General features: G+C 37.4%; 1 protein-coding gene across 1 annotated transcript; it reads left to right on the plus strand.

Moving 5' to 3' along the window:
- The first annotated feature begins 104,820 nt into the window (after positions 1-104,820).
- Positions 104,821-226,746, plus strand: RNF217 (ring finger protein 217). Its single transcript, XM_015535943.2, has 6 exons — positions 104,821-105,690; positions 182,848-183,081; positions 196,414-196,578; positions 218,466-218,667; positions 223,438-223,509; positions 225,359-226,746. The coding sequence occupies exons 1-6, from the start codon at positions 104,821-104,823 to the stop codon at positions 225,430-225,432; spliced, it is 1,617 nt and encodes a 538-aa protein (XP_015391429.2). The 3' UTR covers positions 225,433-226,746.
- Positions 226,747-244,404: the final 17,658 nt, after the last annotated feature.

The following is a 244,404-nucleotide window of genomic DNA, read 5'->3' on the forward strand; positions in this document are numbered from 1 at the left end:
ATTTCAGCTGAGGTTCACTGTGTAGCTGAAAGGGAGAGAAGGTAGAGGGATCAGGCTTGGGCTGTCTCAGGCTTAGGCTGCTGTTGGGGCTCTTTCATTGCACAACCCCCAGAAGCCAAAATGCAGAAATCGATTGAAAATAAAAAAGGGTTTGAGGCAACATTCCAAGAAGCTGAGGATCAACTTGTAGAATTTGACTTCCTGGCCACACGGTGAGTCTTGGAAATGATGAAGCCTGTTTTTACTTTTGTTCCCTGTGTGAAAGGTGTGTTGATATGGTTCATTGTGGATGACTGGCAGGATGTTGCTTCATACTGTGAGGTCAAATACACACATCTCAGTTGCAAAAAAAGGGATAAAAGTTAATAAAGCAACTATATATATATATATATATACCCTAAAGAAAAGATTCCCACCTCTGGAGTTCTCAAATAAGGTGTGCATTTGGTAAGTAATAAATATTATTTGTTGATGGCACTAAGATCTTCATTTGTAACTGTTGAAATCCTAATCTCTAATACAGTGAAAGAAATAGCCAACATTCCATTATACTATAACAAATGGGTCATAAACTCAGAAATACAAGCTCATTTTATGTAGGTTACATTACAGAACAAACTTTTGAGATCCAAACCCATTTATTATAGAGACAGGAAACTAAGGCCCACAGAGATCAAGAAATTACTCAAGACTACCATTTATTGTGAAAATGCAAATCACTCACCATTCTACAACAAATTCCTGTATGCGTACTCTGACCAGAATAGAATAAATCAAATCCCAGGCAATGGGATTTGTCAACTGACCCTGGACTGTTAAATCAGAATGAACCCTGATAAGGAAGACTCTAAGATAGTATAAGATCATGAAATGTGTCTGAATTATTGCGTATTAGGTTCAATATAGTCTCAATGTTAAATATGTTTTATTATCTTACAGTTTTTTATACACCAAAACTCATACCCACATGTAAATGTCGTCGACAAATTATGTTTGTTTTCAAGGTTTAGAAGCTTTTCTGTTATTTCTCGTATAATGCATTTGTGAATAGTTAATATTAGAGAGATTGAGATTACTTGAACTGTTTCATCATGAAAATACTTACCGCGATTGACAAGACTATCTTCCTTCAGACATTTGATCCATCTCTGGTAAAATTTCAGCACTAAACACTTGTACTCAGAAAGCTTTGATACCAAGATCCTTACATTGTAAAACACTGAAGCCCCAGTTATTCTCACCACATGTGAATCTTTGCTTAGGATCTGTGTTCAATCCTTTTCATTTTATTACATCTTCCTTCCACTCACTCCCGAGAAAGGAAAGAACAAAATCTGTGATTGATGTATTATGTCCAATTTAAAACATGCTAGTATCCGGAAACAATCACTTTTGATAACTATAAGAGCAAAATCTCTAAGACATGTATGTGCTCTATGCCTTTTAATTCAACAAAAACTTGAACTGGATAATGCATTCCAGAGTCTCATTTACCACCGAAATCTGCAACGGTATCATGAGTTATGACTGTCAGTGACAACAAAGAAAATGATGGTGAGTTTCTCCTAAGAAGGGATAAAGGCACTTCTTTTTATATTCTTTAGAATTATAATGAAGATCATTTTTTAAAAATCCTCAAACATGGAGTTTAGATGCAAATGAGCTCAAAATTTGTATAGGTATTGAAAGTTTATTTCTATATGATAAATTCAGAGAGGAAAAATCCTATTATAAGCCACATGTTGATGCTCTGATACAGTCCAAACCTTTATTAAAATTAATGTAAGCCTTCTCTATAATGAGAGCACAGAATTGTGGCCCCTTAGTAACAAAACAGTTATATTTTTTAACCTCTCATTCTACTCTCATATGAATATAAGCTGTAACAGCAATGGAATAAAACAACTCCCAAAAAAAGATTGCAAATTGATGCTGTCACCCCAAGGATGATGGATTGATTCAATTAATCAGCAAGTCTTTTCTAAGAGTCCTTCGGGGAGTTATTTACCAGAGGCATACCCTGTTTATTCCCCTTTTGTGTGCCTGTCATTTTTCTTCATTATTCTTCTAGTTTTACTCATTATATCCTTTGGGGATATGTTGATCTCCACATGCAGAGAGGTTTTGCAAACTGCTGTCTAGACATAAATCTTCCAAGCTTCAAACTGGAGGCCACCAGGACACCTGAGCCTCTTGTCATTGTTATCTCAGGCTGACCGACACTCTCAGGATGAAGTCAAGCAAATGAACACGGAGTTACAAATGATAAGTCACGGGGAACTTACCAAATTTAGTAAAGACTATGAAAAATCCTCCACTGGTAAAGATGTAAAAACTTTGTGTTCCAGACACCTATGGAACTAGTCTTTGCATCTGCAAAAGCAGATCGGTAGGACAGGGCCAGAGGGTTGAGAGGCAGGGGCCCGTGCTAACAATTAATGGAAAAACAAAACATATTCGGTGTTTGCATTGAGTGCCAAAAAGCAAATGCTCTCAGACACGAAACATTTCTATTTCCAATAGGTCAAGTAATCTGTCTATATCTTGCTATCAGGGGTGGCTACATAGTTTTTAGGACCCGTGAAAAATGCAAATGTGGAGCTCTTGTTCAAATAGAAAAAGAGTGCTACTAAAGGTACTAAAATATTAAGACTTTTCCTTCTAAAGTATTTTATTACTTATAAAACATAATAAGGGCAAATAGTAACATATAAATAACAACACAAAATATAAATAATAAAAAATACTTAGATGTCATAATTTTAAATAATGCAATGAATACAATACTTTATTAATGGGATATCTTGACTGATAATAAGATGTTTGACTCACCTTTCTATAACTTAATATTAAGTCATCAAAATGTATACTTTGAACCAATTCCTTTTTAATCAATATAAATGAAAGTGATGTCAGTCACCCTCGGCAAATGCATCATAACCTTTTATAATTTTTATGAAACTATAGTTTTTAATTTAGAGAAGAATCTCCCTGCTTCTGTCACTGTTACTAGAGCCATGAAGAATATTTTATAAACAGTGACAACATTGCAGTAAATTTCTGATAAACTACTTATAAATATTAGTCTTTTGAGTTAATGGTTCACAGAACAATTTTTCTAAAAAAGATTAAACTTCATAAAAAATCACTTTCATGTAAACCTGAATCAAATTTTAAAGAAAATTATAAAGGCGCCTGGGTGGCCCAGTTGCTTAAGCATCCGACTTCGGCTCAAGTCGCCATCTCATGGCTCATGGGTTCAAGACCCACGTCGGGCTCTGTGCTGACAGCTCAGAGCCTGGATCCTGCTTCAGATTCTGCATCTCCCTCTTTCTTTGCCTCTCCCCCACTAGCCTGCACGCCCTAGCACGCTCTCTCTCTCTCTCTCTTTCTCTCTTTCTCAAAAATAAATAAATGTTAAACAAAAGTTTTAAAGAAATATTATATAATAGGATCTTAGTGTTTCCTCTGACATTTCCTGTAACTTGTTCAAGAAGCTAAAAATGGCTTCCTGGTTTCCATGTACTTAAAAACACCCACTTAAGTAATCTACTGCTATATGTTCAGTTACAAGAAAAATAATTTTAAAATTGTCTTTCTCAATAATTTGTTCTTCTGAAGCATCCTATGAAAATAGTTATCTTCTGTCTATTACTGATACTAGTCTCTACTTTTTATGTGTGAGCCCACGGATCTGTTTTTTTACAACGTTGCTGCAGTTCTCAAAACGAGAGATTCCAAACTCTTTGAATAATCCCAATGGCGCTCTGATAATGCTTTATTAAACGCTGATGTGTATACGTTTATCTTATAATAATTTTCTGACGAAGCTTACTGCCCGAGCACCAGCGGTTCGTGTCCCAGCACTAAAGTCATAGCATTTGTGCAAAAGCTACAGGGACAAGGGCTTTTGGGGAATTAATAGGCAAGTTGGCCTCCCCCCAGTTCCTAGGGCTGCCAAGGGCCCCTGCTTCCCCCCAGGAGTAGAGCTGCCCCTTCTGCTGCTGTTGGGGCCACTGTCACCCCCGCCAATCTTATCCTCAGTTGGTCCCCAGCCCAGCAGCTCCTCCGACTGCCCTGAGGCAGCCCAGGCCAATTGCTCTGCAGGCTGCATGCTGTGCCCTGGGGCCTAAGCCTGTGCCCTCCGGTATTGCTGCTAGATCACAAACATTCATGCAGGCTGTCACCCCAGGATATCTTGTCTACTCACCACATGCTCAAGAATAATATATTAAGAATTTCATGAAGAGGATAGTAGAACATTAAACCAAGCACCAGACTCCTCTGAGCATGGGGACCATGTGCAATGAAACGTGTCATATGCCCATCCATAACGCTAGCTAGACCTGCTTGCTACAGAAGCCGAGACTAAAAAATTCTACATCTACTCCACTTCAGACTTACCCCCATTTTGTTACTGGAATAAATGGAACTGGGATAGTGCGTGTATTATTAAAAAATAGTCCTGGGATGTTTTTACTAAGAAGGAAAGGATGATTATTTCAAAAAAGAATGAAACACAAAAAGGATAGATTGGATAACTTGGACACCAAGGCTGGGATTATTTTCAGACTTTCCAGTGAATTGGATCAAATATCTCGTTATATGCATAATTAGTCAGGTTTTTATTACACTTCTATTAAAGAAAGAGTTTTGTCATGATGATTGAAATCCATTATGGTGCAAGGGCACTAACATTTCATGGCTACAATTCAATCTAGTTCTGCAGGTTTAAGAATCAATTTCAAGAATAACAACAAAGGTTTTTTCTAAATCCTTCCCACTAAAATTTTAAAATAAGAACTGTTGAGGTAAGGCATAGTATGTATCCAATATATTTAAAGTAAGATGGATATATTGTGGAAATTCATTTAGAAACTGAAAATATACCTAATTATACTGCATCATGAATCAAGACACCATGTGTTAAAAGAGTAAATTGAAATAACTATATTTTATGTAATTGAGAGATTTTTTTCCCTTCATATTTCTGTATGTGGACATATATTGGAAGCACTAGAGTAGCAAAGTCCCCTCCTTACTCCATTTTCCATTTTTAACAATATGCAGTATAAGATGACATTAAAGCTATAAGTGCCACACAGTACTCTCCTGGTCACAGCATCTAAGTGGCAGATCCAAATCTCACAACACAATCTGTCTGCAGAGCCCACAGTTTTAACCTCTAGGAAACAAAATAAATCTCCAGAGAGCAGTATGCAGATGTGAGTAGCTATGTTTCCCTTTGATGTCAAAGAAGATCTGTCTCTGATTATAGTGACTTTTTATTCATGCATTCACAGAATATGTCATTCATAATATTCAGAATATGTCATTCTTATTCGAACAACTTCCTTCCATCCACCACACCTCCCCAAACACTTTCCATTGAGACATGAAATGAGATTTCTTAACAATTACGGCTGTCAGGCAGAGGGTGGACTTCAGGGGAAGACTCTGGAATTATTCCTCCCTTAGGGTCACCATGTCTTAAATGTGGTCCTATCACGACCATAGGGTCTCTCTCACCAACATCGGTTCCCTGTCTGTATAGAGAGAAATGAAAGCACAGTAAATCTTGGTAAACATGGTCAACCCTGAAGGAGAAGAAGACACTTGTAATATATTGTGTTTATAAATTCCCCTCTCCATAAGTCCCACTTTGGTTGTGCTTGACATTTAAAATTGAAACTAACAGAGAAGCGCTGAGCTAAAGTGAAAAGGGATATGGATGGGCAGTAAACCAGGACTTGTTATGTAATTGTTGCCAGTGTCATTCATTCTTACAGACAGAATTTAATATCACCACAAAAAGTCGCATCTTCCTAAAGATTTAATATGAAAGATTCCTTTTATATTAAAAGGCAAAACAAAAACTGAAGCAATTTCCTACATTTTTCCACCATTCAGGCCAAGTGTAGTGGTATTTCCTCATCAAATATCTATTGGCAATTTCTACTTCTTAAATGACGTACATTTACAATTAAAAGCCAGGTATGGGAACAAAAAGAAAAATGCATTTCCTAAAAACAAACAAAAAAAAATCTTGCCCACTGATTTATCTTTTCTTATATTTTTCTCATAAAAGTCAACAACATTTTATATATATTATTGATTGTTAGAGGTTCGTCGCAAATTTTCTTCATTCTTGCTTTGGTTGACAATTTGTATTGAAGGAGATGGAAGCACATACAATTGATATGACTCTCAAATAATTCCAGGTATAAATCATTGTATTAGTTTCCTGTTGCTCTGGTATCAAGTTACCACAACTTGGTGATTTAAAACAACACAAACTTTTTAAGATATTAAGATATGATTCTCGAGATTGAAAGTCCCAAATAGGTTTCATTGGACTAAAATCAAGGTATCGGTGGTATTTCATTACTTCTAGAAGCTTGAGAGAAGAATCCATTTCTTTCCTTTTTCCAAATTTGAAAGACTGTTTGCATTCTTTGGTTAGAGGCCTTTTCGTCCATCTTCAAAGTCAAAAGTGTGGCATCTTCAGATCTCTCCTTGACTCTATGACCTCTGATTTCATCATCACATCTCTCTCTGACACTGACCTTCTTGCCTCCCTCTTATAAGGATCCTTTTGATTATGTTGGATAATCCAGGATAATCTTCCCATCTTAAAATTCATATATTAATCACATCTGCCAAAGGGACTACAAAACCCTCTTTGTTACATAAGGTAAACTATTCATAAGTTTCAGGAATTAAGGCCTGGACATTTTTGGAGGGACATTATTCTACCTACCATAATCACCTAAGTGTCTACCCAGGCACTACTCACACCCCCTGAGGTAAGATGTTCTTTCTGAGAGTCAGCATTTCTAATTGCTGATATATAATATGTAGGATATTAAAAATCTTCAAAGAATTCACAGAACTACTTTTTTAAAAAAATGTTTTTTTGATGTTTATTTATTTTTGAGAGAGAGACAGAGCACGAGCGGGGAAGGGGCAGAGAGAGAGGAAGACACAGAATCCGAAGCAGGCTCCAGGCTCTGAGCTATCAGCACAGAGCCTGATACGGGGCGCAAACTCACAAAATGCAAAGCTCATGACCTGAGCTGAAGTCGGATGCTTAACCAACTGAGCCACCCAGGTGCCCCATAGAACTACTTAACTAAGCTCAAATCCTCTGTTTTCTAGCAATAGAAGTTAGAGTCTTGAGGGCACCTAGGTAGCTCAGTCAGTGAAGCTGCCGACTTGATTTTGTCTCAGGTCATGATCTCCCAGTTCCTGAGTTTGAGAGCCACATCCAGGTCTGTGCTGACAGTGCAGAGCCTGCTTAGGTTTCTCTCTCTCTCTCTCTCTGCTCCTTCCTTGCTAGTTCTGTCTCTCTCTCTCTCTCTCTCTCTCTGCTCCTTCCTTGCTAGTTCTCTCTCTCTCTCTCTCAAAATAAATAAACTTTAAAAATGGGGCACCTGGGTGGCTTTGTCGGTTAAGCGTCTGACTTCAGCTCAGGTCATGATCTCACGGTCTGTGAGTTCGAGCCCCGCGTCAGGCTCTGTGCTGACAGCTCAGAGCCTGGAGCCTGTTTCAGATACTGTGTCTCCCTCTCTGCTCCTCCCCTGTTCATGCTCTGTCTCTCTCTGTCTCAAAAATAAATAAACGTTAAAAAAAATTAAAAACAAAAAAGTTAGAATCCTGGAATTGTAAGGTTGGACAGAATCTTTCAGATGAATGATTCACCTCCTTTTTAACACAAGAGATTGTTGCGTCTTAGGCTGCTGACACCCAAATGGAAGAGTTCAGTGAGATTTCCAGAGCATGTGAGACTGCTTTTTCCACTACATCATACTGTTGCTAATAATTTGTAAAATCCAACTCATTTTTAATAAATCACCTCTAATGACTGTGATTGAAAAAAGAAAAGTCTCCAGAAAAGATTAGCTGGAATCTATCCACTTGTGAAATTTTTATAGGAGTCTCTATAATACTATATAATTCATTGATTTGGATTCACATCAAGTTAGAAAAATATTCCTAATGACATTGCACTTTTTTCACAGAAGCATAATATAAGTTGATTTTTAAGTATTTATTAAATAAAAATAATAAATGCACATATTAAAAAAATAAAGACTACAGAAATTTATAAAATGGCCAATAAAAGTCATCCTCCTCATGCATTCATCTTATTTCCTCTCTGTAAAGTAGTCTTTTCAAGTATGTCCTTCCAAAAAAGACATTGGCTTATAGAATGGCATATGTACATAATGTTCTGCATGTGAACTTTAAAAATGTACAGAAGTGAAGCTTTGTACATACTGAATTTTACTTTTGTTCACTTACTAATTTATCTATGCCAATCTACCTCATTATTTTTAATAGATGTAGAGTGTATTCTAGTATGTGAATCAACGTTATTTACCTAACTATTCCCCTATGCGTCAACAGAAGAAGGATTCAAAAGTTTTGTTTTGTTTTGTTTCAGTTTGTTTGACAATGCATTATTTTTATTTATTTCAGAAAAGGTCACATGTGCGCTTCGTTCAGAATTAAAAAGGTCTAACAAGGCTATGAACTCCTGTTATTTAAACCTGACTTCTCCTTTTGAAGACAGCCAAATACATTCTGTGAGGGCATCTTGCTTTTTTTCCCTTCAAAACTGCAGGCGTACCTGCTTTATTGTACTTCCTTTATTGCAGTTTGTGGTTTTTTGTGCCATACTGTGTTTTTTACAAACTGAAAGTTTGTGACAACACCGCATGGAGCAAGTCTATAGGCGCCATTTTTTCAACAGCATTTGTTCACTTCATGTCTCCAACACATTTTGGTAATTCTCGCAATGTTTCAAACTTTTTCACTATTATTTTATTTCTTATGGTCATCTGTGATCAGTGTTCTTTGTTGTTACTACTGCAATTGTTTTGTGGAGCCACGAACTGTGCCCATATAAGATGGTAAACTTAATAAATGTTGTGTGTGTGATGACTGCTCCACCAACCAGCTGTTCCCTGTCTCTCTGTCACCTCCTCTTCAGGTCTCCCTGTTCCCCCGAAACACAACAGTATTAAAATTAGGCCAATGATAACCCTGCAATAGCCTGTAAGTGTTCAAGTGAAAGGAACAGTCGCTATTCTCTCAATTTAAATCAAAAGCTTGAAATGATGAAGGAAGGAATGTGGAAAGAAGTGAAGAAGGGAGGTGGAAAGAGGAGACAGGCTGACAGCTAGGCCTCTTGCACAGAAACAGTGAGCCAACTTGTGAATGCAAAGGGGAAGTTCTTGAAGGAAATTAAAAATGCACCTTTAATGACTACACCAGTGATAAGAAATCAAAACAGCCATATTGCTGATATGGAAAAGTTTTCATGGTCTGTTTAGAAGATCAAACCAGCAAAAACATTCTCTTCAATCAAAGTCTAACCAAGAGAAAGTCTCTATGCAGTTTTCTGAAGACTGAGAGAGGTGGGGGAGCTGCAGAAGAAAAGTTTGAAGCTAGCGGAGGTTGGTTCCTGAGATTTAAGGAATGAAGCCATCCCCATAACACAAAAGTGCAAAGTGAAGCAGCAAGTGCTGATGTAGGAGTAGCAGCAAGTTATCCAGAAGATCTAGCTGAGATAATTGATGAAGGTGGCTACACTAAACCACAGGTTTCCAATGTGGATTAAACAGCTTTAAATTGAAAGAAGATGTTATTTAGGACTTTCATAGCTAGAAAGGACAAGTCAGTGCCTGGCTTCAAAGCTTCCAAAGACAGACTGATTCTCTCATTAGAGGCTACTGCAGCTGATGACTCTAAGTTGAAGTCAATGCTCATTTACCATCCTGAAATCCTAGGGCCCTTAAGAATAAATCTATTCTGCCGGTGTTCCATAAATGGAACAACAAAGCCTGGATGATCGCACCATCTGTTTACCACGTGGTTTCCTGAATATTTTCAGCCTTTTGCTGAGAGCTACTGCTCAGGAAGAAAAAAAGATTACTTTCAAAATACTGCTCACAATGCACTTGCTTACCCGTGAGCTCTGATGGAGATGTACAACAAAATTCACACAGTTTTCATGCCTGTTAACACAACATCCATTCTAAAGCCTACAGATCAAGGAGTAGGTTCAGCTTTCAAGTCTTATTATTTTAAGAAATAAATTTCATAAGGGTCTAGTTGCAATAGACAGTGATTCCTCTGATGAATCTGGGCAAAGTACATTGAAAACCATCTGAAAAGATTTCATTAAGAACATTCATAATTCATGGGAAGAGGTCAAAACATCAACATTCACAGGAGTTTAGAAGAAGTTGGTTCTAGCCCTCGTGGATGACTGTGAGGGGGTCAGGACTTCAGTGGAGGGTCACTGTTGATATGGTGGAAACAGCAGGAGAACTAGAATTAGAAGTGATGCCTGAAGATGTGACTGAATTGCTGCAACCTCATAAGAAAATTTGAACACATGAGGAGTTGCTTCTTACATATGAGCAAAGAAAATGGTTTCTTGAGATGGAATCTACTCCTGATGAAGATGCTATCAAGACTGTTGGAATGACAACAAAGGATTTAGAGTACTGCATCAAGTTGGTTGATAAAGCAGTGGTAAGGTTTGAGAGGATTGGCTCCAATTTTGAAAGTGGTTCTACCGTGGGTAAAATGCTATCAAACAGCATTGTGTGCTACAGAGAAATCATTCATGAAAGGAAGAGTCAATCAATGCAGCAAACTTCATTTGTCTTATTTTAAGAAATTGCCACAGCGATCCCAGCCTTTAGCAACAACCATCCTGATCAATCAGCAGCCATCAACATCAAAACACGATTCTCCACCAACAAAAAAGATTATGACTCACTGAACTCTCAAATATTGACTAGCATTTCTTAGCAATGTTTTTAATTAAGACATGTATATTGTTTTTTTAGATATACACTTAATATACTACAGTATAGTTTAAACTATATATGCATTGGGGAACCAAAAAATTAATATGATTCCCTTTATTGCACTATTTTCTTTATTGCAGTGGTATGAAACTAAACCTGTAATATCTTCAAGGTATAAGTATACCTTGAAGATTTTTCCATGGTGGCACTCATAGTCTTCAGTGAAATATATTCTATGTCTTTCATTATCATGAGCTCTGGAAAGAACATAGGTCTTTAAAAGGACTTTGTGGTGAAAAAATTTTATTTCTAAACTATGAGAAATGTACATTTGTTTATGATAATTCAGATCTTATTAAGTAGGGCAGCCAAGACTTATTAATAAAAACTTTTGTCTGAAACCATAAAAAACTTACACAACTCAACACCAAAATAATAATAATGATAATAATAAAATGGGCAGAAGACATGAATAGACATTTCTCCAAAGAAGGCCTACAGATGGCCAGTAGACACATGAAAAGATGCTCAACATCAGTCATCAGAGAAAGGCACATCAAAACCAAATGAGATATCACCTTACACCTGTCACATTGGCTCAAATCAAAAACTCAAGGATCAGCAAGTGTTGGTGAGGCTGTGGAGAATAAGAAACCCTCATGCATTGTTGGTAAGAATGCAAACTGGTGCAGCCACTGTGGAAGACAGTATAGATGTTCCTCAAAAAATTAAACACAGAACTACCCTACAGTAGTAGTAATAGTAATTGCACTACTGGGTATTTACCCAAAGAATACAAAAACACTAATTCAAAGGGATACATGCACCCCGATGTTTATTGCAACATTATTTACAATAGCCAAATTATAGAAGTATCCCAAGTGTCCATAGATAGATGAATGGATAAAGAAAAAAGTAGTACACACACACACACACACACACACACACACACACACTGGAATATTATTCAGCCATAAAAAAGAATGGAATCTTGCCATTTGCAACAACGTGGATGGATATAGACAGTATAATGCTAAGTGAAATAAGCAAGTCAGAGAAAGACAATACTATAGGATTTCACCCAAAGGTGGAATTTAAGAAAGAAAACAGCGAACAAAGGAAAAAGAGAGACAAACCAAACAAACAAACGAAACAGACCTTTAACTATAAAGAACATACATGTGGTTACCAGAGGAGAGTTGGGGGGGGGGGGGGGGGATGAGTAAAATATGTGAAGGGGATTAACAGTACACTTATCATGATGAGCATTCAGTAATATATGGAACTGTTGGATCACTATACTGTACACCTGAAACTAATATAACACTGTATGTTAACTATACTGGAATTATTTTTTTAAATTTATTCAAAGGCCAATCACCTATGTCACTTATCTAAGGACCCAACAACACACACTGTAGAGACGCTTTTCCTTATGTCTATTCTAAGTACACTCTTCAGCAATATAAGCAAATTGACAGTTGCTTTGTCCTGAGTGAAGACAGAATAGCTGCTTATCACTCCAAAAATGGTGATAAATATTTTCTTTAAAAAATCTCTGCCATATGAGTTTTCACTTGTTTCTTAAATTTAAAGATAACCCTAAATCTGCATTAAAATTAAAGATAACCCTTAAAATTTCAAGATAACCCTAATCCCTGATAAACAGATTTACATCCAGAAAAAAAGCAAAGGAAATCATGAGTACTTTCCAAGATGAGGCACACCGAAGAAGAATAGAGTATTACTGACAGATGCATATATAAGTTGTGGTTCACAAGGGAGGCAACACCTGCTTATCTTCATCAATAAGAGGAAATTGATAATCAAAGCTCTCTGAAGAGTATATATGTATGCAGATTGCAATAAAGATTATAGTTAAAGACTATGTTTAGTTGGTTCCAACAAAAAAAAAAAAAGATTTATAACATGTATTTATTTAACTTTGGAAAAATGCTTATAAGTGCAAATCTTACAAAGATAACCTTTGAAATATATCACTATTCTTTTGTAAATTTCTCATTGCATAAATAACTTCTCACTTTACAGAAATTGGTTTTTTTGTTAGATATTCTTATGTTATCCACAAGATATGTCACTTATAAACTGTTCATTAACCCATCCATGAGCAGTGAACAGATCTCAAATTTTTCCAACCGGGATTATCAATGAACTTCAACCTATCTGATCTTTCTCAGCTGTACAAATCAACCTATATGTATTGAGGATCTATTATGTACTGTAAACTCTAATGAAATGCAAAGGAGTTTTAAGACAGATATCCCCCTCAGTGAACATAAAGAATTAATAATACATGGTTAAATATGTGGTGAGTGCTATAGATATAAATGCTGATGGCTTATGACTAAAAACCAATCGTCTATATTTCGATGCTTTCTTTCTTATGCATGGTATTGAGATTTCACTAAGCAACTGGGAGTGAATGGTCTCAGTGAGGAAAAAAAATACCTCTGATGATACTTCTATGGTGAAACAACTTACAAATTGTTTATAATCTGGTATTGTCAAGTAGTAGAAGAACAATGCAGTCAAATGCAGAAAATGCAAAACTCATTTTGCTCTCATTTCTTCTATCCTATCTTGTCTCTCTCCTCTAAGCCTACTACAGAGAGAGAGAGGCACAGACGAAAATACCTTGCAATTATGCAAAGATCTTCTTTCTTTTTTATTGTATTGTCTTTCAAAATAACTGAAGAATGGGAAACCCCTGTCCTGGTTCTAGTTGTATCATGCTGGAAGGCTTGACCCACACATGTGTTAACTACTTAGTCCTAAAGGATGTAGATGATGGAGGCTCGAGTTTTAGGAAAAATACATTCATTTTCATGTTAGACACACCTGAAAAATTAAACTCCGAGAAACTAAATTGCATGTGTTTCTTCAGGTAGTAAAAGCAGTAAGTTCCATCCGACCTACTGCAGTTAGACCCAGGTGGAGACAGTAGATCTACAATTATGACTGGATCTTGAAGAAAGTGTGATTCACAGAGAAGTGCCATTTTATTCTCATTTAAATTATTTCAGACATGTCGCCTCTAACAGTTGTTCCTGGGATTCTTCCCATGCACCTCCCGCCCAAGTCCACCTCAGAAAGCAGATGCTGAGTGTGTGCCGTCCTGCCTACAGCTCACCCCAGTCTCAAATCCCATTTCCCCTCCACCCTTCTAACCCAGTCCAGTAGGCCCTTTGGAATCTGCAGGTCTATCTCCCACATCCTCACACATGTCTCTCAACATGCTCCTCACTCTACTCTACTCACGGTTTTCACATGTTGGTGTCCTACGCACCACGTGGGGGTGCTGGAGAAGCTGCAGCAGCCACTTTTCCCACCATCCTTTGCCGGTAGCCTTCTCAAGGGCCAGCAGCCGCCCGCTGGAGGGCCCGGGACCGCAGGCTCAGCCACCTACCATGTGCTCTGAGTCTAGCAAGTGGTTTGCAGGTGGCCGTGCCAAGGCGCAGGGGGAAAGCCCTGGAGGAGGAGGACCTGGCGCAGAGGAGCCACAGCTGCAGATGCTGCAAACATCTGTATGTGGTCACCGTGTGCACAGGCTTGGCTTCCTCACCATGACCGACAGCTCGAGATTCTCACAAGGCCCTCAAGTGGAGATCCGCACAAGGCCCTCAACTTGATGTCTTTGGGTTCCACAGTCAGCTGCTCAGGAAGGGTTTCCAGGGCCTGAAGGAGGGAGAAGCAGTGGAGTTGACCTTTTAAAAGTCCCAGAGAAGCTGGAATCTCTCCATGTCACAGGCCCTGGTGGGGTATCCTGTACTGGGAGTGAGAGACAACCAAAAGGAGGAACATAGAAGGATTATCAAAGGAAGATGCTACCAGTACTATGAAGGTCTACACTATCAGGCCAAGGAATGTAGGCGACCCTTCTGGGCCCAGAAGTGCCCCTTCTGCCAAAGCATCAGTCACGTGGTGGCCTGGTATACACAGAAGGGCCCATAGGCCTCCTGCTCACAGGGAAAGCCAGCTTACTTTGGGGAGGAAGAAGAGATCCACAGCCCAGCCTTGTTCCTAGGAGCCACAGTGGGTGGGGAGTGTCCTTTGGCCATCAGGAAATTTCTAGAAGAGGGCCTCAATCAGCAGAGTGAAGAAGATGGGGATAAGGTAGGGAGCTGGCACTGCCCAGCTTTTCAGGCCAAGTCCACATTATCACCCCTTCTTCTCTTTTGGAGGTGGGGATGGGGGGAGTGAGGCAAAGGAACCCCAACCATGCATGGGAGGGCTCTGGGGGAAATTCCTCTAGAGCCTGTATGCTTATTTAACAGTCTCTGCCCCTAGAATCTGCAGCTTTTGAAAGTGGCCTCGATAAAGAAGTTGTTTTCCTTGTAAAGAAAAATATGTAATAACATTGCTCATGTCAGATTGAAAAAATTAAATATGAGACCAGATTGATGGGTCTACCCACCAGCCGCTACATTCCATGGGAGGGAACCTCTCAGGGGTAAGGTAGGGTTTATCCATGTCTTATCTCCCCATAACCCACTCTGGGAAAGGATACCAGGAACTGTCCCAAGAAATGGGTTGTGATGATAGGCAAAAAGGGTGGTTGAGGGACCAGCTGCAGACCCGCTGCCCCTAAGCTGCCTCTTACCTGTATTGCCTATTCTGGGGCAACACGATTTCATTTATTTTCTCTCTTGGATAATGGCACCTTGGGCTCTCTTTTCTCAGGATGCCAACTATATTAGCTGTATGCAAATGGCATATCTTGTGCATTTTAAATTTTTTCTTAATATAAATATTCTGAGTATGCATTTTTGTGCATTTTAGTCTAAAGCCCTCATTCCTACACTGTGTTCCCAGGTACATGAGCAAGCCCAAGGGTAAGTGCGCAAACTTTTTGTTGTTTTATCACCATGGAGAATAACTGTTTGGAGTGCATAGCCTACTGAACTACTTCACTTTTGCCAATTAAAGCTGGCTTTTCTGCCATAGTGTTTTCTTGAAACCCCTCCACCTTGAATGTTCCCTAGGAGACTAGATTTTAACTGATTTGTCCTATGATTTTTTTTCCTTCTGCTCCAAGACTGGAAATTGGTCTGAACAGGAAAAGGTGAATCAGAGAGGTTAGAAGAGGCTGGGCCAGGTGAAAGACATCTAGAAGAAGCCAAGATTAAGGGAGGGTTGTCTAACATGTGATAAATGTTTGTGGTTTTTTTGTTTGTTTTTTCCAGACCTCTATCCCAGGGCACAGCCCTGGATTTACATACCAGATACACCATTCACTGGATTGGACCATGCCTCTCTTGCACAACAGGGTATAGGTATTTGTTATCATATAAAATGTAAGTTAGTAAAGATAAATTTTAAGAGCAATACCTCTACTCCCATCTGGTGCTGCCCAGGGATGTATATATGAAGTAAGGACTAAAATCCTTAACCTTTAAAACTTTTGGGCTCTTCTTCCATGGCTTCCAGAGAACTCATAAACAATGTCTTCTTTTGGTGCCTGGAGCCAGCGCCTTCCCTGCAGCAGTGATTGATAGTGTTTATGGTAGCTAAAAGAGAAAAAAGGGTTTCATTTGCATGCTGTAAGATCACTCCAAGCCTGCCTCACTGTGTTGAAATGGGGCAAATGCAAGAGAATGCATTAGATGATGTGTGACAGATCCTGGGTTCTTGTCTTCCCCAACTGTTGACCCCCGGTAGTTACTGTATTTGTCTGGGCTTTGTAGGACTTCACAAATTACTGATTTGTAATTGTTAATGGCCTGCTTTGTGTAAATATAATGTGTTGGTCTTTCCCCATGTTCCTTTGGAGTTTTACTGCTGAAAAACTTCTTTTTGTATTGAGAGAAAAATAGTCCAAGAATCTTTGACAAAAGTTTCTGCACCAGGCAAAAGGATCTAAAACTTAAACAGGGGGACCCTCTTCTCAAAGTGGGGGTCTTGAACCATCCTTTCTTTTGTGTTCCCCTTCCCCTATTTCCCTTTCTTAACCAGACCTTTGGGCCTAAAAACTTGACTCCTACCATACTTCTTTCTCTCCCTTCCCACAAAAGCCCGCATACTCGTCACCATACCCATTCTACTTGTGGGATGTCTTCACAACTCTTAAATGATTTATATAAAAATCCTGAAAAAAAACTAGGAACAATCCATCCATTATGGTCAAGACCATTACTTGATGTGATTCATGCCAAACATTTATCCTGCTGTATTTAGATGGATTGATCTTCCTTTAATCTCTAATCCTTGAGTAGAGAGAAGCAATGAGAGGGCTTTCTGAGTAGAAAGTAGAATCAGGAGACCAAGGAAGAGAAGATAATTGCCTATCCAAGTTACTCAGGAACTTTTATGCAGGTGCAAGAAACATGTCAAAATGGCCATTAGATTGTTTAATGGGAGACAGACAAATATAGTTCCATATTTACTGCTGGAAACCAAAGTTTTATGGGAAAACTTGAATTTATGGGGAGGGAGGGAACGAAGGTGGAAAGAATGTCACTGTCTGTTCTTTCCCTGATCCCTTTCTCTCATTTCTGAACTTCAGGAGACTGAGCACCCTTGGGCTTTGATAATCTCATCACCAGGGAGTGTTTATTTGATGGCTGGTTTTGCTGTTTCAAGTACTGCCTTTCCTGTTTGCTGTCATTTTGCAACACATGATAACCCTTTTCCTTTCTCTTCTATTTTCCTGTCAAAATACAATAAATAAAAGAAGACTTACTGGTGCAAAAAAAAAAAAAAAAATGACCCAGATTGCTTGTTGAAATAGTGTCTTAGAATCACAGATTCTGATTCAGTAGGTGAGGATACAACCCATGTGTTTCCACAGGTTTTTACAAAGCCACTTATCCAAGGACCACATTTTTAAGAACCACGTCTTTTTGAACATCTCTGAAGTCTCTCCTTTCACATGTGAAGGTTCTTTCTTTCCCATACCTTACATTTCACAGGGCATACTGGTGGGGTGTGCCTTTCTTTCTCACTAATAACACTTCCATTCCTTCCTTCATCATTCTTATTTCAAACCCCCCACCCTGATCATCTGAAGTGCACATAAGATAGACTTTACCATACATTACTCTTCCTTATTACCTCATTATCTCTTAGTCTCTCTCCATCTTTTAGTGTTGACCTCAGTATCTCTCTCTAGCCCAACTCCACCCTTATTCTTAAAGACATCAACATCCATATAGATGATGTATCCATCACCCTGGTTTCTCACTTCACTAACTTTGGAGACCCTCGGTTTCTCTGTTCTGCACTAGGAAGGTCATGCTCCCACTAGCTTTCTTGGAATCCAATCTTGATCCCTGATTCCCAGTCTGATGATGTATACTAGTTGTGTTATTCTCCTGCCAAGGTTAGCTCTCAGAGTGTAGAGTTGGTCCATTGCACTATAGCCCCACTTTCATTTCGTGTATTCCATCTGGGTCTCTTCTGATTCAGCTTCTCTGAGTTGATCTTCTTTTTGCTTCTACTCATCAACTTGCTGCAATGTACCCTAACCCCTCCACCTTTTGCTTGAGGACTAGCTCTGACAGAGTTTAGAAGTCCTCAAATATACACTGTCCTTGGGGATGTCTTCAAATATACACTGTGCAAATGAGATGACACACTAACAAGCCGTGTGTTCATAAATAAGTCTTTGAATCACTTACGTATTCTATGTATCTGTTTCCATATTTATAAAATGAAAGAGTATATAATGTGAATTCCATTATTTTTCATGTTGCTACAAATTCCAACATAAATTATTTGGTATTTATACCAAAGTTTAAGAGAAAGAATCAAAAGACGTCCCCACAACTTGTAGTCCAAAGGAAAAAACAAATCAAAAATATATTTATAAATAGAAAATTAAAATATGTGATTTTTATGTGAGGTGATTACAAGGGGATAAATGCAACCAGGGAAAAGGAACAATCAACAGTAGGTGAATGTTGTCAGGAATGCCTTCTTAGAGAAGGTAAATATGAATGAAGTATTGTCCGTGGATTGGCAAAAGCACAATGACAGGTCTCCAAGTTAACCCATTCACTTCCCTAAACTTCATGACAAAGTGAAGCTTACCAAGAAAACTTAATTAGGCCAATAGTCCCCTAGAGGCTAAAGTCAACTCCAACAATTATTTAAAAAAATACGTGCAGAAATCATAAAAACATAAAATTGGAATCACTAGAAAGCAATGTATTCCTCGTATTCCTATTCTATATCCTTCTTCTTCAGGCTTATCATTATGGAAGATACCAGAGAAACAAAAATATCATCTCTAGGGGTAAAAATATAAAATTTCCCAGCATCAAAGAGTATATATCTCAAAGGAGACAAAAATTCTTAAATTATAAGAAACAATTTTAAGTTGTTCAGAAATTTATATAACTAAATGCTAAATTGAAGTTTTATAAAATTTTCAAGAGTTGTAGAAGGAAAGAGCAACCAATTTAACAGCCTTTTTAAAAGAATTCATTTCTTAAAATATTAAGAAAGATTAGATTGCAGGTTTTTTATGAGTTTTCTTAGGACAGAGACCTCTCACTGCCACACTGCACGCCTTCTTCTCTACAAGTCTCAAGGGGTTCCTAGTAGTAAGCAAGCAACCATCACTCTTTTTATACATCCAATACCCAAAGAGATGACTCCACCCTGAGTAGAGCTGTCACCTCTATTTCGACTCCAGCTATTCTCAGGCTACCTCCTCTACTGAGTCATAACCAGGGCCTGCTCCATCTCAAAACATTAAATTTCAGTTGTCCGTTCTGACCACACTCTCATGTCATTACTGTCCTCTCATACCTAAGACTGTTATACAGCCTTTGACCTCAGAGGGATCTCTAGCCCACTAACACTTCTATTTTCTCCCTATTAATTACTTTTTGAGCTCTCTTCATTCCCTTGTCATGGGCTCCCAGATCATCAGCTGTACCTAGAATTATTTAGCAGGCCTAAATTCCACTCTTATAGAGCAAAACCTTTTCTCTACTACTTCTTGTGAAATAGTGCTGAAGATATTAAAAAAGAAAAAAAATCCAGTATCGAACCTTTAAAAACTCACATTATTTAATCTCAGATGGCTTTGTATCACTGCCCATCAATTGTTTGTCACTCCTGCATTTATATGGCCATGGTAAAATGGGTGGCTAACGTAGAGTGGGATGGAGAGGGAATTGGAGGTGAAGCCAAGTACTAGGTTATTTGATGGGATGCTCACGTGGAAGTTTCAGTTACTGAGGATGCCCTGAGGACTTTGTGTTAAAGAAGATCATGATCCAGAGCCTGTAGTAGTTGAGCAGAGGTCATCAGTGATGAGTTGATGTGAGCCTATCAGGTTAGCACAAACCTGGAGCTGGAGTTGGAGAAATCAAGGTCTGCGAAGCAACACTTCCTGGGAAATAGGGAGACATGTAGCCACATCCCAGTCCTGAGGCAAATGTGATGTAGAGGAATTATTATCCCCTTAAAAGTCAGGAAACCAATAAGAAACACTGGCACCTAGCTCATAGTCTTCCTCCTGACATTTCCTTCTCCTTGACATCATCTTTAATGACTTAAACAACAGTGTTAAAAATTACTCCAATCCACTGTCCTCTTGGTTCCATAGGGATGGATAACTTTTCCCATCTTCCCTTCTAGATTCTTTGTCTGGCTAAATAATTAAGTTGGCATGGTGATAACTGGATAGGCTCAGCCAGTGGAGCATGTGACTCTTGATCTCAGGAACAGGTTTGAACCCCACCTTGGGTGCAGAGATTACTTAAAAATCATTTTAAAAATAATTAAACTGACATAAGACAGATTAACAGGAAGATAATACAATTAATTTCATTCATACTGGAACCCCATAAAAAATAAGGGACTCAGGGGCACCTGGTGGCTCAGTTGGTTGAACATTTAACTCTTGATTTAGGCTCAAGTCACAATCCATACTCAGCATGGATCCTGCTTAAGATTCTCTCTCTCTCTCTCTCTCTCTCTCTCTCTCCCTCCCTCCCTCTCAAAAATAAAAATATAATAATAATAAGGGACTCAAAGAAGTAGCCGAAGCAGCAGCTTTTATATCTTTAAGAAAAGAATAATAAATTTGTGAAGAATTGACAAGACAAAGGATTTGTGCATGGAATAGTAAATTAGTCAGGAAGTAACAAGGTTTGTTTATAGACCTTTCTCAACCCTAAATTTACTATCTCCGGTGATAAACAAATCTTATACCTTCCTGGTACAGGGAAGGTACCTTTCACATGAGAGATTTATTTTCTGCTTTCAGAGGGACATAGGAGGGTCAGAGTGTCATTCTTGCATTGGCTATTTCTTAAGTAACTTTGATTCAAAGTAATCAATATGCCCAAATAGCATATTTTGGGATGGCATATTCTGCTGTCTTCCAGTTCCTTGACTGCCTCATCTTTAGAGATCTTTCCCATAATTCTCTTTCGTTATCTGGCCCATGGTCAATCCTAGACTACATCTGCAATACGAAGATGCTGTGGTACACTATCTAGAAGCCCTCTTCAGGACTGGAGCACTCATCCCTCCATCCCCTGAATGCATCAGCAGCTCACAGCTTTCTACCGAGACCTGTCTTGGGACATCTGTTTGACTTTACCTAACCCACATCACACCACCTTCCCATCTCCAAAGCCCACTGTAGATGGCTGCTCAATGTGGAGATTCTTTCACTGTATATATTCAGTGTGGATTCTTTCATTTGGTGTCAGCTTTCTTTTGTGAAACAGAAATGGAGTCCAGAGGCCAGCAGGGGGAGCGGTCACACTGAACCTCTAGTTGCAGCCCTTGGCTGACCTTAGAGGAAGAGAGGTATTATATCTTTCATTCCCATTAGGAAGAAATCTTCTCACCAAAGAAAGGAAGATCTTCTCCTTGCCCAGCCAATTACAGATGGCCGCAACTAAGCCAATGAAAAGCCACTGCTACACTTGGAACTTCCAGTTCATACCAATGGACTTTTTGCTTATAACTGCCCCTCTCAACAACCCCTTCCCCTTTCTTCTATAAAAAAGCATTTCTCCCCTTTGTTCTCCAGTCTTGCCTATATGGTTTTTGCTGTTGTTTGCTTGTCCTGAATTGCAATTCTTCTGCTATTCCTGAATAAGACCATTTTGTTAGTAAAATAACTGGTTGTTTTACTTTCAAAGTTAACAATTTGCAAATACACATAAGTTTATAAAACAGTAGTTTACTAACACTATAGGAAATGGCATATTTTACAGTAATTGTACTAATGGTTTGGCTAGTCATACATCACCTATTGTAGAGGAGATAATGCAACTTTATTCCTTTGCAACAGGCCTAACTAAAAACCAGTAAATTATTTCGGGTATTACATCTTGATTTCATTAAAATAAGTTAAACCTGATTCCAAACCAAGTTTGAACAAAGAGAAACAAAAATGCTAAAGTACACCACCTCCTTCTTTTCTTTCTGTTGAATAATTTCTGCTATCCAATAAATTTTATATCTACCAACAGAACTCTAACCTATCAAACACTCTGAAAAAGTGATAGCACTAAAACTGAAATTTTAGTAGTTCTCTGATTCTCTACTCATTTTTTAAAAGAAAAGTTTGTGGACCCTCTTTTCCAGTCACTGGCTACATATCTACCAATAAAATTTAGATCATGGTCCAGCAAAACTTTTTATTGAAAGACCAGATAGTAAAGATTTTAGGTTTTGCTCACTATGCAGCCTCTCTTTCAACTACTCAACTCTGCTATTGTGGCTTGAAAGCAATCATAGACATGACAAAAAATGAATGGATGTAGCTATGTCTCAATGAAACTTATTTACAAAAACAGGCAGTTGGCTAGATACGACATTGTGATTTATAAGAATTATTTATATTTGGTCATTCACACATATACTTCTTACACATGTCTGGTCTTCATTCACAGTTCCTGGCTTATAGTTTCCAACACCCTTGGAATTTCCTGAGTGATAAGACCAATGGAAACATTTTGTGTTGTAATACTTGGTCTCTTGTCCTTAGTTCCTGAAAATGCTTCAAAGCCATAAAAGTAAAATAAGTGTCTTATTATTCATAACAAGCTTTTTCTACACAACTGGGTTTATGTTAACGAAATGACTTCTGGAAAGCACCTGTGGATGGGGGTGGTGGTTGCCAGGGTAACCAAACATGAATAGAGTTGGAATTTTCAGTCCCAAGCTCTAATTTCTGAGGAGGAAAGAGGGGCTGGAGGTCAAACCAGTCACCAATGGCCAATGATTTAATCTATCAATACCTATGTAATGAAGACTCCATGAAAATCCAAAAGGAGGGGATTCAGAACACTTAGAGGTTGGGGAATCAGAACTATTCCAGGTGACAGTGTCCTGGGCCTCCAGCTCTATAAGAAGAGAAATTCTTTTGTTCAAGATCTCACCCTATGTATCTCTTCATCTGGCTGTTGATTCCTAGCTTTAATATCTTTTGTAATAAATTTGTAATCTAGTGAGCAAATGGGTTTCCTCAGTTCTGTGAGCCATCCTCACAAATTAATTAAACCCAAGGAGGAGGTCATGGAAACCTCTGACTTATGACCAGTTGGTCAGAAGTACAGGCAAAGACATGGGCTAGTGATTGGCACCTAAAGTGGAGGGCAGTCTTGTGGGACTGAGCCTTTTACCTGTGGAATCTGATTATATCTTCTAGTAGCTAGTGTCAGAATTGATTTGAATTCTCGACTCCCTATTGGCATCCAAGAATTGCTCACTGGTATGGGGAAGCCTCCAAACATACACGCTGGAATTATGTCCAAGAATCTAATTTACTGAATCTAGCCCAAGGGCTGCAGTTGGATAGCTCCTGATATAGATTTAAAATGTGCTGGAAGAGAAAACTACAGTCTTGTAATATTGTCTGTATTACAATAGAACCATGATTTCCTGTAAACATAGAAGAAAACACCCTTCTTTATTTTCTCCAATAGTCTCTAGTTGTTGCATATTTTATTTTAAATATAAGCATACACCTAAGGCCAAAATATTAAGAGTTAAAATAAATAAGCAAAGAAAAACATATTCTGTGACCCTCATATCAAATAATGTTCATGTATTAATTTATTTTATACATATTTGTAGGTTGAGTATGATATGTATTACTGTGCTAGGTACCATAAGGGATGCAAATATGGGTGAGATTTAGACTCTTTCATCAGGAATTTAAGAGCCCAATAGGGAAAATAACACATATTCATAAATGTATATGGTACACAGTATACAAGGAAGTATATCACAAAAGAAATAAAGATACATTTTTTTTAGATGAGGGACAAATTACTCTTGACTGGCTTGAGGAAATGTAGAGTCTTGGGAGGGAGATCAGAGCCTTTTTCATGAAGGAAATGACATACAAACCAGGTCTTATAGACGTAGGCAAGTAGAAATCTGAAAGGTAACACCAAGAGAAAGGGCATTAAAAAAACAAACAGAACAACATAAACAAAGGTAGTGAAAGAAAAACAAGCAAACGGGGGGGGGGGAGGGGGGAAGGAAAGACAGACTGTATATAATAAAAATGAAAAATTACTTTTTATAGGAATGCAAGGTAAAGGGCTTACCGTAGATGAGGCCAGATAGTTAAGAACAAGCCATTAGTGGGACTTAAAAGGAGTTGAAGCAGAGTAGATCCAGGCTTTCATAGTCTGGAGCTGACGGTTTTTTGAGCCATATTTAGGAACAAGAATACAAAATTACATATAAAAATGAGCACATATTTGGAATGAGAAAAGAAGTCACAATGAATTAGGAGCTTTTAAAAGCAGGCAAATACTACAAATATCCCAAATCCAGAAACTACGGAACACTTGAACTCCTTTACTCTCTAACACACCTCCTTCCCCTACCCCCATCCACTGGCTACTTGTTAACCATGGCTCCATATGCCAAGGAAGGTAACTCAGATTTTCTTCTAGCACAGCTGATCAAAATTTGCTTATTATTAATAGTATATAAAATTTCTTTTGGCTTCACAAAATATTACTGATAATGAAAAAATATTTAAGGCCATTGCCAAATTTAGGAAAACCTTTAAACTCTGAGATTTCAAGTTATTTCAAAGTATTCTGTGCAGTGACAAGTTGTAAATATTCCTTGGATTGATGCCAAGTCAATCATCAGTCACTGATGTCCTTATTTAGTGGCATTTCATTAGGTTTATGTTATCTTTGTTGGAGGCAGTACTACATGTCAATAATTTAAATCTTTTATCAATGTGTTCATATGATTCATGCCTCATCATTAATCGGTTTATCAAACTGTTCAAGAGCCTATTCATTATTTCCATTTGCAACGTATTTCTTCCTCTTAGTGAACATACCAGGAGAAACCTCATTTGATGAAAAAGCTTGCAGTAAGACAAAATCTATGGGCCACTGAAATAGCATTTTGAATAATTTTAATTACAAATTATGTATTTCTATAGTTTGGTAATTTTATTACCTATTTCAAAAATCAAGTGCACTGGTAGCACTTGCTTGTTTTAAATGTTTAAAAAATATAAACACTGCACCAACTTATGGAGTCATAAAAGAACTAATATTTCCTCCTAGTAAAAACAGAATTTACCATGCTATATTTTTAGTGCCATCTAGCGTTAAAAGGTTTCATAGATGAAATAAATAAGCAAACAATTTAGTTTTAATTTTTTGTCAACACATACTCTTTGGTTCTACATCCCAGTGATTCCATCCAAGATTTTACGTTAAATATTGACAATAAAATAATTGATAACAATGCCATAGGAGTTTCTAGAAATTAAATTAATTACTATTAAGAAGAGGACTTAAGTCATTCCTTCACTATTCTATAGAAGGTGTCACTCAGGACATCAGCTACCATAACAGACAGACTAGTTCTCATTGAAATGCCACATCAGGTATACTTTTGTCATGGACTCAGGTCTAGAAAGATATCTTTGACTCAAATATGAATTTAAACTGCATATGATATCTTCTTAGGGGTGCCTGGGTGGCTCAGTTGGTTAAATGACCAAGTCTTAATATCGGCTCAGGTGTTGATCTCAGGGTTGAGTTCAAGCCCCACACTGGGCTCCACCTTAGGCATGGAGCTTATTAAAAAAAATTTAAATGAAAATTTAAACTGCATATGATATCTTTTTTTTTTTTTTTTTGAGAAAGAGAGAGTAAGGGTGGGGCAGAGAGGAAGAGAGACAGAGAGGGAGAGAGAATCTTAAGCAGGCTCTACATCCAGCATGGAGCCTGATGCAGGGCTTGATCTCACCAAGTAGCTTAACTGACTGAGCCACTCAGGCACCCCTGATATCTTTTTAAATAAGGATATTCTATGATTATAGCTCTACCAAAAGCAAAAAGTTTTATTTAGTAAATCAGTATGTTTATTATCATCATCTAAAAATAGATGTTTAAGCTATTTAATTTTATCAAAATAACATAGTTTTCTTGGTTTTACTGTTTTTACCCTACAACAAACAATATTTGGCTAACAAAAGTTTACTTAGACTATTTTTTTGTTATGTATGAAACATATAACTAAAGATTTAAAAATTTCTGCATTGACCCTATGAAACATTTGAACTTACATGCTTAATAACCTCATACTGCTCTTTCATTCAGAAAATTTTAGACAGAGAAAGAAAGTCAAAAGCAATTACAAATTTAAAAAAAAATACAAATACCACAAGATGCAGAAAATAGCATCATGATTTTACCCTAGCCAATTTTTTAAAATTCAGAGTAGCAAACTTCACTCCCTTCGGCTCACAAAGGCATTTGTAAGGATGTAGCAATGCCACACGGTGATGGCTCCCCATAGACACTGGTGCTGTTATGTGAAGGTGGGTGTTCAGGTTTCGCTCCTTGTGTGTCAGTCACGGGGTCATCCCCCTCTCAGTCTGCCTGTTTCTGCAGGGTCAGTTACCCCAGTGTTCAGTCTAACCCAGGCCTGCTCAAGCCAGGAGCCACTACCGTGTATTATAGGTAGTGTATTATATAGTGTATTATAGGATCTTTATGGTCTCCCAGGAAGTTATTTTGGATAGGATTTTGGAAATAAGTTATTTTGAGAAGTTATCAGTCAGCAGTGAGGCATACTGGGGGGGGAGGGGCGGGAGGACTGGAGGTGCAAGGCAAATGAGTAATGCCTGGCAGGAATTCCTTTGATTGAGATGGAATCTTGGGTAGCAACAGTAGCAATAGGAGTGTACAGGTGCACATGAAAATCTGCATATTATGTGACAAGCAACACACTTAAGTCTATCTGACTAAGTAGGCCAATCGAGTACATTTTCCTATAAATTCATCTCTGATCCATAAGCATTTATTTTTTCTCTCATGTGGGATGCTCTCCACTACTGTGCTGTACCTTCTAGGTACTCAATAAATATACTCTGAAGGGTTTGTCCCTTTAAAAAGAGCTAGTGAAAATGAGAAAAATTTTGGATGTAGAGAGGAAGCAATTTTTACCTCATTAGTTTCTGCCTAATCCAGGTGCTATTAAATTCCACCTGCTGATTAGAGCTGCAATATTAAAAAAAAAACCCTTTCCAAAATATTTCCTGAATTATTCATCTTTAACCCTAAAATGTATTGTAGTGGCTGGTTGAATCTTGACTGTCAATTCCTATAATTAATTAGGACACTAGCCCTCAAGCCTAACATAGAGACAAAAAACAAGAAAAATACCATAAATTTAACTTGATATTGTGTTTTGCTCTTAATTCATAATTTTTCCTTTAAGCATCCATTAAAAATTGCTTCAAATGTGACAATGCTATTACATAACCAAATTTTTACCATTGGGACATTTAAATATATTGCAACTGAGCATAAGGCAAAAGAAAACAAGTTATTTTTAAATATCATCTAAAAAAATCCCAATAACAACTACCTTTATTATCTTTTTAATTTGTAAAGTATTTATTTATTTTTGAGTGAGAGAGAGACAGAGTGTGAGTGGGGGAGGAGCAGAGAGAGAGAGGGAGACTGAGAATCCAAAGCAGACTCCAGGCTCTGAGCTGTCAGCACAGAGCCTGACGCGGAGCTTGAACACACGGACTATGAGATCGTGACCTGAGCTGAAGTTGGGCACTTAACTGACCGAGCCACCCAGGTGCCCCACAACCACCTTCATTAATTCTTTCCAATAGTTCACAATTTTCTTTGTACAGAACTTTTTCCTAATAAATGCTTATTCTATTCTTAGGTATTTATGATGAATAGATGTGCCAATTATCACTACCATGACAATCATATTAAATATATAAATATATCAAACTAACATGTTGTACAGCTAAAACTTACACTATGTTAAATGTTAAATATATTTCAATTTAAAAAAATGCCTAATATCATTTTCTGAGATCTTGTATCCAAAGAAAATCAATGTCTGTGTAGCACTCCTCATACACATGAAAGAAGGCATCCTGAAGTTTTCCTCTACAAAATAAATAATTGTTTCTTTTTTCTAGGTCTTTGCTACAAACCTTCTGAGGCAAAGTTGTTTATTTACTTAAATATTCACTTGTTCATTCATTCATTCACTTAATAATGAAATCCTCCATTGATTCAAAAAAAAAAAAAAAGCTTGAGGCATGTTACAGACTTAAAGGACAATTTTGAGAATTAAAGTACAAAAGAAGTCAAAGGCAAGTAAAATATTTAATACCAAATTAATGAGTGTCATTATACGAGGAACAAATATCTTCAGATGTGAGGCAGTGAATCTTTTCCTGTGCAATTCATGATGAACCAGTTTTAGTTTTTAATGTTCTAAGACTCCTAAAATGGTGAAATCACTATCTGATGTACTTGAATTTGAATATTACCTTACCACACATGATTCTCAACCTTCTCTCACCTGTAATATAACTTCAGCCAACTCTAGGGAAGCAAGCTGCCCTGAGTTATGGCTGCAGCACGACACATCCAGTATTTCCTGGAGAGCAGAGGGGTGGGGTAAACAGAGCCTTTTTGCTTAAGCGGCCAAGGAACATCATGGGAAAAAAATCACTCTGAAGAAATAGAGGCTGAGAGTCTAGGCATATATGTTGAGACCAAGCACCATGGGTCATGTCAGAGGGATAGGAAGCACGTTGTCCCCACTTCAGGAAGGCAACATATGATGTGACAGAAGGTGGCGTTTTGGGGACCAAGCAAGCAGTGGGTGATCAGCACGATGGCCAGGGAAGCAAATCAAACCAGCTCACTTGGGGAGTTGAACGAGTGTGCAGAGAGGAAACAACAGCGCCACACTGTGACCTAGCGGAGAAGTCTTATTTGTAGACTTCAGCTCCAAACTCTATCCCAGATCTGACCATTCCCAACATCTCTGCCTCCATCACCATGATCCAAGCCACTATTTGCTTTTTCTGGATCACCACAGTAACCTCCACACTAGCTTCCCTGCTCTACTCTCCTTACTCCCTTCTAGATTGTTCTCTCACAGCAGCCAGATGGATCCATTTAAAATATTTGGATCATGTCGCTCTTCTACCTAAAACTTTTTGATATCTTCCTATGACAGAATAAAACCAACCTTCGTCACAGACCTAAAAGGCCCTCTATGAGCTAGTCCTCACATACATCTGGAACCTCATTTCCTACCACCTTATCTCCAGTCATACTGGCTCCCAAATCTTTCTCCAATATATCAGGAACACACCTAACTCAGGCTTTCACAGTGGCTTTTCCCTTTGCCTCAAACATTCTTCCCCCAGATGTCTGCATGCTGGTACTTTCACTTTAATCAAGTCTTCAGACATTCAGTGTACTAAATGTCCTGGGCTCAGGAGCCAATGGGACAAAGCTACTGTCTGTGGGATTAAGACTGAGTGCCTCTAAGTCAGAGTCCTGCCCAGTCGGAACAGTACAGCCACTTGGTGGGCACTCAGTTGACTTTGGATAGCCAGTCCCCCATGATTCCCACTGGTAGGCTGCCATTAAAGGTCATAAGGTCATCTCATTAAAGATGGCTTCCCTTTAAAGTCTAAAATGACTGCTACCTGTCACTCTCCACTACCGTATCTGCCTTACTTTTGCTCTTCATAACACTTTCCATTATAATTCATATTTATTTGTCTGTGGATTGACTGTCTCCACCACTGGAATGTAAGTTCCATGTGGACAGAAATGTTGATTTCTTTCCAACAGTATCCTTTGTGCCTACAACAATAACTGGTACTTACCGTATTCAGTATATACCGATTGGTTAAAGACCTGATTAAAGAGGAATTTGTGATGACAGAGACTAATTTGTAGAAGACTAGAGTTTCCAGTTCCTACGTAGAGGCTGAACCATAGGAAGATCTATTTGAGATATTCTGGAGAAATATGTTGAGCTCCTGGCTCTGCAAACTGGCATTTGCATTTGAATGTTTGAAAGGCCCCTCAAGCCCAAAACATATACACTTGATCTTCCCCCAAAATTAGTGTTCCTTGTTAAATAGTACCACTCTTTTCTCCAGATGTGCAAGCCAGAAACCTGAGTCATTCCAGAATGCTCTTCCTACCCTTGCCCCATAAAACAACTAAATCAGTTTCTGACAAATTTATTATCTGACCATAGTCAAGTTACTCTGTTTATCTCCATACCTCTATTTCTCAGGTCTGTATTGCCTGAGGCCTATCACACTTCCCTATTAACCTGTCATCTGTCCTTACCTCCCTCCAATCCACATTCCACTGTAACAAAAGTAGTGCCTCAAAAATGCAAATCAGAGCAACCACATTATCCCCTCTAAACCACAACATCCCCCCCCCACACACACACACACTCACTTCCATTTAAAATGCTCCCAGTCTCGGGGCACCTGGGTGGCTGAGTTGGTTAAGCATCTGACTCTTGATTTTGGCTCAGGTCATGATTTCACGGTTCCTGAGTTCCAGCCCCACATTGGGCTCTGTGCTGACAGCATAGAGCCTGTTTGGGATTCTCTCTCTCTCCCTCTCTCTCTGCCCCTCCCCTGCTCACTTGCTCTCTCAAAATAAATAAACTTTAAAAATATTTAAAAAAATAATAAAATGCTCCCAATCTTCCCAATTGTTTTATAACGAAGGCAAAATTCTTACTATGGGCTACCAGGCCCTACTTGGGCTGGCCCAGCCTGCCTAACAATCCCTAACTTTTTATTTTTCACTATTTATTTATTTTGAGAGAGAGAGAGCAAGCATGCATGAGCGAGGGAAGGACAGAGAGGGAGGAGAGAGAGAATCCCAAGCAGACTCCCCACTGTCGGTGCAGAACCAGACACAGGACTCAAACTCATGGAACCATGAGATCATGATCTGAGCTGAAACCAAGAGTCAGAGGCTTAGCCAACTCAGACACCCAGGTGCCTCAGTATTTTGTCTCCCATACAGGTTCTCTGCTTTGAAGCTGAGCAGCCCCTCACTCACCTCCCACAGAGCCTGAAATCCTCTCCTCTTTTATTAGAATGCTCTTCCTCCTTATCTCATCTCACCCCCTCCTTCTTGACTCAGTTAACTTTTATTATTCCTTGGATCTGTGATAGGTTGTCTGCTACAAAAATGGTCATAACAATACTTCCTGTCCCATGAGAATTTCTTCAGAACTTATCTTTCTCCCATAAAGAGGTAGAATCTACTTCCCTTCCCCTTGAACCTGGACTGGCCTTTGTGACTGCTTTGAGAACAGATTTTAATAGAAACACCACCATGATACAGCTTCTTTGTGGCTCTTTCTCTCAGGATGCTTATACCTAGATCCCAGCCGTTATGCCATGAGGGAGTTCAGGCTTTGTGGAGAGTCTGTGTGTGGCTCTTCTGGTCAAGAGTCTCAAGTGAAGTCCCAGACTACAGCCAGCTGGGTGACTCTAAAAATTCCAGTTCTTGGCTGTAGAATCCACATACACTTTCTGCACCTTGAAAGCTCAAAGGTATATATTACAGTCCTAGGATGTAACAGCTGCCTGCAGAGTTAAATTTAAGTTCATAAAGAGCTGCCCACCTTGGCAATGGGTGAAATCAGAGGCAAACCAAGGAGATGTGGCCAGTGGCAATAAAGACCTCTGCTATAATACACTCTTTGAAGCACTCAGATCTGTTCATGCCCATATTGCATCTACTCTATCACAGATTTCTTGAAAGGTTGTTAATCATAAATGAGCTGTAATTAGGTTCATCATCTCCTCACCCAGTCTGTTCTAGATTTCCCTCACTTCTGCGTCATCTTCAACTGGTCCAGGATGCTTACCTGGAGGGATGATTCAGACCTTCACCACTGAGGAGCTTCCACCATTCATTCTTTGTCTTTGCCAGGCCTTGATAGTTGCAATTGTCCCTCAGCATTATTATCACACCAGGTAGTACCAAGAAGCACTCCAGCGAATCCTTTAAGTTCTAGATATATAATCTTCCCTGCTCCATATGTAACAGCAATTATATCTCCTCATGAAATAAAACAGGTCAATTACCCTTGCCAGTATAGTACTCTTTTCTGTGCCAGCTGGTCCTTTGGCATGAGATCCCCTAAGCAAACAGGTGGCAGTATGTCATTCCAGGTTCAACGGGACGCTACTGTATCCTTTGTAGGAAACACTCCTCCCCACTGTCCATTCCCCAGGGACCAGGACCTCCAACTTACCAGAGCCTACAGGTGTGAGATGCCTCAAGTCCGCAAGCGAGTCACAAGCAGCAATGAGGACATCACTTGGCAAGCCAGGAATCCAGATAAAACATGTCTTGGCTTATCTAGACTTGCAAGAGTCCTGGAATTCTTACTTTTAATTAAAAAGGGCCATATAGTCACAAAAAGACAAATGCTACATAATTCTGCTTATGTGATGTACCTCAAATTCATAGAAACAGAAAGTAGAATGGTAGTTGCCAGGAACCAGGGAAAAGGGCAAAGGGAAGTTGTTATTTCATGGGTACAGAGTTTTAGTTTTGGAAGATGAAAAGAGTTCTGAAGATGGATAATGGTTTTGTTTGCATAACAGTATGAATGTACTTAATACCACTGACCTGTACAATTAAAAATGGTTAAGAGGTAAATTTTAGATTATGTGTATTTTACCACAATTTTTAAAAAAAACTGGGGTAGGGGAAAGAACTGTCCTCTCTGAGTGCCCTTGTGGGGGCCATCAAGAGCTTGGAAGAAAACAGCAGCCATGTTGGCATTAGGGAGCATAAATGGTGAATCTCATCTGAACCAATATTTAAGTAGTGACCTTTGGCAAATGATGTAATTATTGAGCCTTGGCTTTTTTCAATTTGCAACATGGAAATAAAGACATCTACCTCATAGTGCTCTCATAGGAAATAAGGTTATGTAAGTGAGAATTTTTTAAATAAAGTCTAAAGCTGTCTACCTTCAGGAAGTATTTTTAGTGTCATAAATAATGATGACAAGAAATCCAGCTACAGGAAATGATTGACTTTCTTCTAAGCTGTACATTCTCACATGATACATTGGTATCTTTGAACCGCCTTTCATATGTCAAGTGTGAACTTTCATTATCTCAAAATGATCATTTCCAGCATGAGAGTCTACTTTCCTCTATGACCAGCTTAGTCTTCATGGTATGAAATTATACCCACTCTTTGGCAAATATCCTCTACTCCCAAAATCCCTCCTCGTTCTTGTCTGGGGAAAAAAACTCTTCTGCCTAAACCTGAGCTGCTAAATATGATGAAGAGCTACACAACCAAGACAGATTAGTTTCTAAAGAGGCCTTAACATAGTAACCTCTACTAAGGTCTTACAAGATGTGAGCCTGACTGTCCTGCTTAAACACATCACATCATCTTATCATCAGCTGTCTTTAGTAAAGGATACTTTGAGCTTTGGAGGACATCACCTATTATATGGTATTATAGTTGAGCTAAGCACTTTGCCTGTTGGACATCAACTCATTAAAATGAGGACACCCTGATGGTAAAAACAGACATTGGGTACTAATGACTCTGACTTTGAATTAGACTATTGTAGATTTCCATCCTTCTCACCAATTTGTGATTGCTACCTTCTCAATCACCTCCACAGTGTTTTACAAAAACAAAAAATCGTTACATTAAAAATAAGCCTATTTTGGTGCACCTGGGTGACTCAGTCCATGAAGCATCCTACTTCGGCTCAGGTCATGATCTCGAGGTTCATGGGTTTCAGCCCTGCACTGGGCTCTGTGCTGACAGCTCAGAGCCTGGAGCCTGCTTTGGACTCTCTGCCCCTCCCCTGCTCATGCTCGCTCTCTCTCTCTCTCTCTCTCTCTCTCTCAAAAATAAATAAACATTAAAAAATATTTTAATAAAAAAATAAGCCTATTTCTAGGACACTTTCACCTTTTTCTTTCTTAACCTAAGAACAGAGTACAGGGGTTTGGGGTGAATAAACAAATTATACGTTTTTCCCCCAAGTCCCAAATAATTTTGGTCATACTCCTAGCCAACGCAGCCTATCACTTGGAACCTCTGCAGGAAGGACAGATGAGGATGAACAAGAAAAAGGAAGTAAGAGAGAAATGAGCATCTAAGAAGGGCAAGGGCAAAAATGACTCTAACAATGGAGAAGTGCTTCTCTTTCTCATACTCCCTCTGATCACAAGTGTGTAACAACAACAGAAATAATGATAATAAATTATGGATACTAATAAGGGAGGAAGAAAGCAATGATGCATCAGTGAGCAGGGCACAGGGAAAGAAAAAGAAATGGAAAGACAGCTATTGGTCATTCCTTTGTGCCTATATTAGTTTTCTGTTGCTGCCATAACCAAATGCCTCAAATTTAGCTGTTTGAAACAATGCAAGTTTATTATTGCACAGTTCTGGAGGTCAGATAATTTCTCTGGATCCAATGATGAAATCAATGTGCTAACAGGGCTGCTGCGTTCCTTGCTGGAGGCTCTGGACACGAGTCTCCTTCAAAGTTAACTCAGTTGTTAGCAGAATTCATATCCATGTTGTTGTAGGACTGGAGTACCTGTTTCCATATTGGCTGTTGTCCAGGGTTGCTCTCTGCTTCTAGAGGCTCCCCACATTCCTTGGCTCACAGCAATGCTGGACTGAGTCGTTCTCATGCTTAACATGTCTCTGACTTCTTATGCCACATCTTTCTGACTGATGCTTCTGCCTTCCTCCTAGGCTTTTAAGGACTCATGTGACTACAGGGGACCCATCCAGATAATCCAGGACAATCTATTTTAGGATCAGCTGATTAGTATCTTAATTACACCTGTAGAGCCTCTTCATAGCAGTGTCTACATTAGTGTTTGGTTGAATAACCAAGGGATGGAAATCTTAGAGGGAAAGCTTTAGCTGCCTATACATTGTTAAAAGCCATGCTGAATGCTTTCCATACTTTATGGCATTTAACTACTTAACATGCTGTTACCATTGGGGAGCCCAGGTGGCTCAGTCAGTTAAGTGGCTGACTTTGGCTCAGGTCATATGATCTCACGGTTTGTGGGCTTGGGCTCTGTACTGACAGCTTAGAGCCTGGAGCCTGCTTTGGATTCTGTGTCTCCCTCTCTCTCTGACCCTCCCCACTAGCACTCTGTCTCTCTTTCTCTTTCAAAAATAAACATTAAAAGTAATGAAATAAAATAAAATAAAATAAAATAAAATAAAATAAAATAAAATAAAATGCAATAACCAGGAGATAATTATTATCACTAACAAAAACAGCAACAACAGAAATCTCTATATTCTTCGTTTCCAGACTAGCTAACTGTAGCTACCAGGCCACTTTAATATATCTATCACTGGATTTTATTTTTAAGAGTTATATGTAAAAATTAAACTCCTTAAAGGTCACATCTGCTGTATAAGCAAAGAACAAGAGTAACTGAGGTTATTTAGGACCCTTTTAAAAAGTTCTCAACTTGCCTTTTCTCTGTTCTCATTTCCCTAGTATGGTCAAAAATCCCAGTGCTGTGTCAGTGATCATGGCATTCCCATGGCAGCACACCAGGGTACCTCCAGCATAGGGCCATCTTCACTTAATAGCATAAACAATTCACCCGATTATGGGCTCTTAAGGGGCTAAGCATGAGGACATGTGAGTAGAAAAAGAAAGGAGGGCGGTTCTTTAAATGTACATTGGAATATATTTGGGCAATCCCTAATAAGCCAAGATAAGGATAGCGATGCTGATAAAATGGAAAGGAATTCTTCCAGCTGGATTTTGCAAAAATTGGACAGCTTCTCAGCTAGCTGACTTTGTAGTGTGCCTTTGCAAGATTCAGGATGGTTTTCCTCTATACAAAGTGCAGAGTATGAAATATTTCTCTCTCCTGATTCCTCATTATTCACCAAAAAAAAAAAAAAAAAAAAAAAAAAAAACCACAGCAACTTTTCTCACCACACAAAACACAAAAGTGTTTCTCACACAAAAGTGAGAAAATTTATGATATATTTGTATTATGTGTATGTTATTTTAAGCCCAGACAGAGAGAAGCAAAGGAGTATATAATTTGACACTTTATGTCAGAACCAGGGCCCAGAAAGAGAACAGCTTTTTAAAATCATGATTCACAGTGTTTCTCTAAGTCCACCTAAATGCATGGTGCTCCCTGAGAAGCAGCCTATCCGTTGCCAGAGTAGGTTCCCTTCACCTCCAAACTGAGATTTTTTCCAAGTGGACCCCTCACTGAAATATGTCCAGGCTGTCAACCCATGCTGAGATTTCTGTCTACCATATACGTCACTTTTTATAATTCAAATACTCCTGGGGAAAGAAATGTGTCAAGTCACATTAAAGTTAATGAGTTTTATCAGATATAGTATCTTATTATCCAGATCTCTAATGTCCTCACTTTCACTATCTTTTTAAAAAGGGGGTGAAAGGGCTTCCCTGGAGGTACACACTCCTTATATGCTCTGGAGGCTGCCCTTTTGCACGTTCTTCCCCTAACGGTGCCCTTTGCTGTGTATCTCACATTTTGGCTTCAACCTACTCCCCACCTTCTATCTCTAACCCTACATCCATACTGCATGGTTTACCTATGGCCAAATGTCCTGAGGACGAACTTCAAGGATCTGTACATTTGATGACCCCAGTACTTAAAGTCTTCATACAAAGGACTCTCTCCTCTCTGACAATGACACACTTCTACCAGGAGCTAATTAGAAAAATTATTATTCAACAAGGTTAACACTTTGATCTGACAGAGCACCACAGAAAGGACAGACTATTAAATAAAGATAATACTGCCTTTCAACATCATAAGAGACCGTCAATATGACCCAGCAAAGCACTGTATGATGATCACTCTGCAATGCAACCAAATGCAGCAGTTTAAAAAGCTGCTAGCATTCATGAGTGATCATATCCGCCAGATCTGTTTCATTTTGAAAATGGAATTCTATTTTATGTGGAAAGTTTAATCACAGTTATGACTTAGCCTATAAAGACTACAAGGTAAGCAATGAATTATATGCCTCAATAGACAAGGGAGGATCAAAAAGGCCCTGAAGAAATTCAGAAGATGTGACAGACACAACCTTGGCACAGTGAAAAGAGGACAGGCTTAGGGTCAGGAAGAATTTACCCTCAACTCTTGGCAACTTACAAACTGGTCACCTTGGGCTAGTTGCTTGAATTCTCTGGGCCTTGGTTTCCACAAGTACAAAAGATATATAAATAGACATATTGTGCAAATTAGGATATTTTGAACAGTGAAAGGGGCTATTAATAATTACCCCAGGACAACAAGAGTAAGCCGGGACTGTTCTCCAAGCCAGGAAGTATGGTTATCTTATCAGGATAATCAAAATTCAGTGCATTACACCATTCCGTTGTTTTAACAATAAAAACAAAATAAATATTTAGCGTGTAGTGAGCACTGGGCAAAAATCTGTGTTTTTCTATCTTTGTCCCCCTTCTTTGGGGAATAAAAAAATACAATTTTTTGTGTTAAGAAAAGGATAAGAACACAATTTGTTAGCACTTATTAGTATGTAATAAAGAGATGTAATAGCATCTAACAATATTTATAGCTTAATCTATTTTCCTATTAAAATATTATAAGTTAAAATACATTTAAATTATTTTGATGTATACTCTAAAATCCACAAATCCAATCATGCTTGTTAAATGAGTAATTGAATGAATAAGTCACAAATTCTTCTCTGGCACACATCACTCTTTTTCTGCTTCTCTCTCTACTTCCCACCATGTATTAATGGAGAGAGGATAAGATTTGCAGTCAAGAAGCCCTCAATGCCTGGCTCTATCAGTTATGTGATCTTAGGAAAGTCACTTAAACTCTTGCCCTCAATTTCCTTTGTCAAACCAGCAACCATTGAACTGGTTAAGATGATGGCTGGGGAATACCTAGTACTCCACATGACATGCAATAACTGATGAATTACATCAGTATCCTGTCTCTCCACCCTTATCGTGTTCCTATTTAATCCTTAAGGTTCAAAGTATCTTGGCCCTTAGATGTAAGCTTCTTAGAGGTTTCTAGTGTATATAAATGATTCCTGGTCATCATACACTGTATTTCAGGTAAACTCATTAATCACTGATTATCAACACTAGTTATTTACAGTCACATTTCAGAAATTTCATTACAAAAAATATGGATATACAAATTTGACACAAATCTTGAAATCCACGGATAAAATTCAGAACTTCTCATGCCTACCAGTAACCAGAAGAGGGCGCTCAAAGATTGAAATACAAAATACAGCCTTCCTAAAGTTCGTATTATCAACTATTCAATATGAGCAAACTGAGCCAAAAATACCTAAATGATATTAAAAATCCAGAAAGACAGAAAAAAATACACTTGATTATTTATTCAAATGTTTTTTTAAATTAAAAACAAATTTAAGTACAATCTATCCCCCAATATGGGACTGACTCAAACTCACAACCTCAAGATCAAGAGTCCCATGCTATACAGACTCAGCCAGTCAGGCACCCCTTTATTCACGTGTTTAAACATGGAATAATTTATTTTTCCCATGCAATATAAATGCAATATAATGCAATATAAACTCTAAATTTATTAATATGAAATACTTTTATTAATGCATGTTTATAAAACAGCACGTTCACTCATGTATCTGAATATATACAAATACTAAAAGCTTTCCCAGTGTACTGTGATATATCATTTTTTAAACTATTCAGATATTAATTCAGATTTCTGAAGACCTATACATTAACTTGGTCTTTACCTTATTGACTCTTTCAAACCTAGGGCACAGTACATTACCTCTCATCCTCATTTATTAAATTTTCTTTAATTCCTCTCAATATTTCTTTTGTGTTTTTTTTAAAGTTTTTATTCAAATCCCAGTTAGTTAAAATACAGTGTAATATTAGTTTCAGGGATATAATATAGTGGTTCAACACTTCCATATTTTGATGTTTAAAAATATTTGAGAGTTGTAGGGGTGCCTGAGTGGGTCAGACAGCTAAGCATCCAACTCTTGATTTCAGCTCAGGTCATGATCTCATGGTTTGTGATATGGAGCCCTGAGCCGGGCTTTGCACTGTCAGCAGGGAGCCTGCTTGGGATTCTCTGTCCCCCTCCATCTCTGCCCCTCCCCTGTTCACATTCTCTCTCTCTCTCTCTCTCTTTCTCAAAAAATAAACATATGTTTTTAAAAAATGTTTGAGATTTGTGGAAGGTGGGTCATTATCCTCTCTGTTATAGCCTGCTAGTTTCATTTCTCCTGGTTGTGAAAGTTTAGGGGCACATTCTTAAGGCTTTAAAAATGCCCAAGTTCTATAATACTTAGTAAAAAAATTAGTCTTTTATTCATTTATAGTCAAGCCTGACTGGTTCTTACTTTCTTGGTAGCTAACTCTATCTATCATCTATCTATCTATCTATCTATCTATCTATAATTTCATCAGTCAGAATTTATAGCCTAATATGCATTGGCAGTTTATCACAGATCAACCAGAAATTATGAAAATCATATTTCATGACTTATTTCCACCACGGTTACACATACAACAGCAGGCATAGAAGATCAGGCCATGAACTACTTCAATCAGTTAAAATAGATGAAGCATCAAAAGGAGGAAAAGTTCATCTCCATTCAATCAATATTATGGCTTAATCACATGCTACAAGGAAGTAAAAATAGGGGCTTAGGGAACTTGAATACAGTTCTGCCACTAACCATACATGTGGCTTTTGAAACAGGATTTCTCTTATCTCAACTCAAAATGAAAAGAATAGTTACTATTCTACAAGACTGTTGTTCATACTAAAAGAGATAATATAGGTGAAAGCTCCTCACAGAGCATCAGTACCACAGAAGCTCAGTATAAATAGCTCTTTTTTTTCTTGTTTTATAAGACCTTTGTCATTAAAGTCTGCATTTTCATACCAACCACACACAGAAAACTCTATTAATCAGACTTGCATACAAAGCTTTAGCTGATTACATAATGACAGCACCAAGGCAATATAAAATTCTGATAAAACCTAACTTTTTTGTTTTTTGAGCAGTTTATCAGGTATTGTACGTCACAAGCTTGGGTTAATTCAATCATCAAAATCTTTTGAGATAGATCCTTGCTGTCATCCTTTTCCCTAAAAAGGCACAGAAGAGGCTATTTAGTTGACTCAAAACTGCACAACTAAGGATCAACAGAGCAGATGCGTTTATTTGACCACAAAAGCCAGAATTCTTAATCATTGTCCTTTACTGCTCAAGAATATTCAAAACAGAAAGTTTGCTTAAAAGTTATTTGCAGTAGAGTTCAACTCAGTATATTTTAACAAATTGGTAAACAAATTAATTGTGCGTGTGTGCACATGCCAATTCTGCTAATTTGGATGGGTTGTACTAGTTTGAGTTTTCCAAAGAATCAGTCAATATTTTTCGAAACCGTTGAGTTTGTGAGGATATTATTTGTGATATTCTCTTATTATCCTTTTAATGGCTTTAGTTAGGACTGATGTCACCTATTTCATCCTTGATATTGCTAATTTCTGTTTTTTACTTTTTATTTTAATCTTTCTTGCTCGGGGGTCTATCAATTTAATTGTTTCTGTTTTGAAAACATAGACTTTTGTTTCACTAATTTTCTCTACTGTTTTCCTATTTTCAATTTTATTGATTTCTGCTCTTTATTATTTTCTTTCCTCTGATGCTTTAGATTTATTTTGCTCTTCCTTTTCTAGTATCTTGAGATAGAAACATAAATTACTGATTTGAAAACTGTCCTCATTTCTTATGTAAGCATTTAATGCTATGCATCCTTTTCTCTCATAACTGTTTTAACTACATCCCACGTATTTTGATATGCTGTATTTTCATTTCCATTCTGTTCTTTTTGGCTTTTGTTTCCCTTTAGATTTGCTTTTTGGCCCGGCCCATGGATTTTTTAGCGTGTGTTTTTTAATTTACATGTGTTTGAAGATATCCCTATTTTCTTTGTTATTGGTTTCTAGTATGATTTCATTATGGTCAGAGAATATACTCTATATGATTTCAATTCTTTCTGGGAGGGCTCAGGATATCTTGGTTACTCTTCTATGGAGACCTAGAAACATGTGTGTTCTGCTGCTGTTGGGTGAAGTGCTCTGTCTCTGCCAAGTAGACCTGTTGGTTGATTGTATTGTTCAGATCTTCTACATCCTAAGTAACTATAACTTTTGATGTGTATACTTACCTTTTCAGCTGTATCAGTTTTTTCTTCAGTTTTTTTTTTCCTTCCTTCACATATGTTTGGTGTGTATACCATTAGGCCTGTTATGTTCTCCTGGTAGATTAGTCTGAAATTTACCATTATGGTGCCACCTGGTTGACTCAGTCAATGAAGCATGTGACTCTTGATCTTGGGGTCATGAGTTTGGGTGTAGAGCTTACTTTAAAAATAAATAAATATATTCTTAAAAATAGTTATCATTATGTATTGTCCCTCCTTTTCTCTAGCAATTTTCAATCCTCTGAAGTCTAACTACTTCATTAGGTATTAATAGAACTACCCCTTCTTTTTAAATTAAAATTGGCATGATATATCCTTTCCCACCTTTTTACTTTCAACCCACCCATGCCATTGAATCTGAAGTGTGTTTTTTATATAGCACATAGTTGGGTTGTTCAGGAGCAGTTTTTATGTTCATTTCATTGGCTTAAAATCTCCATACATTGTAATATTCATTAGAACCCCAGAGCTGCTTTACCTATATTTTTGAAGGTGACACTTTTTTATTTATGGAACTATATGGAAAAAAATGCTCCTGTCACATGCCTCAGGCCAATAGATAAAAGATTTTCTGGCCCCAATTTCATAGCTTGTGAAGCGCTTCGATGCTTCTAGCTTTACACAGATAATTTCAGGTCTCCATATGCACACGTCTTTTCTTGCTTAAGTAAGCTCTATGCCCAACGTGGGGATTGAACTCATGACCCTGAGATCAAGAGTCACATACTCTACCAATTGAGCCAGCCAGTTACCCCAAGATGCACATGTCTCAAAGCCTGGCTTCTCCAAGTCTTGCTGGTCCCAGTCCCCAACAACAGGACCTGGGTCTGGTTTGAGTATTACTATGTGTTTTTTTGTACTTGCTCCTACTCATTGATGATTTCAAGATCACCTGTGTTTTAAGAAACACTGTTGTTTTATTCAGATTCCTCTATGTTTTGGACCAGAAAATTTTCCCACAATATTATTGTAGTCCACTAAAATGACTATAAGGCTGAGCCTTGCCACTCATCTGATCCATGAGAAAACCTCCCACCTTGTCTTTGCCTCCATGTTATCCTCATTCTACTCTATATTATCATTTAAACTAACTTATTTTTTATTATTATTAATTTACTGTTATTATCTAACCAACACTTACTTATAACACTAATTATGCACCCCATACTATTCTAACTATAGGTTAACTCCTTTAAGCCTCCCAATAACTTTAGGAGGCATGTGTTTTTATTCTCCCATTTTACAGCTGAGAAAACCAAGAGGGTGCAGGAAGTTGCAGTAAATTACCCTAAAGTCATAAACTAGTAAATAGCACAGGCAAGATTTTAATCCAAGCAGTTCTAGCTCCAGACTCTATACTTTTAACCACTATGCTATCATTCATACTTATCCCCCAAGTAATTTCCTAAAACACAGATTAAATTATGGAAAATTAAATTGAATCCCCTGGCTGACCATACAAGTTCCTCACAATCTGTCTCCAGCAGAGACCATTGCTTTGACTGCTGTGTTTCCCCACCTCCATTTTGTCTGAACCCTCATCAAAGGTTCTGGTCATTCTAGACTTCTATTTCATGAATATCCCATGTATCAAGTCTTTGCAAATCTATTTCTGCCACCTACAATAACCCTTTTTTATTTTCTTTGCCTGGAACACTTCTACTCATTCTTCTGGTCTCCAGTCCAAGTTCCCATTTCCCAGAAGTTTTCCTGGAATACTCTGGATAAAGTTAATCACTATGTTCCTCATCACTTTATTCACTTATTATTATTGCACATTTGCATTACCATCCATTTATGCAAGTGCTGAGACTCTTGGTGCTTGAGAGGAAACCAATGTGATTTTCTTTTCGTGTCTTCATCCCCCATCCCTCATATTGATCCCAGGCAATACTAATAATTGGCAGCTGTGAGCAGAGTACTTACAATGTGCAGGAAGTTCAGTTTTTATACAGGCTTTCTTGAGTACAACTAAATCTTTAAAAGGTAAATGTATTCCCATTTTATACATGAGAAAACTGAGGATCAGAAAAAGACACATGACACAAGCTGGAGAGACAAATGTCCACATAAAAGAAGTTCAGTCATAAGGAACTTTTGCAATGCTCTAAGTATCCCTATTAGCAGAAAGTAATTGAAGAACCATTTAGACTAAATGAGAATATTATTATAACTATATTTGAAAATATGCTTTTGAAATTTAAAAATTCACTTCAACAATAATGCTAACAGAGCGCCCAGTGCGTGTAGGGAATTAGAGATGGGAAACAATGATGCAAACCACAAAGTTCACGCCCTCTGAGTCTTAGGAACAATACAAGAGAGCACTTTCCAGGGAATCGGTGGAATGGCTCTGATACTAGAGGGCTTGAGGACCTGAAGCCAGACATCACAATAAGTAGCTGTTATGGAAAAGGCTGGAAGGCAGACACCTTACCTTCACCCCTCTAATGCATACAACATACATTTATGTTATTAAAGGTGAGGAAGAAGGAAATGGCTGAGAGAGGTGAAGCCAGTCTTCCTCTTCCTTTTTCTTCCCAGAATAACACTGAAAGCTCCTCTGAAAGTCTGCCATTTATTAATTTGCTTATTCACTCATTCCTACTTTCCTTCAATAAATATTCTGTAGTCCCTACTTCATGCCAGGCACTGTTCTATGTGCCTGAGACACCGGGAGAACGAGTCAAACAGCATCCTGCTTATGCAACATGCTCGCGTCCTCTTCACCTAATGTAAAATCTCCAGTGGTGAAAGTTCATCACATTATGACTTTCGTTTCTCCTGCTTTTGCTTTGGATTAATGAAAATCCTTATTAGCTGATCAAAGAATTCAACTGAGCTTCAAAAGTATCAAATGCCACTTAGGTTGAGGGCCAAGATACTCTGTCAATATAGAACAAGGAAGTATGGCCTTTAAAACCTTGAACTTTGTGATATAATCTTAAGTCGTCGTGCTTACACTTTCTAAAGTGACAAAAACAGCCAACTTGGGGAAACAGCTATCGAAAGAGAGAATCTGATCAGGGGAATGCAAAGACTGCCTTATTTACAAAGAAAAGGAATATGAGAGTGAGTCCCATTTGAATACCCACTAGCCGACATAGACAAATATAGATAACATAAAAGGCATGATTTTGTGTCTGAATTACAGTAACAGTGCTTCCTTCCATATAAAATTAACTTTCTCCAGGGCAGTTCATTTAACTTGCTAATTCTTCATTCCCAGGTGGTAAAGAATGGCCCCATCCACCACAAAGATAGAATATATTACAGGTAGAACACAACTGGCTCAGAGTTGTTGGAGAACAGATGTGCTGCCAGATTACCATTTATAGAACTGACTCACCATGTATTCTTAGACATTCTGGGTAGTTTCTTTTTTTAAAACATGGGGTCCGTAAAACTTGTCAGTAAGAACGTGTGAACCCTCACGTAAAATTTAGTACATGGCACCTAGTGCTCGGAGTTCTATTATTCCCCCAGTTGGAACTGGCTGTGTGACAGATTTCAAACACCAGAATTCTGCAAAGCAACTGCAACAAGTCTATACATTCCTAGCAAACCTGAAAGCACATTCAGAATATTGGTGCATCTGGTTTTCCCTAAGGCAGCTGTTGCTGCTCAACTTGCTGTGGGATCTGAAGTGACAGCCCCCTCCTGGCTGCCAGCATCACTGTCATTCAGGAGAGAGATCACAGAGCCCATATCCTTTCTGCTTTGGACACACAGCTCACAGACGTCAGCGGGAGATCTGATGGCATGTCAGGCAAGTGATTAGAAGCCTCCCAAGCAGGAATGTCTTCTGCACATGGAGATCCAACCATCCCTATTGGGACTGGACAGATGCAGACAAATACATCTGAATCTCCACCTCCTTAGGTTTTCAACAGCAAAGATAAGCAAACCCTGAAATATGAGCCTCCGTGCTGACATCCATGGTTTAAAAAAAAAAAAAAGTGAGACCTTATTTTAATTGGCTCTCAGGGTGGATCAGGGGAAGTTTAAGAAAACATAAGCAGGCGACATGTTTTCCCTCCTTTTTCTGCAGCTTTTTTTCCACACAGGATTTCCTGGTCACATCATGAGGAACTATGTAAATATTCCCCCTTTGACTTAGTGGCAAAAATCATTTCCTCTCATATTCTTTCAAGGGAGGGGATAAAGGACCCCCCCCAAACAGTCAAAACCAAAAAGATATGAATTGTCATAAAATTTGATCAGAAAAAAAATTTAAAGCTAGACAAACCTGATTCTGTAATTCATTCTTGGTTGCCTTTGTTTTATTGTGTACTGTATTGTCCTTTTGGTCAAACACACCATTCACATTGTGACATAAACTGGTATTGTTTCTTGCAATCACTGTCCAAAACATATTTTACTTCTTGAAAGGTTTAAGTCTTATATCAAACCCAGGGTGATTTACTAGTAAGAACACTTCCTCTTTCCATTCTCCTCCGCACCTCGTTTTATTTATCGTCAAAGTAGAAAATCTTCTGCTGACACAGATGTGAGTGTTGAATGTAAGAAAGGAAAGCATTCTGAGATGTTTTTCCACACTCAAGTAGAAAAAAAATAAATTCATGGAACTAAATGGATCATTTGCCTTCTTATCTAGATGATTCTTTCTGACTCTGTCTCTCTCTAACTTATAGCATTTAATACTTCCACATCAGTACAATTCAAATCCTTTGAGCAGTAGCCTGAATGTCTCAGCTATTTCTGCCTACTTGAAGTGACCTTGGCATTTCCCTAGCTCAAAATTTCTTTACAATTATTCGTTGTTCACTGCTTTAGGCAAATGCACTCTCTCAGTCTCTCTCTCTCTCTCTCTCTCTCTCTCTCTCTCTCATAATATATCTAGGAGGTACTACTGTTTAATGAAACATTCTTTGGGGAATGATGCTATAAATTAAGAGCTTTATAAAAATTTAGTTCCCTTTACCACATATTACACTATTTGTAACATTTTGCGTTGAGCAAACATGTGAATAAACACTAAATATCCAGCCTCTTAGCTTCTCACTTTTGCTAGCCAGGCCAAGACTGATCACAGTTCAGAGGATGTGTCTTGAAAATCTCACAGCATCACCTTGCTTACATCTTTTTTTTTTTTCTTTTAAATCAGGAGAAGACAGAAGAGTAAAGGCCTCTACCATTTATATCCAGATGAATGCTAGGAGACAGCTTTCTGGGATGTTCAAGAGCCATGGTCTTAATGTTTGCATTCCCCCAGAGTTTACATGTTGAAATCCTAATTCTCAAAGATGACAGTATTAGAAGGTGGGGACTTAGTAGGTACGTAATTCATGACAGCGGAACCCTCATGAATAGGATTAGTGCCCTTATAAAAGAGGCTTCAGAGAGATCACCTAACCCCTTCTGCCATATGAGGACAAGCCATGAACAAGAAGGTGCCGGCTGTGAACCAAGAATAGAATCTTCCCCTGAACATAACTATGTTGGCACCTAGATCTTAGACTTCTTAGCCTCCTAAATTGTGAGAAATAAATTTCTGCTGTTTATAAACCGCCCAGTCTGTGGCATTTTTTTATAGCAGCCAAACATACTAGGACAGCAAGTCAAAGACAGCAAGAGAGAGAAGAAGGAACAAATAGACAGAGATAGTGATCTGTCGTGAAGAAAATTTAAAACTACTTTATACCACCTACATCACTTGGAGATGTATAATTCATCATCAATTATTAAAAACAATAGTAAAGAACCCACCCTCATCCTTTTTAACCTGTTTCCCAATGTTCATAGTGAAACTTTAAAAGACAATATAATATTTATTAAGACTCTACAGAGCCTGTATTCTTTAAAATGCCCTTTAGAAATCACAGATTTAGAACTTACCTGAAATACACTAAAACAAAAATTCTTATCAGGTTAAAAACATTTGACATTAATTTTCAGGATCAAAACTTATGTGGATTTTCCTTAATTAGCCCACTGCGTTGGGCTGCTATGCTACTGTTGCTATGGCATTTGCCACCACTTTAAGCTATATTTTCAAGTTCAACCCAAGAGACATTATTGTCCTTCTGTACATGTTCTTCCACCCAAATGACTGAATGATGCCACCACCACAAGTGGATCCTTCAAGTCTTCCAAAACACAAGGTGCTTTTTCAACTTCTCAGAGAATGAGACACCAGTTAATATCCCACTCAAATTCAACTATGTATTAAACCAACTATACATTTAAACATGGAAATATTAGAGCCAATTTTTCCAAGATCTCAACACTGCTAGCGCACTTACTATTCCTTAACCTAATATCCTCCCACCTCAGCCCCTTCCTATCCACGCAGCTCTTACAGTGGTATCTCCCATTGGTGCACACCTGCTTTATAAAATAAATGATGCTTGGTATTGAAATATTTGGGGGCTGTCACTTAACCACAAATAGTATTTTATGAAGGATCCTTTGCCTCAGTGAGCCAAAACCTGGAGATGGAGAAAAGGCAGGAACAAATAATGACTGAACAGAGTACTTGACATTGTAGTAGTGTCTACAGGAAGCTTTGCTGAGCACAGGGGAGAGTGACTCAGTCTCAGGGAGTTCTGGAACAGGGGATGGAGGGCGAGGTGGATCTTGAAGACACGTATGAAACATGATTGTGTATTTAGGGTTTTCTGTGTGGTTGAGATGGAGAATATAGGTTAAGGTTGACAGGAGATGAACCTGGAAGTAGATGAGTAGGTCAAGGATAAAAGATGAGAATATCTTTCCACCTCAGTGAGAGATCCAGATTCTTCCCTGAAGAAGATAAGAGCCTCAGGAAAGTTTTAACCAGAGAAGTGACATGATGAGGTGCTGTCCATCTTCTTTAAACTGTTTGCTAGAGATAATTAAAAGTTTTCCCATAGTCTTTTAAAAAGCTTAAATCAGGCTTACTGCCTCTCACTCTCTTTTACATTATTTTACATGCACAGCAGAAATAGAAATAAAAAGAGCAAGTCTCTACTCCTGTCTCCAATGGGAGTGAACTGCTTATAATTAAAGCTTTCAAATAAAAATCCCTGCCCTATTTTGTTCTTAAAGAGATATACTTTTTTCCAAAGTTTTTGGTTGAAAATACCAGTAAGGTATAGCTTCATCTACATGTAACCTTCCTTTATTATTCCAGAGTCTGTTCCTAGCAATAGGAGCTCAAACTCTGTATCTCCTCCCATGATAAAATGGCCTCATTAAGATCGGAAAGACATAGGGTGCCTGGCTGGCTCAGTTGGTAGAACATATGACTCTTGATCTTGGGGTTGTGAGTTCAAGCCCCATGTTGGTTGTGGACATTATTCAAAAATAAAAAAGATTTTTCAAAGAAAAAAGAAAAACAAAATCTGCACTAAGCATATGGCATTTCCAACAGGTTTGAGCCAAAATATAAGCCAATTTTGGACACTGGAACATAGTCATGAAAACACCTTTGAAAACCCTTTTATTTCTATTCTTCCCTGGTCAAGGGTGAACTTTTAAAGCATTACAGGATCCTAGAGCAATTAGAGTCCATTCAGCAAAATTTGATAGCCAGTTAAAAAAAAAAAAAAAAACAAAACCAAAAACAGAAAGGTGGAACCTGGTTATTATTGCAAGTTACAAACCCTTACAGAATGTGGAAAGAAAAACGAAAATGGCCACACAAGATGAAACTGATAGTCCCAGACAAATAATCATCTTCTTGTCTCAGTTACTTCATTATCCATGCGTGAAATGAGAGTAAGAGTAGTGCCTTCTCTACAGGATGCATGTTGGTACTTAAATGCGATGCTATGCTCAAGAAGAGCACTCTGGTGGGGCGCCTGGGTGGCTCAGTCAGTTAAGCGTCTGACTTTGGCTCAGGTCATGATATTGTGGTTTGTGAGTTCAAGCCCTGCGTTGGGCTCTGTGCTGACAGCTCAGAGCCTAGACACTGTTTCAGATTCTGTGTCTCCCTCTCTCTCTGCCCCTCCCCTGCTTGTGCTTTGTCTATCTCTCAAAAAAATAAATAAACATTAAAAAAAAAGAAGAAGAAGAAAGAAGAGCCTTCTGGAAACAATACAGTATTTTACAAGTTTTAGTTTTTCCTCCTGAATAATTGTACACCTATGACTCAGCTCTTTGAAACCCTGGCCTATAGAACCACCTCCCCTCCACTGTCACCCCATGAATCAGTGTGCATGCCCTCCTTGCAATAAAAAGTCCTGATTCCAGAATTTTCTATGTGGTCCACCATGCCCTAGTATCAAGGCATTGTCTTACCCTCTTATATTCAAATAATATGAGAAATTTTTGTTTTTAGTGATGTAATAATAGGCATAGGCCTATTCATTTTTCTAATCTCAAAGTTTTTTCTACCTGTGGTTCTCTGTCATTTCCCCCCCTACGATCTCCCTATTGGCTTTTAGAATTGTTCCTTTTTCTGCACTCTTCACCCTTACTGACCCTTTTGTATGCATTCCTTTTTGGCGTTGTGTTTCCTTCCTCTCAATGAGCAAAGTGCCCTCCAAACCAGGAATGCTGGATATTTTCTTTCTTCCTTGAGAAAGCCCATCTGTTTCAGGACTGAGCCAGTCTTTTTCTTTTTTCTTTTTCTTTTTTTTTTTTCCTTTTTTGGTGTGTGTGTGAATAATTTGCCCACTGACCTCGACCCCATCGAGTTCCACATCTCTTCCTGTTTTCTGATGGCGACACCCTCTGACCACACTCTCAATGGAAGTCTCCATTTCCTCCCAGAGTTTGTCCAGTCTCACAAACAGGACACTTCCCAGTTGCCCTGACTCCAAAGAACCATCTCTCCATGTTCTTCTGTCGCCTGGCAGCTTTTGTTTCCCCTACCACACTTAATCAGTCTCCAGATTCTGCTGCTATTTCCTCTCTATTATCTCAGAGATCGGCTTCTTCCTCTCCGTGGAGCAGGCAGATACCTGAATTATCTTCTTGTCTTTGACTAAATTCGTGCTCGTTTTCTTCACATGCCACAAGTTCTCATTTTCAAAGTCTTGAATTTATCGTTATCAGTTAGTATCGCCATTTCCATCCACTTACTTGTTCACACTTTCTGCCAGCTTCTTTTACACTCCGTACTCCGTTCTACATCATTTCTGCTTGCTTTAGAAACCTTACTCCAAAGCATTCTGTGAACATGGTCTGTCTTCTTCATAATCCTTTCACTGACATTCCAGTCGGGAGAAATGCCTCCCAAAACTTCATAACTGACTTGATTTGTAGTCTGAAGGTAGCATCAATGACTATCCTTCCTGGTTAAGATTGGCATAGATGAGCTCTGTCCAATAAAACGTTCTATGATGATAGAAGTATTCGATACCTGCATTCTTATATATGGTAGTCACCTGTGACTATTAAACACGTGTGGCGATCGGACACGTGAGATGTGGCTAGTGCATGTGAGGAGCTGAATTTTTAAATTTTACTTAATTTTAACTTAAATAGCCACATGTGGCTAGTGGATATTGTATTAGACAACACAGACTAAATCTAGACCCTATGCTATCAAATGATACTGAAATTTCAACCCATTAAACATAATGAGCTTTGTAAGGACATAGGGAAATATATGAAAACTGAAAAATATTATGACAAAATAAAAACAAATTTCAAAATCAAAGCTAATAAATGATTATGTATTTAAGAAGTTGACATTGTTTCCAAATAATTTGTATTTTTTTCCTCTTTGTAATGAGAATTCCAAGTATACTAATTGCCAAGGAATCAAATCATAGCCAATTATAAATGAAATGAGATTCTCATGGCCAAATTCTACCAAAAACAACACTAGAAAACCTCTTAAAATTTTACAGCAAAAATTAATATTCAATATGTACATTTTTCATGTGTGTGATAGGATACAGTGTAGAAACTCTGCAAGGGTATCTTGTCTATTCAGGTATAACCTCCCAATCTATCTAACTAAAAGTTACATTTAAAAGTCACATTTAACGTTTAACATGTAAATGGGGCCTCTTGCCCCATGCTCACTTTTCTTCCCATTCCACTTTATTCTGTACCAAAAAAAAAAACAAAAACACATTTTTTTCATGTTCTTACTTATGGACGGCTCAGTCCAGCCTCCTTGCTTTCAGAAGTTATCCTAGGAATCCACACTTGTGGCTCATTCTTCCCTTTAGAATACAAAAACCATTAGGAGGACCTGGAAGGAGGGAATTCTGGGATTGCTAACTTGAGGTGACCATGACTCTTGACCCCACGGATTCCTCACTTTGCGAGTAGAGGTAAAACTGGAGGGCCATAGTGGAGTCTTTTAAAGTATAGGGCCCGGGTAGTACTGCTTTTACCTTTCTATATGCCCATCATAAACTGTAATACTACGCAGAATATTATTTTGTTTGTTTTTTTATCTACTTTTTAAGGAAATATTGCTACCACTGGACTAATAGCAGACTCTGCCTGTTATGACACCTAGAAATAATAGGAATCCTGATGATAGAATAACATCTGGCCTATAGCAGATCCTAAGTAAATATTTGTTCAAACACAAGTGATGATTTTTCACAGCATTTCCTTACAGAAGGATGGCATTTATATTGGCAAGAATATGGTTTTTGAAATTGGATAAACTTAAATTGAATTATCTCTTATCCAGTTATTAGCCACGACCTTAGTTGCTAAGGATAAAACTAAAATCCATATATTTTTTTTCATTTCCTTCACATTAATTTCTTTTTTTGTTTTCCTGCTTTAATGCGTTCTCTACGTCAAACTGAGGTTGGCTACCTGCCCAGTCCAGTTTAGCCTCATAGTTCCCAAAGTGTGGTCTATGGAAACTAGAAGGGAGATGGGGGCGGTCTCAAGATATTTTCAGGGGGTCCATTGGTCAAAACTATTTTCATAATAATAATAAGATGTTATTTGCCGTTCCCACTGTGTTGACATTTGCGACTTAATATTATATGGTATTCCACAATCATGGTGCAAAAGGAATAGTGGGTAAAACTGTGTGCCTTTAGCAAAAATCAAAGCAGTAGCACCAAACTGTACTAGTAGACACTTTATTCCTCATTGCAATGCATCCACAGTTTTAAAAAAAAAGTGCTAATTAGGGCACCTGGGTGGCTCAGTCGGTTAAGCAACTGACTTCGGCCTAGGTCATGATCACACTGTTCGTGAGTTCAAGCCCTGCATTGGGTCCTTTGTTGTCAGCAAGAACCCGCTTCGTATCCTCTGTCCCCCTGCTCCCTGCCCCTCCTCTGCTTGTGCGCATGCACACACGTGCTCTTTCTGTCTCAAAAATAAAAACATTTTTAAAAAATTAAACTTAAAAAAATTCCAATTTCACTTAAGAATGTCCTTGGTGAAAGAAACAGTGAAACTATTACTTTTGTTAAATCTCAAGTATATATCTTTTCAATACTCTGTGACACAATATGGAAATTGTGAAGTAAAATTTGTCTCAAGGAAAGTTCTTTTTTCTTTAAGATTTTATTTTATTTTTTAAGTAATCTCTACACCCAACGTGGGACTTGAACCCACAACCCCATAATCAAGAGTCTCATGCTCCACCAACTGAGCCAGTCAGGTGTCCCTCAAAGAAAATTCTTGTGCAATTGAACTACCAGAGGAACTACATACTTCTTAAATGACATACAATTTTAATTTAAAAGGAAAACTGAGAAACCATTGTTATTAAATCTAGGGTATGTGGCCACCACTTACTTGGATATGAACAGAAAGGGCAGAAAGAGTGTGTATCATTGTTGCCATTATAAAATTCAAAGTCTCCAGCAAAAATTGGAAGTTTTGAAAATTTATATCCACAACGATGAACTTGACACTTCCTGATATTTAATGACTTTTCTGATGAGATGAATGGTAATATTAACAAATGCAATTTTTGATACTATATAATGCAGTTTATAAACATTTAGAAAATCTTCATAATTCAGTGAACCAGTATTTTCCAAGTGACCAGTGTATGATATGCCAAAGTCATGAATGGGTAAAAGATCCATTCAAAGTGCAAGACAGGCCAATGGATTTTAATAAAAATGCATAAAAGTTCATTGACACAGTTTCAGATTTCATGATGCAAGTAACCTTTAAGAAACTACATTCATTGAACTTGGTGTAGTAACAAAGAGAATCCACCATTACCTTCAAAAGGCTATTAAAATGCTATTCCCTTTTCTAACAATGTATCTGTGTAAAGCCAGACTTTCTTCATCTACTTGAGTTTAAATAGTGTATCTCAACCAAGTAAATACAGAAAAGATACAAGAATCTAGTTGTCTTATACATTAAAGGGATCTGCAAAAATGTAAAACAATGTTCTTTTTCACTAATTTTTGAGTGGGCTATCTTAAGAATATGTTTCATTAAAATTAAGTTACATTAACATATAATAGGCTTATTATTGTCATTTTAAAATAAATATATTTTTAGTTATCCATTTTAACTTACAATATGGTAAACATCAATTTGTATAAAACAGACAAATAAAAGCTTTTTAGGGTACTTAATAATTATTAAGAGTATAAAGAGCTCCGGAGGCCAAAATGTTTGAGAACCATTGATTTAGTGGATTTTGACCAGCATTTTTTTTTTTATTTTTTTTTTCACATTTATTTACTTTTGAGACAGAGAGAGACAGAGCATGAACGGGGGAGGGTCAGAGAGAGGGAGACACAGAATCCGAAGCAGGCTCCAGGCTCTGAGCTGTCAGCACAGAGCCCGACACGGGGCTCGAACTCACGGACCGCGAGATCGTGACCTGAGCGAAGTCGGCCTCTTAACCGACTGAGCCATCCAGGCGCCTCGACCAGCATTTTTAAAATAAAATAAAATATAAAATAACATTGTCTTCTTCTACTACTAAAATAAAATTTCACATCAATTTTTTATGTCTTACCTTTTATGGGTAAATATAGTTTATTGAAACTTTTGTTATAGTTGCAGATACTATATGTGCAAAACTAGATGAAATTTTTTTTTTATCATGCAGTCGAAAAGTCTGGAAAAAACAACAAAACATACTAGGCCATCCACTCCTTAAAAGCAGGGACTGTGTTTTTTTACCTTTCTAGGCCAAGATACTCAGCACAATGTCTGACACATATATTGAGTCAATAAATATAGAATGAATCCTCTCTTTCTGTCAATTTCCACATCTTCTGTATCAGCAAATCTCATTGGTTCTGTCTTCAAAACCTATCCATTATCTGATCACTTACCACTTAATCCATGCCACTCTCGTTTTTACTTTGAGGTATTATAATGTTTGTACCGTAATATTCATCCTTGATTCAACATTTTTGCCTATAGTCCTTTTTTTTTAATGTTTATTTATTTTTGAGAGAGAGAGAGAAAAAGAGAGTGTACGTGGGGGAAAGGCAGAGAGAGAGGGAGACAGAATCTGAAGCAGGCTCCAGGCTCTGAGCTGTCAGCCCAGAGGCGGATGCAGGGCTTGAACACACAGACCGGGAGATCATGACCTGAGCCGAGGTCGGACACGAGCCACCCAGGCACCCCAACCTGTAGTCCATTCTTAACACAGATGCTAAAATGATACTGTTACCTACCTCTGATGTCAACTCCTGTTATTCTCCCCCTTGCTTGTTCCCTTTAGCTACCTTATTCTCTTCCTTGTTCCCTGAACATGCAGGGCTATCACTAGAACTCAGACCTCAGTGTCATAAATTCACCATTTGTACTAAGGACAATGAATTAACACCTTCTTCCATTGTTGCCTTTTGCCACTTTCTTTCCTACAAAACATTTTCCATATCCTGGGATGAGTTCTTCCACTATTTGGTGAATTGCCAATTGCACTCATCTTTTTAGTACTGAGTAAATGGTAATGTCCATTTGTCACTGAATCACCTTAACCAAATGCTAATGAAAGCTTGGCAGAAAGCACTTCAGAAACGAGCAGCCCTTGCATCTGCATATTGCCTGTAAATCAGAGGTCAACATACACTAAAAGGGAAGCTTAACTGAGGTAATGTAAAATTTAACAATAACTCAAGTAACAATATCTGGAATAAAAATTAAAATTCTTCACATGGACCAGCTCTAGACTAGTCAACAGGAAAGCTGGAAAACAGAAATGTGAACCGATATTATAAGGAAATAATTTCAGTAAATTGATCAATGTCTGAATTAAGAGAGGGCTATGAGCTTATTGATAAAGTGATCCTGGAGAAGGACATGTGACTAGGGTCACAGAAATGCTGCCTCTCTACCCTTTCCTTCACATGAACAGAATTCTTAAACTTCCTCTTATTTTCAAAGGAACTTAGAATTTACAGGGCACCTGGATGGCTATGTCGGTTAAGTATCTGACTCTTGATTTCAGCTCAGGTCATGATCTCACCATTTGTGGAGTTGGTGGGGTTTGTGGGTTCGAACCCTGCATCAGGCTCTATGCTGACTGCAGAGTCAGCTTAGGATTCTTTCTCTCTGCCCTTCCCCTGCTCTCTCACTCTCGCTCAAAATAAATAAACCTTAAAAAAGATCTAAAAAAAATAAAAGGAACTTAGAATTTAGATGTTAAATTGACCAGCTAGGTTTTAGAAGTTTTTTTTTTTTTAATTTAATTTTTAATTTAATCATGCTTCTATATTTTCTGAACTTTTACACATAATTCTGTTAAATGGAGATGGTATTATTATTCCTAGAAGTGATGTATGACCATAGATTTAATTTCTGTGGTAATTGTAATTCCTTTCTTGGAAAAGGAGCAAGAGAATCGTAGGCCACATTAGACTTAGCAGTTATGTCCCAGACAGCAGCAAACAAAAAAAAAATTTTTTTCTGTACATGACAAACTACTGGTCCTGCTCCAGCAACAAAATGATTACAAATCATGTCAGATTTCTGCAATATTTCTTTCACAAAGTAATTGTACTTTGTGAATATTCTCATAGGCTTTGAGTGACAGAAAATAATGTTAAAAGAAACTTTAATTTATGATAAAGGAAATGACCAAAAACAAAATGAGGTAAAAAAGAAAAAAAATTGACAATCGAACAATTATAAATTAATGTAAAAAAAAAAAAAGATGGCTAAATATAAAAAGAAAGCAAGTTGATAATAGAAAGAAAACCTTTGGGCATCTTTGTCAGATCAGTCCCCATGGGAGTCTGATGCTCACTGATGTCACCTTAAGCCTGGGACCTAGTCCTGCATACTTAGTAAATTCATTGTTTCAACTCACTCTGGGATGGCCCCAGGCTGCTCCTTTCCCAGCTTCAATCCCTGACGTGACCCAGAATGTTCTTAATCAATGATACATGATTGTGGCTAAAATTAATCTGTTCCCATAGAACAGAGATAATGAGCCTGGGGTTAAAGAATGCCAGGCATTGTGGCATTATTGCCTTAACTAATTTTTTTTTTAATAAAAGAACTCAATCAAAATGTTGTAACATTAAAAAATGCATAAAAGATGAATGAGAAATATATAATGAAATATATAATGAAAATATATAATGAAAAAATAATCAAGGCTATAGTAATATTAATGAGTAAGGCAGTTCATTACTGTTCTATTCATTCGTTTACTTATTTGACCCTTCAACAATCATCTGTTGTGTGTCTACAACTTCTATTAGAGAAGCATGGAGGAGACAATGTTGTTTTCCTTAAAGATCCTACAGTCTGGTTGGACCCACAAACCTCAAGTTATTATAGCTAATAAGTTTTTAGTATGCATAAATAATTATGAATAAGTTTACTATTTAATACTTTTCAACTCTTCCAAATTCCATAAAGAATATCTAAGAATAATATCTCTTAGCACAGTTTCCTAGGCGTTTAAGGCAGCAATTTGGTCAACAAAATCCATAAATACAAAAGACAAAAAAAACAAAGATTATAGCACAACAATTTTACAATTCTGGAGTTGTGATAACATAGCTGTTCTATGAATTTGGGTTGCTCCATTTTTAGAATAAAAGAATCAGAAATAACAATAATAGATCATTCTAGAGGGTCATCTAAAAGTAGAAACTGACTCTGAAGAAGGCAAATTTAATTCCATTTGTAAAACATTTAGCATAACCAAGGATGTGAGCACGATGAGAGCCTTTTGACATTTCTTTTACTCCTCTTCAACATTTTATTTTGTTTTTCTGTAGTGAATACAATAAAACCCTAAAAATGAAAAGCCCCTGTCCGCTTGTTTAGTGACCACCAAAACAGGCAGATCTGAGAGATGATGTCTTCTTGCCTGGCTGGCTCAAGGGAGAAAGGAGCCACAGGGCAGTTAAGACTGACCAGCTGACCTGACCATGATGAAGGAAGGAAGCCGCAATGCCCTAAGGTCAGCCAGAGGAAAAGAAAGGTATGGAGTCAGTTTAGAGGAGGCCCAGAGACCTTTACTCAACCTGCGAGTTCCCATGTTCCTGCTTACTTCCCTTTAAATGCATCTCTGCCTGGTTTCTCAGGGGAAATGATTTTTCCTCTTCAAGAACATGTTTCCATTAACTACTTCCCTTATGTTCTGACAAATTTATGAAAAGCCAGCAAACAAGCAAACCAACAAACCCAGCCCATTCTTTCCTTATGGAACAGATAACTTCGGATTATATACAGCAAAGATTAACATTGATAAGAGTGTGTGTTCCACGCCAGACACAGTACATGTACTATCTCATTTAATTTCATAGGAGGTCTAGATTGGGTGCCCTGCAATTAAATCCAATTTGCATCAGAGAGAAGTGAGCGGTCGAGTGCCCTTGGTCACGCAACTACTGAGTGCTGTAAGCAGGGATCAAAAGCTCCAAATCTTCAAAGCCTCGAGGCTTCTTTGAGCCCCTTCCTAATCCTGTTTTCGTAATGCCTGTTTTGTTTACTGAATTTATCAGAACTTTGTTTTCCTAGCTAATATGATTTGCACCACAAGAAGTACACAGTCTGTAAACCTTCTGGCTTCTGTTAAAGCAGTAATGCCAGTGGACCCACAGCATCAGAGAGCAGCTGCGTTATCTCCTCAAGTCACGAAATCCCCCTGGGGCTCAGCATCTTTGTCTGTAAAACTGGGGAGTTAGATTTGATTATCTTTGCGCTCAAGGATTCTGTTGTTGATTTTCCATTCTGGAAAAAATTATAGATGGCACAGATGCTTCCAGAGTATAATTGATTAAATCTCACTAGATCATTTTTGTCTACGAACAAGGTCCAGAAGGATGCCAGTAAACATGGAAATGAGGAGGAAAAAAAAATGTCTCATTATTTCTCATCAGACCTACTTTTAGACATCTAGGAAAATAAAGAAAATAAGACTGAAGAGCAAAAATCAAATTTTTGTGCCAAAATAAATATAACAAAATTTGCATTTTGACCACTGTTAAGTGCACAGTTCTGTGGCATTAAGTACATTCACACAGTTGTGCAGCCATCACCGCCATGTTCCATCTTCCTTTCCACCTGCTGTTCTTTATCATTAAACATGAACTCCTCATCCCTCCATCCCCCAGCCCCTGGCAACCATCATTCTTTCTGCCTCTATGAATCTGGCTATTTTAGGAACCTCATATAAGTGTTAGTCTTTTTGTGATGGACTTTATTGTTTATAATGTTTTCAAGGTTCATCCATATCATAAGTGTCACAATTTCTTTCCACGTGAAGACTGAATAATATCCCATTAATAATATCCCACTGTATGTATATACCCCATTTTATCTTCATCCCTCCATCTGTATATGAACACTTGCATTGCTTCCACATTTTGGCTACTGCGAATAATGCTGCTATGAATATGAGTGTAAAGTAATAATCTGAGTTCCTGCTTTGACATTTTGGAGGTGTATAACCAGAAGTGGAAATGCCTGGATCATATCTAATTTTGTTTAATTTGTTGAGGAATTACCATACCGTTTTCCATAGCAGCTGCACCATTTCATATTCCCACCAACAGTGCACGAGGGTTCTAATTTCTCCATATCCTCCCCAACACTTGTTATTTTCTGTTATTTTCATGATAGCTATCGTTATGGCAATGAAGTGGTACCCCACTGTGGTTGAGATTTGCATATTCCTAATGATTAGTGATGTTGAGCATCTTTTTACGGGCTTGCTGGCTCTTTGCATATCTTCTTTGGAGAAAAACCTACTCAAGACCTTTGTGACTGTTTCGGTTTTGTTTTTTTTTTTATTATCGAGTTGTAGGAGTTCTTTATATATTCTGATATCGATCCCTTATCAGTTGTAGGATTTGCAATTTTTCTACTGTTCTGAGGGTTGTTTTCATTCTGTTCTTAGTGTTCTTTGAAAATTAAAAAGTTTTTAATTTTGATGAGGTCCAATATTATTTTTTTTGCATCTATAAATGCAGTTTTCCTTACATCATTTGTTAAAAAGACTGTCTTTTTCTCATTGAGTCATCTTGGCACCCCTTGTCTAAAATCTTTGACCACGTACATGAGGGTTTATTTCTGGGCTTTCCACTCTATTCCATTGGTCTATATGTCTGTCTTTATGCCAGTCCCACACTGCTTTGATTACTATTGCTTTATAGAATTAATTTTGAAATCAGGGATCTGAGACTTCTAACTTTGTTCTTCTTTTTAAAAATTATTTTGGTGGTTCAGGAAAAACTAACTTTTAATACAGAAGTAAATGGACTTCAAAGTGAGATTAAGATAAGCATTATATCGGGGTGCTGGGTGGCTCAATCCAGTTAGCATCTGATTCTCAATTCCGCCTCAGGTCATTATCTCACAGTTCATGAGATTCTTTCTGCCTCTATGAATCTGGCTACTTTAGGAACCTCATATAAGTGTTAGTCTTTTTGTGATGGACTTTATTATTTATAAGGTTTTCACAATTTCTTGTGTCAGACCCTGTGCTGCCAGTGTGGAGCCTGCTTGGGATTCTCTCTCTCCCTATCTGTCTGTACCTCCTGTGCTCATGCTCTCTCTCTCTCAAAATAAATAAATACACTTTAAAAAAAGATCAACATTTTATCATAGACATACAATAAAATATCCCATCCATGAATGAATAGGAGCTTGTTCTCCAGGAACCAGTTCTCTGGGAGAGGAGATATGTTCTAAATGAGACACAAAGTAAAAGCACAGTGAAGCAAACTAAAAGCTAAGCATATTTCAGGAAAAAGAGAGACTATTTCTGATGAAGGTTAACAAGGAAGATTTCCTTGAGGAAATACAATTTGAACTAGGATGAAAAAATAGGAGAACAAGATGTGGAAGGTATATTTATTGACTAATTGGTCCTTCTGCCTTCTATTCCTACCTTGGTTCTACATGCACTCACTGTAGGATACTTGCGTCCTACTTTTACATTATTTTAAAAGCTGTGGCTAAAAAGGAAAACCTAAATAACCGTTTAGATGACATTCTATACTTTGTCTCATTACGTACTTTCCCAACTTTGAGGAAAACTGCATAAATTTTTCAACATGATTTCTGAGTTAATAACTTTTTAAAAATTCTTACGAAGAAAGTCTGTTTTAACCTTTCATCAAGGAAGGCATAGGGAGAGCAAATAAGCACATGAAAAGGGGCTACACATCGCATGTCATCAGGTAAATGCAAATTTAAACACTGAGATATTACGACATACCTATTAGAATGGCCACAATCCCCAACACTGATAGCAGCAAATGAAGTCTCCTTCATTTCCAAAAGGAATGTAAAATAGTACTGCTACTTTGGAAGATAGTGTGGCAGTTTGTTACAAAACTAAACATACTTTCACCATAGGATTCCACAACCCTCTCCTTGGTATTTACCCAAAGAAGCTGAAAACTTATGTCCACACAAATACCTGCACGTGCAGATTTAGAGACTATTTATTTATTTATTTATTTATTTTTAAGTAAGCTTTGTGCCCAACATGACGCTTGAACTCATGACCCCGTGCTCTACCAAGTCAGCCAGCCATCCCTAGAAACTTTATTAACAATTAGTAAAGTGAGTGGCGCCTGGGTGGCTCACTTGGTTAAGTACTCAACTTCAGCTCAGGCCATGACCTCACAGATCATGAGTTCGAGCCCCTCATCGGGTGAGCTTGAGTCCTGCTTTGAGTGAGCTCTAGCCCCACTCTGGGCTCTGTACTCTCTTTCCCTCTCTCTTTCCCTCTTTCTCTGCACCCCATGGGATTCTTTTTCTCTCCCTCTCTGACCCTCGCTCACTTGTGCTCTCTCTCTCTCAAAAAAAAAAAAAGAAAATTAAAAAAAAAAAATAGTTACCAAAGTGAGCATACTGGAAGCCATCAAGATGTCCTTCAGTAGATGAATGGATAAATAAACTATGGGTACATGGAGACAATGGAGTATAATTCAGCACGAAAAAGAAATAAGCTTTCAAGCCATGAAAAGACATGGAAAAAACTGAAATGCATATTAATGCATTAATAATAATGCAATAATTAAATGAAGACAATCTGAAAAAACTACATACTGTATAATTCCAATCTATATGACACTCTGGAAAAGGCAATATGGAGATCGTGAAAAGTTCACTGGTTTCCAGGGGGTGCGATGGAAGAGGAATGAAGAGGCAGAGAACACAGGATTTTTAGGGCAGTGAAGATACTCCGCATAGTACCACAATGAGGGATACATGTCATCTATACTTTTTTTTTTTTTAAAAAAAAAGCTCTGCACCAAGTATGAGGCTTGAACTCATGACCTGAAGATCAGAAATCACATGTTTTACTGACTGAGCCAGTCAGGCACCCCCATGTAGTTTATACTTCTGTCCCAATCCACAGAATGTAGGACACCAAGAATGAAACCTAATGTAAACTCTGGACTCTGGGTGATAATGATGCATCAATGTAGGTTCATCAATAGTAACAAATGTACCACCCTGGTGGGAGATGCTGGTAATGAGGGAGATTTATGCATACGGCAGGGGTGGGTAGGATAGGCATGTGGGAAATCTCTGTACTATCCACTCAATCTTTCTGTGAACCTAAAACTGCTTTAAAAAATAAAGTCTGGGGGCGCCTGGGTGGCTCAGTCGGTTAGGCGGCCGACTTCGGCTCAGGTCACGATCTCGCGGTCCATGAGTTCGAGCCCCGCGTCGGGCTCTGGGCTGATGGCTCGGAGCCTGGAGCCTGCTTCCAATTCTGTGTCTCCCTCTCTCTCTGCCCCTCCCCCGTTCATGCTCTGTCTCTCTCTGTCTCAAAAATAAATAAAACGTTAAAAAAAAATAAAAAAAAAATAATAAAGTCTGTTCTGGGGTACCTGGGTGGCTTAATTGGTTGAGAGTCCAGCTCTTGATTTGGGCTCAGGTCATGATCCCAGGTTCATGGGATTGAGCCCTGAGTCAGGCTCTGTGCTGAGAATGGAGCCTACTTAAGATTCTCTCTCTCTCTCTCTCTCTCTCTCTCTTCCTTCTCTGCCCCTCTGTACCTCTCCCCTGCTTGCGTGCTCTCTCTCTAAAATAAAATAATAAAAAAAGGAGAAAAAAATATAAAGCCTTTTTTTTTAAAAAAAGGTCCTTTTTGAGTTTCTCCTATGGTGAAAAAGTTCTGGAAATAGGTGGTGGTGACAGTTACATGACATTATGAATGTTACTTAATGCCACTGAACTGTACACTTAAAAATGGTTAAAATGTTAAAATTTATGTTTTATATATTTTGCTACTATTTTTAAAAAGTCTGTTTATTATTTGGCATAATAATATTTTGCTAAGTAGCAACTTCTACAGATGTACAGAAATTTAAAAATTACATGTAATTGAGGGCTTGTGAGAAATATGGAGGCCGTGATAGGGCATGCTCCAGGGTAGATAAACTAATGATGTGGCACTATGAAGAAATAACAGAGCTTCCAGAAATTTCTGGAAAGTCAACTAGAAGATTTTAATTTAAATGATATGTTTAAAAGCAATTAAAGAGGGAGATGATTATCTAATTCCTCAGGATAAATCCCAGGGAATAGATGAGACTGGAAAGTCAACTTACTGAAGCGATTTTTGACATGAAAATAAAGAGATAGTGCTTTGTGACCAGTAAAGATTTTTTTTTTCCTCCAGGAATCCAGAGAAAGTAAGGAGAGAACTCAATCCAGGCCCAAGCCCCATAAGGACCCCAGAGACCTTTGGCTTTTTCTCAACCATCAGTGAATCCTCTCTCCCTCTTATGGCTTCTCTCAAAAATGAGTCATGTATCTGAACATCAGGTCTCCTTCCTTAGTAGTCCCCAAACACTCTTAATCTTAAATTTCACAAGGAGCTAGAAAGAATTGTGTTGTGTTTTAAAATAATGACAGCGGGCCTCAGAGAAATGAAGCTGTGAGACTCTCATTCTACCCTATGGTGGGCCTTTAGAATTGGCACCTTCAGGGGCCAGGCAGTAGAGGAGGGAAACATTACAAAGAGCCACAAAAGAAGATGTGGAACATGATAGTTATATTCACTATCCTGATTGAAGGCATGGTTTCTATGACTCATACATATGTCAGTAGTCACCGAATTATTCAACCTAAATATGAGTAGTTTATTGTATGCTGATTATCTTCAATAAACCTCTAAAAATAAATTTAAATCAATTACAATGAAATACAATAAATTAAAATTTTTTACAGAATTTGCTCCTTCAGATTCCTTCCCACTGAAGTAAGGATTAGCTCTGGCCTTCGCTAAATTAGGAGCAAGCCAATATGTTTAGCAAGTATTTGTTAAGACCCACTTTATGTCGTGAAGAGAACAAAATGAGTAGGACAAGAGGCCTTGGCTTTGAGAACCTTTCACAAAAAAGGAACTTGATATACTCAATCTTTGCAAGGAAGCTCAGTATGTATTAGACGTAGGGTGTGTTCATTCACTCTGCAATCACTATTCAAGTACCTTCCATGAGTCATGACCATTTCTAGGATTTGGGACAATTTGGATGAGTGACATGTGCTTGTGTGGTCATGGAACCCTGAAGAGAAGAAGAGAGGAGAGGAGAGGAGAAGAGAGGAGAGGAGAGGAGAGGAGAGGAGAGGAGAGGAGAGGAGAGGAGAAGAGAGAGAAGAGAAGAGAAGAGAAGAGAAGAGAAGAGAAGAGAAGAGAGAGAAGAGAAAATGACTAAGATCCATGGATAACATTCAGCATTTATTGAGCCCTTTCCATATTTCAGTCTTTGCCATGCACTTGGCTTTCATTAAGTCATCAAATCCTCTTCAAATTCCTTTGAAGTAAGAATTAACAGCCCATTTTAAAGTCGAGAACACCACTCACCCACATAATTACATAATTTTCAGTAGAAGTATTTCTGTTAGATAAATGAAATCCCTTTTTTGTTGTTGTTTTTAATAAAAAATAGCATCCACATGATAGAAAAAGCATATGTATAGAAAAAGTTCCCTTTGGGGGCACCTGGGTGGCTCAGACGGTTGAGTGTCCAACTTTGGCTCAGGTCACGATCTCACAGCTCGTGAGTTCGAGCCCTGCATTGGGCTCTCTGTGTCTCCCTCTCTCTCTGCCCCTAACCTACTCACATTCTGTTCTGTCTCTCTCAAAAATAAATAAACATTAAAAAAATTTTTTAATGAAAAAAAGAAAAAGGTCCCTTTGGGCTTGTTGTAAACATGGTTTCCTCCAAGAAGTAAGAGTGAAAGAGAAAAAAAGAAATAATTTTTTTTTTCTGTATTTGTTAGATATGGTTTGAATGTTTTTATTACAATTGGCTTATATTGTTTTGTAGCAACATTGTTTTTGCTTAAAAAAAAAAAAAAAAAAAGGAGTTCTCTAAGGTCACACAGCAAGACTAATTCAAACCCTGAGTTCTCTTACTACAAATGTGATACCCTTAGGCATCATACCATTTTGTATCCCAACTCCAGTATAAAATATGTAGAAGAGAAGTCTGTACCCTTCTACCCCCTTTGACTACTTCATCAGAAAAAGTTCGTGAGTCCTGTTTGACCATAACGAAAGAAAAGTGAAATGTCCCTGCTATATTAAAATATGTTCAAATTCTCCCAGTGAGCCCTTTGATTCTGGTGCTAGCTGTCCCTCGAAGCCCTGAGCTTCATGGGAAGATCTTGCCTCATGACAGTGCAGTAATTATGCTCTGTGGGCGCCCGGGTGGCTCAGTGGTTTAAACATCCGACTTCAGTTCAGGTCATCAAGGTTTGTGGGTTAGAGCCCCTCATCGGGCTCTGTGCTGACAGCTCAGAACCTGGAGCCTGCTTCGAATTCTGTGTTTCCCTCTCTCACGCGGCTCCTCCCCCTCTCGTGCTCTGTCTCTGTCTCTCAAAAATAAATAAATGTTAAACAAATTTTTTTTAACCTTAAAAAAAAAAGAAATTGTGTTCTGAGAGTGCACAGGCAGAAGGCCTGCATAATTCTTTTCTTGTTTTTTGGCTTTGTTTTTTATTATCTTGACAGTGGAAGCAATTCATGTATATAATTCTCTGGGAATCATTTATTACCTCTTCAGTAATAAAAGAGGCCTACAAATGAAAAAAGCAAATATGGCAAGTCTTTATATTTGCAGAACTATTTTCTCTGTACAGAAACAGAAGGTTACTTCTTTTGTTTCCTCCATCTCGGCTGGGTTTGAGTTACCTTCCTTTGTAAATCGAGATACTGGAAAAAAAAATAAAATGACTGGCATACAATTGAAGAGAAAGATAAATATGTGAATATTAAATTGGGGAAGCCCATTCACTGGTCCCAACCATAAAGCCATTCTTTTTCTCTATTTTATTATCAGAAGAGGGATTTTCATTGGACACACACATGAAAAAAGGATTTTTAACAGGAAAAAAAAAAAACTATAGCTTTCAGAAAATTGGGATGTGACCCCCAAATAGCAGTAATAATAGCTCTTATAATGGTAAACTTTTTAGTTAATTAATAAGCTTAGAATTAGAATATTGTAGTCTCACTTCCCTTGAATGTCCTTGCTCTGCTTAAGTAAAAGCCAGTATCATCAGATCAATTTACCTTTTCCCGTGAGCTTGCCTTTTCTAATTAAGAGAGATAGTAATGGCACTTAGATTTCATCTAATCTGGCTTTAGGTAATTATGGTTCATTGTAGCAATTACAAGTTACATTTATAATGAACAATAAAGGGAAAAACCTTTCAAATTCAGTTTATTAAGCTTTGAAAACCTGCTACAAAATGAACAGTCAAGATGTATTTACTGGGCGATCAAATACTTTTGTGAGAATGTCAAAGTCTAAGAAATTCATGCCAGAGGTTCACTTTCCCCTGTAATTCTGAACCCATTTCTTCCACAATCCTCCCCTAATTTACCCCCAAATAGCACTGCCATTCTAATGCTTCCTTAGTTTTGTACAGAGATAGTCCACGGTATTAATTTGCATTGCCCATAAAATATGATCCTAAAAAATATTTACTGGGATTTTTTTCTGTGTATATAGTCCTTCATTTATAAGGAAGTTCTATAAAGGCCAAAACTACCACCTCTATTTCTTTTATTTCTTTTTGCAGCTCCTATCCACAGGTCTCTCTTAAATTCCTTCACTAGGAGCGTCCCTCAATTATCTTGAAATCCAACTGGAACCTTCATTTCTTTCAAAAGTTCTTCTGACTACTCTAAGACTAGATCCTTCCCTTTACCAATCTCCTATAATACTTCCCTAACATATTTGGTCCGACTAGTATATTGTCTCATATTATTAAGTATTGTTAGTTCCTTAAAAAAATTGGACTATCTTCCTGTCATGTATTATTAAATCTTGCCCAGGCATTTAGAGTATTTATTTTGCTTTAAAAAAAATCACACAACAATAACTATTATAACTGTATTTGTCTAAACATTGCCAGTTTTTAGACAATTACTTTATGTACTTTCTCAAATTTTCTATCTATACATGAAAGATTGATTGCATATGAGTGATTTTTTACCAAGTTACCTCTAAGTCCTGATACTTCAACTAAATTTTTGAGTCATGATTATAAACTCTAAGTGAAACACACATTAATAGAAATTCATTTGAATGTTTCTCCTATTATTTTTCAGATGTGCCTTAAAATTGATATGGTAAACTTTTAAATTTCTTCTACTAAATTTATCCTCAATATGTATTTTTAATTAATTTATTTATTTTGAGAGAGAGACAGAGACAGAGACAGAGACAGAGCACAAGCAGGAGAGGGGCAGAGAGAGAAGGAGAGAGAGAATCCCAAGCAGGTCCCTCACTGTCAGCACAGAGCCTGATGCAGGGCTCAAACTCACGAACTGTGAGATCATGACCCGAGCCAAAACCAAGAGTTGGATGCTTAAAAGACTGAGCCACCCAGGTACCCCTATTCTTCAATATACTTAAGTCATCATGCTATCATGACAAGTACAATTTAGTAAATTCTGCCACTGCTATACATTCTCTTGCCAACATATTCTGTTTTTCTGTTTTAAATATTATGTACCTCTTAAGAAACAATGTATTAGCTCCCATCTGTTTAGGAAAGAAATATCTGACTATGATCTTAGAATTTGAAAATAAGATAATTATCATCCTTTTATATTCTTATATGCCAAGAAATTACCAAAATATTCTCTTGGTATTAAGGTTCTCACCACTTTTCAAAAACATTACATTAATACTGCAAATGTAGTCTTATTATGGCAGCTGGTTTTAGAACTGAATTGTACATTCCCAAATAATAAAACAAAACAGTTTACTGCTAATCATGCTGCTTTTTACATCCTTGTAATGCGTCTCCCTTCTGGGAGATATCACTTAAAAACAAAATTAATCTCTTTGATACATATACATATGTTCTCGGATAATACCCAATATTAATCAGAGTGAGGCCAAAGTCTATTCTGTAGGAGGTAGTGTAATGATGAGGTCCTAATGTCTCTTTCAGAAATATCATGCTGAATTCAGGGAGGTCTTCCTGTTGGTCATACACATGGCCCTGCTAAGAGAATCTGCCTGGCTAGCAGCCCCCACTGTAAAGCAGCCTAAGGGCAGCCATGTTCTTGTTAAGTTTGGCCACACGCCAGGTACAACTCCAAATGTACTCATCCTCATATATTCATTTATATGTTTAGGATCCTCTAGACACAATTCCAGAGATTTAACAAATCTTCATATATTTAATCTTCAAGTCATCTGGGTTCTAAAGCAAGTTAATGGTATGAAGGATTTTACAAATGGATTAGGGAGAACAGTTTTCTTAATAGGTCTAGGTAGAGTCTCCCACTCTCTTTCTGTCTGAGAGGAAAAATTTGTGGCAATAAACAGTAGCAAAAGCCAATGATAACTTCTTCTTTTTACTTAGTTCTTCTTCACTTTATGAAATCAGTGCTTCAAACACCAAGTATTTGGGCTTAAAAATAGCTTTATGGTTCTGGTTCAAGATGGCAACATAGGAAGATCCTGAACTCACCTCCTCCATGGACACACTGAATCTACAGGTATATACAGAAGAATTTCCACTGAAGACAAACCCTAAAAACTGGCAAAGAGACCCTTTCGCATTGAGCAGGTGAGAGAGAAACCACATCAAAGCAGTTGTTGCCACAGGACACCTCTACTTTGCCTGGCTCTGATGGGCCAGCAGGGCTCATGTTCATAGGTCCCACATAACTATAACCAACAGAGAGAGAATATTCTTAAACGGCTGCCACTCCCAGGGCACAGAAAGAAGCAACAGACCCAGAAGCTCAGACTTTCTGCGACAAAGGCCTATTTGTATATCATAGCTGCAAGCTGAGGGCCATACTGTAAACCTTTCCAGAGACCTGAGAGTGGGGGCAGTATCTTGGTGCTCTCCCTCTGCCATACTCTAGAGCATAAGAGGGGCATACTCTAGAGCATCTCTCAGAGGGGAACTCTCATGCATGTCTTGTGCTCCAGTTTTTACCTCTGGTACCCGGTGTTTGTAGCTGCCACCTTGATCACCTGGCTCTGGTGGGTCCCATTGCACTATAACAATTGGAGAGACAGTTCTTGGCAGATTACTGCCCCCTAGGGCACTGCACAGGTAGCAAACTGAAACACACCCCAACCTTTCTGTGAAAGGGGTTCACTTACTTGTCCTGGAGCTTTAGCCTTAGAGGCAGGCTTCAGGTCTGGCATTCATCTAAAGGCTACTGAGCTGCTCTCAGGGAACATAGGTCCCTAATAGGGATAGCATAGGCATGTTGTCTTTGTGTTTTCCTTCTTAGCATCTTCCAGAAGGGAACTTATACACTCATTTGGAGTCCTGATTTTTGTGGCTGACATTTAAGGGGCACCTCCAAATTGCCTGGCTCTGGTGGCCAGCAGGGTTTATGTTTGTGGTCCCACAGGAGTGTATATATTTGGATTCTTTAAAAGCTTCTGCCTAAGGGTCTGGCTTCCGATCAGTCTGAAGCAAAGTGATGACTGTGATCCTTCCCTTTGAGACACTGACTGGTCTTGGCACATCCTCGATAGCTGGGAGATAGTAAAAATAAAATAGGCTGCTTGGATAATCATAAAAGTTTGAAAGACAATGAAGAGCTAGGGCAGAGGTGGACAATAAGGTTTATTCCCTACACAAGGCCCACCCTTTACTACTAGGAGAGGTGGCTATTTTATCTAATGCAGAGAAACCAACACAGAGAATAAAGCAACGTATAACCACAGAGGAATATGTTCCAAATGAAAGAGTAAGATAAAAAATCTTCAGGAAATGGAGATAAGTAATTTACCTGATAAAGAGTTCAAAGTAATGGTCATAAAGATGCTCATTGACCTTGGGAGAAGAATGGATGAACACAGTTAGAATTTCAACAAAGAGACAGGAAATATAAGAAAGTTCCAAGCAGAAATCACAGAGCTAAAAAATATAATAACTGAACTGGAGAATACAATAGAAGGGTTCAATAGCAGACTACATGGAGCAGAAGAGAGGATCAATGAATTTGAAGACAGGCTACAGGAACTCACCCAACCAGAGCAGCAAAAAGAGAAGAGAAGGAAAAAAGGTAAAGATAACTTAAGGGACTTATGGAACGACATCAAACAGACCAATACTAACATTATAGGGATTCTAGGAGGAGAGAGAGAGAAAAGGGCAGAAAACTTATTTGAGGAAATGATCACTCATAACTTTCCTAACCTTGGGAAGGAAATAGACATACCGATCCAGAAAGCCCAGAAAGTTCCAAATAAAATAAACTCAAAGAAATCCACACCAAGATACATTACAATTAAAATGTCAAAAGTTAAGGAGGAAGAGAAAATCTTCAAATCAGCAAGAGAAAAATACCTAATTACATACAAGGGAACCTCCATAAGATGATAAGCAGGTTTTACAATCAAAACATGGTAGGCCAAGGTGCCTGGGTGGCTTGGTCGGGTAAGCATCTGACTTTGGCTCATGTCATGACCTCACAGTTAGTGAGTTCGAGCCTTACATCAGGCTCTCTGCTATCAGCACAGAGCCTGCTTCAGATTCTCTGTCTCCCTCTCTCTCTCTGCCCCTCCCCGCCTCAAAAATAAATAAAATATTAAAAAAAATACATTGCAGGCCCAAAAGGAGTGGCACAATATATTCAAAGTTCTGAAAGAAAAGAACTTCCTACCAAGAATACCTTACCCTGTAAAGTTGTCATTCAGAATTGAAACAGAAATAAGTTTTGCAGACAAACCAAAGCTAAAGGAGTTCATCACCACCAAACCAGACTTACAAGAAATGTAAAAGGGACTTTTTCTTTAAACAGAAGAAAGGGCACTGATGAGTAATAAGAGAACATATAAAAGCCTAAATCTCATTAATAAAGGTAAATATATTGTAAAGGCATTGGATTAATCACTTACAAAGCTAGTATGAAGGTTAAAAGACAAAAGTAAGTAAAAATAAGTAACTACAATAATTAGCTAAGGGATATACAAAATAAAAAGATGTGAAATGTGATATCAAAAGCATAAAATGGGAGGAGGTTAACAATGTAGAGCTTTAGAGTGTGTTCAAACAAGTTGTTACCAACTTAAAATAGACTTACAAACAGAAGTTGTTATGTGTAAGCTCATGGTAACCACAAAACAAAAACCTATAGTAGATACACAAAAGATATCGAGAAAGGAATCTAAGCATAACACTAAATAGTCATCAAACCACAAAGGAAGAGAGAAAAGAAAAAAGGAACAGAGCAACTACAAAACAGCCAGAAAACAATTAACAAAATTACAATAAGCACATGCCTATCAATAATTACTTGAAATGTAAATGGACTAAATTATCCAAACAAAAGACTAGAGTGGATGAATGGATAAAAAACAAGACCCATCTATATGCTGCACACAAGAGATTCACTTCATATGTAAGGACACATACAGGCTAAAAGCAAAGGGATGGAAAATGATAATCAATGCAAATGGAAATGAAAACAAAGGTGTGATAGCAATACTTACAAAATAGGCTACAAAATAGGCTTTAAAATAAAGACTGTAATAAGAAACAAAAAAGGGTATCACATAATTATAAAGGGGTCAATCTAACAAGAAGTTTATATATTTTTATGTACCCGATATAGGATCATCTGAATATATAAAGCAAATATTAACAGATCTAAAGAAAGAAATACACAACAACACAATAACTGTAGGGGACTTTAATACCTCACTTGCATCAGTGGAAGATCATCCAGACAGAAAATCTCTAGCAAAACATCAGCCTTAAACATGTTAGATCAGATGAAAAATAGCTTAACTTGTAAAATTAAAAGGGTAGAAACAAAATTAAATGTGAAAGGATTACTTAACACAGAACTTCTGAAGATCACCATGAACATGTCTTATCCCCATTAAACTCCAGCAATGCAGTCATTGTGGTAATGGTTTGAAACTACAGTTGTGATAGGACTCTAAGAGGACTCACCTGATAAGCAAATTACATTAAAGGACATAAATAAGTGACTTTAACAAATGGTGCATTCCTTAAACCTTTTAACTGTAAAATTTAAGTCTTGAAGTAATACAATTATAACCAAAAATACATGGCAATTTTACTCACCCTTCTGCCTTCGAAGAAATAAAACAGTTGGATCATACTTACCTCGCACAACACTGGCTTCTGCTTATCATCTTTCAACCTAAAATCCTTCAGCTTTAGGATTACAAGCAATTGCTCCAAAAGAACTGAAGATATTTTCCATTCACCATCATTTTACATATAACAGAGATAGTAGTGTTGAGAATCATCTCCTACAGGTCTGACTGTTCCTAAGTGGAGGGTCAGTAAATTGAAGAGTGTGGCTCAATCTTGTCATCCCCATTGCTCCCTATGAATTAGGGTCCCCAAGGTAGACATCCATCATCCTATCTTCTCACTTGCACCTTTCTGGACATCGGGACACACTCCACGCTGGAAGATACTCCAGTTTCTGTGAAATCCCATCTCATCTAACTTAGGACACATCCATGTAATACACTTACATAGGCACTTAAATCCATTGGCTTTTTAATTCCATTTAAAAGCAACACGATTGAGACCCCTGAACAAAGTGTGCCTGAAGTAAGTACTGTAGAAGTACAATAAATGGGTTGCACGCTTAATTGCCTGCATTCTACAATGTAGAACAGTGGAAGAGAGCATTCCTGGCAGTGCTGAGGTATAGCAAAGCTCACAATAGGGTTTCTTTTGAAAATGTGTGGGTTGCTTTTTGCTCTGCGCTCTGAGTACCCTGCAGAAGGTCAGGATTTAATTTGCCAGCCTTCCATTTCAGGGTAATTTGAAGCATGCTTCTTATAGTTCACCCCTCCCCCAATGTGATGAAATTTAGCCCATAGAGCATATTTCCATGAGAAAGAGACATCTGTAGTTCAGCCATTACACAGGCGTCACCTCAGCATTCCTTTCTACCTACCAAAAACGTTTTGAAAAAGAGATTCATTTAATCTCCTTTTTAATGTGACCCAATATGTTTTCACAAATGGGAGATTTTTCTCAAACGTGGCATTCATAACAGTCTGCGTGGGTTTATGTGGCATGAGTAAATCAAACAGGGAACCTCACCATTTTGACAGTCTGATTTAACTGGACCATTTTAAAGCACTATAAGCAGCAAGAGCAAATACAGACAAGCCAACCAAGGAATTTTTAAGCCAGTCCAATTGAACCACATGTTTATTCACACAGACAACCTCAATCACCTGAAAAACTCTGAATTTAATTATATTCCATGTTTTCAGGGATTTCACTAGAGATTTTAAAGACAGGAATTATCCTGTGCCCTACAAAAAGAAATATTTGTGGTTAGTAGAGATGTGCCTGCGTGGTCTAGCTCCACTGCTCCCACTCTTAATCATTACATCATCTATTCAAAAATCCCTGAAAGCATGTTTGGACCAGTAGTAAATATAATTGTTTGGTTAATTCCATAGGAAGGTTGCTCCACTGATGTTAATTTGAGCCAGTCTACACTATTGGTTTTCTATTTAGGCATCAAAAGGCAAATGAGCTAGCTGTGTTTCATGTAGAATAATTAGTTTATAATCTGTGCATTTAAACAGGAGGCTGAATTGGAGGGACTAGTTTTAACCGGACTTATTCAACAAAAACCTATTCAACTTTATGTTCCAGTTCTATAATTTGGTGACTTTGGTAGTTGATACTACAATTTTTGTGTTTTCAGAGCTTAGTCTTGTGAAGAGGATGTACTCCAGGATACTTGAGGACCCCAAAGGAATAACCATGAACACATGCTCACTCCAGAAAACAGCAATTTCCCAGCTGCTTCGGAGATACGAGAAATTCTCTCACATCTTGCATCCAGCTCTTAAGCTCCATGGTTCAGGTAAAGGGAGAAATTGGTTACTGAGCAATCAAAGGGCATCTTCACCATCAGTAGAACTGGACAGACATTCTACTGGATAAGGGGAATCTATAACCAAGACGAGTTCTGATGATGAAACACAGATCTATTGTTCTCCCAACTCCACAAAAACACTCACTAAAAGAAAGAAACTTTGTTCAGAAAAATTAAGTATGGGTTAAAAGAGGAAAGAATTTATTTGATTAAAAAGAGCAAAAGAAAAATCTACTCCAGGAATATTTATATATGACAAGGGTCTTTCTCTGATCTTTTAGGTATTAGCTTCAATGAGGGAGAAAGCTAGGATAGGAGATCTTAAAACATTGTCCACTTCAAAGTATCCATAATTCTATATTCAAATATGATGGTAAAATTGACTTGATAATAGCATCAATATTTTTTTTTGTTTTAAGCAAGCATTTTTTAAGCACCTACTATGTGTTTAGCTCTGTTTATCTTAGATAATGTAATATATAAATTTTTAGTGGTCTGTGTAAAAATTCTCTTTGTGATTATATTCTCTGAGAATCACTTTGTATATATAAGAATGATAATGTCACTTACTTCCCCTGAGACTCCATTTCTCTTACTGTTTTCAGCTCAGTCCAAAGCAAAGAGGTCTAAATTGGATCCTGTCCCAAAGTTAATCCCTGTGTAACTCGAGGCAAAAATTTTAATCTCTACAAAGTTCAGTTTCACCACCTGAAAATGATGATGATAATAGTATTTTTGTAGCAAGATTGTTATGAAAACAAAATGTGAAAATGAGTGTAGAGCACTTATAATGCAGGGATTATGGTAAATGCAAAAGAAATCTTACTATTCTTATAAAAACAAAAGCATGAATATTCTCATAAAAGATTCATTTCTCCCCTTATGGAGGTTATAATCTCATGGGAGAAATAGGCAATAGTTGTATGGGAAGGATGTTCTACATAGGGAAGTCCACTCTGCCAGGGACCTACCTTTGAGAGATCTAACTGAAGGGCAGGAGTCAGCCGTACTGATATCTGGGGGCAAAGCATGAAAGACAGCCCAGAAGTGTATGGGCCTTAAAGAGGAAATACCTTTAGGGAAAAAGAGTCAAGGTGTCCACAGCAGAGTAGGAGGAGAGAAGGGTCATCTTAGAGAAGGTCAGCTGGCATTATAGCCATGGAAAGGACTCTTTGTTTCACTTAGCTTTGAAAAACCAATGAACAACTTTGAGCAAAAACAAGACTTGATTTGATTTGTTTTTAAAAATCACTCCAGTGACCTCCTTCCTACTCAATTATAAAGATAGCTGTATGTTTGTTGTTTTCTTTCTTTCCTGTGCCTTTACCCAAGCACCTATTTTCTTTCCAGAAACCCTCCTGTTTCTGTCTCAAAACACTTTTGACACAAAATAAATTTGTATTTTTGGCAGGGAAATAGTCTTGTCTTCTGTATGTCTTGGAGTGAAATGGCAGTTTTTGCTATTGAATGTGCTAATTAACTTTTTTTAAATGAAACTGATCATTTTAGTTATGGCAACAAAGTTTTTTTTGTGTTTTCTTCATATTATTATCAATACTTATAAGTTCCCTCAAGTACTCATATGAATGTATAGGTTAAGAGGTTATCAGAAGCTAATTACTTAACAATCATATATGTAAAAAATATGTTCTCTAATCAGAATGCTGCAAACTTATAACTCTTTTCAATATCATTGGTTAAAAATGGTTTAATATATAATTTTGTATTATTTGGTCTTCTTATCAGTAGATCAGGAGCCAAGAAGTCAGTTCAACCATGCCAGCTGTATGACAACAACTGAATCTCTTACCCTGGGTAAGAGATTTACAACCTGGGTTTCCTTACTTACAATATGAGGATACTGGATACAAAATGAAAAAAAAATTTTTTTTGGGGGGGGCGGTTTCTAGAATTGTTTTTAATGGTACATCTTTAGTTGTCTTTCCAATTGACAATTTTTTTCTATTAATATTATATCTAGATAAATTGTTTTCATAGCATATCACTTAGTTTTTTCATTTAGACTTTCCAATGTGTCCGTCAGTTAACTTACTGTTTTTTAAACTTTGTATATAGGGTATTCTTTCATAGGTAACACCTGACTAGCTCCATGTAGAGTGCAAATAAATTTTTAAAATTAATATTATTTGTTTATTAATCTGTATTACATTCCACTACAATTAACTTTTCTTGGTTTTCTACATGACAGTATATTGGTTTTAAATTCTCAATGGAAAATTACTTCTTGAACAAGTCCCTGGGAAATGATGTAATGGTATTATATCATCATTGAATAAACAAATTTTGCCTGAACTTAAAAATTTCTTTACAGGCTGTATTATACACCCCAACCAAAGTGTTTCTTATTTCAAACTCCAAAAGGGGTTGTATTTTTTAAAGGTAAGACTTATTTTTACTCATCATACTATACACACATATTGAACATCTAAATAATGTGTCTTGCAAACTTGTGCCTGGAAAATTCTTACTGCCGAATTGCTTCTCCTGGAAATCTGGCCTTAATTTGCATTGAATTTCAATGACTTCCTTAAGCAAACACCTGGAGTTCCTCCAGTCTAATGGAAATGAGGGTCCATAGACACAATTGTGCAAAAACAGTGAGTTCTTTGGCAGTTTTAGAAAGGTTGAATGTTGGCCATCATCCAGACCACAAGCTGTTCACACTGTTATTTCCAGACAGGCAATGCAAGCAAAGTACAATATTACCCTTGCTTGAGCAAAAGGATTAGAGCCCAGATACAGCTGCAAACTGGTATTGGTACAGTGAAGCAGTTTCATTGTCATGATGAGTCATGCTCATGACTGGGGAGACTTCTAAATAACTGGTTTTGGACTTCCACCAAGTCTCCCAGCCCCAAAATGGCACTCCCTCCAGAATCACTTGGATGGTCTAGATTTTAGACTATGTCAAGAATGGTAGAGAAGAGCATATCCCAAACACTGCTGTTTCTCTGTCGTGACTCCAGGAGCCTAGATCCAAGGATTTCTTAATTTCCCTTCTACCTCTATTATAAACCAGCTACAAAAGTTGGAGATAGTCCAAAGAAAAGTAGTCAGTGGTAGTGGGTTTAGGAAAAGGAGAATTAAAAAGGCCTACTGCTCAATAGCAACAAAAAAGAGGAAATGAAGCAAAGTTCACTACATGTCTGGAAAATATTAAATGATGCAGAAGAATAGGAAATTTAGATAGAGTATAAAAGCATACATCAGAAGAAAAGGAAATGGACATATAAGCAGACTAGATTCTAGAACAGCACTTGTCAGCCATACATGGTGTGTTCCACAGTGTTATTGGAAACTTCAGTGTTTTGTATAGTGCTGTGAAATTTTTTATAGTGTGGAAAAATAATTTCTGTCAGAAATGAAGCTACGCAATATTACAGTATAAACAGTTAGATGACTAGGTTGACAAAATGAGATAGAGCTGGCACTAAGGAGAAGAGTCATATTATAGCATCCAACATGCATTAAAAGAAAAATCATGAGTTAAGATACAACACCAAGTGGTCTGGCTGTCAAGGAAATTTCCCCACTCCAACCATGAGGTTGTTTAAATGCTACTGAAATATGGGTACCCAGTGGTGGACCAAGTTGTGGAGCCTCCTGGATAAGTTACCTTACTCACATGACATCTGAAGTTTGGCTAAGAAGGGAGCATTTAAATTTCATGTAATTCCCCTAAGTCTGTTCAATCAGCTTCTAATGTTGAGTCTTGAACTAATCTTGCCAACAGAGGGTAAAGTTTTCAAACATTTACAGTTTAGGCATTCAAAATATGTAAGTGCTGAGCCCTCTGTGAAGTGAATTAAACAAACATAGGCTCACTGCCCTGGAGTCTAGTCTTATACAGAATACACAATCATCACTAGAAAAAAAAAAAAAAAAAGATGCAGGTATCAGTGGAAAAATAGGCAAAGGATATAGACAGGTAATTCACAATAAAAGGATAATTGGTCATAAAACAAAAAAAGAAAAATCCTGTATTTACAAGGACAACCATGAATTTTGCTTTGTGAGTATATGTCAGAGCTTAGAGCAGTAGCAAATTTTTCTCAAAGGCATATTTCCAAAAGCCATCAAATAAATAGTGTGGTTTCCATAGATGCTTTTCTAAACTCCGTGTGATCTTGTTATATGCAGAACGTTTCTATTGTAAATTTGGTAATTTGTTTTGAGTCTTTTAATTGTTCCAAATTTCCAACATTTTTGTATTCAAAAGGGTGTCTCAAATACAAAAAGTTTGTGAAGCAATGACTTACAAGAGTGATTTTAATTTGGGGTGGGAGAATTACCCCAGTACCAGTTTCTGATATGTCCCCCAGTGGACCAGGCCACCAAGACCTTCCCCGGAATTGTTTGCATGTGCTAAAGAAAAAAAAAAATGAGAAAAATTTAATCTAAAAGTTACTTCTAATATTGTGATTAATCTGAAAGTCATTATGTGGCCACAAAATAAACCTTTTTAAGACATCATTGAATTATTTTAAATGAAATGTAAAGGATATAGACTATATATCCTGGGTATTAAGCCATTCATAAGAAATAGGAGTGAGCTTATAAAGTACAATTTTTTCCTTATTATTCAATGATAATTTAACTTTTGGATTTATATCACATGAAGAACTAACTTTTGAAATTTCATTGCTAATCCATTATTTGAAGATTCATACTCTAATTAACGGAGAAGCTTTGCTCAATAAGGTGAATTTCTTTAGGAAACAAATCTATTACATGAAGTCAGGTGAGGAAAGAATTTTTTTCTGCCTATTTATATAAAGTTATTTATTTATTTCTAAGTTTTTATTTATTTTGAGAGAGAGAGAGAGCGCACATACAAGAGCACCTGTCAGTGAGGGAGGGGCACTGAGGGAAGGAGAGAGAGAGAATCCCAAGCAGGCTCCCCACTGTCAGTGCAGTGAGCGCAGATCTCACAAACTGTGATATCATGACCTGAGCTAAAACTGAGCCAGACACTTAGCCAACTAAGCCACCCAGACACCCCAAGAAGTTTTTCTTTTTTTTTTTTCTTTTAATATTTACTTATATTTGTGAGAGTGTGAGTAGAGGAGGGACAGAGTGAGAAGGAGACACAGAATCTGAAGCAGGCTCCAGGCTCTGACTTGTCAGCCATCACAGAGCCCAACGTGGGGCTCTAACTCATGAATCATGAGATTATGACCTAAGCCAAAGTCAGACACTCAACTGACTAAGCCACCCAGCTGCCCCCAGGTAAGGTTTTTTTTTTTTTTAATCTAATTCTTAAAACTTTGCCTGAAGGAGAAGAAAAGTGTAATTAAATGACAAATTTGACCCATTCCATGTATCAATACCCATTGGTCACATTTAATTGCTTAATTTGATCATCTTCTAGAATATTTTAAAATTATTAATAATGTAAAACTTGTATCCTGAATGATTCAATGGGATTTTGTCATATTTCTTCTCTAAATGAATTTTTTATAAATGCTCGGTGCTTAATAAGGCTTCAAGTAAGGAAAAAAAGAAATAAAAGAGAAATGATAACCCTTTTTTGTTGAGAATTATATATGATCTAATTTCGATAACACAGCAACTTAGTCTTAATTTATTTCAACATTCACTTTTACATTAGAATAAACAGCTGGTTAATTTAATAATTTGTTGGAATTCATGTGTTTCTTGGGTATAGCTTCAGTCTGCCTATTATTTGTTATGTTATACTATGGAAATATTCAGTTGTTAATTTCAACATAGCATAAAAATTATTGCCCAGTGTTTTTTTCTTTATGAAACAAAAAACGATTCGCAGTATGAGGCTTCTTCTACTGTAAATTGGGTTCTCAGTAGCTCTCAGAAAATTAGGTTATCATTTCATATTTCTCTAAAAGCTTTCGCAAAGAACATAAAATTGGGCAAAGTCTATTCATTTTGATTCTACAATTCTGGTTCTAAAACTACACTTTCATTTTATTGGATGCTATTTTAGTGGTGATATAAAGTCAAGATAACCCATCTATAATAGTCTCTTCCATTTCTTTGCCCTCAGTGCCAACAACCATTCCGCTATATCCTTTACTTTTTTCATGTCCCTGCTGAAATTCTGGCAAAATCCTTCTAAATTCTTGAAAGATAAAGTCCTGCATGCTGGAAAGCATTCACAGAGTAAGTATAACACATCAAACATGATTATTTGGGAAGGGGTCATGGGGTACACAGAAGCAGTAGAGGCCAGCCTAACTGGATTTGTGATGGAAGCACTATGCTAGAATCCTGCAGAGTAAGTTAGTAATGGGAGACCCTGAAAACTATATAGCTTGTTAGAAAGTGCATGTGAGTCACGTAGAGACATATCCTATGACTCCTGATCTATAGGCTGACATCTGATTTCTTTCACCAGTAAAATCATAAGTGCCTATAAGAAATCATGTGGGCGCTTGACTGGCTCAGTGCATAGAAGCGTGCAACTCTTGTCCTCGGGATCGGAGTTCAAGCCCCACCCTGGGCATAGACCTACTTAAACACGCACACACACATGTGCACATAATTCAAATAAAATGTGTTGGGCTATCATTGTTAAGCTACAAAGCAAATTCATGTATCTATCATATACAACAGGATAATAACTTTAATATACATAAATCAATAAATAGAAAACTGGCCAAAACCATGATAAAAGAACTGCAAATAGTGAATAAAGATATGCTAAAAATGGTCAATATTACTAGTAATCAAGGAACTACCAGCTATTTGGGAAAGGGAAGAGGGGGCTTAGTGAATTGAAAAGGCAGGTCATTCTCATGGTTTGTAGGCCTACACAGAAAGAATACATGTCTGTCTATACTATGTCATATCATTCATGAAAAGCCTTTTTTCCTTGTATCCTTACAAGAACAAAAATTATTGCCCCAACTCTCACTTTTGTTTTGACCCTGTAGTTTTGTTCTTTAACAAAAAATATAACAGGAATAAACTGATTGGAAACATTTGGTCTGGCATTTATCTTCTTCTTTTTGTTTTTGAGGATTTTTCTTAGTGTATTATATGTTTTATTTATCTGGAAGTAAAGAGAAGAAATATGTAATTTCTAGGTGAAAATAACTGAGAAATTAAGAAATGATTAAGGTGCCAAGAAATGTGGAAACTTTAAAAAAAAAAAAAGATCGGTGGATTTTGTATCTACATGCAAAAGCTAACAGGTTGATTTTTCCATTTATTTATTTTATTACTTATTCTGTCATATTCACACTTTCTTCTCAGGAATCACAGAATGTTAGATCTCACTGAGACGGCAGAGGTTACCATGTCCAACCCGTCTTCACTCAACATGGGAAGAGAAGACATGATAGCTAAATGCCTTGTCTAAATCACATAACCAATACATGCCAGATTTGGCACTAGAACACCATGGTCTTTCCACAACACTTGGTCTTTCCCAACTTGATTGGATTGACGAATTAATTGCTTTGAAAAGAGGTGCCATTCCAGGTGTTTTTTTCACATTCACTTCAAGGATCTGGTGTTCCTGGAAAATGTTGCCCTCCTCCCACTCACTTTCCCAAGGGCAGCTCACAGACACATTCGGTAGCTCTTCAGCAGACACCTTCTTCTCAAGGTAAGAGTGGAGCTATGTTATCTACTGCATCTCATCTCCTTTTCTATGGTTATTAAGTGTCGGTGCCATCCATTCTGTATCTCAGGGAACCATCAAACCTACTGGCCATTTTAAAATTACTTCAGAATAGTGTAGAATCAGGACTATAACAAAAGGAAAGACTTAAAAAGTATGAAGTTATCAAGAACGGAAATGAATAGATTGCAGATTAATGGAGAACATCCAGATATAATTACATTTGAAACCAGTAAATTTAAAGCAATACAAATACATTTGTGTGGATGTTCCTCCTGGAAAATCGGGTCAGACAACTCAGTCCATTTAATCACAATAATTTATTCATTATTCTGTTTGCTAAAGAAGTAAAGAAGGATTTTTTGATGCTAAATAATATGGCTAAATACCTTCTTCCAGAACACTCTGTAATCATGTTTTGATCCCACAGCTTTAGTAACACTATTTCTTCTAGCCAAATCCACTCTTTAAAATGCTATTTTCAATTATATCCTACTTTCCCACTGCCACCCTCTCTGCTCCTACCAAGTGGTTATGCTTTTATTTTTCTTCTTACCTCTTCTACTTTACATTCACTGAGTTCCTGGCTAGGACTCTCTGCTTTTTTTTTTCCTCTAAACTTAACTATCCATGAGAATTTTGCCCCATTGCTCCATCCCTTTGTTGAAAATTCCAAGCTGAATGCCTTGTTTCTTATTGCAGTGTAGTGCCATATTTCCAGCTCTCTAGAGGGTTCCCCCCTTGCATGGACCACCATCAAACAATCAACACACATTCACTACTGAGAAGACAAAAGTGTAGAGTTACAAAGAAGAATAAGAAAAGAACCGTAGCCTCAAAGTCTTCACAATTACCAAGAGATCGCAAAGAATGGACTACCAGAGGGGCTAAGAATTCATTGAAGAGATTAGTGGGTGTTCAAACTTGAAAGGTAAGGAGGTTACGGGCTGCGAGTGCTCCTAGGACTCCAAAAATCAGTCTAAATATCAACTAGTGATGGGAGGAAGCAGATTTTTATCTTTAGTCATTCTTTAAATACACTTTTTTGTGGTCTACTATGTGCCAGGTATTCTTCGCAGCACCGGAACTGGTTTTATAGCATTGAAAAAATACACAAAGCCCTAATTCTTATGAAGATTGTATTCAATTGGAAAAGACAATGAATAAATGAGTAAAATAAATGAAAAGATAAATTCTCTGGCAGTAAGTGTTATTAAGAAAATGACTCTGGATGATGTGATAGAAAATGACTGAAGAGATTACATGTGGGCTGACATTTGAATGGGGAGGAGACAGGCATGCATAGATGGGGTAACGGAGATTATAATCCAAGCAGAGGAACAGCAAGTGCAAAAGCCCTGAGATAGGAATAAGCTTGGCATATTTACTGGGACAATAGAAGGCTTATGGGTGTGGAGTATAGTGTGGGAAGGAGAGAACATTATGAAATGAAGTTGAGAAAGTGGACAAGAGCCAGACATGTAGGTCTTAGTCTGTCAAAACAAGAGATACATAACAAACACATTTACTGAACATGCCATTAGAAATTGAATAACTAGCAAAAGCACAATATCTATCAATATTTAATCCATATTATTTAAGACTCGGGGACAATGAATCTAGGGAACATGACTATAGCCACTAAAGAAACATGTTCTTAAATCAGGAGACTATAGATGCTGGAGAGGATGTGGAGAAATGGGACCCCTCTTGCACTGTTGGTGGGAATGCAAATTGGTGCAGCCACTCTGGAAAACAGTGTGGAGGTTCCTCAGAAAATTAAAAATAGACCTACCCTATGACCCAGCAATAGCACTGCTAGGAATTTACCCAAGGGATACAGGAGTACTGATGCACAGGGGCACTTGTACCCCAATGTTTATAGCAGCACTCTCAACAATAGCCAAATTATGGAAAGAGCCTAAATGTCCATCAACTGATGAAAGGATAAAAAAAATTGTGGTTTATATACACAATGGAGTACTACGTGGCAATGAGAAAGAATGAAATATGGCCCTTTGTAGCAACATGGATGGAACTGGAGAGTGTGATGCCAAGTGAAATAAGCCATACAGAGAAAGACAGATACCATATGGTTTCACTCTTATGTGGATCCTGAGAAACTTAACAGAAACCCATGGGGGAGGGGAAGGAAAAAAAAAGAGGTTAGAGTAGAAGAGAACCAAAGCATAAGAGACTCTTAAAAACTGAGAACAAACTGAGGGTTGATGGGGGGTGGGAGGGAGGGGAGGGCGGGTGATGGGTATTGAGGAGGGCACCTGTTGGGATGAGCACTGGGTGTTGTATGGAAACCAATTTGACAATAAACTTCATATATTGAAAAAAAAAAAAAAAGAAACGTGTTCTTTGCAAACTAAGCATGTTTTCACAAAGGCTAGGTTAAATATCTGTTGATTGAAGCTTCAGCTTTCCAGGTACCTTGATACAAGGAAGGAAGATGCCCTAGTGAGGGACCTTAGCAAAGTGGTACATCAGACAGAGAGAGACTCCTGGAATCTGGTCTTTGGAACAAATCATAAATTAATATTTGTTCCTTTTTTTGGTGAACTCTACTCTGAATTTTCTTAGCTTTATTTCATCATGTAAGAGGCTATTACATCTATGTGAATTAACAAACTGTATTCATTTATTCATCAACAAACATTTATTGAGTTTCTTGCTCTTCAGTTGATCCTATGCTGTGAACTGGGGATATAAAATGTGTACGTGAAGGCCCCACCTTCAAGGAGTTTATGGTACGATGGGGAAGAGAGGTGAACAAACAAAAAATTACAAGACAGTGAAATAACTGCTGTGTTAGATGTAAGCAATGGCCAGTGAATGTGAATATCTATACAACCCAAGAATATTTTCAAATCAAACCAGAGAGAACAGGAAAAATAAGGGGACTCTTGCTTAGTTAAAGACCCAATTATCCCAGCGTACTAAACTTTTCTTTCCCTGAAACTAAGAATACAGAGATATTGATAAATAATAAAATATAGCACAAATACAATTAAAATTTTTGTTAAGAAATACATATTTGGAGGAAACAATGTATCTAAAAACAATAGCATCATAGTGAATATTAGTGTTACTTAAAATATTTCACTGGAAATGCTCTGTGAGAAAGGCTATATTACATCCTGTGAGTGCTCAGGTTCAGGAATCATCTATTTAGTAATTTACTCATTGTCTTCAAAACTAACTGCGAGATAGTTGAGCAATAGCTAAAAAAATTCCATTCCCAACTGGTAAAAAGAGCCACACAGATGCAATTATTACAACATTTGTATTTTTAAAAACAGAATATATTCTATGCTTTCATGTCTAAATTCCTGAAGACAATCAGATGGCGCAAGAAGACATTTACTACTGGACAAGCCTTTCAGGGACCCTGAGCTTTCACTTCATTCAAGTATCTGCTGGTCACATTTCTCCCAGAGACCATCTTCTCAAGTCTCCACTCTGGATTAACTCTGAACTTCTATATAAAGCTATTAGGCCTAGTGTCTTAGTCCATTCAAGCTGCCATAACAGAATACCATAAACTGAGTGGTTTATAAACAACAGAAACTTATTTCTCCCATTTCTGGAGGCTGAGAAGTCTAAGATCCAGACACCAGCAGATTCTGTGTCTGGTGAGAGCCTGCTTCCTGGTTCATAGACGGCTGCCTTCTCACCATAACCTCACATGGCAGAAGAAGCAGGGCAGTTCTCTGGGGTTTCTTTTGTAAGAGTAACTTATCCCATTCATGAGTGCTCCCAAAGCCTCGACTTCAAATACCATCACATCAGAGGAATAGATTTCAACATATGAATTTTGAACAGACACAGATATTCAATCCACAGCACCTTGTTTGAGCTTTCCTCTCCATTTAATAAAGACTTTATTTTGTTTTACCTTTAAATTATTAAGGGGTTGTTGATAATGTTAGAATAATATGACTACAATTAACTTTAAGACTTCATAGATTAACATGGAATTGAATTTTCCCCCAAATGCTTATGTAGATGCATGGGGTATAAAGAGACTTTCCAAAATGCCTTTAAGTACCAGCGCCACTGGTGTAGGGGTATCATGCAAGATTCCCAAAGTGCCTTTAAGTAAACTCAACAAGACTTTTAAATAGGATGAACTTTTGGTCCTTCCCACAATATAATTCCTGGTTTCAATTTTTTTCTAATATTTTATTATAAACATTTTCTGGCATACAGAAAATTTATAATATTATGGTGAATACCCATGTACCCAGCACCTCGATTCTATTATTACCATTGGACAATGCTTGTTTTATCACATATCTATTTATCTCCCCACTTTGCCATTCCATCCACCCATTACTGACATCTGTACATTACTCTCAACTATTTGAGCTTTCATATCTAAATATCTGCTCACATTTTCATTTGATTTCTGAAGTTTGACAAATGTGTATATTGATGTAATCTAAACTTTTACCAAGACATTACCACCCCCTTCGAAAATTTCCTCATGCTCCTTTTCAAGCAATTCCTACTTCCATTCTCAAAGACAAATATTATTCTGTTTTTTTTCCTACTATGATTAGATCTGTCTGTTTTAGAACCTCATAAATGAAATAATATAGCAGGTATGCTAAGGTGTCCCTTGCTTAGCATATCTTAAAAATTTGTAATGTGTGTATCAATAGATCATGCTTATTTTTTTATTATTCATATTACATAAATATACCACACATTAAATACATGCATTTAAATAAATTCCCTTTGCTTCCAGCTTTGGCTATTATAAATAAAACTCTTATGATTACTCTTCTTTTTTGTAGACACATTGTTTTTCTTCTGGATAAATACTTAGGATTGGAATTACTGTGTCATCAGATAGGTATATGTTTAATTTTATATTAAGTTGTTATAACTTTTTATAAAGTTGTTATATCCTTTACGTTACCAACAAGTATGTGTGAGAATTTTACTTGCTCAACTTCCTTATCAACATAGTTCTAGTCATTTTGATGGCTGTGTAGAGATAGCCCTTTAAGGTTTTCACCAAATTAATTAATTAATTATTTTCCCTGACAACTAATGATATACACACTCTTTCTTGTACTTACTGGTAATTCATATATGTTCTTTTGTGAAATTTTCTCTTCAGATTCTTTGCTCATTTTTAATAGAATTGTTTGACTTTTTTATTATCAAGTCACAAGTTCTTCATACAAGCTGGACTCCAGCCCTTTATTATCACATACGTTTTTAAAATATTTTCTCCCAGACTTCAGTTTGGTACTGTCTTTGATGAGCAGATTTTAAATTTGATAAATTGAAACTTTACTATTTTTTATAGTTATTATTCTCCATAATCTAAGAAATCTTTGCCTATGGTCCAGTCACAAAAATATTCTCCTATGATTTCCTGAAAAGCCCAATGATTAAGGCTTTTACAGTTAGGCTTGAGAGCAATCTCCATTCAATTATTATGTATGGTATGAGAGTAGGAGTCAATGCTTATTTTTTTCCAAATGAATATTATAGTTATTCCAGCACCTTTTATTGAAAATACTTTTTTTTCTTTGTGATATTGCTTTGGGACTTTTATATAAAAAATCAAATGACTCAGGGCACTGGGTGTCTCAGTTGGTTAGGCATCCAGACTCTTGATCTTGCCTCGGGTCATTATCTCACAGTTGGTGAGATCAAGCCCTGCCTCAAGCTTTACATTGATGGCATGGAGACTGCTTGGGATTCCTTCTCTTTCTCCATTAACTCTGCCTCTCTCTCTCTCAAAATAAATAAATAAAACATTGAAAAAACAAAATAAAATAAAAAACCAAATGACTATAAATCATGGGTTTACTTCTGAGGTATTCATTCTGTTCCATTACTCTATTGGCTGATTCTTATGAGAATACCAGACAGTCTTGATTTATTAAGAGTCATGAAGTTATGCGAGTCATGAATTCAGGTAGTATGTGTGCTTCAGCTTTGGTTTTCTTTTCCAAGATTGCTTTGGATATTCAGGTCTTTTGCATGTCCATATAAATTTTTTAATCGATTTGTTAATTTTTACCAAAAAACAAAAAAGCCATTGGGTTATGATTGAAATTATATTAAATTTATAGATCTGTTCAGGAGAATTAATTTCTCAATAATGCAGTCTTCTAATCCATGAATATGGTATATCTCTCCATTTACTCAGCTTTTCTTTAATTTGCCTCAGCAGTATTTTGTAATTTCCAATGTAGAGTTCTTTGACATCTTTTATTAAATTTACTGCCAAGTAGTTTATGTTTTTGACACTATTCAAAATGATTTTTAAATTTCATTTTTAATGAAATTTAATGAAATTTAAATGTTAATATATAAAAACACAACGGATTTTTACATGGTAATTTTGTGTACTACGATATTCCTATATAAGCTCATTACTTCTAAAAGCTTCTTTGTAGATTTTGTGGGATTTTTTTTTTTTAATGTCTATTTTTGAGAGAGGGGAGGGGCAGAGAGAGAGGGGGACAGAGGAACCCAAGTGGCCTCTGCACTGACAACAGAAAGCTTGATGTAGGGCTCAAACTCACAAACCACAAGATCATGACCTTGAGCCAAACTTGGAGGCTTAATGAACTGAGCCACCCAGGTACCCCTGTAGGATTTTCTTTGTAAACTATTGTGTTATTTGTGAATAAAGACACACTAGCTTCTTCTTTTCTCCTAATATTCCTTCCTTTCCTTATTGACCTAGCTAAGACTTCCTATAACAATGAATAGAAATTGTGAAGGTGGACAGTCTTGCTTTAAAGAATAGAAAACTTTGGGGCGCCTGGGTGGCTCAGTCGGTTAAGCGTCCGACTTCGGCTCAGGTCATGATCTCTCAGTCCGTGAGTTCGAGCCCCGCATCAGGCTCTGGGCAGATGGCTCAGAGCCTGGAGCCTGTTTCCGATTCTGTGTCTCCCTCTCTCTCTGCCCCTCCCCCGTTCATGCTCTGTCTCTCTCTGTCTCAAAAATAAATAAACGTTAAAAAAAAAATTAAAAAAAAAAATAGAAAACTTTAAAACTAAAAATGAAAAAGAGAATAAATTCAGAATAAAAGACATTTCCAGAAAGGAATATTATAATTTTTGCTGTAAACACTCATATGAATTTAAAGAAATTAAAAAGAAAAAAATACTTCATATATTTTTTAAGGATTTTATTTTTAATTTTTTAAGTTTACTTATTTATTTTGTGAGGGGGTGAGGGGCAAGAGAGAGGGATGGAGAGAGAATCCTAAGCAGACTCTGTGCTGTCAGTGCAGAGCCCAACTGATGGCTCCAACTTACAAACCGTGAGATCATGACATGAACTGAAATCAAGAGTTGAACATTTAACTGACTGAGCCACCCAGCCACCCGAAGATATTATTTTTAAGTAATCTCCACACCCAACGTGGAGGCTCGAATTCACAATTCCGAGATCAAGAGTTTTATGCTCTACTGACTGAGGCAGCCAGGCTCCCCCCAAAATATTTTATACTTAAATGATACAATACATTTCTGAAGCTCTTAATGTCTTCATTAGTACAGGGATTGGTTTCTAGTATCATTTCTCTTCAGCCTGAAGAACTTCTTTATGAGTACTTACAGTATAGTGGGTTTTCTGGTAGTGATTTCTCTTTTTTCTTTTATCTGAAATGTTCTTATTTAACCTTTATTCTTGAAGGATATTTTCACTGGCTAAACAATTCTGGATTGGTAGTTTTGTGTTGTTGTTTTAACACTTTAAAGATGTTGTTCCAATATCTTTGGCCTCCACAATTTCAGATAAGTCAGTGATCATTTGAAACAGTGTTCCCCTGTGTGTAACATGTCATTTTTCTCTGACTGCTTTAAAATTTTCTCTTGAGGCACCTGGGTGGCTCAGACGGTTGAGCGTTGGACTTTAGCTCAGGTCATGATCTCACAGTTTGTGGGTTAAAGCCCCGCATTGGGCTTTGTGCTAGCAGCTCAGCCTGGAGCCTTCTTCGGATTCTGTGTCTCCCTCTCTCTCTGCCCCTCCCCTGCTTGGGCTTTGTCTCTCTCTCTCTCTTTCAAAAATAAATAAACATTAAAAAAATTTTTTTAAATAAATAAATAAATAAATAAATAAATAAAATTTTCTCTTATATTTGGTGTTCAGCAATTTTACTCAGATGAGCATAGTTTCTTATTTATCTTGCTGAAGGTTTGCTGAAATATTTAATTACTAAATTGGGAGAATTTTTGAACATTATTTCCTTAAATATTTTTGATCTCCAAAACTCTCTCCTCTTCTTCTGAGACTTCAGTTACTTGCAAATCAGGTATTTTGCTATTGTCCCCAAAGTACCCAGGCCCTTGCTATTCAAACTTTTCCCTCTCTTTTACAGATTAAATAACTTTTATTTATCTATCTTCAAGTTTCAATGACCTTTCTTCCTGTCATCTCCATTCTGTTGTTACGTTAATACAGTGAATTTTAAAAACTTCAGATATTGTATTTTTTCAGCTAGGATTTAATTTCGTTCTATTTTGTAGTTTCTGTACTCTTACTTAGTTTTCTAAATTCATTACGAGAAGATTTTCCTCTATCTCATTGAGCATAAATATAGTAATATCTATTTGATAGTCTTTGTCTACTAATTCTAACATCTGGGTTTATCTTGTGTTTTGTCTCTGTTGATTATTTCATCTTCTGAAAATGGGTCATATTTTCCTTGTTGTTCATGTCGAGTAATTTTGTACTGCATCCTGAATATTGGAAATGATGTAGAAATTCTCAATTCTTAATATTTCTCCAAATTGTTTATATTTAGAGATATTTGGATTTGGATATTTATTAATTGCTTGTTAATTGTGTAATTAACTTGATTGGATTCAAACTATAAATGCAGCCCTTTGTAGTGGCTTCCATCTCAGTTTAATTATTTTCTCCTTAGATAGGGTTGCTTAGTGTCTGCCCCATGCATCTGTGTTTCAGGGTTATCCAGAGATTTTGGCAGAATGAATACATAGAATTTGTGACTTACTCTTCTTGCTCTCTGTTTATGGGATTTCCCCTTCGCTTTCTGGCAGCTGATGTTGCACTAAATAGTCCTCTGGTTATTCAAACCTCTGAGTGTTCTAACAGGTTTTCTGCCACCTTGCACAGCATAGACAATGATCTGTCCTCAGGTTTAAGGTATAGAAACAGGAGCCTCATCATGAGTCAGTTTGTTCTTTCAATGTCAATTCTCTCCCAGAATATGCCTGCTTTAGCACATGGTCCAGAGATTTCACTTAGTTTTCTTTCTCTCTCTTTCTCTTTCTCTCATTCTCTCTCTTTTGTCTTTTTGTTGTTTGTTTTGTTTTTGCTTTTGATTTAGATTTTATAGTTTGTTATTTAAGAGAGGATCAGTCCACTAGGAACTTACATGGCTATAGAAGCAAACCTTGGTTGTAAGTTTTTGAAATTTTAAAGACACATAGAACTCTTAAGTCTCTAAGAGAAAAAGTTCAATTACAGTGTCTACTATGTCAAGGAAAGTAGATAAGTATTTCAAACCATTGTATTTTCTATTGAACATAATCCCAGTTTACTTTCATTGCCTTCACGAGAGTCAACATCCCAATACAACCCCCTTGCAACATTTTGTTGCATTAACATTTTGGTATGTTTTGGGCCTGGAAAGATGTTATCTCCAGTAGATCCAGTGGCAGTATTTCAAACTTCTAGCCCTCAGAGATGGAGTAAATTCAAGTGATCCAGGTAAACCCTCTAATTATACAAATGAGAAATTAAAGACCAAGTAACTATGTGATTTAAACATTAGCACAGTTGGGAATTAGACAAAGTTTCCTGATGTTGCATGTCCTATAAGAGCTATTTGGACCATATCCTAGGTAGGGATTTTACTTCTGTAGAGTATCATTACATATTACTAACTCTATCTACTCTTTCTGTTGGATATCTCTAGGACCACATTATTCCATGAGCTGCTAAGAATTGCAGAGGGTTCCTGAGTATTTGATATGCATAGGACAAGACTGGTATAAACTGAAAATTAAGTGAGATGGTATTTATAAAAGTACATCCTAGAGTTCTTGGTACAAAGTAAGTGTCCAATAAATGCTCATTCTTCATCTTCTTCCTACTTGTCATCTTTCTTATTAGTAAGTACGCATACTTTCAGATAGATTTGAATTCAGGGAAAGCAAAGGGAAGTATCACTCCTATTCTTTTTTGGAAACTTTGATTTCCAAAATTAAAACAAGTCTTCCAGAGTCCCCTCCTTTCTTCTCCCCTTTTTTTATCTACTATTTCACTGCCTTCTCATTACTACAGGTTCAAAGAAACAGATAAGTAAGCAGGGTGAGGTCAGCAGAATCTCAGGCTATGATTAGTGAGAAGCAAGTAACTGTTCTCACTCCTTTCTAAGCAAAAGAAATTAAGAGACACAGAGAGAGAGAGGGAGAAAGAGAGAGGGTGAACGAGCAAGTGCATTAGTTAAAGATATATTTAAAGTCAAAGGGCTTCTAGCTCTTTACCTGTATATAGCTTTGCCTATGTTTAATCATCTTTTAATAAAGATTATAATACTAATCTAGGGATAGGAAAACTTTATAAAGTGGCAGATAGTAAACATTTTAGATTTTGTGGTCTGCATTTTGTTTCATATTTTTCCCTTGTTAAAAAATAGCATCTTAAAAATGTAAAAATTAGGGGTGCCTGGGTGGCTCAGTCATTTAAGCGTCTGATTAAAAAAAATTTAATGTTTATTTACATTTGAGAGAGAGACAGACAGACAGAGTGTGAGCGGGGGAGGGGCAGAGAGATAGAGAGGCACAAAATACGAAGCAGGCTCTAGGTTCTGAGCTGTCAGCACAGATCCCGATGCGGGGCTCGAACTCATGAGCTGTGAGATCATGACCTGAGCTGAAGTTGGACACTCGACTGACTGAGCCACCAAGACACTCCTGAGTGTCTGAATTTTGGTTTCTGCTCGGGTCATGACCTCACAGCTCCTGAGATGGAGCCCCTGTGTCGAGGCTCTGAGCTACCAGTGCACAGCCTGCTTGAGATTCTCTCTCTTCCTCTCTCTGCATCTCTCACTCATGCTTTCTCTCTGACTTCTGTGTATTACATTCTATCAGTTAATTTCAAAGAATCAGATGACATAATACCCATGAAAACACACTGTAATTCACATTATAGACATATGTGGTATTATTATTAATGACATTAATTGCCCCTTGTCATTTGGAGGCAGCACAAAAGCCTGAGGGAATTAGACATAGGTAAAGTAAGATTTTTTTCTCTTAAATTTTAGAAAGAGAGAGAGTGCGAGTGGGGTACAGGGGCTGAGGGAGAGAGAGAAACTCTTAAGCAGGTTCCAGGCTCAGTGGAAAGCCTGATGTAGGGCTTGATCCCATGACTCTGGGATCACAACCTGAGTCAAAATCAACAGTCGGAAGCTCCACCAACTGAGCTCCCCAGGTGCCCCAAGGGAAGCTTTGATAGAGGGAATAATGGAGACAAATTCTGAAGATTAATATACGGATGACACTATTTTCCAAGTACCAGTGTAAGATCCCAGCAATGATACCATGAGCAAGGGAAGACAGAGGAAACACCAACACGCACGTTGTTTGCTTCACAATATTTTTCCAAAGCTAACCTTAGCAAAACTAATCTGGCTGCCTTGGAATTAGAGGAAAACGGCATAAAACCAAGAGCCATAATCCTCCCTAGCAAGGAACATGCTAGGAACATGCTGGGAACATTTGACTTTTTTTATAATTTATATTTAAATTATATTTATAATTTAATTTTAACGTAATTTTTAAATAAACAATTGAATTTCTAAGTTCCCATTTTTAAGGTTTATTTTATAGTCTTTCAGGTGAGTATTATAAATAAAACTAACGAATTGTCATACACTCTGAACCTTCACTGCTGCATTTCAATGAGCATAAATGGTAAGAATTATATCTAGACTTTAAATACTTTACTGATCATAATATTTCCTGAGGAAAACAAAAAAGGTAGTTTTCCCAAGAGTCAAGTCTTGTTTGATTCAAGTTCATTGACAGTTACTTATCACTGGTAACATTAAAATATTACCCTAATTTTATTACTTCATTTTCCCTATGAATTTAAAAGGATTATTCTATTCTTAAAATAATAACATAAATCCTCTCAAGCATAGGGTCTGAGAGGTTTTGTAAATCCATGATTCACTCTGACAACTAGATGTCAGCAGATTATGTCCCCTTATGCCTGCAGAATTTCTTCCAGATGTCATTTTGAGAAGAGCTGGCACTAAGCTAGACGGTTTCTTAGGCATTGGAAAGCCCGTGCCATCGACCATTGTTGAGTTATAATTTCACATTATTTCTTAGTCATGCCTAAAATTGGAAACAAATAATTAAATAACAAATATCATGCATCACAGAACAAGCTGGATAATCATATTAAACACATTGACTAATTCTCTAACTTAAGTATTAGATGTTAAAAAGGAAGCACTGAGTCAACTGATGAGGCACAGGCATCATAAGTTACATGAAGTTAAAGAAAAGTGGGGAAAAAGTGCTAGAATTCCCAGCCACAACCACAGACAGAATAGTATCAATAGAATCTGTTGCTAGACTAACAGAATACAAGTCAGAAGCACAATCTTAAAAAACATATGAGTCACAACCTATTCACATTTCTCATAGGACTTACTGATTATTATTTTTTTAATGTATATTTATTTTGAGAGAGAGAGTGAGTGGGGGCTGGGCAGAGAGAGAGAGGGTGAGAGAATCCCAAGCAGGCTCCTTGCTGTCAGAGCAGAGTCTGATGTGGGGCTCAGTCTCACAACCGTGAGATCATGATTTGAGCTGAAATCAAGAGTGGGACACTTAACCAACTGGCTGGGAGCCACCCAGGCACCCCAGGAAGTATTGGTTTCTATGACTAACACTTGGACTTTTTTTTTTTTAATTTTTTAACCTTTATTTATTTTTGAGACAGAGAGAGACAGAGCATGAACGGGGGAGGGTCAGAGAAAGGGAGACACAGAATATGAAACAGGCTCCAGGCTCTGAGCTGTCAGCACAGAGCCCGACGCGGGGCTCGAACTCACGGACCACGAGATCATGACCTGAGCCAAAGTCGGACGCTCAACCGACTGAGCCACCCAGGCGCCCCAACACTTGGACTTTTACATGACATTGAAAATGAAAGATTAACCTTTTCTTTGAAGTGTAAAATACAAAGATAACTAAATTAGGCTGGCAAATCTTCCTGTTGTAGAAAGGCATACCTGTATGAAATCACGAACAACAACCCAAAAAAACCAAACACCTCCTGGAGCCATATTTAATTCCTTTTGCCCCTTTCACCACATTACATCTATTACCATATTCCACAGATTCTATCTCTAATGGTGACTACCATTTCATACATGTTGAGCACCTACTATGTGCCAGGCACTGGGGACGGAATGGCAAACAGGAAAAAAAAAAAACCTCTGTTCTCATGGTGCTTAAAATATAAGACAGGGGGAGACAATTAAGAAATAAAGAAATATATAGTCCTCACATGATGAGGACTATAGAGGAAAACAAAAGTAAAGAGCTACAAACGACTGGGGATGAAGTGCATGAGGATGGTGATATTTTTTTAAGGTTGGTTAAGGAAGCCCTCAGTAACAGAGGAACATGCTGAGCAGAGACCAGAAGACAGTTAGAAGGGCCCAAGCATATGACAAGGAGCAAGAACATCCCCAGCCATGGGGTAGAGTATGAGTGGGACATTTGAAGAAGAGCAAAGAGCTAATGAGAGTCTGGAGTCTGGGTAGTGAGTGAGGGAGAGGTGGAGGGCAGAGATAGTATGGGAAAAGGGGGAGCCATAGGAATGGCTGTAAGGAAGACTGCATTTTGCTCTAGGATACAGGAGGCCATTGGTGTTGCTTCCCACTTTAGACCTCGTCATGTTGCAACAAGACAATGCAATAGTAGGGTTCTACTTCGTGTCTTGCCTCCTGTCTCTCTTTCCTCTAATGTGTATTTTACTTTGCCACATTATTTTTCCTAAACCCAGAACTGAGCATTCCTCTCCTATTAAATATATCCCACTGTCTAAAACAAAACACAACACCTAATCAAATCATTGTCAAGACAATCTAATCTACATAATCAGAATCTCTCAACAAAACAGATGGCACAGACTGGGTAACAGGATGAGGCCTTAGTAATGGAGCCAGTGGCAAAGGTGTGGACATGGTTTAGAACTTGCATAAGATAGAACAGTACCCTGGGATTAGCAACTGTGGAGAGCCTTACATCTCAGTATTAGCTGAATTGTGTTCCCCAAAGGGAAATGTGAAGCCTCAGTCCTCAGGACTTCAGAATGTTCTCCTGTTTGGAAATAAGATCATTGCAGATGTAATTAGTTAATATAAGGTCACAGTGGAGGGGGGTGGGCCCATAATCTACTATGATTAATGTCCCTAAAGGAAGAAGAGAAGAGACATAAAGAGCGACACACAGGGAAAAGATGGCCATGTGATGACAAGGATTGAAGTGATGCTTCCACAAGCCAAGGAATGTCAATGATTGCTAGCAAATACACAAAGCTAGAAGAGGCAAGGAAGGATTCTCCCCTACAGATTTTAGAGGGTGCATGGTTCTGTAGACACCTTGATTTCAGACTTCTAGCCTCCAGAACTATGAGACAGTAAAGTTTTTTGTTGTTTTAAGCCATCCAGTTTGCAGTATTTTCTTACAGCAGACCAATGAAACTAATACACCTCCCTTTGGCCTGAAGGGAGAAACTCCCAGAGGCCAGTGATAATACCTATGGCCTTCCACAGAGGGGTATAGATAGCCTACAAGGACCTGGCTGATTGAGAGCCAGAATAAACACTCCAGTCCTCTGATCACCTGCTAGTGCCTTCCCTTGGTTGAACTTGATTGGAAGGCAGAGGGCAATTGATATGTGTCCCTGTGTGTCAGCCTCCAGGAGCAGAGAATAGACAAAAGCAGAAGGGTATTTAAAAGGACAAATAGAACTATCCAGCAAAATCGCTAAACAATTTTGTGACAGTTTATCTTCCCTGCCTCATCTCCTGTCCTTTTTCTACATGCCACATAGGATTAGACACTAGGACCACTAGCTGCCACTCAAGGCACCATCATGTGTTTGCTCATACAGTTCCTTATACCAAAATATTTACTATCCTTACCACCTTCTCCATCTGGAAAAATAGAATTCATTTTCCAGGCCCTCCACGAAACATTCTGTGATCTACCAAGGCAGAAACTCCCCTGTACTGCAACTCCAATACTCCTGAATTTATGGTTCTACAATCACACACCCACCAAAATTTAACTGATATTATAGTTAGACATCTGTCTTCTCTCTTTAACTGAGAGATTCCTCAGGGCATGGATTGAGTTCTAGTCATCATTTGTAACTCTTCACCTATACGTTTCACAATAATGTGCACAAAGTATGGATTAATATCTAGTGGTTAAACTGAAAATGCTAATTTTAGTATTGAAATGAAATTTAAAGTCATCCAGTTCAATCTGCCCATTTCACAGAAGTTAACACACAGGCCTAGAAATAGACAATTAACATCAAAATAGGAATCGGATACAAATAATAAATATGCCCAGTCTAGAGCTTTCTCCAGTATATAATTATGGAATAAAACCATCATTCCCATAAAACTCATAATAACAGCTCCAAAGTCCTATGAAGATAAGAAAAAATAAAATGTAAATGAGTTAGCAATATGTGAATAAAAAGCTTTTTAAGATCCTTGCATGTTGAGAAATTTTTTTAAAGTATTTTAGAAAATATTTTGAGCTTTATTGATTCCACAATGTTTGAGAAACAGCTTGTGGTATTTAACAGTCCCCAAAGGCAGCTGGGTTCTCCCATTCCAACCTGGTAGCAAGTGTGTTAAGAAATAAATAGATAAAATTATTTTCCATATTTTAAAAATAAATATAACTGGATGGCTTAAGCTGTCAGCTTAAAAAGTTTCAGAATCATGTAATCCTTTGCTAGATTTTGCAAAAGCAAAATGTCAAAACCAATTTCAAGCAGCCACAAATCAAAAGAGCCCATTGCTTATCTATGTTATCTGAGGAAATCAACTTTCTTGTGTGACAAGAACAAGGTGATACATTTCTCTTTTTTAATATTAAAATTGTCTTATTCTTGCACTAACTGATACAATACCTTCTACAATGACTTCTCTCTGCTTGGAAAAACAAGGAAAATGAAAACCGATAAAAGTCAACGAACTTCCATTTTTGTAGTGGTGCAGTTCATGAAGTTTCCTAGGCCAGCTACAGTTTCACTGATTCTTCAGAAGGACTTTCAGAGCTCAACAAACATGTCTACTCAACAGTAATGGTTTATTACAGTGAAAGGACACAGATTACAATCAGCAACAGGCAAACCTATACAAGGCAGGGCTCAGGAGAGACCATGCATGAAGCTACCAGCTGCCCTCTCCTAGGGGAATTCCGTGAATGGGGCTTATTTCTCTCAGCAACGATGTGTGACATTATAAATGGAATACTGTCAACCACGAAATCTCACCAAGCCTTGGTGTCCACGGGTTTTATTGGAAGTCAGTGATGTACACATGGCTAACCACCCAAGTGGTTAATCTTAGTTCCCAGTCCTTCCAGAAGCCAGATTGATACCACATGACCCAAGACCTTCACCATAAATAACATTGTTAGCATAGACTACGTTGCATGGCCTAAGGACTCCGGGCAAACAGAGACTCATTTCCTGCAGGCAAGGCCTAGAGTTTACTCCTAGGAACTGGGGTTGAGGACCAAACCTTTCTTTAGGCAAGGTTAATCTTTTACTATAGGAGTGTATCTTGTCAGTTTAAAGTATAAATTTCTAAGAGTTTACGGTGTTTATCCTGTTGTTTCTGCCCTGTGTCTCAGGTTTTCAATCTAAGGTTCCAGACTTCCTCAGTTTATGGCACCCATGTGCCTCAGTTATTTTTCATGGTGCTCTTTAGGCAAAAAGAAATCCCTAAGAGTAATTAGGTCCAGACAACTTAATAATCATAGTTTGCATGGTGTCTGACAGCCATGCCGTGATTCCCAAAGAATTTTATTTTATTTTTTAAAATTTCAAAAAGTAATCCTCTACCTGCAACGTGGGGCTCAAACTCATGATCCTGAGATCAAGAGTCACATGCTCCACTGACTGAGCCAGCCAGGCGCCCCAAGAATTTTAAATATCTCACGGTACCCCTGGCAGTTTGCTGCTGTGCCTCAGGGCAACTTGGCACATAATTTGAGAACCATAGTTCTATATAATGCTTACATAACTATAGATGACCATTCTATCATTGTTTTTGTCCTTTAAAAATGTTTTATTGAGGACTAAATATGTGTCAAATACTAGGAACTGGGGTTCTATATACAGGCAAGATATGCTCTGGACAGTTTAAAATGTTTCATAGATGCTTTAAAGTTCGTAATAAAGGAAAATTTGGGAAAAGTTATTTTCTCCATTGAACAAATAAGTAAACTGAATTTTCCAGAGCTTGACATAGGATCTAATAGACATTCAGGAAATGTTTCTTAAACTGAATTGTAACACAAATAAGAAAACTTGCTTACGTTAACTATCACAAGTGTACATGCAAATACCCTTTATTTTATTTATTTGTTTTTAAAAATTTTTTTAACGTTTATTTATTTTTGAGACAGAGAGAGACAGAGCATGAGTGGGGGAGGGACAGAGAGAGAGAGGAAGACACAGAATCTGAAGCAGGCTCCAGGCTCTGAGCTGTCAGCACAGAGCCCGACGTGGGGCTCGAACTCACAGACCGTGAGATCATGACCTGAGCCAAAGTCGGATGCTTAACCGACAAAGCCACCCAGGCGCCCTGCAAATACCCTTTATTGACACCAAGCCCATTCCTCTGTTCATTAGGATGAAACTGTTTCCCTCTTTTAAAAAAATCTTTTTCCCTTTTGTCCAATATAAAAGCAACATAATATTTTAGAAATCTTAGGAAGAAGACAATTATAACAACATCATCCTTATACAATAACTGCTATTTTTTTGGTCTTTATAATACACATGCCTACAGAGTTGTAGTCATATCACACATTACATTTTTCTTGCCCTTTTTCACTTAGCATAATTTTGTAAGCACTTCCCATTGTTCTAAATAAATCTTCTCTGAATTACCTTTTACCTCTTTCCTAATTTGGAAGAGATTTCCTCTTGCTAAGAAAATCTTTGCTCTTCAGAGCTAAAAGCGTTGTTTTGTACAAGTGCATCTTTGGCTCTGTTACTTGGATGCTTGATTATCTTTTAGTTTGAACAAAATTATTTCCTTCCCTGTGAATTACCTAGCAACGATGATCCTGGGGGCTGTACAAAAAGAGATTTATCTTGCTCTTGCTTACTAAACCAATGAACCATTCCAGTCTCGGGGCCAGGGAGGAGCCAGGCTGTAAATTTCTCTGACTTCTGCTATAAACAAAGCCTGTCAGGGGAAGGCTGTGACTTGACACCCTTTTTAGAAAGAGAAGCTGAGGAACAGAGAGAACATGCCTCTCTATTCGTGTCACTATGTGCTTGGGAAGAGGAGATTAGGGATTTCTAAATGCAGAGCCAGGGCTGACATCTTTCTGGGAAACCAAAGCCACAGTAGTGGAAAGTTTGTGTTGCCCTTAAAAACTCAAGCTCTTGGTGACTCCTTCAGTGATCAGGGAACTGGTTTTCTGTTCAGGAAGGGTCAATTTTACATCGTCAGTGGATCTTTTTTTTGTCTTAAAGAGCTTCCACAGTGTGGGTTGAGATACAGGATTTCCCTGGTAAAATACTCATTTGGGAATGAGTTTGTGCACTCAAATAAATAAATCTGTATTTTGGAAATGAGGGATTGGTATTATGGATTTAGAAGTATTAATTATGACTGAGTTTATCTCTGCACATTTTTAGACCACTATTGTCACTGGAAGACTAAAGAGGAAATTCAAAAATAAGATGAGGAAAGGAAGCTGTCAGACCATAATTTCAGGAATAGGGAATCATAACAATGTACATATCCAAAGGAGACTGTAAATATCCAAAGGAGATTTGATCTTGCCCTTTTTTATTTAAAAGAATACACACATTAAAACACAAGATGCTATTTACAGCATTTGAATTTTTAAAAGTCTTAGAATGATTAGGAGAGTAGACTCATAGTCTCATTATTGATGGGACTATAAATTGGTGTTAAGTTTCTGGGATAATATGTGCCAAAAGCTACAAAAGTACATTTACCCTTTTCTGAAGCAATTTAATTTTAGGACTTATGCTATGGTATATTAGGAATGTAACAAAGGTTATAGCAGAAATATTAACACACATTAAGTGTTATATATCTTGAAATCATAAATAATTTAAAAAATAAAATAGAATTCATTAAATAAATTGTGATGCATGTACATAGTAAAATTCTATATGGTCACGAATCATAATGATGTACACATGTTTTAATTATATGGAAACGAATCAGGATATATTATTAAGTTTAAAAAAAAGCAGAAAAAAAGCAGGAAAAGAGAGTATACTGTCTAATATATTTTTATACACACAGATGCAAACACTAGAATGAAATATCTCAATATGTTAAAGTAGTTATTTGGGGTAGTGAGTATTGGCTGAAGTTCTTCGTCTCATTTCTTCCTTCCCTCCTTCCTTCCTTCCTTCATACTTTCCTCCTTTTCTTCCTTTTCCCACCCCACCTTGTCCTCCTTTTTCTTCTTGGTTTCCTCTATATTCCAAACATTTAGACTTTTATTTTATAAGCGGAAGGAATGTACTGTTTTGTTTTATTTTTAACTTCATCTTACAAAAGCCTACTATTTGGATTTAGGGACTTTAGGGTGGCAAAAGAAAGGGAAACAATTGTGTCCCATTCTTTTCTTCTTGATGCCCTTTTCCTTAATGCATCCAGGTTCTCTTCCTCCACGGGTGAAGAGGACAGAACAGGAAAGTGAGGACCAACATTCAACTGTGTCTTTCAGAAGCAGACCTAGTAGACCATTCCATCCTGTTTATTCCTCTTCAGGAAATGAATTTGTTTGAAAAATTTTGTTTGGATAGTTGAAAGACAGGAGGAAAAACAAGTCAGGTATTCCCTGGATAATTATCTTACGGTATTTAAATGTTATGCATTTCTTTTCCACAACAGGCAAGAAGAAATGATGTTTTACCCTCAATATGTAAACTTAAAATGATGCACAGCTCTTCTGCCATCTCACAACATCTTTATAATAAGTTAATAAATCTAAGCTTTTTTATGTTCGAATTAATATCTGAATAAAAATTTTCAAGTCATGTTGAAAGGCCAGGATAATAAAAGTAGGTAATAAAAAAAAATAATGTTTAATAACGACCTACAGCAGCTGACTGTGTCAGTTCTCACACTTGACATCGTCTTCTAATGCTAGTCTTGGTTTTAGGGAAGGTGCACAGCTCATTGCAGATTAGAAAGTATTGAGCGAGAAAAGTGGTAGTGGCAGTGCTTATGTTGTACTAACATCTGTACACAGCCTGATGCGGGGCAGATGGCCTGAGTTACAAGAATATTAAGCTTGTGGTAGATGAGTGAAATTTATGTTATGGTGACTGTTTTCAACCAATCCTTTTAAAAAAGTGAATCCTGTCAGCACAATCATTATAGGTGCTTCATGCATTTCATTTCAGGGGAAATTGATGGTCTGACCGGAATTTTAACTTTGCATTTTAACTCATTTCCATGCTGCCAGTGTCCCAGATTGAACACCAGGGAGGCTGAGCCCAGGATTCAGGCAAGTCTGAGTCTGTCTGGAGGGAGGAGGTATGACATGCCATGGATCTATTTTATTTTCACAAAGATGGATGAATCCCATAGAAATGAAGTCATGGCCAAGAAGGGCTGCGTGTTTGGGGAAGCCTTCAGGATTTCCAGCAGTGATTTCTAGTTGGTTCAGTGGCAAGGAGAGCCATCTCCAGTGAACTAAAGCCTAAGGGATAAGGAACAAGGTGGTGGGGACTGCAAGAACTAGTTCTTGGAACTCCCATGGCAAATATGTATGGGGGAAGGCGTCCCAAAACTATGGGAAGACCTTAAGGTGTTTGATTCCTATAGACACTCTGGAGTTTCACTTTTGTATTCATTATTGTTACTCTGGTCTTACGTTTAGCCTGCTGTCACCTGGATAATACAGATTACTTTTGTATCTCTTTTGAAAGAATAGAGCAGTAGTTATCAGATGGCATACACAAAAGGCACACACATGTAGCTTCTTATCCCAGCCCTTAGAACATCAAACACGAGAGGTATCATTTGGAGGAGACAGTAGTTAACAGGAAACTATCCAAAATTGAAGGAAAAAAAAATTATTGAATAGCATTTATTCTTCCAAGTAAGAATTCTTCGTTCTTGGGTCAGACTGATAAATGAGGTGGCATTTCAACTGATTGATTGGGTTCATCCCGCTAGGGTGCAACTGAGCATCAGACACAAAGGATAGGAATGTGCTTTGGTGTTGCACTGTTTTCTTGGTATTGCATGATCAGTAGCCTTTCTCGCATTTGTAACTGGTTTGGGAAATATTTCAGAACACACCAATAACAACTTCAAGACAAATGCTACACACTTCACAACTCTTTCCTATTACATAGATGTGTAAACTGAATTCCCTTTCAAGACGAAAAAACAGGGCTGGCTTCCCCAAAATGTTTTCATTGGCTTTAGGGAACTAAAACACACCAGCCTGGGTGACTAATACTTCCTGTAAAATAAAGATAGATCAACACATAATTAAGTACTGGCTCAAATGTAATTGTTGTCTTTGAAACCCTTTTGGAGATAAATACGGTTATGCTAATGTAACGAACTCCTCCCGATTCCCATCAATGAGCCAGTTTATTAATTAGGCCAGGCCATTTTACTACCTTGTGCTACCTAGTCTGGAATATTTAAAGGGTTAAGAAAAAGTTCGTAAGAGAACACTGAAGAGGAGGAAAGAGGGATAATGCTTAAATCAGTTATTTGTCAGCTCTCATAAGGATTCCAGTTGGAGGAGTAGGTTAAAAGCACTTTTGGCTTCCTTGTGGGTTTCAAAGATCTTTCCGACCTCCACAGACAGAAAGCAGAGTTAGTGCATGCAGCATTTTGAACGAATAATCCCTAGCGTTATTTCTCTGAACTCCCTCTTTGGAGGATTTCGAATTGGACGGGCCCAAGAGAAACCAAAACCCTAAGTAGCCAGTGTTCTCTGGTTTCTGCTCTGAGCATACGGTGATTCCGTAGGAAGTTCTATCTCCTGCGTAGCCCGAAGGGCAGCCTGCCTGCTTGTTGAGGCCGAGTGTGAACTCTGGCCGCGAGAGAGCATCTCGGCGCTTAGATCACACCCACTCGGGGTGTGCGTGTGAGTGAGCGCGCGGGTGCCTGCGCGTGTGTGTACGTGTGGGGAGGTGTGCGGCAGAAGGGTGGGGTGCGGGGCAGCGAGGAGGGCTCTAGGTGAAGCCGGAGCAGAGGGAGGTCGCCCGCGCTGGCCTCTCCCCCAGGGGCCGCGGCGGCTCGCTCGCGCTCCCGCTGCACCTCCCGGGGCGCGCCGCGGCGGCGCCACAGGCCCCTGGACGCTCCGACCACCGCCCTCCCGCCGCCCGTCCCGCGCGGCCCGGAGCGGGGACCCGCGATGGCGCGGCACTGACGGCCGCCTCCCCCCCCAACCCCACCCCCGGACCCTCTGCCCCACCCGGGGGCTCGCGGGGGCCCCGGGGCACCGCCCCGACCTGCATGAGGGGCGGGCGCGCCCGCGCCCGGAGCGAGCGGCCCTCAGCGCCCCCGAGGCGGTCCCCGGCCGCGCAGGAGGACGAGGAGGAGGAGCGGCGGAGCGGGCCGGGCTCCCTGCCTGCCGCGGCCCGGGAGCACGGGCTCCCCGGAGGGAGCTCGGGGCGTCCCAGCCCCGGAGGAGGGACCCGGAAGCAGAAGCGGAGCCGCGAGTCGAGCCGAGCCGCTGCCCCCGCTGCCCGCCGGCGCCGGGTGGGGGTCCCGGCGGCTGGATGGGCAGCGGCGGCGCGGGCCGCGGGCGGCGATGGGCGAGGAGCAGAGCACGGTGAGCGGCGGCGGGCCGCAGGAGGCGCGGGCCCCCGCCGGCGGCGCCACGGGCCACCCCGAGCCCCCGAGGCCGCGGGGGGACAGCGCCGGGGCGCCGGGGCCGCGCGCCGCCTCCGCCGAGCCGAGCGGCGGTGGCTGCGGAAGCGACTCGGGCTGCGTGGACACCAGCGCCCCGGAGCCCTCGGGGAGCCGGGGGGGCCCGGACGGGAGGAAGAGCCGAGCGCCGGGGCAGCCCGCGGGACTGGCACTTACCGGGCCCCTCAACCCCCAGACTTTGCAGCAGCAGCTGGAAGAGGAGGAGGAAGCAGGGGGCCGAGACGAGGGAGGGCATGAACAGCAGGACGTGCCCCTGGGCGAAGAGCCGGAGCCCAGGACCCGCGTCGGGGCGGCGGACGAACTGGTCTTGGACGTGCTGGGTCAGCGGCGCCCAATCCCCGCCAAGAGACAAGTCTTCTGCTCCGTGTTCTGCGTGGAGAACGACCTGCCCGAGGCCCCCACCGCGGAGCAGCCCTCGCCACCCGCATCTTCACCTCGGGCTCCGCCGGTGACGAACGTTCCCAGCACCCCCACCTCCTTCCCCAGCCCCCGGCTGTCCCTCCCGACGGACCCCTTGTCCCCCGACGGCGGCAGCATCGAGCTGGAGTTCTACCTGGCGCCCGAGCCATTCTCCGTGCCCAGCCTGTTGGGAGCTCCACCCTACTCTGACCTGGGTGGGGTAGGGGATCCCTATGTGCCCCTCATGGTGCTGATGTGCCGGGTGTGCCTGGAAGACAAGCCCATCAAGCCCTTGCCCTGCTGCAAGAAGGCCGTGTGCGAGGAGTGCCTCAAAGTCTACCTGAGCTCCCAGGTAACTCTACCCCCACTCTGTCCCCTCTTGTGTTCAGGCCCCTGGCGACGCGGTCCTCCACCAGCTCGCCAACTCCGGGTTCACAGGAAGAGGTGATGAGACAATTCTACCAACGACCTCTGTCAGTTTCTCACATCTAAGTTGTTGTCGGTGTAATTATTATTTAAGTGTGTTTGACCTCACGGCTAACTTGACTGGAATTTAACTCTGAAGGAGCTTCAGGCTTTAAGTTGGCAACCGTGGAGGGAACAGGCTACAGTGAATTGTCCTCTGCTTATTTCTTTTACTAAATTGCAAGCCAGAGCTCGCTCAAAAAGGAGGACAATGAAAGTGCCTCATAGGCCTAGTATCCCCGAAACGAACAAATAGTGGGCACAAAACACTGTAAGTATGTATTAAGTTGGTGAAGAGAAGGGTTGGAATTGTTGGAATTAGTATTTCAGGTCCATGATGCCTGAATTTTAAATTGTGCTCCATTTATGTATTCCAGAAAAGTTTTATTTATTTTTTCATTCATTTGTTCATTCATTCATTCATTTATTCATTCCTTGGCCCATGCCTACTTAGCATTTTTCTTATTCCACAGTAAAGTTGAAGTACTTTTCCTCACTGAAGTTTTATGCCAGCACAGTACTTTATTTCTTTAAGAGGGAACAAAACAGACCAAAACAAAGGAAAGCGAGGCTAAGAGGCTTAACAAAACAAGCAGTGGTGAAACTTTCTTCCTCGGCTCCTTATTTGAAAGCTTGTTTTTTTTCTTGGAAAGCTTAAGCGTGCAATAGACCAGCTTCCCTTCACTGATGGTGAATGAGTTCTTCCAGTAGTTTTCAAGCTGTTATGTTTCTGCCAGTGTTTTGCACAATCTGGAATGCCCTTTGATCCCATGTCTGATTGTCCTAGGCCTATTCATCTTTCAAAACCCTTGGCTGTTCAGGTGCCAACTCTTTTTGGGAAGCCTTTCCTCACCTTCCGGGCCGCTGCTTATATACTTTCAAAATACTTCGGTGTGCCTTGCAGGCACTGAAGTTCCTTATGTGTCTGTTTGTTTTGCCAGACTGTATGGGCAATGTCTTGTAGTCCTTGTGTTTGATAGTTTTATGCTGAGTCCCTTTCCAGTAATAGTGTTTAATAACATTGGCTGGCTGAAGTGAACTGAACAGGATTCCACACAGTGTGGTTCCTGTGTGTTTTGTGGCTAATCCATGCTGGTGTCTAGACTGAAAGTGTGTACTGTGCCCAACCGAAAAATGCAAAGGGAAACTTAAACAGAATGGAATGTTACACAAACAGTAAGTTAGCCAAGATGGTTGAGATTATCCAAACGCCTGCAAGAGACTGATGTCTCTTTTATGCTGTATCCACAAACAGATACTTAAAACAGGAGGAATGTCTGCTCTCATGTGGTAGTTTCTATGACATCATCGGCAAACAGATATTGGTGCCATCCATGTGCAGATCCCTGTGGTGGGATTCAGACATTCCCCAAATATGGGCCCTGCTCCAAGGGAGTCACTGTGAGAGCAGATGTGTATGCAAGAGCAATACACGGTAGCATATAATGAGATGTAAACAGAGTAACAATACCAGGTATACTTAAAGGCTGGATACAGATGCTGTGGGTTTAGAAGTTCAAGGAGGGTAGCTGGTGTGGGTTGAGGTATTCTGCATTAGTTTGATTTTCTTAAGGTGGGCCCTTTTCCCAAAGCATGCATATATATATATATATATATTTATATATATATATATATATACACACACACACACACACACACACATATATAAATCTCCATAAGTTTGTTGTGGGCAGTCAATATTTTGATCTGTAATGGAGAAGAGAAGGAATGGGGAGTGGAAGGGTGGCAGGGTGAGTGCAGTGTCATTATAATACACAAACACTAGAAACTTCTCTCAAGTGACATAGTATCTGAAACTTGTTTGCAGTAATTATGGGTGTTATGTATGTCCCTGATTTTCTTCCAAAGTATTGGACAGACCTTTCAGTAAAGAAAGCCTACTTTATTAAAATATTAAACAGGAAAAATGAGTCCCGCAGGCCAGGCAAGCTTCTACCCCAGGGCTTTTGCATTTGTTGTTCCTTTTGCCTGGAATAGCCCCCTAGATACCATTCCCTTTGCTTGCCTACTCCTCTCACTCCTCTCTTTCAGATCTGTATGCAAATGCCATCCAAATGGCCTTCACTGACCACTCTTTTTCAAGTTTAGCCTCACCCCACTCTCTTATACTTATGTAATTTGTTTCCACGAAGACAGGAATTGTGACATGATGTGTTCACTGCTGTGTCTTTAGCACCTAGAATGCTGTTGGACATATGGTAGAGGCTCAGCTAATAGTTACCAAATTTTTGAAGAGCTGAGTGACCAAGAGAGGATGAGATTACCCCCAGCAACCATTGCCAGAAAGTGGTATTCTACTTGCGTGCTAAATTCTACCGTGAGCTTCAAGTTAAAGGCAAAAGACAAAGTCTTAAAGCAGACAAAAATAACAGGTTTACTAAGTTTGCTATGAAAGTTAGAATTAAAGATTTTTTAGATGAACTTTTAGCTTCTATGAAAATGGAATTTTTTCCCAATTGGATAAAAATACATACAGGCTTGTGGTTGTAATATTTCTGGTCTGTGTTAATTCTAAGGTCACTTCTATTCAAAGGGTCTATGTTTCCATGTCACTTAACCTCTCTATGCCTTAATTTCCTCATCAATGAAATAGAATTGCAGACCGTGACCTGTAATGACATGCCAGTTCTGAAGCAAAACCAAATCAAACTGCAGAGTTATTTTGTTGCCTTACTGAGCTAGATCAAAAGGGCACACTGAGTGCTTTCTTTCTCATTTTATAAGCTTTCATGGGTTTGACAGACTAAAATCTGTTAAACCGAATTTGCAGGGCTCTTAAGACTTTTTAAAATAAAATGATGCATTTGAAATAAAAAGTTATTAGTGATATTTTTCACTTGTTTTTGAGTTTGTGTCAAATAGTGCATTATTTGACATCACTTAAGAAAATAAAGGTGATTTTCTATTAAGCATTTTATACACACATTAAAAATACATACTAAATGTGAGTTGGAATATTGCCTGGTTAAATTAATGTTCTTCTAAAAAGGGAGGCTGAGTTCTTTGAAAGAAGGTATGAACTTGGAAGGTGGGAACAAGGATTTTTAGATGGTAAGTCTTATTTCCATTAATGCCCTGGACTGCATGTGTAATGAAGGCGGATGAGTAGTTGTGGTCATTATTTCAGTACAGAGAAAGCAGATTGGGCCATGACTTAAATACCTGCATACTGTGCTTTCTAAATAATAGTTTTATTTCTTGAAACATAATATTCTTCTCCAGTCATCACCATGACTGGGGCTGCGGGGAGCCCCTCTTAGTGGAATGACTTTACAGTTCAGTGTGTACCACCCAATTTTCAATTGCCATGGTGAAGGGTTGAACTGATAAATTATAATCTTTGCCACTGCATAGGTGTTGGCTTAAGGGCTGTAGAACACATGACAGATACAGTGGAAGTTACACTAGTGTATGTTGCCTGGGTCCGTAAGTCGTTGATACATACATTTTAGAAGCATTTCCCAGTGACCTATGTATGCATGTCTGACCATGGCTAAAGCACACAGTCCGGGGATGTCTGCAGGTCACTGAGCCATTGTAAATGTTAACCTCCTCAGCTGGTTTGGCCTCTACCACATCTTCCTAGGAGGCAAGATTGTTGCCTTCTTTTGTTTCAGAGAACGATATTGCACTTATTTCAGAAATCCTCCGTTGATATCTTTCCTTCATGGTTTTGGTTTCAGACAGTAAAATTTATTATAATATGAAGTGTTACTATTTAGCACTTTAGATAAAGAGAACATTGGGTATGCTAAGGACTGTCTAAAGGTAACAGCTGTTGTGGCTTTCATCACTCTGCTTCAAAGAGCTCCCAACTGGCAGGTGCATGTGAGTTGGAATGTACACACCTGTCAGATGAGTATTAATAGAGACAAGCAACATATTTCTTCTACAGATTGTGAACAAAGCAGCTGTTAGATGGTGATGTCTTAAAATGACAGTCTACTATAGTCACCCTAGAATCGGTGACCTAAGGGTGACATCTTATATATCCTATTATTAAACTCTGAGTCACGCAGACTTGTATGGGTACAAGTGTAACCTACTTTTTTCCCTTTAAATCTTAAACCAACCTGTGTATTTTTAGAAGCTAATGTGTTCAATGTGGAGTTTGAACACAGCCATCTTCGCACAGGTGAATTTTTGGATCCTGTCATGCCAGGTGTGATTTTGATAGTCCTGAAAATGTGAAGAATAATGAGACTGGGATACATTTCATTTCTCTGCAGGTTTGAAAAGTGAGAGTGAAGGAATATGTAAACTTATTATTTTGTGCCCAGAATTTGCATGTGTGCGCTCACACGTGTATTTGAAGGGTGCGATAGCATTTGCTTTCACACCTTACTGACTCATGCCCTTATTTCTCTCTTCTGCCTCTTTAATAATATGTCTCTAATAATTTCTTCATATCTCCTTCATAATCTCTTTTTTCTTTTACCTTTCAAAATCTGATTTTAACGGACATTTGATTTCTGTGGACGAAATACCCTGTTGAGGGCTGAGGTCTGAACCAGCAGAACCTTGTCCGTGTGTTGCCTGGGTGTTTCCCTTCCGTCTCTTCCAGCTGTCTAGAGATGAGGCTACGAAGAAAAACCCGGCATTGTGCTCCACTGCCTAAGAGATCTCAAATAACATGACAAGTAGTACTATTTATCCAAGGCGTCAATTGTAACCTTTAGAGTGGTGATTTTCTTTCCTTCTAGAGCAGAGCTCAGCTTTTATACTGGAAGGCTCTTCCTTACTCCCCTTTTTTTTTAATGTTTATTTATTCTTGAGGGAGAGAGAGAGAGAGAGAGTGCAAGCAGGGGAGGGCAGAGAGAGGGGGGAGCCACAGAATCCAAAGCAGGCTCCAGGCTCTGAGCTATCAGCACAGACCCCAATGTGGGACTTGAACCCTGAGATCATGACCTGAGCCGAAGTCGGATGCTTAACTGACTGAGCCACCCAGACGCCCCTGGCTCTTCCTTATTCCTGATGTGAGAGAGAGAGAAAGAAGAGCCTTAGAACTTAAACTCCCAGCCTTTTGTTAAGAGATTGTAATGGGCACTGTAGACAGACACCTGAGTGGTAGTTTCTTATAATTAATGTATTCATTTATTACTGAATCATTTACGCATTTAACAAACATCTATTTGGGTACCTGTAGGCCAAGTACCATGAGATACTCTATAAATGTATTAAATTCCCTCAAGGAGCCATCTCAGAGCCTTGTGTGCAGTATTTTTTCTCAGCTTTATCTGGGGATATAAATAAGCTTTTAAGTTGCCAGTCAACTGTGGATCTCTTTCTCTTCTTACTTTTTGGGAGGATTTTGTTTTATTTTCATTTTTATTTTATTATTATTTTTATTTTAGAGAGAGAGCATGAGTGGGGGTGGGGGCAAAGGGAGAGAGGGAGAATCCCAAGCAGGCTCCATGCTCAGCACAGAGCCTGACACAGGGCTTGATCCCACAGCCCTGCAATCATGACCTGAGCTGAAGTCGAGTCCATACTCCACTGACTGAGCCATCCGGGTGCCCTTGGAAGGATTTTATTAAACCACTTCTGGAGCACCAGCTTACCATTTAGTAAACACGTTACAATTCCACCTGTCGTGTTTAATCCAGAGTAGTAAATCCATCCATTATGTATTTCTTAACACACATATTTCTCAGAGCTCTAATTATTGGAAATAGAATATTATTAAATATCTTACTCCTTTCAAAATATTTATTACCTTTACTTAAAAGAAAACATGCTTTTGCTAAGTTTGTTTTGGATTATTCTTTACGATATGGCAAATATTTAAAGTTATAAAATTTCAAAAATTTGTTTATTTTGTTCATATTCACTTTGTCAGAAGAGTTTCATATGATCAACTAAATGAACCTTCCCAAATCAAATTGTGTCTTAAAATAAGAAATTCAGTGCCTATAGAAAAATAATTTCTGAAGTACGCCATGCTCTTTCAACTTTCTCAGTATTATTTGTCCCATCAATTTTGGGGTAATTACACTTGTATGGTTAAGTTTCCACAAATAATAAGAGCAACCATTTATTGAACATCTATATTTTAAGCACTTCTTACATATTTTATTATTGAATTTTAATTCATTTATATATTAAATACCTATTACATGCCAGTCACTATTGTAGGTGTTGGGGATTCAGAGAACTAAAGTAGATAAAATCCCTCCTTCATGGAGTTTATATCCTAAGCCAGAGGGGATAGACTATAAGATAAATAATTAGTATCATTTAGTATATTAGGGGATAATAAAGGCTATGAAGAAAGAGACAAGAGAAGGGTGATAATAGTGAGGAAGAGGTCGTTCGTATATTTACAATCGAGGGGGGTAGTTGTCAGGGAGGGTTTTTCAAGGTGATCATTGAGTAGAGATCTTCACGACAGCAATAAGGGAATAAACCATGAGGATATTTAAGGAAATAATAAGTATAAAGTTCCAGAGACCAGTACTTGCTTGGGGTGTTCCAGGACGGTGAAGGGATCCATGTGGCTGAAGCATAAGGAGTGAGATGGGGAGCGATAAGAAGAAAACAGCGGGAATGAGAAAGCTGGTCGGAGAGGGCTTTAGGACCATAGAGAATTTGCATTTCCTCTGAGTGAGATAGGAGGCTGTAAGAAGATTTTGAGATAACCAGATATAACTTAACTTTAAAAGAGATTTACTGTGGCTCTTTGTGGAGAATGTTATACTATAGGAATCAAGAATGCAAATTAAAAGATCAGAAGACTATGGCAGTAGTCCAGAGGAGAGATGGTGTAGTGCAGAGTAGGGTCGTAAAGGTGAATGTGAGTTGAGCTGGTTGAATTTTGAATATATCGTGAAAATGGAGCTGACAGAATTTGCTGATGATGGGGTGTGGGATGAGAGAAAAAGAACCAAAGATGACATAGGTTTTGAGCCCAAGCAATGAGAAGAATGGGGTTGCCATTTAATAAGATGAGGAATAGTGCAGGAGGACTAGGTGTAGGGAGAATCAGGAGTTCGTGCTAAGTTTGAAAAGCTGTTTAGACATTCATGAAAGGGTGTTGAGTAGGCAGCTGGTGTCTGGCATTCAGAAGAGAGATATGAACAAAAGATGTACATTTGAACATTCTGGACATGTAGATGGTATTTAAAGCCATGAGACTAGACAGGGCCATCTGGGGAGTGATAGTAGATAGAGAAGGACAGTGTCTAGGTACACCAAAGTTTACTAATATGGGACCTGGGACATGTGAAGGAACCAGGAAGGATCTAAAATGGTGTGGGCCAGTTACGCAAGAAGAAAACCAAGGTGGAATGGTTACCCAGAAGCAAACCAAGATGGTATTTTATTTTATTTTATTTTTTAATGTTTATTTATTTTTGAGAGAGAGAGAGAGACAGAGCGTGATGGGGAGGAGCAGAGAGAGGGAGATACAGAATCCGAAGCAGGCTCCAGGCTCTGAGCTGTCAGCACAGAGCCCCACTCGGGGCTTGAATTCATGAACTGTGAGATCGTGACCTGAGCTGAAGTCAGACGCTTAACCGACTGAGCCACCCAGGCGCCTAGTGTTTTAAAAAGGAAGGAATAATCATCTTTGTCTAATGCTTCTGATAGTTTCAGCAGGATGAGGGTTGAAATTGACCATCAATTTCCTAACAAGGAGGTCTTTTGCAACCATGAATAGTACTGTTTTCATTGGCACTGGTGAGATTGGCTCTCTGATCAGAGTGGGTTTGAGAAAATAGGAACAGCTCCATTTCTGTGCTTCAGGTAGCAGAATGTTGTATGATGAAACTGAAGGTTAGAGAGATAAAATAACTCACTTTAAATCGCATAGCTGAGAAATGGCACAAGTGGGATTTAAATTCATGTCCATTTGGCTCTAAAATCCATAGCCTTTTTACATTGTTTACATTTATTATTTTATTTGTAAACTAAATATATTTGTTTTATTTTTCCTTTAAATTTATATCTGGATTATACAAAATCACAAGCCTTCTAGTTCAAGAAGAAGGAACTCAATTTCATGTTCTGAGGAAGTGGAGGACACTTGCCCAGGTGCAGAGATAGTTTCCTGCCAAACCTAGGCTCATCTCCACGTAAGAAAATCAAGAGAAATTGAGTTCAGAAAAGCTATAATTCAAGTTGCTATCCAGTTTTAATGGCAACATACTTGCCTTTTTCCTTCCTAACTCTCTGGCCATTCATTTTGTTCACCATTTGTGCTTTCTCTTGTGTTACCATCTCTTAATGTTGGTGTCTGCCCGATCCATATCTAACCCCTCTGTTCTCACTGTATGGTATTAGTATTATGTATTAATGGGACCAGCTCATCTACTCCTATGGTTTCAAGTAACACCGATGTGCTCTGGAACTTCCAAATCTCTTTCTCTAGCCGGGATCACTCTTCTCACTTTCAGTACCATATAGCCATCTTTTTCCTGTACCTTTCCACTTGTATGTCCCACCCACCTACAGCCACTTTAAACTTCTCACAACTAAATCTCCCTTTCCTCATCATCCTTTCCACACTGCTGAAGTCTTGCTCCTTCTTTGGGGTTCCCCATTTCCATTAGTTGTACCCAGGTCAGAAACTAGGGAGTCATCATTGAGTGCTTGCTCTCCCTCACCTCTCTCACCTAATTAATCACCAAGTCCTCTCAATTCTACCTCCTAAATATATTGTTATCCTTTTCCCTACTGTTCTCTATTTCTCCTGACATTTCTCTGCTGACGGCTCTACTTTCTGTCCTGGATTCTAACAACAGCTTCCTACTTGGTCCCAGTGCTCCAATCTTGACTGTTTGCAATCTGTTCTCCACACTATAGCCAGAGGGTTTTTTATAAGATGCTCAACTGGCCTTGGTACTCCCCTTCTTAGCCTTTCAGTGTCTGCCTCTTGCTTTTAGAATAGAATCTAAACAAAGTTTACATGGGATCTAACTCCTATTAACCCCTCCCCCTTAAGCCTACACCCATATTAAGCTTCTTTTTGTTCCTTGAACACTCTGTGACTCTCAGTTATGAGCCTTTACTTTTAGTAACCTGAGGTTCTGTCTTAGGGGGATCCACTTTTTTCCTTATTCCCCCAATTCTGTTGGCCTTTCACACTTATTCTTCTAGTCTCAACTTAGACATGTCTTCCATTGGGAATTTTTCTGGGCTCTCTATACCTGGATTACTTACGGTAAGATTGTTACTTCATGGTATTTAAATTGCCCATTTCCTGGGGCACCTGGGTAGTTCAGTCAGTTAAGCGTTCAACTCTTGACTTTGGCTGAGGTCATGATCTCATGGTGAGTTTAAGCCCAGCATTGGGCTCTATGCTAACAGAGCCTGCTTGCGATTCTCCCTCCCTCCCTGTCTCTCTTTTTGTCCCTCTCTCTCTTTTTGTCTCTCTCTCTCTCTCTCTCTCTCTCTCAAAATAAATAAATAAACTTAAAGAAAAACTAGTCCTCTTTCTTTTAGATGGATTTAAAATTTAAAAACCTTTAAAAAATTGCTCATTTCCTGCTCTTTGCTTCCTTTAGACTGTAAAGCTTGATGCATGTAGAGACCATCTTTTTTTGCTGATTAATTTCTTAGCTCTTGGCATGTGGGAAGCATGAAATGAATATTTGTGGAGTGGACTTATTTATTTACTCCATAAATAATACGCTAGAGGCTGGTGTTGTCAATACATGAAGTATTGCAGTAGATAGCAAAAATGATATTTTAAAATGAAAATCTCAACATTTCATTATCTTGCTTAAAAACCTTTAAGACCTTCCCATTACTCTCCATAAAGATCCCAGTTCGTGACACCTCTGCTAAGGCTCTGTTCTGCTCATCAGTGCCTTCTCCCTTCCAGCTCTCCTCTCTCCTTCCCTTGTGAGTGAATTTCTCCTCATCCTCAGAGCTTAGCCTTCATCAAGTCTCCAGACTGAATCAGTGCTTTTCGAGTCCTTTTCCCTCTGCCACCATTCTGTTTTTATCCCCCTTTGGAATTATATGTGGAAGCGATGATGTGAAGTTTGATTAATTTACTGCCCCCACTATTCTTTAAGCTGCTTTTACAACTAGCACTTAGCACGGAGCCCAGAATAGAGTAGGTGCTCAATAAATATTTGTTAAAAGTTTGAGTGAGTGGTTGAAAGTAACTTATAATACGTTTAGGTTGGCAGAAAAATAAGGTAAATATTTGAACCTGAATTTTTGATATCTTATTCCATGGTATATTTAAATTTTGAGTGCAGTGGAATGCTGTGGCCTGACTCTTTATCCTGACATCCCATCTATCACAAAGGTCCTTCTTTAATTATAAAAACCTATTCCGGTTACTATGTCTCCTGCTTAACAAATTCCTCCTGAACCTAGGGGCTTCAGACAACAGTTTTGTTTTATGACATATGGGTCAGAAATTTGGGAAGGGCTCAGCTGGTCAGTTCACATTTGGGGTTTCTCATGTGGTTCACATGAGTTGTACTTTCAGTTCACTCATGTGGCTAGCAGCTGACCCTGGCCATTGTCAGGGAGCCCAGCCGGGACTGGATGCCAGGAGTGCCTCCACGTGGCTTTGTCAGCCTGGTAGTCTCAGGGCGGCAGGCTTCTCACGTGGAGCCTGGCATCCCCTGAAGCCAGCCTCAAGTGAGCCAGGTGGAGGCTACGTGATCTTTTCTGCACTAACTCTGTAAGTCACTCCGTGTCACTTGGCAAGGCAGTCACAAGCCTGCCCAGCTTCAAGAGGAAAGGACATAGACCCCCCATTTTTCTTGTGCAAGTGTCAAAGAATTTGGGGCCACGTTTGTGAACCACCACACTGCTTCAGACCAAAATAAAAGATGTTGTTAATTTAGGTAGTAAATCTTTTAAACCTGAATTTTAATATTTTTAACTTCATGTCTTATCAATTGTTTCATTAAATATTTCCAACCCCTATCATTATACTGATTAATACATTTTGGTATTGTGTTTTCATGTTTTATTCTGTTTTATTCTTGACTAATTTAATAATAAAGCTTTACTTAGTTTTAAGCAAAACTTACATAGAAGCCATTCTCTTTTAAAATTAAAGATTTTAGATAATCCCATTGTAATGGAAATATCTTAGTATCAGGATCAGCTTATAGTTATTCTGATTATTAACCCCAGTTAAAATTATTCTATATAATGTAATTTCCTTTCCATTATAAAAATTTTAGCTTCAGTAATGGTTAAATTATTATTTAAAAAGTTAAGTATCTTTATGTGTAAAAATAGTTAATATAACATTTTTTATAGATCAGTCATGTCCTATACAGAAATAATATTATTTCTAATAATACTTCAGGATTATTAAATCTAGTTAATCTTTGCTAAATTGGCCCACCGTTGGATATTTATTGTTTATGGTATTCTAGTTTGGGTGATTTTATTATTTGATTAATGTCGTCTAAATTTCCAGTAACATATATATTTTTCTCAGAAACCTCTTCCAGATTAAGGATCTGTGTACCCTGAAACAGAAGGGGCCTTATAGTTTTTATGATGTGCTTTTTTTTTTTTTTTCCCCTCTCCTCCCTCTGGCTCAGGTAACTAAATTCTGGGCTTATTCATTCATGTGAATGACTAATCCCTTTTTAAATCTTCCTAAGCTATTTTCCTCAGTCATATTCTCTACTGTAAGATTCAGAGGCTAATTATAGGCTACCTAGCAAATTACTTCCCTTTTTGTGGTGTTGATTCTTGCCTTATTTCCTCACATGATTATTGGCCATGCTCAGTGCTCCTGAAGCTCATTAGCTCTGAGTTGTATATGGCAAGTTAAATCACCACAGCCCCTTCCTCTGGTTACCCAACAATTTAAAACAGCAGGTAAAATAAAACAATTGCTCATAATATTTCACCAGCATTTTTTTTCCCTTTGACAATACCATTTTTTTCTGATGTTCCAAGTTTGGTTCATTAGTTTATGTCTTAAGTAGAGCTTTAGGATCAAATCAGAAGTGATTTCGATAAAGCCTGCTCTTGGTGCACTCCTTTTTTGTAAACATCTTGCCTTAGTGACGAAAGTGAATTTCTTCACATAGTTCTGTAGACAGTAGGTTTTGTTTTGTTTTGTTTTTAATTCTCTTGCCAAAGATGCCCATGGTGGGAAATGACAGGTGAAATCCCAAGAGTTCTCATTTAATCCTACTTTTAACTTCAGTGTTTTCTTTTCTTATGTTATCATTTTTCCTCCTCATGGTTGTGAAAATGCACTTTGAAAAGAATAGGCTTCTAAAAATAAAAAAAAAAAATTCTGTGTCAAATATGTTAGTGCCTTATGTTAAAACTGCACATGCACGTGTGTGTGTGTGTGTGTGTGTGTGTGTGTGAAGGTCTCAAGATTGTTTATTGATGCATCATAAAAGGATTGTTTACTGATTTTGATTTGCAAAAATCTAAGTATAGTCATTGACAAGTAAATTAATGTATTTCAAATGTAGTTTGAATCAACCAAAATAGATATCCCTTGGGTTTACCTTTTTTGTTGTTAATTTTTAATGTCATTTTGTGAGTCATTGAGGCTTCATTCTTAAGATGAAGGGAGAGCTTAGAAGGAATGTTTGGGAAAAAACACTTGAAAAAATAGTAATTTTTCCCAATATATATTTTTTAAGATTTCAGGATTTTTGAAAAATACTGTTCTGGTATGTTTTTTTCTTTCTATCTTTTTTTTTTAATTTTTAAAAATGTTTTTATTTATTTGAGAGAGAGACAGAGACAGAGAGACAGCATGAGTGGGGGAAGGGCAGAGAGAGAGAGAGAGAGAGAGAGAGAGAGAGACAGAGTCTGAAGCAGGCTCCAGGCTCTGAAAGGTCAGCACAGAGCCTGAAGCCGGGCTCAAACCAGTGAGCTGTGAACCGTGAGATCATAACCTGAGCTGAAGTCTGATGCTTAACCTACTGAGCCACCCAGGTGCCCCACTCCGGTATGTTTTTCCTTTGAACAGTATAGCTACAAACTTTAAAAACTTGGAAAAAGGGGTGCCTCGGTGGCTCAGTTGGTTGAGCATTGGACTTTGGCTCAGGTCATGATCTCATGGTTCATGGGTTTGATCCCTACCTCGGACTTTGCGATGAGAGCAGGGAGCCTTCTTGAGATTCTCTGTCTCCCTGCCTCTCTCTCTGCCCCTGCACCCGCTCCCAAAAATGAATAAACATTAAAATTTTTTTAAAATAAGTAATAAAAACTTGGAAACAGTTTTGCTTTTCCATTTTGCTTAAAAATCAGCCAAATGAATTTTTAAGAGTTTTTAACCCATTTGTTAAAAAATTTATCATTTTCTGATTAGTTGCAGGAATAGTTAATTGCCATTAGGGATGATGGAAATCTATTAGGTGAATTTCAGCACCATCCTTTGTATAATTGGTAGATGAGATTCAAAAATAAGTATAATGATTTAGTTAAGTACATGCAACTATGCACTTTTTTCCTCTCTGTGTCTATGTGAGGTGCTTTTTCATTTATGATACTCATTAAAACAATGTATCAGAATAAATTGAACATAGACCTTAGAACACCACCAGTATTACCAAATGCTGAATGAAGATCTTTGAAAATAAGGAACAGTTCTAACATATTGCTTTCGTGATTATTAATATTTTTATTAGTTATAAGAGATGTTTTGTATCATTTAATAAAATAAAATTAAGATGCTAAAAAACTCATTAGAACTTTCAGATTATTTTGTTTAAATATCCTTTTGGCTTGTTATAATCTAGATGAATTGGATAGCACCCTGTTGGTTTGCTGAGGGTGCTAATGAGGCCGAAACCAAGCAGTCAGAACCCTCACAGGCTGGTTAATGACATGCTGATCTGCCATAAACCACCTTTAACTCTGCACAGTCATGTCACAAAGTGTCTGCTTCTGAACATAAGACTGTAGCTGAGACAAGACGGAAGAATTACTGTTAATCTCATCACCACTTCTGGAAAAATAATTGAATCACATGTTCCAATAGATAATCAGTGAGTTACAGAGATGTTTCCATAGAGAAGTCTTTTCCACTGGTCAAGAGTGTATTTCACTGTAGTCGGGCTATAAAGATCTGTTCTCTAGCATTCAGTGGGTTTAAAAGAATCAAAGGGGAGGGGGAGCTAGAGTACTTTTACTCTATTAAAAATATTTACAGAGCACGGAATTATTTGCTTAGCACTATGCTAATCACTATGAGAAGTAACAATGTATCACCGTAGAGTAGTCTGTGATCTATCCTTGTGTCAAGTTTAGAAATTCAGTAGGTGAAAAATAAGCTCTCAGGAAAAGATTAGGGAATGTTTGTGATTAAATTATGTGATGCTGATTGTTGACTTCAGTGGTTCTATGAAGAGAAGCTGTGTTTATGGGAATAGAAAAAGTTTAAACTTGGCTATTGTTTAAAGAATAGTTTTTGATGGGTGCATTGGGAGAGGAGAAGGAGGGTAGAGGTAGAGCATCTCTCCAAGTAAGGTGGAGTCAGCAAGCACACATATACACTCAGAAACACACTTGTAGAAATAGGGTGTGCAGGCCGTCATGACTAGACAGAGAAGCTCAGATGGATTGTATGGCAAATAAGGTGGAGAGGTGAGATCTGAGTCATGAGAATAAAGACCTCAGCACAGACTTGAGCACCGTAGGCAGAGTCCTGGTGTCCTTATGCTAAGGCATACTGTGTTTCAAGAATAGGGAGCCAAGAGAAGCCAGGTTGGAGGTGGCTCACAGAGGTAGATGCAGGCTAGATCATGTAGCTTTGTGTTGCCTTGCTTTGGAATTGATATATCATTCCAACTGTGATGGGAACTCATTGGACCATTTGGTAGAACTGTGGAGTGACAATTAATGCTTTAAAAACATTCTGGCTTCTATGTGGAGAATGAATTGTGTTTGAAGGTGTGGGATGGCCAAGAAGAGCAGTGGGAGGTGGATTGGGAGGCAGTTGCAATAGTGCAGAGCAAAGACACCAGTGGTTTGGACAAATGTGCAAACACTGGAGATGGTTGTCTCCTGTCCTATCACTTTTCGGAGTTTGCCTTTACAGGGTTTGAGAATGCATTGCTTTGGCACAACAAGATGTCATGCCAGTCCTTGTAGCCTTTCTGTTCAGAAGCCCTGAGTTGTACAACTCCATGCAGCAGCTACAGTCTTCATCTTTCAAGCAGTATAGGATTAACCTCTGTTCAACTTGATTCCTTCTCCAATTTACCTGTCTGGGGTGCATTTTTTTCATTTAGTTGGTTGCTTTTATTTATTTATTTATTTATTTTTTTTTTATTTTTGGGACAGAGAGAGACAGAGCATGAACGGGGGAGGGGCAGAGAGAGAGGGAGACACAGAATCGGAAACAGGCTCCAGGCTCCGAGCCATCAGCCCAGAGCCCGACGCAGGGCTCGAACTCACAGACCGCGAGATCGTGACCTGGCTGAAGTCGGACGCTTAACCGACTGCGCCACCCAGGCGCCCCTAGTTGGTTGCTTTTAATTGTTTGTTCCAAAGACACCATGTAAACAGTCACTGATCAAAAAATACAAAAGTGGAGTGCATGGGTGGCTCAGGCAGTTAAGTGTCCAACTCTTGATCTCAGCTCAGGTCTTGATCTCATGAGTTCAGGCTTCATGTTGGGCTCCACAAGGGGCGTGGATATATGTATCTTTTTAATAGGTGTCCAAAGTTGTTATTTTACTGAATGTTAGAATCAACTTATCAAGGAAATTGATTTATCCCCTGCTGATTTTTTGCACTGTTGTTAATCTTTCATTAGTTTATGCTCAACAGTTTGTTTTCATCATTATTGAAGACAATTAGGAACTCATACCCCACCTTCCCACAGATTACAGAGGTCTTACTGGTCAACCTTCAGTGGTAAGAGGAGGTTAAGAGAATTCTTCCATAATTCCACTTAGTTCTTGTCTGTACTTTTCAAAATTGTTTTGAGTGACTGTCATGTGCTTCTTCAGTCAATTCCCATCTTATTATGCATCCTCATTTCTTCTAATTCTTGTTTTTGTAACAGTGTTCTCTTTTGGTGTCAGTTGCACTTCCTCTACCTTTAATGGGAAAGGCCCTGGGGTCAGGGCTTAACCATGCAGTGGTGGTTTTATTTTGATTGTGGCTGTCCTTTCCTTTGTGTTTAGCAAGAGTACACTGAGAAAGCAACTACTTAAACAAAGATTTGCTCTGTTGATTTTATGCTGAGTAACTGACTTTCCCCTCTGGCTCATACTTTTCATTTGTTTATTTCAGAGCATCCTGAAGTGTTTCCTCTAATGACACTCTATTATTGATCATAAAACCAGGAGTATTTCAGTTGAAGTAATAAAATGTCGATGTGATTTTATTTTAAAATCTATGAGAAAACCTCAAGTATTTATCTTTAAAAAAGATTTGATTTGTTTCATATACAGGTTGCCTAAGGTAGTTTAGAAGACTATAAACTCTATACATTTTTTTAAAAAAGAGCAGATGAGTTAGAAGTTGTTTCTTCTTCTTTTCTCCTTTTCTTTATCCTTTTTTTAATGAGAGAAAGAGAAAGTGTAAGCCAGGAGAGGGGCAGAGGGATAGAGAGAAGAGACAGAGAGGGAGAATCTTAAACAGGTTCCATGCTCAGCGCAGAGCCCAAGGCACCAACTGAGCCTCCCAAGAGCCCCTAAACGCTATACATTTGTATCATGATGAGTTTGTCAGTTGTTTTTCTGTATAACTCTTACCACTAGAAAAAGTAATTTACGAAACAGTAGTCTTTACTAAATTTAAAATATTTTCAAATTAGGGTGAATAGTCATAATGAGTGGTGTCTAGGAGTGCTTTAATGTTTATAAAACAATTTGAGAAAAAGTAATTTAAAAACTGGACTTTATATTTCATGTTTAGAATATTCAGTAAGTTTATAATGCCTTATTTCAATTCTTTACAAAGAATTTAACTATTCCCTCCACCCTGTATTAATCTGCCTTTCAAGAGTCCACTCATTTCAAACTAAATAGTGTTTTTCTTCTGTAAGTATGAATGAGATTTAATTTTTGGATTTCAACACTAACTTTTTTCTCAGAAGTACTTATTTTATTGAAGGATAGAAGCTAGTTCATAAGGTAATACACATTTTTTCAATGTTTACTCTATACATACTTTAATATTTTCTGTAGCAAAAATGTGGTTGATACCTATTTTATGGAAAAAATAGTCTAAATTCCCATAGTCTAAATTCCACCCTCAATCACCCCAAAAAAGTACTCCTGCATTGTATTTTGTGTAAATAATGCATTTATGTAATAGTTTATAGCCATTGCCAGGGCACCTGGCTGGCTCAGTTAGAGGAGTGTGTGACTCTTGATCTTGGGCTTGTGAGTCTGAGCCCCATGTTGTGCGCAGAGATCACTTAAAAAAAAATCTTTAATAAAAATAATTTATAACCATTGTCATCTTGTAGACAGTTTACCATTAATAATATATTTACGTATGATGCTATAGTAGATCCTGAAAACAAACAATTGTTTTACTTATGTTACCTACACCCAAAAGCCTTATAAATATTTCCATATGATATGCAAACGCTTGTTTCCCAAGTTACCTTGACTACATCAGTAATCTATTTATACAGAAAAAAATGTCATGAATTGATGACATTATGGTATGTGGAAGTAATTTACTCATATTCTAATGAGAAGAATGGAAATGGGTTTGTATTACTCAGATGTTATTTTTGAATAAGACTGAAGAACTGTGAAGGGAAGCCATTCATCTTTCCTTGGCTAGCAGGTGCTGTCAGTGAGAACAGGGAAGAAATGATGGAACTATTTAGTGGAAGTTCCACTTTTTAGCGTACTTCGTTTTCAAGGGGAAAAAATGCTTTCAATATATTTCCTGTTCACCACTTCCTCGATCCTCCCACATAGGAGTTCTTTACTTGGTAGTCTTACCAGTTCATAGATTGTCTTCAGAATGGATGTAAATGCCCTAAAATCTTATGCAAAATCCTTTCTCTTGCGAGGAGCTTCGTAACATTTATTGAGTTTTCATTCCACTGCCCAAAAAAGGTTAAGAGCCAGTAACTTTGGAAAGTTTTTATGTCTTGGGAGCTAGAAACAGGCCAGTTCTGGTGATTATTTGCTTTTCATGATAAACAAGGTATTGGGCTAGAGCTCTGAATAGTTTATTTAGTATAGAGAAAAAGGCACAAAACTTAGAAGATTGAGGTAGCAGATGAAATATGGCCAGTATGAATGTAAATCTGGAGCCTGAATAGTGGTTTAGTGGACTTACATCCTACCTTCTCAGTGCTGGAAAGGACCTTGGATATCATCAAATTCAAGACAGACATCAGTGTATCAAATGTGATTCTTTCCAATCACATGTTTATGTGAACAGAGATGACTGGTAAAAAATAGCAATACTGGTCATTCTAGTCCGTTGTTCATGATCACCCTCAATTTGTAAGGGGGGAGGTGCATAATAGTGATCTTCCATCCCTAGTAAAATTAATTAATTAATTTCCTACAGTGCTTTGTGGACCTGTTTCAAATGTAGTGCTTACTTATTGGACCAGTAGAAAGAGTCTTGGAGTTATAAGATTTGAGTTTCAGTTTTTGTCATGTAATAACCATATAACCTTTGGAAAAGACATTTAATGGGTTGGTGTATATGAACCCTTGTACACTGCACAATGTGTTAATATTATGAAGCTAGTGTGAGTTTCATAAAGACAGACTTGCAGACTACAAAGCAAGAGAAAGGATATTGTAGTTCCATTTTTCTCATTCATACTAGTTTTTAAATCCTAAAAAAAAAAAAGTTAAATAAAATTTGCCAAATGCATTTTTAGAAGCCACTTTCTGGGGCACCTGGGTGGCTCAGTCAGTTAAACCTCCGACTTCAGATCAGGTCATGATCTTGCGGTTCGTGAGTTCGAGCCCTGTGTCAGGCTCTGTGCTGACAGCTCAGAGCAGGCTCCAGGCTCTGTATCAGATTCTGTATCTCCCTCTCTCTCTGCCCTTCTCCTGCTTGCACTCTGTTTCTCTCTCTCTCTCAAAAATAAATAAACATTTAAAACAATTTTTAAAAGCCACTCTTACATCACAATCAAGGAGAATTTATCTTAGGAATGCTGACATGCTTTATTTAATGTCAACAAATCTATTTCATATTATTTATCATATTAATAGATTGAAGGAGAGAAACCATACAATGATTTTAATAGGTGAAGAAATAGCATTCATTCAAATAAAAAAATAACATGTTTCTTACGCTTTTAAGGGTATATCAAAAACTTATACTAAATATCAAACTCAGTGGTGAAACCTTAGAAGCATTTCCACTAAATTAGAAAAAGGCAATGATTCTCACTACCACTGTTACTGTTTAGCTTTATTGTGGTTACCCTAGCCAATGCAATATGAGAAAGATAGACGTACAGTTTGGAAAAAAAGAGAATAAATAGTTTTTATTTTAGAGGTAAGATTACCTAAGTAGAATATTCAAGAGAATCCAGAGATAAACTATTAAAACCAGAAAGAGAATTTTATAGATTCACTAGCTATAGGAACAGCTCACAGAAATCTTGGTATACTATTCATCAGCCAGAACCAATGAGAAACAGAATTACATTCAAACAGATTCCTAGAAGTAAATCTAAAGACATACATGATCTTTCCACAGAAAATATTAATCATTGAAGGAAATAAAAGAAGATCTAAATTAATGGAGAGATTATGTCCCATTGAGTGGGAAGATGAAATGTCATGAAGATGTCAATTTTCCTGATTAACCTACACATTTAATGTATATCAACAGATTTCTGTGTTGAAAATAAAGGTCTGGGATTAGCAAAGAGATTTTGAATAAGTAGGAAGGGAAAATTTGTCCTCTTGAATAATTAAGACATTTTAAAAATAATTGATACTGTAGTATTTTTATAGATATACACAAAAAAATCAGTGGAATAGAAAAAAGACCTAAGAATGAGACCCAGTTGTTAATGGGGACTTGGGACATAATAGAGATTGCCACATAAATCAATGAGGATAGAGTGGACATTTCAATAAGTGTGCAAGGATGATTGGCTTTCCATGTAAAAATTAAATAAGATTATTTCAATATAGGGAGAAATGAAGCCCAGATATATTAAAGGACTCTGTATAAATCAAAATTTAAATCTATTAGTAGGATAGATTTTCAGATGTCTTTGTAACCTTGGTGTATAAGATTTCTTAGGCAGCGCCAAGAAATACAACTCGAAAGGAAAATGGTAGATTTCGTCTTGGTGAAAAATCTCTGAAGGGAGAAAATAATACTTTCAAATAAGGTATAGGACAATTCATATCTTTGGAAAATAATTTTAGAATATATATGTTATAAAGGATTATTATCCCTCACATATAAAAACTTCTTCAAATCAATGAGGAAAAGATAAACCATTCAATGGAAAAATGGAAAGTTTAATAAATGGCCAATAGCATATACAAAAAAGTTCATACTCATTATTAGGACATATTATGATTCATGCAAGTGAGGGAAACACGAGTTAACAACAAAATTAAATAATATTTCACACTTAAGAGTGGCAAGATTAAAAAGTCTGATGTGGGGCACATCTGGGTGGCTCAGTTGGTTAAGCTTACCACTTTCAGTTTCGGCTCGGGTCATGATCTCACAGTTCATGAGTTCAGGCCCTGCATCAAGCTCTGTGTGCACAGTGTCTAGCTTGCTTGGGATTCTCTCTCTCTCAGTCTCTCTCTCTCTCACTTTCTCTCTTCTCTCTCTCTCTTTCTCTCTCTCTCTGTGCCTCCTCTGTTGCTCTCTGTCTCTTTCAAAATAAATAAATAAACTTAAATTTTTTTTTTAAAACGTCTGATGCAAACCAAGTACTGTTTAGAATATGGAGAAAAGGGGATGTTTTTTCCTTTTCTAGGAACCAGCAGTGCCTGCTGGTTCCTAGAAAAATTTCTGCACATGTGTGAGAGAGATGTAGAAGGCTATGTACTGCAACATTATATGTAATAGGGAAAATTGGAAATGAATTTCCATCATTAGGAAAATGGATGAGTGAACCTTGATATATTTGTAAAGTAAAAGATTCAACTGGACTTCAAATTAATTAACTAAATCTATCTATATCTATATCTGTATATAAACAGAAGTGTGTATATATTATACATACATACATATTTATACATATATATACATATACATATATGTAATTATATACATATATACACGTACACGTGTATATATATGTATGTGTGTGTGTGTGTGTGTGTGTGTATATATATATATATATATATATATATATAGAAAGTATACTGTTAAGTAAAAAATAGCTTTCAGAATTTAAACAGTTTCAAGGCAGTGCAATTTTAAAACATACAGTTTTCAAAGATATGTTGTTAGCATAGCATAAGAAATAAAAGCATAAACCAGATTTATAACAGTGTCTAAGTCTAGGGAAGAAGAGAGAGACAATAAGGAATTATATTTTTATCTGTAATGTTTTTTATATGAAAAATAGGAAGCTGAATGATAAAATGTTAACATTTGCTAATCATGAGTGTTGTGAGCATGTATATGTTACATTAATCTAACTTTTTAGTATGTATTTGATTTTTAGAAAATATTTTTATTTTTTTAACTTCATTTTAAACACACTTATAGTGCCCTTATGGGGCCCACTTATGGTGCCCTTATAGAATCGGGGATAATGAAGGCTACATTCTTCACATCCGTTGTGACAGATAATCTAGATTTATTTTGTAAGTAAACTAGCATTTTTTTTTACTAGATATCACACTTCTACAAAGAGCAGTGTAGCATACTACAATAGAGATGGTTGGCTTAAATTCACCCTCTTAGATCTGTGGCCTTACCACAGTAAACCTCTGTATTAGCCAAAGCTCTAGGGATCTCTCTGGTGGAAGGTATGGATGATAGACCATAATTATTAATCATGTTTTGTTTTTGAGAGAGAGAGACTGCATGCAAGTGAGCTGGGGGAAGAGCAGAGGAGAGGGGAGAGAGAATCCTAAGCTGGCTCTGCATTGATGCAGGGCTTGATTCGATGAACTGATGATCAAGACCTGAGATCCCAAGATCCCAAGATCCCAAGAATTGAGATCATGACTTGAGCTGAAATCAAGAGCCAGACGCTTAACTGACTGAGCCACCCAGGTGCCTCCATCATGTTCTTAATGAAGGCCGTATCTATAGCTCTTCTCTGCCTTTCTTTCATTTTCTTGAAAAATAAACTCTAGATGGGTTACTAAGTTAGAAATGATCATCTCTACTAAAGGAGAAAGTTCAAACTGTATCTTTCGATGTCCCATCCAGGTGCAACTATACCAAGTTGGTATTCTTGACCTTTATTTCTATTTACAAAACCAAAGATCAGTATTTCTATAAATGTTTTCCCTTCTTCTGTGACCTTGTTTTTGATTATTGCCATGTTGGCATTTTTTTTTCACATTGATAAAGATGCCATTTTGTGGTCAGAGGAAGAGGAGGACAACCATCAGGCAAAGCTTCCTTTGATGTTATTTTCAAAAACGGATCTCAAGTATCTTCTGGATTTTTACAAAGATATTATATGCATGGCTTCCGTCATTGATGCCTCTCCCCCTGTTGTCCTCAGCCTTTACTTTAATGTATTTTGGTTATTGCATATCTTTGTCATAATTGGGCCTAATCATTTCATTTAGATTTTTTTTTAAATCTGAATTAAACCGATTTCTCCATTTGTGAAAGAGTTTCTTTGTCTTGCTTACTGAAAACAATTTTCCAACATCAGTTCCTTTTGTCTTCTATATGATGGGTTGGCAAACATTTTCAGTAAAGGGCCAAATAGTAAATATTTTAGGTTTTGCAGGCCAAGAAGCAAAATAAAGCAAATTATGTAAGAACTTAGAAAAAAATAAAAAGCAAATTTGCACATATTTTTATTGAATAAAATGAAACTATAATAATAGATTTTTTTATATTTGCATTATAGATCTATGAAGAATAATAAAATTCTTTTGGGATAAGATTTTGTTTAATTGGGGTTCATAATATTTCCTGTCATCAATATTAATTGCAAATATTCATCTGTTATAGCTGATCTGTATTGAGATTTTACATATTTCGTCTTTAAAATGTCTTTTCACATGGATAAGTATTGCCAAACACTGATATCATCCCTCTAGCATGTATGCATATTCATGATTTGGAAGTCCCTTATAGGATTCTATTAGATTTTTCTCTTGATATTTGTCTTTTAGAATGTCATATTACAAATTAATTACTTCCAGCTTAAGGGTAAGGGGAAGCTCTTCATTTGCATAGTTCCATGCATTTTTAAAAACATCCTCATTGAAATGTATGTCATATGTCATGCAGCACACCTACTTAATGTGTATAATTAAATGCTATTTAGTATCAGGGTTGTGAGACCATTACCACTATCTAATCTTAGGGTATTTTAGTTCTTTCTTAGAAACCCCATACTCATTAGCAGTCACTCTCTGCCCCCTCCTCTCCATGCCCCCTGTCCTAAGAAACTACTAATCTACGTCCTATTTGTATAGATTGCTTATTTACTATAAATAGAATCATACAATATGTGGTCTTTTGTGATTGACTTAAGTGGATTTTGAAATATGGAAATTCCATTGCACTGCATCAAGGTGCAAAAATGGTGTTGGAGTTGTAGTTTGGGTTCAGAAAATATATCTGCCGTAAATTTGTGTGGGAACGGATATCTTCTTGTTTTAATTTTCCACAGTATGAGAAGTTTATAAAGCCATTTGACATTTCTTGTGACTCAAATGTCTGTTGTCAAAATGATTTTGTTGCAGTATAACTTCGGCATATAAGTGCTGTAGTTCCTGTGAGTTTAGGTTGAATTTATTAATAAATATAAAGTTTTCAGCAAAAGCTAATTTCTAAAGATTGTTAAAGATGTTTCTTTTCATTCAGAAAAATTTCAACCTGACCATGAGCTTGAAAAATTGCAGTTAAAACCTTACCATTAGTAACCCATCAAACTTCTTCTGTGTAGTAAGGCAAGTCAGTATATTCAGCTTCCATTACTGACAGTCACAGAGCCAATCATGATTAAGTCCAAGAAAGTGGATGAATTTCACAGGTGACACAACTGGTTCAATAACATGGTGGATTTGAATATTCTGCTGATAAATAATACAGTGAGTAATCACACCCTTTAAACATTTTAAATCTTCACTAACTTTGTAAGTCTGTCAAACTAATAAGCCTTTTTGTATTCTACACTTACTTTATCACCATCCATTTTAACACATCTTAGCCTATCCCACTTCAGGTAGTACTGACTTTGTGTTTCCTGAACATTAAAAAAAAAAAAAAAATCCTTGCCTGTAGTTAAATCATGCAGACTATTCATAAAATCTAATTTTCCTATCACTTCAAACTCAGCATTGAGTCTTCAAGTGACAACAATTAAGCAGTGTAGGTACATCTTTGGACACATAAAAAAACAAAGAAAATGACTTGAAATCATTTGCTTAGGTTTTAAATTGACTACTGATTTTGCTTCTGATTTCTTCAACCTTTGTGAGCAGTGTTCTCACCAAAAGGCTAATGGTCCTAAACAAGGTGGTTTTCTCTAGAAACATAACTTTGGCAGCTGCAATATAACATAATTTAATTAATTGGTAACCAGCTTTCTTTGCTTGTCTAACAAATATGCCATTTGAAAACTTAACTTTGGCTACAGCCATTTTAGTTTTTACATTTTGTGAAGAAATTCTGCTGTGATGGGGCAATTCTGTTTTACATTTTCTAAATTTTCGAATCGTTTTCCTCCAAGTTGGGAATATTTTTATGAGTGCTTAGGCTGGTGATGTTGCCATATATATCATATTCTTTTAGAATAGCTGTGGTGTTAGTGCATAACAAAGTGCTTTGTCACCTAATTCAGTAACAAAGTAATCCACACTCATTGTGCTTTCCAAGTATGACATTTGAAGTCCGTTTTATCTTCCTTTGACATACATTGGTAATAAAAAATAAAATGTCACATTACAGCAAATACCTGTGGCACTTAAAATGCTGTCAAGTGATAACTCTGCCACTGTGATTCATAGTGCACTGAGCAGCAGTTGGAATCAATTAAAACGTTACATATGATCACTTGTCACAACTCAATTCTGCCATGTCAAGCAAAGGCAGCCATAGACAATGAATAAATGATGAGTATGGCTGTGTTCCAATAAATCTTTATTTGTGGACATGGAAATTTGAATTTGATATAAATTTTCCTGGGTTGTGTTATATTATTCTTCTTTTGATACTTTTGATATTCTTTTGATACTTTTTCAATCATTTAGAAATGTAGAAATCACTCTTAGCTCATGAGCTGTATAAAACAGTTACCAGCCCAGATTTGGGGTCAAATAGTTTGCTGAACTCTGTCTTATGTCATTGATTTTTCCCTTTATTGGATCTTTCTAATCAGCCTACAAACTAGCTGTTATTGCTGTTTTCTTTTTATTTATTTATTATTTTCTTAAGGATTTTATTTTTAAGTAATCTCTACACACATTATGGAGCGGGGACTTGCAACCCCAAGATCAAGAGTCGCATGCTCTACCAGCTGAGCCAGCCAGGAGCCCCGTTGCTGTTTTCTGTTTTTAAAAAGGAGGGCAACAAAATAAAGACAAGTGAAAACCCTCGTATGGCCCCATTTTCCCTTGCAGCTAGCATTCTTTTTCTCTTCTCTCAAGTTACAGTCCAATTCTTTGCAAAAGCTTACAATCCTATCCCTTATTTCCCTTCTTTCCATTGTCTCTTGGACACACTCTAATCAAGCTTTCCTTCTACCCCTCCCCTGTAATTGTCTTGTAAAGGTCACCATTGACGTTTTATTGTTTAATCTAATGGTTATTTTATTTGCTCTTACATTACCTGCTCGATTTCTCAACGTATTTGACACAGTCGATCACTCCTTCTCTTTGAAACACTTTCTTCACTTTGCTCCAAGGACACCATAGTCTCATTTGCTTCTGTGACCCTCTGATCCCTTTTGACCTCTCAGACTCTCCCATTACTCCTGCCATGGCTCACTCAAGGTCCAGCTTCCCAGGACTCTTTGCTGTTCCTCATTCACATCAACCTCTTGCTCACATAAGGACTTGGCAGTAACTGTTTACTCTCGGTAGGTGCATTCTTCCCCTGACACTTACAAGGCTAACTCCTATCTGCTTCCTGTCCTTGCTCAGATGTCAGCTTCTCCTGATGGTCTCCTCTCAGTTCCCCATGTATAAATGCTCACACTCATTCTCACTCGAGCATTCAAAATTCTTTCTTAATCTGCTCTATTTTTCCATAGCCTTATTATTTCCTAATAATGTACGTTTTACTTACTTATTGTATTTATTTTATTGTCTTTCTTCCCTTGCAAGATTGTAAGCCATGAGGATAAGGATTTTTTTTCGTTGTGTTCATTTTCTTTGATGAGGCTTGAGTACTTGACACATAGTAGGTACTCAACAGATGTTTGCTTTGCATATAGTCCTGAATAGGATTTTGTAATTTATGTTTCTGGCTCTAGAATTATAAGATTTTAGAAGGGATTGTAAGCTGGAAGGGATTTTATTTATCAGTAGTCTCTCTGATAACGACATGGTGCTACTTAACTATAAATTTAAATTAATTAAACCTAAATTAAAGATTCGATTCCTCCTGTCTCCATAGCAACATTTCAAGTACTCATGTGCCCAGTGGCTACTATGTTTGGCAGTACAGGTGTGGAACTTTTCCATTATCACAAAAAGTTATATTGGACAGTGTTGCTCTGGGAGTTTGGAGCCAGGTGGATTCCTCAAGGTCATAGAGGTCATTAGTCAAGAATTGGGCCTGAATCCAGGGGACCCAAATGATTTATGAAGATTACAACATTGCAGATTCTGTTAACATTGCAGATTCTGATTCAGTAGTTCTAGGATGGGGCCCAAGTTCCGCATGCCTTCTAAAATCCAAGGTGATGCCAATACTGCTTATCTAGGACATCATACTTGGAGTAGTAAGGCTGGAGAGCATGCTGCAAATGTTAAGAAATATTTTTTATATTATTTATTTGGACATTTATTCATTTTTATCACAAAGATATACTTTTGTAATTAGGATGATGTTTCCTAAATAAAACTAGCTGGTATCTTTAATACTGGTCTCAGACACAGTGACATATAGTAAAACATGTTCCCTGTTCTCAGATGAAAGCTTCATAAATAATACATAGTCAAGCAAGAGAAAGCAAGAAACTGAGACGCTGTAGAACATTCATTTTAAGAATGTACCTGACATACGATGCCTTGTGATGCTTTCTATTTCCAATGGTGTGTAGATGTAATGTTATGTAATGACTACACTGCTGATTCCTAGAGCAAAATAATGGATTATGTTAGTTCATTTGGCTTTATATAATGAAAGTTTAGAATAACGTTGGTGGTGGGGAAGGCTTTTCTGGTTGAAACTGGGTTTTTGTTGTGTTGTTCAGAATTTGGATTTGGTTTTGGAAAGTATGAAAATAACTTTTTTCTTAAGTTTATTTACTTATTTTGGGAGGAAGCAAGATAGGGCAAAAGAGGGGCAAAGGAAAGAGAATCCCACATAAGCTTCACACTGTCAGCACAGAGGCCTACAGGGGGCTTAAACTCATGAATTGTGAGATGATAAGCCAAAACCAAGAGCCAGAGACTTAACCAACTGAACCACCCAGGTGCCCCTAAAATTAACTTTTGAATGGTAAAATTACATTGAGGATTTCTTTTTTTTTTAATTTTTTACATGTTTGTTTACTTGAGAGAGAGAGAGAGCGCAAATGAGGGAGGGGCAGAGAGAGAGGGAGACCCAGAATCCAAAGCAGGCCCCAGGCTCTGAACTGACAACACAGAGCCTGATGCAGGGCTCGAACTCTAGTCATGAGATCATGACCTGAGCCAAAGTTGGACCACCCAGGTGCCCCTACATTGGGAATTTCTATTCCAGATATTTGTAAAAAAATAATTGTTCAACAAGATATTATGTTTCGTTGTAATATAATTTGTGATCAAATTCTGACTTTAAAGTACTTGGAAGTTTAACAAATTTACTCTTACTTGCTAATAAAGCTGACCAGGTTCTTTGACCTAAAACAATTTATTTCTTTGACGATGTAATGGTTAGATATCAATAAAAGACATTGTTGTGAAGCCTTCTAAATTCTCCAATTTAACAGAATATTTGTGCATTTTATAAATTGAGGAACCAATATCATTGGCCCTGCCCTACATTATAGTTATTTGCAAATTTATAGAACACCATAGAATAATAAATATGATGTAACAATGAAATTCAAAATGAAAAAGGTACATGAAATTATATGAACTTTGTTTCATTCTGTACTGCTAGGCATTATTCCTAAAGCTGACTTAGCATAAGAAATGTGTGAGGCACCTATTAAAAATAGATTCCTGGGCCCTGCCTCAAGAAATTCTGATTCAGTAACTCGGGGATGGGGTCAGGAATCTGTTCTGTTTTGTTTTTGTTTTTGTTTTCGGAATCTGTCTTGGGTTTTCTGGTTGAATGAATTAATACAGAGTGCTTTGAATGGTTATTTCATTAAGCACTAATAAACATTAGCTCTTTTTCTCTACTTTCTCTACTTCGTACTATTATTAGTAGGAGTAGTATTAAAATTATTACTAGCCCATCTGTTGACCAGCATGTGTTTAGTTCTTGTTTGTTTAATAAAAAGGCTAAGGAAATATGAGAGAATAGATTTCTCTAATTATACAAACATTCACTGAGTGCTTTCTAGATGTTCCATGTACTATTCCAGGTCTTAGAGATGCAAAGGCAAACATGCCATGCTTTTAAGTCAAGGAATTACAAGCTACACAGGTGGACATACAAGTAAAAACATATGTTGTGCTACATTAGGGGTGGGATGGCACACTGGATGGATAGATAGGTGTTTGACACCTGCCTGGACTTTGGGGAGGTCAGCAGGTTTCAGACACAAAGAGCCCTGTAATTTAGGGCAAGGAATTTGGGCCATTTTCCTTCAGGCAGTGAGGAGGCATTGAAAGTCACTGGAACAACAATGCAAAACACAACAATGCAAAGTGTTTTGCATTTTAGAAAACAAATCATTGTCCCTGGACTGTGGAGAAGGGATTGGAGAAAGGGAGGAGGTCATGATGGGAAGAGGAGGAAAAAGCAAGGTAACTGTAAAATGGTAGCATAGAGAAAAAACATAGAGAAAAAACATAAAGGGATGTGTGTCTGTGTGTGTGTGCACGTGTGTGTTATGAATGAGTCTATGCATCTTTATTATGGAAGATTTCAAACATACAGAAAAAATGGACAGATTAGTATAATTCCCATGTGCCTATCACTCAACTACAATAGTTAGTTACTCAGGACCAATTTTGTTCCATCTCTATTCCCACTCACTTCCCCTCCCTTTATTATTTTGAAGCAAATTCTGACACAATTTCATGCAAATATTTCAGTATGTACCTCTATAAAGTAAAAACTCTTTCTCTTTAATATAATCAAAATATATTATTACATTTAACAATTCACAATAATTTTTTTAATATCATATATCTGGTCAGTGTTCCAATTTCCAATTGCCTCATTAATGCCACACATAGACATGTAGGTGAAATAACCAAGATTTCCCAAATTTCTGACTCCAAATCTACAAGTCTTCTCTCTCACTCAGGTGCATTTGTTCCTCCCATTTTGAAGAAAAAAGTTAGTTATGCATGACTTAGGTAAGAAACAAAAGTTTCTACAACCTGCTTTGATTTTTTAATTTATTTTTTTAATTTTTTTAATGTTTATTTATTTTTGAGAGAGAGAGAGAGAGAGAGAGAGAGAGATCATGAGAGAGAGAGAGAGATCATGAGCAGGGGAGGGGCAGAGAGACGGAGACAAAGAATCTGAAACAGGCTCCAGGCTCCACAATGTCTGTGCAGAGCGTGATGCGGTCTCAGACTCACGGACCGTGAGATCATGACCTGAGCTGAAGTCAGACGCTCAACCAACTGAGCCACCCAGGTGCCCTCCAACCTACTTTTTTTTTTTTTTTAATTTTTTTAATGTTTATTTATTTTTAAGACCGAGAGACAGAGCATGAACGGGGGAGGGTCAGAGAGAGAGGGAGACACAGAATCTGAAGCAGGCTCCAGGCTCTGAGCTGTCAGTGCAGAGCCCGACGCGGGGCTTGAACTCACGGACCACGAGATCATGACCTGAGCCGAAGTCGGACGCTTAACCGACTGAGCCACCCAGGCGCCCCCAACCTACTTTTAAATGTATTCTGAAATGAATGCATCCTGATCTTTCAACTGTTTCCCTTCAATGCTGGTAATACTACAATTGGCACTTGTATGGCATTATATTTCCAATTATGCTTTCACCTTGTAAGGACTAAGAATTACACTTGAAAAACTGTACACCTGTTACTTGAAATTTATAGCTCTGAATTTTATAGGTCTGTGGCTGACTGTTGGCAGCTTCAGGGATTTGAAGCTCTTTATCTGAAAGAGATAGTATTGAGACAGTCAAGGATATAATGCACACATTTTTGATGAGCCAGGAATATATAATATCATTCATAAATCTAGGCTGCTAGTATTATGCAATAAAGGGGATGTTAAGTATTCAAATATTACTTAAGTAAAACATAAATTTCCATTAAGAAAAAATCGAAACAAGATTATCGCTATTTCTTGATTGTCTTTGTAATCCCCAGTGGGGAGATGTTTGTGGCTTGTTAACTGTAGTGTTACTTCTTGAGTCACAATTTTTTAAAAGGTAGTACACTTTTATTGCCTTTATCTAATCTCTTAAAATGTTGTAAAGTGTCTTATATATAATGAAGTATATGTAACACATGGTCAGAGTTCAATTAACAATATTAGAATGAATGTTTATATACTCACCACTCTCCCTAAGAAATGGAATAACAACAATACCTCTGTCCTGTTCAGTTCACCGTGGCACCCATAGGGAACACGTTCTGCACTCTTTGCTTCAGAGGTCATCAATGTCCTGGATTATAGTGAGTCATTTATTAATACAGTCTCATCACAAATGTATGCATCCCTAAACAATATTGCTTATTTTCACCTAATTTCATCTTAATATAAATGAAAACATGTATTGTATATTCTTTAATGATATGCATTTTTAATCCAAAGTTACATTTCTTTTTTTTTTAAGTTAATTTTTATTTATTTTGAGCGAGGGATAGAGAGCAAGCAGGAGAGGGGAAGATTAAGAAGAGAGAGAATCCCATCAGGTTCCCCCCTGTCAGTGCAGAGCCTGATGCGGGGCTCAAGCTCATGAACTGTGAGATTCTGATCTGAGCTGAAATCAAGAGTCAGACACTCAATCGATTGAGCCACCCCGGCACCCCCAAAGTTAAATTTCTGAGATTCATTCACACAGAAGTGTATGACACAGCTTGATAATTCTCATTGCTATTTTGTAGTTCATTGTAGGGATATGCCCCAAGTCACTTAGACACTATACTATCGATACACCTCTGAATTATTTCTATTGTTGTTTGCTATTTCTATTACAGACAATGCATGTGTACGGGAATTTCTCCAGGGTTTTTATCTGGGAAAGATATTGGTACTTCACAAGCATTTGCATCTTCAGCATGGCGTGGTACTGCCAACTTGTTTTTCAAAGTGGTTGTGCCAGTTTATACTTGCTGTCACAGCTGATGCAAGTTCCTGTTGCTCCATAAACTCAACAGTACTTTGTAGTATCATGCTTTACGTATTTTGCAAATCTGGTGGGTCTGAAAAAAAATTCATGGTTTAATGTGTGCATTTCACTAATTTACAATTGAGCATATTTTTTTGATGATTCTGGTTCATTCATGTTTTCTTTTTCATGGCGTTAGCACATTTTTCTGTGAGTCCCTTGGGTTATTTGCCTATCCCTTATTGCTTTATAAGAGTTCTATTTTTATACTCAGAATACTAATCCTTTGTTAGTGTTGTGCATTGCAAATATCTTCTCCCAGCTTGTTTTTTTTTATACTTTTTATGATGTATGTTTTACGAAGAGTTTTAATGTCCTTTGATCAATTGCAATCTCCATTTTGCCCCCCAACTTTCTACTGATACTGCTTTCTTGAAGGTAAGATCTGTAATCAGAGGTAGACCTAGGTTTTGCAGAATCCAAAACTTATACAATGTGAGTGTACTCTTTTAAACAAAGAATACTGAATTGTGAATATAAAATTAGATGAAATAGAAAATGACTTGAATGAAAAATCAAATTACAATTAAAATTGACAGATACTACAAAGTTACATAATTTTATTTATTTTTTTTTTAACTTTTTTTTTCAACGTTTTTTTTTTTTTTTTTTTTTTTTTTTATTTTTGGGACAGAGAGAGACAGAGCATGAACGGGGGAGGGGCAGAGAGAGAGGGAGACACAGAATCGAAAACAGGCTCCAGGCTCCGAGCCATCAGCCCAGAGCCTGACGCGGGGCTCGAACTCACGGACCGCGAGATCGTGACCTGGCTGAAGTCGGACGCTTAACCGACTGCGCCACCCAGGCGCCCCCAAAGTTACATAATTTTAAAATGTATTATTCATATTAACTGCCTCAGACATCTTCATATGGCTTTCTCTTTTTACTGCATACATTTTGATTACCTTTTTATGACAAAAATTTGTAATATACTTTTGGAAGACAGAATATAAAGATGATCAGTATTTTTCTCAAGTAGCTGATTATAGTATGTTTTTAGTATTGATAGCTGAGATGCATGAAACATGTACCTCCTCCTACAAACCTGTTGTCTGTAGTGCTATAAATTTGTGTCCTGCAAACACAGACATGCTGATAAATTCTGTTTCACGTCATTTCTACCATAAAAGAGGAACAAGTTGGGTGTGTTTCTAATTGTTAAACCGATTGAAGTTCTGTTGTGACCTAGATGAATAGAGAAAAAAAATCTGTTTGCAATGTTTTGTGTCTGATGATTAGATGGAGTTTTGTACAGATAAACTTATGGCTTTATATTTCAAACTTTTTGTTTCTCCTCCACTATAGAGGTATCATATTTCCCACCCTGTAGGGACATGATCCATGTTGTGATTCAGTCCTTGTACCTTAATGTCATGACTTCAGGTGAGTCAGTCCAGAAGGAAGTGAGATATTCCTGGAAGTCATTTCTACCCCATGGTCCTACCAATTAGTGAGTTATATTCAGAAGTAATCACAGACATCTCGTAGACATATCCTCAAAACTCAGACTTATTATATTCCCAACCCAAGTTCTCCTTAGGCAAACCTGAAAAATGCTCACTTGTAGCTGCAAAAATGACAGCAGACACAGTGATGGAGGGAGAGTCAAAGTGGAAAGTGACAGTGCTCTTAACTAGTTGCAGTTAAAATATCTTCTTTCTGGGGCACCTGGGTGGCACACTGGTTGAGCATCCAATTCCCAGGGTTGTGGAATCCAGCCCCGCATCGGGATCTGTGCTGAGCGTGGAGACTGCTCAATATTCTTTCTCTCCTTCTGTCCCTCCTCTGCTTGTACACTCTCTCTCTCACTTTTTCTCTCTCAAATAAAAAAAAATCTTACTTCTGAAAAAGCAAATATGACCATATGAATACACTCCTAGGACCTTGAAGGGGGCCTGGCCTGGGGCCCTTGACGTTAGTATCTGGGTAATGCCTGGTCCTCCATCTGCTCACCATCTCTACACTCTGAACACTCCTGTCCTGGCTCTTTAGTTCTGTTAACCTTTAGCCTTGTTACTTTCTTGTGCTGATGGCTTCTCCTGGCCACATCTTCTCAAATAATGTAGTTCTCCATGAATGCTTTCAAACTTTTATTTTTTCATGCTTTAAGTATTCCTGTGACCTCACTGATCCCATCCCTTCAGCTGCCCTTCTGCAGGGATGACTACAGAATTTCTGTGTTTGGCCCTGCTCTGTGTTGCAGGCTCCAGAGTCCCTTTTCTAATTGTGAGCTGAGCACATCTCCTAAGAGACATTCCTCCTCATATACCTTAAATGAAATATGTCTAGAAGGAAAGTTCCTGTATTTTTTCCAGAATATTCACCACTTCATCCTCCTGTGTTCCTTCCTGTCATCTCCATCCTTCTAGCTGCTTCACTTCAAATCTGGGTCATCTCTGACTATGACCTCATTTTCCCACACGTCACTCCCCAACCCCTGCCTTTTACCCTCCATCATTATCACATCATATGAATGACTCCCAATGTGTCATTCACATCTGCCTTTTTTTCCTTAGCTCCTTTGTCCTGTTTCAGACTCTGTAACATGTACAAACTGATGTAGGGTAAGGACAAGGAGGAATGAAGACTAATTTGACTGAAGTTTTTTAAATGCTAATGTAAACTCATAAGCTTTCTTTGTCCAACATCCTCAAATTCAGGATTCTCTATGTACCGTTTCCAATACACATTATTTTTATATTAATCACAGCCTTTATGAAACTTACAGTAATTATTTTTTAACGTAAGATTATAAGTGCCTATAAGAGTATAAACTTGTAGTTGGCAAGGAATCCATATTCTCATTTTGGTCAAGAGCGTTGCCTTACATGTGATAAACACTGAATAAATACATGTTGAACGGAGTCCTTCAAAAATGCTTTTTGCTGCCACTTTGTGTTTCCAAGTATAAATATATCTGTTTATACCTTTCCATATAGTCTAGAACTAGTAGTTCATTTGTAGCAATATTTGACATCAAACACAACTTCATGACTCAAGGTGACTTAAATCGTCTCGTGAATGTGCAAGGAAAAACACTACGTATTATGGTGGGAACAAACGGGGCCCGTTGGTTCGTGTTAGCTATGGTTCTACATCTCCTAGTCTAGTCCTCAAACTGGTAGGTCTGGGATATTTCATTTCAAATTTCCTCTTGTAGGAATGCCATTCCATTTTTAGCCCACTCACGACCTCAGTGGCTAACCACAGGTGCATGGGGAAGTTAGCACTGGCGCTGACTGGGATTCCTCGCTTCCTCAGTGGACGTGCCCAGCAGATCTCTCCCCCAGCCCACTGGATGCCTTCTGTCTTGTGAATGCCTATAAGGTCACTCTTCTCTCATCTGTCCCTCTTCTTTTAGAAATATAGCGAATACGAATGGTCTTTCTTTTCTTTTTTTCCAGCTAAAGTTTAAAATTGTAGGCCACACTCACTGATATGTTTAGTGTGGTGTTATAGAAAAGGCACTGTCCTTTGCTAGAGCCTTAAATATAACTACAGGCAGGGCACATAACCTAACTGTGCCACATTTTCCTAATCTTGAAAATGGAGGTGAGTCCTGTAGGGCTGTTCTGAGTATCTGATAAAGTAATAAGGACTGCTTTGGAAAGTATGGAATAGTATTCCTTAAAACTAAGCAATATTCAGACCTCCTTTCAGGGAAAAAAATTTGTCATGGACTCCGTGCTGTGGACTTTACACTATACTACACGCAAACACCTGGTTATACTTTTCCCATCTTTTATACTCACGCTTCTCACACTGCTCTACAGCTATAAAACTGGGAAATTATAACGTAGAACCCAACATAGTTACACAACGAATAACTTGACTACGCACAAATTAGCAAGACCAGTTTAGTGTAATGAACATTTTTCTTTTTTCCTGAGTCTCAGTCAGTGCAGATGAATTGGTTTTGTGAGGGCTCAGTTCTCTCAAGCCTTTCTCCATTTGGACCGCTGTCAAACCCCGGCTTAAATAAGGAGACCTCATCATATACTATTTACTTTCTGTATTTCCGTCTCTGTTCCTTTGCCTTTAGCTCTTGGCAATAAATAGTACAAACCCTGTTATGTTGTGTCATTATTTTGGTCTTAAATCAGTGTTTTAATGTATTTAATAATCTAGAAGCTAAAGACATTTTATTTAAATGGTGAAAGACATGAATAATCGCTTGGAAAGGAGTTCTGTCTTTAAAACTGGTTTTTAGGGGCGCCTGGGTGGCTCAGTTGGTTGGGCGTTTGATTTCAGCTCAGGTCATGATCTCACTCTTCGTGAGTTCAAGCCCCACATCAGGCTCTGTACTGACAGCTCAGAGCCTGGAGCCTGCTTCAGATTCTGTGTCTCCCTCTCTCTGCCCCTTCCCCACTCACACTGTCTCTCTCTGTCTCAAAAATAAATAAACGTTAAAAAAATTAAAAAAAAAAACCTGGTGTTTAAAAAAACTGAGTACAGTGGTGGTCACTGTATATTTGATTCCAATTTGAGACATAATGTGTTAAAATATGATGTGTTATGTATGACACATAATGTATAAATGGTGGGTAATTAAAGATGTCAGACCATGGTTATAATCTGTTCACTGTCATTTTTATATGAATATAAATGCTGTAAAAAGAACTTTTTATCACCTTTTGAAAAATACAACTATTGATTCTTCTTTTTTTTTTTAATGTTTATTTATTTTTGAGAGACAGAGACAGAGCACAAGCAGGGGAAGGGCAGAGAGAGAGGGAGACACAGAATCTGAAGCAGGCTCAAGGCGCGAGTTGTCAGCACAGAGCCCGATGCGGGGCTCGAATCCATGAACCATTCAGTCATGACCCGAGCCAAAGTCGGATGCTTAACTGACTGAGCTACGCAGGCACCCGATTCTTTCAGTTTAAAATATAATTCTTTCCTGATTTCCTGAGGAAATTTTTATCTTTACGTTAATCAAGTCTTCCAGGAAAACATGGTACATTTTTTATTTGTATGCATATTAGAGAAATAGATACTCCAGAATATATTTTATCCAAATATATTAACTGAAATACAGGAGTACTTGCATGTTTTAAAGGGAATGGAAATAATTTTGTGACCCAGTGCATTTTGAGGAAGCTATCCATATTCCTATTTGATCCATGCTGTATAGTCCAAGGGCATGCTTCATTAATGGGAAGAGATAATCCTGATATAATAAGATTTTTATAAAATAGAGTAAGCTTAAATTTTAGGTTTGGAGAGTAACATACTTATTTCAAGCATTTTTATGTCCTCCCTCTTATTTTTTTTTTTTTAACGTTTATTTATTTTTGAGACAGAGAGAGACAGAGCATGAACGGGGGAGGGTCAGAGAGAGGGAGACACAGAATCTGAAACAGGCTCCAGGCTCTGAGCTGTCAGCACAGAGCCCGACACGGGGCTCGAACTCACGGACCGCGAGATCGTGACCTGAGCCGAAGTCGGCCGCTTAACCAACTGAGCCACCCAGGCGCCCCTCCTCCCTCTTACTTTTAATGCTATAAGGTACTTCTAAAATATAGAGGTATAATGGGTTTTTCAATTAGCACATAATTAAAAGTCCCAAATGGCCTTGGAATATAGAGTTTCAGAATTTCAACCATCGACTCGAAGATTACCTTTTATTGATTTGGCATTTTGCAGAATATTAGTTTTTAAATTGTCCTTTGGTTTCCCTATTAATTTTCACCTACTCCTGTTTTGTGAGAGTTTTCTCATGAGGGGCATTCAAGAAAGAGAAAATATTCTGAAGATTAGAGTTCTGTTAGGGAATGCTGAATTCATTATTTGTGTGAAGTTTTTAATAAATTTTCCTGTGTTCTTAATGTTTTTTTTTTCTTGCTGTCAGTCTTTCTGTGTGTTTATTCTCCCCTGTGCTCCACACTTGCCACTATTTATTTTGAGAGGCTATGCCTTTGGGGTCAGTGATAAGTGGAGTTGTGCCTTTAGGTCCATTGGACTTAATTTGAGGACTAGAGAATGAAGCACCTAGGGAGGGCCGAGGCACAGAGAATCCCGTATTACGTCACCACCCATTGTACGTTACGCTGTGATAAAGATGTCATAATACGTCTTGTTAACTACCAATTTTTCAGATGGCAATGGAAACAAATTGAAAGAATTTAGTTTTTTTCCCAATCATAAATACTCTCTTTTAGTGTTAAAATATGAAGTTAAAATTTTAATCACAATCGTTAAAATCAGAAGTTATTGCTTCCTAGTCCAGAATTCACACACTCGCCTCGGTTTTCTTCTTTAATTTTACAGTTTTGAACGAAGTATAGGATTTCTTCCCTGGTGTGACAGGAAGACGTTGTAATGGAATCCTCTACGCACCCCTGCGTGGATTTTGTATGTTTGTGCTGAGAGAGGGAAACACAATGGTTATCTGTTAATGCTGAGTGGTGTGATTCAGAGCAATGATAAGTGGAAAACGCACAGCAGCTGAAGAACAAATGTTACTCCCGTCAGTTATCCCTGACAGATGGGGGAGTTGACTGAGGCAGGCCTCTAGAATGACTGTGTTTCCATCTAGGCTGGGCGTTCTAAAATAATTTTTGCAGGCATATTTTAAGTGTGTTTGTATGCTGAACGTGAATTAAGATTTTTTTTTTAATTTTTTTTTAATGTTTATTTATTTCTGAGACAAAGAGAGACAGAGCATGAGTGGGGGAGGGGCAGAGAGAGAGGGAGACACAGAATCGGAAGCAGGCTCCAGGCTCTGAGCTATCAGCACAACAGAGCCCGACGCGGGGCTCGAACTCACGGACTGTGAGATCATGACCTGAGCCGAAGTCGGACGCTTAACCGACTGAGCCACGCAGGCGCCCCTAAATCTTTATTAATTACAGAAATGCTCACAAACCCCAAACTCCTAACAAATGCATACATTGAATGCTTTTGGTATCGTTAGACAGTAAAGTGTTGGAAAGAATAATAATCCCCAAAGTGGCCTACTTCGGTTACCCAGATCTGGATATCTTTGTCTAGTTGCTGGCTTCTAAATGAAGCATCTTTCTGTCTGGTCTGTTGCTATTGAGGGTGAGGAAGCTTGTTTGGCTGCTGAGGAATTTAGCTGCCACTTTCCAGGCACTGGAACAATGTGCTCATTTGTGGATTAAGTAAACCCTGACCTCAAGTCTTCTAATCCTCCTCACCACAAGCTTCAGGGTCTCTAACTGGCCCAGGGTGCTTTGAATGACTGTCCCACTTTGGCTTCCCTCTCAATACCTGAATGCTCTCTTGGCCACACCTCATCTCCCCTTGGGACTTAGAAGAATTGCTTGCTTCTCTGTGCTTTGTTTTGGTTTCACTTCCTCATTTACTTCCAGTCTGGATGCCCTCCCTGACATTCATCCCAAAAGTTATTATTTCTTTTGACTCTATTATTTACTTCTCCCACTGCCACCCCATTTTGCTCTGTTGTTTTATTGTTAGCTCAGCACTGGCCCTGGGCTTTCCTGTGGGAAGCCTTTCTGCCCCCCTCCCTCCCTCTGCTCTACTTTCTGCCAGTGTCCACATGACTTTTGTGCTGGCTTATGAAACTTTATAGCCCTAGTCAGAGTGGAATCTTCCCTATTGTGTTATTTTTGTAACGATGTACTTATCGTATATTGTGGAATCTATTTGGTTCTATTACATACAGATGAAGAGAGAAACTTTTCAACTTTCTTAATCAGGAGACAACTTGTTATATTACACTGGTTCTGGATCCACAGTGTAAGGGAGAAATAGCAGATAAATAAGACCAAACAGCATGCCATTGAGTCTGGAAACCTTCTTGTAGGATAAGGACAAAATGAAAGAGTTAGTTGTATATTGGAAAGGTTGATTTAGTAATAGTGGCAGCCAAAGATTGAGTGGCCTAACTTGGTAAGTAGTGAGCTTCCTGTCCTCACTGTCTTTGTCTCTCTCTCTCTCCATATATATTTACACACACACACACACACACACACATATACATATACACACTCATACTTAGACATGCAAAGGTAGCTAAAAATCAGATCATGTGGGTATAGTGGATGAGGTTACATGTAATGAGTCTTGACATTCAGTGCTGAAATCATATTATTTAATGATTAGCATTGGTCTGGAATGCCTTGATTAGAATGAAACAGAATTCTCATTTTTCATCTTTTCCTCTCACTTGGATTTACATTTTTTAAATCATACTAAAATACATTGTTACATATGATAGGTTTATTCCAATTAAGGGTGGTAAGAAGCAGAATGGAGAGGCTATGTGTTTCCATAATAAATGATAAGAGAAAGGGTTGGCCTATCATAGTGGAAAACAGCACTGGGCCTGGAATCAAACAGGCATGGATTAAACTCCCAACACTGCTGCTTGTTGGCTTGTGACCTGGGAAAAGTATTTCACTTCCCCAAACCCCAGAGTCCTCATGTTTTCATGGAGATACAGTAACTAGTACATAATAAGCATTCGATAATTGATAGACAGCCATGTTATCATCACTATCATCATCATCATCATCATCAAGGGGTTATTGTAGCAAAGGAAAAGCCAAATATTTATTGAGTGTCTCTAAGTAGTTGGGGTCAGATCTCATACTGTGTTATTTCATTTATGCTGTGCCTAAGTCCTCAAAATCTCCTTGGGAAATTGCTTTTGGAGAAGAAATTGAGGTTCAGAGAAGTTAAGGAAGGCCTGTGATAGGAAATCAAAACTAATCAATCCCAACATCTGTGTTTACTCTCATTATTTAGCAGCCAACTAATGTCAAGTTCTGCAAAACTCTGCTGGAAATGCATGTTTTTAAATTAGATTTTTGCTTCTGATCTTCTTTCTTAAAGTGATGAGTTAAAGGTTTTTTTTTTCTTTTAAATTCAACAAAACTACCTTTCTCAGAGATAGTTTTGGAAAAAATTAAGTAGGAAAGCCTTAGATATATGTATAAATAATACATCCAAAACCAATTATTAAAAGAAACAAGGCATTTCAATGATGATCTTTCCCTTTTGACTCAGGGCCCACATCCAATAATAACCCTGTTACTGAGGCACAGTCCAGGTGTGGATCTAAGAGAATGGCTACCGTCACACTGAGGTTCCAGCCTCCTGCATTGTAGCTTTCCAGCTCTGGTTAAGTGCCTTTCCTCTGCCCTCACCCTCCAAACACACCCACCAGCCTCCAGCCAGGAGAGTTTTCCTGTGGCTGATGAATCATATGGTAAGAGGTATGGGGGTGGAAGTTAAGGGGAGATAAGCTGAGTAGAGAAGGTCCTACCCCTAGGGAGAATAAATGTCTGGCGCATTCAAGATAATGAGAATGATTTTCTTGCCTGACCAGGAAATTGTCCCCAAAGGCAGGTACAGAAATGTTCTGAATCCCGATAGCGTCATTGGAAGAACAAGAATCTCCAGTGAGGTTCTTTGAGGTTCTGAATCATTGTATTTATTTATTTTAAATGTTTATTTATTTCTTTTGTGAGAGAAACAGAGAGAGCATGAGTGGGGGAGGGGCAGAGAGAGAGGATCCCAAGCAGGCCCCGCACTCAGCAGGGAGCTCAATCTAATGACCAAGAGTTGGGTGCTCAACTGACTAAGCCACCCAGACTTCCCCTGAATCTTTTTAAATGATCATCTGTTGTGTTCATTCAAGTTTTGTGGAAAGAGAGAGGCAAAAATATAAATGCTTAGATACGTATACAGAGGACAAGGGCCACAAGTCCTGTAGAGACTTTGGATTTGTTTCTTAGAAACCTAGTCTCATGACTTTATAGTTACACAGATATTCAGGTTATTTTCAGTAGTTGACAAAAGGGGAAACCAAAGAGTGTACTCTAAAAGCCTGTGTCTAGTATTTACAGCTGCAATGGAAAGGACTGATTTTGTAAACTCAGCCTCTAACTTGGTGCCTCAGGTCATTCAGCGAAGTGTCTGAAACTTCTTGACATTGAAACATCAGCATATTGAGACATCAAAAGGATAAAAAGTTCATGCAAAAATGTTGACTCTGCAATTTAAAGACAGATATATCTTGCAGAACATAAGGGTACAAGGTGAAACTCCCTAATGATGATGAGAAAGCAGAAAGACTTTTTTTTTTGTAGGCAACAGAATGAGAAACTCGATCTCTGCAGGATAATCTTTCATGACAAAACCAGATATCTGAATTGGGTTTTCAGTTGTCAGGTGGTCATTACCTAAGCTTCCTATAACAGACCTTCAAAGCTTCCTTTAAAAATATTCTCAAATATTTTTTGTCTTAAATCCAAATCTTTGAAATCGTGAAGAAACACTTGGGCTTTAAGAATATTTAAGGTGTAACATGCTAAAAATTCATATACCATGTTACATTCTAAAATTTTCTTTTAATGTTTTTATTTTTGAGACAGAGAGAGACAGAGCATGAGCAGGGAGGGGCAGAGAGAGAGGGAGACACAGAATCCGAAGCAGGCTCCAGGCTCTGAGCTGTCAGCACAGAGCCCGACGTGGGGCTTGAACCTACAAACTGTGAGATCATGACCTGAGCCGAAGCTGGATGCTTAACCAACTAAGCCACCCAGGTGCCCCTCTTTTTCTCTTTTTTCATGAAGCAGCTTTATTCTTTCCTAGTAGTTTCTGTTCTTCCCTTTGTCAGTTTGAACATTTTAAATGTACTTATTTTAAAGTCCTTTTTCATCTGTTCAGCTTTCTCCAGTGCTTGGGGTACAGAAGTCTCTTGTTTGTGGTGACTAATGCTTCTTGCATGTGTGTTTCCTTGCTCTTAACCTTACACTTTCTTGTGATTATAGGCATCTTTACTGGGATTGTTTGCCACAGACATCCCTTGTGCTCCAGGTTAGAGAACCATACTTACAGAGAAGTTAAGCATTAGTCAGTTTTGGACCAGTCATCATATTCAGTTTCTGCTTGGGGTCCACGAATCAATATGAGTCTGGACATTCCAGCCCTGAGCACAGTCTAGGCCTTGGTTTCCAGTTTCTTGCAATGACTCTTGACCCTCAGTGAAGGCTGATGGCACATTTCTTGCCTTTGGTCAGGTATTGGTGGCTCTGTGGCTCTGTGCACTTAGCTTTGTTCAGGATCTTGCGACTGCATCCTTTCCCTTCCTTTGATTGCCCTCAGCTATAGGCTGTATCTAGGCCCGACCTTGGAGGTCCTTTGTCTTCTGCATCCTGGATTTCCCTTTCTTGGTTTCAACCGTACTTAGGTAGCAAAAATATTTTATTTTATTTTTCATTGTTTTTATGTGTTTGTGTCTGAGATTTTTGTGTAGAGATTTTTCATTCAGTCCGGTTCATCATATTGAATTAAAGTCTCCAAATTACTTTACAGGAAAGGGTTATAATGTACTATGTCACTAGCAATATGTGAGAGTATGGTTGACCCTAAACAATAAGGATTTGCACTGCATAGGTCCACCTACATGCAGGGTTTTGTTTTGTTTTTTTTTTTGGATCAATACAGTACAGTACTGTAAATGTATTTTCTCTTCTTTATGATTTTCCTGATAATATTTTCTTTTCTTTACCTTACTTCACTGTAAGGCTGTAGCATATAATACATATATAACATACAAAATATGTGTTAGTAGACTATGTTATCATTAAGGCTTCCGGTCACCAGTAGGCTAGTAGTAATTACATTTGAGAGGTGTCAAAATTTATATGAAGATTTTCGACTGCTCAAGGGGTCAATACACCAACTCCCACATCGCTCAAGGGTCAGCTGTTGTAGTTTCTTCGTGCTGACATTAGCATTCAGTGTTATCATTTAAAATGCTTTTTTTTCTGATTTAATGGTTGAAAATAATACTTTATTACACGCATTTTTATTCCACATTGCATGCAATTTTATATAACTAGTTCACAAAGAATAAGGAGGTAAGTAGAGTGTGCTTCCCTGAACAGAGGCATCAGAAATGTATTTGTTCTTTGACCTTGCACCATTTTTTCTCTACTCATATTTATGGCTCTGTTGCTGGAACTTGGGAAAGGCATAGGAAAGGAAAATCAAAGCTGTTGTAAAACTAGTTTTCTTCTCTTTTCATCCACACTCATGAGCTACTTCCAGAAAGAGATGAAGGTAGGTTATGTAGATAAAGAGACTACATTTGTTTGTGCTGCAGGAGTCCTCGTAATTTCTTCAAAACACTTCTGTCAAGTCCTCTCACTGATGTGATTCCTGGACAGGACATTTTTCTCACTTTCTTAGAAGCAGAAGTGAATCTCTTTCAGATGATATCATCTCTTTCTAGGAAGAATAAGGAGACTAGAGAGAGAGAGAGAGAGAGAAAAGGAAGGAAGAAGAAGGAAGGAAAGGATGGAAGGAAGGAAAGTAGGAAGGAAGGAATGAAGGGAGAAAGGAAGGAAGGAAGGAGAGGAGGGAGGGAGGTAAGGAGGGGGACAGGGAAGGAGGGAGAGGGGGAATGTATGTGGAGAGCTATATCTATGTGTAATCATGCATCATGATGCCACAGGACTTTAGTTTATGACAGCTGACTATTCTGCTGGATTTATAATTAGACTTTCTTTTATTTCTTCTTTGTTTTTCCTTCCTCCTTTTCTTTTTTCCTTCCTTCCTTCTTTCCTTCCCTCACCCCTCCTTCCCTTTCTATCACTTCTTTTATGTTATTCCTCTGAAAGACATAGACAAATATCAAAGCCTTTGCTCTTCTGACTGGTATCACAGAGAGATTGCTGAGAAAGGGCATTCTCTCCATGCACATTCTTTGGGAGAAATTTCTATAATAACTGTTTATAGCCTTGCAATTTTATTTCCAGTTGCTCTTACCCATGTTATATCATAGAATCTTTTAAAATATTCAGATTCCCAGATTGCTTCAGTTAATTTAGGCTGGTTTCAGTAAATGGTGTTTTTGATTCATGCCTGTCTGCCTCCACCTTCTTTTGCTGATGCAGAGACAACTCAGCATTCTTTTTAACAAAATCAAAGGGTCAGTCAGGTTTCCAGACAGACAGGTTTGGCTTTCACAGAGAAGAAGAAAAGGTAGCAGTTGGCTGGACACTGTCTTCTCTGCATTTCACCCGTTTCACATAATTGAAATGAACGATGTTTTCGTAAATGATTCTCTGAGTATTATTAAGTAGCAGATACAAAGCTGCTAGTGTGACTAGAAATTACTTCCGCTTGAGATGGGAATTTCCAGAACATAATGGCTTATCATGCTTTTGGTTTATTCTTGGTTTATTAGTGATCAAATATGTTCAACTTTAGTTTCAATTAGCTTTCTTGTTATAATGCGTTAATTAAGTATAATATGTGAACTGACTTGATGGAGAAAGTTATAATACAGCATTAAATATCTGCATTACTCTAATTATCTTTTTTAAAGTTAATTTTATTTATTTTTGAGAGAGAGAGGGAGAGCGTGCGCACATGTATGTGAGGGGAAGGGGGAGTAGGGACAGAGAGAGAATCCCAAGCAGGCTCTGCAGAGCCCTATATGGAGCTCGATCCCACAAACCAAACCTTGAGATGCCCCCAGCTGAAATCAAGAGTTTGACACTTAACCCACCGAACCATCCAGGTGCCCCCCACTCTAATTGTCTTTCAAATAAGCAGTTCATGAAGTAGCTCAAGGAAGCATTGCATTTTGCAGATTTGAATGCCTATACCAATTTCAGTTTTTTGATGAAAACTGTTCCATATTGAATCTCTAGGAAGTTTTGTTCAAAATGCTTCATTTGGGGGTTTTTGATTTAGTAAAAATAGTTTTTTGTGTAAATAGTTTGTTGGTCCTTTTAGACTTCAAGGAAAAAAAGCAATTACTTTTGTTTAAATATATTTTTACTTTTAAAATACTACTTAATGCCTTAAGCAAAATTTACAGAAAGAGTGCTTTTTGGTCCTAACTGTTCTGTTACATTAGAGGATAAACCAGGGACTCTGGGGTTCAAAGGCCTTTAGTAGTTTCCCCGATGCTGCCGTGCTTGGGTGGAGTAGACTGGAGATCTGAGAAATGATGTAGTGTCCACCAGCTCCAAAGTTCAGCCCTCCCTGGTCTGCCGTGGTACCTAAAATTCTGCTGTTAGATGCACGATTTCAACTAAGATGTGTCTCCAAAAGACAGGGTGACATTGAATTATGTCGTCTGAAGGTTAACACACTAAGCGGTTGACATGCCAAACACGTTTAGCACGGACCTTTAGATTTAAATCACTTTTGAAAGTGATATTTGTGAAGGTTATATGGTGGTGATAAAGGGACCCAAGAATTCAAGAAGTGAGGTGGGTACATTAATAAGAAAGGAGGCAACCACAAAAGCAAATTTTCTTATATTAAAGTTTTGTTTAGGGCTTACTCCACAAAAATTTTAATCTTCAGGGACAGTAGAAAGCTTAAGACTAAAGCAAATACTGCATGCAAATAAATGGATTCTTCCCTTCAATGATACAGGTTATAATAATAGCCACTGTTTATTATCTGTTGTGCATCAGTCAGGTGCCATTGCCCGTGATTTTCAGTTTCTCAATCTGATTATTTTAACCTTAAGAATGTGTTTCTTTATGTAATGACTCAAAAAATCACCTAGTTAGGCAATATCTTAAAGCATCTAATGACGTTCGTTAGTGTGGATGCATCATTCATTGAATTAGATCCAAAAGTTCTGCGTGAGTAAACAAGGAAGTGTAAGATTTTGAAAAATCACTTTTAATTTAAAAATGATTGCTTAATAGGAACCAGGTATTATTTCTTTTATGGTATTTTTCCATATAGTTCTCTATTTGCCATTGCATTTTGTTTTGTTTCTTTCCTTTACTCTTCCTCCTTTGTATCCACTTTCATCAGCTGTGGTATTTGAAGAAACTCTTCCAGGTAGGATATTAACTGCCAGCCTTAGTTTTTGGTGCTGAGTTCTCAATAAAAGAGATAATCAGAGGTAGTTTGATATCTAGTCCTTTAAAAGAGAAAATAATACTTAAAAGGAAATAACAAGATACTTCCAAGGAACAAAAAGGAAGTGAGGCATTCTAGAGGTTTCCAAATATTTAAAATATATTTAAATATATATCACACTAAAATAGGAAGCATTACAAACACCTATCCCAGTAAGCATAACAAAATGAAGATTATTAAATTTGTAGCTTACCTGACAGAATTTGGGAGCTTTTTTCAAATTAACACTCACTGATGAATGTAACTACAACTACATACAATGAATATGACATTTTTCTTTATTTTTAAAAACTTTTTTTTTTAATGTTTGTTTATTTTTGAGAGAGAGACAGAGCATGAGCAAGGGAGAGGGAGAGAGAGAGGGAGACACAGAATCCGAAGCAGGCTCCAGGATCCGAACTGTTAGCACAGAGACTGATGCGGGGCTCAAAGTCACTAACTGTCAGATCATGACCTGAGCCAAAGTCAGATGCTTAACCAACTGAGCCACCCAGGCACCCCGAATGTGACACTTTAAATGTACTCCTTCATATATGCCGTGTGTTTTTATATATTAATTTTATGAACACTTCATATACCCATTATGTGCAGTGGTTCACAATTGTATATATTGTTCTTGGTGTTCTATTTAAAATATATTTTGATAGGGGTGCCTGGCTAGCTCATTTGGTGGAGCGTGCAACTCTTGATCTTGGAGTTGTGGGTTCAAGCCCCACATTGGGTATAGAGATTACTTAAATAAATGAAGTCTTTAATAAAGTCTAGATAGATAGATAGATAGATGGATAATGACTGTAATTTTATCTGGACTTCATTGATTAAGGTGGATTTATAACCAGAGTATTTTACATATTCTTCAAAAGCATTAATTTTGTGTTTTACAGAAATTTACTCTATTCAAAAATTTCTAAGAATTTGTCCCCATCTTTTCCTTGGTGCCTCCTTAGCATAATATGGCAGCAGACAGCCTGTGGAATTAAAATTGTATTTAATTTTATCATATGATTTTGTCATTAATACAGTCTTCAAATAATTAGAAGTAATGATTTGGTTTAATTTGATTTTTGGCTTTATTGGCAAATCTGTGATCATCTTTAAATTTCTCATTTATATGCATTGTATTTTGATGACCACATTCAATTTCCTTTTTAAATTCCTGCTTCATAACTCCTTAAATTGAAGGTATTCTTCCAGAACTTTGAGTAAAATATCTTTGAACAATGCATTCATTTGCATGGGGGGTTTTCAGATATAGAATATTAAATGTCTGTTTCCTAAAAGTTAGCACTTCTAAAGGACTTTTCTTAAAGGCCTATAGGAAAAAAGATAGAAAATTTGGAATAATTGATACTTAATTTTGAGTTTTTCATTGATTTAGCATGTATTTATTGAGTACCTACTGTATCTAACATAAACTGTTCATGGTTCTGGCGAGGTGCAGTTAACCAAAATGAGTCCCTGCTCAAATTTTGGACCTTACATTCTAGTGGGAAAAAATAAATAAGCAAATGTACGTAACAGGAGAGTGGTGATAATGGTTATTGCCAGAAGAACAAAACCAAGGTAAGAGGAAGGAAAGCAATAGGTAAGGTAGGTGCATGTGTGTGTAGGTGCGTGTGGTGTTTTTGAGAGTGTGGTCATGGAGGCCTTCATGGATGATGGCATGTTTCAGAAGACCTGAGTGAGCAAGGACATGAGTATGTGAACACCCTGAGGAGGAGCTTCCAGGGGGGAGGATCTATAGGCAAAAAGTGCTGAGGCCTGAGTATGCCTGGGCTAAAATAACGCCCAAATGCTTTGGCTATTTGTTAATGCAGATTTATTCGCTGCAAAGTTCTTGTTCACCTAACATATCTAATTCATACCAAATCATAAAGTAAAAGAAAAGTATATGAATTCTGAGAGAAGAGATAAAAACAATATTCCATGTATATTCATTGTATTTAAGTCATTCAATGTGTCATCTCACTGAGTGGTAGCTGGAAAGAGCAACAAGAGTTTTTGTCTGACAGATCAAGGTCCAAGGTCCCTACTTGGCCATTATTTACCCACTAGATAATGTTTATTAGGTAAATGACATAAAAGCACCAATAAGTAAAAGTTGTTATTGTTTATTTTTCTATAAGATAGAAAATTAATTTAAGGGAGTTAGTATAAATCCTAGAAATATCATGCCCTCCAGGCTACATATGTAAGTTATACCAAATCAGCCAATTTCTATTTACAAAAAGAATTATAGGTAAGATTTTTACTTATCATCTTGTCATTCTATAAATGGGAACGGTCTCCATATCAAATTTAGGGCTAGTATGCTCTACAACTGCAGAGGCAGCATCAGCTAGTACCACTCATGTTATATTCCCTGAATTTGGCAGAATGGATGGCCCTGACTAAACTAGGAGATCCTGGAATAGATTGGAATCTCTTCTGTGCTTTTACAAAATACCACTGTAGAGCAGATAGGAGGAGATTTTGAATAATAGTGACAGTAATAACTAACATTTAATTCAGTTTGTACTGCATTCCAGGCTCTACTCTAAATGCCTTGCATGGACTAGCTCACTAAATCCTTGGAAAAATTCTATGAGGTACGTATAAATGATGAAACTAAGGTAGAGATAGAAAAATGAAATTATAATTGGTATGTAGCTATTTTCTTCTATTTAATATATTAATTGAATTATTTGGTACAGCTATTAATTGAGCAGTGTTCTTTCTGATGATGGAAATAGGATATGAACTCCTCTCTGCACTGATTGCATCATCCAACTGTAGATAGAATAATCAGCCTCCATAGATAACTGAATCTTTCAGCAAATTATTGTCAAAAAGGTTTCAAGAATCAAACATACCAAAATCAAACAACCAAAAATTCATATTGGTTAGATGTTTGACATCCTGATGGCGAGTAGTAATGACTTCCATTCCTCTGGTGACTCATCATTTACCTGGAGTACAGTTTTGTGAAGAATCCATTTTTGTTTGTCAATTTTGTTTATCTTTTCTAAGAACCAGCTCTTAGTTTCCTTGATCTTTTCTGAAGATAAGGGATGAAGAGAAATTACTTTTTTTAAATATCTGTTTGTTTGTTTATTTATTTTGAGAGAGAGAGAGAGAGGGTGGGGAGGAGGGACAGAGGGAGAGGGACAGAGAATCTTTAGCAGGCTCCACACCCAGCGCGGAACCTGATGGGGGGCTCAGTCTCATGACTGTGCTGAAATCACGAGTTGAATGCTTAACGACTGAGCCACCCAGGCGCCCCAATATGTGTATATATTGTGAAATGAAGACCATGATAAGTCTAGTCAACATCTGTCACCACACATTGTTACAAATTTTTTCTTGTGCTGAGAACGTTTAAGATTTAGTTTCTTAGCAACTTTCAAATATATAATACAAATATTGTTAACTATAAGTCACCTTACAAATAGCAGACTGAAAAAATTTCCATGCCTTTTCTGAGAAAGGCCTATTTACTTGTCCTGGAACTTCAGCCTGAGAGGCAGCTGTCAGATTTGCTTCACATCTAGAGGATACAGAGATGTTATCAGGAAACATAGGCCATGGGATCACACCTTTGTGTGTAATGACATGTTACTGAACAACTACTGGGCTATAGGAGAAGTCCAAAAATACCTAGAGACAAATGAAAACAGAAATATGACATACCAGAATCAATGGGAGGCAGCAAAAGTGGTTCTAAGAAGGATGTTCATAATAATGCAGGCCTACCTCAGGAAACAAGAGAAATCTCAAATAAATAATTTAACTTTAAACTTAATGGAACTAGAAAAAGAATAAATGAAGCCTAAAGTTATTAGAAGAAAAGAAATAGTAAAGATCAGAGCAGAAATAAATGAATTAGAGACTAAAAAGACAATAGAAAAGGTAAATAAAATGAAGAACTGGTTCTTTGAAAAGATAAACAAAATTGACAAACCTTTAGCGAGACTCACAAAGAAAAAAAGAGAGAGGACTTAAAAAATACAATTGGAAATGAAAGAGTAGTAGTTACAACTGATAAAAGGGTCACAGAGACTACTATGAACAGTTACACATCAATGAGAAGAAATTGGATAAATTTCTAGAAAATACAGTCTTCCAAAACTGAATCATGAGGAAAGAGTAAAACTGGGAACAGTGGTTACTAGTAAGGAGATTATACCAATAATCAAAAGCCTCCCAACACCCAAAGCCCAGGACCAGATGGGTTCACTGATGAATTCTACCAAACATTCAAAGAAGACTTAATACCCATCCTTCTCAAACTCAGCTTATAGAATGGGAGAAAATATTTCCAAATCATGTATCCATCCAATAAGGAGCTATTATTCAAAATATATAAAGAACTCACACAACTCAGTAGCAAAAAAAATTTTTTTTCAATTAAAAAGTGGGCAGAACATGTTGAGCAGAACATGTGCTTCATCTTTGGTATGCTAAAGGAGATGAATGGTCTTCAGAGTGAAGGTGGCAGTTTAAAAAGTACCTTCATTTTTTGGACCTGCCTATTCAGCTATTTTGGAATGCAGTTGTTTCCTTCCTGAGTTTCAGATATGAGACTGCTGTAGTCACATCACAGTATTCAGTGGTGAAATCTCATCTGTCACTCTATTCCTATTCCTTTGAATTTAGAAATAGAATAAAGTTGTATTTCAAATTAAAAAAAGAAAAAAGTGGGCCAAGGATCTGAATAGATATTTGTCCAGAGAAGTCATACAGATGGCCAACAGGTACTTAAAAAGATGTTCAATATCATTAATCATCAAGGAAATGCAAATCAAAGCTATAATGAAATATCACCTCACATCTGTCAGAATGACTATTATCAAAAAGACAAGAAATAACAAGTGCTGTGAGGATGTGGAGAAATGGGAACACTTGTGCACTGTTGATGGGAATGTTAAATTCTGCAACCACTGTGGAAAACAGTATGGAAGTTCCTTGCAGAGTAAAAATAGAACTACCATATGACCCAGTAATTCCATGACTTGGTATTTATCTGAGGAAAACAAAAACACTAATTCAAAAAAGTATATGCACCCCTATGTTCCTTGTAGCATTATTTATCATAGCCAGGATATGGAAGCAACCTAAGTATCCACTGATGGATGAATGGACAAAGAAAATATGATGTGCCTACATATACATGTGTGTGTGCATGCGTGCGCGTGCACACACACACACACACACACACACACACACACACACACCATGGAATATTACTTAGCCATAAAAAAGAATGAAATCTTGCCATTTGGGACAAAAAGGATAGACCTTAAAGGAAATATGCTAAGCAAAATAAGTTAGATAGAAAAAGATGATTTCACTTGTATATGGAATCTAAAAAACAAATGAAACAAAACTCATAGGTATAGAGAACAGAACGATAGTTGCTAGAGGGCAGGGAGGTTGCGAGTGGGCAAAATAGGTGAAGGAGGTTGAGAGGTACACACTTCCACTTACAAAGTAAATAAGTCTTGGAGATGTGTAAGGTACAGCATGATGGCCATAGTCAATAATATTGTAGTGCATATTTGAAAGTTGCCAAGAGAGAAAATCCTAAAAGTTCTCATCACAAGAAAAAAACTTATAACTTTGTATGATGGTAACTAGACTTACTGTGGTGATCATTTCACAGTGTATACAAATATTGAATCATGTTGTATGATTCAATATAATATGACTAATATAATAATGTCATATGTCAGTTATACCTCAACTTTAAAAAAATCAGTAAATAAAAAATTCCTTTTGCTTAAAACACAAAGAATGCTAGCTCATAAATGTAGGTGACGTAATAGAACCAGCAATATCACCATTTTGCAAGCTCCAGTGCAATGTCTGATTGATGGAAGGATCATCAGTGGATGGTACAACCATTGGGTAAAGTGTTGTTGGGGAACTAAATATAGTCATATGGGCAAGTATCAATTACAGGTAACAATAATTACAAAAGGAAAATGTACTTTTACAATCGAGAGATCTGAAAGACATCAGCATAACTGAATGGTGAAATTTGTCATCACCAATAATAGGTAAACTGGAAATATGTCCTTCTTGATTTGGCACCATGGGAAGTAAACAGCATCAAAAATGTTTAACTCAGATTAGATTTGAGGGAAATAATGAACAATTCTAGACTGTGGGGCATTCTACAAAATGACTGGCCTGAATTTCTCAAGATGTTAATGACAAAGTGTTTTTCTAAAAGCTGAAGGATTAAAAGAGATAAAAGAGAAATGATAGCCAAACGAACTGTATGATTTTTGGTTGGATCCTGAATAATTTTTAGAAATCAGCAAGGAAGAATATTTTGGGGACAATTGGGGAAATATGAATATAAGATGTGTGTTAGAAATATTTTATGTATGCTGTTTTCTGATATAATGATTAGATTGTGATTAAGTAAAATAATGTCTCTATTCTCTTAAATGGTTAAGGAAAAAGCAAAAAAAAAGGGGGTGTGTTTGAGAGAGAAAGAGAAAGGAGAGGGTGTAGAAAAACTTGAGATGTTTCAAAATTGAAAGCTGGAAAGAAATAATTTAAGGGACAGATTATGCCATGTGTTCTTTAAGAAAAGATTTATTTTTTAGAGAGAAAGGGTGAGCAGGGAGAGTGAGGCAGAGAGAGAGAGAGAGAAAGAGAGAGAGAGAGAATCTCAAGCAGGCTCCATGCTCAGTACAGAGGGGCTCCATACCACAACCCTGGGATCATGACCCGAGCTGAAATCAAGAGTGGGACACTCAACCAACTGAGCCACCCAGGCGCCCCCTTGCCATACATTCTTAAAAAAAAAAGTGTATTAGTAAATTCTTTGTCAATACAAGAACTCAATGAAAATTTTGATTTTGCAAAAGAAATGGTGTAGAATTGAAGGCAATCAGCATGTTTCCTATAATGTGGCATTGTTCTTAGTTAAATGTTGTGAAAATATGCAATCCAGTAGTACTGAGACATCAAAATGAAAATCTCTCTAGGTTGTTAATTCAGGTGGATACCCACTTCTTTTCCTTTGAGAATTACCTGTTACCATCCGTTTATTGGGAAAAGAAAAAAAATCCTGAGGTGTCTGGGTGGCTCAGTCAGTTGAGTTTCCAACTTCAGCTCAGGTCATGATCTCACAGTTCATGAGTTCAAGCCCTGCATTTGGCCGCTTCAGATCCTCTGTCTCCCTCTCTCTCTTCCCCTCCCCTGCTCATTCTCTCTCTCTCTCTCAAAAATAAACATTTAAAAGAAAAAGAGAAAGCCCTCTGCTAAAATAATGCACATTAAAATAATAATGTATTGCCATTTTGCATATCAGATTAAAGTCAAAACTTGCCTGTTGGCTCCATCGGCTTTAGGGAGAACTGCACTGTGTACCTGGACAAGGACCAGACGTGCTGGGAAGGCACTCCACCTGCCTCAGAAGCCAAGTACTGTCCTCTTCATGTTGCTCTTCACATGCAGTGCTGCTGTTGAGTTTCCTGTGCCAGACTTCCCACTATCTGCAGCACTTTTGTCAGAGCTGTTTATCATAAGGATAAACAGCTACCAGAGCAATTAAGAGGCACCCTCTGGCTTGGGGGCAAAGTCTGCCAAGGTTTTAATTATTCTCTTTCAATTTATTTCAACAAACAAATACTAAGTGCTTACTGTATGCAGGGCAGGATCCTGGTACGCCCTAGGATACCAAGATAAACAAAATGTGGTATGTGCCTATGAAAAGTATATATTCCAGGGAAACAGGGCTTGAGACAGCTACATCAGTATCTATTATTAAAAGGTAGAGAATGAAAACTGATTTAAGAGGCAGACAAACAATATCCTATGAGCTCTGGGTATTCAGAGGCTTGGCTTTTAGTGCTATCATGCAGGTCTTTCTTAAAATGGAGGACAGAAGCCCAGTCAACCAGATGGTTTGAGACATTTACAGAACCATGATTCATAGATGTGAGATCTGGTTGTATTTTTTTTAATTGTCCTCCTTTCTGATGTTAATTATTGCAACTAGGCTGCCAAGCAAACATCTGTTCAAGGTTGGATTCTGGATCCAGGCTTGTTGCTTTGGCTCAGCTTGCTGGAAACTATTCGTACTTCGCATGGAATATTGTATAATCTCTATAAATATTGCATAGTATGTATAGAGCATCAAACTATTGCAGGTCAGTACCTGACTAGAAGATTTACATAAAAGAAGAAAACAACAAATAAATAAACCGACATATATTAAAGCCTACAATTAGTAAAAAGAAATTTTAAACCACACAAATTAAAATAATAACATTGCCAGTTTCGCTTATCACATTAAAGGCAAAAGTTTTGGAGGGTTTTTTTTTGTTGTTGTTGTTTTAGTTCGTATGCTTGTTTTTGTAACAATGGTATTCGTCAGAGCAAGGTGTGGTCTTACTATCTTGGACTGTAAATAAATATGACTTTTGGGAAGCAATTTGGCAGTATGTATCAAGAGGCTTATAATAATCGCATACTTTGATCCAATAATTCCAATTCTGGGACTTTATCCTAAGGAAACAATCTGAAATACAGAAAAAGCTTTATGCATAAACTTATTCATCACCACATTATTTATAATATCATAAAATTAGAACCAGCCTCCACAGGTTAGCTGTGACTCCGCCACTTTCTGCAATATTATGCAACATTCAGAAACAATGATTAGAAGGCAATAGCATAGAAAATGCTCATGTTGTATTATGTGGAAAGGCAAGGTACCAAGTTGAATTTAGAGTGATGTAGAATGAATGTAGTATATTCTAGAAGGAACTACATGAGTATGTTAATATTGGTCATACTTGGATAAGGCAAGGCCTAATTTTTCCCCTTTTCTGTTTTCCAAATTTCCTTCACAGAATCATGTATAGCTGCACAAATACAGTTGCCCTCTGAGACTGCCATCAAACACTTCCCCACACCCCAGACCCCTCGTATGACTGATATCTGTGTTTCTAGTTTTAGCAGGTGAGGCCCAGAGCAGATCCACTTGGTTTAGAGGGGAAAAATGTATTTCTACTCTCTCTCAAAATATGATAAGCTTATTCAACAGTTAGATACAATTTATATAGTTTCACCAGATATACTAGGGATCCAGTGAAATTTTGGTCAGTAAGTAACAGTTTTGACAACTGGTGCATTTTAAAAAAAGTAATAAAAAGGGGCTCCTGGGTGGCGACTTCAGCTCGGGTCATGATCTCGCAGTCCGTGGGTTCAAGCCCATGTCGGGCTCTGTGCTGACAACTCAGAGCCTGGTGCCTGCTTTGGATCTGTGTCTCCCTTTCTCTCTCTGCCCCTCCCCCACTAGTACTCCATCTCTCTTTCTGTCAAAAATAAATAAACATTAAAAAAGTTAAAAAATTTAAAAAATGTAAAAACCAATGCTCTTGAATGGGAGCAGCTGAGGAACACTTTGAAGGACTTGAACTAGGAAGAATGGGCTGACCAACTGACAGGGCCAGAAGCACTTCTTTCCCTACATCCCAGCCTTGTTCTTTCAGTTAGCATGTCGGGTACAACCGCTGAGTTTTGGCCAGCAAAAGATGTGGCTGTTCCCCTCAAAGGAGGTTAGACTTCTGGTCTGTGTGAGGTCTCTGCCCTGGTAGTTATGATTGATCATTCTATCTTCTTAAAACTACTGATAAAGGCCAATTAGGCTGTCACTCCCTCTCCCACTCCCAAACCCTTTAAAATAGTCCAGAACAGGACATTAATTATTCTACCTACAAGACCACTTTATACACTAGACAAAACAAAATCACATTTCCTCCCTTATAATAGATGTTGTTCTTGGACTAAGGGCTCCATGTTCCCCAAATTCATCTGTATCCCTGCTTCCTGCTTGACCCTTAGCCTTCCGTGACTGGAGACTCATCACCTGGTCATTACCTAGAAAACCAACACTAGCTATATTCACCTCTTTTTGAATTTTAGCAAATACTTGGAATTAGAGTTAAGAACCTACTCTGTGCCACGTGGTGGGTGAGGTATTTGAGATATAAATAAGGTGCACTTTCTGCCCTCTATGGGTTTATACTATAATGGGAAAAGCAAGCTGTAGTAGACCATAGTATAATGGTCAATAGTGTCAATGCTGAAGGGATAAATAAACTGACTACTAGCACAGGCTGCTACCAGTGATTAAGAATCACATGACATGGTTTTGAAGGATTGGGAAAGTTTTCCAAAAGGGTTTGACATGAAAGCTAAAACCTGCAGTGTTTCAACAAGAAAAGTATATGTGAAGAATGTCCCAGGTAGAAGGAACAACATGTTCCAGAGGCAAATAGAGTGTGACTAGGGCATCGTCAACAATGGTGGGGAATGACATTCAGGAGTCCAGAAAAGTGGTCAAATCATGAAATGGGGTCTTTATTTCATATACTAGGGAGTTTTCACTTTATCCTGAGCACAAGAGTATTGTTGAAGTATTTTAACTAGTGGATTATTGTGATCATATTTGTGTTTTAAAAAGAGTACTCCCAAGCCTGAATTTAGTAGTAGTGGACATCAAGAGATGTAAATGTTTCTCTGAAGTGTGGAATAAAGTAGAATTTTGTTGATTGATTGGTGGAAGGAGAGATGATGTGGAAGAAAAGTCAGGAGGAAATATTTTGTTTTCTGGTTACTGTGACGTTCACTGTGATAAGGAACATTAAGTAAAGTGGGATGTCAGGGAAAGATGAAGAGATGATTTGTTTTAGGCTGAGTTTGAGGTATTTAACTGGAGACATGGGAATCGAATCTAGCTATCAGAAGTTTAGCAGAGATATCTGGGCTGTAGAGTTGAAACCATGGCAGTGGAGGAATAACACTCAGGTTACTCAATAAGAACAATCTGGGGGCTCCTGGGTGGCTCAGTCGGTTAAGCGTCCGACTTCGGCTCAGGTCACGATCTCGCAGTCTGTGAGTTCGAGCCCCGCGTCGGGCTCTGGGCTGATGGTTCAGAGCCTGGAGCCTGCTTCCGATTCTGTGTCTCCCTCTCTCTCTGCCCTTCCCCCGTTCATGCTCTGTCTCTCTCTGTCTCAAAAATAAATAAAAAACATTAAAAAAAATTCAATAAGAACAATCTGTTATAAACGAAACCTTGGAGACTCAAGACACTTTAAGAGATAGATGTAGGAGGAACCCACAAAGGGGACACATGGAAGTATCAAGAGCCAAGAGAGTGTGATACAATAGGGGTTAGGAAGGAAGCACAGGTCAGTAGTGTCAATAATGCTGAAGAGGTGAGTAAGGTATGGATTCCCAAAGGCATTCAGTAATGAGAAGGTCGTTGGTAATTTTGTAGAGAGTGACTTCAAGTAGAGCTGTGAGACAGATAGCTGTGGGTTTTTAATGTAAACACAGAGTCAAATACATTAAGTATTCTTTCAGTTAGCTTGGCTGAAAATGGAAGGAGAATAAGACATAGAGACTAAGGCGCATGGGGTCCTAATGAATTTTTACATTGTTTTGCTTTTATGATGGGAGAAACTTGAACATGTTTATATGCTTGATTGTCTGAAATTACTTGATAGAGTTGAGACCCCTGACAAAGCAGTTTAATATTCCTCTTGAGAAGTGTGGGAGGTTCTTATTTCTACAAAAGAGGAAGGAAGGATAGAAGAGAATGTATAGGGAACAAAAAGTTGAAGCGGTTCTCACCTGACCACATTAGCTTTTACCCTGTCAAGTGGGAGGTGAGGTTATCAATTGCATGTGTATCGGTCAGCTGAAAGGGAAGGTGGAGGGTGAGGCCTTGAGGAGTGAAAATTAGAAATGATACATAGGTGGGGAAGGGGTGACCCACAGCCCCCAAGCCCAGACAAGCTTGGAGACCATCTGCTTGTTTATAGCACTGCACCTGGAGGGGGGAGGTAAAGGTTGGACTGCTTCTGCTTATTAAATTATCATGTTTAGAAAGGTATTGGGTGCATTTGATGAAACATTTAAAAATTCCCAGTGGCCACTAGGAACATGGCATTATTAGTCAAGTGGCTAATTTTGCCAAGTCTGTGTAGGCATCTGCAAGGACATAGTGACAGTGGGTCTAGACTCTGGCAGAGATGAGGTTTGAATTAAAGCTTCAGTATTTTCTTTCTGTGCAAGTTACTTACTGTCCTGTGCTTTTCAATCCGAGTAGGATTTTTATCAGGAAAAAATCAGATGATTGATAGAAAGTGCTTAGCTGATGCTTTCATCATCATCATCATCATCATCATCATCATCATCATCATCATGTTCACTGTGACAATACCAGAACTTTCTAGAAAGCTTATAATTTAAGCCTTTACTATATAGCAGGAAGAGGTCTGAATTTATCAAACCAGCCATAGCATTCCCTTAAGCCAAAGAATAGTGCAGAACAATGCTCCAACTCTCTTCAATTCCAGGAAGGCTGAGAGCAGCGAAGCTACAGAAGAAAAGTTTGAAGCTAGCAGAGGTTGGTTCCTGAGGTTTAAGGAAAGAAGCCATCCCCATAACACGAAAGTGTAAAAACAGGCAGCAAATGCTGGTGTAGAAGCTGTAGCAAGTTAGCCAGAAGATACAGCTGAGATAATGAATGAATGTGTCTACACTAAACAACAGAATTCCAGTGTGGACAAAACAGCTTTATATTGGAAGAAGATGCCATCTAAGACTTTCATAGCTACAGAAGAGAAGTCAATGCCTAGCTTCAAAGCTTCAAAGGACAGGCTGACCCTCCTGTCCTAATGCAGCTGGTGACTTTTAGTTGAAGTCAGTTCACATTTGCCATTCCAGAAATCCCAAGGCCCTTAAGAATAAGGCTAAATCTATTTTGCCTGTGTTCTAAAAATGGAACTACTAAGTCTGGAACATACAAAGGTATGACAGCACATGTGTTTACTACATGGTTTACTGAGTATTTTGAGCCTTCTGCTGAGAGATATTGCTCAGAAAAAGAAAAATATTCCTTTCAAAATATTACTGCTCATTGACAATGCACCTGGTCCCTCAAGAGCTCTGATGGAGATGGACAGAAAGATTCCTGTTGTTTTCATGCCTGCTAACACAACATCCATTCTTTAGCCCATGGATAAAGGAGTCATTTTGACTTTCAAGTCTTATTATTTAAGAAATACATTTCATGAGGCTATAGCTGTCATAGACTGATTTCTCTGATGGATCTGGGAGAAGTACATTGAAAACCTTCTGGAAAGGATTCACCATTCTAGATGCCATTAAGAGCATTCATGATTCATGAGAAGAAGCCAACATTAATGGGAGTTTGGAAGAAATTGATATCAACCATCAGGGATGACTGTGAGGGGTTCAGGACTTCAGGGATGTGGTGGAAAGAGCAGGAGAAGTAGAATTAGAAGTGGAGCCTGAGGATGTGACTGAATTATGATGCAATCTCATGAGAAAACTTGAACAGATGAGCTACTTCTTATGGATGAGCAAAAAAAGAATGGTTTCATGAGATGGAACCGACTCCTGGAGAAGATGCTGTGAAGATTGTTGGAATGACAACAAAGAATTTAGAATACTACATCAACTTGGTTGATAAAGCATTGGCAGGGTTTGAGAGGATTTATTCTAATTTTAAAGGAAGTTCTACTGAGATCAAAGCATTGCATACTCTAGAGAAATCATTTGTGAATGAAAGAACCCAACACTGCCTCAAACTTCATTGTTGTCTTATTTTAAGAAAGTGCCACAGCCACCCCAGCATCAACAATCACCACCCTGATCAGTCAGCTGTAATCAATACTGAAACAAGACACTCCACCAGCAAAAAGATTATGACTTGTGAAACCTTAGATGGTAGTTAGCATTTCTTAGCAATAAAGTTTGAAGATTAAGGTATGTACATTGTTTTTTAGACATATGCTATTGTATACGTTATGTCTACATTACATACATTATGTATGTATTGTATTCATACAAGTTATATACTTATATACAGTATAGCATGAACATAACTTTTAAATGCACTGGGAAACCAAAAAATTCATTGGACCCACTTCATTGCAATATTCACTTTACTGTCATGGTCTGTAACTAAACCCACAATAGGCCCAAATTATATACAATAGTATAAAAATACTACATAGGCATAAATACTATATAAAAGCCTTTAAGTTATGTTGTTATTCTTCCTTTAGTTATGTTAGGCTTATAAGAGAAAGGTATGAGAGTTTTGGAAAGCAACTTGATTTTCAGTTTTATTTATTCACTTGCTAAAATGTTGTGATATGTTCTACTTTTTCCATATGGCTTAGAGTTTTCTAATTGTTCTCTATCACACTGTCTTCCTGTATACTGTATCTTAGCTAGTTTTCTGAAATGAATTGTTATTTCAATGAAAAACCTCACATTTGAGCTCTCTCAATTCCAGTACATGAGCTATATTTATTTACCTTGCTGGCCAGTAGCAAAGTCAAGAGATTTTTATTGTTGTATTGCATTCACCTAAAGAAATTAAAAAGCTCAGTTGAAGCAGAGTGGGATTTTCTAAAATGTATTTGCAGTAAAGACATTCAACATTGTGAAGATTCCAGTCCTTTTTCAGTCTAATCACAAAGCTTTTCAGTAAGAGTTTACAGCATATCCATCCATTCACCAGAAAAGTCTTTTCTGGGTACCTCTCTATCCCATTCATATTTTTTAAAAAAATTTATTTTTAAGTAATGGCTAGACCTAATGTGGACTCAAACTTACAACCCCTAGGTCAAGAGTCACATGCTATAGTGACCGAGCCAGCCAGGCACCCCTATCCTATTCATATTTTTAAAAGGAAATGCTTTACTCCTAGAATAAGATTCTGCCCTACTTTGGAAGTAATAAAATTCAAGCATCAAAAGAAAGGACTTTTTTCTTTTGAAAGCGTTCATATTCTTTTGTCTTTTTGCATTCAAGCACACTTTAACTTTGTTTTGGGGAAATATAAAGGAAAATTTGGTCACTCTACACTAAACGGTATTTTATATTTGGAAATAATGAATAGGAGCCAGGAAGGAGGAATTATATTTTTCTTTATTGAATCTAAAAACTCCAGGTAATGAGCATGCTATTCCTAGAACTGGGTGGATGGTGCACAAAGATACTTTGTTTTGGCATGAAAAGGCTCTGTTGAAATTGCTCTTTTTAAGTTAAAGAACTATGTGAACTTGGTTTAACGTCTAGGAAAGCGTTGATGCTTGCCAATACTGAAAGACCAAAACCTGTAGGAAAAAAAATTAATGGTTGTGAGTAAAAATATAGAACATGTATTTTTTAACAGTGTCAAACTTGAACTATCTCCAAGTTTACAAGTAGTATTGTAAAGAGTGATTTTATCGCTCTATTTGTTAAACAATTTTCAAGAACAAAGGTTTTTGGATTAAAACAAAACAAAACAAACAAACAAAAACCTCCACCCAACTATTTTGACATCAGCTCTAGAAAAGGAACATTGGTTTCTGCGAATTAGCTTCAATGACAGTGGGACTGTGCAGGAGGAATACCGAAAGGATTTAGTTTACTTAGGAAATGGCATGCTACAGAGGGTTAGTCAAACTTAAATAATGTTCATTAATTCAGTTTTGAATTTACCCATAATTCTCAGTGTCCTGCCTTGTTTTCAAGACCAACCCAAAGTTTTGGTTACTGGTTTTACTATCAATTCTGGATCTGCCATTTACTATAGTTCAGAAAATATTACGCAGGGGTGCCTGGGTAGCTCAGTCGGCTGAGTGTCGAACTCTTGATTTCAGCTCAGGACATGATCTTGTTTGTTAGATTGTGGGATTGAACCCCACGTCAGGCTCTGTGCTGTGCTCTCTTTCCCTGTCTTGCTACCCTCTCTCCCACTTGTGCTCTGTGCAATCAAAATTTGAACAAAAATACTAGAGCATTGAATAAAAAAATAATTCCACAGCATGAAAAAATCATTTTTTAGTGATTCCTTCTTCTCTCTCGTTTCATGCTTTTTCCATATATACTTTTATATACTTATTTAAATATAATTTTTTTTTAACGTTTATTTTTGAGACAGAGACACAGCATGAACAGGGGAGGGGCAGAGAGAGAGGGAGACAAAGAATCCGAAACAGGCTCTAGGCTCTGAGCCATCAGCACAGAGCCTGACGCGGGGCTCGAACTCACGGACCGCGAGATCGTGACCTGAGCCGAAGCTGGACGCTCAACCGACTGAGCCACCCAAGCGCCCCTTAAATATAATTTTTAATGTTTCCTTATACATCATTTTATCTTCTATCTTTTAAAATATTTTTCACATTATTTGCTATTGATACAGCTAAATCTACTCATTGTGATCCTTTTCATTCTTCATTTTAACTAAAATAACTCCTTTTTCATGAACAGTCAAAATCAGTTCTCCTTTGCTTCTTTCCCTAAACTCTGGTCATTTATGCCTATCTTTATTCATCCATAAATTCTCCCCAGTGGCTACTAGCATCCTTTGCCCATGCTAGGCATTGAATAAATATTTGAGTACTGAGTTGAAGCTAATCCTCAGAATTATTTACAGCAAAGTGTTTTATAAAGAAATTGAAGTGAGAACAAATGAGAAAAGCCATAGAAGTTTTATGCCTGTAAAAAGAAGGAAGGGGCGGCTGGATGGCTCAGTGGGTTGAGCGTCCGACTTGGGCTCAGATTATGATCTTGCAGTTTGTGAGTTCAAGCCCCACGTCGGGCTCTGTGCTGACAGCTCAGAGCCTGGAGCCTGCTTCGGAATCTGTGTTTCCCTCTCTCTCTGCCCCTCCCCACTCGTGCTCTGTCTCTCTCACTGTCATAAATAAATAAACATTAAAAAAATTTTTTAATAAAAAAAAGAAGTGGCAGTATTTTTTTTAAGTTTATTTATTTTTGAGACAGAGAGAAAAAGAGAGGGGGATGGGCAGAGAGAGAGAGAGAGAGAGAGAGAGAGAGGGAGAATCCCAAGCAGGCTCACCACTGTCAATGCAGAGCCCCATATGGGGCTTGAACCATGAACCATGAGATCATGACCTGAGCTGAAATCGGGAGTGAGACACTCAACCAAGGGAGCCACCCAGGTTCCCCACAAGTGGCAGTATTAACTTCTGATGAGGTAGAATTTAAATATAAAAACACCAAATAGGGAGTAGACTATTTATGAAGACATGTCATAACCTTATATGCATCAAGAAACACTGCAGTTAAATATGTAAATGAAAAATTCATGAATGAGAAGTACAAAGATAATTTGAAAAACTATATAATAAGCAACTTTAATACTCCTTTTTCATAATCAAAATGAGTAGATAAATAATTAATGAGCCCATAGAGGAATTAAACCATCCAAACTGGAAGTTAATAGAAATCTATATAGAATCTTATATCTCTTGCTTAGAGTAAAAAATGTTAATGTCGGGATGCCTCGGTGGCTCAGTTGGTTAAGCGTCTGACTTCAGGTCATGATCTCAGTTCGTGAGTTCGATCCCCATGTCAGGCTCTATGCTAACAACTTGGAGCCTGGATCCTGCTTTAGATTCTGTGTCTCCCTCTCTCTCTGCCCTTCCCTCATTCATGCTCTGTCTCTCTGTGTCTCTAAAAAATGAGTAAGTGTTAATTTAAAAAAAAAAAAAAATGTCCAAGAAACATTTTTTAAAAATTATATAATTGGCTAGAAATCAAAACTTAATATTTTTAAAATTAAGATTTTACAGACCACTTTATTCTTAATTAAGCTAAGTTGAAAATAGAAAAAAAGTTACTAAAAAGTTTTAACTACATAGAAATTAACATTTAAAGAAGAAATGAAAAGTTTATAAACTGCCTAGAAAATAATGAAGAGAGAACATTTCATTCCAAAATTTTTAGAACATAGTAAAAACTGTATTCATTACTGAGGAATAAAAGCAGAAATCAAAGGAACTAAGGAATCATCTTAAGAAACTAGGAAACGAATAACAAAATGAAACAAAAGTATTAAGAGGACAATCTTAAACATAAAAACCAAAAGGAAGGAAAATGAAAAGAAAATATAGCAACATAAAGGGTAAGCCCAAGAGCTAAGTTATTTTAAGAAATAAAAGATTAATTCTTTTAGGAGCCTGATTTAAAGATCAAAGAAAGTAAAAGTAGACAAAGTGAGAAAGAGAGAAGGTGAGAAAAATAGATGAGATGAGAAAAGAGAGATGAGAAAAGAGAGAAAACCAACAGGGAGAAAGAGGGAGAAGAAAAAATATTCTATTGCAACAGAGGAGAAAACCTAGGAAATAGATGCTTTCCTAGAAGACATAGTCTAATTGGGTCCTCTATTGTAATTGGCCTGTTCAAATTTTCACTTCTTCTTGGCTTAATTTTGAAACTTACAATTCCTTCCAGGTTTTTTTGTTTGTTTTGTTTTGTTTTGTTTTGTTTTGTTTTCAGCTTTCTTTCAGTTTTTTCTGTGGTTGAGGCTAATCCTAGTTCCCTAGTGGCCAGACCACACCTGAATGATGGCTTTGGTTTCTGGGTGGTACATTTTTACAAACCAACAAAGCTAGGAAGAAGAAAAGATGCCACACAGTATATGAGGAACAGTGAAAGAAGTGGGGATGTTTCCCTGGGAGAAAAAAACTAAAGGGACATGATAGCTGTCTTCAAGCACTTGGATGTCCCTTACCAAGAAAAATGGGTAAACAACTCCCATAAGACCTAGCAGAAAATTTAAAATATCTGGTGTTCAGGGAAAAAATTTAGGAAACTACTACATTACTCTTCTAGGCCAACATGTCTATTTTGCAGTAATTTTCCCTGAACTTCTTAGCGTAAATATGCCCAAGATTTGAGTCAATGGCCCTAATCTACCTACTCATAAATCCTCAAAATCACCTGTATTTGCAAAGTTTTGCTTTCTTATTTCACTTTTCAGTGTTGTTAAGAGAATTTACTATGATTTATGGATAAAGCAAAATAGTTTTCCATAACTAGACCACCAATGGCTTTTGCTTTCATTTGCTTTTGGCATTTTTAAGATATTTAAGCGTATTTTGAAGGCCAAGAGAAAGAAACCAATGAAGGGGGAGACAGATGTTGTAAAAGGTTTCTTGTGGGTTCTGTAAAATGTTTTAAAGCTTAAAGTGGTTTCTAGTCTCTGAAATTTTCACGTGTTTCTTTTTACTGAAATTATACCTCTGGGTAAAAAATAAATAAAATGATGTCTATTCTATCCCACCAGAGTAAAGCTAATTATTACTCTGAGTACTAGATCAATTAAATATACTTCCAGTGCCATTTTATGTTTATTACTATGAACTATGTATCTATGTTTTCACATCTATGTGTTTGTATTTCCATTGTTAGTTAAATTGTTAAGAAGATGGGACACTTTTGATAAAAATCTATAATATCTGTTTTTCTTACGTACCTCAGAATTAAGTCCTCCTTATTGGAATATGATATAGTCATATAACTTGTACTTTATTTATCTTCCTTAAATATATGATTTTTGGAGAACACTGAATTATGAATGAGAATACTAAATTATTAATTATGAATGATTGCAGGATTTTAAATGTTCTCAAATAAGAAATAAGCATGAGTTTTTAATTTCTAAAATTAATTTTGTGAACTATTGCTTTCTAAATATCAAGGAAGGTGGATATTAACAAACTTTTATTTAGTTTTCCCCATCTGCGAGGTACTGCTCCAGGTGTTTTACACAAGTTAACTCATACAGTCCTCTGTACAACCCAGTTTGGTTGGTATATTGCCATCCCACTTCTACAGACACAGATGTTGGACAAGGGAGAGAGTAAGGAACTAGTAGTAGTAAGGGGCAGAGCCAATCTGAGTCTGGAATCTGCTATTTTAACTACTATACTCTACTGATGTGTTAGCTAGAGCTGAAGCTTTAGAAAGCTTAAGTGCACTGTCAGCCTTTTTGTAAGTTACAGCACATCTTATAATTAAACTATTTTAGAGACAGCAGGGAATCCTAAAGGTGAATTTAGTCCATGTTTGAGAGTGTTGACTGCGTGTGCCCCTGAAACTCAAGGGCACTCAGCCACATAAATAGCACCAGAATCTTGCATCTGATTCCCATTTTAGGGTTCTTTTCATAAATTGCCTGTATAGTTTCTTTATTTTCTGATTGTAAGAAATTGGAGTATCTTATTTAGATTAACATAACGGGAAAATAAGAGCGGATAACACATAAACAAAGAAAACTCAATTTTTTTTTCTTTTAGAAGTATTTCCCTCTCTAACCTGTGACAAAATATCTAGTCTGTTCTAAAATTTCTGCCTTTTAAAAAGTAAGTTTTATCACAGTGAGATGAATATGTACTCATTCTGTTTACCTGAGCACATATTATATACATTTCTCTTTCAGTCTAAATAGTTAATTTATACTTTGTTTTGAAAAATACCTTCACACTAATATTTTTAGACACTGATTAATATTGGAGAGTTATCCTCTTAAAGAATCTAGGGAATTTATCTTACTGATATACTTGCTCACATGTGAATAATTTATGTATAAGGGTATTCACTGTGGCACTCTTTGACATACCAAAATATATACTAGAAACAATCTAGATGTTCAACAGTATGAGAAATAAGGCTGGTTATAGTATGGTGGCATACTGGGCCATTATTAAAAACAAACAAAACACAAGGAAGACCTTCCTATGTGATATGAAAATATCCCCACAATGTATTGTCAAGTGAATAAAGCAAGGTGATTATGATTTGCTAACATCTGGGTAAAAAAAATGACAGAATACATATATTTGCATTTCTTATATATGCTAAAACATTTCTGGAAGGAAACAGCAACTATTTGGTGGGATGGATAGAAAATGAGTATAGTTAAAAGAGAGAGACTTGCTAATTTGTATCTGTACTTTTTGGTTTTTGAATTATGAGAATTTCTGACCTCATTCAAAGTATTGGATTAAAATTTAAACAGTTTTCTTTTCTTTTTTTTAGTTTATTTATTTTGGAAGAGAGCACATGGGCTGGGGAGGAGCAGAGAGAGAGAGAGAGAGAGAGAGAGAGAGAGAGAGAATCCCAAGCAGCCTCTGTGCTGTCAGTGCAGAGCCCTACACAGGGCTTGATCCCATGAACCATAAGATTGTGACCTGAGCCGAAATCCGACGCTTAACCAAGTGAGCCATCCAGGCCTCCCTAAACATTTTTCTTAAATGAGTGAACATGAGATCCACATATGAGTGAAAATACATGGTATCTGTCTTTCTGTCACTGATTTATTTCACTTAGCATAATACCCTCCAGTTCCATCCATGTTGTTGCAAATAGACATATTTTATTGCCAAGTAGTATTCCATTGTATATATAAACCACATCTTCTTTATCTATTCATCAGTTGAGGGACATTTAGGCTCTTTCATAATTTGACTATTGTTGAAAGTGCTGCTATAAACATTGGGGTACATGTGCCCCTATGCATCAGCACTCCTGTATCCCTTGGGTAAATTCCTAGCAGTGCTATTGCTGGGGGAGGTGAAGGGGGACAGAAAAGTTACAGAGATGGAGGGAAGGAAACCATAAGAGACTCTTGGATACTGAGAACAAACTGAAGGTTGATGGGGGATGGAGGAGAAGGGAAAGTGGGTGATGGGCATTGAGGAGGGCACTTGTTGGGATGAGCACTGGGTGTTGTATGAAAACCAATTTGACAATAAATTATATTAACTAAATAAAGTAAAATAAATAGCTCACTTGAAAAAAATGAATAAGTATGAAAATTTGGGTGAGAAGAAAGAGGAAAGGAGTTTAACATAAACAGGTGATTGTGTATAGAAAAACACAGTTGCATGATTGAAAATTAATGCTGCATTAATCTTCTATTTATTATTTTAATGATCTAAACATTATTTTGCTGTTTTTAAAATTTTTTGTTTATTATTTATTTTTATTTTTTGATTTATATCCAAGTTAGTTAGCATATAGTACAATAATGATTTCAGGAGTAGAATCTAGTGATTTATCCCCTACATGTAACACCCAGTACTCATCCCAACAAGTATCTTCCTCAAAGTATTTTGCACTCAGTGTAAATGCTATGAGAATTCAATTAATGCCTTCAAAATTACATGTCATTGTGGTGTTAATTTCATTTCCCTGATAACTCATGAAGTTGAACACACCTTCATGTTTGTTGGTAATTGAACATCCTCTTTTGTGAAGTGCCTTGACTATTTTTCCATTTGGTTGGTTGTCTTCCTTTTTCTTATTGATTTGCAGGGCTTCTTTATATATTCTGGATGAACAAAACCTTGTCTTTGCATATTGCAAATATCTTCTCCCACTCTTATTGACAGTCTCACTCTCTCCATAGTATCTGTTGGTGAACAGAGATTTAAATGTTATTTAGTCCAATGTAGCATTTTTTGGTGGTATCTTTAGGGTCGTATGTAAGAAATATGTCCCGTCCCTAAGATCATGAAGATAGTTTTCTTGATCACCTTTAGAAGTTGTATTGTTTAATCTTCTATGATAATAGCTACTGTCCACTTCGTTTGAGGTAGAAGTCAAGACATATTTCTTTAATGGATATTTAAGTGACTCAGCACAACTTACTGAAAATAATTATCCTCCACACTACTCTATAGTGTCGGTGCCTGTGGTGTCCCCGTGCAAGTGGTCTGTTCAGTACTCTTCTGTTCTAATATCTGTCATTGCCCATCCTTATCTCTCTGTGTGCTAGAGTCATACTTTTATAATTACTGTAGCTTTATGATTCATCTTCTATCTGGTAGAACAAGTCTTACTACTTAGTTTTTCTAGATCAGGAGTACAATGACTGTCCGTAAGTATTTCACAGTCAGCTCATAATTTTGAACTCACTTTGTCCTCAAGAAAAGAGGGAGAGAGAGAACTGCAGGAAGCTTTATAGATTAATATGACTGAATTTATATTTTTACCATATTGAAACTTCCTTCCAGTTCAGGAACCTGATGTATCCTTCCATTCATTTACTTCTTTTTATTTTCTTAAAAATATTTCAAATATTTCTGTGGAGTGGTATTATACATATTTTGTTGACTTTATTAATACTGCATGTTTTTTATATTGCTATAAATGATAATTCTTAAATATTTTTTCACATTGCATGTTATACTAGTTTGACTTGATTTTTGTGTATTTTACTTATTCAGCAAACTTGCTAAATTCAGTTATTAATCCTAGTAGTTTATCTGTAGATTATTTTGTATTTTCTGTATATATAATTATGCAATCTGTGAGAAATGGAGGATCTTATATCTTCATTTTTAATTGTTTTATTGTCATTTCTCTTCTCTTCTTATGTTGGCTATGAACTCTAGTCAATGTTGAATAATGGTGGCAGTGTATACTTGACCCACTTCCAATCTCAAAAAGAAAGCTGTCAGTATTTCACCATTGAATGTGATGTTTATTGTAGGTTTTCTTGTAAATGCTCTTTATCAGGTTAACAAAGAGTTTTCATCTCTTCCTGGTTTGCTAAGATTTTAACATGAATGAGTGTTGAATTTATCAAATACTTTTCCTCTATGGAAGATAATTTTCTATGGAGATAATCATATGATTTTTCTCCCATATTAATGTATGAGTTATACCAGTTATCTTTGAATGCAAACCAAACTTGTATTCTTGCAGTAGACCTTCTTTGATTATGATCTGATGCCTTTTTCTTAGATTGTTCAGTTTGGTTTCCTAATATTTTGTTTAGGATTTTTGCATCTATGTTTATAAAGAGATTGGTCAGAAATTTTCTTTTCTTACAATGTCTTTTTCAGGTTTTGGTATCAGGATTATGTCCACCTAATAAAACAACTTGAGCAGTGACCCCTCCCTCTCATACCCTTTTACTTATTCTCTAAGAGTAGTTGTGTAATACTGGTATTATTTCATCCTTAAATTCTCAGTAGAATTTACCAACAAGATAGTAGGGGCTGAAGTTTTCTGTGTGGGAGTACCTTTTTCCTCTTTCGCTTTTAAGATACTTTGTGTTTGGTACTTGACAGTTTTATTTGGTGTGCCTATGGCTTGATTTTCTTTGTATTTATTTTATTAGTATTTTTTATGTTTATTCTTGAGAGACACAGAGAGACAGAGCATGAGTGGGGGAGGGGCAGACGAGAGAGGACACAGAATCTGAAGAGGTTCCAGGCAGAGCCCAATGCGGGGCTCGAACTCATGAGCCATGAGATCATGACCTGAGCCAAAGTCAGGCACTTAACCAACTGAGCCACCCAGGCGCCCCACTTTGTATTTATTTTGCTTGGGGTTCAGAGAATTTCTGGGATATTTGACTTGATGTTTTTCGTTGTTTTTTTTTTTTTTTTCAAATATTCAAAGGCATCTAGCACAATGCTCTGTAGTAGCTGTTGAGTAAAAAAAAAGCAGCCACGTTCCTATAAATGATAAAGTCATGGGAGATCCATGAACTTGAAAATGAATCTGCCTCTTTAGTGCTCCACTAAGTAATTAATGCAAGATAACGTTTAGACAGTGCTTGGCAGGGTGCCTAGCTGGCTCAGTCTCTAGAGCATGAGACTCTTGATCTCAGGGTTGTAACTTCAACTCCCATGTTGGATGTAGAGATTTACTTTAAAAAGTTAAACTTAAAAATAGAAGGAACAGTGCTTGGCATGTAGGAGGTGCTGTGTACATTTCATGATTGTTATTGCTTTTGTTGTGGTAGTCTCTTCTCCTCTGTCATATTAACATGTTCCATTTTTAAGGAAAAATTAAATTGTTATCAACTGAACAAAAGTTCAAGGAAACCTGCAAACTATTATGACCAACACTTACAACCAAGATTGAAATCATAAACCATACCTTTCATAAATCAAGCTTTGAAAGCCAAGTTTTAAACTTTCTCTGTCCTTTTCTTTGGAAGATTTAATTAATCTGACACTTTTCCAGAGGCCTCTTCCCTCACCTGTGTCACTAAATTACTTCTGAGTTGTCCCAAGTGGCAAGTTAGCCTTTTAGCTTGAATGTTAACTGGGTAATAGTGTCTCCTGGAGACACTTGGAGATTGATTTAGAGTTAAGTAATTTTGTCTTACAAGAATGGACATGTTTTTGTCCAGAAGAATTGGACAGCTATTTTTCAGTGATATAAACTGGCATTAGCATTGAATACAACATAAATTTAAAATATCTTTAAGTATATTAAGTACATAAAATCCTTGAAACAGGAGTTAGATGACATGTTATTTGAACTGTTAAATTGATATTAAAGAATTATTGTCATTTTAAGAAGATATTTGGTATCATGGTTATGTATTTTAAAGAACTTATTTTCTTTAGATCCATACAGAAATATTTATGAATGAAATGACATGATGTTTACTATTTGCTTCAAAATAATATGGGAGGACAGTATGGACAGTGCACAGAAGAAACAAGATTGGCCAAGAGTTGATAATTGTTGATGCTAGAGAATGGGTACTGAAGAATTCATAATCAATCTGCTTACTTTTGCATATGTTTATGATTACCCTAATTCAAAACAAGTGTTTTAAACAGTGGGTAAAATATTCAAGGGAATTCTTATCATCAAATCCAAATTGCTAGAATAGGCTATCAACACAAATTTGATTCCTGTTTTCTAAGGTTCTACAAGGTCAGAATTCATACCTTAAAGCTACTTTATATCCTGGACCTATATCTTTTACTTGTAATATTGTAGGAGCAAATATATGGGCTTTTGGATGGAGTAATGATCTTTATTCCTATTTCTATAATAAATTTGCAGTGAATCCTGTCTAGCAAATATCACATATCTACAGAAACTATTTTATTAGACACTTCTCAGTGAGTAGCATTGGCCCATCATCTGATTATTCAAGCCAAAATCCTAGAGTTACCTTTGCTTCCTTCCTTTACTTCATTTTCAATATCTGGCTCATCACCAAACCCCACTGGTTCGTCTTCCAAAATGCACCCTATATCTGGCTACTTCTGTCACCTAGTTCAGTCATCCATCATCAACTGCCTGGAGGGCTGAAACAGTCAGAGGCCACTGGTAAGAAGAAAAGTATAATCTAGAGCCCTATTCTCCCAGTGTCCACTTTTGTCCTTCTATAGTCTGTTCTCCAGGAAGACCCTGAGTGACTTTTTTAATGTAAATCAAGGTCTGTCACTTCGCCTCATAAAACTACTCAATGATTCACACTGAACTTAAGAGTATAATCCATAGGTTCTTATCACAGCCAGCAAGGCCTGTGCGATCTGGCTCATTTGCTATGTGTCTCAGCCACTCAGTTCTGTTCTCTGAACACAAGCACATCAGGCACCTTCTGCCCTGGGGCCATGTCCTCGCCTCTGTTGCCTGTAGTCTCTTCCCCAGTTTCTCTGCATGAGGACACTTCAGTTCTCTGTTCAAATTGTTACCTCCTTGGAGATCCCTTCCCTGATTCATAGTTCCCTCTAGCACTGACTATAATCTGCCTGGTTTATTACTTGTTTGTCTCTCATTTCCTGCATAGAAGCCCTGTGTCTCTCTCCCTTCATTTTTGCAGGGTCCACCATAGTGCCTAACCTGTAAAAAACACATTTCATTGAAATCTAAGACATGATCAATTGTTATATATTGTATTATATTGTATAATATACAATATTATACACATGATTGTATATAACATACAATTATTACAATGTAATATTGTGTTACGTGCCACCAAGAAAATAAAAACTGCAAATTAAACAATGGAACAATGCTTAAGACTGTTGATTGTAAGACTGTCCTGACTTTTGAGATATTAAAATGCTGAAGAAACTGTGTCCTTGAACTGATGAAATACATATCTTGTTGAATAAATAAATGAATGCACTTTGCTTAATCATGATTATTTGTGATTTTTTTGAGGAAATTATTCTGAAAAAGATAGATATGTAGAGGCCAAGAGATTGCATAGGTCATGAGTAGCATTTTATTATGAAAAAGGAGATAATCTTACTATGCAGAACTAGAAGTACTTCGAAGAATTGTATGAGTAATTGTTCCAAACTGCCTATTACTAGCTTACCAGCAATGATTCAAATTTAGTAGGTCCTGGGTGGGCCAGAAAACCTGAATTCTCAGCAAACACTTTAAGAGACACAAGCAGTTGTCCCGGAAGCAGATTCAGGCCCTAAATTTTAGATGGAAGGAGGACAGAAAAGATAGAGACATAGATTCTGAGAGAGTTGGTAGCGGGAAGATGAGTGAATATGATCATATTGCTTCTATCTGCTTAATAAAGTAGAGATCATTTGGTCCATTGCAGTGGGGTAAGGATTTTGCAGCTTTCAGAAAGAAGAGAAGGTACAGGATAAGCAAAATGCAGAGAGTTTGAGAACACGAAGAAAGTGTGTGTTGTATGCAAGTGGATAGATATGCAGACAGATTTGGAAAACACTGAAGAAGACAAGGTCCTTGGTTGCTTGTTAGATGACAGGTATCCCAATGTGGTGTGGAAATGAACACTCACTGCTGAAGGAGTAATAAGATAACCTGCTCCCTTGAGCTACCTTGGGTTGTTCTGGTCCCTAAACTACATTCATTTCTATAAGACCTGACTGTCCCTGGGTGGCTGTGAAATTACTGCTTCCATTGTTGTCACTTGTGCAGTTAAAATAAATTTATAGGTGGGGCACCTGAGTGGCTCAGTCAGTTGTGTGTTTGACTTTGGCCCAGGTGCCCCACATCGGGCTCACTACTGTCAGCGCAGAGCCTGCTTCAGATCATCTGTCCCCTCCCCCCTATCCCTCCCACTCACGCTGTCTCTGAAAAATAAATAAATACAAACAAACAAACTTATAGGTGAGGGAGGCCAGGTTAAAACATTGACCAAGGAGCCAAAAAAATAACTCCTACCCCCTAAAGTATGCTGTTCCCCAAGAATAAAGAGTCACTTGAAATGGCCCAAAGGAACTCTTTCTCTGTGGAATGAAAAGGAGTTGTTTTTCACATGCTGAAAGTCGGGGTTTTTCATTTTCATATGGAAAACAAACACACTTTTAGGGTGGTTCCGTGCTCTGCCCTCACACTCTCATTTCAGTTCATCTGTACACCCATGTTTTTATATACTCTCACTTTGTGGTCCAGTCTTACTGATCATCTTTCAGTCCTTCTGCGGCTGTCATCTTTAAGTTAAGATGCATATACCTTAGGGCAGTATACATTTGATCCAACTAGGATGTGGGGAAACTATGGGTACCCCACTAAAATGTGCCATATTCTCTTACCGCCAAGCCTTTGTCCGTGTTTTATCTTCTGTCTGTTTGAAACACCTTCACCCTTGTTTGGCTAAGTTCTATTAATCTTAAGATCTCACTTGAAACCTTCCTTCTTCCAAGAAGCCTCTTCTGAACCTCCCAAGGGTAAGGTTACCAAGCCTTCCTCATATCCTCTCCTGACACCCTGTTCTTGCCCATCAGGCATGGTCACTGCTCTGTATCATGATTACCTCTTTACTGATAGGCACTTGCAATGCTTCAGCACCTAATCCAGTACCTGGCTCGGAATCAGCTTGATAAATGTTGACAGAATATTAAAAGAGGAAACATGTATTAGTTTTTTAAAAAGTTGCATATGTTTCATTAACCCAGTTTTTAATAATGTCACACATGTTTTTTTTTGTCTGTTTAAAATCTTCTGAGGATTTATGTCTTGAACTATAACTGAAAAATTTATTATAAACCTTAATTTGGGTTATAATCACATTTCATAACCCCATAACAAGTGTAATAAGCAAATCTGATTGTAACTAAAAGCAGACATCATAAAAAATAGAAAAATTATTTGAGGCCATTGTTTGAAAAATCTCTCTAGACCATGTTATACAATAGTGGTATAGCATTATGTAGCAATATACACTTTCAGCAAGTTGATCCTAAGAAGGAGGTTTATCCAACGCTCCTTTTTCATTTCATTATCAGTCTGGCTCGTGTCCTTTACTGGTATTAAATGTATCATCTCATGTATCCTTCAGCCTGTGGCCTCTTATTTTTTTTAATGTTTATTTTTGAGAGAGAGAGAGAGAGGGAGAGGGAGACAGAGTGCATGAGAATGGGGGGAAGGGTAGGCAGGGGGGCTGGACAGAGGATCTGAAGCAGGCTCTGCACTACAGCAGACAGCCCCATGCAGGGCTTGAGCTCACAAACCGTGTGGGGCTCAAACTCACGAACTGGCTCAAACTCATGAGCCCTGTGATCGTGACCTGAACTGAAGTCAGATGCATAACCGACTCAGCCACCCACACACTCCCAGCCTGTGTACTTTCCCTGTCCTCAAATTTGTGCCAGATACACAGCAAAGTGGGAAAAAAAAGTTACTCTGATGTTAGTTGTGTGTTTTTTTGGAATTGTTCTTTGTGGTGATGTTTTTCTTTCTCCAGACACTCCCTCAGTTTTCACAGATGGCTTTTCTCATTAAGGTCAATGTGTTTTGCCTTCTCAGAATGTCAAGTGACATTTCACCCAAGTGAGAGAAAGAGATGGTTTAACATTGTTTGCCGTTTGGAGCCTTCACGGCCTCCCTTTGCTATATTAGGATATACAAAAAGAGATTATGATGCCATGATGTATAAATATAAACACTTCTTGTTCACTACTTATGGAAAGTATTCTTGGAACTCTTTGTTACAAAGTAGTTTATTTTCTTCATTTGTTAAAATTTAGTCGTGTCCACCCTTGGTGCTTCATATGCTATAATCTTTCATGCCAAACTTATCTAGAATCCCATACCAAATGCTAAATGTACTCTTGTAGTATATCTTTCTCCTCTCTCCTAACCTAACTCTGTGGTCCTGTGAAGAAGTTCATTTTATAAATGACCTCAGTTGTAGCCAGATCTCATGTGTTTTTTTTGTTTTGTTTTGTTTTGTTTTGTTTTGTTTTGTTTTTGCATCAATGTGATTGGTGTAATTTTCTTACTTGCTCCTGTGATTCTGATGACATAAAAACTATTCCATGTTAGTTACATGGATGAGTCAGGGAAAATGGAGTTATTATTGGCAATATTTTAAAACTACTATGTGTTGTATATATGTATATGTACTTTGAAAATCCTTTGTTCTTCCTTTATAGTAGTTAGAGGTGCTTTAAACTTAGTGCTGAGGTACTTTGTAGTTAGGTTGAAAAATCTGAATCACTTTTTCATCCAACTATTCCTTTAGCTGGAACATTGTCTGAATGCTGAGGTTTCCGGAAGGATGGGATGATAATTTGCTTCTTTGGTGAGCCTGTGGTTTAGGTCCATTTAAGTTTACAAACATGATGATAGAGAATGCTTAAATATGCTGTAAATCATTTTGGAAACTTTATATGGTGATTATTTTGGTACTGCACAATATAGGTACCAAAGTGATTGCCATTTATTAGGTTAGAAGTCATGAAAAATGACGAATAATCCTTTATTGTAATCATGAAATAAGCAATACTGTATGGAAAAAAAAAGAACAGAAAATTAACCAGTGCTTTTCTTGGGGGGGTCTCCCATTTGCTCTTTCACACAGGTACAGCTTGGCCAAGTAGAAATCAAATGCCCTATCACAGAATGTTTTGAATTCCTGGAAGAAAGAACGATTACCTATAACTTAACACATGAAGATTCCATCAAATATAAGTACTTCTTGGAACTTGGCCGTATTGATTCCAGCACCAAGCCTTGTCCTCAGTGCAAGCACTTTACAACCTTCAAGAAAAAAGGACATATTCCCACCCCTTCCAGATCAGAAAGCAAATACAAAGTAAGCATGTTCACCAGAGTTGTGGGTTAGATGTCACATGATGCCTAATTAGGCCAACTTGTGGTGGGCATTAAGTGGGCTTCCTTCCCTTAGAAGTCTAAGGTGAGTGTATATTGGCTGTGATTCTAAAAATATGTGGTTTGGGGAGGCTGATGATAAGAGAGCACTCTTGAGGATTAAATTAAAGTTTTTCTTTGACTTTAACCATGTTTAAAATTCATTTAGTAGCCTAATCAAAAGGCTAATCTTTTTAAAATAATTGTCACTGCTATTACTAAATATTAAGTAAATACTAATACTTTTTTGGGGGGGAAAGCTTGACTTTTTCAGTGGACCCAAAGTGAATCTCTTCTGGCTCTGTCTGTGATAGGTGCAAATAGTATAAAATGCTTTTCATTCATGTATTCAGCAAGTACAAAATGCCAGTATAGGCCAGACAGTGTGCTAAATTTGGGGGATACAGAGGCAAATGTGAGCTAGTCCTTGCTCCAAAAATGTCTAGTGAAGGTGAAGGTGAGAGAGACACATGTCCTAAAATGACAGTTCAATATGATTAGTCAAAAAAACAAAACAAAAGCAAAACACAACAACAACAGAAGAAACAAAAAACGAGAACCCAAATACACTTGGGCTTTGAGAACACTGATGGAGGAGTGGAGGCTAGGATGGCAGGAGAGACTTTTTGCAGAAGATGCAGTTCTCCAGGCAGATAAACAGATAAACGTTGGAGAACATGTCAGAGCAAGGAATGGGTAAGTGTGCAGGCCCTGAGGGTGAGGCAGGCATGCTGGAAACAGGTGCTTGGTGGAGCTCGTCAGGAGAGAGCCAGGGAGAGGCAGCTGGTCAGGTATTTAAAAGCAGATCATGTTGAGTCTTCCACTGTGCTCAGTTTTAATTTAATTCTGTAGGCATTACAGAAAGATCATTCTGGCAGCATTAGTAGAGGATGTCACGGGAGGGCAAGACTGAAGACAGGCAAATGAGAGCAGCAACTGTGGGAGCAAATCACTGATTCATAGCACTGACTGTACATTACAATCACCCGGAGGGCTTTTAGACACCCAGTGCCCCAGGCCCACCCCAGAACAACTGTCTTGCAATTTTTTGAGCCTCACCTGGTCTAGTGTGCAGTAAATGAAGAGGGAAGACAATGAGGCCCATGGCAGTAGTTTTCATCCTTGTCATTACAGCAGAATGGCAGGATGAAGAGGTTTCAAAGGCTATTTGAAGTCGTCTCCATTTAAGGTAAGTCTTTGCCCATGCTCTGGTGTTAGAAGCAGTGGTTGCTGCATTATTCATTCTGTAGCTTTGAGGGACTGTGGTTTAGAAAGTACCTTCCTCTACTCGTTGCAATGATGAGCTAGAGTAGGTTAGTCAAAGCCTCTTACTGAGTAACTGGGCTTTGAAATTGCTTGGCTCTCATAGTTAATTCTTTTATTTACTGCCTTGGTGCAGGCTAGTCTCATAACTATCAAGAAAACCCTTGTTTTTTGTTCTCTAAAAAGTACATGTTTGAGATTGCAAACTATATAACTAAAATAATGCACTTACGGTGATTTTGAATACTGACTTAATAGCAATAGAATACTTTTAATTTTTTTTATTTTATTTTTGAGAGACAGAGGGCAAGTGGGGAAAGGGCAGAGAGAGAGGGAAACACAGACTCTGAAGCAGGCTCCAGGCTCTGAGCTGTCAGCACACAACCCTACATGACACGGGGCTTGAACTCATACTGTGAGATCATGACCTGAGCTGAAGTTGGATACTTAACCAATTGAGCCACCCAGGTGCCCCATCAATAGAATACATTTATTTGACTCTGTATATTCTTAGGTTAAGTTATTTTTCTTCCAATTTTATGTTATTGGTGTTATCAGAAATTATTCATTTTGAAGACACCTGGGTGGCTCAGTCAGTTAAATGGCCCACTCTTGATTTCGGCTCAGGCCATGGTCTCACCGTTCGTGAGTTCAAGCCCCACATCAGGCTCTGCACTGACAATGCAGAGCTTGCTTAAGATTTTTCTCTCCCCCTCTCTCTACCACTCCATGGTTCAAGCTAACGCTCTCAAAACAAATCAATAAACTTAAAAAAAAAAGTTTTAAAAGAAGAAACTACTAATTTTACAAGGACTTCTTATCCCATAACTTATCATATTTTTTTCTTAAGTTATGTTTGGAATCATATATATAATATATATTTTATATAATTTGTTTATAAAATATATATTGATACAATTAATAGATATTATATAGAGAATATATAGAATATGTATAAACTGTATATATTCTATATATATAAACAGACTGTGCTATTTTAGAATTTTGGGTAGTTAAAACATGTATGCATAATTGAGTCAAAGTGGAAATTATTTAAAAATATATTGTTCTTAGTAAATGGGTGAAAGATTCAAGTTAAGGTGCAATTATAACTATAGTAAAATTTTATAGGTCTCATTTCATCCAAAATCACCAAATCATTTGATGATGAGCATGATTTATTAGAATGCACATGTATTGAGAGGGAAATATGTAAAAATTGAAAATACAAGATCCCATATTTGTACGATTTTCAGTTAACCATGAACTCTCTGATAATATTTGCCAATACCAGTCTTCCTATCAGTTGGGTTGTACGTAAGAAGAAACGTAGGGGACAAATGGATCAAGATGTCAAACCTAGTAAGCTCAGTTTTTTACTTCTGATTAGCAAAGGAGAAGGGAATTTGTTTCAAGGAGAGGAGAAATTCAACACAAAATAAATGTTGATCACCAACACTTAAAATCCTTGATAATGGGTGAGAGATGAAAATCTCAATATAAAGTAAAACTGTTAAGCAACTTCCAAAAAATGTAAAGCTACCACAGAATTTGGGGATGATTACTGTTATTACTCATCTTTACTCTTGAGAAGATGTCTAACAGAAAAGATAAATAATTCCCCCTTTCAATATTGTACAAAGTTCTAGGGATAACACACAATTCCTGAAGCAGTGGTTTTTACTATTTCATACAATGTTTATGTAGCATTTTTCAGCATTAAAGTCTAAGCTCTTACATTAACATGAACTACTTGATTTAGGTATCCATACCTGTCTGGATTCTCATGAGTAAGGAGAGCTCAAACATGAATGTATCAGCAAACCAACTGCAATATTCATGATTATAGTATAGCACCCTACACTGAGACTAGTATCTTTGTTCTTTGCAGTACGTCAGTGCCTATTTTTTAGGTTTGCTCTAGTTTTAAAAATTCCACTTCCCCAGTAACAGAACCCACTTCCAACCTGGTGTAGTTCATCATAACTTTAAGAATTCAAGTACTTGAATGTAATGAATTGAGTCATAACACAGCAGAAACAGAGGGGGAGAAAAAGGTTACCACTAAGATCTAACATGCCTGGGCAATTTAAAATCTCATTATAATATTGTTTGTGGCCTAAAGTGGGTTTTGTACCTATTGATAAAACACTTTAATGTGTATTTCATTATTACTCTTTTTGTGTCATTGAATTATAGTTCATGATCCAAGATGTCACTCTTTGAGCATTTATTATGATTTCTGTCAATTCAGCTATTTTGTAGTAGGAAATACCTTTGGATACATCATCTCACATGAAATTTGAAATCTAAAATATCGTATTTTGGGATTTCATTTGAATAGCTTTGCAAATACCACTTGTTACATTTTTTGTACACTGCAGATGAAAAAGGAATAAACAGAATAGATCAACAAGCAGTAAGAAGAACTCTTAGGTGCAGTACATCTTCCAAGCCCTCATTCAGCATCTCCTTTCTGGCAGAAGTTTGAGTACATAGAGCTTTTCGTTATGTTCTGAACTCCAGTAAACTCCTACTATATTAAATAGAACAAGTATATTCCTGAATTGAGCAATTTACCTGGAGACAAACTTGCCTTTGTGCAAATCCAGGTTTTCTCATCCATATTTATCTTCTTGTTCCTGCAACTCCTGTCATGAGACAATATCTTATCATTTCGTTTCTTTAAAGTTGATTTCAATTTCCAATTAGAAATCAAATTTCTAGCCTGAACAGTTCCTATAATTTATTAATACAACTGCATATCAATGTAGTGAACACATTAGTGATGATAAAATTAAAATGCTAAAGTTGTGGCTTTAATGGTGTTCATGCAATACCTGGAGACAGACACATTACCACTAGAAGAAGTTTTTCTTCATAGCAGCTATCATTTGGGATATTATGGTTATATGTGTGTGGTTATTTGCTTAAAGTCTCTCCCACTGGTTTCTAGGAGGCCAGGTCCAGGCTCGCTGACTGCTGATAAGCTGTGCCAAGCCCTGTATCTGATAGACTGTGCTCTAAAATATATTTGGTGGAACTAATAAACGGGAAAATGCATATATAATAATGTGTACTGTAATAAATGTGCATAGAAAATGCTGAGAGCATGGGAGAAGAAAGGTCAGGAGAGATTTAAAAGGCTTCATTAAAGAGTAAACTAAGCCTTGAAATGTTGAATTTGCCAAGCTGGAAAAGGTGGGTCAGAGAACTGGCTTCAAACTAGATTTAAACTCTCAGCCTTCCACATACTAGTTCTGCACCTGTGAGTTTTCACATCTTTTACTGGGGTTACTAATAGTACCTGCCAAAAGGGCATAGAAAGGATGAAACAAGGTGACACATGTAAAGTGCTTAGCACCATGTGTGACACATTCTAAGTGTTCAACACTTGCTAGAAATTATTATGTTTGCCATCATTATTAGGCAGGGGCCACAGAATGAGCAATCCTAGGTTATTGGGAGGAATATAGAGGAGTCAAGAACAAGACAGGTGGAATAAAAGATTGGGTGACTGGTGGATGGTGGGAGTAAAGGAGGGATGATATTGACTATGTCTTAAAGAGGAGTCACTTTGAGGAGTGAAAAACAAATTCATCTTGAAATGTGTTGCTAATGTTGTTTGAAGACCCTTTGGGGCCTCAAAGGGGTATCCAAGAAGCATGGATCTCATGAGGAGGGATCTTATGGCAAGCATTAATATTTGAGGAGGTTGAGGCAGGAGGGAGGTGACTGAATTCACAGAAATGTATAACACATATTTTGGGAGGTAGAGAAAGTTATGGTTTTTCATGGGAAAAAGGAGAGAATGGCAAATGATTAAATGCAGACATTTTATGCTCCTCAGTAAAATACTGAGGTATGTGCAGCCCTAGGTTTTCTTCCTTTTTCCAGGTGTAAACGAAGAAATGGTCCCCCTTTTCATACTGATTTGGAGTAAGTTGAAGGACATGCATAATCAACAAGGAAACATGATAGTGGTCATTTTCTTTATGATTTCCTTCAGGCATAACTAATAATAATCTCCACTCTTCTTCCCACAAATATTAAACAAAACCTTGAAAATTCACAAAATGGTGCTTTGACTCATTGTAAGGTGAAAGAAAAAAGCCAATAAAATATCCTGGGGAAACTCCCTCTATATTCTTACCTTATATATTTAGCAGTCTTTTTTTTTCCTCTCTCCGGGTAGAAATCAGATTTTATAAAGCTGTGCAAATACATGGTTTCCTTGCATGGCAAAAGAACTTTTCTAAGGGCTTTATAATCAAATCAGTGGGCTTTTTGTTTGTAATTGGTATACTTTGAAATGTGCTTAACTGGAAGGCTGGAATTCTGATAATACTGAATTTACCCTCTTCCTGTGTCTATTATTCAATCCTCTCTGACCTGTTCTGTACTCCAGAAAGTTGCCTCTTTGAACTCCTTCTCCAGATTCCCTGACATCTTGATTCCTATTTGGGTTCAGCCAAATGTTGGCATTGGCAGGAAACAGGAAGATGGGAGGAGAGAACAGTAGATGCATTACTTCCTCACTCCCTTCCTAATTCAATGCAAAGCTCTAGCAGTAGCCATGTCCCTTTTATGACTGTACCTCCCGCTGGGTGGTCCCTCCTCCATATCTCTTTTCTTTTAATACAATTTATTGTCAAGTTGGCTAGCATAGAGTGTATACAGTCCGCTCTTGGTTTTGGAGGTAGATTCCCATGATTCATCACTTTCATACAACACCCAGTGCTCATCCCAACAAGTGCCCTCCTCATTTGCCCATCCCCCCATATTTCTAATTCTCACTGAGCTGCAGAAACCTCTTTCCTGCTTTGTCTCTTTGGTGCTAACAGTGACTTCCCACTATTTCTGCTTCTGTGGGCCTGCCTATTCTTTATTCAAATGCCAGCTGCACATCTTCAGGTGTACCTCCAATAAACAATTTTCATAAATAAATAAATGAATGAATAAATAAATAAATAAATAAATAAATATGCTTAAGCTTTCTTTTAGTAAAGATAATTTGAGAATTTTTTTCTGTGTACAAAAATTTTTAAAGGTTTCCCATGAAAGTGTGGCTAGCATGCTGCTTTGCTCTTTGGTTTTTCCCTGACACCATCACTTTAAATGGACAATGTTTACAAATTGAGAATCACATTGTGCATCAGCCCTGCAAGATCAGTTTATGCTATAATACACAACAATTTCTCTTGGCATTAATGCATCACTGTTGTTGGGAGCTGTAGAAAACAAGTATAGTTTCTTAAATGATTGTTGCTAGCATAGATTTGTGAGCGAGATAAAGATGAAGTCGTCTACCCTGGTTTAAAGAAGCCAGCTTAAACAAAGGGTGTGTTATATATGCTAACTTTGAAAAAAATGTGTAACACTCAGCTATGATGCAGATCTACTAAATTTTATTGGGATGCATTTTCCCCTCTAGTTACTAATGAAGTGCTTTACTAAAGTTCTTTGTTTGCTTTCTTGATGTATAAATTAGCTGCAATATTTTATAGTTTCCTTACTTGAACTTCTAACAACAAAGGCCAAATATTAGAATTCATTTAGTATTTTAGCCTCCATCTGATGTTTTAGAAAAAGTACAATAATTGTTATAATCAAGACTCATAGCTACCATAAACCGACCTACATTGAGACTGAAAACTGTTGCTGTTTTTTTCACTTCATTACATCATCTCTTGGGTCTTCAGCAGAAGAGACAAGCTGAAGAATCATTTCTCTCTGACCATGTGCAGAAGAGTGGGTAGAAGTAAGCCAAGTCTGGTGCTCATTCTAAAATGGTCTGGAATTTCTGTGCATTTCTCACCTACCATACTCTGTACTTCTACCTTGCCATATGTACCTTCTCAGATCTGTACGGGAACCTAATGCAACAGTCTTCATGTGCATAAATCGTGTCTACAAAATGCTTACAGGTGGCTATTCAGACATTGATTCAACACTCCCATTTTTAAGAAACTTTCTACTTACAGACTAATTCCCTTCTGTTTTGAAAGAATTCATTGTTACCTTCAGGCTGAGACCTATCTCTTGTTTTTACCTTTGGTCACAGACAATAGTCCCATTTCCCCACGTACAGTATGTAATTAGATGGTCCTCCTGCTTCTTTAGGTGGGTTGACTCTGAGATATTAGCCTTATTGTGTTGTGTTCAGAATAGATGTCTTATTGAAAATTAGATGATGCCATACTGCCCTGGCTAGTAATTTTGGATTAAATCAGGGCAGAATCTTCCAGTGCCAATTATGTTCACCTATGAAGAGGTAGGTCCTCAAACAAGAAATAAGTTGAGACAGATTCTTCTCTGGGCCTTGCTTTCTAGGTTTAGAGGAAAAGTCTACAAATGCTTAAAGGTGTTTCCAAGTGGTAGAAGCAAAATGGATTGGTATGAAACAATGTTTTTCAAATTAGGGAGAGAGGACTCTTTGCAAAGACAGAACCCCTAGAAGAGTATGTCTTTCTATTGAAAATGAAAGCTAGTACTAAAGTGGATGTATTGTGTGATAAATAGTGTGTTGCATATGTAAAAGGAGCCTAGAAATCAATATGAGGGATGTCAGTAAGGCTATTTATATAAATAACCACTATATCTCCATACAGGTTATCTTATGTGTTAACTTGTTTTTTGTTTGTTTGTTTGTCTGTCTGTTTGTTTGTTGCCCTCATTTGATCCCTACCCTCTAGGAAAGTTTTCCGTTCATTTTCCAGCTTAGGTTCACTATGCTGTGAGAAATTAAGGCAAGGGTCACTGGGCCACATTTGGACTGTGTTCAGGGAACAGTGCCTCGTGAAGCCTGTATATTACTGGCACTATATTCAGGGAGAGATCCCAAGTAGAAGGGGACTAATGGACTAATCTTACAGACTAAGAATCAAGGCAAGAAGTCAAGCCATGTTTTCCCCATGTGGAGAACCTGCCACTCTTGCTTTAGGATTTGATCATATAAGGGAGCAAATAGTGCTTCTTTGAAAGTATTTGAAGCCATGCATCAAAGAATACTTTTCTCCTCTCTATTGTACCCTGTACTTCTTCACAATCTTCTTGTCTTCAAGAAAACCATCTTATCATAAAACTTTTTATAACCATGTCATTTCTCTATTATTTATATACTGATCAGTTTCTTCAGGGCACAGCCTAGTCTGACAAAGACTTAAGTCATGTTAAGCTACAGACAAAGCCATAAGTTGTATGTTTCATGTAAGCAAGTTCTGGACCACAGTGTATTTTGAGAGACGCATCAAGAGTATAGGAGCATAAATGTAAGACTGAGTGGACTTGTTTATTAGACACTTCAGCAAGGCTGAGGATTGAACCAGTTGAGGTGACATCTCTGGGCCATACTAGAACACTTGCTATTTCCCCCCATGCACTGGGTGCTTTCAGCCTCTGTGATAGCTTTGGATGTGCCCTCTGCCAGAAGTGTTACCCCACCACTTGCCCCAGACACATTCCACTCAACCTTCAAGGCCACATTCTCTCTGAACATTACTCTTCCAGCCTTCTCTGAAACACCTTTGCTATGGCACCCACTTGTCGAAGCTTCTAGTTTAGTGCTTATGACACCGTTTTATAGCTCTCTGGGTTTGTATCTGTCTGTCTTCAGTAAATTCCTTGAGGATAAGTATTTTCATTCTTTTTTATGTGCCTAAAATCAGTACATTCAGTACCTACTACTTGAAGGTACTCAATAAATATTTTTTGAATGGGTAAATGAATGGTGAATATGTTTTATTATTGAGTGTCTTAACCTATAGTTCTAATAAAACAAATTCTTCTTAGAAAACTGAGTTAGCTCATATTTGCAATGCTGCATTTATACACAGAGATTATCTAGTATTTTATGTTTAGTAAGTAATGATTTTGTGATTTAAAATAATTATATATATAGGAGTGTATAGAATTTCAGCCAAAAAAAAAAAGATGTTTCTGGGGTGCCTTTTGGTTTTGAACTCTTTTATGTTGTGTTTTTTTTTTATTTGGTATGACGAACTGTCAAGAGAAAACACCATTTGCTGAGGGCAAGTAGATGGGTTTAACCTGTCATCTGAGTGTCACTGTAGCCCATATTTCTGTAAAAACTAAAGGAATTCAAAAGTCAAAAATGTAATATAAAGGTTTTTTAATCTTTCATGGATTCTGGGACAAGTTATTCAAGATTCTTAACTCTGATAACTTTATTCTTAAAACACTTGCAGCCCCCTGTCTCTTGTAGGAGAGTTTGATCATGATCGTGAGCTCAGTAAAATGTCATGTGGATAAAATATTTAGTAAATATCATCTAGTAATCTAAGAAATAATGATACCATCTCAGCCATTAGTCATAAATTAGATAGATATGTTGATTTTTCTTTGAATTCATTTAATGTTACCCAATATGTAGTGCTTCCTGTGTGCAAAATAATTCATTTTACAAATAACTTTGAGTGCCTGCCATGTGCCAGAAGTTCTATGTTACTTATCTCAGGAAATACAGGATGCCTGAGACATCCTTTGTCCTCAGTGAACTTGTAGCCTGTTAAGGAGATTAGACATCTACATGTCTAATGGGAGTTCTGTAAAAGAGACACTGAATCTCTTTGGGAGGAATAGGGAAGACATCTTCAAGCAAGTCGTGTTTGATCCGGATAAGATTTCAATAGACAGATTGTGTTCATTGGACTTTCTCCAATTACAAGAGACAGAGATATACTTTCTTTCAAGCTACCTGAGTTAACGAGGTTTCCTGCAAGGCTCCACAGGAAGAAGGAAGGGCAGGAAAACAGCCTCAGCAGCCACTGAAAATACAGCACTCTTTCTGTTTGCATGAGAGCCCTTCTGTTGCGTCACTGGACTTGAATGTCCGTTGTTCCCTTCTGTGATCTGCTGTTCCCTTCTGTGATCTGCACTGTGCTCACTCAGCTTTTCTCACCTTTGTCTTCACAGCAGAGGTAAAGTTTATGTGTATCCCCATTTCACTCCTCAAGAGAATAAATCTGTCTTGCCGAATCTCTGTTCAACTATGAGCACCCGGCTACACAAACTCATGCCAGCCACCCCATAGACTGCTTGCCAGCCAGTGGATACATGCGTTTGCTGAGGGACTCATCCCTATTGTAATCAGTTGTGACCAGGGATACAGGGTCAGATGGTATCGAGCAGAGCTTCTCAAACTTTAGCATGCATGTGAATCACCAGGGGACCTTGTGAAAATGCAGGCTCTAGTTCAGTAGGTAAGGGCCGTGACATGAATTTTTTGTTTCCAGCAAACTACCAGGCGATGCTGATGTAGCTGCCCCTCCAACCACACTTGGGACAGAAAGGATAGAATGTAGTGGCCTCTGCATGAATATAATTACTCAGAAGGCAGGCACTCCGTGTGGAAGGGCTGTGGTTGTAAGACAGCATTTCATGTGGAGGAAGAAGTATTAAAAAAAGGAGTGGAAGAAGATGCAGCAGTGATGTCCATTTGTGTTTTATAGAAGGCCAATTTTGAATATGGTTAAGGTCACAATGAATAAGGCATCTTCAGACCAAACAGCATGTAGACAATATAGAACAACAGTGTTGTTGGGGTTGACTATTAATCCTTTTATTATCTTACTCCAGAGCAAAACAATAGTTATTTTAATGTTTTCAGTGAGAGACAGTAAGCAGTTGGATCTGAATTTAAATTATTCATCTTCATTTGAGAGCTTACTGCGAAACTCTTTTCACAGTTTGCCACCGAGTTCGCGTTGGTGAAGATTGCCACAGGACTTAGCTGTTTATTATGCAAAGTTGGGAGCCTGAGTCCCTGGTGTAGACACCCACGTATCAGATTCTTTATCATTCTGGTACCTTAGGAGAGTCACACGGTTCTAATTGTCTTCATTAGGGATCCATAGGGATGATAGTTTAGCACTTGGTCACAAAGATCCTTGAACCATTTTGATGTCTGACATCCACAAAGTTAATCCCAGTGTCAAAGTGCCATTTCATTCATTCTTCTGTTCATTTCATAAACACAATCTGACTGATTAAAAAGCAAAGAAGTTTTTTTTCTTATTTGACAGTGCTAGAGGTCAGTGATTTAAAATTATGAATCATGTTGAATAGAAGGGAATTTACTTAAATATTCAAGTCCTGATAATCACAGACGCGTGAGGAAAAACGAGTCTTTCTGACTTCTTCCCCATTTCATTCATTACATGAGAAAGTTACATTCATACGCCTCATGTGATATTTACATTTATTCCTCATTGTTCAATGACAAGGGGGAGATGATCGTTTTATATTGTTTTATTATCTGGAGTTTACCCACTTCAACTCATTCTTCTTACTTTAAAATGACTATTTAACTTTAATGACCAGAGAAGGCAAAAATGATTACTTTAAATGGCTAAATAGCAACATGCCTCCCTTTTATAACCAAGAAATCTCCTAATTTCTGTAAATAAAATTTTGAAAAGGATTTTCAACATTCACTTTTTGTTGGTAGTCATGAAGAATTCTGACTTACTGAATAGCTTAACCATGGCTTTGACTTCTATGTTTTTTGTTTTCAAATGCTGAAGAAAGAATACTTTCTTTCTTGCTGGCTTTGGAGCTAGACAAACTTATGTTTAAATTTCTTCTTAAGGCAAACTTGCTACGTTACTTTGGACAAGTTATTTAATCTCTGTGAGCCTTAGTTTCCTTATCTATAAACTTGTGATTCTGTCTACTTTGTAGCATTATTTTGGAGGTAAAAATAAATACTTCATGTCATGCAGTGGTATAAATATTATACCTAAGAGAATTTCAATAAATAAATAGACATGATGTTTAAAATTTTCTGACAAAATAACATTTTGTTTTGATATAAATTAAAAGCAAAAGTACTTTTGTTACTTCATGTTTACATAGGAAGAATATTATCTATTCTTGACATTGGTAAAAACTGCAGTGCTTTGAGTTATAAGATCTGTGATCGTAATTTCTCCTTGGTTAATCTCTATATCGGAAGCTTTGTTGTCAAAAAAAAAAGTGGTTTTCCAAGAAAATAAGCAGAGATATTGTCAGCAGTTTACCAAAAGAAATTCTAACTAGTTTTCAAAGTGTAGTCAGTAAATTCACTCATGCTGTGTGAAATAATATACAGGAGCACGGAGAATAGTTATCCGTTTTGTTTATATTGAGACATTTTATTCACTTTAATCCAGCAGGGCTGAGAAATTCAAATTATGCCTATATGTTCTTGGAGAGTGAACACCAGAAATATTGTATGAGAATGGGACACCTCACTATCATTCAAAATGAAGGAAGTAAGAAAAATGTCTTCCATATCAAGTGGAAAACAGATATTTTCAATGAACATAAACACATACTCTCACATATACGTCTACATAGTGAAAATGCAAAGACATTTTTTTGATGGATTCCTAGGTACAGGCCACAGGATCACCATACAGATATATTTCTAATAGGATCCTTTGTATTAATTTTATAATTAACCTCCCTTAGATTAATAACAAATGAGACATGTCCTTTATTTTAGATGGCATTTACCTAGTAAATGCTGGTATAGTAGTTTATTTGCCAGTGTGTTTTTCATTTGATGGAGCATCTCTGGGGCTTTGATTTTATAAAAGTTAATGAAGCCATTGGTAATAGCAATGGAAACTCCTGGGAAATTGTTTCAAAGAAAATGTGAATTTCAGGGTAGCAGCCTCAGTTTGTAGGTTCAGAGCATTGTGGACTTCAGATCTTACTCTGTGCTTCAATCTAGAAGATTTTCTTAAAGCCAAAATAATTTCCAGAATGTCCCAATGTTTATTTCCAGTATGGTCTACAAACAGCCTTACCATCCATGTCAAAGCAATTCTTTCCTCCTTTAATAATAGAACAGTTACATCTCATTGTAGTGTAATCTTATAGCGGGGTAATATTTTAAGTCTGGACAGATTATAACCTTCAAGCTAATCTCCTCAAGCATCATCATTCTTATCCTCTTAGGAACTGTCAATATGTCTACCAGTGCTTAATGTTACTTTTCCTTATACAGATCCAGTGCCCCACTTGCCAATTCGTCTGGTGTTTTAAGTGCCACTCTCCTTGGCATGAAGGTGTTAGCTGCAAGGAGTACAAAAAAGGGGACAAGTTGTTGCGTCACTGGGCCAGTGAGATTGAGCATGGGCAGAGGAATGCCCAGAAGTGTCCAAAGTGCAAGGTGAGAAAACTAACCTTTGCCCAGAAAATCACTGAACGGTAACATTTACAATATTGAAGTGAATTGTATTGTGTAACTGTTTTAATGCAGGTTATTTGCTGTTTCATTTTAGAAGAGTAATTATATTACATAACTAAATGGAAGATTTTTGCATATAAACGACGTATATTCTTTTTACTTGCATTGTACTTCAAAATTTAAGGAGGCTACATATAATTACTGATTTTAACCTTCAAAGTTTTTATGTTCTAATGGAGAGGTGTGGTGCACCTGGGTGGCTCAGTCAGCGGAGTGTCCGACTTCGGCTCAGGTCATGGTCTCATGGTTCCTGGGTTTGAGTCACACTTTGGGCTCACTGCTGTCGGTGCAGAACCTGCTTCAGCTTCTCTTCCCCTTTTTCTCCCTGACCCTCTTCGGTTCATGTCCACACGTGTGCGTGCTCTCTTTCTCTCAAAAATAAATAAACATTAAAAAAATCTGAATTGTTCAAAAAAAAAACCTAAAACTAAAAATGGAGATGTGTGTATAGGGAAAAGCCGAAATGAAAATAATGTAAAATATTATTTCTAGTTTCCCGCATGTACTATAATCACTATTCAATTATGCAGGCTCTGAGTCCTGCTATCCTTTGCTTTTCTCTCCCTCTTCCATTGCTTATCACTTAAGGATTACATTAAGCTGATCATTTGCTTTTTGTAAATCTGGTGCGGTAGAAGCTAATAGCTGAAGTCAGAACTTAGGGATTTTATGAATCCCATTTCTCATTTTTCTCTTGATTATCACGCAGGCAATCAAAAGTTAGTAGGCATTTGAGCTGAGATTTACATGTTGAAAGTCAACCATGCAAACAGCCAGGGAAGGCTCACCTGTAGAGAAATCAGCAAGTAAATCCAGCCAGAAAACTTTGGATTTGATACTTACAGGATAGGGATCTGTTTAAGTTTGGAGTTTTTCTTTTTTTTTTTTTCCTCAAAACTCACTTTAGAAACTTATATGTGTGTATATGTATATGTACACTCTTCCGTATGTTTTCCACTTTTTGCCAAATTAATCTTTAGAAATCAGTCTAGTTCCATCTACATTGTTGGAAATGGCAAGATTGCATTTTTTTTTTTTTTGATCGCTGAGTAAGACAAATTATCATATGATTTCACTCATGTGGAATTTAAGAAACAAAACAGATTAACATAGGGGAAAGGAAGGAACAATAAAATAAGATAAAAACAGAGAGGGGGGTAAACCATAAGAGACTCTTAAATATGGAGAACAAACTGAGGCTTGCTGGAGGAGAGGAGGGTGTGGAGTGGGCTAAGTGGGTGATGGACATTAAGGAGGGCACTTTTTGGGAGGAGCACTGGGTGTAAGTGATGAATCATTAAATTCTACTCCTGAAAGCAATACTATACTCTATGTTAACTAACTTTAACCTAAAAGAAAAGAAGAAAGAAATCAGTGCAGATTGGGCCTAAGAACAATTTTGCAATTCCTTCCTGGAGACTTAGCACCAGATAAATAAAATTCGACTTCTCAGAAAATTTTTAAAAATTAATCATTTTAAATCCTACTTGAAGTAATAAAGCATATTCTGAAGCCTATTAATGAGCATAAATGTAATGCACAGATTCACGGTATTAGATTCACATACTAGTTTGCACATATAGTAAGTAAAAGTATTGCCTCAAATAACATGTTGCAATCTTAGCAACTGAAAAAACTTTTGAAATAGTTTAGATGACCTGGCTCCTTAAAAGCCATGTCTAAAGGTGTTTGAGCTAAAGCTTTCTTTGTTTTCCCTGTGGAAGGCAAATTCATCCACAATTATCGTTTTGATTTTAGAGTTGTTCCAGATCACTGCCTCAACTGCTCAGTGCACTTCCATTTTTCATACGCTGAAGAACAATGAGAAAATGAGGCCTTTCCTCCTTTCTCTTGCCTTTTCAGTTTATTCAAAGCTGCTACTCACTTTCAACTAAATAAAGACCAGTAGGAATTTAGAACTGCTGTTAAGCCATTCTATTTAACACTTTATTCAAAAGCATACTTTTTATTTCTCTGGAACGTTGTAAAAACAATCACCAGTTAGCCTGGCTCCACAACCATATGCTGAATGAGCAGAGCAGCATTGCACATTGAGGAAATTCTGAATGAATTGAGGTAATACATAAAAACATACATTGGTTACTGTAATCCTTCAGTCTAACATTAAGTGGACTCTGATATATAGAAAGAAAAAGCAGCCAACTATAAGGAGTTTTCTGAATGCTCTAACAACTTCCCACAGTTTTAACAAGTATAGATAAACAGTTAAGAGAGAACATCCATACTGGTTGCTTTTTGAAGTAACAGCTAAAATGTTGGGGCTTGAAAAAGAATTAGCTTTTAAATGGCTGAAAGGAAAGGAGCCAAGGAACCACGAAATCCACTTATGTGATAGTGTGTAGCACAGAATCTACTTTCTGGTGAGATTCAGGTTCCATACAATTCATGTCATTTATGTCATATTTTAGGGCATGATTTGAATACAAATGGTTCAGTCTTCCTTTTCTTTTAAGCATATGACTTTATAGCTTTGCATTTTCTTAACTGTGATTTTTGTTGTTGTACCTTAAAATTATTTCCCCCCATGAAACATTAATTCTTATAACAGAAATCCATGAGGAGACACTACTCGATGACTTAATATTTATCTTATACTCCAAGGCTTTGCTTTCATAAATAATCATTTAAATTTATAAATATAAAATGTTGGAAAATAAATAAATATGAAGCAAGTTAAACTAAATGGCTATGAATGCATAGTAGAAATCAGTGTGAAATTAATAGAAGTGAAAATATGTGTATTAAAATGATTTGTTTTCTTTTTTTATGTTTATTTACTTATTTTGAGAGAGAGAGACGAGAGAGAGTGAGAGAGTGTGTGTGTGTGTGTGTGTGTGTGTGTGTGTGTGTGTCTGTGTGTCTGTGTGTGAGCAGGGGATGGGCAGAGAGAGAGAGAGAGAGAGAGAGAGAGAGAGAGAGAATCCCAAGCAGGCTCCTTGCTCAATCTCTCAAACCATGAGATCATACCTGAGCCAAAACCAAGAGTTGGACACTTAACTGACTGGACACCCAGGCTCCCCTAAAATTATTTATTTTCAATTAAAAGAATTAAATTTATAAATATAAAAGAGGAAGATGCTAAGAGTTTATGAAAAAGAACAATTTTGCATAATGCAAGTGAACAAAACAATTATATATATTTTCATAAGTATCTGCTCTGAATGATAATCAAATGTGTTTAAAATTTTGTTATGGCCAAAGTATTTCGGTATTTTTATACCCTGCATAGGTATATTTTCTTAGATTGATTCATAATTTTAATAATTGTGATTTTTAAATGATTGCTTTGTTTACAAAAGTCCTATAACATAATAGAAATTTGGAAAAGAGAAAAAATTTATCAAGAATCTTGCCTCTCCAGCGTACTCGCTATTGTATCTCCTCTGTCTTTCCCCTATTCAAGAAACTTTTTAAAGTTTTAATTGTAGTATGCAGATCATTTGATAGTCTTTGTTTTCCCATTTACCATACCAAACCTTTCTCAGGTCACTAAATAGTTTCCATAACAATTGTTTAATTAGCTTATTAACTCTTAAATGCCTTTCTGCTACTGGATACCAAAGCTGTCTTTGTTTGGCTTTAGGGTTAAAAAAATATATATTTACATATATATATATATATATATATATATATATATATATATGATATAAAAACTAAATAATGTCTTGATGATATCCTGAATATATCTTTTTTCCATATTTTGGACCTTTAAAGATTTTTTTTATTTTTTTAAATTTATTTTGAGAGGGGGAGGGAGGAGCAGAGAAAGGATGAAAGGGAGAAAGAGAATCCCAAGCAGGCTCCGCCATGTTGGCACAGAGCCTGATGGGGGGCTTGAACTCAAGAACCGTGAGATCATGACCTGAGCCAAAATCAAGAGCCCAATGCTTAATTGACTGAGCCACCCAGGCACCCCTATTTTGGACCTTTAAAAGCATATATTTCTAAAAATAAACACTGGTTTAAAGGGTATCAATGTTTTTAACATTTGGTACATATTGCCAATTTGCTTTCTGAAAAGATTGAAACAGTTTATAATTTCACCAGAAAAAAACTTGAGGACCTGTTTCTATATAAGCATTTCTTATTAGCGTTTCAAGTATTTTTAAATACTTGCTATTTTAATAGTTTAAAAATATTTTATGCTTATATTTTGAATTTCCTTATTTGCTTTTAGATTGAATATAAATTCATGTAATGTTCATTTTGTAATGCTGCTTTTGAGTTTTCTGTGTATCCTTTGCCCATTTGCATGGATCGATCAGGGCATATTTTTTATATCAGATTACATGAGCTCTTTGAAAATAATAACTGCTTTTCTGGCATATTTTCTCTCCTGCCATCTTTTACTCTCTTTTTATATCAATGATGGTTTTCTTTCTTTTTTTATTTTCATTTTTTACTTAATGTGTGTGTGTGTGTGTGTGTGTGTGCGCACGCATTTAAAAAAATTTTTTTGACCAAATATATCATTCTTTTTCTTTTTGGATGGATATAAAAACACACATCATATTTATATTTACATTCATATTCATGTTTGCATATTTTACACACATATTTTATATATTTATGTATCTTTTATAAATATTTTGCTCCTAAGCTTAGAAAGTTATCTATCATCCAGAAGTTTGATAAACCAGTCTATTTTCTTCCTTTTCTTTTAACTATTTAACTTCTATATATTTTAACTCTTTAATCATAACTTATTGTGATGTTTATTATGCACTGGATACCTGCACTAATTTTTTCCAAATTAAGATCATCTAACCTAATAGGGTTTATTACATAATTCTCCTCCTACCCATCGATTTGTAATTTTTCCCTAACCATATGTTACATTAATATATGTAAAAGTCTCTCTTATGAGACAAATACTATATAGTTTCATTTATTGTGGAATTTAAGAAACAAAACAGATGAACATTGGTGAAAGAAAAAAAAAGGAGGCAAGCCATAAGAAAGACTTAAATATAGAGAATAAACTGATGGTTATGGGCGGGGAGATGGGCAGGGGGGATAGACTAAATGGGTGATGGGTACTAAGGAGGGCGCTTGTGTTGAGCACTGGGTGGTATATGTAAGTGATGAATCACTAAATTCTACTCCTGAAATTAATATTACACTATATGTTAACTAACTAGATTTAAATAAAAACTTGAACATAAAAAAAAGTCTCCCTTCTGAACTCCCTAATCTTGCTGCTGCTAATTTTTCAAGGAAGTTCTGTGCTTATATTGTAAGTGTTAAGTGATTTTGCTTTTTGGGCGCCTGGATGGCTCGGTTGGTTAAGCATCCAACTTTGGCTCAGATTCATGATCTTGCGGTTCGTGGGTTTGAGCCTTGCATCGGGCTTTGTGCTGACAGGTTGGAGCCTGAAGCCTGCTTTGGATTCTGTGTCTTCCTCTCTCACTGCCCTCCTCCAACTCACACTCTGTCTCTCTCGCTCTCTCAAAAATAAACATTAAAAAAAATTTAAATGATTTTGCTCTAGTAAAAGGTACCCATCCAAACAAGTTTTGATAGTCTATTAATTTGCAATTTTATTTAGCATTCCAAATAAAACAACCTCTCTTTTATTTGCTTATAAATGTTATGTCTCCCATGAGTTTTTACCATTTCCTCAAGTGAAAAGACCAGTTTAATATGTGGTATAATATTATGAAGAGATCTGACTTATGCTGAGAAATCAAAATTATTTTCATAATTGAATTTTGGCAGATAAACAGAATTAGTGCTAAAATATTTTTCTTCCATATGTGATTAAGATGTTTATTCATAATGTGATTTTTTTAGGGTGAGGTGAAAATATGCAAACATTTCTGGAAGTTATCTATTTATAAGACATTTTTATAAAAAGTTAATAGCAGCATAATAAGATTAACTTTACTTAGCTTTTTTTTATTTGACAGAGAGTGAGAGCATATGAGCAGGGGAGAGGGAAAAGGGAGGGAAAGAGGAGAGAGAATTTTAAGTAGGTTCCATGCTCAGCACAGAGCCAAATGTGGGGCACGATCCTACGACCCTGGGATCATGACCTGAGCCAAAATTAAGAGTTAGATGCTCAACTAACTAAGCCACCCAGGCATCCCTACGTAGCCATTTTTATTTGAATTTCATTGCTTCTTAATTTATAATTCTCTACTTGAGACACTATTTTTTTTTCTTAAAAACATATTTCCTGTCTTATATAAATTCTTAGCCTATAGAAAATGTATGGTAATTTTAAAATGTCTTTTGTGAACATAGTTACTACAAAATTAAGTCTAATTTATGATACTTTTTAGTTTATTTTTTTAATGTTTATTTATTTTTGAGAGAGAGACAGACAGAGCATGAGTCAGGGAGGGGCCAAGAGAGAGGGAGACACAGAATCCAAAGCAACTCTAGGCTCCGAGCTGTCAGCACAGAGCCCGACATGGGGCTCGAACTCATGAGCCAAGCCGTGAGATCATGACTTGAGCCGAAGTCGGATGCTTAACCAGCTGAGCCAACCAGGCGCCCCTAGTTTCACTTTAAAGCAAGTAGGGGATTTCAGTTTTGTTAGAAGTATTAGAATATTTGTTCAATTTCATGTAAAAGTTCATCTTGAGACTATGTCTTACAGCACAGATTAGATATCAAATGGAGTTAATAAGAAAAAGAATTGCTAATCCAAAGAAAATGAAAAGTGAGACGCACACCCAAAAGTTAACAAACATAAGATTATACACTACAAAACAAATGAATAAACATATTTTATAAGCAATTTCACATATACACTTTAGATTTAAATTGTACTGAAGTTTTTTGGAAACAATATTGAGTCAAATGGTGCTTCTTTATACTGTGGTGAAAACAAAATTTATCATCTTAACCATTTTTAAGTGCAAATAGTGTTTTTTTAAGTTTTCATTTAAAAGTTCAAAATACTTGGTGTGCTGGGTGGCGCAGTCAGTTGAGCCTCTGACTCTTAATTTCAGCTCAGGTCGTAAACTTACAGTTTGTGTTTAAGCCCCACATTCGAGGCCCACTGTCAGTGTGGAGCCTGCTTGGGATTCTCTCTCTTCCTCTCTCTCTGCCCCTCCCCCACTTGCATGCACATGTGGGCTCTCTCTCTCAAAATAAATAAACTTTAAACTTAAAATAAAAGTTCAAAATACTTAAACTATTCTAGTGTATATACTCATTATGGTTCTTTAATGGTTCTAAATTAAAAGCAAAAAAGAAAGTTATCTATTTTATTGTTTCCTTTTTTCCAGAAAGTGGCTACCGCATACAATTTTATTGTAGAACAAATACTTTTTAAAGAGTCTGTCTAGGGGCACCTCGGTGGCTCAGTGAGTTGAGTGTCTGACTCTTGATTTCAGCTCAGGTCATGATCCCAGGGTCGTGGGATCAAGCCCTGCATTGGGCTTCACACTGAGTGTGGTCCCTGCTTGAGATTCTGTCTTTCTCTCCCTCTGCCCCTCTCCCCTGCTCACATTTGCACTCTCTCTCTCTCTCTAAAATAAAAATAAATAGTCTGTTTATTTTAGGAAATTTTAAAATCAATATTTAATTCATTAAGAAATGCGTGTCAGGTGATAGGAAAACCCCCGCTGCCCAGCTGGATGTTTCTAAAGGCATGAATCATTGTAGATTTCAAAAGAAACATTAGAAATCTCTAATATTATTGTCTAATGTTTTAATAAGCTTCACTAAAGGTAAAACAGTTGTGAAGCCTTGAAGAATGTGAGAACTTTGCAAAAATGATTAATGATCCAATCCTCTGGTTGTTGCAAAAACAGTTTAATATTAGTCAATTTGTGCTACTTATCTTAACCAGATTTTGACTGTTAGCCATATCATGTTTTTCTTTTGTGCAGTTTTGAATTGTTAAAATTCCATTTTTTCAAAGGCCAGATTAATGCCTTCTGAGTATATTTATTAAAAGAAATATACTTTGTTTTTTTAAGTTTATTTATTTTGAGAGAGAGAGAGAGAGACAGGGAGCTGGAAAGAGAGATGGAGAGAGACAGAATCCCAAGAAGGCTCCACACTGCCAAGCACAGAGCCTGAGGCTCACACTCACCTGATACTCAAACTCACAACGTGAGATTATGACATGAGTCAAAACCAAGAGTCGGACAATCAACGGTTTGCACCACCCAGGTACCCCTGAGTATCTATTGTTTTAACACGTGTACTTTCAAAATAGAGGTGAACACACCTTCAGACCCTTTAATCCAATAACTTGAGGCAGGCCAGTTTAAAGCAAGCAGGAAGTTAAAGTTAAACAATTGTATAAAGAAAGCAGTATGTATAAAGGAAGTGTTATCTCTTCAAAAATATTTCTGAAGCAAATATTATAATATGTTAACATTATTAAATGCAGGTGGTGTGGGGCGCCTGGGTGGCTCAGTCGGTTAAGCGGCCGACTTCGGCTCAGGTCACGATCTCGCGGTCTGTGAGTTCGAGCCCCGCATCGGGCTCTGTGCTGACAGCTCAGAGCCTGGAGCCTGTTTCAGATTCTGTGTCTCCCTCTCTCTCTGCCCCTCCCCTGTTCATGCTCTGTCTCTCTCTGTCTCAAAAATAAATAAACGTTAAAAAAAAAATTAAATGCAGGTGGTGAATCCATGTATTGTCTGTTACATTATTAACTTTAATTTTTTAAATGTTTGTAATAGTCCATGATTAACAATAAGTAAAATCTAACAAGGGAACTGAAGGAATATAACATCTTAGCTTTCTGGACCCATTTGAACCATCTCTATTTTCCTACACAACCTCTAAGGATTTGGCTCTTACATTTTTTTCCTTCCTCAAATACAAGTTGAATGTTGCTCAGCATACTGGGCTTTTCTAAAGCAAAATTAGTGTCAGTATTTCTCAAAATGGTCAGTTTTTTTTTTAATTTGGAAAAATGAAGGGGAATTCCTTAAACATTCCTCCTCCAAATTACCTTGTCACTTAATGTCAGATAAGACAAATATTTAAATAAACATTTGTGTAATGTGGTACAAATCTAGTCACAGGTGACTAGATTACCTGTAGGTGACCACCTTAATTTTCTTCTTGTATAAATAATCTCACATCTCTCTTTAGGACACTTTATAAGACATTGAATAGAGATGATTAATTGGAAATTGTACGTTGATTAATGGGTAAATAAGTCATTTATTTTATTCCAGAGTCAACATAGTTCCTATTTCTAGGTAACAGGACAGTCACTTTTCTTAAAAAAAAAAAAAAAAAAAATACCAAGGTACCTGGGCGGCTCATTTGGTTAAGCATCTGACTTTTCATTTCAGCTCAGGTCATGATCTCATGGTTCTGAGATCAAGCCCCACATCGAGCTCTGCTCTGGGTGTGGAGTCTGCTTATGTTTCTTTCTCTCCCTCTCCCTCTGCCCCTCCAGCCAAACTATTAACAAGATGTGCTAAATTCTCATATGACATCTGTATTTTATTCATAAAAATGCCTTGGTATAATACTCTGTGGTGTTAGCACAATTATAATAATAATAATAATAATAATAATAATAAGATATATTATTTACTACATGTCAGTCTCCATTATAGTTTTAGACATACATTGTCTCATCAAATCCTCAGATATGATACTAAAACGATAGATTTCAATGTGCCGTCCAGATCTTAATTGTTAAATGCCTTTTGAGAAAACTTTAAGATATTACACAGTAATAATAAAATGATAGGCTCAGTAGCATATAAGTTACATTTGTTGTTTCATTTAAACCTCCAAAAAAGTACTGAGGAAAGGGTAATTACCACCATTTCAAGATGTAGAAACTGTTGGAGTGAGGTTAAGTAACTGGACCAAAAAGTAGGCAGGGGAAAGTGAATTATGTTCATTCATAATTTATTGTGAATTTGGAATTAAGGGAATTTACTTGTCATGATATTTCCCTTCAAATATTTTTTCTCTTAAATCCTATAATACAGTGCTGTAGGCAAGAATGTATTGATTCAGAGAAAATGATTAATTTGCTCCTGTTCACATAAAATTAGCTCAAAAGCTATGTCTGTGGGCTCTTATGTCTGAGCTGTAGCTGCGTGGTCCTGTGGTTGCTGAAGAAAGAATTTGGTGAGTATAAATGTTGGCTCTTATAGATGATCCTGCAGTTCTCTAGCACTTCACACATCCCTACAAACGCACTCCAGGGGCTCTCAAAATGCACCCATTTAATAGACGCTTTTCCGCAGGAGACATCCAGATGGCCAACAGACACATGAAAAGATGCTCAACGTCACTTATCATCAGGGAAATACAAATCAAAAACCACACTGAGATACCACCTCACACCGGTCAGAGTGGCTCAAATGAACAAATCGGGAGACGATAGATGCTGGCAGGGATGTGGAGAAATGGGAACCCTCTTGCACTGTTGGTGGAAATGCAAACTGGTGCAACTGCTCTGGAAAACAGTGTGGAGGTTCCTCAAAAAATTAAAAATAAAACTGCCCTACGACCCAGCAATAGCGCTACTGGAAATTTATCCAAGGGATACAGGAGTGCCGATGCAGAGAGGCACATGTACCCCAATGTTTATAGCAGTGCTTTCAACAATAGCCAAATTAGAGCCTAAATGTCCACCAACTGATAAATGGATAAAGGAGATGTGGTTTATATATACAATGGAATACTACTTGGCAATGAGAAAGAATGAAATCATGCCATTTGCAGCAACGTGGATGGAACTGAAAGATATTATACTGAGTGAAATAAGTCAATCAGAGAAGGACAGATGTCATATGTTTTCACTCATATGTGGATCTTGAGAAACTTAACAGAAGACCATAGGGGAAGGGAAGGGGAAAAAAATAGTCACAAACAGAGAGGGAGCAAGGCAAACCATAACAGACCTTTAAATACAGAGAACAAACTGAAGGTGGATGGGGGAGTGGGGGAAAGGGGAAAACGGGTGATGGGCATTGAGGAGGACACTTGTTGGGATGAGCACAGGGTGTTGTTTGTAAGTGATGAACCAAGGAATCTACCCCAAAAACCAAGAGCACACTTTACACATTGTATGTTAGTCAATTTGACAATAAATTATATTAAAACAAAATTGTGCCCACTCAAACAATAAAATATCTTCTTCATGGCTCCCATCTCACACAGAACAAATGCTTATAATAACCATATGACTTGTCACATTCTGGACACACTTCTGCCCCATTATTCCTCTAGCCTTATCTTCTACTTCATTCAAGCTCCTCCAACCACATCACCTTCCTTGCTCTTCTTCAAAACCATCAGCATGTTCCCTTCTCAGGCTCTCCATACTTTCCCCAGCTATCTGCATGGTCAGTTCTCTCCCTTCATGTCTTTCAGCCAAATTCATCTTCCCAGCAATCACCTTCCCCTATATCAATATGTAATATGCCCTTACATGCTTTATTTTTTCCCCATAGCTCCATTTTAATTATCACTATGTAAAATAGTGGATATATTTTGCAGCCAAAATAGAAGATTATTGAATGAATAAATGCCATTTTTCTTTCCTCCTTATAAGGACTTTTCATGAGAGCCCATTATGTGCTCTGCAAAATTGGGTCCTTTTTCTCATGAAACTCACAGAAGGGAAGACACAGGCATTATTACACTGACAATGATCAAACACTTGTACTTCAGTAGGGCTTTGCATAGAGTATTACAAGAAAGTTCATGGTAAAAGGAATATCTCATTCATCTTGGGGAATCCAGGGAGAGCTAGATTGTTGAGGATTATTGGATGGATTTTGGCATGAGAAAATGTTATCCAAGAGTGAGATTATTACAATAAAAGTACAAGGGCACAGAGCAAGGAAATGTTTGCTGTGTGCAGGAACCACAAGCACTTTGTGGTTCCCTGAGAGTAAAGTTCACATAAGGAAGTGGTGAAAGGTGGGGCTGTAGAAACAAACAGAAGTCTGGGCTTTACATGCAATGTTAAGAAACTTGGATTTTGGCCTCCAAACTGGAAAGTTGTAGGCAGGGAAATGGTATTATCAGATTTATATTTTAGGTTTGTTGCCATTGATTCTATGAAGGTAGTTGTAGACATCTAGAGGAAATGATGAAAGTCTGAGCTAAGCTAGTGGTCAAGAGGCTGGAGAAGAAGAAAAGGATTAGACAAATATCATGGGGCTAAAACTGTCTGATCATGAGAATTAGATGTGGATGAACAATGTAAAGAGAGGATAACCACCTCTTCGGAAGGAAAACCACCCCTTAGTTTGGGTATCTAAATGGGTGGTAATACCATGAATTGAGGTAAAATAATGGAGCTTGACCTCATTTTATTTTGTTGTCATTGGGATGGGGGCCATGGAATGATGATGAGTTGGTTTTCCTATTTGACTTTGAAATGGCTGTAAGGCATATAAGTGTATATGACCAACAAACAGTTGTTACATGAGTCTATAGCTCAGAAGTCAGGTCCACAGTGGAAGTGAAGAAATGAGATCCATTGGAGGGAAGTTGGAACCATTTGTATATGGAAGAGATCCCCCAAAGAATATGTGCAAAGTGGTGAGTCATTGGTAGAATTAAGGAGTAAGTGAAGAAATGGGAACCAGAGAGAGAAAAGAGGAGAACCTGGAAAAAAGGTGGTGTTGAAGGAAGATTATATCAAAAATCAGAAGGAAGTAGTGATCAACCAACTAAATGCCACTGAGAGATATGTTAAGAATAAAAAACATGTTCATTGGATTTGGCATTTAGAGGGTCATGGATAATACTCATTTGTTCTTTCAGTAAATATTTATTGAGAACATGCTATTTGATAGGACCTGTGCAAGTCCCCTTAATGAAAAGAACAAAGAAGATGTATGTGATCTAGGGCCCTTTGAGATCTTATTAACTGGGAGAGTAGAGCATTTGAGTAGAAGGATACAGGTAAGAGTTTTAAAATGTAGAGTGAGAAATGCTGGGACAGGACTAGCATAGGTGGCTTCTCCTTTCATGGATATGGTGCCAAGAATATGCTGTGCTGGGAATGTATTCCCTAACCCTGGGGCCTCTTAACTGGTGAGATGCTACTTGTCCTTCACTGCTCAGATCAATGTCACTTTTTTGGAGAAGTCTCTTCTGACCCTTAGACCAGACCAAGCTCCTCCTATTAAGTGTTCTCTTTATACCTTGTCCCTTTCCCTCATAACATTTGTCATAGCTTATGAGTGTTTATTTGTACTATTGATTAATGTCTGTCTACACCTCAGACAACCAACTCCTTAAGTCCAGGAGCCATGTCAGATTTTATCAGTGAACAAATATATAGTTGTTGAGTAAGTGAATGAATGAATGAATGAATGAATGTTTTCTGAGAATGACAACTGATTTGGATGTATCAGTAACATAGGGTTGCAGTCAACTGAGGAAGGATTAAGAGGTGAATAAGAAAAGCAGTGAGTATAGAGTATTCTCTTTTAAGAAGCCTGGAGAAATGGAAGGATGGGGGTAATCACTGGCCACAAGGTCATGCAGAATTACAGGAAGGATTTGTCAGGACAGAGACACCTGAGGCTATTGTCTCAGGACACCTGAGCTATTGGCAGGCAAAGGGGTGTACTGTCACTGGGGGAAGGGATGAAGATGAATGAAGGAGGGGAGAACTGGCATCTGAAGATTTTTGAGAACATGGGGCACAGGGTCAAGGAAAGTATGGGAAAGAAGAGGGAAGAAAACTAGGGGCTAATTTATAGTACAGTTGCCCCCTGGGGAATAAACGTTGGGCAGTATTCTACACTCTTCTTCAAAGAATTTGTCATCATGAGTCAATCATAAGATTTAACTTGAGAAAGAATGAAATATGGCCTTTGGTAGCAACGTGGATGGAACTGGAGAGTGTTATGCTAAGTGAAATAAGTCATACAGAGAAAGACATAACATATGATTTCACTCTTATGTGGATCCTGAGAAGCTTACCAGAAGACCATGGGGGAGGGGAAGAAAAAAAAAAAAGGTTAGAGAGGGAGGGAGCCAAAACATAAGAGACTCTTAAAAACTGAGAACAAACTGATGGTTGATGGGGGGTGGGAGGGAGGGAAGGGAGGGTGATGGGTATTGAGGAGGGCACCTGTTGGGATGAGCACTGGGTGTTGTATGGAAACCAGTATGACAGTAAACTTCATATTGAAAAAAAAAAGATTTAACTTGAAATATATATGAAATTCTCTATAACAAATTCTCTATAACAAACCAGTGCACTGGAGGACAACTAAAGTTATCAGGCAGAATATTGGCTTTAAAAAGCTAACAGAGTAGGAAACAACAAATAATTTTGCAATCAACGTCTTATTTGTTTTTTGCAATGTAGTCTACCATAATGAGGTGAACACTTTTAGTTTGATATGACAGATGAGAATTCATTTCACTTATGTATGCCTTTCCTTCTCCTTCCAATTTTTTTCCTCCAAGTTTTTGATAGTTATTACTTTAGTTCTTCTTTTGATTATCTTTTACCTTTAAATGATGTGCTCAAATTTCTGTTCAGTATTCTAACAAAGTTAGATGATATATGACGATCTAGCCCTCCTATAATTCTTTATGCTTCTTCCTTATTTCCCATTTTCTGTAAGCTGTAACTGTTTTTATATTGTTAATCACATTCACATTCTATTCTAATGTAATATTTAATACTTCTCTTTTTCCTAAAGGATGATTTTAACATTTAAAAACCAACTAGGCATTTCCATAATCGAGAACATATAATTATGGATTTAGGAGGATTTAGGATTACATTTCCTTTTCTACGAGTTCACAACTTCTAGGAAAAACGCCCCTAACATCCTTGCTCCCTATCAATTACTTAATTGTGCCATATTTTGTTGCAACTCATATTTGTAACTAATATGCCTTTTGTTTTGTTTTTCCTGAAAGTTCTCATTGTTTTTCCTCTATTGAGAGTCGATATACCCACTTTGTTTATCATATTATTTAATATATAGCTCCTCAGGAATTTTATTGCTTGGTATATTCAAAAAATTGTCATGTTTTGAAGATGTTCTTGAAACCAACTGAGTTCCTATTCTAAATTGAACTGGTTGTTTTCCAGCTGTCTCTCTGAGAGTTCTTACACCATTTTTTTGTATGTTCTTAAATTGCATTTTCTTGAATTTCACATTTAGTTAATGAAGTGCTTCCTTAAGTGATGGCCACAGAAAAGGTAGAGTCTTAGCATCTCTGGCACTGTTTTATTTTTGCCCTCATATATTTTTATTTTATAGTTGGACAGTATTTCTAGGTTCAAAATTGTAATATTTTTAACAGACCTTTGAAGGCTTTGTGTATATGTTTGGTTTTTTTAATTTCCTATTTTATGGAGAATTGGTTCAGTGAGCTAAGTAAAGAACTGAGCATCACTTAGGGGATTTTTTTCAACTTTCCTCATAATTGCTTCTAGTTGATTGTTCCAGATATCAAAAGCAATCAGGGCAAACACATATATAAAAATACTTTTAAACATAAATAGAGTAAATTATTTATTGGTGACAATAATAATGTAACAGTTAATTTAGTCATCACTTACTGCTTTAGGAATAAAATAAGCCTTCATTTCTTGGTGAAAATAGAGATAAATACTTATGAGCAGATGTGTACTGATTTTATTATAAAATGGGTTCAATATTTGGCAGTTCTTGGGGCTCCTGGGTGGCTCAGTTGGTTGAGCGTCTGACTTCGGCTCAGGTCATGATCTCGCAGTCTGTGAGTTTGAGCCCCACGTCGGGCTCTGTGCTGCCGGCTCAGAGCCTGGAGCCTGCTTCTGATTCTGTCTCCCTCTCTCTCTGCCCCTCCTCCACTCATGCTCTATCTCTCTCTCTCTGTCAAAAATAAATAAACATTTTTTTAAAAATTATATTTAGCAGTTCATTTATTGTTATTCTTTCACCTTATGATTTAAGTAGAATCTGTATAAAAATTAGTAGCTGAATTCTACTTCTATTTTTCAGGTACTTTGTGGACATTTTATTAAACAAAATGTAAACAACTTGAGGACAGCAGATACTAATATATGTATGTGTATATATATATATATATATATATATACATATATATATGGTTTTATGATTAATATCTTATTACGGGTGTTAATATGTCCTATGAAGAATGTCATAGACTCAAAAAGGGTCCACATTGTCATTTCTAACTATAAAGTGGACTTAATATCAAGCTCTTTTCAGAAGAAATATCTGGCATATTCTGAACATTTCATTTCATGACTTTTAAGTGTACAGAGGTCTAAGCAACATTTAGTGTTTAAATTTTCAACTTTTTAAGTATTAGCCACTCTTATTTATTACAGATGGAGAGAAGAAACCCTTTGAGTAGTAACAAATCCAATGATAGTTGTGATTTATTTATGAGTGGTCAGTTTAATCTCATGGCTTAGTAGTATTTTGTCTGTCATATTCTGTCTCTGTCTCTTAAGCAAAACCAGAATTTTGATGCTAAATTACTTTGTTTTGTAGCAGAGCTAAACTGATGAATGTTTTGAAGCAATAATACCAAGTAAAAACAGCTTCATTGAAGAATAAAGTGGCCTTTAAGTAAATATAATTTAAAGCTATGTTTTAAGGCTTTATGTTCTAAAAACAAAGATGGAATTGACAAAGTGTGACCTTTAAAGATACACTCAGGGAACTCATTTAGCATATAAAATTTATTATCCCCTGTGTGTTTGGAGTTCAAAATTACAACTCGCTTGTCAAATGTGAGAAGTAGTGTCTCCTACTGCACATTAATTTGCATTGTGTCAGTTCATTTCTCTGTAATTATCAAATTATAAATTATATATAATCAAGAGATAGTTGCACTATCACTAGTAATAAAGGAAACACTGTGTACTTGAGGTAAATTATGAAACTACTTTTTCATGATTAAATCATTGCCTGTCTTGTGTAAGATATTCAAATTAATCTATAGAACTGTATAATCCTGCAATGTACAAGGTTACTATGGAGTTTAGAATTATATCACTTCCTGTGCAGAAAGATTATTGGGCTAACAGTATTTTAGTTGTCTGCTGTGCTCAGAATACTATTTTAGAATTAAGGAAAGGGGCGCCTGACTGGCTCAGTAGGTACAGCACGTGACTCTTGATCTTGGGGCTGGGAGTTCGAGGCCCGTGTTGGGTGTAGAGATTACTTAAAATCTTTAAAAAAAAAAAAAAGAAAGAAAGAAGGAAAGACTGTTAAAAGAAACTAGAAATTAGTCTTTGTCATTTAAATTAAACAATAAATATGCAACATAAAGATTTTTAGAACCCAGTGAAGCAGTGTTACAAGCAAATATAAAGTAGCCACAATTGTATGTGAAATTTGGAGCCAGATGAACTGTCAGTGACAAGTTTCACTTATTAGTACATGTTTCCTGTCAGAAATAGTTTTGAGATTGTGTTACAGAAAGAATGTAAATTGGTCCAGAGAGCAGCTAAAGCAAGCAGTGAGACTCAAGATAGGCCTCATGCGTGAGAGCAGACATGTTTGTTTGACTAGCACGGAGATTGTGCTGTCACTTAGCAAAGGATACTGTTGACCCCCTGGTTTTATCTTTAAGTTTATAATAAGAGGCTACTTAGCATAATAAAGAAACAGACATGAATCAAAATCCTTTCTCCATTCACTCATGCAGACTACATTTCTGAGCTCAGGTTATGAATAAGAATGCCAGTCTCATGGTGTGGTTATGAGGCTTTAAGGTGCTAATCTGTGTACAATGCCCGGCACATAATGGGCTCTAAACAAATATCAGTCCTTTTCCCTTTAGAGGTCGCATACAGCACCATGCCCTGTGACCAGGAAATTTGTTAAGCTTTATTATCCCCGCTTAAATATCAAATACAATATACAGTCAACAAGTCGAGGATACAATGAAATAACCTTTATTTTGGGTGCTCAGCAGTTGTCTCTGAACATGTCTTCTTCTAGTGCTTAGGTGCTTTAAAGCAGGATCAGGAATAGTTCAAGGGGCCACTAAGGCCTTTGGCCTATATTATTCCTTCATGCCATCTACTATTAAATGGCTGTGGTCACAGGAATTGTTCTTCAGAATCGTTCACAGAAACAAGCACAGCAGAGGGGAAGCACTGGACCCAGGGAGAAATAATCAGGAAGCTAAAGAGCCGAGCCTCAGAGACCCTCACCCGTACAAGTTCCTTCTTGGGCCTTGTAGCTAATTTGTGCAGTGGGCTCTTGAACAACATAGATTTGAACTGTGCAGATTCACTGTAAATATATTTTCTCTTTCTTACGATTTTCTTAAACAAGCTCCTCTGTAGCTTACTTCATTGTAAGCATACAGTATGCTAATACATATAACACATAAAATACGTAGTAATCAACTATGTTATTGATAAGGCTTCTGGTTGACAGTACACTATTAGTAGTTAAATTTGGGGGGAGTCAAAAGTTATAGACATTTTTTACTGCAGGGAGGAAAAAAAGAAAAAGAATTAATATAATTTAAAAAGATGAAGTGGTCAATAGGAAAAGCAAGTTTTGCTTCTATTGACGAATAACAAATTCTGTTGGTTTGTTTAGTAACTCTTGACCAGAGATGCTCATATGCATTTGGCCACAAGCTAGCCCTTGCCTATCTAGTTTAGCATCAACCTAAGGATCACCTATATGAAAATATAAAAAAGGGAACCACCTGACAATCAGGAGGTGTGCAGTTACTTTGAGCAGGTATTTGATTTCTCACATTTTTAGGTGGGCAAAGGGGAAGGGATAGATGGAATCAGTATTATTGATCTGACTCAGTATGTGCCAATGGGTTAGGCACCATATATATATATTATCACACTTTTATTCTCATGTAAGTAATATTACCTAAATTGAAGCAAGAAGTAACCTCTTTTTATAGAGTTTGTGGAGCCAGAATTCAAACACAGGGCTTCTTGGGGTCAAAGCCCAGGTTTTTCCAACCTCCCTAATGAGCCTAGGTTTTACCTGCCAAGGATCAGCTACTGGGGGGGCAGGGGGGAATGGACATTTAACCTATAATCCACCTAATGTTTGTTTGTTTGTTTGTTTTTTAAGTTTATTTATTTTGAGAGAGACATAGACAGCGTGAGTGGAGGAGGGGTAGAGAGAGAGAGAGAGAGGGGAGAGAGAGAATCTCAAGTAGGCTCCGTGCTGCCAGCGTAGAGCCCTATGGGCTCAAACTCACGAAACCATGAGATCATGACCTGAGCCAAAACCAAGTGTCACCCACTTGGTGCCCACCCACGTGCCCCACAGCCTGCTGATTTTCAATCCCCAAGGTCTTACCAGCCACTGAGTAGACTTTTCTTTCTTCGTTCTCATTTGTTCTCATTTGTTAAGTGCCTGCTGGGGGGTAGTCATTGTGCTGCCTGTAGGATACTGCCCCCATGTAGTTATTACTTCTTCAAAATGGTCATCATCACCTACAGACTCCAGTAGGTAGAAAGGTAAATAGGTGGATAACAGATGGTAGGTAGGTAAGGATGTAGATGGATGGATGGATAGATGGATAGAGGATGGGTTCACGAATATGTGTATTGCTCAAATGAAAGTTTCACCATTACTATGATTTCTATCTGTTGTTATTTTGAAAGCACCTGGAGGTCCTTCTAAAAATTCATATTGTTCTTTAAAGTTGAAGTTAAAAATTTTAGTTATTTAATCAATAAAACTGAAAGACTACATATAATTTGGAGCTAGCAACTTCAAAAACTTAAAAAATTTTAATTTCAAAAACTGCAGAATAAGGTTATATTTTGTAAATTTCTTTATCTCCAAAATTTTCCCTTTAAAAAAAAATATTTTGAGAGAGAGAGCGTGTGTACAAGCTGGGGTGGGAGGGGGAGGGGCAGTGTGGGAGAAAGAGAGAAAGAGAAGAGATAATCCCAAGCAGGGTCCATGCTTAGTGCAGAGCCTGACATGGGGCTTGATCCCGTGACCCTGGGGTCATGACCTGAGCCAAAACCAAGAGTTGGACACTTAGCTGACTGTACCACCCAGGCACCCCTGTCTCCCAACTTCCTAGTTTCTATTTTCACATTAAATATCTTCCCTTTTACCTGGGTGATTTTTTTTTCTCATTTCCATAACCATTGAGAAGTTTTTGAATAATATAAATATAACTGCACTAATACAGAAGTTCAGGGACGTACCTTGTGCATCAAGGGAAGGAGAGGAGGATTTCAAATGAAATGTGTAAAGTTGGGGAACCTGGCTGGCTAAGTCTATAGAACAACTCTTGATCTCAGGGTTGTGAATTTAAGCCCCATGTTGAATGTAGAGTTTACTTAAAAAAAAAAAAAAAATGTGTAAGGGTGCCTGGGTGGCTCAGTTGGTTAAGCAGCTGACACTTGATTTCAGTTCAGGTCATGATCTCACGGTTTGTGGGTTTGAGGCCAACATCGGGTTCTATGCTGTCAGCAGGGAGCTGGCTTGGGATTCTGTCTCTCTGTCTCTCTCTGCCCCTCCCCTGCTCTCTCTTTGTCTCTCTCTGTCAAAATAAACAAATAAATAAAAACTTTTAAAAAAATGTATAAAGTTGTGGGACTGTGGCTATAGCTTCACTGACAAGTCAAGTGGCCAATGGTGGGTTTCACTCACGTTAGTTGTGAAGTTCCCGGTTGTATTAAAACACTCACTGACACAACCGTTCCAAAGCAAAGTCATGGGTAGAAATTTAGAATAGTCAGAATGGTATTGGGGACATTTTAAATAAATTTTCTAAGCAAAGAACTTGTATATAAATATAAATAATATAAATAAATGAGAACAAGTGGTATGCAACTTGGATGTAGTAAATGCCTACTCGATAGTGAAATGGGAAGACTTTCTGGTGATCCTGTTTTAATCATATAAGAGTTGGACTGTGTAACCAAATCTTTTTCTTTTTTTAATGAAATAATGTTAAGTTCTTTTTCATGGTTTTTCACCTAACAAAGGGTGCATATACTTGAATGAAAGATGGCTCCAATTGTATGCAGTGTCCACAAGGATTCTGAGCCAAGTATCCAATTATATCTCAAGAAATAATATCTTTATTGTAACATGGCCTCAGTGTTTCAGACAGTGACTCTACACTGTTACATTATGGGTTAAGCTGTATTTACATGTAACTTGACTGCAACAATAGAGGAAGATGCTTAGTTTTACAGATGGTGTTGTATAAACAGTCCTGTAAAGGTACTTGCAAATGACATTAGAGTTGGAAACTGAAAGGGTATTGTGAATACACTTACAGCTGCTATCATTTCCTTCCTCAAAGAAAGGGGCTTGGGGTGCCTGGCTGGCTCAGTTGATAGAGCATGTGACTCTCGATCTCAGGGTTGTGAGTTGAAGCCCCGTGTTGGGTATAGAGATTACTTAAAAATGACATCTTAAAAAAAAAAAGTCTGTTCCTTGATATTTATGCATAATTTCTACATAATCCTTTCTCTTAAGGAATATTCTTTATCTCTTCTTATTCCTCAAATCACCTCATTCTTGCTGATCACAGCACAAATAAAATACACTTTCACAGCATTTTAAATCGCCTCCTAACCATTGAATTAGGTGTATGTATAGAAAGATAAGTAAGTTTTTGGGGGGATGTGTGTGTTTATATGTTGGTCAAAATAAGCCAACAGCTTGAGTACCTGAAATCTAGTTGAGATTTATGCATGTTAAAATATTTGATACAAATAGTCTTGGAGAGTGTCATTATAAGTAAACTGACAGCCTCACAAATTCTATGTAAGGCTTTTGTTTTGGTGAAACTTGTGTCACTCAATAACATTTGCCAGATTTTACTTTTAAAAAAATTGTAATAACGTTTCTTTGTCTTTTCCTCTGTCACCGATACAGATCCACATCCAGAGAACTGAAGGATGTGACCATATGACCTGCTCACAATGTAACACTAATTTTTGTTACCGATGTGGGGAAAGATACCGCCAGCTCCGGTTCTTTGGAGACCACACTTCAAACCTCAGTATATTTGGATGCAAATATCGCTACCTCCCAGAGAGACCTCATCTAAGGAGATTAGTGCGAGGGTCGGTCTGTGGTGAGTGTCCGGCATGATTTATAGGAATGCTTTCTGGGAAGGAAGCAGTGATAAGAGAACCCAGAGATATAGTAGCCATGGTAATTCTGAGCACCTATCAGGTATTCTGGTGGGGACTTCACCCCAAAACAGGAGGAAGATATTTTCTCTGTTTTTGAGTTTAGAATGGAAATTTAAATTTGTTAGCAGGACACAATTTATATGAGCAAACAGATTTTGTTTGAAAAACAAATTATTAATTACACTGCAGAAATGTGAAGCCATTAGTCTTTTAATTTCTGAAGCCTTATCGTAAGCCATTTGATGAGAGGGACAATGTCACCTTCATTTTCCTACTGGCAATACCTAGCAATGGGTCTTACATGTATCCTCTATTCATTCATGGAAGATGTGTAATACAATTTGTAAAAATCCTATGTTTCAGAACCCTGTACTGGAGTTTTACTGTATCTATTGGTTGATGTCACTGTATGTATTTTCTGTTGTATTAATAGCTAACAGTTAATGAAATGAGTATCAGATGCCCTCATTGTATACAAACCCAAGTTTATAAATCCAAATGCAACGTTTTTTTGTTTTGTTTTGTTTTGGATTTACCCCTTCTTTGTCCTCAGCAACACATGATCTCATACACAGATATGCAGACATAAACACAGATGCCCACTCTGGCCTGATGCCACCGACCTTGTGTGATACAATGTTCTTCTGACCTGATATTGCTTCTTCCAATAGCTCCCTACTTCTCTGGAATATATCCACTGTGAGGCTTCTTCCTCACGTTTTCATTACCCAAAACTCCAATATTTTGGAGGGCTGGCTAGGGAATCTAACTATTTATAACAGTATTTCCATGAGCATACCAAATTGCAAATTAAGTTTTGAGATATAACCTATTTGTAAAGCTGTGTACACAGAGAGCAACCCAAAACCACAAAATCCTTGTATTTTCTGTATTACTTGTTCTTTTCTTTCCTACTTAAGTGACATTTTGTGATAAGGTTTCCTTCCTTTTTTTTTACTCTAATCTTTATTTGACCATCATTTTGTTTTCCTTTTTGTTATTTGGTTTAATCATTCTTAAATAAGGGAAATTATTTCCTGCCCTAATGGTACAATAATATTTTGGATGCATTCTCTATGGGTCCTCTCGTTATTTACCCAGATGCCACTCCCACCCTCTTCTCAGGTCACAAAATAGCGTTCAGTTACTTAACAGCCTAGAAAATGTACAACCATTGAACATTATCATCAGAGAAATATCTTCTCTGTACAGTCTTTTCCATTTTTACTTAAAAAATTCATGGTCAGCTTTCTGTAAATGGTTTTCTTTTTGGCCTACTTTCTGCTCTGTGTGCGCGCATACGTGCGTGTCTGGACAGACCTGACGAAGTAGGGAGCAGCTGGCTTTCAGATAAGCTCTCCTTCCCACACCTGTTTTCCCACCGCCAGGACAGCTGCCTCTAAGTGCTGTTGGACCATAACTCCAAAGGAGGTGGTCCACACCTCTCCCACCTGCACAAAGGGCTGGAAAATGACTTACTCTATAAGTCACAAACCTAGCTTCTCCCTGCCATATAAGAGAGAAGACAGAGTATAGCAGACCCCTCCAATGTTTTATCTTTGTGGGAGGTAATCCAGTTTGCTTCCTCAGTTTGGGACTGCAGCCTCCAGATGTCCTTGGACAGAGGCAGAGAAAGGGCCTGCTCTTCCCTCACAGCTGGAAGATGGGCAACATGGTTTGCATTCCACATGACCATGTGTCCAGCTATGGATCAGAAGTTCTCCTCCTGAAGAATAAAGGAGAACAAGATTTGAGGATGATTTTAGTAGCCTTTGCCATGGGGACATCTCCTTGGTGGGAGTAGGCAGCTTATTCAATGAACAGTGTGGCAAATAAAAGTGACTGAGAAAAAATACTTAATTCTCCTATCATTGCGCACAAATATTCCCAAGTATTAAAGTGTATAATAGTAAACAAAATATAGGTCTTTAACTGATTTCTAGATGGCAAATAATTTATATGAACAAAAGCAATACAGCCTCCTCCAAAAATAAGTATCCAGTTTTTTGTTTGTTTGTTTGTTTGTTTGTTTTTTATAAGATGAAGTCTGGAACCAGAATTGAAAAAATGCAAGTAGCCAATAAACAATTTTAAAAATAGCCAATGCTGTGGGGCACCTGGATGGCTCAGTCAGTTAAGCATCTGACTTTGGCTCAGGTCATGATCTTGCAGTTCACGAGTTTGAGCCCTGTGTTAGGCTCTGTGCTGGTAGCTCACAGCCTGGAGCTTGCTTCAGGTTCTGTGTCTCCCCCTCTCTCTGCCCCTCCCACACTCATGCTCTCTCTGTCTCTGTCTCTCTCTCTCTCAAAAAAAAATCCAATACTATGAGTAGTCAGAGAAATGTAAATTAAAAATATTTTTTGAAGTATAGATTAGCAAGTTTTTTTTTTTTTTTGTTAATACTCAATGCTGGCCTTTTTTTTTTTTTTTAAGTTTATTTATTTATTTTTGCAAGAGAGAGAGACAGAGCACATGTGAGCACACAGGGGAGGGACAGAGAAAGAGAATCCCAAGCAGCCTCCATTCTGTTGTGCTGAGACCAATTCAGAGCTCGAACCCATGAACCACGAGATCATAACCTGAGCCGAAATCAGGAGTCAGATGCTTAACTGACTGAACCACCCAGGTGCCCCTCAATGTTGGACTTCCATATTCTACTGAATGAACTAGAACTTCTGTGCAATTCTTTTACAAAGAAATGTGAAGGGCATTTTAAAATGTGGTAAATCTAGGCTGACAGTGGTTTATTTGCAGGCATATTTTAAAATTTAAAAAAGGGAACAAAAATTAAGTACACAATTTTTTTGAGAGAGAGAGAGCACACAAGGGGTGTGGGGATGGAGGGGAGAGGGAGAGGGAGAGGGAGAGGGAGAGGGAGAGAGAATCCTAAATCAGCTTCACACTCAGTGTGGAGCCTGACATGGTGCTTGATCTCAGGACACTGAGATCATGACCTGAGCTGAAATCAAGAGTCTGATGCTTAACCGACTGAGCCATCACGGTGCCCCTAAGTACACACACATTTAAATAGGGTATGATATATGGATATAATAGAATATTATTTCAGCTATTGAGAATGTTTTTTTTAGTTTTTTTAAGTTTATTTTATTTATTTTGGGAGAGACAGCACAAGTGAGGGATAGACAGAGAGAGAAGGAGAGAGTGGGGCCAGTTGCTTAATTGGATTCTGTGATTGGTGAAAAATAGAAGTAAAACACATGGCTAAACATTGTGTCAAATGGTTATCTTTTTAAATTATATATTAAAGACTGTATTTTCTGTTTGTCTGGTCATGGCTCCAAGGGCCATTCTTTACGCATAAAAAAGTTAATACTTTTTCTGACAAACTTCCAACAAATGACTGCATTATGTTTCTATTTATTTATGTAATTGGTTATTCCAAATTACTGTCCTTAACTTGTAGAGTAGTGTTGCTGGCTTATTCTTAAGTGGTAAAACCCCCTCCATTCCTTCCTCATCTCTTGCCATGTTTGCATCGTGCGGCTGTACTGCTTAAGATCAAGGTTACTATATGATGACAAGACATGAACCACTAGCCTCTTTTTTGTGTGCTAGTGCTTTCAAAGTTAGTGGAATTCCGACTGTGAACTCTGTGCCCGATTTACATGAAACTGGCACGTATTAGAATCACTGCTTAGATGTTTATTTAGAAAAAAAGTGCTGGTTGACGCCATCATTTGGCAACCTGACCAGGTTTAGCCTTCTTGTAAGTGCTTCCTTTATTTTCTCACGTTGCATTTTGTTTTCTCCATGAAACCAGTGTAGACCTTCCAATTTACTTCTTTAATTTATTTTTTACTATAGTTGACATACAATGTTACATTAGTTTCAAATGTGCAACATAGTGAATCAACTTCTCTGTACCTTATGCTGTGCTTATGTCCAATGTAGCTGCCATCTGATAGCATATACTATTCCAGTGCCATTGACTGTATTTCCTATGCTGTACCTTTTCTTTCGGTGACTTAATTCATCCCGTAACAGGAAGCCTATATTGCCCTCTCCTCTTCACCCATTTTGCCCATCCTACCTCCCCCCTCCCCTCTGGTAACCATCAGGTTGTTCTCTGAATTTATTAAAAGGATTCATTTGAATAACCTTCAATATATTGTATGCTTATTGGTAATTATCTCCCAACGACATTTAAACATCCCAATTGCGGTTCAGTCTGTTAGGTGTTCATATTATTAGTTTTCTTTGGACCCGGGAAGTAAGCAAATCACGTTTTCAGATGTGGGCTTGGATGTAAGCCCTCTGTAGCACCTACTACCTCTCCATTTTGTGAGCTAATTAGGTTTTCTCCTGCCAACTCAGAATGTGTCACTCCTTTGTTGATCTTTCAGAATCTTGAAAGATGAAGATGAAAGAGATCTAAAGGGGAAGCATAAAGATGAATGGCTCTGGTAGTATAAAGTGAGCCAGTAACTTTGGAATTTTTTTTTTTTTTGGTAATAAAGTTTAAATGACTTATGAGATGTTTGACTAATGCACCCAGGACTTCTGTGAAGTTACTGAATTTACATAAGTATATTTGTTCTACACCTGATACATTTACTTAGAGAAATATTGCCTTAGTTATAATGAGACTTCTTAAAAAACCACATACACGGTGGTATTAAAAAGCATTGCTGAAATTGTTTGATAAATTAGTTTTAAGACTCTAAATGGTTTTGCCTTTTGTTTTCCAGCTGGAAAATTATTCGTTGCACCTCTAATCCTGGTCTTGGGATTAGCACTAGGGGCCATAGCAGTTGTAATCGGTAAGAAACACTTAACATATTTGAGATAAGAATTTTCTGAGTGCTGTAGAGAGAAAAGGACTGTAGATGTAATAATAGGAGTCAGTTACTAAGTAGACATACCTGTTCCAGGCTTGCGTTAGACAGGCAATCAGCATATGATTTATAGATTCAGAGGGGTGTGTTTCATATAGGATGCATTTGTGTGACACTTTTTCAGTCTATAAAGACTTTGATTCATGTAGCTTATAAAACAGTTTTAATTCCCTTTTAATACCAAAGTTAATACAACTAGTTTTTTATGAAAGAGTCCAGTGGACGAGAATGAAGATTTTCTGATTCTGAGTTTAGGTTGAAGTATTAAGGGAAAAGGTTCTGGTATAGCCTTGTGTGTTTGGTTTGCTCTAGTACAAACCAAAGGGTACACTGGGTAAAAAAGATACCTTCAGTGTGTATAGAAACATATACCCAAAGTATACTTCAGCACTGACAAATAGAAAATATATGAGTGATTTATATAGTCTTATTCATACAAATATATGGAAATACGTGTTTTAAAGCAGTGGTTCTCAGAGTCTAGCATGCTTTAGAATAACCTCGAGGGCTAGTTAAAACACAGGTTGCTGGTTTCTGTACTGAGTTTCTGATTCAATATGGGGGCAGGGCCCATGGGTTTCTAGTTCTCAGAAGTTCCCAGTGATGCTGATGCTGCCAGTCCAGAGACCACATTTTGAGAACCATTGCTTTAGGGAATTAAAAAATATATATATTTATTTTTAAAAGGTGGGGGGGGGAGTGGGGGAGGGGCAGAGAGAGAGGGAGACACAGATTCTGAAGCAGGCTCCGAGCTGTCAGCACAGAGCCCGATGTGCAACTCAGACTCACAGACCATGAGATCATGACCTGATCTGAAGTCGGACCCTTAACTGACTGAGCCACCCAGGTGCCTCTAGAGAATTTTAAATTAGACACCATAGGGGCGCCTGGGTGGCTCAGTCAATTAAGCATACGACTTCGGCTCAGGTCATGATCTCATGGTCTATGAGTTCGAGCCTTGCATCCGGCTCTGTGCTGACAGCTCAGAGCCTGGATCCTGCTTCAGATTCTGTGTCTCTCTCTCTCTCCCTCTGTCCACCAAACCCTCCCCACACTCTATCTCTCTCTGTCTCTGAAAAATGAATAAGCCTTAAAAAAAAATTAAAACTAAATTAGACACTGTAAATAAAGATGGCTTTGATAACATAGTAGATGGGATTTCTTTTCTAAGTAAAATTAATTTTCATATGTAAAGTTCTATTTAGCAAGTAATTTACATGTACAGGACACGTAGAATTTTAAAGTAACTGACAGTTAAGCTCTTATGATTTATGAAGGACTTTATGAACTAGATAAAAATAATTAGATGTTATTATTTGCATCTTACAGTTAAGAAAGTCAGGCTTACTAGGAGCTCCTATGTGGTGAACTGGGAATCAAACCTGGCATTTGGCTCTACAGTCCATGTTCTTAAGTAATACGTTATCCTGCCTGAAACTGAAATGTGATATCAGAGTGCAAATGATATGACTGGAAGACAAACCTGAGATTGAATATTTTGATAGAAAACATGATTCCATATTCAAACTGGTGTCACAGAGGTTGTTAAAAGGGAGAGAAAACTGTACAAAAATAATAAAGAATGAAATCTTATAAAAGTAACTACATTTTATTGCATAGGTATCTCCCCTCTTTCATCTGCATGCATTGCTAAATAATAATTTTTTGTAAATGACTGCAAAATGAAAAATTGAAAGTGGAAAAATTTCAAATATATACACCTAATACCTTTCCTCCTAACTAGCTTTAATCTTTTTTGTTTTTTAATCCTTAGGTTTATTTGTATTTCCTATCTATTGCCTTTGTAAAAAACAGAGAAAACGATCACGGACAGGAATGCACTGGTAAAATGCAGAATGATTTCCTGTAACTAAGCCGGTCTGGGTAGGAGCCACACAGAATGGCACACCGTCTGAGAGTCACGTCTTGAAAAACACTGCGTCCAGTCTCCCTGTGGTTCTCTGCAGGCCACAATGCCTCTAGCTCCGGTGCGCTCCCTACATGGTATCCTGTCCTTTCCTTATACAGTTTGCTGCTGTTAAAAAATGGTCACTTTCATAGACTATAAATATCTGTAACATAACTCTGACATTCTTACTGGTTCTTGGAAGAAAATATTTTAATTAAGAGCCAGTTATCCTCAGAATTATCTGAGCATGCCTCTCCCGAGCACTGTTTGGACTGTCTTTGTACCTAACCCCCCTTCCAGGCCCTCTTCTGAGACTTGGTGTGAATAGCGGAAGTCATCCCACCTGTACCAATAAGCAAGGCCACTTTTCAGAAGATAAAGGCCGGCCATATGTACCTGTTTTTATCTGTGGCCCAAGCAATGTAATTCCTTCATCCTTCCGATGCTATAATTGTTAAAAATCTCAATGCCCAAAAGGGAACAAATGAAACGAAATTAATGAGAAGAATCATGGGTTGCTGAAGTGTATATGTGCAGGGGTGTGAATGTGTGTGTATAGTAAGTACCTGTATTAAAACTAGGTTCAGTTACCTTGTACTTGTCAAGTTCCATGCCTCTACACTATTTTTCCACATTTTCATAGACATACTTAAAGATAATCGTTCCTTTGTGGGCATATTTTGGTAATGTACTGAATTAAAGTCAATGTAGACAACAGGCTACTTTGATGTTGACCCTTTCTATTCCTTGCTCTCTTTGTCTCACACACATGCACACACGCCAGAAATTTGTGCAATGTCACCTCAAGGATCATCAAACTTTATTAACTGACAAAACTGATAGGCTGCTTTTAGGAAATTCTCAAGACCAGAATGTTTAGTCTCTTCAGATTTCTTATATTTTGGCATAGATGTTTTATTAAATGAACAAATCCTTCAGAGGGGATTAGTTAATTTAAATAACAAGTTTGCTGTAGTGAGAACTGCTTAAGCCTTTAAACAAATTGTTGTTCTGCTAGTTTTTTAATCAACTAGTAATGACAGATAATTCTGCTTTAGGTCAAGTTCTGATAGTATTGGAAACCCCACCCTCTTACCTCTTTTCTCTTTCTCTCTCTCTCTTTTTTGTTTGTCCCCAAGATTTTCATTAAAAAAAAAAGTACTAGTTTTGAAGGGTTTTTCTTATGTTTACTGCTCAAGTGCATACTAATGTGCTGATGTCTTCTTATGGATAGGGTAATTTGAAAACACAAATTTTTGTGATTATGGATGGGTTTATCTAAAATAGAAACAACTTTTGGAGAAGGAAACAAAAAAAAAAATGAAGGAAATATTTTCAGCAAGTTTTACCAAGCTGAGAAGTCTTTAAAAATAAGAAAAAGACACATAGCTAAACAATGTTATTCCTTTGTTTTTATCATGAAAGTTCATTAGCAGAATGGAAGTAAAGATCCCTAAGAAGCCTGAAGTTTCCCCTTGTCTCCAGATCCTTAAAATTAGATATCTGCATAGATGTAGCATTTATTTGTCAGAAGCCTTACCTGAATTGTAATAAATGCTGTGATAAAACATGCATTAACATGGATAGTTGGTCTTGTTGGGCTCTAACAAATATAAGAACATTTATCATTTTTATTGGGCCTAAAAAGTCCATGATAGTGAAGTTTACTTGCATGAATAATGAGCTAGCATGCTTCCATTCCTTCTGAAGAACACTCAGAATAGCTACACTGAAGCTTCTGGACTAGTCTCTATTCAGTTAGAAGAAGGTGTGCCATTTGTGATTCTACAATGGTGTATTTCTAAAGCATAACATGGTGCAAGAAAAAGTGATGCTTTAGTTTCACAAATTCACCTTTCCATTCATCCATCCATCCAATGGATATTTTTGAGTGCCTATTCTATGTGCTCTAGTCTTAAAACAAGAGAATGAAAATTTCTAGCCTACATCGATGTAATTCTGTCATAAAAGTGCTTAATTTTTGTAAATTCATTTTTTTCTGGACTTAGTTGTTAGTTTGACAATACGTGAATGTGATGAATTTTAAATCTAGTGGATAATATGTTTATGTATGATATGTGTATGTATATATACATTTAAATATACATACATATATAATATTTCCATAGCTGCATATAAATACAGTTGCCACATACATATATACCAACTGGCTAAATAATATACTCTTTGGTCTTAGATAATCTATTTTCTTAGGTTATTGTGTCTCTTGTCTTTGGCCTACTCAGGGATTTTTATTCCTTCCTTTGAATAACTTATCTTTTGGAGGTATCTTTATCTTATTTGGAAATGTTCCAATTTTCCAATTACAAAGCAGTGTCTGTTATCAGTGAAAGCTCTTTCATCAATGCTTGAGATACTGTACACAGTGTTGCACAGGATTTTCATTTTTCTATTGCATAGATTTTTTTAAAAATTAATGTATGTAGTTTTCTCTTTCACAGTTGGTATATATTAGGTCTTTCCCTGATAGTGACTTAACGTAATAATTTGTGATTTTTTTTTTACTAAGTATCATCAAGATCTTAAAAAGAGAGAAGAAAGCAAAAAGATTATTTATATGTTAGTGCCAACATTGAAAGTAAAACAATAGTAGTAACTTTGGGGATAAATTTGAAAAGCTACTTTAGAAAAAGAAGCGTACACATAAAATAAATATCTTTCTATCCAAAGCTTGTCATTTTTTATTGTAAATGTAATATATACTCCTTTAAAAGAATCAAACCATATAGAATTATAAAATGCAAATTCACCTGCTCTACCCCATCCCTTATTTTCTAGGGGTGACCACTGTTAATGTTTTGATATGTGTCCTTCCAGAAACTTTCTGCAAATATTCTAGTGTGTTTGTAGATGTCCTTGTATATTAGTTTTATATAAATAGAACAGTATTCTTAATGTTCTGTGATTATTTTTCATTTTATTGTATATTGGTAGACACCTTTCCATAAGTGTTTAAATAGATTTACCTCATTCTTTTGTAAATTACTACATATTACATTGTGGGACTATCCTTAATTAGTCCCTATTAAATGGACATCGAGATTGTTTTTACTTCTCTATTACAAAACATCAGTGAAGATCTTTTACATATATTTTTTATCACTTAATGTACACATTTCCATGATTTTTAAAATTTGTTTTTTATAAGATATTTGTAATAAAATTTTAACGTGTTTTTGGTGAATGAGATCATAGAGATACTATATTTGAGATCTTTTTCTTGAAGAAAAAGAAAGATTATGTAGGAGTGCATAAGTTTTAAAGAAAAGCATCTTTTTGCAGGATAATTCCCTCCATGCTTGATTAACCAAATAAATATGTGGCCAAAACTTATAAAGGAAAATCCATCTTATTCCAATAAAAACTGCAACAAGATGTCTGTAAAATAATGTGAGAAAGCTACATTGATATTTGGATTGCCTGGTTTTAAAATTTAAGATTTTTAAAGGAAATAGCTAAACTCTTCATCTTTGTCACATTTTGTTAAAACACTATCCATGTTCATGCATGTTGCACCACAAAGGAACTTAATTATGCCATTGTGAAAAATAGGAAGCAGCGTGTTGGCAATTATGAATGACCACAATTATCCATAAAAAATAAATTTAACTATCTGTAAGGTTTGTAGATTGTTAGAATGCTTATAAATTTGGAACAACATGAAACATCCATTTTACAATGAATCCCAGAAGTCTCCTAAAACCTTTTGTATGTGGAGCTAAAAAGGAGAGGAGTCAGACCTTTTGGTACAAGCAACAGCCTGTGGCCACCACCTTGATTTTCTGATAGGTGCTATTTATCCTAAAAGTAGAACAGACAAAAACAATCAAAGATAATCAGTTAGATCACAACCTGTTACCTTTCATTGTGCTTTCTCTGCTGTGGGATCAGGAATCAGTGGTGCCTATCCTGTGCCGCCCAATCTTTTGAGTCCCAAGACCACACCTGAGCCTTTATCATTCAATCCAACACCCAAATAAATGGCTCCTGGCGCCCCTAAGATACCATCAGACCACTGTAATCTCGTTCAGTCTCCCGTGACTCTCTCCAACCTCATTTTTCTCCACGCCTTCACTGCAAAGGAGGAGGAGAAACAGGAGGGCTGCAAAGCTCACTCTGGTATCAGCATTCCTTCCTGATCTTTGTCTAATTAAAGTGCATCTGCCAAGACATTGATCCAGCTTCTCCCTTGTTAAACATTGCAGTTGTTTTTAATAGTAGACTTTGTGCTGCCTGTTAAATTTATAATTCTAGAAAGAGCTAGTAGACTAAATAAGATTAATTGGTATGCTTCATTAAGTACAAAATTTTTTTACACATCATGCCAACTGCCATTTTGTTTTTTAATTGTATTAGCAAGCTGCAAATATGCCTTAATGTGAGTCTTCACATTGGATTGCATGCTTAGCTCTTCATATTTGTAGCTGAAATCTATCCCACCACTGAAAGTATTTTTTCTTGGTCAGCCTTATTGTTTTGTGTTAATGTCTATTATAAACATAGCCTTAAAATTCAATAATGCACTTTAATATACGTGTGCCATTTAAGTAATTCGACAGAATTAAAGAAAAGGTTGCATATATTTTGATGGAGACAGTAGAATAACAGCGTCAGTAAATGTATGTCACCCCTTTAAGTTTGGGGGTGGAAATCAGAGCTGAAATTTTTAAACAAGTAAAAAACGTACCTGTAAAAAAATTTAACTGAGTTTCTGAAATTATAGTAGTTCTAAAAACTGACACCAGGAGCTCAAATATAGCAAGTAATTAGTAAGTGTTACCTACTAACCTAGCTGGAATATTTGTTTAAAATATTAAGTTAGTTTCTGCCACATTTTAACTGCATTTTCATTTTTCATGAAATCTATAAGAGAAATTCCACTGACCAGAACATAGTAAATCAAAACTATCCCCAATAGTCAGCTCGAGCATTTTTTTAAATTCTTATACCTTAAGTATGATCTTTTCTTCCTCCTGTGGAAAATAAGTTGCAAAACCCCGTTTTTAATATGTACACCTATAATTATGTAATAAAACTGAAATAACTTTAGAGAAGCATAAATATATGATCTGAACAAAATCAGAGTTCCAAAAATTGGGAAGTATTCAGGATTGTGAAGTGCTATCTTTTCAATGCAAACCAATGATACAGATCTTTAAAAGAAGAAATGCAGTGGATCTCCTTCGTAACTCTGGTTTTGCAGGGCTAATACTCATTTCAGAGCCAGCTGTGATGTGGGACTTGTACTGTATATCACTGTTCTGAGAGTAGTACTTTAGCTGACTTTATCCAAATCCAAGAAGCAGAGAGTCACATAGTGTGAGACTTATAATCGTTGTTTGGAGCATTAGCTGAAGCCTTCATGTATCACATACGTTATAGATCCCATATATAGTGCCAATTTTAGAAGCTTGTAATTATGTGTATCATGAACTATATATATATATATATTTTTTTTTTGCTAAAACAATGACTGTTTTGAGAATAACAATATGACTTAAAAGGCAAAAAAAAAATACACAAAGTATTGCCACTGCCTCTTTTTTTTTTTTTTGGCCACTTTCTTTTAGCTATAAAAGAAATTTCATTAGTTATATTTAACTCTGCATCACTTACATTATACAAACTTATTGGCATAGAAAATACTTTTGTTTTTCAAGTTTATCCCACCTTTTTGTCACTCTGTCTTATCATTAATATTAAATGATATTCTTCCCTGGTTTTGAAGTGATGCTCATGTCTTTCGACATCAAGTTTCTGTTTTCTTTAGATTTCCTCGTTATGTTGCCTTTTCCCTCTTCTGTCCCCTACCCATCTTTGCTAGCTGTGAGATAAATTCTGTCTCATCATTAACTCTTTTGACTAATGAAATGAAATTCAGATATTGAAAGGACTCCATAATTTGGCTCTGGTAGTGAACATAATTTACCTTGGCTTACTTTGTAAATTGAAATGTATGAAGAGAACCTGGAACACTGACCCTCTTCTTGATAGGAGTTGGAGAAACCCTGCCCAGCCTCTCTGACAAGAAATAAAATGAACAAGAAGATGTCAGTTGGATCAGAGAGCCTAATAATACTCTAAAGCCAAGCTTCAGAAATTGCTTCATGAATATTGTAAAGTCAATGTTGTGTTTGCATATTAGCTGGACAGAAAGCATGTGTGGTTATTCATCCAACCTGACCCCAAATGGCCAGATGTCTGGTTTGCGGTCCGTGTCAACAAAAAGTCCTACAGCTTGGACTTGGGGCTGGATTTATGTAGTGTAGCATTTGTATATAAGATCTGATGATGGATTCATACTCTGTGAACATTATTAGACATTTTGATACTATAAAATAGATAACATTGAATGTAACTCATACTAGCCTTCTTCTAGAGAAGCCATTTGTCATTTGCAAATGCTCAACATTTTCAGTGATATGATTTAGGTATAAGTAACACTCAAGATATATTTAGCATAGGTCTAGTATATGATGAAAAAGTCCAAGGGAGAGTCAAACTTGGGTGTTAAAGGGCCCAAGAAATGGCTGAAAGAATGTCATTTCAGATTTTTCCTTATAGCTGACAAACTGTGCCGTTGGTCATCTGTTCCCTGCAAAGTTGTTAGGTGTTCACCTCATGCCCCAGGTGGTGAAATAGTTTCAATAATCCAGTCAGATTCTTAAAAATAGTATTTTTCATTGAAATGTTACTTCCTCTCTTTACAAATATACTTTTACTGCTTCTTTCAGGTAAATACTATCTAAACATTTTACATAATATATTTGAATACTTTTAGTTTATAGAAAATTAGCATGCTTTGTAAAGAAAATTCTAGATAAAGTGTCATGAGTTTTTATCAGCTGACTATACACCCTTTTTCTAAGGCCCTTTAGCTTCCAGTTCCATATGCCAATAGCTTAGTTTTGTTATATGATCATTTTCATTGTAATGAAAATTCTGTATATGGTATTGAAGAGACCAACCTTATATTTCTTATGACACCTAGAACAGTAATTGGTTTATATATACACATTTCCGTTTACCTTGATAAGAACAACCTATTACAGATTTTTAATGTAAAAATTAATTGACAATCTTGTTGCTTATGAAAGCAACTATTAATAAGTAGTAAATTCTGAGAGATGACAGAAATAATTTTTTATAGAAGGAACACAAAAATAGTGGCATTAAAATGTTGTTATGTTAACACATTATTAAGAAGCCACAACAGTTAGTTGTTTTGTTTCTACTTTAAAATTGGGCATAAGATACATTCATGAAACACATATTTAAAGATGTATGCTTATTGACAAACTATGGGACAATTAAATTATTCACCTCTTTTTTCAAAAAGTGTAAAATGCCAAAAAGAAATAATTTTAATGTTTAATCTGTTGTTACTATATATTCAGAAATTGCAGTTCTAAGGAATAATTGTCATGTCCTATATGAATTATCAGAATATATCCCATTTTAATTACATTCTCATGAACAATAGCAAAGGAGAAGAAATTTCTTAATCTTAAAATGAATGACTCTCATTGGTTTGTACTTTATCTTGTCCATCATTTCATTATACTGTATATCTTTTTCTGTAAAATTTGTAGCCAATCTCCAAGGAACATAAATTATAATATTTCTCAAGTTTAAAATGAGCCTAGCTAAGAAGATATTTTCAATGGTATTGGAAAATATTTATGTGATTTTATTTTTTAACTTTTTTTACATTTCATTAGTCATACTATTAACTTTGGTATTCATAAAACTATGTGGAGGTAACTATTTTGAATATATTTTGAAAAAGAAGCAGTAGAAATAAAATGAGAAAATAGACAATATTAATATTATATAGAAATCCCTGAAAGAAAATTGGAAAGGAAAAAAAACTCCGTTGAGATGAAAATGTTGGGAAATAAGTATTCAAAGACCTTTATTTCTTACATTGCTCGAGTAATCAATTTATTTCCAAATGATTGTCTCATGCTGTTGGTTCCATGAATTGTGCTTCTAGTATAATATATAATTTCCCCTACCATTTTAGTGTTTATACATTAATTACTGAAAAGAAAGGAAGGAATTGGTTAATAAAAGCGAGGAAAACTGGGTTTATTCCCGTTTTCCAATAGCACTAATGTGTACTTCTTTAACCTTCCATATGGTGCTTTGTGTGATGAGAGTATATAACATTTATATATGTTATTAGTGCCTTATTTTTTTCACTTGACTTTATTTCTTACCTAAAGAGCCATATATTTTTTGTGAGTGTTCCTTGGTCCCTGTATTTAAAGTGCTGATGACACAGTGTATCTTTAGTGGTGTATATAGGCTGCATTTGCTTAACCCACTGTATTATCTCTAGAACAGCAGGTTAGCCAATGTATTTTTCTTAAATTCAGTGTGTATTTTTAAGCTAAGGTAGAAAAAAAGGATATTGAATGTCATAAGTTGAAGCCATTATCATTGAAATGTACTTTTAAGCTGCAAAAAAGAATGCTGGTTATTAAAATTTAAAACGAAAGTCAGAATGACCGTCAATCTTTAGAGCTCCAATTAGGACAAAATTACTTAACAAAAAGCATTGAAAGTAAAAGTAAATATATGGAACTTCAGGAATTTGATCAGTTTCCTACAACCTGTCTTTGACAATGTGTTATTTGTAATCTACTTCCGCGCATGTTTGCTATTTACATGTAATTATTCATTCACAGTGGGCTTTATCGATATCAAGATATTTTGTGTAATGTTATTTTGCTCTTCCTGGTCTTTGCCTTTGTGTTAGCTTTATACAAAAATCTCGTTTTGTTGTATTCTTTATGTACCATAGTATATAATTCAGCTTTTCCTGATGAATGTATGACAAATAATTAAAATAAATCGTGCTTAGAAAAGACAGACACAGGTTGTATATGAAAATACGTGTACATATTTGACAAAGAAAAAAAAGAAGAAAAGAATCTTCCTGCCAACAGATATGTCCTGCTGGACAGGACATAGAAACTAACAGATTTTTTTTTTAAGCAGTAAAATTTAAAAATCTATTACCTCAAGAATTTTCAGTAGATACGTGTCAGTGTATGGCCCCTTGTTGCAAATTCAATCTCACTTGCTGCTGGCAGTAAAAACAACCCAAGTGGCAGGTCACACAAAGTGTAGGGGCAAATCTTTCAGAAGACAGATACCTTGTGATATTCTGGAGTCTGACTTTGGACTTTTGGTAATGTCCCTATGGCCTTTTGTGGTGGTTTGGCTTTCTTTTTCATTGGTTTTGGTTGGTTGTATTAGAATGGAAGGGTAATCTTAATTATGAGATGAGATCTCATGGAAGGATATAATGACACTTACTCTACTTGGATGAAAACTGTGTTGGGAATCAACTATTTTTATTGTCACTATACGAGCGGTTGTATGGATTCCTGTGGAGTGCTGTTTACTCGCATGATGTGTGCAATACATCATGCAACGTCATCTAGTAATGCCTAATAAAAGTTTTCAAAAGAGAAGACTCTTGTCTTTTTTTTTTCAGTACATTTGGAATTTAAAGAAATTAAAAGGTAAAATTTGACAGTGGCCAAATTACATGAACATAAGTAAATTTAGAAAGATGAGCTGAAGTCATTTCTGCAGTAGATTCTAAGACTAGAAAAACAGGAATGAACAGAAACTCATGGGTATGCTTTTTGGAAAGCGGACTGTGTCGTGTTGCTATGGCATGTTTTGAGGAAAGCTCACAGAAAACCAAAGGTCAGTCTGAGCATTCTGCATGAGACGTGTATCTGCAAGCACACAGTATAATGCCATTTACTTTCTCTCTGACTTATTCATTCATTGAAAATCCATTCAGTATTATTTATTCAGCTAATTATTTTTTTAGTAAATATGTATTGAGTCCCCTGCTGTGGTATAAAAATATACTGCACATGCATTTAGGAGAAGGCAAGGCTCTAACACTGGTCTAGTAGAGGAAGTGCCAGGCAAAGGTTTCAACAATGGATTCCTATCCCGAATTCTCTGACTAATTTGGTTTGTGATATTAGGTTAGCCACATATCTTCCCAGACTTCAGGCTAAATAAGGAGTGCATGCCAATCTCTAAGGTCTCTTTCAGCAATTAAATTTAGATCTATGCAACCTGTTTTAAAGTTTGTTCAAATCACTCAGTTCCAGCATTTCTCCAACTCAGAATGGCCATGCCAGGCCTCTCTGCCTTCACACAGGATAGTCCCCTAGCTTCCCCTGATCTACCAAACTCCTCCTTCTCCGTGGTCCTCAGGCTCAGCAACTCCTCCTACAGAATACCATCCAGGCTATACCGCATGGGCCACATCACCAAAGCCTCCTCTGCTGAGCATTCTCTGCAAATCACTACTGAGCAAGGCATTTGTGTTGCTTTCCCAGGGCTGCCATAACAAAACACCACAAGCTGGATGGCTTAAAACAACAGAAATGTAGGGGCGCCTGGGTGGCTCAGTCGCTTAAGCATCCAACTCTTGGTTTCGGCTCAGGTCATGGTCTCACAGTTTCGTGAGTTTGAACCCCACATTGGGCTCTGTGCTGACAGTGTGGAGCCTGGTTGGGATTCTCTGTCTTCCTCTCTCTCTGCCCCTTCCCCACTTGTGCTCTCTCTGTCTCTCAAATAAATAAATAAATAAATAAAAATTTAAAAAATTAAAAATAAATAAATAAATAAATAAATAATAAAGATTTAAGATAAAAAACAACAGGAATATATTCTCTCACATTTCTGGAGACCGAAGTTCAAAACTAAAGCATCAGCAGGGTTGGTTCCTTCTGGAGGCCTCTCCCTAGTGTCTGGTGGTCGCCAGCAATCTTCAACATTTCTTTACCTGAGGGATCTTCACTTCACATCAGTCATTGGATTTACAGCCTACCCTTGTGTAGTATGACTTTTTCATGGGCCAAATTGTGCCCCCCCCAGAATTCACATGTTGAAGTCCTAACCCCCAGAGCCTCAGAATGAGTTGATATTAGGAGATAGGGCCTTTAATGAGGTAATCGAGGTAAAATGAAATCATATGGGCCCTATTCCAACATGAAATAAAATTAGCACAACATGATGACATCGTGTCACTTCCTTGACCACCACTGTACGTGGTAGAAAGAACATAGATGGATATTGGACCCAGACAGACAAGTTACAAATTTAGCCTCTGCTTTTTAGCTCTGGGAACTAAGACAAGTTAGTTAACCTCTTTGCACCTCAAATTCCTTATCTGTAAAATTAGAATATGCTTACCTGGCAGGGTTGTTGTGGGATTAAAATGCCTGGTGTGTGGTACCTCAGTAACTAGTATACTCTCTGATACAGAAAGAGCAATGGCTCAACAAATATTTTTGAAGGAATGCCAGAACACTTTCCCCTCTTTCCTATATGGAATTCTCTGGAAACCTGAAAGTTTCTGGTCAACCTGAAGATAGGACCTAAGCTAGTTCACAGCACAATCTACGGAGTACCCCAGGCTTCCATTGGGAAAGCCCACTCCAGTCTCTTCCCCAGAAAAACCTGGTTCTAGGATGCAGGGGAATTCTTCTCTAAGATGAACAATATATTTGACACAAGCACTGTTTTTCTTCTAGAAAATATGTGATTGCTTGTTGCAGTACAATGGCAGCAACGTTTTACATTAAAACTGGATAGTCACCTAAGCTTTCAGAGCCTGTGTCCACATGTGTTGTACCCTTCTATTTGTGAAGGCCATCCTAATTTAAATGAGTCTAAATAGTTAAATAGCAACACAGGAGACCTCATCTCATTGGAAAATCACTTCAGTGGCACGTTTATTTCCTCAAGCTGGGCTCAAATGCTTCTGTCTCCTTTTACAATATGCATGTTTGTATAACCAATTAATAATAGTGAAAAATATCTAAACGATGTATAATTTATTGATCTACAGCTGTTTCTTTGCAGAAATAAAAACCGTTGTAAACGAGAAGATATTTTTCCTTAATACTACTATCACAACTAGGGATTTTGTTCTTGACTTGCATTTCTAGCCAAGAGACTCAAATCACATAAATACGATGGTCTTTGTAGTGTAAAGAGGCCTGGATTCTGTTCCCTCTTTGTGGGTGCTATGGCCTTGGACCAGGGGTTCAGCCTCTCAGTAGCCAAGTTCCCTTCCTTGAATATGGGGAATCAGATCTCTAACATAGTGACATATTATGTGAACAGTAACAGGTAATAAAATCAAACTACAGCAGTTAAAATCCTCCTTCACAATTTTATCAAGTTAAACTTTGCTTTAACAACTGCACAATGGGAATAAATATACTGTGGATACCCAGTGTGGATAGTATTCAATGAGTGGAAACTCCCTTCTCCCTTCCCTCAAGCAAATCACTCTTGACCCAGAGAATGTTATTAACAATCACTGAGTTGTAATTGTGACCCTAAATTAATACGCTTCTTATCCTGGCCAGTAATTCAACATTAAATTCACACATTCTGGCCGGCCAAATTACAATTTTAGTTTGCCAAGTTACACATGATTGCAGACTTTAAGATGTTTTAAGGCTAGTTTCTCTTCTCATAGCTGATCTTCTATTTAAATGGGGTACAGGAAGTGCTAGTATGAGGAGGACAGCCCCAAGAAATCATCCAGGCATTCCATGGAGGAGGCTGGATGATTTCCCCCTTACCCAGCGGCACAGAGGCCCTTTCAAGGGCCAGAAATAGATCCCCTATTGAGCCTCTGTTTATCTCCTCTGACCATAAAAAGCAGCTGGCCCTGCAGGAAAAGCTGGCGGCTGCAATTAACTCCAGGAGGCATAAGCCGAATCCTGAGCAACAGAATAAAGGCTGCTCAAAGAACTTTTGGAGTCATGTTGCTAGCTCTTTGCTAGGACCATTCAGTCCTACTCCAAGGAAATCTGTGAACTGAACACCACACACCACTGTAAAATTTTCTGTGACCACCAGAGGCACCCAGAATCATTCCAGTATTCTTGGAGTTGCTTCATAATGACTATTTACTAAATAGCCATTACACAGCTAAATACTGATGGCATTTTGTTCGATGAAAAATATTTTTAAAAGGATTGAGGGGTGCCTTGTTGTCTCAGAAGAGCATGAAACTCTTGACCTTGGGGTCGTGAGTTCGAGCCCATGTTGAGTGTAGAGATTCCAAAAATAAATAAATAAATAAATAAATAAACTTAAAAAAAAAGGATTGATTCAGTTGTTCTCACCTTCCATTACTTGGTATTTAAACTTTGCTCTGTATTAGGCTAATTGATAATTATGAAAGCAGAAAATAGAATCAGATTTTGTAAGGCCACTGGAGGCAGTAAGAGGTTTCTTTTGGAACACTTCACACATTGTTGCTAAAAAATTATCAGGTCATTAGGAAACAGCTTTAAATATGTTTCATATCTTTGTTAAGAGCCCCTAAGAACTCTATTCTTATTGCTTATCTTCTATACAAACAAATTAATATGGGTATGGAAAGTTACAATAATCTAATTCATTAGACATGTGTCCAGCAGAACTGAGAAGTATCAACAAAATGACCATCTGAAACCTATTTCTAGATGGCCATTTCAACTTAACTCAGTGCTATTACTCTTAAATAAAATCCCAAAGCCCTCAAACCTTTAACCAAAAACTGTTTTGAGGCTGAATAAATGTGCTTAAAGCTTCAGGGAGTCATATTTTATTATAAAATTCTAGCTCTTTGCATAATACTTTTATTTCATCTACTTCAGTGAAAACAGAAATGAAGTGAAACAAAAATAAATGCTCTGAGGAGTAGAGGCTCTGCCATGGTGGTGTAAATCCCCTACAGTCTATTCTTCCCCATGGAGCACCATTAAAAAAAAAAAAAAAAAAAAAAAAAAAAAAAAAAAAAAAAAAAAAAAGACTACCTGAAAAGGCTGAGAATAAACAGGACCCAGCAGAATGTAGTGGGGAGTCAAAATGTGGAGATGCAATCCTCCCAGTGGAAAGGGTCTCAGTTCTTGTCCTGTAATGATTTTGCCCCAAAGGCACACTTGTAGAGGGCAGCTACTGAAATTCCAGTGGATCCCTCTGCCATCTTTACCTGCCTTCAGAACTACAGAAAGAAGACAGAAGAACAGGGGAGCCATGGAAGGGAGGAAGCTGGAAAAGGAGAAATGAATGAAAAGAGAAAATCTCAGTAGAGAAATAGAAATGTTTAGAAAAATAGAACCAAATGAAAATTTTAACATTGATAAAGGCAATACCTGGAAAAATTCACTGGATGGGTTCAAGACTATAATGGAAATAGCAAAGGGTCAGTAAATTTGAAGATAAATAATTATTTTCTCTGAAGAACAGAAAGAAAAAAGATTGAAGAAATATAAATAGAAGCTTAAGGACCGGTAGGGCAGTATAAAAGTTCTCATGCATGTGTACTTGGAATTCCAGAGAAGAGATTGCAAAGGAACATGATAAAACTTTTTGGAAAATGTTAATTAACTTGGTGGTGGTAATAATTTATACATACATGGAACTTCATTCACATGTATATTTTAAATTTAAATATAAAAGTTTAACGTCCAGGGCGCCTTGGGTGGCTCAGTCAATCGGGCCTCTGGCTTCCATTCAGGTCATGATCTCAAGGCTTGTGGGTTTGGGCCCCCACGTTGGGCTCTGTGCTGACAGCTAGGAGCCTGGAGCCTGCTTCAGACACTGTGTTTCCCTTTCTTTCTGCCCCTCCCCTGCTTGCACTCTGTCTCTCTCTCCTTCAAAATAAATAAACATTAAAAATTAAAAAAAAAAGTTTAATGTTAATTGTGTGTCAATAAAACTGTTAAAAAGTGTTTTTAATTTACATATACCCATAAAAAAAGAAATGTCTTTCTTTTGCCTCAAATTCTATGCTTTAAAGTTGGGAAAAATTAAAATTACTTTTCTGTTACTATTTAAATATAGTATTACTCATCCGGTTATGTATTTGGGTATTTTCCAGGAAAGGTTTAAAGATTTGCATCTTATATTTGTCTTTTTTATTTTGTGTAGTTGAAGTATTTCTTTTTTATTTCATTTGAATTCGTGTGTCTCAGTAACAAGTTTTTGATTCCTGGCTATTTGAAAGACAGAGAAGAAAAACACAAAAAATACATTAATTAGAAATAATTGTCTTACTTAAATAGTTCAAGCCTAAGTAAAAACTTATATAACCCAATCTATAACCCAGAATGAATGTGGGTTAAAACTATCTTCTAAGTTCCTTATTATGTTTTCTTTTTACTTGCAGATATGACAATCAGCTTAATCAAAATATTTTGATATTATAATATTATGACAATTATTTCCATAACCACTTAAAACACTGTTTAAGAATTTTGGATATTCTTAAATGTATTATTTCCACTAAATGACAATGGGAACTCATGTTTGTGGATGTGGGTGAGAGAGATACATTGATTATTTTACAAGCATATCTTTGTCTTCAATAGTTTGCTGTTATATAAACCTTAAATAGAAGAAACCCAAGGCAAGTGATTTTATATACTTTGTATCACAAGTATTTTCTCCTTTTTACAGGATCCATTTGGATAGTATCACATAATCACCTTTTCTTTATTAGAAGTTATAATCTAAACCAAATAGTCTTCATTTGCTGTTAAACTAAAAAGAAAGCAAATTAAATATTTTGTAGACAAAAATTTAATAACTTAGTGTTGCTGGTAGTAATTACAGTTCCTCAAATCATCATCATCATACAGCCTCAGCAATAAGCCTAGTCTCTCAGGCTGTACCTTGAAAAAAAGCAGAGCCCAAGAGTAGATCTTGTTTGAAGGTGATCGTTTCCTCAGGGATGTAAATTCAAGAAACAGAAGTGAATGACTGGGAGGATAACACAGGGAAGAAAGGAAAGCTTATCCATCCACGATGCAGTGTCAAGGTGGTTGGCTCTGTGGGCACTGTGCTCAATCCCACAGGACCCTCGAAGGGCCATGGACAGTGAGCCTCAGAATTGCCCACCCGAAGACAGAAGAGATCTTTACTTGCCTGCCCTTCTTCCCATTGGTTAAGGTTTGCTCTCTGGGACAATAACGCCCTCACCCTTTCAGGCTTGCACGTGAATCTCAAGTGCTCAGGAATCTCCACAGAGCATCCAACGTAGTAGAGGCAGAGAACTCCCACGATGACAGTCAGGTTGCATTTGCCAGCAGCTGATTGCCTCTGGGCAGTGCTGGTGAACCGATGGGTTGAGGAGATGTGGGAACATGAGAGGCGTCAATATGCAGTTGTGGGGATAAAACATACCAACAAAGAAGAGTAAGAAGACAATTTCTTAGACATTTTAGGTAAGGAAAACTATACTAGCCTCCAAAACACACACACACACACACACACACACACACACACATACACACTAGCCTCCAACACACACACACGTGTGTGTGTGTGTGTGTGTGTGTGTGTGTGTGTGTGCATGCACGTCCTGGAGCTGACTTCTGTCACCTTGGGAGAGTCAATTATGTTAATCTCCTCTAACCTCCATGTTCAGTAACATAAAGTTGGTAGTTTGAAATCAGCAAAGATGGGAGTGTTTATACTACAGAAATTGGCAAACTTTGCAAACCAGAGCATTTTTTTTAGTGGGGTAGGTGGTGCAGAGAGCTGGTTTAACCGTAGACCACTACTTTGTGTGTGTGTGCATGTGTGTGCATTACACATAGATTCACATGAGAAAGTTTTAACTTAGTACTAAATTATATTTTGGTAAAATAATAAAAGAAAATTAAATTTTAAAAAATAATAATTTATTGGTTCTATAATAGAAACTAGCCACAAGAGCATTTCTCTGAAGAAACATAATTAAAAAATATGAGTAAAATGTTAATTCTACCACCTACCAACCGACAGATTAAATAGGGAAGGGAAAAAGAGCACTAGCTCAGATAGCAGTCATATTGTTATTCTTACCACTTATTATGGGGTAAATTCTATTCCCCCAAAATTCATATGTTGAAATCCTAACACCTAGTACCTCAGAATATGACTGTATTTGGAGACAGGGCCTTTAATTAGTAAGTTAAAACAAGGTGGGCCCCAATTCAATATGGCTGTCTTTATAAGTGCCCTGTAAGTAGCTGAGATTGGGACACAGACTGCACAGAGGGAAGACCATGTGAAGGCCCAGGGAGAAGAGGTCACACTCTACAAGCCAAGAAGAGACTCCTCAACAGAAATCAATCCTGCCGACACTTTCATCTTAGACTTCTGGCCTCCATAACTGTGAGGAAAATTAATTTCTATTGCTTGAACCAATCTGTGGTTCTTTGTTGTGGCAGCCTTTCCCACACCAATAAACTACTCCAGTTCCAAACATGCATTGACAATCAGGGGAGGGATAGCACTGCAGGAGCCTGAAAGCAGGCCTTAGGCCCCAGGCAGCCCTGGAGAAGGCCTGAGATACAGTCTGCTACCTCCTGACTGCTGGACTCATGAAATTTACCAGACCTCCAAGGATGGGGCCCGCACAATACAGCTAGCCTTCCAAACCTTGCAAAGTTCCTCATTAAAAAACAAGTGTGTCATTAGAGAAATGCAAATCAAAACCAAATGAGAAATCACCTCATGCCTGTTAGAATGTTTATTATCAAACAGATAAGAAATAACAAGTTTTAGTGAAAATGTATAGAAACAGGAATTCTTGTGAGCTGTTGGTAGGATTGTAAATTGGTTCAGCCACTATGGAAAACAGTATGGAGGTTCCTTAAGGAAGTAAAAATAGAATTACCCTATGATCCAGTAACTCCACTTCTGGGATCAGGGTATATATCCAAAGGAAACAAAATCACTACATCAAAGAGATCTCTGCACCCTCATGTTTCTAGCACCGTTATTTACAATAGCCAAGACATGGAAGCAACCAAGCGTCTATTGACAGGTGGATGGATAAAGCTGTGGTAGGTATGTACAATGGAAAATTATTCAACTATAAAAAAGAAGGAAATCCTGCCATTTGTGACAACATGAATGGACCCTGAGAACTTAGGGTTAGTTAGAACTAAATGAAATAAGTCAGACAGAGAAAAACAAATACTATATACTCTCACTTTTATGCAGAATCTAAAACAACAAACAAATCATAGAAAAGGAGATGAGACTAATGGTTAGATGAAGGTGATCAAAAGCTACAAACTTCCGGTCATAAAATAAATAAGTCCTAGGGATGTAATGTGCAGCATTATAGCTATAGGTAACACCACTGTATGATATATTTGAAAATCCTGAGTTCTTATCACAAGGGAAAAAAACATACTTTTATTTATTTTTTTTTGATGGGCGTGGGGAGTATCTATATGAGATGATAGATGTTTACTAAACTTATGGTAATCATTTCACAATGCATGAACTCAAGTCGTTATGCTGTACACCTTAAACTCATACAATGCCGTTATGTCGACTATATCTCAATAAAACTGGAAACACAAAACAAGTGTGCTTTTACAGTTCAGACATAACTATTTGGGGCCTAAATTCAAACTACTGAACTCTTCATATCATTTATAACTTCTTATAATTTGCAGGATCCTACTTATAACTTAGGATCCACATGCTTCAAACAATTTAAAGGACAATCTGATAGCCAAAGGTAGAAATGCTTGTCACAGGGAAATATTTGTCTAGAGGCCAGAACACACAAATGGGAGAAAGTTCTGCAAAGGCTAATGCTTTGGTTCTATAATTATCTTTGCTGTCAGGAACCAAGGCTATTCTGTTTTTCCAGGTGATTTATTAGTAAAGTAAATATTCTAATATAGGACTACCATTACATTTTAAATTTTAAATTTTAAATTTCTTTCATGGTATTATTCTGTAATGTAAAATGGAATGGAAGTTTCTGTGGCAAACACTCTAGGCTCTAGTGAAATGTTCTCAGCATAAATATTAGCTGAATTAAGACATAG

The sequence above is a fragment of the Panthera tigris genome, chromosome B2 (genome assembly GCF_018350195.1).
Source record: "Panthera tigris isolate Pti1 chromosome B2, P.tigris_Pti1_mat1.1, whole genome shotgun sequence".
Taxonomy (NCBI): domain Eukaryota; kingdom Metazoa; phylum Chordata; class Mammalia; order Carnivora; family Felidae; genus Panthera; species Panthera tigris.

Bases quoted from the DNA above. Each gene is read 5' to 3' on its own strand.
- RNF217 (XM_015535943.2), top strand. From the start codon at position 104,821: ATGGGCGAGGAGCAGAGCACGGTGAGCGGCGGCGGGCCGCAGGAGGCG. The intron at 105,691-182,847 runs GTAACTCTACCC...TCTTTCACACAG, and splicing joins AAGTCTACCTGAGCTCCCAG to GTACAGCTTGGCCAAGTAGA. The intron at 196,579-218,465 runs GTGAGAAAACTA...TCACCGATACAG, and splicing joins AGAAGTGTCCAAAGTGCAAG to ATCCACATCCAGAGAACTGA.